We start from the raw sequence: 288,358 nt of genomic DNA on the forward strand, positions 1-288,358 counted from the left end.
GACTTTCACACACACTGGTCCAGCAGCTGTGTATCAGAATACTCCATCGTGTGTTTCTAAAGGTAACAGCTGGTATTTCTGATTCATAGTCTGGGCAAAAAAAAAAATTCAGACAGAATACACTATTTTCCTTTCCTTCTCCTTCCCCTCCTCTCCAAAACCCCCACATGCACATGCACAAGCACAAATATTTCTACGAGGCAAGCATTATTTGGTCTAAGCCAATAATCCAGAAAAGTAGGTGGCCTTTTGGAATCTTTCATTAGAGAAACCTTCTTTATTCTGTTGATGGTAAGTCAACAAATAGTAAACCGATTTAATGGGGAAATAAGAGGCAAGCTGTGGCCATGCTCTTGGTGGTTATGTTTTTGTTTTGACAATCTGTTCCCCTGTACATTTGCCCTCCTTTTGGGCTTCCTTCACCTTCCCCGGCCCGTATTGAGATCCTGGCCATGGACCTGTGTGCCCAGAGCTAAGGGTACTCTCAGATCCACATGGATCTGAGCAGGCTAACCAAGGCATGACCTCTGAGAAAGAGAAAAACCTTTACAGAGGGCATCTGGCAGAGTTTGGGTGCGAGCCACATAACCAGTTGTTCAGCACTGTCCATCTGGCAGGGCTTTAGGGCTTATCCTGAAATTGATTTTGAGAGACCTTGGGAAAAACAGTCTCAGCACTTGATGTGCCTGTAATTTTCAAGTATCTCCAGGGTTAAAGAGAAGCTGGTTTTGAGGAGTTTGACTATGTTATTGTATACAGTCTTTTTGGATTTAATTTTGTATATGTAATTTATGTTTTGATGGTAACACAGGTGTTATTTAAGACAATTCACAAATTAAAGTGCACCTTGAGAGACATATATCCATGTAAATTGAAACTAATGAAGAGGTACCTACAAAGCCTAGCAAAGCCAAGCTATGCAGCTTCATAGATCTCTGCAGTAAAGGCATTCTATGAAATTGAGTTAAATGTATTAATGTGGTGGTGTGCTACTGTATTAAGTTAACATACTACAGCATGAAATGAACTTTATCCCTCTAGAAAAACAATTATTATTTAATGTAATACAATTTCCTGTGTGTTAGTACTGCAGAAAGAAGGAACCATGGTCGAAATACAATTATCTTCTCAGCAAGATAGCTTTACAGATTCCTCTTATTTATTTAGCTTTCTTTTCGGCCTTGAACTTGCTCAATGTAAAGAAACCAATATAAATTTCAGTCAGTCATTTTCCTAAAATCATCTAAAAGAATAATACATTGCCCTGAAAATATGTAGATATGATTGCACTGAATGACATTTCTAATAGTTAATTACTCCAAGAAAGCTGAAAATCAGCTGCTGTATAGTGTTTCTAATTTGCATTAGAATTCATTTTAAGCCAATTTCTATAATTTCAAATGTAACAGAACATGATGGGTACTCCACCATTTATTTGGGGGATAATTCATGAACTTCTGTGTCTCTAAAATGATTATGCACTTTACCTCATTTGCAAGCTGATTTGGTTTAGTACAGAAACATGACTAAGAACTACAGTTTCATTTATATACTGATCCATAAATATATTTATTTCTTGTACTCAGCTAAATGTGATACATAAAGGAGCATGACTAGAAAGCAACAAATCATCATCTGTTGCTAGTGTTCTATGAGAAAAAAAGATTTTTATTGAGTGCAGTGGTTTATTTTGTATCCAAGATAAAAAAGCTATGTGTTCTGTTATGATGATTGGCCAGAGAAAATGAAAGATTCATTTTGTCTGAGCTGGAACCAGTAGTTCAGCTACAGATGACATAGAGAGATGAAACATTGAATAAGTTTTCTTCCTTAAACAATACCTTTCCTATTTGGCATACATTGCCCATTAGAAGCAAGCTTAGCAGGCTGTAGTGCCTAACCAGATTATTCTCGTGACTTTTTAAAACACTGATGTAACAGCTTTTGAAGTTTACTACACCATGCCATAAAATTTACTCTACAGATGTATGAACACATATGATTAAAAGATTAAAAACCAACCAAATAATTAAAACTTTGCCTTCAAATAACAAAGCAAATGTGGTTAGAGGTCAAGATGAGCTACGTGTTATCAAAGGGACAATAATACGTTATTATCTTCACTGAATTAACTATCTTAACAATCTTCTCTACTACCATATCTCAGCCAACCTTTATTCTACTGTATTTATCTTCACAGTAGCACTGTAAAATGGGAAGGCATTATGTTCTTTTTAGAGATGTAGAACTACAGGACATGCTTCTTAAGTGTAGGCAGTTTGCAGGTGTCTAAATCAGGGGCCTAGGTAAGTCAGGATAGTCAGGAGCCCAAGCAGTTTCTAGAGTCAGTGTATACCTTGTTCACATAAAATACAAGTTACTCTCTGACTACATCTTTCTCTTGCTGCACCAAGTATTTTGATAGACAGAATCTGAGCACACCTGGAGAAAATCAAGAAGAAGAGAAATGGGTTGGGTTTTTTCAGAAGTGTCGATTACATTATCTTCAGCACATGTTTCTGTAAGTTTGGGGTTTTTTTGTTCTTTTCATACTCTTCTGTAATACAGATGTTAAGGGTAAAGCAGTGACATAGGAATAAGAGCTATTTTGCTGCTGATGTTGAGAATCCTAAGCCTGATAGGTAGATATGTGTGATGCAGCTGCACAAAATTAAATAATGGGGATCATCTAGAGATACTTGTAGGAATTTTATGAAGGAAATAGGGTGGTCCATGAGAGGACTGTGGGAGGGAACTTTCACTGTTATGTGGGTAGTCTACTGAAGGAATACTGGTTCCTTTAACAGGGTAACCTGACCATTTAGGTCCCGCTCAGCCAGCAGTCAGCTGCACACATTCAATTATAAGACCTACTGGGAAAGAAACTGATGATTATAAAAATCAGCAAGTGGCTCAGCTCTGACTGAGAGCTGCAGGCGGGAAGATAGGATCCTGCAACAGACCTGAAGCCGGGAGATTAAAGAGAAGACAGCAGGGAGTATATGTTTCTTCAATTTCCTTACCTGTGGTAGGCGGGAGAACTGTTTTGTTTTGATATTTGCTTAAGTTTCATGCTGGAGAATAAATTGTATCCTGAAAAAGGGCAGAGTCCCTCCTGTGTGAGGAAGGTTAAGCAGGTCATTTTAAATGAAATCATCCACCAACACTATGATTTAACTGATGATATTACTTTAATGCCTTGAGTGCTTCCAAGTATGATAACGGATGCTTTTTCTGTGGTTGTTTTCTTCTTTTTTTTTTTTTTAACATATATGTGTTACTCTTCTTAATATCCCTCTGGGCCACATCCTGTCCTGAAAACTATCCTTTAACACCACCTATAGCATAATGGAATTGTCACGTCCATTTTACAATCGCTGTGAGTTCTGGAGTAGCATGAAGTTGCTTATGTGTGCATGTCCTGCGTTCAGAAGTAGCAGTCATTTTTCTCTTTCTTAGCAGCTGATGCAGTGCTATCCTTTTGACTTTCGGCCTGGGCACAGCGCTGATAACATCGATGTTTTTACTTGCTGCTTAGTAATGTTTAGACTGACCAAGGACTTTCTGAGTCCCATGCTCTGCCAGGGAGGAGGGGAAGCCGGGAGGAAACAGAGACAGGACACCTGACCCAAACTAGCCAAAGAGGCATTCCATACCGCAGCATGTCATGCCCAGTATATAAACTGGGGGGCAGTTACCTGGATGGGTTAGATCACTGCTCGGTCAGGCTGGGTATCTGTCGGTGGGTGGTGAGCAGTTGTATTCTCCTTCCTTGTTATTTCCCTTATTATTATTATTATTGGTGGCAGCAGTAGTGGTTTGTGTTATACCTTAGTTACTGGGCTGTTCTTATCTCAACCCGTGGGATTTACATTTGATTCTCCTCCCCACCTGTCCGGGAGTGGGAGGAGTGAGTGAGAGGCTGCATGGCTGAGTTGCCTACTGGGCTTAAACCACAACAGTGCATTGACATGTCTATTGTCTCGACAGGAGAGTGAGATTTAAACCTGCTCAGACAGACCCCTGGGAATCTTGAACACTGGTATGACATAAAAAGATGCTTACATTTTTGCCCCTTTCCGACTCACTCTGAGTTGTGCAAAAAACAGCCACTTCTTGCAGGCTTTCAAATATACTGCTGGTTGATAATTTATCATGTGCTTTTTCCAAGAGGAAGAAACTACCAAGGGCATTTTCCAAACTATTTTATTTCCGAGATATTACTCAACTTTACTTTTTGAACAACTTTATAAATTATTTTAATTCTAGAGAACAGCAAAACCTGCTGCTCAGGAAGCAATTAGCACTCATTAGCATGCAGAACTGGGTATTATTTTTTCTTATAGTATTGTCTTTTAAAATAAACAGTAACAATATGATAGTTAATCTCCTTTTGTATGTTGACAAAAATGTATTTAGTCAATGGTGCTACCAGTAAACAGCACTTTTTGAAGAGCAGGCTACCCTGCTTATCACTTTTGGCATTTGCAAACATGACAAATTAACACACTTTTTGAAATATAGAATCAAACAGCAGATTAAAAGGATGCCTTAGGAGTTTCTGCCCCTAGTCCTCAGCTTTGGTATTCACAACACATCTCTAGGAGTCCACATGTCCTGTTCCTTAACTAAGTAAATGTAGAATTCACTGTATGTAAACTAGGTGCATCTGATTTACCAAGCCTTTCTGAGCAATCAATTATGTGAGAAATGAGCTCACCTTTAGAAAAATTTAACTGGGGGCAAAGTCAGTGGAGCAAAGGTTTATTTACAGCACTCGGTGCATACCTTCATATTCCGCATGCACACCTGTGAGTACAGGGTCAAATTTGTCATAATCAAGCCTTTTACATATCCATAGGAGTTTCAGGAAGATGAATCCCACCTCCCAGTTGCTGACGCAATCTTCGTTCTTTCTTCTGCACATACGCAGGGTCTTTTACGAGCTCGCTGATAAGGACCAGTAGTCTCCTTTGGTATGAACTTTTGATCTACTTAACCCCATGCATGTGCCTAAAGCCCTTATCATATAACTTATTCTGTTACTTCCAGATTAGATGTTGGTTCGGTCAAGCATGACTTGGATATTCTATGTCCGGTTGTAAAAGTCCCTTGTTCCTGTTTGCTTCACAATTTCAGGAACTTATGTTCTTCCCATCCTCCTATGGAATTGTGCTTAAGCAGGTTACAATGCGAAAACAAAGATAAAGTAAGCTTTTGCTGGAGCAAACTATTTATGTTGTTTATCACAATTGTTTTCTGTATTAGTCACTGGTAGGATAGTAGCTGAGGCACTACAGTAATTTTGGAAAAAAAAAGACACTTCTATTGTCTTAGTTAGGTCTTGAACAACTACATTTTTAGGAAAGTCAATAAAATAAGGAAACACTACTTTCCGAACAGAGAGAAACAGTGGACACACAAACTTACTGAGTGATATTATGAAGACAGAAAGCTGTCTCTTTTGTTATTCAAGGTTAATTAAACATGAAAATTGCCACATCATAAACTGCTGGTTAATCCTTTATTTTGTGAAGTGAGGAGGTGGAATCACTATATCATCTTCTAGCCAAAATTTTATAAACTTGGGGTTCACACTTTTCTCATTCTGGCTAAAATTTGGCGTGACTCCTGCAGACATCTATGCCTGAAGTACATTGTCTTCACGTTAAGAAGGACATGAGTAGACTGAAAGGCCTTGAGTGGCGAGGGTGATCAAGATATCTAATCTGCTGTACAAGAATGGTAATGGAACTTGCCTAAGTTAACTCTTTGTATTTTCATGAAAAAAACCTGATTTATTTTAAAATTGCCAGTGGTGGGTAATTGTTGCTTTTAGGTCTATGTTTTGTTCTCTGTTATTTAGTGGAGAGTAACAATAACTAGCAACTATTGAGAAAATCTGGAGCTTTGAGGTAATTCCAAGAGATGACTCAATGTTTGAAGGGTTGCCTTTAGGGACTATATATTCATCAACCTCATATTAAAATATAGAAAATAGTATAATGGGAAAAGGCAGGATAAAACCTTTAAAATTAAAACCAGTAGAATTCTAATGCTTAAAAATATGCTTTAGTTTTAAGTAGCAAAGTTCACTTTGTGAAGTTTGCCAACTATTTATCAGTGAAATTTCTGTACTGTGAAGATGCACTGAGTTACATTTGGGATGCCTTACTCTGTTATCTGTGTGATGAAAAAGCAACATTGGTTTCACCCTCACATAACCTAAGAGTGAATGAATAGAGTTTTCATTACTTTCAAAAAATTCTCCTTCCTCTTAAATCAAGATCAGACCAAACATTCAAAAATCCAAACCCACCAGTTTCTTATGAAAGACTTAATGAAATACTAACTGTAGAGAAGGTCTGTTAAACAAATACTTATGTTCTGTGCATATGGGTATTTACCATTTGTCCTTCAGCTGAAATTTCCTTAGCCATCTGTCCATAGGAAAAGCATCGTTAAGATTTTTCGAGGTCATGGGTGAGCATTAAGTACTGTTACAGTTTGTTTCATCACCTTTCTGATTGAGAACACTGAACACTTGATGCTCAAAACCGAGTTTTCTTATTTCTGCAGAAATACTAACTTTGCTTTCACCTTCACTCTCAAATATATAAAGGGAGGAACAACCTGAAGTCACTGGGCATTCAATTTAATATTATCAGAGCCATACAAGAACACAGCAGCTAGCAGCCCAGTCCTGGGCCAACTCTAAGCAAGGTTATATCTGGGATGTAAAAACTGCAAAGAGGAGGGGAAAGGACCATACTGCTGACGGAGTTGTCAGTAAAGCAAGAAAACGTTCCACCGAGCAGTGAAAAAAGAAGGCTTCTGGCAACTTTGTATGTCAAAGTGCAGTTGGGAGAACAGATGCAGCTGTGGAGAGCTGCTGGCAGTGCTGACACACTGTGCCAGAGGGTTTCTGCCCTGAAAGAGGTCAAATAAGTGTTCTGTAACCATTACAGACTTGCAGTGGGTGGTTTGAATCTGCTCCACAGAATAAGAGAGGTTTCTGTGCAGTTGTTGCAATGTCTTTTGAAGGCAGAAGGCTTGGAGGAAACAGAAAACTCTTTTCTGCAAAAACCTGTGCAAATCTTAATTTCAAAAAGCCCAATCAACTACAGTATCTATAGATTCCCCCCGATAAATATTTGTGTTATGTTTGCAGTGCTGTAAGAACCCTGTTTGTTCTAAAAGGTGAAACAGAAGATTTAGGAAATTAAAATCAACATGGAAATATAATGAAGTGTTTTGGTGAATCTGAATGATTTTGAGTAATGCAGATTTTGACGCATTTTGCTAATTTAGCCGAGTGATTTGATTTTATGTAGCAAGCAAGCATAAAAATAGGGAATTAAAAATACTAAGACTAAACCATTGTAAATTACATCAAACCAGTTAAAGGTTAAACAATATAATTAGAAAACCAATAGAAAAATGTCTTGTAAGCCAGCTGGCTGCAACATTGCTGGGTTAGTATTCTAAGCAAACTATAGCCAGCCATCACTTCATAATCCTAAACAGGAACTTAAAGGCAGTGGGTTTCAATCTGACTTCAAATTGTATATATATATATATATATATATATATATGTATGTATATATAACAGTCTTCAGATTATATAAATTAATCTATTTATCTTACATTTGCAACAGACTAAACGGGTGCATCTGCTGCATGTCAGCAGTAAACCTGATTAAAATACTTGTAAGGGGTATTTCACTGATAGTACTTCATTTATTTGCAGTCCTGTAAATATGCTCTTAGGTATCTGAGTAATAGCTGGATTTCATATGTTCTACAAATTCCCAGTATGCATTCATTTTAGAAAGGACTTTAAATGGTTTCTTCCATAATGCTTGAAGAAAAGAAGGCAGCCTTCTTTAGTTGCCATTGTCCTCAGATCTAATTCATGGTGAATGAAAATAGAGTGAAATGGGGTGATGAGGATCAACAGCAGTTTCTAAAGTTTATCATTTTGCACTAATGGATGTTTTGGAGTAAAAGAAATGAAGGTTATGTAGGATCTCCTTCTTTCCCTCAAAAGCGATAAAAGCCAGGGCCTTAAAAGCCAATTTTGTGATGACTTTTAAACTAAAGAAAAACAGTTACTTCCCCTTCTAAGTGTTAATATTCTATTTTATTAACCTTTCTAAACATCTTTTTGCAGTTTTAATATACAGGGAGAAAGAAATCAGATAGATAAGGCACAGGAATGGATAACAGATTATCAGTGGTCAGGGGAATGGGTAGAAAGCAGAAGGTACTCATACAGATGAAAGCTGTAGCCAGTTAGCTGAAACTGATAGTGAAAGATTAATCCTGCTAAGGAAATTAGTTTCTGTTCAGTAAAAAGTAATTGAAATGCTATATATTAATGCCAGCAGACTCAGAGGCATAAGTGAGGAATATGAATTGTTGGTGCAGGACCTGAGAAATAATATTCTTCAGGTAACAGAAGCATATTAGAACAGCAGCCATGGCAGGAACACAGGTCTGAAAAGATATGCATTGTTCAGGACAGACAGAAATAAAGACATAAGGTGATTTTATCTTAAGGATATGAAAAACTTCAGGAAATAACAAGATATGAGATACATAAAGCATTATCTTTTGGAGTCAAAATCATGTGGGGAAACATGATAAAAGGTGAATTATAGGTAGGATACTGGAGGTTTTGAGTCAGGTATAGATAAGGACAGAGATATTAATGGAGTTTCTAGAGGAAGAAATATTACCAACATTTAAAGACCTATGAGAATGTTCAGAGTTACTGGAAGTAGGCTGACAATCAAATGAAGCAAACATCTATATGATCAATAAATCATGGAGGTAGTTGTTGAGAGATTTCCTCATCAAAAAGGGTCCAAAAGAGGAAATGCTATTTTAAACTTAATTTTGGTAAATACTTCAGATAAACCTCATGTTAAAAAATAACCAAAGTGGAATGTTGTGAGTTAAATGGTAAATAAGTAAGAATAACTAGGGTACCTTGTTTTGAAATAGCAGACTTAGAGGAAAAAAAGATAAATCAAGTTGGGAAAATCAAGCAAACTTCTAAGGGACAGAGGTGTGACAGAACCCAAGAGTTTTTTTCAGTTAAAGTTACTATAAATACTTAAGATCTACATCTCAGAAAAAGACAGAGAAATCCTTGGAGAAAAAAGACTACTCTTAACAGCTTGAACATGAACACCTTGTGATAGATATTCGAGCTATAGATAGCATCTAAAAGGAGTGTGAAAAAGGAGGGATGATCAGCAAAGTATGTCAGACTTGAAGAAGTACAGTGAGCTATTAAAACAAAAAAAGCCTGCTTTTGGGGACAGAAGATGGAGGTGACTAAACGATGATATCTGGGAGAAGAGCTAGTGCATGGGTCCCAAACTGAATTAATATTTAGCTTCAGTGCTCATGTTACAAAGACACTATTGGCCATGAAAGCAATACCAAAATAGGTATATCAGTGACTATGGAGATGGAGAATGCTCTCACAAAGTGTACGTTAGTTGAAAAGACTGGACAATCCTAGCCCATAAAAGTTAGTACAAAGTACTGGGGTACTTTTGTGTATTTTCTTTAACAATAAAAAAATTAAAAAATCTTTTTTCTGATTCATTGTCAGACTATTCATTTGAGGGTAGTCACATAGAGAAAGACAAATTTAGAGAAAATCTATGTTAACAAAGAGGGTAAAATGTCCTGGGGATCTCCCATTGTGCATCCCCTTACAAGGATTATGAAAGGCTTTTAAAAAGGCTTGAAGAAGACTAAAATGGAACCGGGACACAAATGAAAAACTGAAAACAATTCATCATAGTTTTAGCAAATGAAGATCATGCCACACTCTTTTGATTTATTTCATAAGTAAACTGATTGAACTTACACGAAAAAATTGATGATGTTGAAGACAGAACAGAAAAACTGGAAAATGGATAAAGGAAACCTGTTAAACATAACAATGAGAGTTCATTGTCTAAAAGGTTATTAGTGGATTTTCTATGGAATCTTAGAAGAAAAATGGCAAGGTAAGGATGAAAGCAAAGATCAGTCTCAGAAAACAAAAAGGCATCCTTGTTTAGGGTAAAGAAAAGAAATAGGATATATTCACATTTATAAAAGGCAAGCTCTGCGCTTGGAGACAAAACATACTTCAGCTTATATAGGCCTGCAGTCTCTGAAAGCAGCTGAAGTCAAATATAAACCCATATTGATGGAGTTCAGTAGATTTAGACAATAGTCCAGTAGATTTAGAGAAAAATTATCTGAGTGTATAGATCCTGAAAAGATTTCATGTCAAATATTATGACCACGGTTGTTAAAACTGTCAGAGATGGAAAGATTGGCTACTAGAAGAACTAAAAATGAAGCCTAGAAAAGCTGGGATTCAGCACAAAAGTTGGAAGTAGACATAATTCTCTATGAACACTTGTCTTAACAAAGAATGCAAAAAATTCATAGAAATTCTCAGATTGTGTCTTGAGTCCGAATCACAGTGTAGTTGCTCAATTGAAGCAAAACATTTGAGTCCTTTGCATGTAATTAATGGCAACTTTGACAGCTTTTTCCTGACTTTGTTGCAGAGCAATTCTCTTCATACTTAGTCTGAAATAGATGGTCCAGCTGTGCATTTGGCATTGCTATTTGGGGATGAACACCACCTTACATTCGTTTGAGAAAACGGGCCTGGCTGCATAGGTGAAGATTCATTCACAAGGTCTGCATTCAACATTGTCCAAATTTTGCTGTTGTTTTCTACAGGCACAAAATTGGATTAAAACCTATGCATAAGCCAAGTTAAACATACAAAAAATTAATGTTCATTCTTATAAAGACGGCTCTCCTCATTGATACACAGGAGATGAAGAATGCATTTGGATTTGAAGCTACCCACATCAGTCCTCACATAACCCTGAGGAGCCTTTTCTTCTGGGAGCACAAAGTGTATATGGCTGTTGCATTCTCACTGCCAAACCCCTTGCTGCTTCCACTTAAGTAGAAATGTTTTAGCAGTTACTCTGTGCTATGAAATTTGCATTGGTTTTGCTACATAACCTTTTCTTAGCTGGCAACTCCCTGATTGCTGTACTTGAGGAGATAGTGGGACAGTCTGACCTAATCAAGTCATGTCTAGAGTCAGAGTTCAAGATGGTTTGGGGTTTATTCATTAGAAAAAAGGTTCAGCAAAAGTCGGTTTTGCTCCCATCCATCAGACCTGATCCTTTCCCAAATAAAAAAGATGTTTCTGGAAGAGCCATTCTGGTTTTGGTCCCTGGTGTTGTGAACCTGTGAGCACAGCATTAATCAAATCAAATGAATTTCCCTCAGTCAATCAAAAAAACACTGAATTAGACCTTCATGCAAACTACCATGTCCTTTAGTTCTCCTGAAACACCAGGCATTATTCACAAAGGTCAGGCAGCTTAATGAAGGTGGAGATCTCCTGTCTCCAGGACACATCTGAAACTGTGTGTTCTAAAATCCATGTTTATATAATTCTATCTAATTGAAAAATAACAGTAAGAAGCAGAGGATTAGTAGAAAATTCAACCAGGGATGCTGCATCATGCTGTATGTTTTCACTTGAGCTTGTAAGATCTAATATAGTGGTTCTCTATCCTGGTCTCTCACCTTCATTTTAACATACTTACATCAGAGTTGGGGAAAATATATTCATGAAAGAGTTAATAATTACTATTTTGATCTTCATCACCTCCTTCCAATGGTAATCTAAGAGCTGCAGAAAATGGATTTAAAAAAAGCAAACCCAAGACCCTGTTCGCAAGCCATTGAGCTGGTATGGTGAAACAACCCAGTAGCTGAATATTCCCACAATTTTGCATAAGATAACTATAAACTATAAACAATTCAGCATTTTTATATACAGCAGCAAAGCAAGCTACAAACCTGACTATTCTTCCATTTCTTGTCATATGTGATAGTATGAAACTAATATCAATTGCACCATTGTGAAAAGTATTCCACGGAAATGAAAGAATTTCCTGATCCCCCACATGTAAAGAGGTTAATGTGGAACCTGTCACAGAATTATTAAGGCAAGGTGGTAGTAGCCAGGATTTCGACCTTATCTACCTGCCTGAAGGGCAGAAGTAGTTGGGGTGAAGTTGGAAATTTTCTGGCTGTTTCAAGTGGCTTGGGTTGTTTTGTTTGAAATATTTTGTTTTATAAATCAATAACAGAAAGACTCAAGGACAGGCACTGAAACTCTGGCACTGGTGAGAACATTATTCATCTTCCTCGGCTGACTGTTCAGCCCACTGGCATACAATCTTACATAGAAAGTGATAGCTGTGCCTAACAGGAATAGATGATAACTTATCTAAAGACTACATCTATTTGGTCTGTATTATTATATTGCAGGTAAAGAAAGTTTTGCAATTGTCTCAGATTGAGTAAGATTGGAAAAAAGTAACTTTAGGTTTTAAATCTACATCAGAGAGGTAGCAAATACATCTTTTATTATTAGGAGCTGAAAATCATTCATGTGTAGCAAGCCAGCACAAAGCTTTTATACTATTGTCTAGAGTTCAGATTCCACTGCTAGAAAACATTATAATAATTTGAAAAGGTAGATAGGTTGTCATAACCTTAATATCTTTGTTTCAAAGAGGTATTCAGCTACTCTCCCCAAAAAAGAAGTCATATCAGCTCTTAAGAAGCTATTGAGGAACTCTTACACCTATCTATCAGTATGTGAAAGAAAATGTGATTTATTTTTCTGAACATGCACACACACAGCTGACATGTGTATATCTAGTTCAGTCACTATTCATTTAATTCTGTTCCTTTTCATCACCCTTACTATTGCATGTAATTTATTGCATGTAGAAAGAAGGGTTAGGAGAGGGAAAAGACTCAGCAACACAGACGCTCCCAACAACCTATTGTAGAAGAAAGCCTATAGGTGCCTATGCTTCTGAAAACGTTCACCTTAGTTTTCAGGCTCTTCAGAACAGAAACTTTTCTTTCCTAGTGCATTTAGAAAACACTTGACACCATTATATATACCATTGTAAAAACATCTATCATATACAGTTCTTCCATGAATGTTGATTATTTCCTTCTGACTGACCTGAAAAATTCTTCTAACTCCTTACACTTGTACTTTGAGTATCTGTCATCTTACATCTATTCATTTATATCTGACTAAGTTAAATGTGCTCTGCTTTTTTCATCATTCCTTTAGCATCTTCTTGTAGTCTTTTATGTTCTTCTCTGTGCTCTCTTTAGATGTGTCAACATTAGTGATCACAGAAAAAGGGAAGACTTCAAGATGATCTAATAGATAGGTCTAAATCAGGAATTGGTTTGACAAACTATCACAAGCTAACCTGCTCAGCCTGGTACAGTGTGCCCAGTGTGTCAAATGGCAGAAATCATTTTAAGAGACAGCTAGACATTTTTATGGTGAGAGAAAATTGAAGGAGACAGTGACATATCAGAGGGTAGGGGGTAAAATAAGCTTAAGAGGGACAGACTCTTTGGGATAAGTTGGCTTTCCTTGTATAAATAATTCTTATGCTTCTACAGCACCTCTTCAGCAGCTGATAATGCTCTGTTTTACATTGAGGTAAAAAGTTTGCTAACAAAATCAGATTTCATTTTTTTAAAAAGCATCACAGTTGTTTCAGGAGTTCACAGCAGGTTAAATGTGACACATCTGAGATTTAATATTTGAAAAACTAGCTTTTTGAGCCAGAGATACTGCAGATTTAATGTGCTTGATAAATCACTGTCATTGGTACAATGGGACTGACATAGCAGGTATAGTAATAGAAGCCCAAAGGAAACACAACATGTTGAAGATGAATGATATCAAACAATACCTTTAATGGAAAACAACTTAGACAGAAATGCCCTGAGCTGCTATGGTTCTTTATCACAACATCTTTTAAAATGTTGCATTGCTTCAACAGTAATTTTGAAATTGATATGTAGGTGTATGAATATACTGTAAGAATTCAGAAATGTATCTGATATAACATATATGGCATATATCATTGAATCTAACTTTGTTCTATTTACCCAAAATTATCCCAAAGTAAAATATGTGCAAATAAAGACTATTTCCACTGTATCTCTCAAGTTTTAAGCACAATAATATAGAGTAAAAGCAAAATATTGCAAACATGATACAGACTATAGAATGAATTTTCTGAAGAAGTTTTTCAGTTAAGCAATGTGACTGCATTTGTACATGGACAACATTTAGCTACCAAAATAAAAAAGAAGAGCAGAGGTAAAAAGGTATTTACTTGAGGTAAAAAGTAATTCACGCACACCACACTTCTGGAGTGGTCCTTATTTCCTCTGTCATATGCTTGCATACAGTCTCCTACCAACACAAGACAGCTCCAGTCAGTACAAAATACAAGGTCCTTGTTAAAAAAGCATGTTGTAGAGCTGGGATAATGCAAACCTTCCCATGCTGTTCTGGCTCCAAACTTCTGCTGAGCAGCTTTTTTCTGTGAGTAAGTCCTGCTAAGGAGATGTTTCCTGGAAGCTGTGATGTGGTAAGGAGATAGTTCCTGTTTGGCAGCAATTTGGAAGGCATCTTCTTCTTCCCTAGCTTTAGGGGAGGTATTTGCAGCACTTTGAAAATTAGATTCTAAAAATAAAATCTCATAGCATTTGTTCAAACACTGTCATTGATGTTTCTAGTATACTATGAGAAACCACCTGGAATTTGCAAATTACAATTAACTTGAAATATGCTTCTTTTTTCCTGTGCATTATTTTATGCAGACTTCATTCATGTTCACCATTAACTGCCTATCACAGATGCATGAGTGCAAGTACCTCAGTCTTTCCCATCCCATTTGTTATTTGCCTCTTTTCCTTCCAGCAGCTCCTTGTTCTAAAGACTCTGAAGGTCCTCTTCAGGAAGTGAACGGTGAGATGTTTTAACCATATTAGATACAAAACCTCTGGTTTATGCTTCCTAAGGCACAAATAGTGTCTGCTGAGACACATGGATTAAATTTACTTCCCCAAATGGATAAAAGATAAAAACCCCTTTCTATACTCTTTTACAGTTTTGTGAAGTTACTATAGCAGCAAACGAAGGCTGTAGTGTTTTCCTTTCTTGAAATGGTTCAGAGCAGAATAAAAATTGCTGGTCAACTTCGTTGTTGGTGTAACTTCACTGGAGGTAATTTCTTTTGCAAGACTACATCCTTTTGTGGCATTCTACACCATCCCTCTCATTTTCCCTAGCTGTATTAAAGAGCATTATATCCTTTCACACTCCACACACCATTTCTAGACTTAAGACAACACAAACCAGAGTAAGTGAATAAAATTAATATATATTCCATTCAAAATGTCAAACATCGTAAACTAGTGAAAGAAACAGGATGTGTTTGGATCTAATAGCAATATGTGGTAGCTTAAAAAATTAATCATGTAATTTCGGATTGCCAAGAAAAAGCCCTGAGTATGTTAGATTTATGACTGCTGAAAAACTTATGAGCAATAAATCCTATTTCAGCTGCATAACTGCGGTAAGTAATGCCAAACTGGGAAACAACTTCACCTGATGGAAATGTAAACAAAAAATTTTAATTGGTCCAAGGGGATTCCTTATGTTATTAAGTATGCAGTAGGGTTTGTATGCAACAAACTTCCTCCCCAGACTGATAATAAGACTGGATCCACAGTGGAATTGCCAGTCCCAGTGCTAGGTACATATGTAATCAATCTGTTAGTATTGTCAAAACTGATGCATTGGATTACTCACTTTCAATATCCAGCACCAAAAATATATCTGACTTACCTGAAGTTCATGACTGTATTGACACTTACATATTGATATAACCATTGTCTCTCAAAATTCACAAAGCTGATGTGCACAGGCAAACAGAACTATTTTTATATAGTCATCTACCATACTTTTCTATTAAAATTTACAACAGGATTTGAACATCACATTCTTTGCAAGATGCTGTTATATTTTATGTATGCAGCTATAATCTGGCACTGTCAGCTGGCACTTGTCAGAAAGGCCATGCTTTTAGTAATAGCACTCTTCCCTTTTGGGAAACTTTCAGATTTTTCTTAGTTCAAGAGATATTTGTAGAATACAGGATTAAAAGGAGCATAAAGACCCTGAACCATCAGTATAGTGTAACTTATATAATTCTTTGTACTTTCATATTTTCCTTTTCTAGGATAACTGCCAAATAGCAGGAGCAGTAATCCCCGAGAAACTTACTGATCATCTTCATCATGTTCCTTGTCAAATAGGTAATGATCTTTTTGTAAGATTAGGACCTGTATTTGCTCATATAGGCTTTAACCATAGGTACAAACAGGCATACAACAGAAATGTTGATGGCATTCCTAATAGCATGAAAGAAAGGAAGTTAGGTGTTACTGGAAATACATCAGAGCCTTCTAGTTGTTTAAGTTTAAATGGGAATTGTATATTTGCAGTCAGCATAAATACTGCTGTGATCTGGATAAGCATAAAATGAATCATACAGTGGTAGAAATGGCTGCATATTTCCTCCAGATTTTGTCACAAAAAATATTCTCACGAGTGACTGTATGATGTACTTATGACCTAGATCAGTTGTTCAAAAGAAAATGTGAATAAAGGCAAGGCTAGAAATATGTGGCTTACTAGAAATAAAGGGAGAAAGATTGGTGATATATAGTGGAAAATTGCATTTCTGATTATGCGGTCTTCTTTTTCCTGTCCCTAGGTTCATCCTGGAGAAGTGATATCCAGTGATAGGACAAGGGGCAATGGGTGTAAACTGGAACATAGGAGGTTCCACGTTAACATCAGGAAGAACTTCTTTACTGTAAGAGTGACAGAGTACTGGAACAGGTTGCCCAGGGGGGTTGTGGAGTCTCCTACACTGGAGATATTCAAGGCCCACCTGGACAAGTTCCTGTGTGATGTACTGTAGGTTACCCTGCTCTTGCAGGGGGGTTGGACTAGATGATCTTTTTAGGTCCCTTCCAACCCTTGGGATTCTGTGATTCTGTGATTCTGTGAAAGGGCCTCTTTCTGGTGTGAGCAGGAGCAGTACTATCTATACCTGATCCTAAGTGTTACTCCAGGTGAAGCAGACTCGTTTCAGAGCAGCATCTCTCACACTTGAAAAGTCCTGATGATCTGCAGTGTCTCAGACCCATCCTGGAGCTCAGGCTGGACTCATCCCAAGCCTGTATTCTTGTACCTACAGAGGTCAAGACCCAGGGGAAATAGTGAGACAAAAGGCCTTATTTCTGTCCAGATGCAGGATATTGCTTCTGTGAGAGATGGGTGGCAGTAATCCCCATGATTACTTCATGTAATTACTTCATTATGTGATTACTTCACTCTAAAGTGGAAATCACAGACTTTTGCAAAGGCAGGATACAGCCTTTATGAAAGGTGGTTTCTCCTTAGCTCCTTTTAACTCTTCACCTCAGTGAGAACCAGGGTGCCTTGACTGTTAAGGTGGCAGGTTCTCAGGGGTATAAAGGAAGATGCTTTATGCCCAAGTCCTTCTGAACTTAGATTTAAACACTTTGAGAGCTGGAACTACATCTTGGAAGACATGCTATTTCTTGATTGAAGCAGATCATAAAAGGAAGCAGGGAACAAGTATTAGGCATAAATTTCTTTGGCTGTCTGAACAGATCAAAGAGCTACATCCCGAGCAGCATATAGGATATGATGGCAAGGATAGATTATGTATGAATGGTAGAGTGGTTTAGCAAAAGTGGAAGCTTAGTTCAATCAAATAAGGATCAACCACTTTTCCCTGATTGGGTCATACGGTGGCTCAATAATTAGTTCACATTACCTTAGAAGTGATGAAATTCCTAACAAAAAAAGCTTTCTCTACTTATTTTGTCCTTCCCTTTTTTCAGGAGGCAAATCACCCTCTGCTTTTGTCCAGTCTGGCTCATTCTTTGATATCTCACTCAGAACTAGCAGAGAATATTCATGAACACTTCCACCTTGCCCACATGAATTAGTGTGACGGTCTTTGCTCAACTTCTGTTGACTCTCAACTACATAGCTTCCCCCTAATGCCATTTACCTATACAGAAACCAGTATGTTATTAATTTTAAAGGCACTTTTAAAGGCACACTCTCTCATCTTTTCCTATGACAGAAATCTGAATGTGAAAAGTCTTTCCCAGTGCACACTCCACCTTGTTTACTTCTCTCCAGCTGTTTCTCTCCCCCTGTATTGAATCAAAATGACTGAATGTATAATGGAAATTATCACAGCTGGAATGATATTAGAAGTGAGATTTGGAAGCTTTAACCTACAGGCTATACTTTTCTTGTACATTTCATTTATGTTCTCATACTAATAAGAAAGCTTATATAGACATATTTTTGAGGAGGCAAAAATATGTAAAAAAAATATTATATCTCCTTCCCTTAATAAATGAAATATGAACTCTATTTCAGTGTGAGAGAGAACAAAGATTGACTGTCCCCTGAAGGCATTTGGTAAAATAAGAAATAACCTTAAGGCAATATTGTGACTTTTGCAACTATTGCTGTTTTGGAGATGTAGGGTAACGAAGTTCTTTCCTTCAGTTTTAGCTGCCAGAGGCATTCTGCCCACAGAGGACAGAGCTTACGTTTCACATTTCTTGCTTTTCATGGGTAATGCTAGGACCAAGAAATCTTTGGCATATTAAAGGAAATTTCATGCAAATCCCTGCAGCCTCATAATTTTCAACTTTTTTAAACAGGAAAGAAATATGATCTTAATCACTTAGATGTTGAGACATAAGGCCATTCCCAAACTTTTATAGGCTGGAGAACACACTGTCCTGAAATTCTACCATACAGACTGGGTAATGGGGGAAATGAGGTGGACTAAGTAGCACCATGAGCTCTGCAGACGTGAAACTGCCACTAAAAAAAAACCAACCAAACAAAAAACAAAAAGAAAAAAAAAAAAGAAATCATGACGATATACCTGATCTTTGTGAAAAATATAGAAAATTGCTGTCTTACTCAAGAAGTATTTCAAGGCTAGATCCCACAGCACTTTCAAAGACAGTCCCTGCTGTAAGGCAGTTATGATCCTGAAGCATGACTGAATCTAGCACTGAATACAGTGCACATGAAAATTAAAATAGCTGAGATAGAAATTTGGGTTATTCCGATTGCATTTGTCTCAAAGAGCAAGCGTTGAAACATGTGCAATGTAGATGAAAATTGGGACTGAAGTAAAAATCTGTAAATTTATGAAGTATAAAAGTTTGCGCTTATTCTGCTAGCAAAAGCATTCTTATAATGTAGCATTTTCAGCTGAACACAAGATCATGGGGGAATATATAGACAAGAATTATTCCCAGGGTTAAAAACATAGAATAAAATTGTATCTGGAACACAGTGTTAGCCATTACAAGCTCCCTAGGCAAACTGCATATGGATTTCTGAGACTATGACACATGTTGCTGAAAGTGAGGAAGCATTGCATTCCTTTTCTGCATCACTGCGAGCACATTGCAGTGAGAAGCAGGCCGAGTGTTTTCAGAGAATGTGTTATAAAAGAGCATATATAAAAGAGCATAACTCTATGCAGTGTTTATTAGTCATTTGCCGCTGTTTTCCTGCTTGAGAATCAAACACACTGTGTAGTTCAGGTGTACCCTGATAACAACTACATTTTTCTTTTATTCTTTCTTCCAAGACTTAATCCCAAAAGAGATTAAACGGGTCAATACATTCCCAAATATTCACTGAAGCATGAAATGTAATCTCATGGAATCCTGATTGTTTGCCTAAGAGACTCCTAAAAAAACTAGATGCTGTGCATAATTGTTTCAGCTTGAAGACACTGAGACAAATGAAATTTGCTTGCATCTCAGTCTCAGTCATCAGGATTTGATCTTTGTTTTTCATTGCTGGTGTATAAATGTGACAATAACAGGGATTATTCCCGTTATTGGATGGATTATATGATTATTTCTGGATTGGATGGATTATATGATTATCCATCCATATGGATGGATAATCACTAGAACTAATATTCCAATGGCATTAGATTTATATAACAGTAAGGCCAAGGCACAACATTCTAACATTAGTTGGTTAAGTCACAGCCTATGGTTAAGTATTTCCTGGAGAAGAGCAGTAGTCCAAAATTTGACTTGAACTGTTGTCTGCTGGCTAAACTGATCAGCATAAAGTCTGGGAAACTTAATAAACTTAGTTTAATCTAAAAGAGAATTTCAGCCTAATGAGTGAGAAGGGATATTGCTCAGTTAGTGTCCCATGAAAGGCATAATCAAGAAATATGAGTTATCTGTACTCTCTCCAAAGGTACCTAAATTTGAGTCATAGTTGTCTGCATATTTGTCTGCATCTGTACATGATGCAAGTGCTTGTATGATGAGTTGTCAAACTGGAGCAAATTGACTCACATAATCCCAATGCAGTTATTTCACGACCCAGGAACACCACTAAGGATTAAATTAAACACCACTAAGGATCCTGAATACCTTCAGTGACAAGAGCCTGTTCAGCTACAGCAGTCTCCATTTCTGCAAGGACTCTTATCTTCCTGGCTAATGATTCTTGTGGATTTACGCAGTGATTCCTGGTTGGGCATCCTTCAAACAAGTTACATCAGCAAGCAAAACTGCTTCTGATTATATTCTAGTGTTGTTATCTCATCTACCTTTGGGTTATGTTTTCCATCTAGAATAATTTTTACAAGTATCTCAAGAGCTGAGCCCTGCCCCGCCCCTCCCTTCCCTTCCCTCCCCTCCCCCTCCCCCCTCCACCCCCCTCCCCCTCCCTTCCCCCTCCCTTCCCCTCCCCCTCCCTTCCCCCTCCCTTCCCCTCCCCTCCCCTCCCCTCCCCTCCCCTCCCCTCCCCTCCCCTCCCCTTCCCTTCCCTCCCCTTCTTCCCATTGTTTTAAATCACATCCCCGGCATTAAATCACATTTAATCTCCTAAAGGCACACACACACAAAGTGATGCATTCTGTTGAATTCAGGACACATCATAATCATGTCTTAGTTTCTGCTATCAAAAAGAAAACCAAACCCATAATTGGATAAAGATTCTGACAGTGTCAAGATTGTGACAGCTGGGGCAGTATTTTTTCTGTTTGGTAATGGGAAGTGCTGCTTTCTCTGCACAGTGGTAAATTTAAACTTATCTATCTCATTTGCTACAGTGTGTTTGAACTTTCATTTCTCACCTTTCCTGTCAATCAGAGAATGCAGAAAGGGAAATAACTTCTTGGTGATTGGACACATGGAGCTCTAATCATCTGTCAGCTGCTGTAAATCAGCAGAAAGACCAGCTAAAGACTTAGTTCAAAAACTGTAACCGAAGTGTCTAAAACCAGTCGGGTTTCTCTGATCACTGGTTTAAATTATAATAAAATTTAAAAAAATGTAAAAATTGAAGTACAGTGAGCAACCAAAGATGTTAAATACCTAAAGGAGAAGTTATAATGAGCCTACACTTAAAAGAATATGTATAACCTAACAGTTAATTAGACTTTGTGGGACATAATGTGCTGAGGAATTTGATCAAATGGAAAAATCATCATTTAATTTATCTGCCTAAGGTTTTTGAATGCAGATACAATCAGTCCCATAAATGTATTCCCGCCCTGGACTGCTTGCTCTCTGAGGCCACTGGAGGCCAGCCATCTCTTTCTTCCTACCACCAGTCTAGCACCAGAATTAATAAAAACAGCTTCACAGAGGCTAAACTGAAATGCAGTTTGGGATAGGTGAAGCTTTCTCTGTGCTCACTGCTGTTAACTCCAGAAATATCTCTCTAATTTAAAATATGGTCAAGAGTGGTCACTCACTGTCTCTCACTGCTGATATCCCCTGGCTCTTTCTGGGCTTTGTTGTCTTGCTTATTCCATCCTGCAAGGCTCAGCCCAGGCCAATGAAAACAGGGTGAGTCAGGCAGGGACCAGTTTTAACTCTATGGCCAAGGGTATTGACAGCAGTAGGTTATTTCATCTTGGCAGCTCCTTCCCCACTTCCCAAGGCCTTCTCTCTCTTACCCAATATTCACTTTTCTTTCAGGTTCTATAAATGTTTGCGTATATTATTGTTTACACAATTTTTTGTGCTCAGTGTTTGTAAAAAGTTAGATTTGTTGCCTCTTTTCAGCCTGTGAAATGGCAGTCTCTTGGTTAAAGGAATTGAAATAGTTTTTCTAAATGAGTTTTAAGTTTTTAAAATTTTCCATTCATGACAGAAAATGAACTTCAAGTCAAAATGCAGTTTAATGAATACTGACAATGCAATTAATTTTTTTCCTGTGACGGGTAAATCCCGAGGAATTTAATGTGAGACAGATAAAGCTAGTTACAAATCTCAGATCCTTTTTTTTTTTCAGAATACAAAGAATGAAAATTAAGAGGAAGAGATAGTCATGAGCAAAGCATCCCACTACATCATCATCACTTTCCTTCCTTCTTCAAGTACATTCATATCTTTTTTCCCATTATTTTACTGTTCCTCTGTGGATCAGTGGAAATATTAGAACTGATTTCTCCTCTTGAGGCACTGAAAGAATTAGCACTAAGAGAGAATTCTGATAATATCAGTGATTGACAAACCTTCAAAAAATATGGAAGTGTAGTAAAGATAAGGTTCAGTGCCCTCCTGTGTGGAAGATCCCAAGGTCCCTTGCAAAGTGATGCATTCAGGCATTACTCTGCCTATCAAACAAGCACAGAGACCTTTTGGATACAGCAGTTGTTTAACAAGACAATATAATGATGCTATGGGATGCAGACAAAGCAAAGCAGATGCAGTTAGATCAGCAGGAATACTTATGTACTTAGAAAACTGTATCTGCAAAGTTGATGTTTACTTTTAAAAGTCAATTCATTGCATTATCTTTTCTCTCCTCAAAAATGATTTGTAGTCTAATTGATTTGTTATTATTTTTAAATGTCTAGAAAAGTGAAAGGATGAGACATGTGGCAGAATTTAAGTGAGGCTTATTGTATTTGTACTATTCCAGAACAATCAGGTAGCAAATTCTAGATCCCCGGAACTTTACTGCAAACATCTAGCCAGAAATATTTTCAAATAGAACAAAATGTGCTTGTACACCTCATGCACTGCTTTCTGTTGTACTCTGAGGAGAAGGGAGGAACATTGCAGCTGTTTCCCCAGCAGCTGCATGCACTTATGCACTGCATGTCACCAGTCCTGACTGGCTTAGACAACAATAGTAATAGGTAAAAATAAATGCGAAACAAAATATGAAGGGCATCTGAAGGCAGGGGGTGGATCAGTGATCAGTGATGTTTCACCATGTTACTTGGGAAACAACACTAAACAGAGCAAAGGAAAGAAGCCATTGTCATACAAACAGCAATCAGAGGGAGAAGAGATCTGAAAGCAAAGACTCCTGGTATTTGATCTCTGTGACATCAATCTCCACCAAACAATTATTGAGGTTATTACTTTAGGAACATGCTGATAAGATAACAAATGCAGACATTATTCAACATACTATCAGAATAAATAGAAGATTTTAGAATCAAATTTTATGAAACTTTAAACTATTAAAGTTTCCCTGATCAGCGTTTTTGTTCTAAAGTAACATACAGAATGGAAGAAGGAAGATAATTCCCTACAGTAATATGCATTTTACCATTGTATTGCTTAACTAACAAAAAAAAAAAGTTTACAAGCACTTAAGGGAACATTTAAACCACATAAAATCAAAATCAGTTTCCAGTCTTACCCTGCAGATGGGAAAGGGGAGAGCTTGGGCAACACATGCTCACTCCTCCAGCAGACCTCCAGCCAGATGTGTGGGAGCTGTGTGTGCATCAGGTGTGCTGTCCTCCCTCTTCCACTTTATGCCCCTAAATCTCAGCTGGGTCAAGAGGGGTGGCTGCTCTTTGGTCACTGAGATGAGTCCAGATGATGGTGTCTACATCTGGGGGAGGCCAGAAAGCACTAGTTGGAAAGAGGAGTGGGCACCAAGCGGAGTGGCTATCCATATCTGTGCTACATCCTTGCAGGGATTCTGCAAGAGCTTTTGCAGGACATAGGTGATGTCCATCTGGGTGGCCCTGCAGAGAGCAGTGTAACCACAGATTGCCAAATGCTGATTCAGCCCAGCATTGGTTTTGAACTGAACTTGTGTGACTTTTTTTATTTATTTTTATTTTAATTTTCATTTTTATTTTATTTTTTATTCCACAAATTTTCCATTCCTTCTTTGCAATTAGAAAAAGGACACAAGAGCTTAATATCTGGACTTATGAGGACAGTAGCAGTCCTTAACATTGTTAGTACTTTTTCTTAATCTTTTTCTTTGTTAAAGAGAGAAGAATGAAATGGATTCAGCCAAGGTGATGTTCAATAGTGTAACTACATCTCTCACCCTGGCAGCTAGCACCGGTACAACATACTTCATGAACAGTTACTTTGATGGACTGTACCCCTGTGACACTGGACAAAAGCAGTAATGACAGGCAGTAAGTCCATCAAATGGATTCACATTGAAAAAGCTGCAGACCTTGTCAGAGGCTGACCTATGTGTGATGGTATGACTGTTAATTTTCTCTTTTATGATTTATCTTTTCATTAGCAAAGATTAGTCTTAACTAAGCACTAGCTGTTAGATCAAAGGGAACTAGATTAAAGAAGAAAAAAATCCAATGCATTAAATTATTTGGCATCATACTTTCCCTACAAGCATGGGAAAAGTGTTTTCAAACCATACGTTGTTAGCCAGAGTTTGTACAATAGGAGCTTCCTGTTTATTTATAGCTAGAGTCCTGCAGGTTACTTTTTTTTTTCCAAGTCATATAAACATCATTTTCAGGACTGTTTCAGATAAAGGTATTCGGTTATTGACAATCAAGTGGTGCCCTGCTGCAATAATAAATACAAAATAGTCTTGCCTTTGCTACAAATAAGCATCTCCAGTTTAGGAGCCAAGTGAATTTGAAGATGATTAAGTGGAAATCTGCTCAAAGTTTTAAGAAGGATTTGACAAGAGAAGTAATTTTCCTTTGAGCTTGTGTTCAGCTTTGAATCTCACTAGAACAGAGCTTTCATTTTGCAGGCAGTCACTCATTGCACACCCAAGCTTTAAAATTTAATGCATGCACCCTTTGCAGAAGACTCTGGCAATAGCTCAGATATATTAGTAAGTGCAAGGATGTCAATCAGAAAAAGAAAAAGGAAGTGCCAGTGATGTCTTTCATTGTTTTAATCATACTGATAGTTCCAAAGTTTCTGTGGTTTGAATTCCAGTATTCTTCCCTATTTTGGACAAAGCAGAACCATACAAAAAAATATGGGCAATAAGATGTATATTTTCTTTTCCCAAGTGTACTGATTATATTAATTAGCATGCATATTTTTGAGAAAGTATTTCCAGTTTAAAATTCGAAATGCTGAGTTTCATTTAGCTACTCTAAGGGGTAGCCACAACACACATATGTAACAATTGCAGCTAGCATTAGGGCTCCAATTAATATTTATATATTGCACCAATAGGATTTACAAGCACGCTTTGGCAACACCAGGGTTAACCTCATGAATAAAGCAGGGCTGAAGGAAATGGCTCAGCTGCTGTGAATAAAAGAGCAGGAGGAGGCAGTTAAAGCTTTCCAGAGAGTAAGGAAACCTTAGGGGTATGGAGGGTATTGATTTCATGAGCACTAGTGCTGTGTGATTGGTGTTGGGGAGAACTGTGCTAGGAAGCTGTGCTGGAGGGGCTTTTTTCTGGAGGACAGAAGCTGTCCCAGGTAGAGCTGTGGGATTGCAGCCCACTGCTGGGGCTGTGCTGGTGTGCTGCTCTGTGAAAATTATTGGTGTATGAGCATGCAGGTAAATGCCACATGTAACTTACCTTTCTCTATCAAAGCACTCATCGCATGTCTTGTGGACGCAGGGGTTTTCATATTATGCCAGGAACAGAAAGGAAAAAGTACAAGTTTTATTTGTGAGAATTGCTATGTGTGATGTGTGAAGCCATTTCAAATGTCGTGTTTATCTGAGATTCCTATTTTTCTTGAGTTTATCAGAGATAGGTGAAATTGAGCTGTTTCTATCTTCTGCTTGAAGTTAGGATGCCAAAGACTTTGCACTTTTTGAAGGTTGAATTTTATTAAGGGTACTCTGAATAAGAATTCTTATTGAATATTAGTTGTCTTGCCCAATATATCCTTGAACAATAGGTGTTTTCATTTGTCCTGGGTCCTAAAAAAACATGTTTTCTCTTGTGTGTCCCTTGGACGGCATGGTCTTTACCACATTGGACCTTTACATGTGGATTTGCTTTCTTCTACTTCTTAAGAGTGCCTTAAACCTCAGTTTGTGCTGTAGATGCCCCGCCTGCTCAATCTCTCCCGAGCATACTGTCTGTTCCTGTGTTCCAGGAAGCCTGTGTCAGCACAAGAGGTGCAGCACCTTTAGGGAGCATGCCATGTCTTTTCCTCCTGGGGTTGTGTCTCAGCACAGCAGAGCTGCCTTTTTTCTGTGCTTGCCTTAGATAAAATCATAAGGGTATTCAGTAAATTGAGCAAACAGCCTGTACCTTCCATCACAATATCTATGACAACTAACTGCAGATGTAGAGAGAAGCAGTACATGGGTGCATTGGTTCTATTTTTTTTTTTGTTTTGATCAAGCGATTTTTATTTATCCACTTTCCAGTTACCTTTACCATCTTCCTGAGCTCACATCTGCCTGGAAATAATGGAAGCTTATAACTTGCATTTAAAACCGGAAATGTTCCAAGTTTTTCTGTTTCATGCTGCTTTTTCCTTTATAATCCTGGTTTACTGTGTTGAAAGTAGAAACTGAAATAATAGGTATAGAAGCCATAACTTCTAAATATAATGTTACTTTTTAGTATGAATGAGACTTTCAAGCTTGATTACATTTCGCTCTATCAGAAATACTATGCACTCTTGTTTTTGCCATGTCATTTATGATTAGGACTTAGAAGATGATACTGATAATTAGTGCAAATGTGTGCCCACTGGAAGCATGAGTGAAGAAATCCTCAGCCTAGCAGTCTCCTAAACTGAGCAAATTGATAACCAATCAGTTATTTCTAAGTATAAGGAAGACAACTACTTTGCATGAGAGAAGATTCATGTAAAATGGAATTGTTGCTTTTATAAGCCAGGATTATTCATTATGTATCTCATAAAGCTGTAATACTTCTGACACTGAAGGCTACATGTCAGATCCACAAGCCAAATTACTTCTATATCCTACAGTTGTGTTCTTCAACTCAAATCACCTGCAGCATCCTGTCTGCAGAGTATGGGCTGAATGAACGCTTCCTAGCCATTTCCTATAATCCATATTATGGAAAACCTTTGTGTTTTACCTTCTAAAAATACTGCAGCTGGGTTCTTTGTGCAGGTGGTAGCACTGAATGCCAGTAATTCCTTACAACATGGTTTTCTGCATTTAGTCACATTATTTAGGAGTATATTTTCAGTTACTTAGACAAATACCATGTCCTGTTGACTGCTAACTAATGCTCAAGTTTAAATAAAGGATTATCAGCACATAACTGAACACAAATAATATTTATGGGGAGAATGAGGCCTAATTCCCTTACTACTTCACAATACAAACATTTGTTTTGGAAGTAGGGCAAGTGTGGACAGAGGGAAAGCTTGAATGAATATCTTGTTAGTGAGCTGCAGCTAGCATGTGATAACTGAGAGCGTGGTATGTTTGGGTTTTTTTTGTCTTTATCAATGCATGACCCATCAGAGCATCCTTTGGTGCAGAGGGAAAGACGGGTACATTGCTTTGTGGATGCAATTTCTGGTAAGGGAGTTACAACAGAAACTGAATGCTAATTAATGTTTCATTAGTAACTGGGTTGTATCAGCTGCCTGACCTACTAATGAAGATTAATATATCCCTTAAGATATATACATATATAAAGAGATATATATGGGTTTTTTCTAATGGATATGAGCACCAGGATGTGAGCAACCATGACTTGTCTGTCAGAGGACGCTGACGTCTTGAGCATCCCTGAGAAAGCACATAGATTTCAGGTTTCTCCTAGCAGGATTCTCTGTGGGGACAGAGGTCTCGAGACCTTATGGCATTTGGATAACTAAGTATGTAGCCACTTAAGACTAATTTTCTTCACCCCTCAAGAGTTGCCTCACCTGGCAACAGTTTAAAACAAGAAAAATCCTGTATTGAAAAATGTGGTGGCTAGATTTTTCAGTGTTGTCTGCCTTAATCATAGATGATAATGGCTTCATTTACTACCCTGATGCACTGGTGTGAATGCTTTCACTGGTTTTATTCCGTGAACCAAAAGGCAGTCTTAGCATTTGCTGTGATATGTGTGCCTGTGGTTTACACACTTTTTTGTGGAACTCACCTGGGGAGGGAGCTATGTGTCCAGCAGGAAATCTTGTATTCCTTTGGGCAAATTCCCTTGACACAGCTCTTAAGTGAGAGCTGGGCACTGCTGGGCTACGGCTTTTGACAGATGTGATTACCAAAAGGGATGTAGGACAAATTTGCACTATTATTGTCATCAACTTTGTAACTTGCAGCATTTTAAACATTAAAATTCTCAGAACTTACAAAAAATCCTAAATAACTGAGCTGTGAGGGTAAGTTTGACATAACCTACAATGAGGCAACATTGTAAAGGCAATGAACTGTGACTATATCGTGCTCTCACTGAATGAGAAGTGCTGGAGAAGCGCTTACTTTGCTCTTTCTAAGCGTTCTCTTTATTCAAGTATTTGTCATGTTGCATGTTAACTGAAGATCTTAGGTGCAAGTAATTGCAGTGTTCGCATGAAAAACGATGCCTGCAAACTTATTTTTGCAAAGCCATATTTGTTGTTGTGTTTCAGCCTGTTCTCCAGAAACAAACAGGCTGCTAACTGTGGGGAGGCCTCTCTGGACTGATGTGACACCATACAACAGAGCCTGATTTCTAGCTTTTTTTCCTCTCATGGTCCTAAAATACGTAAGTTGTGAAAAGACCACTCTGCTTCAAAGGGCATGGGCATCAGGACAGCCAAGCCCTCTTCTGGGAGGTAATTGCCTTACGAGAGCAGCTGTGAAGCTGGCAAAGGGGAAAGGCTCCCTGTGTTAGGCGGCTGTGGGAAATGCTCTGTTTGGGGACAGAGAGCTTTGGTATGGGGCTGGACTCCTCTGGGGTTAACAAAATTCTCTGAGAAAACTTGCAGCACAATCTATTCAAGCTCTGTGTCTCTGGCTTAAAAGGATGCAAGAGGAGAGCCTGGAGAAAACAGGCCGTCTAAGCAGCTATTAGCTGGTGAGGACTTAAAGTGCCATAGAAGTAGGGACATCTACCTGCCATGACCCTATCCCAGAGGTAGGTGAGGGAAAGAACTGGTTAAACACAGCTGAGGAGAGTGAGTAGTTATAGAAAAGGAAGGATTAAAGACTGTTGTGCACCAGGTGCAATTATTCCTGGCTCAAAATACCTTGACTACGGAGGACTTTCTTTTGACACAGATGAATGGCCAAATCCAGTCTTAGTAATGAGGTGATTTATCGCTTGCCATCAGATGCTCTGGTGGTAGATATCCCTTTTGAGGGCAAAAACTGGCTACAAGCTTCCTGTGATACTAATGACTTCCACTAGCTTTGACCAACAAAAGTACTTTCAGATAAGTAGTTCTGCTTACCTTAATTCTTCATAATTACTCCATTGCTAGTGAAAACACATTCCATTACAAAACAAACTTGAACAGGACTTGAACACCTTCTCTTTAAATATAATGTAAAACTTCCTGTTTTCTATCCTTAAATCCAAAGAATAAAACTCCTGCACCAAGTGCTGCCAGAGGGGAAACAAATACTTATGGAGTGTGTATGCTACAGCCTAGATAAACTCATATTTTCCCACTGTTTTTGCCTGAAGCACTCCTCGGTAATGACTTACCTTGAGGCTTGCTTTCTCTCTAGAGTAAGACTCCTAAAGCAAAAATGTAACTATTAGAAGATAAAACAAAGCTTTCCAACTTGGAAGTTCTGAGGCTTCTTCATTACTGTGTATACATGTGAAGCACTTTTAAAATTCAGGCAGAAAAGCCAAATACAAACCAGAGAAATATTCCCTATTTTTAATTCAAGTGGTTTTAGAGGGATCAACACAGCCTAGTATTATGGAAGTTAAATCTCCAAAACAAATGTACTGACCTGTGTTAATGCACAATACAAACCTCTCTTGAAAATGTGAAAGATGTGGTTTTTTTGTATCATACACTTACTGTGATGTGTGAAAATTCCAGCTTCCTTATGTTAGCTGTATCTTGCAAAATACTACAGGTAACTGGGGTGAATGGAAGAAAGGGAATTTAAATTTTTAGCATGGGTAACAAAATTAAAACCGATTCTGTAAAGGTTTGTTCCCCTACAAATTATGGTTTTATATGGTAATGTCTGAGAAAGCAAAGGAGGTTTTTGACCAAAATTTTCTTTATGGATGGTGTTGGGTTTGGTTTGCCACAAGGCAGATGATGAGCTCTGAACTTGTGTAGCCCTTAGTGTAGCATGTATCCATACTTCATTGGAGAATGTACAATAGTCCTGTTCATAAATGGACTGTGCATAGATGAATGTCTACCCTTGGATTTGAGAAGTTCCAAGAAGTTATCAGAGCTCCAAATTTTTTTTATTAAGAACTCCTAACAAGGTGTCTTGTGTAAGTGTGCATGTGACTGGGATAGACATGGGGGTGAAATTCCTCTAGGACATGAAATATAAGGGAGGTGAAAAAGCCCTGAAGTCTCAACAAGTGTGTAAAATCAACTCATACTAGAGCATGCAAGAATATGTCTGTATTACGTTTTTGTTACAGATAAAAACTATAGGCTCTTTTTCTACTGAATATAGTTATTAAGTACTACCAAACATGAAGAGCAAAATCATCTTCAGTTTTTCATGTATTATAAAGAACTGGAAGAATAACTACTAGAATTTCTAGCTTGGTCTAAAGACATCTTCAATCTTTCAGGGATGAGGTCCTGAGTTTGTGTGTGACTGCCTGACCAGATACCTGCATCCATGTGGGGGCCTATTCTAGATCCTTAAAAGGATACTTACCTCACTGTGGAGAGTTTTATTTGGCTGTTCTGAAGAATATCTGGAATTCAATTTGTTTGGAATGAGAGCAGTGACTTTTTTATTTTTATGCCTTCTTTGCAACTTCAATTGCAGGGTTTGTCGCTGTAAATCTTTGTGATCGTCATCATGGGTTTCTTTTCTTTGTAGGTGTGCACTGCTGCAGACACAAACTAGTGTTTTTACACTGCTCCCAAGAAAAAATGCCTTGAAGCTTTTTAGTACCATGCTCTGGCTCATTTAGAATCTGGGTGCTTTTAGGAGATACTGCTAGCTTATCTCCACCTTCAGATTTATACACTGTTTAATTTTCATCTAAATGGTCCCTTTAATGACAACACATTATTCCAATTGCATGAACATCTAGTTAAAGTAATTAAATACACCAAAAAGATGTAGAATGGGGTTTCCTCCCGCATCAACTGGATCTGTGTAAAAACTTTCAGGCCTGTGATACAGAAAAAGGACACAAAGAAGCAGGTGCTGGTACACAAGGATGGAAGAACATGGAGCTAATGCTTTTGAAGATGCTTGCTGAAGCCTGTAGAAAAATATCTAAACCTGGGTGTGGGAGGAAGCATATGTGCCAGGTAGCATGCAGCACAGCAGGCATAAGAAACAGAAAACTCTGCATTGCCTGCTGTGCGTCGACTTGCAGTTCTATTGCCTGTGCTACAGCTGTGTTGTTCCTCACTGCTTTAGTTTGCTCTTTAAATCAAACTCCAACTCGTTGCTGTACTATTGTGAATACTATAGTTACAGCAATAAATTCATAGCACGGGAAGTGATCACATATAAAATATGACATGAACTGAGCTAGCGGCTCCTTACAAACAGGAAGAAAAGACCTCTTAAAACAAATAGGATTCATTCTACCACTTCATATAATGTTGTGCATTAGCATTAAGAAAGGATCCTATGATTTTTGACGCATCACGTGATGAAAATGTCTTGAAGTTAATGACACATTTCTGCATATATTTTAAAATGTGGTTGTATGTATTCTTGTTACTCAGCACTTGAGATCTAAATACATTACTCTGTACTTGTGTTCTGTTAAATTTAGCTGAATACGTCATGATTTATTTTTCTCTTGATGCATTGATGCTCACCTGCTAAACTTTTACTCATATACTGAGTTTTGTGAAGTTCCTGTGAACACCCCCCATCAGCACATCATGATGAGCTTATATATATTGCAGGCTGCACTGCACATGCCCTTCTACAGATCACTAATAAAGATGTATTCAAGTGGCCCATGCACCAGCCTTTGGGAAGGTCCCATTGCTGACTTCTCTGTCATGAGAAGTGACCATTAAGCCCTATCCTTTACTTGGTATCATCTTTTAATTGGTTTTCAAATCATGAAAAGAACATCTCTCCCAGTGCCAGATTAGGTTCTTTATTAAAGTCCTGCCACAGGATTTTTATCCATGTTCTTTTCTGATACTATTTTAGCCTTCTACAACTTTGTGAACTTGAATTCTCCTTTACAAAGGCCCTACACTTTTCTCAGCTGACTATGTTTACCCTTGGTCTCAGTAAACTTACTGTATTACAGATTTAACCATCCTGAGTGGAAATTGTTCACTGGTCTGTAGCTCAGCCTTCCCTCTAGATGCTTTTTCTTACAGATGCCAGCTGTGTTGGCAATCTGTCAGTCCTCTGGCAAGAGGGGCAATCTGTAATGATGGTGAAGGTACGTTGCTCAGCAGTTTACAACCTCACATCTGATTTCCTTTAGAGCTCTTTGATAAATGCCATTTGGACCCAAGATCTTACCAGCATCTAGCTTAAGTATTTCAAGCAATTGCACAGAAGGAGCTAGACCACCTTGATCTACACCTTCTGGCCTAGCTGCTACAAAGAATTTGGCTTCTCTGTCACAGTCTTTATTGGTCAGTGCTCCTTCTAAAACCTTTGTAATCAATTCTCTCACTAGTTCCCTGCCTGGTACCCCACTTTTGATGCATTTAAAGAATTCTGGCTACCATGCTTACCACCATAAGCATAAACTTCAGATTGTCTGGGGTTTTATTTTTTATGCCTGTTGTATTTAGAGTTGACCTGTGAGGTGCTGTGAAGTTTCTTGTTCCCTACTGAGCTGTGTATTTTTGCAGTCTCTGTTTTTTTTTACCTTGGCTTCTAATACAGTACGTAATAGCCCCCAGGCTGGTTGTAGGTATCTCACTATTTGGACCGTCCCTTTTTTTTTCTTGTTTGTTGTGGTTTTGGTTGTTTGTTTTTGTTTTGATTTTTTTTATTATTGTTTTTGCTTGTTTTATTAACTGCCTTTATTTCTACATTGTTCCAATTTATTAGTACAGATTTCACTTTGACTGTCCTCTCCTGCAACAGTATTAATGCTACGCATTGTGGTAGCTGTTACAGAGTAGCCCTCATGAATACCGCTTACGCTGGTACCCATGCACTACTCAAGCTGCTGGTTTTTGAATGATTATTATTTGAAATCTACTTCTTACTGTTCCAGGAGGCAGTAATTTATCACTGGAATACTCTACCTCATCACAAGCTGAAATACCTAATATCCTTAGGTTGTGTGGTCTTGAGATCTCTCACTATAACTACCTGTCTGAAACTTGAATTTCTCTAGTCTCACTTCCTGACTGTCATCTTGATGAGGGTCAGTAGTACAGTTCTAATTTTTTTTTTTTTTTAAGTTAGGTTTGTTTTTTTTTTTATATTAGGTCAGTACAGACTTCCAACCACAGAGACCTCCTGCTATGCTGTTTTGTTGGGTTCTTTTATTCTGTAAGATGTCCATGATATTTCACTTCATGTAATCTTTCACACATGGTGCCACTTTGTCACCTGCATATCCTGCTGTGCCGTTCTTAAGTCAGCAGCCTGGCAACAGTGTCCTACTCATTTTTTTTTTCCCCCACCAGGTCTCTGAATGCCTGTTATAGTAGGGCTATTGTTCAGTACCACACATTCCAATTCATCCATCTATTTATCAAGCTTCTAACACTGACATAAAGATCTTGCAAATTCTACCCTAGCTTCTACACTGGTATATGCCAATCAACTGGCATCATGGGCAGTTGCGATCTGCCTTCCTTAGCTAACATCCTGAGAACCTCTCAAAAGGCTGCAACCTCCTTCACAGTCCATCAGTCTGTGAACCAGGTATGTCTGAGTTTGTCAGTTTTTCCCCAGCTTCTAGTTTAAATGCTGCTCTACAACCTTGCAGCATTTCCACACCAGCACTCTTGCTCTTGTTTTCGTTTTTCCTTGCCCTAAAAAATTTTCCAGTCCTTAACATACTGGTATTTTCTGGAGAATGAAGAGCTAGAGCATTAAAGTGACTTTTGTAAAGTCTTGTCAATCTTCTCATTCCAACTTGATTTCATTCCTGGAGAATGTAGAGAGGAAAAGAAGGACTGAAGCAGAGCATCCTGTGACTCTGTTTCTGAGCCACAGAGAATACACTATGTAGGTATATGCACAGGCTTAAGAGCAATTCATATGAGATGTGAGCAGCTACAAAAACGTTGTGTTAAATGGCATTACAAATTCTTACATGAGCTTTTTCACAAAGCTTGGTGAACAGAAAACTCGCAAACTGCTGTAACTTCTGTTCCAATGGACTCATCTGTATTGCTTTATAAAGCTCATTCAGAGTAAAAAAAGCATGCTGTGGATTACAAAACATTACCCACCCCATCCTCCCATTTTGCCTCCCATTTGGCTTAAACAGATCTGAGTTCTGACTGATCTAAGCCTTCTTGCCTTCAAGATTCCACAAACCATTTTGAATTTCATCCCTTGGTATGAGAGAGAGATGAACTGGCAATCTATGTACTCCAAATACTATTGAGCCAGGAAAAGAAAAAATCCACTATGAAAATATGTACAATATAATTCTGTATTAACAACTCGACATGCTTGGGGTGATCAGAGACTGTATACATATACACTGTTTCAAAGCAAAGTGATGGCAGGATGCATGTAGTCATTATAGTTTTCACCATGGTATTTCATAGAATCATAGAATAGTTAGGGTTGGAAAGGACCTAAAGATCATCTAGTTCCAACCCCCCTGCCATAGGCAGGGACACCTCACACTAAACCATCCCACCCAAGGCTTCATCCATTTCTCTTAATAGTAGTTGAAGAACCAATGATTATTTTGTTCAGTTCTAAAGCACATCTCAAAACCTTATTGCAAACTTCAGGTAAAAAATTTTGGCAATACCCTTTGGACTCATGTACTAAAGTTAATGAGGAAGCCTTAAACAAAAGACCATTATAATGAAATTTATTTAAATTCTTGAGCATACTATAGTCATAACTTTTTAGCACTTCCCAATGTGTTGTTTACTGTATGTTTCTATAAATTAGGCATTCATTGCATAAAACTGCATTCATTTCTCTATCAGCATACTATATAAATTATCACAAAAACAGATGAACCAACAAAAGATTCCTGAATACAAGTAACATTGGTGGGCAGATAACATCAGCTATAGCTTATCTTCATGGTAAGCAGCTCTAAATGAATCCCTCTTGAATTCATTTAATTAAGAAGCTGAAAAGAAAGAAAACATGATTAAATACTGAAAAATGCATATAAAATATAGCATCACAATTATTAGAAAAGAATAAACAAGGACTTTAAAACGTTCATTTAAAAAGTCATTTGACATTTGTGTAATAATCTCTTAAGTTTTTATAGTCCATTTAGTAATTACTAAGCAGGCATGAAAGTTATCAAATAAAACTTGTGACTGAAACTTAAGTTTGCCTATTTAAAAAAATTAAAAGACAAAATGCACTTCAAACATCTGTTCTCTTTAATCAAGTTCTGCATCTGCTCTTACTACTTAAAGTGAGAACTAGCTCTCCCAGGAGATGTTTCAGATTTATTTAAAACATTCTTTAACAGTTTAAGTGGCCCCAGAGTGAGGTGGGTATTGAGGACTTGGCAAGACTCTGTAGGGTTGCAGACACATAAATTCTGAATGTTTTAATCAACTAAGAAGTTTCAGATGACACTACTGTTTCTTTACCCCTGGAACAAAACTTTGTATTTTAAAAAAGTAGATATATATTGCGTGTCATACCTTTCTGTGTGCTTTACCAAAGAAGAGTTATCTCATAAACTGGGAAATGGGAACACAGAAAGACTTGTGCAAACACAAAAGCAATGAACTACTGAATGGAGGGGTTTCTTCACTGCCTGTAGCTTTGCATGGAAGATCTTCCATTTCCTTATAGAAATGCAGTGTGCTCTAGTATACACATGTTGTATTAATTTCACCAGTTTTCTGTTCATGGCATAATTAATTAATCATTACAAAACACATACAAATTCCATAAGCTTAAAAGACTGAATCAGTACAAAGATGTTCCCTGCTGCAAAAAGCAGACAAGCTCATTAGCCAAGACATACAAACCAAAGCAAAACAGACGGCAGCTGGCTGGATGCTGGAGGGTGAAGAGATTGTTGACAGGGAACAGCCAGCAAGAGCAAACGCAGGAAGAGATGAATTGTTGGGTGCTGAGTCGAGAAGTAAGAGAATGCTGAGCACATGAGACTAAAAAGATAACCCAGGTCTAGGACAGATGCATAATGCCAAATATAGGAAAGGAACTAAGAAGAAAGATGAATACTGCTACTGAAAAAAACTGGGGGGGAGAGTGAGAAGGGCTCAAGATTACAATAATCAGGCAGGTAGTGTTGATAGGCTCAGGAGGGGTAAAAGACTGAATGATATAACTGTAAGGAAATACAAACATGGCAGTGTTGTACGCAGTGAATATGCTACTACCATGGCTACTGTTCCTTACTTTCTGTCTACAAGAGAATTGCATCTTTAGAAGTTAAGAGATGTGATAAAGAATATAGATAAGGTAAACACTGACAGTTATACAGAAGTTATAGGGAAGTTATAAGACATACTTAAGGGACTAGATGCACAAAGAAGGAAAAAGCCTAAGGCAGAAAAAACACAAAAAGCCAAAACACCATAAAAAATAATAGAGAGTAGCCAAAAAGAAGGTGGGGTGGAGCGTACGCAGGGTTTCTGAAAAATCTAGAATAATAAATCAGACAACATCTGCTGGGATAGATCTGCAAAAAGAAAAAATGTCCCCTTATGCAAAGCAGGGAAAAGCAAAACAGGAAAGGCTGGCCAAACTGTGCCCTTCCAGACATGAACTAGCTGGAAATGGGTAGCATAGGTAGGAGTAAATGGTAAACTAAGACTTACAGGAAAGCCATAAAATCAAAAAGAGGCATTCCTAATGGTAGTAGTCACAGAAGGAAGGTCCTACTCATAGACAAGCATGCAACCTTTTTGCCATAGGAAGAAGCACATCATTCTTGAGAGGTCTGCTGTGGGACCAGGCACCTGAAATTTAGATCTCTTCTCTAAAGGACTAGAAATCAGCATCAAATGTGGACTCTTCACAGAGAGGAATGTGGAGGTCCATGGATATTCACGGACTCTGTGTGCTGTTGGATGGTTTGAATGAAAAGACTGAGCCATTTTGTCTTCCATTTCAATAGCAGCTTCTTTGCTGAAGAACACAGTGCCTAGGCACATTAAATATCACACAAAATGCTAAATGTAAGATGCTTTGACAACTGTGTATTCTTTTTCCTGTCTTTTAAAATAATCCTGATTTCTACTGTTGTGAAAAAAAGTAGCCCGTTTTGCTGAGTGCTGAAAGTTAATCTTGCTGTTTATCAAAAGTAGATTTACTAGTTCACAAACTTTAGGTGAATCAGCTAAATTATGCATGAAACGAACATGGAACATCTGAACAGTTGTTAGTAGTGCTCCTGTTTGTTAATAAATTTAATTTTATACGTCTGCAAATATTGTTTGTTCTACTTACTTTTTACCACTGTATTTCCAAGAAATAACTATTCAATTTTATTCACTTCTATTTAATTTCAATTGCTCAATATTATACAGGATTTCTTTACTGAAAATAATTAATTACAGTGAGGGTAGATATTTCTTATATGGTGTATATAGCAAATGCCAGAAATTCTCAAGCTGTGGGGCGTCTTGCAATTTGTCTGTTCTTGTTGTACTGGCTATTTTTCTCTAAGCAATGAATGAATACTTCATATCTGACTTAACTTTGTTTTTTTTTTTTTTTGATAAAAATAAGGCATCTTTTACTTATTTGCTTTCTTGCAGCTTAGTCCATTTTTCAACTAGTCAATACAGAATATGTATTTTCCATTCCACCAATACACAGTCTGGGATGCTGTTTATTCTTTATGGTTTAACTAAAAACTCTACACATTACTCTCTTCAATAATACCCAAATACTGAAGGGCTATAAAGGAAAATCTGATGATAATGAAACATTCAATTACAGGTACCAAAAAGTTCTTTAAAAAAGCTACTCAATGGAAGCTAATGAATGAAAACTTGTATAAAAACTTTGAATTTTCAGATGGTCATATAATTTTAATTTAGACTAAAACAACAGCAAATGGTAAAATGTAGCCTTTAAGGGAATATAATACTGTGCTGGTGTAGTGATGTCTTCTGTTTTGTTCTTACCGTCCTCTCTCATTGTTTTTAATATTCTGTGTGCTTTTTGGGCTGAAAGTGACTAAAGTGAGGTTTCGAGAGAGCCTGCCAACCTCCTTCCTGACTAGCAAAGCTATCTTAAGGAGTTCATGTTTTTGGCTTAGTTAAGAATAGTCTGTCATTCCCATTTGTATTAATTGACAGATAAAATTCCACGTTGCTATAATGTTGATATATATGATTAATATGTCACTTATTCAGTTTAAATATTGGGGTGAGAAAGCTTCCAAAAAAGATTTTCTCTGCTCTATCAACACTCAGGAAGCATTATAAAGACAAAAATGTTCAACAGTATAAAATAAATTTATTGCATTATCTGTCAACAGATAATGACAATTAAAATGAAAATTTGAGCAAAATGAAAAATTTCATCTAGTTCCCATAAAAAAGGTGGATTAATACAGGATGAAAAAGTCCTGCCATTGTAAAAATGGCTCTAGCAGAGAGATTTGTTACATGCTAGCTCATCCATCATGACTGTGTTCGCTCACTAAGTAATCTTCAACGCTGACCTCCATTTTGCCTCACCTTTCCCATTCCAGTGTTTCACTGCATAAGGGTATTTTACCAGCATGTTAATGAACCATTTTTTTCCCGACCCCTAGCCTCCAAGAAGAAAATTCTGGCATAATTAAAAACTTAATTGGAAAATGCCTGAAGCGGATGAAAAAAATGTCAACAAAGTGTTACTGTTCCTTCCTACATACGCACCCTCTAAAGAGCACTCTTATAGATGTGTGCTCTTATCTAGCACTTCTTTAGACACTTTTCTGTTTGTCACAGAAATTAAAAATGGCAATGGCATTACCAGGGTCAAAGAAATAACATCATTCCCAGCACTTTTATTTATGAACATTAGAAAAGAAAATAACAGTCTTTCTCCAGTTTTTGACTCCTGTTTTACGTTTATCCACATCTGTTGATTTATCTTCACTACATGCAGGTCATTGAAGAGAAAGGGGAGGCACAGCAGACTGTGTTACTGTTTCAGTTTTTAGCCATGTGTGCTGCTTCACAGAGGACTTGTGTGAGAGAACAGAAACAATGTATATATTTGACTTTTTAAAAAACAGGACAGTGAAGCTGATGCTTGAGATCGTGCATATAGCATTAAAACAATTTTAGTTTTCTTTAACTGTTGCTTTAGGCATGCCAATATAAATATTCTTTCTTTTTTCTGACAGATCATTAGTATTCATTGTTGTTAATATTGTTAAAGGCAAAGCTTTACTAGCCTGAGGACAATTTATCACATAAAGATTGACAGTTTCAAGGTGAAATCTACAACCAGGGAAAGCAAAAGGACAGACATATTTCACATCTTAAGATATATGTATATGTACACTGGGATCAACTGATGGGATACAGAACTCCTTGGAAGATCCTAAGAAATTCAGACAAAAAGATTATTGCATATCAGCACATATAATTAAAGTTAAAATGCAGGATATTAAATTAAAGGGAGAAAGAGAAAATAACAGATTTTATATACCTGGTCCTCCTTAGTGTTTTGCATATTCACTTCATTAAAATTCTTAAGAAATATGCACATAAACCAAAAAGGCTTCTTTTAAGAAATACTATACCATTGACATGAAGATGATACGGTTGAGATCACTGAAGCATCAAAGAATTAATAGTACGTAATTTAAAATAATGCAACAGAAAATTGAGTCAGAACTACCTAAGAGACCAACAGAAACACTGGAAAGGACCAGATAAGTAAATTACGCATTTAGGAAACTAGCAAACGGAATTTGATAATAGTAAACGAAAAGGATCCATTCTAGCGATTGTTTCTAGTAATTCTGCATTGAGTGAGGATTTAAGACTGAATGATTAGATTAACTTATTCCCATGAAAACATGACGAATTCAGGACAGTCCAAATAAGCCTGTAAGATCCTGCTTAATTCTGCAGGAGCAGCAAACAAACCAAAGAAAAGCTTAGCTATTAAATGTTTCTTGCAGTTAAGCATCCAACGGTTCATTCTTTTATGAATTTACTTGATGGGTGTTACTGGTAAGTTGTGATATTGAATCTACTTAGCTCCTTAAAACAGAATTTGGTTTATGGATCTAATAATTCCTTCATAGTAACAACATGATGCAGCACTGTCTCATTTTAACAGGACTGTGATGAATCAGTCTTTTCAGCACTGTCCTGGATTTCTTTTCTTTCTTCACGAGCTTTAACATACTAACAGGAGCACTCCTTTTCCATATGCATTGCATATCAAGCTAAATTTCTTGAAATTTAACTTCTAATAGATTTCAGTTCTCTTTCTTTTCCTCTTCCCCCCAGCCCCGATTCCTGACATCCTTTATTCTTAGCTTGGATACTAAGAGAAGAGTACAAAATCTATGTAAGACTCCGACTTCTGTTAGAATCTCCAAAGAAAAATTTGACTGAATACATCTTCAACCTTGTGGGGACTGTGGGTGAGATTTATTCCATGCAAAATTAACAGCGAACGTTAGCAAGATGGAAACCCCCTGCTTTACTTACATTAAGATTTCTAAAGCTTACAATACATGATCCTACAGGATATGTAGTAGACCTGAGCAATTACGTCTGCAATAACATCAATGGTATTGAGTACGCATGCCAACTCACAGAGCATACTCATGTTCACAAGGTACTGCTCAACCTCAGACATCCTAGGTATCATTCACAGTCAAAAAACCCTAGTGCAAACATTCACAAAAGCCATGCAAGGTCTGGAAGTAGGCACAGTCATACAAGCATGTTGTTAATAGCTGATAATAACATTCCTAAGATGAAAGAACTAAAAATTAAACAAGCGTTGGGTTTTCTTTAGAAGCTGTTAAAGTGCATGGCAAGTAACACAACTGCTTTTTCCTTTTAGCAAACTTGTTATGAGAAGATACAACTAGAGATCAGACCATAGGCTGATGTTCTTTGGCAGTGCTTCTCAAGTGAGCTTATGAGCTGCAGATCAAGCTCATGATTCCTTCTTTAAAGTCTTAGGTAATTAATGGGAAGTAAAAATACCCAACATTTAGGAAAACCAGATCCTGCGTTTCAACCCAGGTCAGTTGAGATACAAAGGTAGTCTCCAGAGAGGATACTGAAAGGCTGTACAGACTATCCCAGATGGCAAACCACTAACTCCATATTGATAAAATCTTGCTATATGATACTACTGGGCCCTTTACCGACCTCTTTCCTTAGCAGAAAAGAGTAAAAAGCAGGAGCACATCTCTGTATATTGCAAGAGGAAGTTTCCTTGTCCTGAGAATGAGCTTATTAAATGCTAAAAGTGATCTGAGATGATCTAACTAAATGTCAATAGAGAGAACATAAAGAGAATAAGCTCAGTAAATAAGAAAATAGTTCTGAAGTCTTGCAGCAAAATCTAATAGAAAAATTTTATGTATTAGCTCAAATGTTAGACATTGGCTTTGCAAGGCTGAATCCTTACTAGTGGAACATTACACAATATAAAGCTGGCTGCTGCACTAATCACAAGACCTAGTCAAAGAAACGAACACTAAGAAGTATCTGAGGAAAACTAGCATTCCTGATGTGATTCTTTAACAGTGGCTGTAAAAACAATGGAACTGTTAAAATTAAGAGATGCAGTTTTGGTTTTTTTTTTCTCTCCTTACTTCAAAATATAACTTTCTGAACCTGTTGTACTAATGTTCCCCTTATGTATATTTTAGTTGGCATTTCATCATGCCAGGTCTAGTAGCAAAATTTTACCAACTGCAGTACATGTCATCCACTTACTCTTCCATACACAGCAATAGTAATACAGATGAATATTCTGTGAAGGATTAGTCTACTAGATTGTAGACTAGTACACAGGAAATTTTCACTAGAAATAAGGAAAATCTCATCTCTTTAAAAGCATTGAGAACAACCAGAGGGGGAAAAACAGCCCTCATGCATATTATCTCTATCGTAAAACCTAGCATAGCATGTTTAGATTATGTCAACTGCATACATATGTATATATTTATAAACATAAGTGTATATATATATATATATATATATACAGGAAAAAGAAGTTGAAATGGAGCAAAGATGGAACCAATGGAAGAACAGCATAGTTTCCAATAGCTAAGGACCATCTGTTCCTCACAGGTTACTATACTAAATGTGTAACAGATCAGCAAAATGTGAATCAGAAGCCTAGACTACCTTGGTAGGAGACATCCTGGATGAACCCACCCACCCACAAATGGCAAGTATTTTCCTTTTTTTTTTTTTTCTTGTCAGACAGATTGTAACTGCTTAATTGACAGCTGTACATAGAATTAAGACTATAACCTTTTCTTTTATTTCTAGTGTGGCTGACAATAAAAGAGGGTACCTTTAGTGATAAATCATAGCTTGGCACTGTGGACTGGTTTGGTGGCTTTGTGCCTTGTCTTATGCACATTTTAGTTAAAATGATAGACAATAAGTATCTAATAAATGTTTATAAACTCAAGCACGTTTTCTTTTGCATTTTTCATAGAATACTGCATATACTGCATGTCTGTGCTCAACTGGTCTGCATTAACAGTCAACGTTAACAACATCAGCTCTCCAACCACTTTTGGTCTGCTTTAATTATTCCCCATTCTTCCTGCTTCTTCCAGCTCCCACAGACTTCAGTGGTAAAAAATAAAGATTGCTTACCTGAAAGCTATTCTTAAACTTACACAAACTATCTATAAGATGAGAATTTAATGAAAGATTACCTGTATGGATAGCCATGGTATTTAGAGCGAAATATCGACAACAGGAAGCTGAAGAAAAAGACCACTAGACCCAGGCCCACCAGACATATTACTGGAAAGAAAATAACTTTGTTTATTAGCACATAAAAGATTTAACACTGGAATCGCTACAAAGAATATAATTTATGTCAATCATTCATAGTGAATTTGTCGCAGTTAAATGCAAATATGATACTGCCTTGATTACTGATGCCCAGTATCTTAGGACAGAACTTCAAACACATATGGAAATAACATTTAAGGATATTAAGAAAAAAACCAAAACGTCAGGGTGAATGTGTTTTCAAGAAAAAAGAGAAGAAATCTGCAACTCAAATATATGTGCACGCAAACACCTTACTGCTGATAATGGATTTAATAACCCTGTAAATTATACATATCAACCAACGTAATTCCAGGTAGTAGTTTGTTCTTTTTGGAGAACAAATTACATTTATAAAAGTATCCCTTGACTAATGGGATTGTGTTCTCTCTAGTCAACCATCTATGACTCAAGTAATAGCAAACACAGTTTAGTAACTACTTTATCTAGTTCTTAGTGACTAAAACATTTCGCTATTTTAAGTTCCAAGGCTGGTAGCCAAATCACTTTTTACTCGTAACTTCCTAGCAATATAAATCTTTAGGTTTTGAAGATAAACAGCAATGCTGCCGACCTTCTGAAAGCATCCAGATGCAAGTGCTTTGAGTCTTCTCAGGCAGAGTGAATTAGCGAAGTAAGTGCTTTAAGGTAAAAAGTCAGATTTGGAACACAATTTGGCACCCTGTGTAATAGTAGCATAAAACCTTTTTGATGATGATAGCTTGCTCAATTGCATGTAAACAAATTACAAAAAAAAGGCAACACATTACAAGGTAATGCATACAATTAAGATGCCACTCACCTACATTAAATAATGGTTTGGTTCTACTGAGATACTGTGTTAGGCAAGCCTAACACATGAGGTTATGGTCAGTGGTGGCTCCCCCTCACCCCCAGTGTGTCCCGCTTCAGCTCCTCCCAAGGAAGTCCTGCTTTGGTGGCTCCTTGGAAGGTCCTGCTTTGGCTCCTACCCAGAAAATTCTGCTTTAGAACTCCCTGGAAAAGTCTTGACCCTTGGAGACCTTTCTAGATATTGCTGGTGACTTCTTCTGACGTAGGCTGGCCCTCTACATCAGAATGAGTGTGCATTTTTGTTAGTATAAAAGCCTGAGCCTCATGCAATGTGAGGTTGCAGAACTTCATGCCATCCAGGTCAATGGTGCCTTTGCAGGGATGCCTGGCATGGTAGAGCCTGCCTCCTCGCATGGCGATGATGATCCTTGGAGCTGGTTTCCTTATTGTCTTCACAGGGTCCTTGGGGTTGGTAAGGTATACACTCTTTGGAAATATCCCTTACTGTATCTATTAGATTCTCTATATTTTCCTATATTAATAAACTAGTTGAGAGTATTCTATTTGTCTCTCATTTTCTCTTGCCTGGAATCACTGAACTCCGGAACAGATACTCTGATTTTAAAAGCTTCTCTTATACTAATCCTACTTTAGCTGAACCATTGCTATTTAACTGCAGTACTCATGTTTCAAAAGTGTGCTTCCTTTGAGCAAACGATGAGCAACCGTGAAGCTGGGGAAACTGACAACGACACATTTTTTCATTAAAACTGACCAAGCAGTCAACTGAAATATAGAATTTCTGCAGTTATTTTCAGAAAACTAGTCATGTATAAATCTTATAAAAACACACCTCATTATAAAGAAATCACCACTCACAAGTATGATTGCAAAGCATGGATGAATTAATTGTGAAGCGTTAACACTGCAAGGCAGGTACACAGAAAGCATTCATGTAATGGCCACAAGAGGAAGAGCGTCAGAATTTGTACTGCAGCCCACTGTTATTTCACTGTGCTCCTGTTCTCAGATGCAGATCTCAGTTGTGATCTAAGACCATATTCCAATTAAACTCATGTCACTGCCTCTTCTGACATTGGTATTAAAGCTAGATACTGTAGAAGGTATTAAAAATTAAATTGCAGATCTACAGCTCACTGAAGGAGACCCTCAAATCAAGGTAAGGGAACTCTAGCCAATATTCAACCATCTCTTATGAAAAATTCTAGAATGCTTGTATAGGAAATAGTTGGCAAGCCCTATCTGTAATACTGTGTATTACACAGAACCAGCTAAAAAACTGCTCCAGAAAGAAAGCAGAAGCAGCACAGGAGGTCTGGTATGTTTCAAAGATCTTCGACACTTCATACAAGAGAAAAAAGTAAGTGTCAGGGGATATGAAAAAACATATAAAAGGTACAAAGGCAGATGGACATATTTGTTTCTACTTGTATCCTATTCGGTAAAAGTTTGTTTGACATAAGAGTTAGGAAGTTTCAATCTGGATAAAATACTTCTATACTATATTTATACAATTCATTGCCAAAAACTCCTGCAAATATTCTGAATGACAACATTCAAAAAAACATAAAAGTTGCACTTGAGAAGAAAAATTCTTAAGAAAGAACTTCTTAAAAATCTTCAGACATTACAGATTAGGATATGTTCTGTAATACATCTACTGTTCGGCTTTCATCTTCTTCTGGAGACATGATACTGTCAAAGTGTACCAAGTAAAAGAGTTTTCACACTCCTCTGGATGTTGTAATCTTAAGAATCTTAAATGCCTGTTTTGAAAACAACCTTTTGAAACTCTTAATCCTTATGTCACTGACTTACTTTCAATATAATTCAAGAGCTAAAAAGTATTTATGCAGTACTACAAAGTGCTAAGCTGTACCTAGGCTGAGTATGCTCACACATTTATTTTACTGTTAAAACTTGTGAACGAGGTTTTATCAACATAATTTTTATACTCTCCTCTTCTCCACCCCACAACATTTGTTTGAGGTACAGACCTTCTGAAAATTTAATCAGATATTAATTTGTAATTTCTTAATGTCTTCTAATTGTTTAAACATCGTCTTAGTTGTATTAAATAACTTACTTCTCCTTTTTCCAACATCCCCTTTGGAGGTAGCAGCTTCATTCAGGAGTACCATTCCCATGGTGATAGCAGCATCTGTATTGCCATTGTCAAGGAAAACAGCAGATGTGTGGATAACTCAGAAAGCCACAAAGGTACATCTATGAGCCAAACCTTTCAAGTTCAGAAAATGAAAGAATTTCTCTATAAAACTGTACCAATACACTCACCTGTGGCAAAAATGTGTAACGACATTTTTGCATAAAAAAAAAAAAAAGAAGAAAATTCAAAAAGCTTTAAAAGACAAGCCATTGAGTAGGACACAAAAAAATTTTGGACTGTTACAGAAATAGCTATTTGCCAATAGCTTACAATATTCTCTATATTGGTAGTAAAGGGTTTTAAAACATGAAAACTATAAGAAACAGAAATAATTCAGTGTTATTGCATACAATTTGCTGATTATTTGATACAATCTGAAGCAGTTGGACTGCTTTATCTTCCTCTGCTTTTAGATAAGACATTAGCTCCCTCTTTAGTGTCATATTGCTTAATAGTCTAGCAGAAAACCATCTCAGAGGCAAAGTCTTCAGTCACTTCCAGTGTTTTATGGCCTCATTATAACTGTTAAAAATGTGAACAAGTACATAATGATAAAACAATTTAACTAATTTAGCAGGACTTAAACCATTCACTTAATTGTTTGTTTGAAACTGTATAAACAAAAAAGAATGGTTACTACTGTGCATAACATCTGTTCTGAAGAGGAGAAATGCCTGAATGCCACACTGAAGCAGGCTGAACGAGGGAGCTATATATCACAATTTCAGGAAATACAAACTTCACTGGGATTACCTGATTCTTGAATAAGGTTGGATTTTTAAGCATTACTTATCCCAGGGCTAGGTAGCAGGATGATTACAAATTTTAAGAATGATATTTCTATTTACATGCAGATATTTCACAATAGATACTTCAAACACGCTGCATACATAAGGAGTATCTGCATTCTGTGACATTATACTTGTACTAATTCTACCAGTGTTCAGGGCTAGGTAGCAGGATGATTACAAATTTTAAGAATGATATTTCTATTTACATGCAGATATTTCACAATAGATACTTCAAACACGCTGCATACATAAGGAGTATCTGCATTCTGTGACATTATACTTGTACTAATTCTACCAGTGTTCATATTAACATTTTTCATGTTAGAAATGTTCAAAATTAGACACAAATGCTCAATGACATCTGAAATTTCAGTTATACCATTTCAGTTATGGTGAGCCTGAGCAAAAAGATTTAGAAATATCAATGTCAATGTCATCATACGTCATCAGAGATTAGCAGTGTGATTCAGGTTTGAGACTTCCAAATTTTATATACATAGAACTAAGAATTTTAGACCTGTGGCTGGCTGAACTGTGCTGGGCTTTTTTCACAAACTGTCTCACATCATTACCCCTAAAGCTTCCCTCACATCGTCACTATTTTTGCTTCAGGCGCTGCTTTCCACATTTAGTCATCACTGTTGAGCTTTCAGCCCCACAGGTTGCCTTTTAGCTTCAACGATATCAGCTTCTTAACTTCATGACTGGGCGTGTCATTATGTCATTTGCCTCAGCTCTGTGATGCTGAAGGAAAAACTCAGTCTTATGAGTTGTGATTCCAATGCAATAATTAGCTTTTTACAACTGAATATATAGCTTGATATTATTTTTTTGCTCCTGTTTATAACATTGTATGTTATGTCTTTACATTACTTTGATATTCTACAAAAAGAAAGCAACAGTCCTACCGCTGAAAATAATCTTTTACAGTATTGTACTTCTCTAGCAATGCAGAATGCAAAATTTTAGCAAGTGTTTACTTGGACAGTTCTCCATCTGCAAAAAATAAGATAGCATCAAATGACACACTTATTCTCTAGTTCCTCTTTATCTCCCCCACTATCCATTACAAAACTATTCTGAAAAGATGGGGGGGGGGGGGGGGGAATGGCACTCAGTTAGACCATAACTAGCAAATGTTTTAAATTCAGATGCTCATGTTTTCTGACAAATGTATCCCTGTGCAGCAATCTTTTTTCTGTGTAAACCAGTTATATGTCCTCTCAAATTTGGAATTATTTCACTTTTACATATTAAACTTCTGCTGCTCCTTTTCCCAGCTGGAACACGCTTTTTGTAGAAACTGACAACATATATTATGCAGTTAGTGCTTTTAGATTATCACACACACTTCAAAAACTTCTGGTTCACTTTATCATGCATGGAACAAAGAAAAGCACATACTTTTTTTGTGAAGGAGTAATAAGATCAACAGGAAAATTTACGGTGTATGGGGAGATGTTTGTCTTAACTTTTTTCTACTAATACTTAAACTTCTAAAATACCTGCTATACTTAAACTTCTAAAATACCTGCTGTAATTTGAGAAATACTGACCATATTACAAGTTCTTTATCTGAACCATTTCCATGTGGATTTAACTTTACATTTGAGATATCCAATATAATACGCATTCCAGTCATTCTATTTAGGAAATATTCTTCAGCTACATGCAGTTCTTCAAAACAAGGTATTTGCTGCTTCTCACAGCTTGAGAATCTGATTTTTATCATAGGTTGAAGAAAATAATGAACACAAAAAGTATGGTTCTGCAATGAAACAGGTCTCATGGTTTCATTCAAGACATTTTTGCTTTAGTTCAGGAAACAATGAGCAATGATTCTAATATTCCACTTATGCTATTCAATGTGCAATCTATTCTCAATTAGGCCATAACCATCACAGGCCATGAGGGCTGAAGAAGGAGGCATGTTTAAGACAGCAATCACTGCATGTCTCATCTCAGTGAAAGAGGATGACTTTTAACTCAGAAGTTGAAAAACTGGAGCATAGTCTGAAAATTATTTATTTGAATATGAATGCAATTTAAGCATGAATTGCACACAATCAAGAGGTGCTTCAGTATTTTTTGATGGCCTGAAATCTAGTTGCACTGATACTCACAATAACCCTCCTGAACATTCTTTGACCTTAAAACCTTCTTACTTCAGCTACACCAAATTCGGCTACAAGAATTTTATGAATTATTACATGAGTCTTGGCACTGCAGTTCCCCTCAACTCCTTGAAATATGCAATTCAGAACAGTGAAGTAGCTGGAAGTTTCCATTTCAACCATTTAAATGCCAACTAAGCTACACAACTTTCCCTTCTGATGCTTTTTCATAATTTTAACAGAGTATTAATTTGACACTAATACAGATCCCCTACCATGAAAAAAATCATTATTAATTAGAGTTGTTTCAGCTTCAATTTATGAAACTCCTTTTCTAATCCACAGATAATCTGATAGAACCATCCCTTCTGTGATGGTCTTAAAACACTTGAGAATGGGAAAAGCCACAGAAAAGCTACTGGAGAAGAGGAAGACTCTGGGAAGCATTTTAATTCAACTGCAACAAAGTAGCATAGAGATACCGGACTGAGTTTGTGCTAAACCACTAATCAAATACGGGTTTCAACCTGATTTACATCCTAATTATTGATACTGGTGTCATCTTTCAGGATCACCTAAAACTAACTCAGGGGAAAACGATTTTATGCTTCTAATTTGTGACCTTTCTGGTTTTGTAAATTACATCTGATGGGAGTTTCAGGGTCAGTCTGGTCCATCTTACAAATTGGTAGAGTGTGGTTTGCCACTGTACAAAATAAATATTTTTTCCACCTCATTTACATTTTATAATGTGTCTATAAATTTTCTTGCTTACATGCTTACAAATCACAGAACTATACGCATCTCCAGAACAAGAAAATGTATAACAGTGCTTCAGTTTCCTTAATGTTAAGCATACTAGAGACTAAAATAACTGAATTAGTTTTTCTTAGCATCTTCATTTCTTAACATTCAAACACAGATACATTGCCTAAAACAAACTCTATTTGAGCTATTTCTAAGTATTTATGATGCTGTACCATTTTCTTTCGCTATTCTAACTCTTTATTCCAAACACCTACATTATTTTCAAGCCCTTAATTTCAAATACTAGACTTAGTATGTTGTCTCATCTGTTTGTTAATACACACTTGATCCTTAAGCATGCACACACATCATCGCTCTTACTTTCTCTGAGCACCCATAAATCTTTTTAAGAATACCACATGTTCTTTTTCTATATGATAAATCATCATCAGTATCACTCTAGGTTGGTATTACGCTTTTCTTCATTGTTAAAGACCTGTGCAGCATCTTAATAGACCCAGCTTATTCTTAGCTGAATGCACTTGAGGACTATTCAACTAAGTTATCTGTGGATCCAAAAGATAAAACATTACCTTTGGACTATGTTTTTGCATCTTTCAGCCACTCAACCAACTATGTTTCTTAACAATTAAAACAACTATTAAAATTACTGATGCCTAAAAAGACCCTTAAAAGTGCTGCTGTCTTTAGCCTGTGGGCAGTGAATACCTCTTGGTCTGTGGTCTAGTAGCCAGGTATTTGCAAAAGGCAAATAAGAATGGAGCAATTGCCAGAGCAGCAGACAGCTAAATTTGCTTTGCAGGGGGTCTGCATTTTCATTGGAAAATTTTAAAGCAAGAAATAGAAAACAGTTGAAAATCACTGAACTGCAGAGCTGGTAATTTCACACAGAGGACACATACCATATTTGAAGGCAATTCATGAAATCCAGTATCATTCAATTAGCTTATGAAAGAGAATTCTGTTGAACGCTGCACTGTCAAATGCCCAGCTGTAACTTAAGATCTCTGCATACCTCTGACATGTAAGAGACTTGAGTATCTTTCTTAAAAGGTCATATTATGAAGTATTTAAGGTCAAGCAGTAGGAGAATGAGGTAATGGAAGGAAACTTCTTGATTTTTTTAGCTACCATCTCCTTATGCTTTGTGACAGTCAGGAGGAGTCAGGCTGGTTTGAGAAGAGCCAGAAGAGCCTACAATATTAACAGTACTGGTGGATAATGCAAGAAAATAATATAAAGCATGCAGTATGCTTTGCTGCTTTGGATGTTGACTTCCATAGCTAATTAGGAAGCATGCTTATATACGGCATAATTTTGTGCTTTTAGTTCTATCTTTTTCCACTGTGGTATTTTTTCCTTTTTCTTATTCTTAAGACCAAGCATACAAAACCCGTATCTCACTACTTTAGTTATCATCATTCACTTTTACATGATCTCTGGGGAACACAGTTTGATTCTATTATGCACAACTGATAAAGTCTTACAACCAAGAGCTAAATGAATATTGTTCTACTAACTTTGACTCAAATTTCCAGGTTCTTATGCTTGGTGACTTTGCATGAGCCTTACTGACACACAGAAAGACATCTCCCATTTAAATTCATTCCGTGGTTAAGTTTCCCTACACCTAAGAGGCACTTAATACACTTCATTTAAATTCACTCTGTAGGACAGGAAATGTCTTTCATAATAGGTGCAATTTTAACTTTTCTTTGTAACCAATGAAATTTCTTTTTCCTTCTCAATCAACATCTCACATCCACCTACGCAACTGTCACATTAAACTCTGCCTTGGGAATTCAAATTAACAACTGAAAAGACATTTCCACTTTTACTTAGGTGCACGCATTTTCTCAGCAAAGTTAACTAAGCTTAATAGTAATAATGAGAAAAATTATCAGGTTTATAGTAACTGCTAACTCATATAATAATGGTTCAGATTTATCTCCTGTACAACAAATTATTTCCTTAATAACTGAAACGTATTTGAAAATTAAAATATTTACTGTAACTTAAACTTACTCTGTAAAAGAAATATTCACTGCTACTGCAAAAGGAAAAAAAAAAAAAAAGACATATTTCATTTGAATCAGTATTTCTCCAGGGAATGACATAAAAAAATTATAAAAAAGGACATTCATTAGAAATACTGATTAGTGTCCACTAAAGGGAGAAATTAAAGAATTGAAGAAATCTTTCAACTTCTACACAGCCTATCCAACTTTACTATTCCTTATCTTTCTCACTGTACCTTGGCACTCACAGCCATATTTACAGCTCAACACTGTGTACTCCATTGGCCGTTTCAGTTACAACAGTCACCATACCATATCATTATTCAACCATAGTTAATTACAACAGTAATACTGATTGTGTAGTTTACTTCATATTGTCCCTCTTAGAAAATGCCAGCTCCCAATTACACATATTCACCTCTTTCGCCTCTGTGACTTCTTAGTAGCCCTTTCCTCTGTAACTCTAGCAACAGTACTTCAATATCCTTGCCTTTAGTTCCTCTTATCTCTCTAAGAATGTCGAACTACCCTGCACTTTTTTTTACCAATACCTGATCATTTCCACTGACTTATTAACCATGACCCCATTTCTGTGAGGGAAGGGCTGCAAGAACAGACACCAGCAGCCTACACCACATAATCATTTCACCTCAAACAATGCAGTCTAGAACTAGCTTGGGCAAGTAAGTCTGAAAGATCTATAAATCCTCATTTCATAAGGTAAAAAAATGAATAAATAAAAAGAATTATGGGGCTACTCTTTACAAAAAGGTCTGTTTCTCATTGAATTGGGTTTGCATAGCCAGGTTTCGGTATCAGGGGTGCAACAGAGGTGGCTTCTGTGAGAAGCTGCTAGAAGCTTATCATATGTCCACTACTAAGCAGCTCTATGACAGACTCACTGCCAACCAAGGTGAAGCCCTTCAGCGACGTCGGTAACACCTCTAGGATAACCTAGAAAAAACCTGGGCAACACCAGCAAAACACCAGGGCAGAAAGAGCTCTGTGGACACCAAAGTCAGTGAAGAAGGAGGGGAGGAGGTGATCCAGGTGCTGGAGCAAAGATTCCCCTGCAGCCCTGCACGGTGCACACCATGGTGAGGCAGGCTGCCTCCCTGGAGCCCATGGAGGTCCATGGTGGAGCAGATATCCACCTGCAGTCTGGTGAGGACCCCACACCAGAGCAGGGGGATGCCCAAAGGAGGCTGTGACCTGCTGGGAAGCTGGCACTGAAACAGGCTCCTGGCAGGACCTGTGGCCGCATGTGGGACCCACACTGGAGCAGCCTGTTCCTGCAGGACTGTACCCTGTGGAAGGGACCCACACTGGAGCAGTTCATTAAGAACTGAAGTCTATGGGAAGGACCCACGTTGAAGCTGGTGGAGGACTTTCTCCCATGGGAGGGACTGCATGCTGCAGTAGCAGAACAGTGTAAGGAGTCCTTCCCTGAGGAGGAAGGAGCAGCAGAGACAATGCATGATGAACCGACCACAACCCCCATTCCCTGTTCCCCTGTCCTGGTGGGGAGAAGAAGGTAGAGAAAATCAAGAGTAAAGTTAAGCCTGTGAAGAAGGAAGGGGTGAGGGTGATGTGCTTTGATTTAGCTTTTATTTCTCATTACCCTATGCTGATTTTAATTTCTAATAAATTGAACTAATTCCCCCAGGTTGAGTCTGGTTTGCCCATGAAGGTAACTGCTGAGTGGTCTCTCCCTGTCTTTATCTCGACCAATGAGTTTCTACTTACATTTTCTCTCCTCTATCTAGCCGATACTGGAACTGATAGAGCAGCTTTGGTGGGCACCTGGTGACCAGCCAGGATCAAGCCACCACACTTTGTTTTTAAAAGCCTATTCTAATTTTTATTCGCTGCTCTGCAGCCTGGAATTCAACAGGGTCTAATGTTGAAATATGGTGATCTTTTTCTTTGATTAAAAAAAAAAAAAAAAAAAATTCACCTACAGTATAAGATCCTGTGGATTTGGTAAGATGGCCCCCATCAGCCACCTATAAGGAGCCAGAATGAATCAGAAACTGGTTTGGGACTTTGGAATTGAAAGAATGCTTCATTGTTCTGAGATGTGTGCTTACTGTAAGTTTTTAATGTCTCCAGAAAGTGTTCAACCTAACCCAATTCAGATACTCTGATCTGCTGCTAAATGCAGTATCAGTATTTTGGCTGTGAGAAAATCCATCACAGAAATAAAATTAAGTATAAATTTGTTTCACTGATGTAAAATTGTTTTACTGACATAACATTGTATGTGCTGTATTATTACAGTGACTTCCATTTTGCTACTACTAAGATGTAGTAATCATCTGTTAGGACTGAAACTACTTTACAGTATTATAAAAATTCTGAATTTTGAATTTAATTTTGCTTTATAATATAATTGGAAATAAATATCTGACATCTTTACAAGTCCTTCTTACCCATGTCCTAAAATTATGTAGCTACAGCACTGGAAATAAATAAGCAGATCTTTCTATGGAAATCATCTAGCAGACTGGGTAGAAACACTATCTAAAAGCCAGCATAGAAATGCAATGGAAATACATTTTTTTCTCATCACAGGTATTAAAAATTCACTTTAAAGAGAAACACAACATTGCTTTTCAACATCTAGCTAGAAGTGACAACCTTGTCCTTGTTCTTATCAATACAAAGTGAAAAGAAGCAACCAAATGAAGCATGTACATTACCAGCATAGTAATGTCTTGGTTTAAAATTCAATGCATCTTTTAAACTTTAAAGGATAAAATGAATGTACTACTGTTTACGAATCTGGCATACTTTTTTTTCTAATTACCATATTTTCTATCAACATTTCCTGAATAAACAAATAATGAGGAAGCAATGAAGCAGCTAATAATTACTACAAAATTGAAAGGATGAAGAAATATTCTTTCATGCATAACTTAAAATCTGTCAAGATTTCATGTCACTTGTGAAATTTGTGTGTGACCAAAAACTCAAACAGTATTGAGCCATGAAATGAAACCTTAGAGAATTCTTTTTGCAAGTGGCAATGTACAACCTCACTGAAAGGATTCTTTTAGCCAGCTGCTTTAATGTAGATAGCTAACCTCCAGTTTAAAGACAGTCTCTGCCAACAAAAAGATAGCCTGAGTCACACAAACAAAATACGTCATGAACAAAAGTTTAGTTTATTTTTAAACTTAGCTGGTTTTGGGGGATTATTTTCCCATTCTCAAACAGCCAATAGGATTTGTCTTAGATAACAGACTTTTTGAAATTGTGGCAGTTCGGGAAATGCAAAAAAAAGAAAAAAAAATAAAATTGTGGCTATACAAAAGGAAGCATAAACATGATATTAATAAAATGCACATATCTATCATACAAGAAACTTTTCACCTGAAACATAATGGCTGTCTCTGTGTACTTTAAAAAAATATAGCAATTAATAATCACTGAGTTTTGACTTTGCAATATTCAGGTAAAGCTATTTAATTCTCTCTTACCAAGAAAGGACCTAATTTAGAAATTATGAACAAATAAATGTGGCTCCAAAACTTTAACGAATACAATGTGATATTGATACAGCATTAGTTAGGATATAAAACCTACAGAATTGACAGAATCACAGAATGGTTGAGACTGGAAGTGACCTCTTGAGATCATCTAATCCAACCCCTCTGCACAAGCAGCCTAGTACAGCAGGCTGTCCAGAACTGTGTCCCGTTGGGTTTTGTACATCTTCTCAGATGGAAACCCTACAGCCTCTCTGGGCACCCTGTTCCAGAGTTTGACCACTCTCACAGTAACAAATGTCATCTTCCTTCAGACTGAATTTCCTAGTTTTCAGTTTGGGCTGACTGCCTCTTGTCCTGTCAGACAGCACTACTAGAAAACCTGTCTCCTTCATTTCCTCCCTCTGATAAAGTTGTCCCTGTGTAACGGGTAGGAACCTAGTTGAGAGCTGACCCCTTCTCGTGACTGAGGCACATTAACAAAGTATGTTTATTGTCATAGTGTATTTGGTACAGTATACGTGTTTACGTTCATTGTGACTGTTGGAAAGAGGCAAGAAAACATAGGTGTGCAGCTGTTCTATTAGTTTCATACTTGGCCGCACCAGGGCACCTGACCAATGTTCTCACTGTGGATAACAGTGGGATCATGAGAAACAACACAGCCCCATAAGCAAACAATGACAGAGCTGGCATAGAACTGGTTGTTTTTTCTAAGGGTATAAAAGCAGGACCCTCTTGTAGCTGAATCTGAAGCCTCACCTATGGGTGGACGCACCACATAGGAGTTTTTGCAATTACCTGAGACTCCTGGCATTGGCTGCAACGGGGCTTCTGAGCTTGAAGTGTAAGTGTGGATGACGATTCAATGCATTTGGTGATGTGTTTCTACTTAATCTCTGCTCTTTCTATGCTGTAATGATTTGATGCATTGCTAATTTTCCTCCGTACTTTACTTATATATATGTATCTATATATATAATATATAGATATGATTTGCCTTATTGTACTTACTATATAGAGGTATATACCTGGTTTGCACTAGTGTGCTTGTTTGTTATAGCGTGCTTATTCACTTTAGTGTGCTTGTTTAATAAACTGTATTATACAGCTAGCATATGGTCTGCATCTTCCTTGTACTGGGGGATTCAGAATTGGACACGATATTCCAGTTCAATAGCAAATATTGCATTTACTCTGCAAAATATGATCATAACTTTGAAATTAAATTAGTAATGCCTATTTACAAAGTAAAAAATGTTTCACAGGTTGCAAAACTGATGCCAGGCAAATAAATGTAATGAAGAAAAAAGACATAATGATGGTGTTCTCTTTGGCTGGTAAATACTGAAGATGAAGGTAGACAGGGAAGCCACAAGAAGGGCAGGATCTAAACTAACCACTTCAGGGAGAGAACCGGACAGTAGCTACAATCATCAAACCCTGAGAAATGCTGTTTTCTACCTCTTGTGCTCCTTAGAGGAAGGTATTTGTAATGGAATGACTGTATTTTAAGAGCAGTTAATGGTGACTGGAGTTTTCCATCAATGAACAAAGCTGATTAGAAGCAGGGTTTAAAGAAACCAGACAGTATATGAGTTTTTCTTACAGATTATTAAAGCATATTCACAGACACACAGATTTAATTTAACTTGCTCTAAGAATGAAAGAATAATTCTTGAAGTCTTTCTGTGAGATGATGTCAGAACAAATGGAACTGAGTTATTTGTTTCTAAAAGTAGCATTAAATTGTTTAGATTAAGTGAGAAACACAAAAACTAAAATAAAACTAAAGCCAAAGACTGCTGGAGGACAAATCATCTTCATGCATGACTAGTTAATTTCAGCATACTTGTCAGTTAAAGGAAAATAATAAAATTCTAACTTTTATAATAAAAAGTGAAAAAGAGAAGAAAATTATTTTCTGCTACTGAAAAGATAACACTGAAAGGAAAAAATATTAAGATTAGTAACCAGGCACAGGAGTAATAAAAAAGACAACAAGGTCCATATTAGTGAAAAACAATGCCAGCTGTACTTGGCCGTAAACAGCAACAATACTGGATATTTATTTAAACATATAATAAATAAGCCAAAATACAATACCTGCTCAAAAATTCAATGGTAGTCACTGCCAGAGCAATTTTATTTAACAGGACACTGTGCCTCAGCTTGCTTTTTTCCTACTCATCACCAGTTTGAAGGATACTCAGTAGAAGAATAATATGCGATTCCGCGACAAACTGAGCCTGACTGCTTCCATGTATGTAACTCTGTAAAATAAAAATGAAAATCAATCCTCTTTCGAACAAAGAAATCCACTGAAAATGGCACAACTGGATATTGCAGAATCAAAATAAAACCTGTTTTGCAGAAAAACACAGAAAGCAATAGCTACAAGTAACAGCACAGTTTATGTATGTTTAGTAAAATGGACTGTTAAAAATATTTAGTCAAAGCACATATATATGGTGAATGTAATGTTTCATACAAGGCTGCATTATGCTGGACTCTTTCACACTGCTGCTATTGTGGAATAAAGAACATGAATTTATTTTCTCAGCAGATACAGTTTTTGAGAAGGGAGATGATGAAATGAAGGACATGTCCTAGCACGGTTTTTATAGAAGTGAAAACTGAACCTTGCCTTAAAAAAATCCATTATACTTTAGTCTTATTTAGATTGAGTGAAGCTTCTTCATACAAAATATTCCATCTTTCTCCAAAAAAGTATAATTGTGTCCATAAAAAATCCCAATTCATAAAATAGCTTGTTTATATGGAATTGTAGTAAATGCAATGCCCAATATTAATACTAAATGTAAACATAACATAGTCTAATAAAAATACTGACAGTGAGCTTATTTTATGCATTTATTATTAAGAACATACAGCATATTATTCAGAAGTTGTTTGTGCTTATTGTTAACTAGCTATGAGAACAAATAAAGGAAGCGAAACTTTGACGGACTGGAAACATGCACAAGAAGAGGAACGTTCTCTCTTTTCCCCTACTACAATTACAAACAAAGAATAGCTTGTCTTACCATTCTATGTGAAATTAAATTGATCCATGTTCTCAAAGTATTATTTATATGTATTGCTCTTAGGCACAGATACAATTCTCACCCCAGTTAAAGAAAAATGCTCACTCCTATCAAGGAAATGAAAAAAGAGAAAGTTTTTGCCCTCCTTACTGATTTAGAGTTTTGTCAGTTTATTTTTTAACTCATATGCTCTGCTGTAATTAATTTTATGCTGAATAATTCTGCCTGAACTCCATCCTTGTCAAGATTCATAATAATTCAGATTTGAAATACTCTAATGCTCCAGCATACAAAAGAATACCTTCATCCACACTGGTTAAATTCCAGTTGATGCACTGTCAAAACATGTAATTCATAAGATATGATAAAAGTTTTCACTCAGTATATGGTTATCTATTGTTTTCAAAATTCAATTATATTATGCTCAAATAACCAATTCAAAGCTACACCAGGCAAGAACTTAATATATCTAAAGATTCTATCTCTCAAAGAAGACATCTTTTTTCTTTAATAAGATAAAGATCACTCATCTCAGAAGAATATTTCACTGCAGTATGACATGACAACAAATCAATCCATATATCCCGATTTTTTTGCAGGGCTCCTTAAAAATATCACTAAAGCTATATATATATACATACACATCTATAAAACAGAGGAAGGAAATAGAAGTATTTTACATTAACAAAAATTGACAAAGTTAAAATGCTTGCACTCTGACTCAGTTGTGACCACAGTCTTGCAAATAGGGACCCTCTATCATTACTTCTAATAACTGCTAAAGATATATACATATATATATATGTACATACACATATATATATATAGATACCTATATATATAGGTACATATATATATCGACACATATATATACATGTAAGCATACATATATACTTGCAGGATTCAACTGTGTCTAAAAAATGGTAAACATCTATTTCTTCTTACTATCATAGCACCTAGTTATAGTCTGAAGCTTACAATGATTACAATATATACTGCCTTTACTAATACAATGTGAACCAAAATAACTGAGCCTTTCATCAGAAAAGTGTTAGTAGGGTCTAGGACCACTATTTAATTATTAAATACCTATATGCGTTTCTACATGATCACTACTACTCTTTCTCTACACACATGCTAAATTATATAAAAATGCACATTGGGAACTAAAGAAATACACACTATGTTGAAGAGAAAACATTATTAGTACTGATTACTGATTGTCATACTGATTGTATTACTGATTGTCCCTGCCCATGGTAGGGGGGTTGGAAGTAGATGATCTTAAGGTCCTTTCCAACCCTAATTATTCTATGATTCTATGATTAATAAAACTGGTTGTCACAAGACAGAATTCTAAGACTATAAATGCCTTCTGCATTAGTAAAACATTCAGATGAGAGATATCATTTTTATTGATATGCTTTCTACTTTGTTAAAGTATATTATTTTTCTCTTTCTGGTAGCAATTTAATTTCACCAGACCACCACTAAAGGAACAGAATCCAAGTATGTCTATACATGCATATGCATGCAAAGACTATACAGAGAAATCATTCCTTTATTCAAAATACTTTACTGACATGAAATTGTTTAGCTTTCCTCCTAAATAGGTAGGAAGAGTCTTAGCCTCCACAAAGAGTAAATTTTATGCTCCTGCTTCTGATGACAGAAAATCTGTCACACACTGGGGAGGAATTGCACTTTAGCTGCTAGTCTTCACTACTCAGCATAGTAACTTTTAAAATATTGCTTATGTTTGTGTGACTTATAGTTTCACTTGGAAACATCAAATAACTACATGAATTTTGTTAATTAAACAGAACAGTTTCACAGCCTTGGGTGACATGGTCTAGACTGAGGCATCCCTGCCCATGGCAGGAGGGTTGGAACCAGATGATCTTAAGGTCTTTTTCAACCATAACCATTCTATGATTCTATAAGTACCTAGCTGTCAAACACATACACTAATGATGCTTTTAAAAATGCCAACAAATACGCTCTCAATTCTAAACATTTCAAGCAAATTTCACACTTGGAAAATTGACTGAAAAACTGATTGAAAAATCCTCCTTCAAACTGAGGGTTTTGCAACAGATAAACCCAGTCTGCAGTGCTTGTACATGTAGACTGCTTCAAATTCAAACTTGAAACACCACAAAGACTAAAAGCTGTAAAAATTGCTCAGAGTGTTAATGGATTGTTTTAAAATCATATTCTGACTAAAAAACTTTAGTCTTGCCTACCTGACAAGGTGAGTTTTTTATATGTTACAGAAGCAGTATGGTGCAATCTAATGTAATTTAATGTAATGTAAGATCTAATGTACTAGCAGGGTTGGTACCACAATGACAGAACAAAGATACAGTTATTGGAAAGACATTCTCAACCACAAATCTCTGCCTGCCTTTTGGTTAAATTTCCAAAATAATTAGTTTTATTGCATGATGTAAAATGTGCTTATTTGTCTAAGAATTTTTTCATTTGAGGCTTTTCAAGAAGCTGTTTGAGAAGCTTTCAAGTTACAAAACTCATCACAAGACCAGTCAGTCTCTCAAAAGATTAAGTCCTTAAGAAGAGAAATTAATGAAAACAAAGCTATTCTCATTATTACTACTAAATAGGTAATAGATAAAGAGTCTTAGCTCCCACTTGATACTCAGTATAAAGAAAAAAACATTGACTAGATACAGGTTTTGCAAATGCTGAAACTTGAACCAACAGAACCCAAGCAAATTGAAACTTGAAAAATACAAAACCTGCCTGAACACCTGAATCACAGATTGCAATTTGAAAACTTGCTAATGAATATAAAGTTCTGGCTAAATGTCCCATAGGGATTAATGTTGTAACTGTATTGCTTCTAAGTGTGAGTTGATAAAGGCATAGCCTTGCTTGTAAGGAAGTGGATAGTCTCTGATCTAGTTCTGGAAACATTACATTAAAAAGCTAGTAAGAGACAATTGTTACCTTCTGCTCTGTCCCTAGAGAGAGGAAAGGAATGGATAAATACAAAGGGAATAGACACCTTAAATACGCAAGAAAACCCTCCCGAGAAAAAACATTTTTTACTTGAGAAGGCAAGAGATCTTGGGTTAACTAAGAGTGCACTAGCTGAATGTCAGTTAGTTAAAATGTTAAATAAGGCAGATGTTTACCGTCCAAATTACCTTTTTTTAAACGAAAACAAAACAGAAAAACCTACTAACTTCTTTGTTCTATTACAAATGTCCTTAGATAGATCATTCTTTAAAATTACCTAGAATTATATATAAATGTGTGTGATCAATAGACTCCTTAAATTGCTTCCCCAAGACATTGCTCTCCAAATACTCAAAGCAGCAGCATGGTGCATGTCCTCTATAGCTATGAATCAGAATGATGGTAGTGGAGTACAGAAAAAGAAAGACCACTCCAGTGATGAAGGATACGCAAAAGATTTTGCATTTGATAATATAATGTGAACCACCTGAATTTATGACAGTACCTCACCCCTTTTCTAACAAGGAAGGAATTACAGGATGTGGTTTATCCACAATGAACTTTCAGGCTTACATTCTAAACAACAGACAAAAAGACAAAAATCTAAGTAGAAGTTTTCAGAAGACAGTATACCAGTACTTCATATAACAGTTACGGCAAACACCTTTTCTTGAAGAGAGAATGGTGACAACTATGGCATTTGTCCTTGCAATTTTCCTTACAGGCATATGATAACACTGTGATGTCACCTGAAGAATAGATTGTAGATGTAAGGATACATACTTACGCAAATGTACCCCCACACACCGATTTTGTAAACTGCAATGGCCACTGATTCATCAAATTTTGAAATTCATAGCCATCTGTAGCTCATTCTTACCTAAACCAAAATATATTTCAAGACAATATTTTTAAGGATTTTTTTTTTTAAGGAATTTTGACAAATTAGCTATTCAACAGTTCTCAAACAGTTTTCTCCATATTTTTTTTTATGGTTCCACACCATCTTTTAATTACAATTAGATCTGTATAGCCAAAAGAAAGAGTTTGGTCCTTGTGAGGTTTCTTTGTTTTCATACTACTTCCTTTTTTCTGCAAGAAGGCTGCTGAATGACCTACGAGGAATTTTATTTGAAGCTACAAACTATTAAGACACAGCAAAGTAAGTTTTCTGGTTTTGCCATTTTTTCTGCTTTTTGAAATGGAATCCATTTAATATTTGGAAGCTATGTGAAGTCCATCTGGCTGCAAATGCTCTAGGAAAATGTTTTAAATAAATTCATGAATAAACTCAGTATTTCTCTCATTTTAGACGCACAAGAGGCAGGGCCACGTAAGATGCAAAGTCCGTCAGAAGAGATGCAAACACAGTTTAGGCAGAAGAGCTGGACAGCTACACAGTGGGTACAACAGGAAATACCACCCTGGTAGGAGTAATAGAGGAATGAAAGCATGAGCGACTGACACTTTGCACAATGGGTCCTTTTCCAACTTTAATTCTCTTACCTCAAGTCTGATTCCACAGAAGCAATTAGAATTGCTAACAAAAATAATCATGTCCCCAAATCAGAGCATTTTCTTTGGCAGTGACAAACAGTTGTTCAATGCATGCACATTTTTACAAAACTGTGTTAAATATTTATCTACTATTCATAAACTCGTTAAATATTCAGTGTTACTGAACTGCAGATGGTAAATACATATAATCCCTCACTAGGACAGTCAAGGATAACAATCATGTCATACACTTTCAAATTTCCCTAAATACAGCATATGCTTTTGATTTCCCTTCAAAATTGATAGTTGTCACGATTCAGTAAAATACTTAAGTGTAATCCGTGCTCTTTCCTGTTAATGTAATGTAAATAAACCAAAAACAAAGTAGGTGGAAATAAGGCCTCTGTGAGTTGTATGTTAATTCTTAAGTCAACACAATTAAATTGTGAAGTACCCAACATCAAAACTGAATCATGATTTCTAAATGATACCTAAACCAAACACCATAATTCTTATTTTCTATGAGTATGTACCTGAAGGATACGAGGGTGAAGGGAGCTGATTAAACTAAGTTGGGTTTAGTAACAGCATATAATACAAAGCTACTTCATGAAGTATTATTACCATTTTGGATAAATGATAAATAACTTGCTCTCAGTTTACAACACATGATACAAATTAATAAAAAAGTATACTGGAAATGAATCAAAATAAAAAGATAATAATTATCCTTCTTAATGATAAACTGAATTTAGACTACATGTTGAAGAAACCTTTAGATTAGAGACAACGGGATAATTTCAAGCTAATAGGAAAGAGGTGAAGCAACACACTAGTTGTATGCCCCAAAGAGAGTGAATTATGAATTACATACCAATAGGATAAATACTATTAATTTATCTTCCTTTACTACATTAACATTCATGGTGAAATTCATCAGAGAGGAACATTACGGAAGGTCATGGATTACTTCATTACGATTAAGCCTACAGAATGGCCTTTTTCAATTAAAGTCCATCAATCTTGCCAAGAACATACATTAGCTATAAGACGTTCTTTTCTCTTAATTTAGAAAGGGAAGAGTGAGCCCCATGACATTCTTTATCACATCAGAGTTTTAGGTGTTTTCCAAGACGAGGATTAGCATGATTTTCAGCAGTATTTAAACGTTTAAAAAGCAAAACTTCTAAAACATTCTCTCATGCCATTTATTATGTCTTATCATTAAATAGTATGAATGAAGAAAAAGGTTAAACATTTTACAGAGAACAAATAATTCATTCAGTAAAGCAAACCCTTCGAGACCAAACATCAAGGTATACTAATTTAATGTTTTGTGTTTTCATAATCATAACCATATTTCCCCAGAGAGGTTTTTTTCCATGTAACACTTCAAAAGCAGCACCCTGCTTAGCAAGACTCAGAATAAAATCATATGCAGCTCAGACCCTTTTATTGCACTTACCTGTTTAGATATTATGTTTTCTAAACCCAGCACAGTTTCACATAGCTTCACTTGAAGCATGCTCTCCAAATATGCTTATTTTATCTCTGCATAGTAGTATCTGTTCAGTTCATACAGGCAGAACAGAGTTTTAACTTGCTTAAGAACCCAACAGGGGACCTGAGATGAAGTTATTAGCCTAGGCAGGTCTGTGAAAGTCTGAAAACAGAAACCTAATGTAATTTCCTGTTTTCTTTCCATCACAGAAGATACTATTATCTGCTAGGGATAGTACAAGTACAGTGACCTATTTTCCCTGTAGCAGCCAGCCCTCGAAAGTCCTTATAGTGACCACTGATATGAGAAACAATGAGACGATGCTATTTATGGCCTACGTTGTTCACATCTGTGAGAATGGTGACGAGCTTAGAACATGTTAGCACACGATTTGCCAAAATAAACCTTTTTTATTTAGACTGAGGGATATAATTCAAGTATGAGTTTACAATTTTAAAGAACCTAAACAAAACAAAAATTGGGTAAATAAATATATGAAGCAACATCCAAAACCTCAAAAAAAAAACCCCAAAATCTTGACTGTAATTCACTTACTAAACAGTTCAGAAACCTCTGACCAGTGAAGTTCCCAATGACTCGAAAAAGGGAACTATAACCTCTATTTTCAAGAAGGGGGAAAATGGAAAATCCAGGGAACTACAGACCAGTCAGTCTCACCTCTGTGCCTGGCAGGATCATGGAGCAGATTCTCTTGGAAACCATGCTAAGGCATATGAAAAACAATAAGGTGATTGGTGACAGTCAACATGCCTTCACTAAGGGCAAATCATGCTTGACCAATTTGGTGGCTTTCTGTGATGGGGCTACAGAACTGATGGGTAGGGGCAGAGCAGTTGACGTCATCTACCTGCATGCCATCAAGAGGGACCCTGACACGCTTGTGAGGTGAGCCAATGACAACCTCATGAAGTCCAACCAAGTCAAGTGCAAGGTCCTACACCTGGGTCAGGGCAATCCCAGGTACAGCTACAGGTTGGGTGAAGAAGTGATTTAGAGCAGCCCTGTGGAGAAGAACTTGGGGGTGCTGGTTGATGAGAAAATGAACATGAGACAGCAGCGCAGAAAGCCAACTGTATCCTGGGCTGCATCAAAAGAATTGTGACCAGCAGGTCGAAAGAGGTGATCCTGCCCCTCTACTCTGCTCTCATGAGATTGCAGACCTGTGTGCAGTTCTGGTGTCCACAACAGAAGGACATGGGGCTGTTGGAACAGGGCCAGAGTAGGGCCACGAGGATGACAAGGGGGCCAAAGCACCTCCCACACAAAGACAGGCTGAGAAAGTTGGGGCTGTTCAGCCTGGAGAAGAGAAGGCTGTGTGGAGACCTCATAGCAGCCTTCCAGTATCTGAAGGGGGCCTATAGGGATGTTGGGGAGGGACTCTTCATTAAGGATTGTAGTGATAGGACAAGGAGGAATGGGTTTAAACTTAAGGCAGGTGAGATTCAAGTTAGATATAAAGAAGAAATTCTTTACTGTGAGGGTTGTGAGGCAGTGGAACAGGTTGTCCAAAGAAGTGGTAAATAACTCTATCCCTGGCAGTGCTTAAGATGATGTTGGACAGAGCCTTGGGCAACATGGGTTAGTGTGAGGTGTCCCTGCCCATGGCAGGGGGGTTGGAACTAGGTGATCTTTAAGGTCCTTTCTAACTCTAACCATTCTCTAATTCTAGGACTACTCTAATCACATATTAACACCCAACTATTAGGATAATGTCCAAGTGTTTAATAGGGCAATTTTTTTACTGTAGATACCCAGCTATAAAAAGGCACATCCACAAATGATGCTTAACTTCTTCAAAATTTAATGTAGTATTAAATACAAAATAAATCTAAACTCACTGCTAAAAGAAATCCTGAATTAGTGAACTTATGCTTGTAGCAAAAGGATGACCATATATATGACTATAATGAGAAATGTGCAACCCATTATTTGAGTGTTTTCTTTTTTCAGGGATCTTCATTTTATTTAACAATGAAACATGAGTATTTTCATTTAATACTAAACCGCTCAGAATAAACACCTTTTTTTAGACAGTTATTACCTCTATGAACACCTCCAACTCAAATATACGCCAACAGAATGCCACTCTGGTGAAAACTTCATTTATTACATTCCTAGCAAGCAATCTGTCTAAGCAATGTCTCTACCTGAAATCCATGTAGCTACAGGCAAATAAGACCAGGACCAAGAAGACAGCTAAGATGCAGACAGGAAACAGTGAGGAACAGACAGAATTAGTAGAGCTGGTTAACTATTCATTTTTAGTGGTTTTTCTCAACTTACACTCAACTACTTCACTCTAAGTGGTAGCAGGATAATCTAGAAAATCAGCACTGGACCCCATGTATTTACACCTGCTTCCGCATCCTTGGTGTAACAGTTAGTGCAGGTGTTCAGAATCCCACTTACTAAACAAGACCATAAAAGGCACATCCTGTGTTCAGCAGCAGCAGTCATTTTTTCTCCTTCTTAGTAGCTGCTGCAGTGCTGTGGTTTTGACTTTTAGCCTGGGAACAGCACTGATAACACCGATGTTTTTAGTTGCTGCTTAGCAATGTTTAGTCTGACCAAGGACTTTCTGAGTCTCACGCTCTGCCAGGGAGGAGGGGAAGCCGAGAGGAAGCAGAGACAGGACACCTGACCCAAACTAGCCGAAGACGTATTCCATATCACAGCACATCGGTCAGCGGGTGGTGAGCGGTTGCATTCTCTTCCCTTGTTATTTCCCTTATCATTATTATTATTGGTGGTAGCAGCAGTGGTTTGTGTTATACCTTAGTTACTGGACTGTTCTTATCTCAACCCGTGGGAGTTACATTCTTCTGATTCTCCTCCCCATCCCTCCAGGAGTGGGGGGAGATGGGGAGGCGGGGGAGTGAGAGAGAGACTGCATGGTTCTGATTTAAGGCTGGGTTTAAATCACAACAACGTATCAGCCACTTCTGATAGGAGAGTTAATAGCTATGGATTAGAAAGCTATTTAAGAAATATTTAATGTTGTTTTCTTTTAATGATATAATACAGATACACACAATCTCACACAGACTCCTTAATTCACTCATCTATTAATTCAGTGAATGAGTTACATTTTCCATGACTGAGCTCACTGCTGTGCTCACCATTGCCCCAAACCAAAACAGAGTACAGAGACAGCAACCAGTTTTCACAGGACTGGCTGGCTGAAATAGGCTGTGCTGGCTGCCTTCCACAAAGTTCATCTGGCACCGAGGACAGAATCTGATCTGCGTTCCCAGCCTGAGAGCAAAAGCGGAGAAATGCTGCCTACTTTTGCAGACTAGCTGGCTGGAAAGGGTAGTTGGTATAATTTAAAATAGCATACATATCTTAGTTTATGCTGATGCTTTGGTTGTCCCTACACAGCTTTTACAGATCTACTGCATTATTTAGGGTGTCTAGAAGTGCTATCAAATTAGTTAGCAGAGGTGATCTCACAAATCCAGAAACTGTGAACACTGTTCAGGTATGCAGATACCACTGATAAGAATTTATTCTGAGGGACTTTTCCCGCATTTATAAATTACTAAATAATAAAAAGACAAATGATACAACAATCCTTCAATGAATCATTACTTTGTGGGTTTCAGAAAAAGCAAATCAAAACAACAAATGCAAAACAGAACTTAACCTCTCATTAGGAAGAAAACATTGCACACCTTATAGTACTTAATTTCCAAGTTACCTTATAGATTGGCATGCCATAAATGTCTTCTCCCTGAATGAGCATTACAACACACACTACCCACATAAGAGACTTAAACAGAAGTATAGGTAAAAATTCCAGAATCTCTGTAACATGACACAGCTTATGTCTTACAGCTTATGCCTGGTTACATGACAGAGGCTAGCCTAGCTGCCTAGGGAAACAGAATTTATGCAGTTGTGATGCTTTGCATAACAACGCAACCACATTTTAATCAACTTAAGAAAGATGGCAAAAAAAAAAAAAATCTCAGAGAAAACTGACATTCCCATGCATTTCATTACAGCTGGACAACCAAGCCAGTGACTCTGATGAAAGAAAAGCCGCAACTGAAGTTCAACTGTTAATAGCCGTTCTTGGAGTACAGACTTCTTGTTTAACATAGGGAAGCCAAACTACGATACTTCGAATTAGGAAACAAAAGAAATTGAGATGCTTTTCATGAACAGCATTCCCCTAAAGAAGCATAAACATGTTGTTAATAAGAACTATTTTCTGAACTCTTAAAATACTCCTCTACTTTTTGCTCTTATTCTGCTTCTAAGCACAATATGGGATATAGCTCACTCGTCATTTAGCTTCTCTGTTGCTTGTTTGTTTTTCTTAAAAACCGCAAGACCAGACCATGGCTAAGTAACTTTACTTTTCCCATTACTAAGTTCAGGGTGGGGACTCTTTTTTCTGCACTCCATCTCCTGAATCCTTTTGCCCATGACAGTGTGGAAGTGTGATAATCTTCACAACACTGGTATGCTGAAAAAGACACAGTCATGGTGTAACACAGGAAAGACAGCTACTGCCCCTAAGTTTCCTTACAGAGATAGAAGAGCTGAAAATGGCCATTCAGCTGAGCTCATTTTTTTTTGTTTAAATTATGGTTTAGAATCTGACACTAGTGAAGTTTTATATTATTCTCAATATCCAGAAAATATCTGTATCTTGAAGTTTCCATTTTCCTGGGTCTCTGGTAATATTTTCTTTTAACAAAGAAATTACAGCCATTTTCAATATAGCCTTCATCATAACCACCTATTGCTCTGGGTAATATTTATGAACTCAAAGATGTTTTCCATTTCTTAGTCAGGACCTGTAATATTTCCCTCTTGAAATTTCAAAGCATTCTTTCAATTGATTCCAAGCTGTGAGGCAAAAAAGGTAGTCTGACCTGAATGTCAAAGCATTGCAAGCTCAAGTGAGGAAAGAGAGGCTTAACTATGACACTGATTCCAAAACAGACTGCTGAATCTAAACAGCCATGAAAAACATAAACAAAAAAAATTTACTTTGTAGCAGAAGCAAGAGGAGGTGTCATCCCAAATTACCCCAAAGCCACAATTCAATTAACAACAACAGGGGAATGTGACAATAGCCCTGTGTTTGATATAGTTACCTATGCCAAGCAAATTGGATAGTGACTCTAATTACAGTACACAGTTCAGAAATATGTATTAAGGTATTTCAGCTACAGGTTTTGTATTGACCACTGACTACAAGCTCCAGAGTAAGTCAAGTCATCTTTTTGGATTTGCAATAGCAGAGAAACTTGTCAAGTATAGGGGAAATATCTGTATATTTGGAATGCTGCTTTTTAAATGCAATTGACTACGAAGGTAAGATATACCAGGCAGGCCTGACCAGCATGCAAAATCAAGTGTGAAAAATTAGTCTATATGATTGAGTAACTAGATACATGCCACAGAGGAAAACCATGCTAGTCTTCCTTGCCAAAATGTTTTTCTATTAGGACCATCTGAAGCACAGTCTGTACATCAATTTATAAACCTTAAGAGTTATTTTAAAAAGAGGTATCTGAGTGAACACAGTATGAAGTAACAGATTCATAAATTTAGAAATTTACTTCTCAAGTACAAAAGTGGGTCTCTGCTCTCCTTTCAAATTACACTTCTTAGTAAACACTGGGTTATTCTTGAGGGGAATATTGGCAGCTGACAAAACATGAACACAAGAGAATGAAGCTACAGCTGCCATTAACGGGCAACAGTTATATTTGTAATAATGTATTTGTTTTCAGATATTTGCATTTATTTTTTAATAATAAAAAAGAAAATTATATTTGTGCAAAATATGTAACTCTTTCAAATACTCTGAAGTTTTATCATCAGTTTTATAACACATTTTTACTTCATTTCATGTAGAAGTCACAGATATATATATATGCATGTCCAGGGTTTTTATATCCTTTGGGATTTTGTCATTATGTGACACAGTGACCCATAATAAAATCTGAAAAATTAATAATCTTTATTAAAAACAGTTTTACGTACCAAACTATGCAAGTACATAAAGTATCAACATTTAAGTCAGTAAAAAGGGAGTGTATTATCACTACAGCAAGAGTTTTATTATTCTGTTTAAATTTAGGTGTAACTTACCACCTCATGTTGTTATAATAAGATACCATTTCAATGATCTAAAGCTCTAAAATACTGACATTTCAAGTTCCTCACATACTATTGCTCCACAGTATCACATATTAACATTACTCACGGGACTGAGAATATCTCATCAAATTTTTATAAAATCAAAATTCAGGCTGCCATACATTATTTAAGGGAAAATTAGTTAAGATTCTTTAACTCTTTTTCCAAATTCCTGTTTTCCTCTACAAGTTAACTTAGTAACTTCTACTATGATGGAAACTCAAATCTACACCAGAATTTTCTCAATGGAAAGAGGTATATGCTTGTTATCTTCTTTCCAGATCTTTGTTTCCATTAATGAACACTTAAGATTACAAAGAAGTAGTCTTTTGGGAAAAGGGACTATAGAAAGGCACAAGCCAAAAAGACAGAACAAAAATTCAAAACAGAACTGAATGCACAGAAAAAAAGAGTGAACCCCAAATTCTTACTAGGCTTTGCTGTACTGTTTTTAATCTTTGTAACTGTATTATAGAATAAATCTGTATTTTTTAGAATTGTACAGCTGAGTTATTAAAAAAAAGGTTTTGTATTGCCCAAAGGATTTTTTTACATGGTTTAGTAGGTCTAGTTAGCACATTGGAAGAAATACTGCTGACATGACATAGAAACAGAGCAAAATGGAGCCATTAGCAGGACAAACTCAGAACAAAGGAATCACTCCAAGTTTAGAATATAAAATTTGAGTAGGCACACCTGACAAATAGAAATTTATTTCCCAATAACAAATGCTTCGAATCCATGATTTATGAAGGCATCTATGGAAGTCACTTATTTAAATTCATTGTTTAATGCACTGGCAGATGCTTCCTAATCATTAGAACGTAAAAGTGAGAACATTTTTTTCAAAGGATGTACTATGCCATTAAACATCTTGTACTTCAGCAACTATCAAATTTGTGATGATGTATTTTATAAAGTTCTGTTTAGACGGCAGGCATTAATTTAATATACCATAAAAGCCAGTAGCTAAACATTTAATGTTATGACACAAAACCTCAGACCTATTTGCTGTGCTACCCTTAGCAAGTATTCCAGCCTGCAATGAATACAAATCAAATACTGCTGTCAGCAAGACAAGCTGCATTGCAAGTTCCTTCCATCAGCTGTCTCAAAAAAACCCACCCAAATAGTGAAAACTCAAACATTTCAGGACTGCAAAAAGCAGCACAAATCTTACAGACACTGAGAATGATAATTTCATTTGAGCTTATATAAAAATATTTAACATGCTAACTTTACTAAAGTCATAAAAATTAATACCTAGAAGAAGACAAATCAATAGAACATTGAATGCCTTTGTATTTGGGACAAGAAAACCCGGGAATTATTTGAGGCCAAATGAAAAATTCTCTTAAATTTAATAAGCCCTTGTCCATGTGAGTATTTGGTACTTGTGCTACAGTACGCAAGGAAGTTAAAAGACTATTACAAGTACTGAATTGTGAAATTGCAGTACATTTCCAACTCAGAAAGGAGAGAATATGCTTAGTCATATTCTACAAATATGAGAAGTCAGGGTTGTTCACAGCTCAGTTATTGTGCCTAAACTAGTAAAATAACAAAGCTGTACTTTCATGACACATTTACTATTCTGATTTTAAACTACCAGCAAACAATCAAAAAAGCCCAACCCCAAACAACCTCATACACAATAAACAGGCTACTGTGGACAAATAAGCTTTGGGGGCAAAGGCAAAGGCCAAGGCCATATAATGGATTTCATTAACAAAGTGGATTAAAATAGAAAGTAGATACTTGAAAGAGTAGATACAGTATCTCATGATAAATTACTCTCCTTTCTCTGCAGTAAGTAAAAGAAGAAATAACTCTCCATTAGCAATTCATGGCTTTGCAGAAGCAAGGGCAGTCTGCAAATAAGATTAAGTTGGGCAGAGTTGTTGAAAAGCAAAAAACTCAGATGGTTCACTTTTTAGAACAGCATAGTCATTTCCCTGAAAAAGTCACCATACTGATGTCAACAACAATTTTTATGTAACAGCATTCATACGTTCAATATGAAAACACTACTATGATGCCTGAAAGAGGTACATAAGAACAAGCTAAGAAGATAAGGGAAAGAGAAAGCTCAGCATCCTTTCAGACAAGGTCGTGATGAACAGGCAAAAACGTTAAACAAGCAAAAGAAAAATCCAGAATTTAAATTGCTCATAAGAATTCCTGAAAAGCTGATATACCATGAAGAAGATAGCAGCAAAGTGATTATTTGCAGTGAGATGTTTAACATTGTGAGGGCTCTCATGGTTAAATTGCAAATGTGAGCATGGGGGTGGGGAATTAGAACTCAAGTAACACTGTAAGAAACCATACAAAAAAGAATCAGAACATGTGATACTGATTAAGCAGACTAAAGAATATCACAGGTAAATATAAACTTAAATTAAATACAAAATAGAGCACATACTGTTCTTCCAATTAATGTAAGAACGGAAGAGTTCCAGGTCTGAAAAAAGTCTCCATGGATGTCCTCAGGCTGAATGTCAGTGAAGAGATGTTTTCAGTCTATGCAGCCTAGATATCTGGAGAAAACCGACATGCCTCCCAAGACCAGCAGGAAGTAAAAAGAATTTACAAAGTACAGAATATTCTTTTGGTGCTTTATACTTAGTGCTTTATATTGAAGGTAGTTCTGAAAAGAATTAGCCGAACAATAAAACCAGAAGTATTAACTGACCAGTAAGAGTATTAATATTAAAATAAAGGGGGAAAAAAGAAGGGTCGAAAGAGACAAAGTTTTCACCACATGCCTACCTTTTTAGTTTACATGGTATGAAGCACTAGTTACAAATGTCATGGTGACTTTCACCTAAGCAGATTTCCAGTCCCCAGATATTCATAGAAGAACATAAAGGTTTCTTCTCCACACCTGGAATAATTTGGGTGAAATGCTGATTCAAAAGAAGTCAATAAGCATTTTGCTATTGATTTCAACAGAGCCAATATTTCATTCTGATGGTTTATTGCTGATAGAATTTCAGAACATCAATATTTAGAAAGATATGTAGTGTACAATAAAGCAAATAATTGCACAGAACTATAAACTAAAACCATTTACTCTGTACTAAAGAATTTCGATCTACTGTATTTATTTCTGCATAACATTTAGCTGCAGAAAACTAACCCGACTGCTACATAAAAAAGCCAGCTTTCAATACAGAAGAAAAGGTTTTGCAAATAACCTCAGGCAAAAGATTCAGCAGGTAAACTGTCATCCACATTTCTGGAGGTTAGAAATGCCTCTCTCCCAAGTTCCTTCTCAAATGACCTGGAGAGTGAATTATGCAGTGAACCAAAATATGGCTAACACAGAGTGCTTGAATGAGAAAAAACATCTCGGGGACACTTCATGACATCCAAATCCAGTCCAGCATCCCGTATGTAGCATTACATCTTTCCTCCCCCCTCCCTTCATGAGGCAACTACTCCTTGCTTATTCCAAAAGGCAACTAATAGATGAAGCACTGATTTATACTGCTATGTCTATCAACAAGGAACTGTGATGGCTAGAAGCTACTGTACGTAATGTACGTACATGCTCACTTCTCAAAAATTATGAAGGAAAGAAGATTTGATCACACATCATGACAAGAACAGTCACAGTACTACCTCTACTGTCTCTCAACTTCTGCTAGTAGGAGGCAATTTGAATTCTCTCAATTCAATCTAAGCATCTTTCACATGTCCTAAAACTCCTTCAAGTAATAGGGAATGCAGCATCTGACTTGATAAAGTACTCCAAAACATAAGTTACTTTCAATATTAGGAAGTGCATTTTAACTGCTTTGCCTAAGAAGTTTAAGAGCCCCCTACTAGTGAACATCTCTTCTGTTTTAAGTATCCGTCTCCAGTGATCCATATTCCCTCAAAAACTAATCTGAACAGCTGGCATGCATTACAACTGCATGTATTATTAGGACTATGTATTTCTCCCTACTAGTCCACATCTCATTTTCCCTTTCTTTTTACATCTGGCTAACTCCAAAGGATGCAAACTAGTATATGCACCACGTGAATGATGAGGGAATTCCGGTGTGACAAAAAGACAGCTCTAGCATGACTACACAGAAGATTCTTCAATCTTACAGTGTACGAGTCCACTAGTTTCTTTTTAATGACCAACTGCAGAAAATCTTTATTCTTGTGACAATACTTCCAGTATTTTCACATCTCTTGGAGTACACACACTTAAGACATTTTCAGTCAAATTTTATTCTATTATTTTATTAAATGCTGCAACGGAAAAATAACTTTGCACCTGAGAGTCTTTTCACGTACTCAAAGATAGATGCTATTAATGACATTAAAGTTTAATATTTGAGGTTATGATCTTATTGAGGTTATTATTGAGGTTATGATCCCTTTAAATCTCTCCCTGAGACACTGCCTCACAAGGCACATTCCAGGTTTTTAGGCAGATTACCTTGCAACTACCACCTTGAAAGGGTTTTAATAGCTACAAATTTGTCCAGTAGTTTTTTGAAAGCTGTAAACTTTTAGTATGTGCAATAACCTGCAGCAAAGAGTTCCATAGCTAACATGTAGAAGCATTTTATTTGAAAATGTCATCTTCAGATTTAATTTGAATTAGAAATTATTCCCTTCATGCTTCTCTCCATGTCAGTCATTATTTAACGCACCTCATTCAATCAGCCTGTTACCATTCCTTCTACAGAAGCACTCTATACTTTAGTTCACTTTGCGTCATTTCCTGAGCTTTTTTGAGATTGTATTTAAGCTGAGCATAAAACACAGAATTTATAGCATTTAATGTGGTTTCCTCTCCTAATAATTCTAAATGTTGTTTTGCCTTTTCCCCACTGAGTATTTAGAGGTTACTTTGATTATGCTATTCTAAAAAAAAACCCCAAAAAACCCCACCCCAAAACCAATAAAACCCAAACAAAGAACCCTCAGTCCTGAATAGAAATAGCCTGCTAACAGCCAATCATTTTAGAGATGTTTTAGTTTTATAGGGAAATACACAACCTGCTTTTTTATTTACATCACTTTATAGTTACTTCCAACAGAGCAATAAAATGGCAGATAACATTCTGGCACAGCTTTTCTGCACAGAACTCCAACTATACTTCACAGCTGGCCATTCTCTTTATCCTTTCAAATAACTTAAGGCCAACAGCAAACTGTCAAGCCCTTGAAAAGGAATGAACAGTAAATAGCAAAGGTCATAACATAAACCCATGTGAAATAGCACTGATTTCCTTTCACCTTGACAAGTGATAATTTACACCTATCAGTTCCTTATTAATTCATGAGAAGAACTTATAAGACCTCATTCTGTAACTTCTGCAAACCTATTTGATGACAAAACTTCCATCAGTTCAAGTGGACTGTCAGCAGCAATTCTCTCATTCCTGTTGATACCTTTAAGGAACTTGGATGTAGGACTCAAGACTTCCTTCTATTGCCATGCTGCTCTCTCCAATGTGACATATATAGTCAGGTATTTATTAGTTTGCCAAATACAGAAATCATACTTACTAGTTTTCAGTTCCCAAGATCTCAAGAACCTTGATGAAAAAAAGCCCCTGCTGTTCATGTTTTACCCAAATCAGGGATTCTAGACGCAGTTTCCCCTGTTCATATACATCTCCCCAACAACGTAAAGAGCTGTCACTTTATGTATATCCACGAAGCTCCCTACAATCCACTGATGCACACACCAGTAAAAAAAATCCCACAAACTAATGTCTGAGTTCCTATTATTACATTCTATACTATCAGCATACTAGCTAGGATGCAGGCTATATGCTCGGTCAGGCCCAGGCAGTGTCATATTACCAGTGGGGTCATTTCCAGCAGTGGAAAGCTAGTTGCTACTGCTGCTCTGTTCTTCCTCCACGGTCCTTCCCCACTGGTACAAATTCTCATTCTTCCTTTATACTTATTTTCAAACCAAGTCCTTTTATTTCAAAAGTTTCTCTGTAATTCCCTGGTTACTGTTAGTGTCCAGATTACTAGGAAACACAAGCCCCCAGAAAAGTCTTCCTTACTGATGTCTCCTTGTTAAAAAACTTTTAAGTAGCAAGCAAGCTTTTAATTCATTAAATGTGTGCCTTGTCCATTCCATACGATGTAACTTTCAGTTAAATAATGCAATACTTAAGCTTCTGCAACAAGCTTTAACTAGACTTACTACTCGTCCTGGCATCATAGAGCTGTGATATGTTAAACCTCCTCATCCTTTGTCTCCCCCTTTTAAAAGCTCACATTGTCCAGTGCCTTTCAGTGTAAATTAAACAATATTCTACTCTTAGCTTGAAAGTTAATTCAATATAAATGAAGTACTTACTACATATCTCTGATGCACCGCATATGTTCTTTAAACTGCTTCCAAAGATGACACAGTATCTTTAAGAATTAAAGATTTTATTTATATTTTATTAAGTGTATCATAAAGAAACTTAGAACCTATGAAATGTAACTGCTAGAACACAGGATAGCTCAATAATGTTTTTCTCCTCCTACATAACTTCCCTTCAGTTTTTACTAGTTTTCAAGGAGACCCAGGCCCATCAAAACCAAGAAAATAGTTACACAGAGCCCCCACACTAAGAAAACAAGCTGACTGGATAGATCTTGGTTAAAGAAAGACCTGAAAGAGGCATGTCATTGTTTTATTCAAGAGTAACTACATACTGCACTGCCTATGGCTATGAGAAAAATCCTTGTGCAGATTCCACAGAAACAAAACTCCTACAAAAAACAATCCCACTAAAAAAATCCAGCCCTGGAACTAAGCTGACAGAACCATGAACTTTTAGACTTTTATCAGCTTTCTAAAACATAAGGAATAGAAAATACTAGTAAACCAAAAGCTTTAGACCTCGTAGCTCTCAGGTGTAACCTTCCTTCTTTATTAAAAATATGTACTTCAGAAACGTTTTTTATTTTCTTTCAATAATATTTTGCCCTGGTTTCAGCTGTAACAGTTATTTTTCTTCCTACTAGCTTTCCCTATAAAACCCATGGGGCTTACATTCTTTTGATTCCCCCCATCCTTCCCAGAGAGGGGAAAGGGGAATTGTGAGCGAGTGGCTGAATGGTGCTGAGTTACCTGCCAGGTTAAACCATAACCATATCTTCATCTATGTGGCAAAGAGTTCATACATCTGAATACTGACTGTTTCCACATTTTCAGGAATATAGTCTAGAAGTTCAGAATCAGCAATAAACAGTGAGGTGCTGGAGCGTATAACGAGACTATAAGAACCAAAGGAAAAAATAAACACACTGACATCGAGTTACTCTGGACAAAAATTTTGATAATGAAGCAACAGGTCAGCAGCAACAACACAAACATTAATGACTAAAGGAATGAAATAAAGGCACACTGTAGCCTCACCAATATATTACAATTTAAGATCTAAAAATAATAGGTAGAATGCCAATAAAGGCCATAAAGCCACAAAATTATAAAACATATACTTGCATAAGGATATGTAAGTATACATGCACAAAGACACTTTTGCACATGCATACAAAAGTTTTTATAGCTAGCCTATTATTTTAAACTAATTTTTTAAGCAAGCTAAAGCTTCACTTTAGCTATCAGGTGGAATTTTCTTTACCCTCATATCCACTCCTCCCACTCTGTTACATATTTCTTGAAGTAGGGATAAAGAACCCACAACAAAAATATCTGTTACAAGCTGGTAGAAATGTACTTTTAAAATTTGCAGCAACTCCGGAAACTGAAAAATATAAATATCTAGTCAGTAATCCTCGTAAATACTTTATAGCAAATTTTCAGGCAACTTCAGGTTTAACTCTATTGTCATAGTCACAGATGAACGGTCACAAATTCGTATTCTTTTGGCATGATCTGTGCCAGCTTCAGATAATCCTTTAATAGAGGTGACCAGTTCTGTACATCAATGACTTAAAATTGGTGTTTGACTTCGTATCAGTATTGATACAAGCCTTTTCTTTTTACATGAAATGTAAAAATGTCAAACATTAGAGAGCCGAAGCAATCCTATTTAATAAGAACATCTACAACCAAGAATGAACAAGGCTATTTTTTCCCCATGTTGCTTGACGTATGACTAATTTTGCAAAGTTTGCTATAAAATACTTGCTAGTGCTATTCTTTAATCTATGTCAAACTCCACATCCCATTTTCAGAAAATGCTGATTACAATCACTGAAAAAGAATGATGTTATGCTTCTAGAGGGAGGTCATTCCAGATATTTCCATATATTTCAGTCTCGGTCCTAATAGTAATTCAAGATTCATGACATAGGTTCCTTGCTTTTCATTTATGACATCCTTCAAAACAGGTAAGCTAAGCTGGTTAATGAAAAACTAAGAGCAAATTGAAATATGGATGACAACTGTTTGGCTATCTTAAAGACATAATAATTTCCTTTTAAAAAGTCTATGATATTGTAGGAAAGAATAATCTGTGCTTGAAGTGCTTTAAATAAAGTTCCTTTATTTCCCTATGTAGATAAATACATATGAATATAAATATGTATTTATATAGAGTTCCTTTATTTCCCTATGTATCTGGAACTCTGAAGACAGTCTTTTGCATACATTTAGGGAAAAAAAAACAAACCTTCTACAGCAGAAAAGCTGAACAACAAATATCCTGATTACTCTCCTGTAGATGCCAATCATTGGACACTTTTTCAAACATGACTGTATGTTATTCTTATACAAGAATTTCTACAGTACTATTGAATACATTGAGATTTTGTGCATTACCTAGCCTACAGAAAAAAAAATACAATATACAGAAGTAACAAGACCATGAACAGTTCAAACCAATTCACACAGTCAGCAGTTAAAACCCAACACTTGAATGCCTTATTAAAAAAAAAAAAATGCATAAAAATTTGTACTACAGTATCATAAATAGCTTGTAATGTATTTGTATCTGTCGTGGTTTAAACCCAACCACAAACCTCATTCACTCACTCCCCCCCTTCTTGTCCTCCCCCTGCTCCTGGAGGGACGGAGAGGAGAATCGAAAAGAATGCAGCTCCCATGGGTTGAGATAAGAACAGTTTAGTAACTAAGGTGCAACACAAATCACTACTGCTGCCACCAATAATAACAATGGTAAAGGAAATAACAAGGGAAGAGAATACAACACCTCAACACCAGCTGACCAATAACTCACCCCACTCCCCCCAGCCAAGCACCGACCGACACCTCGTCCAACCCTGCAGTCCTAGCCCTTCCGGGGTAACTCCCCATTACCTCCCTGGGCATGACGTGCTGTGGTATGGAATACCTCTTTGGTTAGTTTGGGTCAGGTGTCCTGTCTCTGCTTCCTCCCGGCCTCCCTTCCTCCCTGGCAGAGCATGAGGCGCAGAAAGTCCTTGGCCAGACCAAATATTTGAGCAGCAACTAAAAACATCAGCATTATCAGCTCTCTTCCCAGGCCAAAAAATGAAAACATAGCACTGCACTAGCTACTAAGAAGGAGAAAAATGACTGCTGCTGCTGAACCCAGGACAATATCTTATACAATGTGCTAGCTTTTATTTTGTGCATTTACACTCCAGTGCTAAACTCTGAAGTTCCAACTGGCTGACAATTCAGCACACATACCACAAATAAATGCATATTTAATTTTATTTTCCCAAAAGGGAAGTTAGAAATGTGTTTGAAAACAACTTTTTTTTTTTTTTTTTTCCACAAAATTCTCATAAAAATCTCTGTCAGAGACCAGAGTGGAATTTCATACTGTATCAGGACTGACAGAAACATTCAGAATTTAGTTTAACAGTCTGACATGTTTATCATTACAGTAATATCTAAACTGTATTAAAACTGCACTTCAGTACATGCAATGAGAAATTGGCTACACTATAAAACCACTGATAATAGTGTTATCTCTTCTGTTCCAGCAAATATAACCTCAAAGAGGAAGCTTCAATTGACAATTCAAAGCCTTCTTGAGTATTTGCATTATGACTCTGACACTTGCATGACTGATAAGAGACAAAGTCAGAAAAAGTTTGAAGGTTATTCTTTTGTCTCCCTTGAAACTGGTGTTTTTAATACTAACCAGCAATCCTTTTCTGCAAACTCTTGAGAAATGAACTATTTTGGGGTAAATGCTGAAATGAAACTCCTGTACGTTTGAAAGTGTTCTACTCTTTTTCTTGTGTTTTTTTTTTTTTTCTTACCTTGTCAAATTAAAATAGTTGGGAATAATAGGACTGAAATGAAAAGAGGAAGTATTGCAATTAGGAAATGTAGCTATACAGACCAAGGCATTTGTTAGCTCTGCTAAAAGATTGCACTTTTTAATGGTTTATGTCTAGTATCCAAACATCAACTTCAATATGTACGTCTACTCAAATTTCAAGAGCATTGTAGAAAGTTACAAAAACAGTAAAGGACTGAATATTGCACTTGAAAGCCATAAATAAGAGGATATAAAAGTATTTCTATAATATGAACTGTTAAATACAAGAAAATTATATTAATAGCATATTAAGACAGGAAATTATTCTTATAGCATATAAAAAAACCATGATTAAAGTGGCAGGATTCACTCACTGTAATTCTTAAAAATACAGTAGAAAGTTCATTATATATTCCTTCATCTGACAAACAGTCTAGAAAAGCCTTAAAAGTATAAAAGCAAAACAGGCAGAAAAGCACTGAAGTCTACATTCTGAGGTTTGGTCTTTTCAAGAAATAGAGGAAAGATCAGTATAGAGCTACTAAGACGAAAGCAGACATGACCTAAAGCTCTATAGATCTATGTAGGTTTCATTGATGTATATATGTGTATATAAACACATATATACACACATACACACACACACCCATATTAGCAGGAAACAGATTTACATTCATTTGATGATCCATTACCAGAATATGCCTGGTAAGATGTAAGACACATCTCTTCTTAGGAATAGGGCTATCAGATCTGTGACTGGAATGCCTTCATGGAAACAGAGCTTCCTGCTCAACATCACCCCTCAGAATAAATTTCAAAATTTGATTGGAAGAATACCACCATTACTGACTCAAAGATGCTTATGTTGATGTGCTGGTGACTCAAAGGTTATGTTTATATTATTGAGTAGTGCATATCAATTCTCCAAACCCAATATCCACACTGTACATATCTCAAGTGGTTCTACTTCACACTAGTTCCTATTTTGTCCAATGGCCTGAACAAACTGGTAGCTCCTTGGACAGCACTGGCTGAAGTCCTGGAGTCCACCATCTAGCTTCATTTCATGCAGCAGGATCACTGCCCATGTGTCCTGTGTAGCATGAACCAAAGCACAGAAGGTGGGAAAAAAGGTGGCATGGGCTTCAAAAGAGCACCCCTTATCTGAATTAAGCACTAACACAGGTGAACCCAGAAAAATGGAAACAAAAAAATAGGCTGAGCTTCAGTGAAAACTTCACGTTTTGGAGAAGGACAGCAAGGTCAAGAGAGAATTCAGACCCCACTCACGGAGAAGGATATTACAAAGTTGAACTGAAAAGCATTCAGAAAAAGAACTCCTCCTGGTAGATTGAAGACTAATTTTCTAGCTAGAAATGAAACAGATACTGCTAACAGCAGACCTCAATGATCGGTATGTGACACCTAGCAGATTCTATCTTTATTTATTGACTGGTTCAACAAGAAGCAGTAATATTTTAAGGGCACTATAAAGACCCAGGAAGGATAAAATAATTTTAGATAAAATTACCCGAGTTGATTCAGAAATTAAACTGAAAGATTAATAACGACACATGTGAAGTTTTCAATTTGAGATTTTTACATTTTAAAGGACTTCAACTGAAATAAAAGATTAATAAGAGAAGTCATCTACAATAGAAAAAATTGGTGAACTGAACGAGTCAGAGACTAACAGTTTAAATTTCTTAAGCTATCTTCAATATGTATCCCACATATCTTATAAATAGTCACCTTTCAGAGAAGGATTCCTGAATGGAATACAGTGAACAATAGGAGTTTAGAAAGAATGGAAAGAGACTGACTAGCAAATACGTTTCCCTATTAAAAGGTCAAGAAGGTCAGTGATAAAATGAAAGTTGTCAGGAGTTAAGATCAAGTGGCCCTGCAAATAAAATGAACAAAGATAGCTGAAATTTCAGCCACTAAAAGAGAACATGCAAATAAGTTAATATGTACTAAACTGTGGCAATGACCCAATATCTGAATTGCGTGTTAAGCAATGCCTGTAACAAATAAAAGGAGTATAAGGGTACACAGCTGATGGTGCATCATTGTCACATCAAAAAATGAAGGAAAAAAAGAAAGAAGGAGATTCAAAAGCAGAATTCCAAAACTAGCACGTAAATATTAAAGCCCAGTTACAATTTTTATTTTTATTTTTTTTAATGTATGCATTCTAGCCAACTCCATCTTATTATGTTAGTGAAAACCTTTATAACAGCATAGATAGAAACTAAACAAATTCTGGACAGAAGGAAGTTAGATTTCAATAACATGAAATACTTCCGAATAAATTTTTAAATAAAGAGCAATTAAACATCTGAAGAAACATGAAAAATTAGATGAAATATAGCACACTTATTCCAAAGAGATACATACCAGATTCATCAGGCATAATCTCTTTCTCAAGATAATTAATCCTCTCATTGTTACACATAAAGCAAGAGAAAAATGGGTTTGGAACAAGCACTATAAGCAGGTTGAATAACTGGCTCAATGGGAGACAGAATAGGCTGTTTAAAAACACATAAAGGAACTCTAAATCTTGGGTCTAATTTATTACATCTCAAGTTGATGACTTGAGTTCAAAACCTGGTACTAATGAATTCAGTTGATGCCAGAAAGGAAACAAGGAAAAACCACCACTACATCATATGCGAAGAAATGAAGGTTATGCGCTTCAAAAGACTGAAGGATTTCCACAAATTATGCTCTCATTATCTGAAAAGAACTCAGCTAGGAAAAAAGGATACACTATGCAAGTATAGGCTGAATATGATTCATTAATGCGATATGCCGATAAAAAATTAAGTCAAAATCAAGGTAAAAAGTATTGCATCTGCAATCCACCCAATAAATAAGTTTAATTTGAATAAAAAGGTGGTAGAACACCACTGTAAAACAAGTCTGCTAGCAAAATCTTAAAGCAAGATTCTGATAATTTGTACTTTGCTCATGAGTGGACAATGTGCAAGGGCCCTCCCACTACTGTGTACTCATGCATTATGAATTAAGCATTCATGTTCTTTGCTGGATCAGAACTACAACAGTGTAGATGGTCAAAAGCAAATAAAATAAAGGGACAAAAGAGAAGGAAAAAACCTCAAACCAGTATTATGTTCTTGGACTTGATAGTAGACTTATATTAATAACCTACTCTTACAGTATTATTTAAGTCTCAAAAGAAGTAAGTTCCACTCAAAAGAGGCTCATTTTAAAGACATTAAATGTATCATCAGACAGGTACTGGTCACCTATAAGAGTAAAATCCAGGTTTCTGCTGGAAGCGGTTTCTGGGTTTATTTGTTTGTTTGGTTGTTGTTTTGTGTGTGTGTTTTGTTTGTGTGTTTGTTTAGTATTTTCCTCCCTCCCCCCCACCCCCGTTGTACTTTCCAAATTGCTGTTTTATGTTTATTATTTCAGTTGTGCTCTTTGTTTCAAGATTCATTGTAACCTGTGCTGTATCTGGTATAATTTTTGTCAGGTACATTTTCCAATCTATACAGAAAATAATCCTCTGAGTAACAGTGGTTTGAATGTTTCCCTAGTCTGTTCTTTCTAGAGTGTTTTCCTCAGCTTTAAAGAAGCTTGTTTGGAGGGGGTTCAATTATTTGTTCTGTAGTAGTAGTAGGGTTAGGGAATCAGGAAATTAAACATAAGAAAAAAAGAAAAAATGCAAATTTAATCTGTACTGTTTCTATTTTTCCAATTACTCAAGGTTTGCAAAACATCTGCCTGAATTTAATGTACTGTTTTTAAGGGATGAGAGGAATACAGTGGAAAGACCACACTACAAACATACTTTGGTCCCTCTGTAAAGACTGCCTAAAGTAGTATATACATTCACATCATATCCTTATTGTCATGTATTTTCCAGAGATAATTAATAATAATGCATGGGATCAATTGCTGGGATAGTAAATGACTAACATCATGAATTTAATTCAATTTGGTTCACAAATCGATTCTTAAAATCCATTCTTAAATTGTGCAGCTGATCTAATGCTTGCATTATTTCCACTTACTGTAGCATATTTCTAGTTAAATGCACATTCAGAAGGTGAAGCAGCTGACACTGACAAAATTCTCTCCAGTTCTGTGAGCACTACTATGCCTAAATATTTCTGCACTTTGCCAGAGCTCAATTTTAAAGTTTTTTTTACGCACAAAACATTTTAATGGCAGTGTACCTACTTGTGTTCTGAAAACAATGTGTCTTTTTCCCCCTAATTCCAGCATTAGAATTATCTTAAATGACAGCATCTGACAAGATCAGATGGTGTTTATTCATTCATTATACCATTCATTGAAGTATTCCCTGTCTATAGGCAAATAATAATAATTGAAAAAATAATTTCAAGTTTAGTTCTAGGACTCTGGTATTTAGACACAGAAAAGACTATGGAATAACGTCTTCTTTTACCTGATATGGATTACTCACGATGATTAATATGCACTACAGAATTAAGGATGTGCAAAAGGCACACGAACATTTCTTTGGAATGTTTTTTAGAACAGTGATTATAAAAAAAAAAAAAGTCATGGACCAATTTCTTCTTTAATTCCATTGACCCATATTAGAAGTATGAAGTGCTGGTAAATGCAGACAACTTTCCTCTTTTAAATGATAATGCTATTTTCTCTTCATGTGGAGCATTCTACTTTGCTAAGTTACCTCAGGACCTGTGAACATGAAGGAGGTTATTTCATGTTTTTCTTTATTGCTCAAAACTTAGATTTGCAAGACCTTCAGTAAAGAGGTCTTTATAACTTTTTACTGTACCTAAAGCATTCCAGCCTTAAACAGCTTTCATATAAATAGTACCTTTTAAAGGGGACAGTGCAAAATGTCTTTTTTCAGTACAAACATGTAGAAAAGAACTACAGTCCAACAAATATAAAAATTTCATTCTGTTAAGTACTGAATACTAAGAAAATGTCATGTACATTAAATCTGGTCCTTAATGCACTTCTGTGCACCGTATTACCTTGATACAAGATGTCCTTAAATCATTTAAAGACTAGATCAACCTCAGTAGAGGTCTCCGTCTGAACCAGAGATGATGAGTAAATCAGTTCATGAAGGACTGTCTGTAGTATGCTGCTTCATTTACATGATGTCACTCAAATACATATTCTTTTTCTTGACACTATTCACAGGCAAAAGAGAAATCTGATCTGTTACACTGAAATGACAGCAGTAGTGCTTACTAGCAAAACTATACGGAGAAGCAAAAGCTCTCCAAAGGAAAATTGCACCAGGTCTCTATAAGGGTCTGCATGACAGAAAATATTTTGATGCTTGCTTAGTAATTCACAAAACAATTCCCAGCTGCTGAAATTTTACTTCAGCAAAAGCAACCCTTGTACTACAAATTATCTTTCTGCAGGGAATAGGAAAGATTCACAACATAATCTATCTAAAGTGTTGAGCAATAGGGAAAAGAGGTAAAATCTTTCTTCTCTTGTAAAAACTTGTAAGATTATAGAAGAAAACAGACATGATTAAGTTGTTTAATAGCTATAGGAAGAATGCACAGCTCTATTCAGAGAACAGAATCTATATAGAGAAAAATCTCTATGACTGCTCCAGGTTTAATGTTTTCTCATTTGCAGTGTGGATACCGTAGTGATATCATTACAGTACTAGTGCCACTTAAGCAAACATATGCTGTCAGGAGCTCTGAAAAGGTGTACTGCTTGGCTAAGTCTAATTTTATTAAAGTCAGTGTTTATTCTAATCAAGAATGCAGGTAAATCAGCTTTTACTGAAGAGAAGGATAAAATTTACCTTGATTGTACAATTAAAAGAATGATGTGGATGGTGAAACACTGGAACAGGCTGGGGAATCTCTAACCATGATGACTTCCAAAATCTCCCAAAGTCCTGAGCAACCTGACCAGCTTTGAACAAGCAGCTGGACTAGAGATAATCAGAGGTACCTTTCCATCAAATTTATTTTATTAGGCAAAGCTCTTACTTTTTAACATCTACACAACCAGTAAAGACCAGGAACTCAAAACTAGATTCCTACCTGGCACTCAAGCAGGATTTAAGACAATGTCTCTTGTTTGAATAATAACAGAACATGAACAGATTTTTCCCTTGTTATCATACTGTTTCTCTGTTTTAAGAAAATATTATTTTTCTGTGTGGCATTATCATTCTTTCCTAAGATGTTTCATAATTTCACATATTTGAGGTCTCTCTGACTTCTGACACAAAAAGAACTATTGAGTACAAAACAGTTCTTCATTCAAATGAGACCAAATTACTTCTAGGAGACCACCTACAATTAGCAAAAGGTGGTGGTTGGGAAGTGTTTGCTATTTGAAAATGGTATAAGTGAATTAAAATTGGACTTCTGTTGTCACAAACAGCAACTAAAATATAGCACTATTTTATTGGATTTTATCATGATAGACTACTTTCTGCCTAATTATTTGTCTAAAATCAAATTTTAGTTGACAGGAACTCTTCCATCTTTACTCAGCCAAAGCTGCAGTGCTTGCAATATCAAGGTGCTATCTGAACTTTTACAGCATGTATGCTCCAAGAATTGACCAGTTTAAGAATTTAGAGGCTCTAATGCAACTCTTCTGTCATGACCACTTACCTACCTCTGTTTCTTCAGACAATAAAAAAGGATACAAAATATCGTGTAAGGTTCTTCTTTTCCAATACCAAGGTAGAAACGTTATAAAGAGTTATTGAAATACAAGTTACAATCACTCCTACAATATCAAAAATTAGGACAGGTATCTTAGACATTAATAGTTTTCCCAATAGTAGTTTAGATAAGATAATGCCCATTTGTTAATGTACTGATCTATTACTAGAATTAAGATTGGTTTATACTAGTTCTACATCTGCCAATTGTTCAGATTTTTTACTAAATCAAGATGTAAGTTTAATTTAAAGGCTTGAGAAACCCTGTACTAATTGCAGATTCTAAATAGACTCACTCCTTTAATAACCACAGGAAAGCCATTTCATTAAATATGATTCTAACATAAATAACCTACTTATTTCCATCAAGCATATTAACATAAAAAAAATGGCTATTCCGATAAAATACTAAGAAGTATTCTCAATAGCACTATGGTTGTGATTATTGTCAAGAGATGCACCAAAATACTGCTGCAGTAAAAGTGACACCAATCTGGATAATTTATGTTAGATACTGACATAAGAACCTGTATGAACTTTTTTTATATAATAATAAATCACACAGTAAAGTGACTTTTGTGTATACTGAAACTGCTACCAAGAAATGTGTCTACTTTCAGAAGCATCAGGCATTACAAATACAGTTTTGGTGAAAGTACTTCAAATTTGATCCCAGGTAGATTAAAGCCAATAGGACAATGTATTTACTGTGACTTACTGAGCTGGAAAGGGAGAGTCATTCTTTAAGACTGTTCCAAGAAACAGTTCAATTTCTTTTAATTAGAATCATATGAAAAAGTCATGTCAGAAAACACAGAGAATATTCTTGATAAATGTCACTTAGTCCTGCTTAACATTAGAGGACTACTGTAAATTAAGAACCTCAATATTCTAAGCATAAATTTTTCCCATAGTACCTTAATTTTACATTAAAAAATGCAAAAGCGATGCTAGCAGTGAAATGTATTTTTCATTTAACTTCAGAATCGTAGACTACCACATACCCCTCCCAGCAGGACCATCTGAAAAGTGGTATTTTAGAGACTGCTCCCAAATAAAGATCAGTGGTTACAGAACTCTGAAAGTATGGAAAAAAAAAAAAAGCTGAATAAACTCCATAACTGAATGACTTGATCTGATATTACAAGGTGTTCTATTTGAAAGATTTGCTACACAGATATAAATCGCTTCAAAAGGATGTAATTTGTCTTACGCTTAGGCAATTCTAACAAGTTTTTAAAATATAAGATGCAAAAAAGCTCCCCAAAATCCAATTCATATAGTGGCAAATAACACCATTACCCATTTGGATAATAAGCATCATCTTATACAGGAAAACCTCGATTATGTGACAAAAATATCGTATTTTTCTCTTCACACAAAAACTTTTCCAACATCTAATAATTTATTCTCAGAGAAGGAAAGAAAATTATGAGCTTGGGAAACCATCTTAATTCAGTATTTTAGATCGAGCCTGTCCTTTGCCCTGTTCTCATTTATAGCAAAATTTCAACCATTTTAAAAATGTAGTCTTGAGCATACTGCATAATAAAAATTGTCGGATTTGTATCCAAATGAAAAAAAATGGCTGCTAATCCTGGGATAGATATACACCAAAGCTTTCCTATACACTGCTATTTCACTAAAAGCTGATGAAAATCTAATGAGAATTCTTTCCTATTAGGTCAATTAAACAGCAGAACTACCTCTGCAGGAGGCTCAAAAATACGTAATTGCATTCTCCAGCTCACCACAGACCAAGCTCTGAATAAAAATCAGAACTTTCCCAAAACTGTTTTTATACAGACACCAAAGGGATGTTAAGTTTTCACTCTCAATCCCAGTAAAACAGGTACAGATTTTAGAGTCACAGAGTCAGTAAGGGCCTGAGCCTAACAAAGGTATGAGGCAGATGATGAAAAACTCCAGAAATGTGAGAGAAAGAATGTGTCAAAATAGCACCAGATTCATCAACCTAAACCAGAACTGAAATATCAAACAATGGCACTGCATGATGTTCAGCTGTCTATGTAAAAGTTGATACTGCTTCCATGTGGACCCAGAAAATGAAATTAGCTGATGTCAATGGGGATTAAAAGTAAGTAACTGCAATAACCTCAGTAAGTGAGCACATCACACACAAGTACAAAAATATGGTTTAAAAGCTCAATTCAAAGAATACAATCATAGAATTAAAGTAGTTTAGGCAATCAAAGAATCATTTTTGTGCTGGTGCACAAGCCAAAAAAATTAAGAACTGGTAATGTTGCTGTACAAGATACTGGCACTAGTAAGTAGTGTTGTTTAAGAAAAGCACACCAATGTCTTTTCATCTTTTGAAAAAATAGGAATTTAAGGAAAATAAATGAGGTGTCATCTAAAATTATGACAAGAACAAAGCAAATAATAGGAGATGTCTGAAGCAAGAAACAGTTTATAGAGACAGAATATTATAAAATTCTGGTGACATATCAGGCTCTACAGCTAGTACAAAACTGAAACATCAACTCCTATGAAATAAAACAGCTAAGAATTAGCTAACAATAAACCAATTAAGCTTGGTGAGCTATTCTATGCCTCCTCTTAAAAACAGAATTTTACAAGATAAGACTGTTAACAAGGTTTCAGAGCATTAGGTACCAGTAATCCTTGTGCAAAATTGGCATACAAATTTTGAATTGATAATAAATCCTAGACACTGGAAAGAAAGTGACGAGCTAAATTTCATCCAGATGTAAAGACAGCAGTTGCTGACTTAATGCAAAACAGTGTTACAGTGAATTATCGTGGCTGAATAAATCTCACAGAAGTGATAGATAAGCACTTCTATGACTTCAAATTCACAGGAATATACACAAGTGCTAGAAAATGAAACAGCAAAAAGTTCAATAGTGTTACTCGAAAAAAAAATCCACAATTTAAAATAGGTAAAGGGTTACAGAATGCTTATTAAGCTTCTAATACTGGTAAAATAAGAGCTTTAAGTTACAACTATACTGGTCAGGGATACCTTAAATCAACAACTTGGTGATCTTGTGACTGGTTTTACTTACTCTCACAGGTACAGCCCCAAGGAGGCAAAAGTACTGACACATTGTGAACAAAGAGAGATAGGCAAGACAGAGGCACAAAATAACTTATCTGAAGTCATATATTGAAGCAAAATCAGAAAAGAAGGCATGAATGCTGACTAATACAGCAGATTAGTATCCAGAACTTAAAGCTGTCTTTACTATTATTTTCATTATTTAGTTTTGTATGCTAATACTCCTAAACTAGCAGCTTTACAGACACTCAGCTAGGATATGAGTTCACACTCTGAAAACTGAGACAAGAAGGCACAAATTCAGGAACAATTGAAGGGTTTTTTTTTTTTAATTACTTAATGTAAGTAATTCTTCAGAAACAGCTATTTAAGAAAAGGGCAATGTGTACAAAACTGGATATAGTAAAAACTAATTGGCCACAAACGGTGCTTTTTCTTTGCAGTATTTCTCCTTTCTGACACTCCATAGGAAAGTATCATAAATACTAAAAGGCACTAATGAAAAACTCTAATTTTTTATAAACAGTGTTTTATAGAGATTGTTTATTACATAATCAATTCCACTTCTGCATAACAAAGTTGACAGATGGAATCATGTCATTTTATGACATCAATAAACCGCTACATTCCTGCTTAAAGTAGATCAGTAATCAAATTCAAACCATAATTTTTTGCTATTTCAAATAAGATATGCCACAAAGGGAGCTTTGAATACATTGTTTCTTTAAGACATATGGCAGTCTCCTTTAACTAGTGATAGCCAAACCTGAAAATAGCTTGACAGGACACTAGTTACAAAAAAAGCTTCCTGACACTGCAAGTTTTGCCTGAGAAGCTGTAAATAACAAACAGTGGCAGAAACTAGCCAAGATCCTCTTTATTTTCCTGGTAGACTGTGAGTTTCTTCTTCTGAACTCTAATTTACTAATTTGTGATCAGGAAGGAGCAAGTAACAGAATTCCTTCAAAGTCAACTAATTTTGGCAGTAGTCAACTATTAGTAACTTCTTATTAAAGCAGATTAAGAATATAAGTCAAAGGAATAAAGAGATATAGTAAAAAGCATTCCTTAAAGATCAGTGGAAAAATTCCAGGTGTGATGGAAAATGGTACAAAGCATGTGAAAATATTTGCCATCTCCTTTTCTAACTAAAATGCTCAAGAGGAAGGTAACAAACCTCAAAGGTTTGCGTAAATGAAGCCTGAAAAGAAGAAAACCCCAAACCCAAACAACTTGCTTTTCACTTTACGAGGGAGCATATTTCTACAAAAGGATACAATACCATTTATCTTTGGGCAGTGGAAATTGTGTGGTATCAGACCTTTTATAACACATGCACTACAGCTGGGAACCCGATAGAGAGAATTTTGGAAAACATGGCCACTCATTTCATTTCTCAAATCAAAGACGGTGGCACTTTCTAAACATCTGAAATTCCAAAACAGACTCTGCTTGCAGCTGGAGATTTAAGCCTCCAACAGACTGTGATACAGTGCCATGAAACTGCAATTATTTGCAATTGTAGACTCAGTGCAGGAAATTACTATCAAGATCATATTTCCCCTCAAAATGAAAGAATCAACTCACCACTTGTCCATTCTGAGGATTTTTATGCGCATATGGGGGTCCACGGATATGATTCCACATCTGACCAGATGTCATAGCAAATACAACACACTGGGAAAAAAAGGAAAACAATATGCTCATGTATTTACTCAGAAGAATTGAATAGAAAACCATTCTGTTAGTGATGCTTGGTTTAGATATATAATTATTTATGTAACCAGATATAGTATCAAACTCTATTTGATTTTTAGGATAGGGTTTACAGATGTGCTGCTCTCATAAAATTCTTAATGACTTCTGTTAGAAAATGAGTTAGGTCAAGACATAGGTTTTTAAAATCTCACTTGAAAGAATCCTGCCATTATATGCACTTGGAATTGCCACATTACTACACCTATATGGCAAAAAGCTTTCACAACAGTAAAAGACATTCATTGCAAATATTCTGCAAACTAGTGTTCAAGATTTATACAACCTTTCATAAAGTTAATTCTGCCTCTGACCGAATACAAATGCTTAGCTCACCCGTTTGCTTTCAGGTATACAAAATGATATATAAAAGCATAAGAAAAAAAAAAATCCGACTGTAGAAACAAGTGTCTACCCCATTTGATGAAATTCTCAGTGTGTGCCCTATATGACTATGATTCATTTTATCTATGGAAAATAATACTGGTTGAGTGGTAGAAAAGTGAAATTCCCTGTGGAAAGAAGTGTGAAGTTAGATTAGGGATGCATGACAACTGTAAAAACAGGCAATTCTTGTAGAATTATACATATAATATTGTCATAACTGCAGAATCTACATGTCATCATAGTCATAGCAAGTGTCATTATAAATACCTCAAGGAAGAAAATACAGTATCTTTTGAGTACCAAAAGAGAAAAACAAAAATGGGAAACTTGGATCATCTAAATATGTTTTTGGCTTACCAGTACAGATAATCCTTATGAAAACTCCAAGATAATTTAAGTACAGTTTTTACATATATGCTAATTTTTACTGTAAAATATTCCCACCAGCATAGTATAGTCATAGTGATTTGAGCAGATGGATTGCAAATGTAAGGATTAATACCGCGATGGTTAACTAAAGTAGGGTTTATTAAGAACTCTTTTAACGGGTTTTCTTTAAAAAATGCTTAGAAACACATTAATGAAATAAATGTAAACTATTATAGGTTTTATCCCCATAAATGCAGCATTGCCACCTCTAGCAATATCATTTCAACAAACTTTGCAAGGCGTTACGACTGAATCTTAACAACACAGCACAGCACAGCACCCACTCACCCCAAAGTGAAGCCAATGAATGCTCTCAAAAATCTAGAGATAAACACTGGAGGAGTAATCATGACATTAGAGAAAGGGAAAGATACTAGGAAATGTGTACATAACAATTTTAACTGTGGTGTTATAATTGAGACTTTTTGCCCTTGTAATAGAAAGAAAAAGAAAATAATGAATACATCTTCATGTTGAATTAAATAATAACTCTTTGTTGTAGTGTTAAGTTTTCAATTACACGAGGAACAGATTCTTGACTTGAAACACTCAAGGTGTGTTTCATTTTGCCCTTAGCAGGATTTCTAATATATCAGTATAGTAATTAACATGGAAGATGAAAGCATCATGGTAGTGATTGTTAGCAAATGGATTATGTTGTAATTAAGTATATGCAAAGAAATGAAGAGAGTGTATGGTTCAATTGATGGGAAAAGGGTAACAGCTATTTCTGCCTTGCAGACTGTTTTAGAAATTTATGCTGCAATTTTGGTCACACAGGATATACCTTATGTGAAAGTACAAAAGTGGAGAAACTGAAAATGTGGGTAACAGAACTGAGCTGGAAGAGATGTTTTAAAAGGCTAAAAGTTAGCTGAAATGTAAAGCACTGAAAGAGGATAGACAGAGTACGCAAACTGTGGCTCTCTGAAAGTGAGTTTTCTATGAGAAGTTATTCTACCCATTACCGTACTTAATTTACATTCTCTAGGACCAAATCTTCTTCCATATGGAAAGATTTAAAACACTCCACCCCAGTTTATGCATAGTCATATACTTTATAACAGTTAAATATCTGTTCACATAAGAAAAATAACATTCTAGATTCATTAATCAGTAGTTAATTTTAAGCATAGTTAAAAAAAAAACCGAGGCAGACACAGGCATCTAGCTCTGTACGTATTCTATACTATTCTGGATATGTAAGTTTCAACCATTTCACGATTATTGTTTTAAAGAAATGTAATCCTTTCTTTCCAGTTTAACTTTGCTTCTGTACTCAAAGAAGCCTACAGAATTACAGGATCTGTACTCAATTTCTAAATAACAATCCATCACTTCTTAGAATGTCCAATATAAGCTATACGATTCAAGGATAGAAGTACAATATAGAAGCAAAGAGAATGGGTTTCTATATCTTTAAAAAATGCCATGCATTTTTCCCCCCTCTCTAACTATGGGAAGAAAAGGAAATTAATAACTTGCATTTATTGCTGTTCTTTCGAGATGCCTATCTACTCGTACGGAGAAGCCTAATTTTTTCTAGCCGTGTCTTTGAATAAAACACATTACTTTTTTAGCCTCATTCCCACAAGAGGGTAAAGAAGTCACTCACAACCATGATACCCTTTCAGAGCAAGCTCTTTTGGAGCAGTAACTGATGACGAATGTACTGTATTGTGTAGTACTGTGGAGTATATCAGCACAGAACACATTTCTCATAGCCATTAACTGTTATGACAATCGGAAGCACATGCTTTGTCTCCTAATTCAAGCAACTTCATATATTTTGCCCAGTGGAGTCAACTCCTAGGCAGCTGCCTTCTAACCTGAGCAGACTTTGCCTTCCCACATTCCACTGGTATACAGGCAAATCTGAAATACACACATAAAACCAAAAATTACATGCAGAAAACCACAATGGCAGCCTAGTAAAGAAAATGCTTTAAAAGAAACCCTCATAGCCCCTATTCACCCTTGTAGCTCACATTCTAGACAGCTGAACAAGCTCTCAGCACCAGTACTGAGTTGTCCAAAATGCAGCAATTCCTTCTAAAATGTTAGAAATCCACCCAGTTTATGTCATCTGACCTTTTATTCTCTCTACTTAAGACATGAAGAGTCTTGACAAGAATCTAAATTGCTTCTTTCTGTAAGTGAGCAGAACTCTGCAAATATCTAAGAACTGAAGTCCTTCCTCATCTTTGTGAGACCATGGGAGAGAGAAAAATGCCCACAGATGAAGAGTAAGATCTGAATTAAAGTCTAGGGGATAAATTTTGGATGTGACCTCAAAAAGACATCTTATGGGGTATACTGCGATTCAGTCATCTGGTTTGCCATTCTAAGAGTCTTCTGGGTAATGTTGCAAGTAAAAATGCCTAAGGCATACAAGATACTACCAGAGTCTGCAGTGCTTCTACAGGGGGATGAAATCACTAATAGCATTGCTGTTGCACAATTTAATGTTGAGGACAAAACCAGTTCAACAGCCTTATGACTGGTGTCAACGTCTGAGATGAAAGCTCTGGTCTTGCTTCTGAAAGTTTACCAAAACCACTACACGTTATCACTAAAAACTGCATTCTTAAATATTCTCATAAAACAGCATTGGAAATATCTCTTATGAGACACAACTTTTTTTCTATCAATGGAGATATAAATTCAGCCAACATTTTGGGGATTCCCTCTTTCCCTGATAGTCAACAAAGAAAAAAAAAAAACAACCCACAACAAAAAAACCCACACAAAACCACAGAGGCATTTTATGCTGAGAATTTTTTTCTAATTTTAGGATCGTTCAATCAGGGAGAGAGGTACTGTGAATTTTTCATTCAAATAAAAAGTATCCAACTTTTGGCAGCACATAAATGCTCTTCAAAACAAACTACGAAGCTCTGAAAGACAAGGAAAAGTAAACAAGAGACTTGTCTGTTTGCTATGATACAGTTGTCAGAATTCCAGGATATAGATGAAAGATTCAGTTGAAATTTAAAAGGTTATTTTTCAAATGATTAATGAATGCTGGCTACCTAACAGTACAACATCACCTGAAAACCAATCAAAACCCAAACCTACAGCTTTTAGAAAAAAAAATCTCCTGTGCTTTCTCAGTTCACAATATCTGTAAAAGGAACTGCCAATAAGAAACTAATTGCCAAAGCTCTTACCAAAAACATGGGCTTCCTGTAGTTGTCCAGGCTTTCAAGGGTTTATTTGTTTTTTAAAGTTGAGAAAGGAAAAAATATTAATGAGGAATATAATTATTTATTAGTCATACCCTTCCTAAATACATTTTATTAGACATGACTCTCCTCTACTAGATACCATCTTGCCTATTTTTCCTTTTAATGAGCTACTGTGAAAAAAGAAGCTCAAAGTTTTATTGGTAGAAAAAGCACCATGGAGGAGATTCATAACTACACAAGATCTTCAAATGAATACATCTGTCTACAGATCTTAACCTATTCTAGTCGTTTTACAGAAATAAGCTTACCTGTGAAGAGGCCTGCAATCTGGCATCCCTGCTGATTTCACCAAAAAGAACTTACAACATTAGCTTGTATGTCCACTTGTAGATCTGAATAAAACCAAAAGGACTTCTGGCAACTGCATGATCTTTGCTAAAACACCATTTTGTAGTATGGGCCTTTGACAACATTGTGAAGGTGAAAGAAGAGTAATGATTAAACTGGGAAGCATTGGTTCAAAGCCATAATTAATTGCTAGATACTTTCAGATGCAGGACCTTTTTCTAAAACACCCTCTAAGTGCTATTCCTTTTTAAAGTAAAAAGAATTTTACAGAAAACAGTATTAACAACAACAATAAACAGCATTAATGCCATTTTAATTCCTTTTAATGTTATTACTGCTTGTCAATATAATCAGCAGGATGAAAACTACTGAATGGCATCAACATAATTTCTTTAAATGCTTGATCACATTTGGACATTGACCCTGTCCACACAGGTTCAATTGAATGTGATTATAAGTTTTCAGCATTGTAATTTACAGTTACATGTAAAATGTCCAACTACTGCTAAGGAGAACTGCAAATAAGAAAGAATTGATGTATTCATTTTCTTAACTCAATTAGGAAGTTAATTATGTCTTTAACTATTTATTGAATACAGATTGTAACAGAATCATTCTTGATTTGACTAACTGATTTTTAACCTCTGCAAGACAAAAAACTCAATTCCCCAAAACATTCAAACATTAAACTTCTGATCTGAATCCCTGAGGTATGAAATCGGAATGAAATTGCTGTCTGCAGAGATATATTGCACGGTTAAACAAAGGAAATGCCCTGATTATATCTTTATTTGATGTTTGACAAAAACATCTATTTTGTTGTGCTAATTACTGCTTTACTAAAGTGATCTCTACAGATTAGGACTAAAAAAAAAAAAAAAAATTAGATTGGTACATATAAAATTTGAGCTTACTGGCGGCAGAATTATCTTTAAATATCATTGAAAAATGCTGGTAATGTAGAAAAATACATGGCACTAAATATGATGGACTTTGAAAGAGAACTGTCAAAACTGTGCTAGAGCTCAGGATCCTCCAAATGACATCCTGGAACAGAGAAGACATTCTGCCCCTGGCTCTCTAGGTCAAAAGGAAGTATTCTGCTTGAAATCTAGTCCTGTAGGTGGTTTATTTGAAATGTTGTTCTTTATTCCTTCCTCAGTATATGTGGTAGATTAACAAACTGCTTAAACAAAGGATGTATGCCATGTACACTTGTAGGAAATGCTATGATAGCACAGCAGAGAAAACAGCATTATCAGTAGCCATTATTCAAGAGTAATGTTAAAGAACTCTGGACAAAGAGTTTGCTTTAAGATCTTAATCATTTAGCTGCAAAACTGAATTAGAGCCCAACAAGTATCAGGTAACTTCATATATGTAATATGTATATAATACAATAAAGGCTGCCAATGTGCCTAATCAGCTGAAAGTGTCAAAAAAGATGGTAACTTCTCATAATGTTGAACTGAAGCAGAACAGCAAACCATCAACGCGATGTGGCTTTGAAAAGGCAAAACCAAACACAGGATGTATCATTAACTTACTTCTTGCAGAGCTAAAATACACAGGATCATAAAATCACCCACATTGGAAGGGAATTTGAAAGACCATCTGGTCCAAACTTTCATGGAAATGGGAGCTTAGATGAGAAATAAAATACAAATACTGCTGCACAACTCATATTCCATCCTAGCCATGTGCTGTCAAAGAAAGGCTAATTCACATTTATGCAAGTTGAAACAACGTCTTTAAAATTAATAAATAACCATTTACATGAAAAAAGAAAAAAAACCTTGGCTTATTTTGTCAAATAATAAACAAATTGCTAAAAAGTACTTTTCCCAAGTAATGTATTGCTTGGTAACCCTAGACACTATTCTAGTGTTGATAATCATTCTCCTGACTTTGTGTCCCTATAAATTTTTATCCCTACCAGCCTTAGATGCTGCTACTCAATATTTTTCCTCTTCTGCCAGTCACAGTGATGGCAGAGTAACTAGTAGTTACCGATACACATTAATTGTCTCATCTGCCATCCTTGCATGCTATCTCCTACCTAAAACTGAGACAGCTGACTATGCTGCACAATCCACATTTTTCAGTCTACTCAAGCAATTTGAAAGCCACTATATAAACAAAAATACTGCAGTACACTATCAAGTGTGTATTTCAAACATGCTGTTGGACAGTTTTAAAATTTCCTCAGAGTTAACTCTGTAAGATCATCTTATTCTCATTTAGGTTAAGACTGCAATGTTAATGTCAGTACTACTCAAATCAGTCTTGAAAAAAATTACAACTTTTTCTTTATTTCCTAGTTCTTTTATAATTTTCTCACAAACTTTTAAAAGCCTTTGTTACTTTTCTTAACCTTTCACTACTCTAAGGCGATATAGTCTGAAATTAATATCCACACTAAATCAATGATATTACTGATTTTACAAAAAAGGGCAGGTTGAACAACAGCAGTGAAGATTAGTAACACTTTTTATTAGAAATATTAGTGACTGATAAAGCTAATGAGAATTAGCCTCAAAATCTAGATTATGAATCTTTGATAGTACCATACTGAACACTGTATTAATGAAATGTTTTTTAATTTACTTATTGTGCAAGTAATGAAGACACATATGCTAAGATAAGGAGCTAATAAAAAATAGACTGGTAAGGAAAATCTGCATACCAGAGCTGCCATGGCCCAGCCAGTTTTGTTGTAGATGAACTCCAAGTTATTTCTTCGCAGATATAACAATCCACCGACAAGAGATACCAGAAGAGCCAGTGCAATTGTACCAGAATAGTTAGGAGGCCTGAACACTCTAATCTGGAAAAGATAAATGAAAATACAGATTGCAATAAATGCATACATACAGATTGTCTTATATATAAACAAACAAGGAGTACCTGAAATCTGGTTTCAGCACCAGGAAGACTAAACCCTAAGCTTATATTTATGTAAGAAAAAAACAGTACTTCCTTTAATACACAAATTGGAAAAAAGTTTTAAGCATCATATTGAACTGCTAAACTCCGAAACATTATTTCTTCAACACATTTGCAGGGTGTCGGGATTAGGAGCACCTACCTCTGGATCTTTCTGTTTTGTATAAGGTTTGCATTATATATGATTTACTTATTAACAACTAAATATCACAGTACCACTACCTGTTTTCATCCAAAATAAAGACTACATTACAATTCAACAAAGCAAGAGTGGAATATAATCTGCAAAACTGCATAAATTGACACAGATTACAAAGATACATTTGATTTCAACTTTTAAAACTGTCGAAAGACTTACATGAACATCTGTTCTGTCAGCTATCCATTTAGCTAGCTGCTCAGCTGCAAAGCCGATTCTCTGCAGGTCAAACGTGTCAGCTCTCTTGGGTTTACCTTTTGGAGGAAAATGCATGAAAGTCGGAGCAGAGTTCATATTCAGCTACAAAAAATAGGAAAAAAAAAAACCAGGAAAAAATATTGTAACTCTACCCCAAAAAATTTTACCTTTTACATACATGACAGCACAAGTCTAATCAGCATGAAAAATAATAATTTCCTCTATACATTAGTCTATTTTTATACATCTCCAAGTACAGTCCTGCAAAGAAAGAACATTCCTTCCAGTAGACAGGGATGTTTAATTACTCAGAGTGTTTCACCCCCAAACTTTTCTGAGTGTCTTGAAGTTCTTATACACTGGAACTTTCCTGTAACTAGTAAAACAGAGACCCCACATTTATTCGATCTGTTCAAATATATTTGGCTACAATTCTAGGGCAGGAAAATCGTGTGACTGTTTCTCTTGCCTAATACAACGTTAATTAAGTCTTCCATTCGCTTCAAGATGGACCACCCAACACTGACTAGTCTTTTTTGAATTCAGAAAGGCCTACGTAACTAGCTTAGACTACATAACTTGCCCTAGAAATTACATGACTGTGTTGATGTCACTGGAACTATTCACAGTATATCAAAGAAAACAAAGGTGATAAACAAATACATTTATATTTTCCACTTTAAATTTGACTTCAACTTTGGTATAGGAGGATATAATTTTAGTATATCAAATTCCTCCATATTCAGTCCATCTTAGAAACAGTGCAGCAAAACACTTGAAAAACGTAACATAGAATCATAAACAAAATCAGAACAATAATTAAAGATGATGCAATATGGAGAGCTTTAAATAACAAAGGCAGAGTAAACTTGTTTCACTACTGCAAAATGAGTTTCATCACATTACCAAACCTCAACATTTAACCAAGTACAGAACTGAATAGAAATCACCAGCTACTAAAATATTTTACATCTAAAAGAAAAATAGCCCACTTCTTTAGTGAACTGATTTGGAAAAAAAAAAAAAAAAAAAGAAAGACTATGATAAATGTTGTGAAATAGTTTTATAAAATATTTTATAAGATACATATATGTCCTGACACCGTATAGAGTTTGGGGTAAGCTGCTTTGCAACTGCTTTGTCATTTCTCTACAAACAGAATAAAAGCTGAAAAATCAGTCCCATGACTTTTGAGGGTTTTAATGCTATGGCATCCATATTACATGACTTGTTTGTACACAAAAACATAAAGCAAGCCTAAACCACACTTCCTCCAAATCCACCTTTAAATAGCCATTAGTATCACTTATCCTTTACACCATTTTTCTCAAATACAGTCAAAATCTTACCTATTTTATCTAATTGTCTTGTTTTTACATTACTTTAAATGCATACCACCTGAAATAAACTGAATCTGTACTCTTGTACACAAGGACTAAGTTGGACTGGGCTATTCTAATATGTACTGGTTGGCTTAAGGCAAGATCAAACAACATATTGCATTACTGTAACCATGTAGGATAATGTAAAATGATTTTAAAGATTGTTTGAACTAAAATTTTTAAGGCAAAATCCTAAGCCGTTAATAAACATTCTTTACACAACACATTCTCAGATCTCAACTGGAAGAAAAAATATTTACTAAACAGTAATTAGACTTTTTAAATTTAGTATTTCAAAAATAAATTTTTCTCCTGGAAAATTTCTTCTCCAAGAGGTGGTTAAAAATAGAGGGAGCTTCAAAACTTGTCACTCCTCTTGATCTGCATGTTTTGCTTCAATCAATGGATAAATATCAGGGAAATGCATGTCAGTATTTATTATTTATTTTCAAGTGATGTGTTTCGCCTTGACAACTCGATTTAAGAGTGAACCTTAGATTGTTCTCCAACAGTTGATTTTTCACTCTTCAAAGCAGAAAATCTAAACCAGACTCTTTTCTTTTCCTTGAACAACTTCCAGAATAATACAAATATTACTGGAGTTGAAGAATATTGTATTATATAAAAGCAATTAAAAAGCTCTTTTACTTAAAAAGCGTTTTTCCCCTAACGATAAAATAAAGGAAATCTTTAAATTCAAATGTTAATTACACTGCACTTAATATAAATAAATGACATTAATTACGGGTTGAAAAACAGTCTGTATACATATAACGTAATGTATAAATAAACATTATAAACAGCATTTGGAAAATACTAGAAGTTGCTACTGGTATAATCTGCCATTGCTAATGTCACAGAAGCCCTAATGCCTGGTGTTTTTAACCAGGAAGAACTTGTATACAAAACACAGAGGTACATACCTACACAGAGAAAATAATTTATTTTGTACCAGTTGGCAAATCAACATGTAGTTCTAAAAATGAAGACTGTCTTACAATGTTCAACATTTACCTGTTGAAAAACATCTGCACCTTCATCATAATCCACTATTGTGAAAAACAGTTTGTTTGAGAAAGCAGATGAATAGCGCCATGAATTAGCCAGCACTTGATACTCTTCATTAGCTTGCCTGTTAAGGAAAAGAAACAAATGTACATCCATGTGGCATTTGCTGGCAAGAAAGATTCTATAACCAGCTGCAGCAGTCAGATGAATCACACTTGCAGCAGTATCATTCTCAACAGCCATATTATTAAAAGTTCCAGCTAGTTATGCAACTTTTTGCTTCAAACTTATCTTCTCCAAAATTGTTAAGTCAAAGTATGGCACAGAAACCCCAAGATGATGTTAACAAAAATTAATGTTTTCCATATTTAAAAGTCTCAGAGATGAGGAGTGGACTGAGTAGCAAGCATGACACAATCTGCTAACAGATACATGTAAGGACATGCTTATGTGACCCTCAAGTATGGTATCATGAGAATAATTTTGGGATCCCTTTCCAGCAAAGACATTCCCTAAACACACAACCACAGACCCACACAACCACAGGTTCTACCTCAGGAAAAATCCATAGCAATGAATAATTCAGAAGAAAAAGAAGGAAAAAAATAAAGAAAAAATATTAAAAAACAATCTGAAAGGATCCCTGCAGTAGTTTTGGCTTTCCACAGGCTCCTTTGCTAATTATTTTAGCAAAGAAACTAAATTATTTTATATTATTAATTAAATAAAAAATTCTTGTTGGAACTGGATGATCTTAAGGTCCTTTCTAATCCTAACTATTGTGTGATTCTATGTCAAGAACCTCCCCATTTCCTGAGATCATCCTTAGTCATGAAATATATTACAACTCCAGTGGAATTGTGTTGTATCAAGGAATATGCTGTATACGAAAAAAATCTATCATTTAAGAAAAACAGTTAAAATGAAATTCTATGCTCTCTTGCCCTGCCCCCCCCCCAAAAAAAACCAACAAAACACATGCTAAATATTATGAAATCATTACAAAATCACACAAAACTCAACTTTCACCATTATTGTCAGACTGATTAAAATCTGCTACTTAACACAGTTCCCCAATGGGCAAAGTTTGCAATTGTATAAAAAGAATAAAAGTGTTTTAGGCGTTAGTTATTTCTAGAAACAGATGCTAACATTAAGGAGACTAACATATTCACTGTCATCCTGAAGAGGGCAGTCAGATAACATCAAAGGAATGCTGTAAAATCTTAGTATCCGTAGGGCACTGTTCTGTTAAACCCACTATATTAAAGCTGAACCATTTTTATTATAAGAACAAGATAAAAATCACTTCATTTTGATGCCATCATTCTTCTCAGTCTACCTTTCACTTGGGATGAAACAGTATTTCTGGGAGATTCAGATACTCCAGTAATGTCCCCACTATTTGAGAGAAGACTTGTTTCCATTGATCTCCATGTATTCTGCATCTTTGAACTATTTTGAATGAATATAATTGGTAGAAAGTATCACTTTGCTTTGCTATCTTCAGTGTGAAGATGAAATTATGCTTTGAATCCATTTATTGAAAATCTAAGACAACCTTTTGCATTCTGTAACACATCCTCTCTGCAGGTTTTGAGGACTGTGTAGAAGCAATAGTGAAACAAGGAGAGGCAGAAATACAAAGCTACAGGAATACCAAGTGCAGAACTGAAGAACATCCTACAGTCCACTGGGTAATTTCCAATGGATACAATGCTGATACAATCACACTAACAGTAGCACTTGTTACTCTTTTTCAGATACAAAAAAGGCATAAGTACTAGGCAGTGAAAAAAGTCAACCTCCAATTAACATCAGGCAACATCAACTTTGTCACTTCTTATCTACCTGTAGCTATCATTAGTTAATATCAATTCTGTGTTTGTTTCTATGAAGTAATGCCAAGTATATGAAATTATCATTATATGAAATACTATAAAGGCATAAGGCAGAACTACATTTGGTATGAACTCATCAGAATAGTAACATGCATAGTAACACTACAGTATTACAGTAATAGTAACACTGCTCGTTAGTTTACAGGATTTTTTGATAGAAGATTTAAATGCTATTGCTGCTACAGTCATCTCTTAAGAATTTAATCACAACAGCAACACAGGAACTAGCAACAACAGTAGTAGTATTAATCAGTTACCAGAAAATAGTGGGCAAATCAAAAGGGAATGTTACTATTAGATTTACCTAGGAAATTCAACACAACAAAAAGTAGCCTCCTAAGCAAATGCTCTACAAAATTTTCTTCTAGTACATTGGAAGTGTCCATGAAACATTAGAAGTTTTATTTTAAAAGATAAGGTAGATAATCAGATTCTTATAGCTTGAGCTGTATTAAATTGGATTAATTGTATCCAATAAGAGCAACATTATAGTAAAAAAACCATAAACAGAATATTAGGAAAACAATAAAGGAGACTGTGGAATTATCTGCCAAAGAAACCAGTAAAACATTCTTTTCTGGCAAACTATGGACTGCACAAAACAATTACAAATGTACAATTGGCAAAGAATGCATTACCAGGTCACCTACCCATTCTTACCCACCTGTTTAAAGTAAATGGTCATCAGTGCTGCAATTTACCTCCAAAACAACTTTTGTTTTCTGTTTGCAGTAGTTTTCACAAAGTGAAGAGACAGCTGAATGCATATTTTGACTTCCTCTCAGTATCAAGAAAATAATAAATTCAGAATATTTGCTTTTATTTTTGTTTAGGTTGACTCATAATGTCACAACAAAAAGCACTGGAGAATCTACAAACGTGTCAAAAAAAAAAAATCAACACACACAACAAAATGAAGAGAGTATGGACACTAGTTGAAAACTACAGTGTTTATGCAATCTAGATATCTATAATAGGAATAGGAGTAGAAAGCAAGCTAAAACCCATGCTATTGTATTTACAGCATCCCATGAAATTTCCAATATTCTACAGATGAAAAGAAGCTAGATCATATTTTTGTAGTGGGTGAAAGGGGACCTGTGACCACAGGAAGAATGAGTCTCTTATGATGCCTTGTTAAACAGGACTCATCAATACTTTTATCAAGCTCCTGAAGTGCACTGGAAAAGCAATTGCAGAACTTCCAACAGCTCCCTGCACATTTCCTTTTCCTTCTTTGAACAAAAGTTCAAAAGATAATTCACTCTCAGTACAGTTAAGAGACCTGTCAATGATTTTCTCACTACCTGCTCTTGATCAACCAGCAAAAAAACTGAAAGGCAGAGGATCCTGTTTTTTTCTTTCTGAAGACACCTCCTTAACTGTCAGAATTCTTTTTGTTGTTGAACTACTCTTTGATTGGCTGCTTGAAAACAGTTTTCTGAGATACCTCCTTGAACAGGGAAACCAACAGAATTATTCTCTTTTCTAGATTAAAAACTTCCCCTTGGAGATCTCATTGACAGGGCAGATGTTAATAAAATTATGTGTGATCTCTCATATTTTATGTATATACTTCATATGTATATTTACACACATGCAACTTCAGCTAACGGGAGTAATCAGTGCTCCTTTCATTATAATGAAACTTCTGATGCTTTTAAAAATGCAATAGTCTGGTGAAGAAAATTATTGTCAACACAAACTCCTTTGCATTACCAGCCATTTCTAGCAGCTTCTTCATAAATACTGTCTTTACAAAACTGTGTTTTCCAAGAATCTGGAAGCAGATTTGTTACTTCCACAGTAAAACACTATTAAACACCATCCAGGACTGAAATATCACTATTTCAGTTTGGGCAGTTTACATGTTTGTCTCTGCAGATGGTCACCTGCCATTACTAACTACAGTCTTCCTCTGTTGCATTTCCCCATTTTTCTCCTGACCATTTATGATGCTAATCATAAGCTTTAACTTTATTTGCAATTATTCAAACTGGTTCAGTTACACCTATAAAAGAAACATTTGGGAATGCACAGGTATAAGCAGGTACAACAAAGTATGCACAACAAGATCCATTTGTTTCAGCTGGCTTAAAATTCACAGAGAGATGACATGTCTAAGTAACATATTTTAACTATTATCCTATAACAAACTACTGAACCAGGTCAAGGTATAGACTCTATCCACTGAAACTCTGTACTTTAGCCTCTAACACTGCTCCAAAGAAACACGAAGGAGAAAAAAAGACATTGAGAAAAAAATACGCATCCTTTTGTTGATGGGCTTCTGTTCGGGGGTGGAGGGGGAACTCAAGTGATCAGTTTCATTTCTCTGACTCGGATATCCCCTTCTAAATTAAAATACCCCAGTAATGAATTTGAAAAAGTAACCAGACAAAAATACAAGACATCTCTGATATGCAAAACAGAGACAGTTGCTTCTGCCAGTGAGATGAGAGAAGCAAAGCTTAGAAAATAAAAGACCTCATATAATTTGCTTATAGCTTGATCAAACGGTACAGCAACAAAGAACAAGCTAATGGTAACAATGAATGAAGCAGAGAAACAGCACAGTGACAGTTTCAGCAGGCTAGAGCTAAAGCCTAGGTGCAGCTGAAAATCAAAGCACTAATACTCAATTGAGTTGAGTGAGGGTGGGGGGTTGTTGCTGAAGTCTGGTTGGTAAAATGGTGTTGAACCTTTTCGGAAAATGTAGCGGTAATAAAATATGAGAACAGACTGCAAGGCACAGAAGATGAAAAGCAGAGAAGCTGAAAAGAATTTTCACTCAAAAATGCATTCAAGTCAGGCTAGTAGCTACTGTTTGCCTGTATGCAGTACAAAAGTACAGGATGAGAAACAGTCTTCACCTCTGTGAAGATGCTGTTGTCAGAGTGACCATTCTTTTGTTCTCTTTCTTACGTAAGGTGGTGGTTTTTTTCAGTAGTGTGACTGATGTGAAACTATCTAGTTGAGTGAGTAGTTCAGCACATTGGAAAAACAGAAAGTGGTCTTACATCCAGAGGAATCACTGCTTTGAGTTAGATTCTATTTCTGATTGTTCATCCAAACAAAAATAAAAGCCACAAACCGATTCATCATCACAGTGTAGAGGTCCCTTTCATGTATCAAACTCCAATGTGCAGAGTGTATAGACCAAGAATAGCAGTAACACACAAAGTCAATTAAGACTGAGTTCGATTTCCTGGGACCAAAACTGTTTAATCAAACATGCTTCCAAACACACATGAAGAAAACCCCCTATCTTCAACTGTTAGAAATACATCCCATCCCCACCAATGACTTCACAATCTAAAGCACATAGGATATCTAATCTGTTATGGTTAATTCATATCTCAATAGCAGCTATGTCATCTTGAACCTAAACAATTATGTCAACAGCAAAACTCATGTTTATGCTACCACTTACATAGTTGTGAAGGAATCGCATAGCTTAGAATACTTTTTGGACTAGAAAATTCAAACTTGCTTGTCCACAAAGCTAGATGGAAATGTTGTACTCCAAATTCTGCTTTAGGATGAAGATGGAATTTCTTTGAAAAACACTCTAGAGGCATGACTAGAGGCGCTACTAACATGCAAACAAAGCTGCTGCAGACATGATTCTAACATTTAAAAGTGATAATTTTACAGTGGGATAATATCATATGAATTGCATTATGTTAAATAACTTTTGCTAGGGAATACCTACGAAACACAAAATATGCTTTTGTTTTACTGAAAAAAAATCAGCTCCTTTATCTGAAAGGACATTTTTTTACATACAGAAGTTTCATCCAAATATCTGTAGTGCCAGGGACTTCTTTGTGCGTGGCATTTTAAGAAGAAGCTGGTATTATTTCCAAATGCTTTCACAAATCATAGCTATTAAGTGACTTATGTGATTGATGCTACAATGTCTTCCTCACTGTGCACCGAAAAGCCTTTGATTCTCCAAGATGAATTTGGTCAGCTTTCTACATATAGCTCTTTGCTACATGGATAGGTAAGACTTCTTTAAAACGTTTAAGTATCAAGCCTACAGGCATTTAATGACTTGGCTAAGATCACCTCAACCAAGTTTTACCCAAAATTTGGAACTTCTTGAGCATTAAATAGGATTGGGGATGGGTGGGTTGGGAGGGGTTGAAGGGGGCAGAATTCCTTCCTTCAGACCTTCTAGACAACACCCAAACTACATCATCCTTCAGCAACGGACAGGCATAACAGTCCTTAGTATGACAGAGAACTTGGTTCACCAAACTGACTTTGTATTCACTTTGAAGAGTGCCAAAAGTGACACTAATTTTCTGAATGCAAAAAGCTACTTCTCCATCCCCAGTAGCACAATCATTCAAAACAGCTGCCAGAAAAGTCATACTGATTTTACTGTAAACTCATTTTAACAACACTCTAAATATAACTAAATGCAAAATCAGATACAACAAAGAATATAGTTTAACAAGATAGGACACACATGATCTCTTCGGGCCTCAAACATGCAAATCTACAACGGCCGGCTCTAATAGCAATAAGCTTTCACTGCTCTTCTCCAGAACAGGACCACATTGCCTTCCATTCCTCCCCAACTTGTTATTTACTGTTTTGGTTGTTTTTTTGTTCAATAGTTCTGTGTTTTTCACATTTAGCATTTGATGTAGCTCTATGCAGCGCACAAACATCTTTTTTCCGTTTTGAAAATACTGCTCCTCTCTTCATCCCCTGGATGTTTAGAAAAGAGAACACACTGAAACATCAAATCCAGGCACAAAGGGAAAAGACAAAACCTTCTTTAAAAAAAAAAAAAAAAAAAAAAAGCTGATTCTGTGGTGCATAAACATAACAAGGCTCAAATTTTAGTGTAGGGGGGAGGAAGTACTAATGCTTGTGACAAAGTTATTCAAAGTAAAAAATTCCAGTCCAGGTGCCTTTTTCTATTTGATATATGACATTGATTTCTTTTTGTATGTAACTCTTCTGCAAATATTTTGATGAGTAGCAATTAACTGAAATCTTGGACAAAAGTATCCTCATAGAATATTACAGATTAAGATAAAAATCTATTTTTCCTTTAAGCAAACTGGCTAGTAAATAGCTAACAATAAAGTAATGCATGCATTTCATATCCTTTCAGTGCTGCTGTCCATTAATTAGCCATTGATTTGAAAACGTCAATTTTCCTGATAATGGTTTTATGTGCAGTACGATCAACCTCATTAAATTCCTTTTATTTCCCATGAAAAAGTGGATCACAAATCCACATTCATTTAAACAAACCCAACTGAAAGTAGTATGTTGATTTTTTCCTTTATTTTATGCTTCAAGATTTTCAGTTGGATCTTACATAAATGGCTAGCCTGGCATATTACAGGGCAAAGTTTATAAGTTCTTTTTCAGTAAACAATATACAGCTGTAAGCAAAATTAACTTCCTTAATAACATCAATATTTATATTGTTTTCACATGCCCTACAAAAGAGCTGTACATAAGACAGGGAAAGAATTTGCTATGGCCATTATGACAAACTAACCTTAATAAAGCTAAACTTAACGTATCTCTTGTAGCTTTACCTACTTTGTAGGAAAAGAGAAATTATTTAAAACAATATGGTAAAATTTCAATTCCTATTTCATCTCCTGAAGCTGGACTGTGGCAACACAAAGAAGAAATAACAGCAACCAAGGGCTGTTAATTGGACTTAAGAACATTGGAGCTTCTGTACCTACTCCTTCCCGCCTTCACTGTTCGGTTGTGGAGGGTTAACTCGCAGGAATGAAGTTTATATACTCTCCCTCAAAACTGACCAACTGACTTCAATGATGAAAAATTAATCTATAAAAAAAAATCTAATAAAACCCATATATGACTACAAGTACACAAGTTAAAAGTTTCTATTGCAAATGTCACATTCCAACACCTAAGAAATCTAACATGCTGCCACATTTACCCATTTTGCATTATTGTTTAAAGTACACCTATTTAAAACCAAGAAATAATATTTCTTCATATACAGCTTATGTATTGCACAGTTCTACGAAGTATTTTGCTGCTTATAATATATATACGAAGTATTTTGCTGCTTATATAAATACAGTTTAGAACTCCCTGCATAATGATCCAATCTGTTACTAAACACAACAATTTCTAATGCATATTTTGGCCTAAGAAGATTTTATTAGCACAGCTTCTCTTTTAGTCATGCATTTAATTACCTTACTAGCTTTCAGTCCCTTGGTCTTATTTCCATGTATATCATTAGCCATTTTTTGGATTAATTTACTGAACTAGGAACTTGCAGAGAAAGATCTTAGAAGAATACCAGAGCCACTCTAATACATATTCTAAAAGGAACCACCAGAACATATCAAAGTGTAGTGCTAGACAGTATTCCACAATAAGCATCTCCTTGTGGAAAAACATGCTTGTACGTAAGAACTGCTCAAAGTTGTGAAATCACAGGGTAATTCACCTCTGCATCACAGCCTCAGACATGTCAGCTGGAAAAAAAAAATTAAAAAATCAGTGAAGTGTAGTATTATTAAATATTAATGATTCACTTCCGTCACTTTCAAATGTCTTTGGAAAGATCATGGTTGCCTGAAATAAATAAAGCAGATTTCTTAAAGAGAAAGTTTTCCTCAGTTCTATACATTTTATTCAACTGTAATTTAATAAAACCCAAAACTAGGGAGACTTCTAAAACTTGACATACAGATTAAAACGCAGTTGAAAAGATGCGGTAATAAATACATGAGCCTGTTAAATAGTGAGCATCTATCCCATGCAGAGAACAATCCTACTCAGTGTACTGGACATTGATTAAAAGATTCACTTGAAAACTTGTGGTAAGGAAGGTGAAAAACTTGTCATAAGGAAGGAGAAAAAGATCACTAAGGTATAAATTACCTGCAAACAGAGCACTGCCGCTGTGGCTGGAGAGCAGTGAACATCACTACCACAGAGTAGTTACGAGGTGGAGCCTTCACAAATCTTCGGAATTTGTCTCCATTCATGCGGATGACTGAGCGCCTTGAGCTCCATTCCATCAGCTGTTCCACCTTCTCAGCCAAAAGATTCTGTAATTGAGGACAAGGATGAGGAATGTTTAAGATTAAACACTTCATACCTATATTCTGCCTTTGCATCATCACAGCTCCTACAGTCTTAAGCAGGAGGCTGGGTGATCCTCTATATAGCTTATAGCACAATTTAGTCTTCTATGTAGACAACTGGATTTTAAGTATTTAAGAAAATAACTCAGTGTAGTCTTAAACAGAAAGGATACATAAAATGAAACCAAACAGGTTGCTACTGGAGGCAAACGAGTAGATGTAAGGCTGACTGTCTACATACAAAATACCAGTACAACAATCATTTAACTTTCATTAAAAACTGGAAACTTCAGAAAATGCAGCGTTATATTTATCCTATTTAGTAATAATCACAACAGGATATTGTCAGTCACTCAAATACTAAGATGAAAGAAAAATGTAGCTACAAAGAGAAATAGTTACTACGCTGAGAACTGCTTTATGAATATGTATCACATTGAATTTAAATTAATACAAGTTTTGTATTTTGCTACAGACAGAATGCATTATAAACCAAATGTCTTATAAACCAATCTAGCACATTCCATTTTGACATCAACTTTTTAAGTTGCTTTTAAGATTGAGATCCCAAAAATATTTTGGCTGAACTGTAAGTGTATAAGGAAAAGAAAAATTACTGTGAATGGCTTTTCTTTTGCAATAAAGCATTCCATCACATGAATGATCTATAAGCAAGCTAAGACAACCCTCAAGGCAAACAATTCATCCAATGATTCCTATGAAGATCTATTTAGTTATTCGGGGTTTTTTTTAATCAAGCTGGATGTCACACATGCTCAGCAGAGGCTTTTGAGTCTCTCAAGTTACTCAGATTTAGTGAGGTTGCATTGGCCATGCTCTAGGTGGATTGCTACACCTACAGCACATCAGGATCAATGAAACAATTCATCTTGTTTTAATTCTTCAGTTCTCTGCTTAGCGATACTGTGGAAGCTGCCTTTATCAAATAAGACCTAAAAAAAAAAAAAAGAGTGGAGAAAATGCGAATATTCCGACTTGCACAGAAGCTGGGTGCTGAGATAGAAGGAAAAAGAGGAGAACAGAAAGTGAAGAAGGGGAACTGAACAAAAGACAAATGAAATTCAGAACTGGAAGGTGTGAGATCTCTGATAAAATACATGAGTTAGTGAAAGGGTATACAAACTGATGAGGGTCTCTGTGGAGGGAAGAATAAACTAGCTTAACAAAACATACTGAAACAGGGATACTCTGAAATAAGAGAACATGATGACAAGCAAGACAAGGATAAACCTTAAATACTGTGCAAGAAAATCTAAGGAGAGAAGATGATTTTCTAGGACTTTAAAAAAACTGAATGAGGAAAAAATTAGTTCATCTTGTGACATTTTGACAAATCAGTAATGCTATAAAAAGAGTAGCAATAGCTGTATCAGGGGAAGGAAGTAGTGAACTATAAGGGTAAAGGAAAATTGCATTTTGCCTGCCAAATCTTCCATCTTAAAAATTAGCAGAAGACAGCCCTTGGAGCTCCTTAAAAGGCATGGCACAGCTGGTCATCAGAAGTTTTGAGACCAAAGGAAGCTTTGATCTATGTAAATCATACACGTTTCTGAGACAGATACATTTATTTGAGACTATAAAGCCTTTAAAAAATATCTTTTAGGTTTTCGCTCCTAGTCTAAGAATTTAGCTGAGATTTGTAAACACAAAAGTGAAGGAGAGATTACAGTTCTGTTTAACATGAGAATACCAATAAATCAAATTTTCTGCTGCTAAAAGACAGTTATGGTTCTGATATTGCTTCAAAAATATATTATGTTGAGGTCTTTTCTTAAAAAAAAAACCAAAATGAAACAAAAAAAAAAACATAAAGCAGGTTAAATAAAAAAAAAAAAAAAGTAAGCATACTCTTTTGTAAAACTTCCTCAGATTAGCAGGACTTGGATTAAATCTTCCTGTTCATTTCAAAAGATTCACTAATTTTGCATGAAGCACTCCAGCTGGTAACGTGCAATAAAACATAAGGAGCTAAAATGGATGTGCACTTGTACTTCCAAAAGCTTTAATATCCGAAGCAAAGAGATAAACCAAAGAGAACTAATAAAAATACACAACTTTCAAATTAACACAGGAAGTAAGCCTAATAACCTACTTTGTACAGAAAACCAAAAGATTTTTCAGAATAGGCCTTACTTAGGGAAAAGAAATATGTGATACCAGAAAAGTCTCACACAGAGAAGTCCCATACACTGTTTTACTTGGAAGCTTGTTGCCAACAAACGATTGCCTTGACTCCTTCAGATTCAGCAACGTCTAACATTACCTTCACACAGCTCTTGTGCAATACTGTGAAGCTCACCATAACATTCTAAACCGTGCATGTATTTTGGTTTGTCTTTTCCCAACACACTGGGTGAAAAGCTAGTAACGAAACTAACCTGTTAAGTGTACTACGCTAGGTAATCAAGCTAGTACTTCAGGAGTATAAAGACAGTATGTACAATTTTACTACTGGCTTCACTGCATTCTGAAGAAACTTTATTTTTTCAAATAGAAAGCTATCGCTGAATAGATTGCAGATAATCACATAAATCAGGAAATATTCTGATATAGGCCAAATTTCTCTTAGGCAACTGACTGCACCTTGATATCCTAACACTTTTTAGTCCACTTTATTCCAGAAACTCTCCTTTTGCAGAATAAATGACAGAAGAGACCATGGGACTGACAGCTCTAGAATTCATTATCAAACTTGTGGAATATCCTATACTTTACAGCTTTATTTGGCAACATTTTACAGATAGATGAAGGTCTGGTATTTTGTCATTTATAAAACACTTGCACAGTATATGCTGCTGAGTAAGTTATCAACCTTTTCCTCATCTTATTTAATAATGAAATCCAAGAAATAAATCTAGTGTTAAATGAGCTTCCATTATAGCTGTGCATTGAACTTTAAAGTTGAGTACCTGCGTTCAGGAAACATGGCACAGTTCAACATTCCAACTATCTATGTTAGCTTTGGATGAAAAAGGCACTCACTTTTCAGACACTACACCTAGAAAGCTGACCAGTCTGTTAAAAAGGGGCAGGGGGGGAGGACTGTGTATTTTTAACAAATGCTCAAGCTAGCAGACTGGCCTCATGGATTTCATAATTCATTATGTAACTTTTATGTTTTCATAGGAAAATTGAAAGTCTGTAAAATAACGCGTAAAAATGAAAAACAGATTGTTCAATAAAGGTGCAAGTATGAGCTCCACCTGCAGTCAAAAACTGTCTCCTGTATAAAAGAACAGTATTGAAAAAGAAAAATCAAAATAAAACAGAAAAAAAAACAGGTATAGTCTTCCCTATTACCCTAATGTGATAACAATAAACACCATAATCTATTAATACCCAGGAGAACATTATTAGAAAAGACAGTGATCTATACCAAATTATTCTTGCCATGAACATACTGAAACTGAACATGTCCTCCAGTATTTTCCTTTTACCATTTACCATCCACCTATACAACCCATACACTAAACTGTCACCGAAGTGAATTCCCATTAGGATTCTACACATTTAAAAAAAAACTAACTCGCCTCTTTCTAACCCCTGGAGAATCTTTTCTGTCAGAGAAAATCTAGAAATAGGAGAGGACTGCTAATCAAACCCACTAGACAAAACACATCTTCTGATGACTGAGACACACTGTCTCTCATGTCCAGAAAATGAGAGACACGATCTCTAGTTTCTGCTCCTTTCCACAGTTTATACAGGTAAAGACGCTACATTTGCTTAAACCTGCTTATATAAGGAATTCTTCGAAGTATTTCCTAGCTTTATGCTGCTAACTCAAAGGGATCATTTTAGCTGAAACTGGAAAAGAAAAACAACCAACCAAAATCCATCAAACACGCACACAAAAAACAAACCAAAAACCAAAACCAACAAAAAAACCCCCACATAAATCTGAGAAAAATCTTCATTTATTAAGAAAATTTGCAGCTTTGCTGGTGTAAATAACTACATAAGGGTCAACAGATAACAGTGTATTGACAAGCACAACTAACACTTAAATCAATAGGTGAGAGGCAACCATGTATCATTTATTTATTTTCATTAGCTGATGGCCCAAGAAAAATAAAAGAATATGTATAATCTATGTAGATGCTGTATGATCACGTTGTTTCACCACATGAATGCTAGTATCTGTAAAACAAACAGAACTAGAATATTATTTGCTGTTCCTAAACTATTTTGTGACAAAATAAAATTTATGGAACAACAGCATTTTTAAAAAACTAAATAAACCTTAAAAGTGTAACAGAAAATCCAGAAAACACAAATTTGCTTATGCAACAAGGAAAGCAATTCTTTATTCAGGAGAGTGATTTCTCCATAAAGAGATCACCTATGAAAAATGTTTCTGTTGCTGGAGTAGGAGCAGAGTCATTGGCACTGTGACCTGAATCCTTAGGAGATAAGCAATCCCCACAGAAATAAGCTGCCTGGGACAGCAATTCTAAATAATTCCGGCTAGCAAAAAGATTTTCGCATTTGCAGTTGTCCCTATCACTGAATGGAGAACAAAGAAAGAGAATAAAGTTAAAGTTCATCTACTACAGATCTCAGTTTCCAGTGATGTGATGAAACAACTATGCCACCTGTCAAAAACGTAGGCAAACTGTGACAAGTTATGAAACAGAAGATGCTTGCAAGCCCAGCTTCTGGCATCCACACCTGAAGTGATTCCCCATTAGGGATTGTTTCCCAGTGATCCCCCATATCCCCTCTCTCCTTCTTAACCCAGTAAAGCTTGGCATCTACAAGCCTTCCCTTTCATACTCTAACAGATTAGCTACTCAAAATGCAGCTTTATTCACTATCCCAAGACATGGTGCCTGCAAGACAAAGCATAAACAACAATAACAACCACCCTGCGTACACACATTTTGCCTTAGCTGACTGTTAATCTTCTTTGGCCAGATATTCTAAATTTCTTTTGGGAAAAAAAAAACAAAAACAAAATAAAAACCACACACACACACAAAAAAAAAAAAAAAAAAACCACAAAAAACCCATACTCTCTGAGGAAGTAAAACAGAACAAAACCAGTCCAGATTTTCCTAGACACTGCTTGCTCTGTCTGTTCAATGGATACCACTGACATTTTTCAAGACAAACCTCATATTTTTAAACAAAACATTTAAATACTTGCTGATTCAGAATTGCTCATCTGGGAAATAAACATCATAGCAAAATAGTGTGGCAAACAGAAGTTTCTTCTCAGTTCTCACAACGGTTTTATCATATTGTCTTTATCATATAAATGTAGCTCAAATAGTTTTACATTACTGAAAATATATTTTGGATTAAGTTTCTTCTTTAGACCTCCTTTCTAGTGTGAGGTATCCCTGCCCATGGCAAGGGGGCTGGAACTAGATGATCTTAAAGTCCTTTCCAACCCACACCACTCTATGATTCTATGATTAATTTACCTTGCCTGCAGTCAGAACATCACCACATAGGTAACTTATAGCCTAAAGGACTATATAAAAAAAGCAGTGAACAAAGTCCCAACAATACTATTCAATGTTTCAGTGACCAAATCGGCCTCCTTTCCTTTGAAACACACTGACTCTACCACTCTAAGGTTTCACAAGAAGCTTCAGCTCTTTCTGATGCAAGAGTGTGCCTCCTCAGTTCTCCTAGACATGTAAACATGGAAGACCTCAGCTCCAGAAATGCACAGTCAAGATCTAAGATGAAACATCAGCAGTAGTAAAAGTCCTCAAAAAAACAGGCAAGGACTCAATCTACTGTTGACTACTAGTAACATTGAGTGACGCATTGGTTATTACCAAACTAATAATCCTTCCTGATGAAGACAGTCCAATAGCTCAAATATCACAGTTTCTGTAGAGGAAGAAATAAAGCAAGGAGCTTCTAATTAATGATTTGCTACTATATTTTATATATGCTACTGGAGACAAATTAACTACAGGTTTAGGGTTTTTTTGTGTTTGGTTTTCAGTTTTGGTGTTGGGATTTTGTTGGGGTTTTTTTTTGGGGGGGGGGCAGGGGGTTGGTTTTGTATTATTTCTTAAACCATGATGTTGAAAATAAAAATATAAAAAAAAATTAAAAAAAAGTGGCTTGGCTTCCTTTATATGTATCTTATCAAACCAGCTAATGTACACTGAATGATCACACTTGATGAAGATTCTGCTTTGTTCATTTAGGTGCATCAAATCCCCAAGAAACATTGAAAAAAGAAAAGCAGCCCACCAAGGTATCACCAATAAGGCATGCAAAGCGTTTCACAAGTCTCTCAATCTGATTTATGCAGCTTAAATTCTAATTTGTTTTAGCAGTCTTTTTCAGTTTTTAGTTCTATTAAGAATAATGGTATAAACTGTACTAATAAATGCATTTCAGCACTACGCTGGAAGAATAGTTAACTCCTCTAAGAATGTATCTGATAACCAGAGATATGTAATTACTGACTCCATTACATTAATGTCAGAAAGACAGTGGAATTAACATTTAAAGCATTTTTGTAGACTATTTAAATTTATAGTTGTTCATTCCTCTGCTGTTCCTTGTTCACCTGATGCCTACATGTTTATGCTACCAGGATACTATCAGTATCCTTCAACTATCAAACACAGTTTTATCATTCATAAACCTTGATAAACTATACTTGCATATACTCAGGTAATTTTATGTACTTATGTCACTCTCTATACATAAAAAAGGAAGAAGATAAATGACTACTGTCCTGCACAAGCCTTCTAAACAAGCCCTCACATGGCTTATGGACCTGAAGGTGCTAGAGAAGAGCAACTTCTTTGATCTGTCTCTAGATATTCACTCTTCCTTTCAACAGCCCCTGGGTTACTCTGGAACCTGGCAAAAATTAAAACATATTTCACTTTTATCAAAATTTATTTCTCTTCTGCAGCATTAGTAGCTTTATCCAAAATATGTATTCCCTATTTTGAACTTGTTTATAATCAGAAATTAGATCACAGGCCATGTCAAATTTACAAACTGTGTTAAATGCAATTTCTTAATTCACAACACAAGAGACCCGAAGTCTAATGGAGAACTCCAGGATTAAGTAACTGGGTGTCCCTGCCCATGGCAGGTGGATTGGAACTTGATGATCTTAAGGTCCTTTCCAACCCTAACTATTCTATGATTCTGTATTCCAGTAAGCAATATACTTTTCTGCAGCAAAAATCAGCAACAGTTACATCAAATTCCAGAGGCACTGTAAGCATAGTACAGTCTGTTTTGTAAGTCATTAGATCAGAAACTAATTCTTGTATTGAGAATGGCTGTACCAGTACTGCAAATGACTCCTTTTCTCTGCAGTCTTCCATAATCTTTCAAATGTTGTTTTTCAATTGAAAAAAATAAGCATGAGTTAATGCAAATATTACTAACCACCAGTATATACAGAAATATGTTAGGATGCTTTTCCCCTTTCAGATAATATAGTTATTTACAACAAAGCAATTGCTTGAACATAACTGAGAAACCATGTAAGCTGGCACAGTATGACTGACTTGATACTAGGCTCCATTGACTTGAAGTCATTTAGCTGTGACTGAGGATTTGCTTCATGGAATCAGACACTGACTTTCATCTTTACGCAAAATAGCCTGCATTTTGTGGTATTAAGCCTAAAACTGAGTAGATAAATGAACAGAGAAATAGAAATACTGAGGATTTTTTTTATTTTAGCCTGTAAGTTGTTCTATTAGCCATTTAAGAAAAATCTGGTTGATTTCCTATTACACAGAGCTGTCGCTTTCTGAACATTCTACGAGGAAGTAGCAACATTAATACTTTTCCACTGTAGAAAATGCAAGATAGAAAGCAACCCGCATAATGGTTTACATGGATGTATTTTATCTATTTGACTTAAAAAAATATTCTTAATGTCCATGGGGTACAGTCCAAAACTAATGTTTTTTTGTTACTAACACTTTTCAAAATTTTCACAGTTTGTCACAAATGTTATTTTTAACGCATGTAAGTATTCATAAGGTTCATCTAAGTCTGTAAAGTCAAAAATACAACTTACAGAGTAGTAACTCTAGTATACAACCACACAATTTATTTCAGGAAGTCCCTACTGTATTGCATTAAATAAACACAAGTTAAAGTGTTTAAGAGTTTACAGAAATAATCCTAGATAAGATGCCCTATACAACTACAAGCTTTTTCCCTACTGTTTCACTTGGGTTTTTTTCACAAGCATGGAAGTAATTAAAAACATAATGAGAAATATCAAAAGGATGAATTATGAATTAAAGAAAAGATATTACAACAAAAGCTTCAGCTAAACCTCGAAGTACGTTTTGCTTAGGTCACCTTTACACTGAAAGGATATTAGTCTCAGGAGAGCGCAATATAGGACAACTAGGATGATTCCAAGAGTATTTGTTATACAGACAGACCAAAAAAATTCCATTTATTCTCAGCAGGAAACACTTCAGAGTAACCTAGCAAAAATATTGCAAAAGTTCTTGATTGAAAGATGGGGGAAAAATCCTTAGCAAAATATTAAAACGATGCAAAAGAGTTAAAAACTAACATCATTCTACACATATACGTCAAGTCACTAATGAGATGACCAACCTCCTAATCCTAAATAGCTGTATATTTTTTTTCAGTACTCAGAAACTTCGGATTTTAATCCCAGGCACAGCTACAGGTTGGGCAAAGAAGAGATTCAGAGCGGCCCTGCAGAGGACTTGGGGGTGCTGGTCGATGAGAAAATGAACATGAGCCAGCAGTGTGCGCTCGCAGCCCAGAAAGCCAACCGTATCCTGGGCTGCATCAAAAGGAGCATGACCAGCAGGTCAAAGGAGGTGATCCTGCCCCTCTACCCTGCTCTTGTGAGACCTCACCTGGAGTATTGTGTGCAGTTCTGGTGTCCTCGACATAAAAAGGACATGGAACTGCTGGAACAAGTCCAGAGGGGGCCACGAGGATGATTAGGGCACTGGAGCACCTCCCGTATGAAGACAGGCTGAGGAAGTTGGGGCTGTTCAGCCTGGAGAAGAGAAGGCTGCCTGCGGACCTAATAGCAGCCTTCCGGTATCTGAAGGGGCCCTATAGGGATGCTGGGGAGGGACTCTTCGTCAGGGACTGTAGTGACAGGACAAGGGGTAACGGGTTAAAGCTTAAACAGGGGAAGTTTAGACTGGATATAAGGAGGAAATTCTTTCCTGTTAGGGTGGTGAGGCATTGGAATGGGTTGCCCAGGGAGGCTGTGAGCGCTCCATCCCTGGCAGTGTTCAAGGCCAGGTTGGATGAAGCCTTGTGTGGGATGGTTTAGTGCGAGGTGTCCCTGTCCATGGCAGGGGGGCTGGAACTAGATGATCTTGAGGTCCTTTCCAACCCTAACTATTCTATGATTCTATGATTCCTGGGAACTGGATATGACCATACCTTTTAGAGTGTAAAGTTTATGATATTTAAGCAGATAATTCAAGGTAATTCTATGCACAATTATTATTCCACAAATAAAAACTTTTAAAAATCCAGGTACCCATCTCTCAGTTACAGATTATAAAGGTATTTATGATATTAATATACTCATTCAACCTGCCGTTTCAAATATTTCTGAGTTTTAGGTAAGACTAAACTTAGCTAAGATAGCCTTTAAGCTCATTGCTATTTATACTGTCATTCTGAGTTTCAGAAATTCTTCCACATATCCCCCAAGATATTATTTATGAAGTTCAGCTTGCTGCAATACTCACCTCACAGCATCCAGCAGCCTGGCTGAATTTGCGATGAAGAATTATCAATGAACTACAGAAAGCCATTCAAGAACTATCACATACTTTGTGTACCTCTCTTGCTACAAAGAATATCAACTTCCCAGACACACAATTAACATTGTGCTTATTGAAAAACTTTTGATCCTGTTCTTTTTTCCTTCACTTCTTCAGCGTTTGTTGAAATAAGCAGGCAGCATATTTAAAGAATGTGCATGACAAGACACCACTTGAACTGTAGTTCCACCTTATGTTTTTTCTTTGCGAGTGTAAATGAAGTTCTACTCTATAGAGCAAATAGTATCTAGAGGAATGCAGACACCATTGTGAACAAGTGTAGACACCAAAAAAAATCACCCTTTTGTTCCAAGTGTATTTATTCTCTATTTCATGATAAAGTAATTCAGAAACCTGTATCACTAGAAAGATTCTTCCTTTCCCAGTGATACATACACAGCATTGCTGAACTAGCATACTGCCGCTCCTCTTTCCCCTCCCACCCCTTCCCAGCACATTCCTCTGCATATTTGTGGAAAGTTGATATGGCAACAATGATGGTAACACCACAGAGAGGTACATCACTTTAGAAATCTGAGGTTGCTTTGCTTTTGGTGGAATACTGGCATCAAATCAAAATTTGAGGGGGGGGACGACGACACACCAAAAGAACAACAAAAGTTCGGGGTATTACTGGATTTTCACTCTGAAAATTTATAACCTGAAATGGCATCCATATCTTTTTGCTCTCTGTAAACACAGAGCTCTCTTCACTGTGGAATCACAACATAGAGACTAATCCCTGAAAGCCCTGGAGTACTGTGCTACCATTGAAGATTTACCCAGCAAACAAGCCAGACAACTAAATTATGGGTAATGTTAAAAAAAAGAACTTTCTTCCTTTCCTTCAATTTTCTAAGTTATTTCAAACACTAGGTGAGAATACGGTACTTTCAATCACTGAAGGTACAGAATAGATGACTGAACTGCTACCATGAAAATACTTCTTTTTTTTTAAAGAAGCTTATACTGCTAGCTATGGAAAAAGCATCAAGACTTTACAGTGAATTAGATTATAAAGGAAGACTGGGAAGGAGGAGAAGCATGTATTGTTAAAAGAAAGAATGCTAAGAACAAATTAATGCAAAAACAATTTAAAATGTATTTTTAAATACCATACAAATCAGAGATGCTTTGGTTTCATGAGTGAATGAAAACACACCGTAATGAAGAATAATAAAAGGGCTGAAATTAAACTGTTATAAGGGCACGTAAACACTGTTTAATAATCAGAAATCTGACTGAACAGCAAAACAACCTCAATCAAACATACTGAAATAATTTTGACAGAACCCCCGTAAGAATAATGAATGAAAATCTTTTTTTTAAATTGCTTCATCAAGGAATATAACAGCCCTGTACCTTACTTTGTTGTTATATAACAGACAATTAACATGAGGGTATATAACATAAAAGATTTTTGGAAGAAGCTATGCGACCTTTCATTACATGAACAAATCAGCAGAATTCTTCAAATAAGTCACTCCAGATAGGCACAGAATGACCAGATTCAGTCGATCTAGAGGCCACATAAAGCATCCAGTTGGAAAATATCACGGATACAAGCACTATGGCTACTTATCTCCCCAAATTAAAAATAAAATTAAAAAATAAATCCCAATCATAAAAAAAACATAGGCGGATGTCATTGATTTGCCTTTTTGATATTATGGAGAAGATTTTCAAGTACCTATTCCTTATTGGCACCTATCCTACTAATAAGAAAGGTTACCTTGCTGATTAGCACACTGTGAAACTGAAAAATAGAACTGTTATTTCTCACCTGCTTCTTCACAGCAACTGGATAGTAAACGACTGATGCCAGAGGAAAGATGTGTTAGTTATAAGCAATAAGCACTTTCTATCTTGTGAAAAGCCAATTAGGTAGTTTGTGAAATAAGATATCCAACTATGCACAAATGAGTCTAAGTACAAATTAGGAATTTTGAAGATTACAATCAGAAAGTTGCAGACAAAACAGTTACCAATGTTTAGAGTGGAAAAAGTTACTTTCAAAGGCACTGAAATATCTAACTACCTAACACAAGTAAAAGCTTTATTATTCTTTAAATTCCAGGTATTCATGTTTTACCTATAAACACAAGAACCCACAAGATTAAGCTTCTAAAGCACAAACACGGTAGAAAATAAATACCACATAAAATATCATTACTATTCTCACTATAAAAAAAGATAGTTTTTACATCTGCTAAGTCTGCAGTAATCAGCATCAAAACCAATGCAGTTTTTCCACAAAAAATCCTATATACTTTTGCTGAAGAGAAAAATGCCAATTTCAAGCCCTACACATGTTAAAAAATGTTAAGCTTCAATTCCGTAACAGACCCAGTACAGACCACTGTTTATTCTGCATCTAAAGTTAAGGAAATCTGAATAACTGTGCTTTTGAAGTGTAGAGTGTTTAAAGCTAGTGAAATGCAAGAAAAAAAATTATCTGGCAGTTTGGTTTTGTGGTTGATTTTAAGGAGTTTGTTGACATAGAATAATGACAAATATAAAAGGAGAAAGGAAGCATGTCTAAAAAACTTGACATTCCACAGTCCTATCCCAGAGATTTCCTTTGAAAGCAATCAGGAGGATAATTCTGCAAAGCACTTTCCCTACATTTTTTGGTTTTGGGGTTTTTTTAGCTGAAGAGAAGACGTCACTGTTCCTGACTACCTAAATGCACTCAGATATATTCTGAAGTCCTATGTAGATGCCAAGTCCATAAGGACATGACAGAGGCTGTACCAGCTCAGGCCAAAAGTCAGCCTAGTCCACATTCAATAATGGACTCCTCCCTAGACATTGTGGGAACTGAGCAAACATTATATATCCTGGTATATATACTCTCAATTGCATCTCAGCAACATCCTGAGGCAGAAAATGTTATCTTTGTATTTAAAATAACTCCACAAAGGAATAACACTGAAAAATTACTGAAGTCAAAGGCTGCATTTTCTTTAAAGGACATATCCATTCATATGTGAATAAATTTTATGCAGCTTCTTGTCTTTGTTCACAGATAGCTGAGAAGATACACTACAGCTAATTCAAACTATTATCTCACATTTCAACATTAGATTTTTGAAGTCTGCATTCTTTAAGGTCAATATTAGCACACTAGTTAACCATGCTACCTCCCATCACCCCATTTTCAACTCCCATTCAACCTAGTCTGATGAATAGGGGAAAAAAATGCACCTCAAATCTTATTTTATAGCCTGAGGAATCTTCAGAAACAATTTCTCTACAAATAGTTTGCCTTTATGAGTGAGAAGATTCAGTATTGCACTTTGTCCCATTAGACCCTAAGACAGCCACTTCCCTAGCTCCCCTATAAATGCTACACCATTTGCCACAATAATGAATTAGCAAAGTTAGGTACCCAGTGGCTCTAGAGAGAAAATGGAAACAAATCATTTTAGTTAAAAGATAGGCTACATTATTATTTTTTGCAATAGCACAATGTCTAAGCTAAAACAGTCATGCCTTCCTGTTGGAAGGAAAACCCACGAAAACTGAAGCAGTAACTGACCAAAAAGCACAGAACAGTTCTGATCTATTAATTTGCCAATTTAACATTACAAACTCGCTTACAAAGATGACCTAAGAGGTCAGTTAACTAGCTAGCCAAAGATCAAGGAAGAGAAAAATCTTTGATAAGCTTATTCTACTTTAGAGAGCAGGAGGGAAGTAGGAGGGTGATACTCTTGATAGATTAATAATAATTGATGTTGAGAAGAAGATTATAGAGGCTTAAAACCACTTATAAAATCTAATAAATAAATGCAAAGCTCGGTAATAAATTTAGCCACAAAATGGGTGAATATTCATTGAAATTCAAGAACGACCAATAAATCACCTCATTACACGGAAAAATGTCAGTTGGGAATGTTAACATTGGTTGTGCCCACTTTAAACATAGTCATTCGGGCAGATCATCACCAACACTTCTTACAGTCTTAACAAGATGTTAGAGAAAAAGTAGATGCCACTTATCAGCTCATTCCAATTTTAGTCTGGCACAATTTACATTCCATGTTGTTCAAAGCAGTGAGGATTTCATATGTCATGAACTGGACACTACAAAAATACACATTACGTACAGAACTGTACTATTCATTATGACAAAACTCCTTCCTGCTGGCGGCAGTGGAAGGACAAATGATCAATATTGGCATCATGTATATGCATATCCCTAAATAAAATTCTCCACTTACACAATTCCCCCCACCCCCCCTATTTAGAAGAAAATTATGGCAAAAACATTCTGACAAGCCTAGCGATGAAATGCATGTTACTAGGAATTACATTCAGATTTAATAAACCCACTGCAGACACTTTAACTCCTTCCTACACATTTTCAGTGAAATACATCAGTGACCATAGGGAGGATAAAGCATCACTAAAAATTAGATGCAATTACCGTCCTAATCACTACAGACAAAGACAGAGAACACACTTTATCTCCATTTGACAGAAACCTATCCTTTTGCAAGAACATCACATGATTCGCTATAAACTTTTAGGTCTGAATCATATTTAAAAATAAGTACATGAGGCATAAGTTTCCAATTTACTTTCCTGTAGAACATAAGTACTTATCTCCCACTCCAACAATGCAGTTGACTGAATTGAATTTACTCTGCAAAACAATGCATCCTAATAAGGAAAACATTTATAAAATCATGTACATGCATAAAATAACGTATATAGGACATTAAATATAAAAATTAAAAAATATGTAGTTAAATATTCTGCATTATATATATACATGGAGTTACATACGCAGGACTGCAACTGGATGAATACTAATCAACCACACAAACGGCCTGGTTTATACACACAATCCAAATAACATTCTGACTAGACTAAAATCATCTGATTGCCCGACATATTGTTAGTTTGGCTCATTGGGTTTGGCCAAATAAACAGCAATTTAATGTTTTGTGGTACAAGGTGAGAAGAGACAATTTTTTTCTGAAAAAAATATTGCTTTGCTAAAAACTACGCAAACATACGGTTCAGAAGACAAATAACAGTACAGAAATGCAAGTATTTAAAGAACCGACAGGGCTTATGGGCCAGATGGCTTTTTACCAGCTCTTTGCAAAAGGGGGTGGGGAGAAGTAATCTATGGTGTGACTAAGTCACTTTGCATATACACAGTTCTGTCTTCAGGATAAGTTACCAGAATCTGTTACACTAAAATAAAATTTCTTATTTATACAAAACCAAATAACCTGTTTGAGGCACATAACAGTTTCCACTTAAAAAAAATTACTGTTAGCACAAGGGGAAAATTTACTCTCCTGCTGCTTCTAACTGGCATTTACACAGACTGTCAGGGCAAAGCAACAAGATGCAAATAAAGCAGTTTTCAGACAATGAAAACTGCAGTTTCAATGAACACAACAGATTTCAGGAAAGCATATATTTAAAAAACATTAACACAGAAAGCTATGTAAGAAAGACAAGACAATGCTTCCGCAAAGGCTGTTGGTTTTACAGAAAAGTTGTGCTGGAGAGAATTCAGTTCCTGAATCAACTGTAGAAACCACTTAGAGCAAGCTCCATTACCTGCCGATTTTCATCACAGTCCATATCACCTTTAAAAGCTTCTTTTTCTCTTTTCCCCTTTTTCACCACTCATTAACATGAAAGGATCCACTTATCCAATGGAAATTAACAAGAAGAAAGAAGAAAGGACTACTGGCTTACTGCAGCAGAATGGGCCAGCAGAATTGAGTGGGACTCAAAGAATGGGAAGGAAAGATTCAGAAAGCAATGGAATTTCTTCTTCTAGGAAGAGGACACACAGAAAATCTCCAGAAGATATTCCAGAAGTAACACAGGATCAACAACAGAGGGAGAAAAGCAGACTTGGAAAATAGTCGAGACGGTATAAGCATACAGGATTGTGAGCTTTTGCCATACCCACAGCATAGAGTTGAACAATATAATACATGCTATAAAGCTTAAAGCAGCAAGAAATTACATTCGAGGCCTTAAACAGAAGCCTATAAAAGAATTTGCGGCAGCTGTACCGAACTCACAATTCAACACACCTTTCAAACTACAGAACAATGTAGTTGTTCTTCCCCAGTAGTATACTGATAAAGAATTTATAAAGCACATTATGTTGTCCAAGGTACAAGCATAATATTGTTGGCTTCATTTATGCTCTTAATTAATTTTGCGAAAGGAAATATTATTTCAGTATTGTTGCTATCTATGTAATCAGAACACTAAGAAACCCTAGTCAAGGAGGAGAATTTAATTGTGCAAGATACTGGAGTACCACATAACAGACTGTTCTTGTCCCCAAGAGCTTGGAAGCTACAAATCAAGGAAGACAAAACATTTGCCTATTTATGTATGTCTACACATAGAATACAAGAGAACAATGAAGACCATGGGTTAATATGGTCCACAGTTGCTTTGCCACATTTATTGTCTAACCACCTTCAAGGTTTTAGAACTTTGAAAACGAAACAGACATAAAGAAGGATTTAAAAGAACAGGAGTCTTTGCAATGCTTTGTGAGGTGGTGCTGTTTTAATAGGAAAGTATTAATAAATTTTATCCAGAGATACTTGGTTTTAAGGTTTAAATGAATTAAAAAAAAAAAAAATAAAGACACTGCAGGGTAATCAAGAGTAGGTAAAAAAAATTTGCTTATGCACAAGAGTCAAGTAAAATTTCTTCTGTAACTTTTGTTACTATCCATAGTTGCAGAAGTAAATGGTATGTCATTTGTCATAAAAATTGAAGAACAAGGACTAAAATACAAGCAGAAGACAGATGTGGTAAGTAAAACACTGTTACTTTTTAAGTTTTCAAAGCAGCCATTGCTTTAATATTCATTAACCGTAGAGACCCTTTATTTTATCCCTGAAGCCCTAATTATTGTGAACCCACACTGTCATCTACATTTTTTTTTGCAAGACTGCACCCTCTCCCTTCTTAGAAAACTTAATTAAATCTTTAATAAGCCAGTATAAATGTAAAGGATGTGGAACACAAAATATCACCTTATGCATATTTATTAAATTTCTGCAAACCCTAAAGCATTTCTCCCCAAATTAATGGTATGGAAAAGATTTATTTCAGTTTACCTGCCAATTTCTTTTCTTGTAATAATTCCATCTGTTACTTCTCATGACAGGTACCTTACTACTAAATGTGGTCTGCAGAACTTGGCATCACCTCTACAGCCTAAACCACAGCTGATCACTTCCTCAGGTAATTGATTAAAATAACTCTGTTCTAATCATTGTGTGAAATTAAGTGCGAAATCTACTCACCCTGATCAAGTGGACAGCCTTGTTTTCATATTCTTGCTCAAACACTAGCATATAAAGTAGCCTCAGATCACCAAGGAAGTTAGCAATGATATTCAAGTGGTGCTACCAGCATACTGATATAATATTTTCTGTTGAAACCCATGATAGTTCTAGAACTACTTAATCTAACATATCTACTTCAGGTAATTCATTAGACCTCTTTTGACAAGCAAAGACACTAAGACAGATACGACACATCAATGAACTGAATACTGATGGCTGCATTACTGCAAGTAATCTTGCCTTAACAGCAAACGTTACTTTCACATAATAGTAGCAGCATCCTCAAGTCACCCAGGGGATAGAGGAGGAGGGAGTAGTGGAGAGGACAAAACAATGTTGGAATATTCTAAAGAAGCAAAACACTGCACTGGTTTTAGAGAAATTACATTAATTAAATGAAAAAAAAATAAAATCCAACTCTGAGGCTTGTGATGAAAACTACAAATGAATCTATTGATTAGACATCAGAGAGCTGTTGATTTCCTCAGGTTGTGGAAAATTCAACAGCTTTGAAAGCATGACTCAATTGGAGCTCGTCTCAGATGCCTCTATACAAATGCCCGTAGCATGGGGAACAAACAAGAGGAATTAGAGATGTGTGCACATCTACGGGGGTATGATATAATAGGCATCACAGAAACGTGGTGGGATGGCTCCTGTGACTGGAGTGTTGGAATGGAAGGTTACAGGCTCTTTAGAAGGGACAGGCCTGGCAGGCGGGGAGGGGGAGTTGCCCTTTATGTTAGGGATAGGCTGGAGAGTATGGAACTCTGTCTGGGGACAGGTGAGCAGTTTACAGAGAGTTTGTGGGTCAGGGTTAAAGGGAAAACAGCAATGGGAGACATTACTGTGAGGATCTGTTACAGGCCGCCTGATCAAGGAGAACCTGTGGATGAAGCACTCTACAGACAGACAGGAAAAGCCTCACGCTCACAGGCACTTGTTCTCATGGGGGATTTCAACCACCCTGACATCTGTTGGAACGATGGCACTGCACGGCACAAGCAATCCAGGAGGTTCCTCGATTGTGTGGAAGACAACTTCCTTCTGCAAGTAATAGAGGAGCCGAAAAGGAGAGGTGCCATGCTTGACCTTGTGCTCACCAACAGGGAAGGGCTTGTTGAGAATGTGGTATTCCAGGGCAGCCTTGGATGCAGCGATCATGAGATGGTCGAATTTGAGATCCCCAGGAGAGTGAGAAGAGCGTGTAGCAAGCTCACTGCCCTGGATTTCAAAAGAGCAGACTTTGGCCTCTTCAGGAGCCTGCTTAGTAAGGTTCCATGGGATATAGCCCTGGAGGGCAGGGGGGACCAAGACTCTTGGTTGATATTCAAGGATCACCTGCTGCAAGCTCAGGAGTGCTGCATCCCAACTAGAAGGAAGTGCAGCAGGAGGGCCAGGAGACCTCCTTGGATAGATAAGGAGCTGCTGAGGAAAATTCAAAGGAAAAAAGAGGCTTATATAAAATGGAAGCAAGGACAGGTGGCCTGGGTAGAGTACAGGGATGTTGTCCGGGAAGCTAGGGACCAGGTTAGGAAGGCTAAGGCCCAGCTAGAATTAAACCTAGCCAGGGATGTTAAGGGTAATAGGAAGGGATTCTACAGGTACGTAGCAAACAAAAAACAGACTAGGGACAAAATAGGCCCCCTGAGGAAGCTTTCGGGAGAACTGGCTACGCAGGATTTGGAGAAGGCTGAAGTTCTGAATGACTTCTTTGCCTCAGTCTTCACTGGCAAAGGCTCTGACTGCACCACCCAGTTCTTAGAAAGTAGATGCAGGGGCTGTGAGAATGAAGACCTTGGGCCCACTGTAGGAGAGGATCTGGTTCGAGACTATCTTCAAAATCTGAATGCACACAAGTCCGTGGGACCTGATGGAATCCATCCGCGGGTCCCGAAGGAGCTGGCGAATGAAGTTGCTAAGCCACTGGCCATCATATTTGAAAAATCATGGCAGTCAGGTGAAGTTCCCGACGACTGGAAAAAGGGAAATATAACCCCCATTTTCAAGGAAGGGAAAATGGATGACCCGAGGAATTACAGACCAGTCAGTCTCACCTCTGTGCCTGGTAAAATCTTGGAGCACATTCTCCGGGATGGCATGCTAAGGCACATGAAAAACAACAAGGTGCTTGGTGACAGCCAGCATGGCTTCACTAGGGGGAAATCCTGCCTGACCAATTTGGTGGCCTTCTATGATGGGGCTACAGAATTGATGGATAAGGGTAAAGCCGTTGACGTCATCTACCTGGACTTGTGCAAAGCGTTTGACACTGTTCCACACGACATCCTTCTCTCTAAATTGGAGAGATATCAATTTGATGCATGGACCACTCGGTGGATAAAGAACTGGCTGGACGGCTGCACGCAAAGAGTTATGATCAATGGCTCGATGTCTGGCTGGAGACCGGTAACGAGTGGTGTCCCTCAGGGATCGGTGTTGGGACCGGTCTTGTTAAACATCTTCCTCGCTGACATGGACAGTGGGATTGAGTGTGCCCTCAGCAAGTTTGCCGATGACACCAAGCTGTGTGGTCCGGTTGATATGCTGGAGGGAAGGGATGCCATCCAGAGGGACCTTGACACGCTTGTGAGGTGGGCTGATGCCAACCTTATGAAGTTCAACCACGACAAGTGCAGGGTCCTACACCTGGGTCGGAGCAATCCCAGGCACGGCTACAGACTGGGCAAAGAAGAGATTCAGAGCAGCCCTGCAGAGAAGGACTTGGGGGTGCTGGTCGATGAGAAAATGAACATGAGCCGGCAGTGTGCGCTCGCAGCCCAGAAAGCCAACCGTATCCTGGGCTGCATCAAAAGGAGCGTGACCAGCAGGTCGAAGGAGGTGATCCTGCCCCTCTACTCTGCTCTTGAGACCTCACCAGGAGTATTGTGTGCAGTTCTGGTGTCCTCAACATAAAAAGGACATGGAACTGCTGCAACAAGTCCAGAGGAGGGCCACGAGGACGATCAGGGCATTGGAGCACCTCCCGTATGAAGACAGGCTGAGGAAGTTGGGGCTGTTCAGCCTGGAGAAGAGAAGGCTGTGTGGAGACCTCATAGCAGCCTTCCAGTACCTGAAGGGGGCCTATAGGGATGCTGGGGAGGGACTCTTTGTCAGGGACTGTAGTGACAGGACAAGGGGTAGCAGGTTAAAACTTAAACAGGGGAAGTTTAGATTGGGTATAAGGAGGAAATTCTTTCCTGTTAGGGTGGTGAGGCACTGGAATGGGTTGCCCACGGAGATTGTGAGTGCTCCATCCCTGGCAGTGTTCAAGGCCAGGTTGGATGAAGCCTTGTGTTGGATGGTTTAGTGAGAGGTGTCCCTGTCCATGGCAGGGGGGTTGGAACTAGATGATCTTGAGGTCCCTTCCAACCCTAACCATTCTATGATTCTATGATTCTATGACTCGCATTATTCATCTGGTCTAACTTTGAGATCTATAAATAGCATTTAGAATGTCAGCACTTAATTTCACTACTAGATACTCTTATAAAAACATTCAGCTTGTATTCTAACAAACTCTATCCAACCTATTTTCAAATACCCAAAACCCAATGATTAACAAGACAGCAGTATATCTAGCTTGTCACTCTGCAATGCAGTTACACTTTGCTGATTCAAGTACATGGCACACAGAAGGACAACAAAGCATACAAAATGAACTGCCAAACAAAAATAAGTTACAGGAATTGGGCTGGTTATAAGCAGTTTTATTAGACCAAAAGGAAGTGTTACAATCACTAAAACTAAATGATGAAAATACAAAATAAAGCAGAAGTAAATGAAGTATCTCACAATAAAAAGCTGCACCTAATCTCTTACCTCACTTTGCCTAAGCATCAGCTTTCAGCTGTCAAACCAAATACAAAACTTTCTGATAAATAAGAGACGCCTTCTTTAACGTATCTTTCTTCATGTAAGTAGTTTTTGATTAATGTCAAGGCCCCCCTTACACCTTGGTTTTAACCCAGGACTGAATTCTAGCCTTTCCCTTACAGGCAAATTACAAATATTTGTTGTAATCCTTTTCTAAGTACTCCATTATTTGTCAACCATACTCTTCGGCACTGATAACAGAACCGGTTAAAATATCCTATCGATGCTCTCATCCGTGCCAGTAGTCTGTTCATATGCACCAATGTAATCAGTTAATTATTTCCTCATTTGTTTATTCAGAAATCAAATTCACCCTCTCCACAACTTAGAATTTATATTAGCTAGCAAATGGCTGCCACTACTCCTGCCCACCACCCCACACCCCCAGTCACCACAATATTCCAGGACTGTCCTGTAAAAGTGACCTTCACACTTTGTTTCAAGTTAGGAATGACTGTGTTTCACACAGGGCAATCAGGCAGCTGAGCTCACCATATAGAACTATTGCCCCATTAGGTTTTAATCACAGGAAATAACCATGTCATGTATAAACCTACTTGTCTCTGTCCAAATGCGACTGATGGAAGATGACCAATGTATTAGGCTGAAAAACGACTTCTAGAATCATCTCATTCAAAATGGTAATGTGAAATTAGCATTACTTAGCTACTTTAAGATCTCGTAACTTAGCCTATCGCTCACCACAGCACCATCCTTTCTATCAAGATGTAACAGATTCAATCACAAAGATTGTCAAAAATCTTGTTCTTGATACTGCTTCTGCAATTTTAAGCACGAGTGCCATGAACTTCGAGTTGGACCTTCCTGTTTGCACTATTCTTGGTGTTTCATCTCATTGTGCACACCTGGAATATTTTGTGTTCTATGCCTCACATATAGTCAGCATCTTTCCTCTGGAGGTGTAAGACCTATTCTGTATTTTTTTTTCCTACTTGAAGCTTCCAGCTTTGCTCATTTTTGTTACTAAAACAGGTTCAAAGTTAAATTATGATTTTGGAACCAAGACAATGTTCACACATTCAAAACACAGAACCATATTTTGCATTGTTCTTAATGTGAACTACTGTTGTATGATCATGGGTTTAGTTCAGTTTTTCAAGAAAAACCGCTAATGACCTTCAAAAGTAGTCAGGTTGCACACTGGATTGAGCTCCATCACAAGTTCACTTAATTTTCAAAGTTCTGCTGTTGAAAGCGCTATCTTGTGCTACTCCATAGGCCATTTTAAACAACAAATAATCTATCCCTGTGACTTTAAAACCCAGAAATTCTGACATTCAATAAACAGAGGAAAACAAAGACCATCTGTATTTTTTTTAATAAAGCTTCAGAACAGATAGCAGGTGACTACCTCACGTGACAACTGTCATTTCTTTACTGATTGACCATATAAAGCTTAATTTCCCTACCCCATATATATTTAAAAAATTTCTACCAGGCGCCTTCTGTTACAGTTCATCCATGAGTACCTAGTGAAGTATGCAGCTGTATACGTAACTGCTTTTGGACAAAATCCACCAACAGTGACTTTTCTCCAGAAATGTTTTTTCCTGGAAGTTTGGTCTGGACAGATAGAGGGATTGTCACATTTTTGTTTACATTTTGGACCTTTCTGAATTACTACATACAATAAGAATCCCAAGTATACTCACTGAGGATATACAGATCCAATGCACTGCTCATTTATCTATTGCATGTACATTCAGTGCAGAATTTTTAATAACTGCACTGAGATACTGCATCTAAAAAGTACACTTTTACAGTTATAAAACTGTGAAATGAAAATGGTCTCTTCTCAGTTTACAATCAAATGAAGAGCCCATGTAAAATTAAAAAGTGCACTGCAGATAATCTGTTCAGAGCATGCAGTCATTAGGATTTTTATCATTAAAGCACATCTGCCAATTAGGTTTAAATTGACTAATGTCCTGATGAATACAAACTGCAGTGTTCTACACAGACATACATTTCACAGGGCTACATATCATCAAATGTTATATCCTGTCTCCTTACACTCTTACTATCTGATTATTTTTCCCCATAGCCACAGTAATTCAAAATCATCTTACAAGTCTTTAGAAAGATGCATAAGAGCCATGCAAGCAGAAATGGTCAATTCAGAATCAAAAAAAAAATAAGCACAAGTTTAGTATTATGGTCTTTAAAGTGTCACGTTTCATACATAGTCCAAGAATCTACATTATCCAATTAGTCAAAATTTACTATTTTTTTTTTTAATCTTGTTCTTGCTACAGAAAAACTTGAACTTAGAGAACTAAAACAGCAAATGATACAATACTCAGAGGAGCAGTTGACAAACCAGATGTTTGTGCTGCCCACCAGAACTTTGACAGGCTGAAGAAATGAGCTGACAAGCCTCAAGTTCAACAATGGGAAATGCACACTTTAAATCTGGGGAGGAAAAGCCCCACATACCAGCACACCTCAGGGGACCCCCAGCAGAAAGGAAAATGATTTGGGGGGTCCTGGTACACAGCAGATCGAACACTGTGCCAGCAATGAGCCATTGTGGCAAAGTGGCCCCCTGTCCTGCAGTAGGAATAGCAGGCTGAGGGAAGGCATTACTCCTTCAAATAAAGTCAATATTATCAGAATATATAATGCTTTTCAAATGCATAAAGTTTTTATTCAGTTGTTCTCATTAATACTTTTTGTGGTAAGTAATGACTTTCATTTAAGTTGTCAGAAAAATAAATTTTAGTCATATATTTGCAATATTGAAAAACATGACCTATAAAATATTCATACTTCTAAAACAAAATCTTCCTCCTTGCATAAAGTACCTATTATTAAAAATTAGTATAAGTAGCTGAATCTTTCCTTAAGAAGGGAGATTATCCTATTTATCACATAAACATGGTAAAAAATGCTGTAGGAAAGGATCTCCAGAGGTCATCCCATTCAACCTCCTTACCAAATCACAGCTAACAGGAGTTACACTGGGTTGTTGAGGGCCACGGCCAGTAGAATTTTGAAAGTCTCCAAAAATGGAGATTCTGCAACCTCTCTGAGCATCCTCTTCATTTTGAAATTTTTCCTTCAATATCCAATGAAAATTTCCTTCTTGCTGCCTCTCATGGCCCTCGTTACTTGTCCTTTCACTATGCAAACTACTAGAACAAAGATAACATGTCCAAACCTCATGTTTCTTGGGGTGGGGCGAGAGAGGAAACAACAGCTCTAATCTTTCACTACCAGTTCAGAAACTGCACGACTGACAGGACAGTTATCCACAGGAGGCAAGAATCCTTGCTCAGAGCAGGTACAGTATAAAGCTTATACCATCTGTAGTACTGGTTAGTCTGTACTTCACAGAATCACAGAATACTCAGAGCTAAAAAGGACCTTAAGATCACCTAGTTTCCAACCCCCCTGCCATGGGCAGGGACACCTCACACTAAACCATGCTACCCAAGGCCAGAGCAGGTTCTTGTAAAGCCTGAGCTCCTCAGACAAACTTGTAAGATTTGAAATTTAGTTTCCTTGTGTGAATGAGCATACAAACTGAACAATTTCATGCACAGTTTTACCAATCTCTGGATTAAAAACGCCACATTCCTGAAACAGAATGCACATACCACCAGAATTTACATCTGATAAGACACTCTCAGCCTGGGGCCAGGTCAGTCCTTTTCAGATACAGTTACAACCACTGATCTGAATTCCTTAACAACCTCATCCTTAAAGCAAAAAAAGAGAGGTGCAAGATCATAGAATGGTTTGAAAGGGACTGTCCTAGGTTTACCAGGAGCCATTTTGCTCCTTCTTAGTAACTGGTTCAAGCTCTCTGTTTGACATCCAGCCTGGGCAGAGAGCTGATAACACCGATTGTTTTTAATTGTTGCTAAGTAATGTTTATTCTGGCCAAGGACTTTGTGAGTCTCATGCTCTGCTGGGGACGAGGGGAGGCTGGGAGGAAGCAGAGACAGGACACCTGACCCAAACTGACCAAAGAGGTATTCCATACCACAGCGTGTCATGCCCAGGGAGGTAACTGGGAGTTACCCGGAAGGGCACACTGTCTCTTCGGGGGCGGTCTAACTCGTTCGGCGGTGGTACCGTATTCTCTTGTTATTTTCTCTTATCAATATTATCATTGGTGGTAGCAGCAGTGATTTGTGTTATACCTTAGTTACTGGGCTGTTCTTATCTCAACCCGTGGGAATTACATCTCTTGATTCTCCTCCCCATCCTTCCGGGAGCAGGGAGGGGCGGGGGGTTGAGTGGACAAGCTGTGTGGATCGGTTTAAACCATGACAGGGACCTTAAAGATCATCTAGTTCCAACCCCCCTGCCATGGGCAGGGACACCTTTCACTAGACCAGACTGCAAAAAGCCCCATCCAATCTGGCCTTGCACACTGCCAGGGATGGGGCAGCAACAGCTTCTCTGGGCAACCTGTTCCAATGAGTCACTGTTAGTTTTCCCTTAGTTGAAAACATCAGATGCCAGAAAACCAGAGCTGAAAACAGATGAAGGGTGGGAGATTATGGGTTGGTGAGGGGGTAATGTTCCCCTCCCTAGACATGCATTTGCCGTTTTGAGAAAAAGTATCAGAAATAGGTGAACTCACACTGAATGAGTTAAACCATTCTTACCCATCTCATACTGAGACCCTAGCTGATTTGTTATAAAATATTCAGAGCACAAGGTAGTTTGCCACCACTGCTCAGGAAAGAAGAAAATAATGGATTTCTTCTGATTATCACAATATCACACACAATTTGCCATTCTGGAAAGAGGCATCATCCGAATCATTTTCACTCAACAGAACACAGCAACAGGACAAAAATCGCTTCTACAAGGGCACCTGTCAATAGATGGATAACACAAAAGGTAATGATCAGAGCTTAATGAATAAGAATCATCCCTTTTATAGATTAGGGCAGAGAGTGTCCATGAGGATATCAGAATCCATTACTAGCCTTGTGCATATCAGGGAATTGCAGTAAGGATTGGAGAGAGAAAAATAAAAGCACATAACAGATCATGTTCATCGTGATAGCATTTCACACCATGACATCCCAGTTATTTTTCTTCTCCAAATGTAGAAAAGAAAAACGTCTGTAGAGCTCATTCATGCTGCCTGTTTCAAACTTTCAGAGAATAAGCAGAAAACAAGACCTGTGAGTCACAATTAAGATCTTCAAGCCAAATAGAATCTAATAAATCTCAAAAAGAGGTCACAGAGAAACAGAACTGTGCCGAAGCTCTGAAAACTTCTTCAGTTAATGCAATGATTTAAAAAGCCAGGTCCAAGAGAATTAATAAAAGAAAAAATTATCTTTCAGATTAATCATTTGTGTAGAGTATCTGCAGAACTATAAATCCTTTAGTATTTCACAGTTAGTAATACTAGTACTGACAGATTTGTCTTTGTTCTTACTTCGCAGTGTTTAGAAATATCAGGACAGCAGGACACTTACATATATGCTAACAATCAGATTAGTGTTACTAGGCATTTTTGACAGAGAAAACCTGAATTACACCAGATAGCAACTGGAAAGCAGATTTTGAGTATTTCTTTCCACAGCGTAAGCTAGCTTTCTAAGACGATGATTTGAACAACTGAGAAGCAAATGGATGTTTTGATTTCAGGTAAAGTTGAGTCCTTAGAAGCCTATCAATACATTAAAAAAAAAAAAAAACCAAACAGAATCCTTAAATTTCTGTCTTCACTTGTAAGGCATATTGAACTTTGAAGGAAAGCTCATGTGAGGCAGAAACAAATAACTGAAGTAAGACCAATGCAACATTCAGCATCAACCCAGCAATGGTGAGGAATTCAAATAGTAGTAGACATTGACTGACAGAAACCACTAGGAATAACAACATTATGTGAGCTACTGTTTCTTGAATGATGTAAATTGGGCCTATTTAGGTCCTGACCAACAGGACATACCTGTGTACATACCAGCACTAATGTGCACATTGTCTCTTGATTTTATAGTATGTCATGCAAATCAGAGGGTGAGAGAAAAGTACCAAACAATGAAATCAAACCCTTGATTCCTTTCCACATTTGCCTCGAGACACCATAATGATTGTAGATGTGCCCTCCTCTCCCACTCCAAACAAATCCAGAGGGATGATGCTGAGATTTTGAGGGAAAAATAAAAATTTCCAAACAATACAGATGGGAAATAAATATATATACATATATACACATATAAACATATATACATAAATATGTATATACATATATACACATAAACAATACAGATCTCTTCAAATGCATCAAAATTTGACTCATCCTACTTTGTTATTTCATTCAGTTCTCTCCTTAAAGGAGAGCAAAATGTGACAACCTATTTTAGAACAACAGATACAAAACACACCATGGGAATGACTTTTAAAATCCATCTGTACATACCAAGAAAAGCAGAATATCGAAAAGAATAAAAAAGGAAAAAAGTATCAAAATTCTTGAGAACATGTTGAAAATATTCAAAAATAAGATGGGCAATATCAAACCAAAGGCTATATATATCTACATTATCACAAAAATGTGACACTAAGGAAGACACATGATGATAAACATACAAAATAAAAACATTATAAGAAAAAAAAAGAGAACCACCAGTAGTTACAGAATGAAAAAACAGAATGAAAGGAAGATAATGCACTCTAATACTAAATGGAAGAAAAATACAAAATAATACAAGAAGTGAATGGAGGCAATCTGAACAGACCTAGAGAACATTTTTTGCCAGAAAATACACAAGTAAATTTCACCAAGACAGCCACAAACATTCCAGGATGGAGTTTGCTCCCCAAGTTTAGCAGGCATCACGTGCCCATCAAAATATGTGCATATTTAATTTCTAGAGAAAAGCTAACGTAAGAAAAAAAACTAAAAGAGGAACTAAATGGAAGGGAGCAATCCACACACACACAAAAAAAAAAACCACCAGCTGGAACAGAGGAAGGAAATAAAAGACTTTTTGGTTAAGCAGAATATGAACATAGTCACAGGAAGAAAAAAGTAACTTTTGTGATGACTTCAAGACTTCAGCTGGTTACTCTATTTTATAAAAACTCAGAGGTTTTGGAAAAGAAGTTAGACCTTGGAAGACAAAACAAAACAAAAAAGAAAACCCAGGCAAAAAAGACAATGGAAAACTGCACTAGAAGAGTTACAAGTCAGATTAATTTTCCTGGAAACGAGGATTAATTCTGTAAACCAGTAATAGCATGCTAGTTTTGTCATCCATTATTTAAGGAACATAATACTATTATGTTTCAGTTAGGTATATAGCTACTGCACATAGCGAAAACCATAGAATCATAGAATCATAGAATCATAGAATCATAGAATCATAGAATCATAGAATCATAGAATCATAGAATAGTTAGGGTTGGAAAGGACCTCAAGATCATCTAGTTCCAACCCCCCTGCCATGGACAGGGACACCTCACACTAAACCATCCCACACAAGGCTTCATCCAACCTGGCCTTGAACACCGCCAGGGATGGAGCACTCACAACCTCCCTGGGCAACCCATTCCAGTGCCTCACCACCCTAACAGGAAAGAATTTCCTCCTTATATCCAATCTAAACTTCCCCTGTTTAAGTTTTAACCCGTTACCCCTTGTCCTGTCACTACAGTCCCTGACAAAGAGTCCCTCCCCAGCATCCCTATAGGGCCCCTTCAGATACTGGAAGGCTGCTATTAGGTCCGCAGGCAGCCTTCTCTTCTCCAGGCTGAACAGCCCCAACTTCCTCAGCCTGTCTTCATACGGGAGGTGTTCCAGTGCCCTGATCGTCCTCGTGGCCCTCCTCTGGACTTGTTCCAGCAGTTCCATGTCCTTTTTATGTTGAGGACACCAGAACTGCACACAATACTCCTGGTGAGGTCTCACAAGAGCAGAGTAGAGGGGCAGGATCACCTCCTTCGACCTGCTGGTCACGCTCCTTTTGATGCAGCCCAGGATACGGTTGGCTTTCTGGGCTGTGAGCGCACACTGCCGGCTCATGTTCATTTTCTCATCGACCAGCACCCCCAAGTCCTTCTCTGCAGGGCTGCTCGGAATCTCTTCTATATAAAACATATATTATTGTCATATACTCAAAAATTAATACCAATTTATGCTACACAATTTAGTAAGTTTTTGTAAATGGCAGGTTTTATTCAAGTATTTTTTAATGTGATCGAGTATACCTTTCATGCTGCATCCTGGAAGCTGTTTTTAGAGAAGTTCAGAATTTCCTTCAATTTATTAGTTGACATAAACTTCACAGCCCAAGTGCTATACAGAAGTAATGACCAAAATCACTTATTATTTGGACTGTTGCTTTTCAGAACAACTTTTATTACAGTATATATAATATTACATACTCATTTTTAAAGCAGCCAAATATCTGGATGTATTTTTCTTCCTACATTTCCTTAAAGGTTAATGTTTAACATGGCACAACATTAATAAATTACTGTTAAAAAAAATACAGATAGTACCTCAAAAGAAATAAGAGTAAGTTGGTTTTGTTTGACCATGTGCACCCCTGTGTATTTGATGGACTTTTACTGTACATTCAATTTCCTTTGATTTCATGAAATTTCATAGCATATTAAATAAAATTTCATAGATCCTTATGACTGCAGGTTTAACAGTGCTTCTGCAGACTGACAACACCTATCAGAGCACTTACAGCACTTTTTTTTTTTTTCAAAAAAAATTAACTAAATTTGACACTTATTACATGCTACCAAGAAAGCAATAAAAATACCAAAATCCTTAAACTTACATAGCGGAACTGGTCAAAAGATGGGCTTTTCAAGTAGCCTCTTTTTTTTTTTTTTCATTTAACTGAAGGCTTCTAAAGCTTCTGTATTTACAGTATTGCGTAGCACAGAGCAGAAACCAAAAAAAGACTGTTACTTTTTCCAAAAAGACTTAATAAGATTTTGTGCTGCTATACCTCAAACATGCTATACCTCAAACACACACACACAAACAAAAAAAAAAAAAAAAAAAAAAAGTCAATTTAACACATCCTTTTCATGGCTAGGAAAAGGAAAAAGCAGGAAAAAAGGGAAGTACCATCCTTTCCATTTTATAAAATGGACAAGTAACAAAAGAAGATTGGGCAGTTACACAGGAAACCAGTTACACTTCTAACAACTGAATTCAGATACCTCAAGTGTCAAGATGATGCTTTAACATCAGCAGCAGTCTTAGCAATGAGTCTCAAGTGAAGAATGTAAGATAGCAATTTTCATCTTTCTACGAGGATATTAAAAAGTAGTACCTTATTTCATTACTTCACTTTAAATTAGTGAAAGCTCACTTCGGTTTCAACATCAAACTGTTCTCACAGTGAAGAAAGTAGCTGTGAGCTTTGCCTCTCCGACCAAATGTGCATGTTAAGGGCATTAACAATACATATCAAAGGTAATCACCAATATCTACAGCACTTTACGTGGGTACCAGCAACAACATGATGTAGTTAATTTAATGGACAACCTACCCTAAGACAAGAAAAGGCAGGTTCCATAGCAGACCATGTCTTGCATGGCATGCCATCAAAAAAAAAAAAAACAAAAAAAAAAACAGATTAATAAAAATCCTACTTAATATAAAGATAAATTCTCAATTTTCTTCTTCGTTAGGACAAACTAACACAGAAGGGTTCAGACGACACAACTAACTATTCACAAAAGTTCAGATATAAGTTCAAGCTGTTGATTTTTCCTTCTCTCATCACATGCAAAGCAATCCTCTTCCTTCTCTTTCTGGATAAAAAGATGCCACATCAATTAGAGTCAAAAATACTAGGCAAGGAATAACATTTGAAGGCATCAAAATTAATTGAGTGCAAGCTCCACTTTTATAAACTAGGCAATTTGTATATGCACCCATTACCCCTGTGTGAATATATGTTTCAGAGTAGTATGCCTGCTAATACTTTTTTTTTAACTTCTTTTGATCACAGCTCACATACTTCATTGTAACAAAAATCTTCATCCTCACTTTATTTCACTGTCATTTTATTACAAACAGTTACTCATACATTCTTTCCATCTCTGACATTTATTCTCTACAGTTTTATTCTATTATTCCACCCTTTTATTGGTCACTGTCAGTTTCCTAGAAATTTCTATTTCTCAGGGGAAAGGAAAAAAAAAAACAAAACAAACCACACCCACAAAAATATGATAGAACCACTAAATTTGGCATTCTTCTTCTCTGTGACTAATACCTCCACATGTTCAAGCAACAAAACCTTTTACAAAGCTTTCCTTTTCTCTCTGTCAGTCATCTAGATTAAATTCTTGAATACTTGCAACTACCCATACATTAAGAGACAGCAGTACTACATGTTCCTTGAGCAGCAGTTCCTTTCATCAGAATACTATGTTCCCTACTAAGTCATTCATTAGAAGACAAAGGACAATGGTTTAAGTTCATGAATGGATTCTGTGGTTCAACAGGAGGTAGACAATCTCTAGTGATAGATAAAGCCCTTAATCCTTTTAGGATAAAGGATTAAGCATAAAATTTAGCATAAAATAATTACCTTGTAGTTTCAGATCTACTTAAGTAGTTTCAGGAAAGACTATTCATGGATACCAGCACATAATTCTGATCTAAATGAAAAAAAAGTGCAACTAGTAAGAGTAAAGCAGAAGCTCATTGTTGAATACTAAATGAAGACTGTACAAATGGTCAGGAAGCTTTAATGCAAATGGTGTAAGTACGTTAAGAAACTGCCATTCAAACACCCATACTCAGCATTCATTTCTGTGTTGAATATTAAAAAAAAAAAATCAGGTACTTTATAGTGGATAGCTCAATAACTCACATTAACGAAATTGGAAGTGGAACTGATGTCTATGCTTGAAAAATAAATACTTACTGTTAGCATTTACCAAAATAATACTGTATTCTCATAAACATGGACATACCATAATGTCTAAATTTTTACCTTCCAAAATCAACTTTCAAATTAACATGAAATCAAATTCCTAAAGGTCTATGCATTTTTCCATTCTGAGGAAAAGTGACTATAGATCTAACGGCAACACACAGCTGAAAGTGCCTCTCTAAGCTAATTTTAAAGCATATTCTTTTAACTCTTTGTGGACTCAAAATTCACTGTAAAGACTTGAGTGAAAATATGTTTCTTCTAAAACATTTTTACTATTAAAACATTTCATTAAATTCAGTAAAAGTTCCATTTCTACTTCTTGGGAGAAGTACAAACTCCAAATTACTTTGGAAAACAAAGCTGCTGTATCAGCTAATTAACTTGTAATTTTCTCCCTTACAGCCAAGCAAGCTTAAGTTCTGCATGACAGCACAGCGCCTTCATTGCTCAAAAAAATTATGTTGCTATAACTGAAGAGCTTCAGCTAGATTTTTAAATCACTTAAGATACATGCCAACAGACTAATACACTAACATAATAATTACATCACTTGAACATTGTGGGACAAGAAAAATGCTATTACTGATTAAAGTTCTACTTTCTACGAAATTATGTCTTCTGAATATGCACTATACACTTGGACTTACAATCTCTCCAACAGAGCTCACCTGAAGCTCTTGTAAAATGACCATACCTAAGGCATCAGCATATTTAACCTAAATTTATGAAGAGGCTGGGGGTGGAAATATCATTATATCATTCCGTTCTTACACAGGTGAAACTGTCCATTAGTACTGCTACTGATGTCACTACAGGTTGCTCAACCTCCAACAACATTTCATCTAAAAAACTCTAGTGGGATGACTTCAGGCCTCATTGTTTTCTTGCGTAGCCCACTTACCAACATGTTTTCTACAGTATAACATATTTTGCAGTGAAATAAATCTATCAGCTTTAGTGCCTCTCTCACATCTAGCATTCCATTAAAACTAAGTCAAATATGGTGATATCTGACCACCCACAGATTAAATCAAACACTACTACAGTCTTGTGCTGTACTCTCTTTTGCTTGGTATCTGTAGATGTAACACAGTACTTAGCTTAACTAAGACACAGAAAAGCAGTCAGCTGAGGAATCTGGATCTACAGCAAACAGGGAAAAAAAAAAATAAAATAATTGAGACAAGGGCTAACAGTTCCAGATTTGAACAAGCTTCTCCTGCCTCCCACCAGGTATTTACAACCCAGATTGTGTGCCATCTCCCTTCCTCAACATTCTTGTAAAATACAAACAGCCTCGAATAGCAATAGAAAAATGCTGATTTGAACACCTTTATGTTACCAGCAAGGTCTCCATTACTTATAAATATTCAAGGCTGGTACTCTGAGCACTGGGCATACTGCACTCTACACTTGCTTCCTTCAGCTACCTCCACTGACAAAAGGAATTACAACTGAGGAGGTGATAGCAGTTTAAATGGAGAAAATGAGTGCACAGAGGTTATCCTGAAGAACCCTCACTACTTAAAAGTAACCTTGATTTCTTTCACTGCCCTCCCATGTGTTCCCCAACTTAGAGGTTTGGCAGGCAGCACTCACGTCCAGATGGTGGACAAGTAAACCTACTTGAACAGATTGTATTACAATGTTTTACACTGAACAGTTATTGGATTAAATGTATAAATAGCTGTGGGAACCCAGGACTATCCCTCTTTTGAATGATTATCATTCAGCTAGAAAATCATCTTCTCTCGTCACTCCTTCGTGGCCCAGTGAATCCTGCAACCTTCACTGAAACTGTGGCTGTGCAAGAGGGAAGTTTGACTAGATCAGTATCAGCGAGTAGTGCAATGCAAATTAACGGATCTGCAGAGCAAAACAGCTGGTGCTGAAATCTTAATTACCCCACCCTGCAGGATTTTGCTTCAAACTAATTCTAAACTAGTTCCAAGGATCAATCAGTAATTGCAGCGCATTACCTGTAATTCTGGATTGCACACTTAAGCTTAATTTCAGTAATAGAATCCAGCTCACACACTCAGACTATTTCAGAGTGTAAACAATACAGGGCAAAAGCAACCAATACACTTCAGAGCAGGAACCTGCTTTTTGAATTAAAATAATGCAACCACCTCAAGGGGATCTAAGCACGCAGAGGAGCAGACAGACAAGCGTTTAGGGTGCTTTATGTGATGAAGGCTATCATTTCCCAGAAATCAAATGAGTATCAACTACTCCCACTGGCAGTTTCCCAGACACACTCCCAACCACAATACTACTGTAAAGAAGTTTGAGATGTCACATTTCACTGACAAATTAAAACATACTGTGAATGCTACAAGTTCATAGCACACAATCACTTAAGAATGTTCAGTTTCTGTGTACAGAATGGGCTAAACCACAAGATGCCAAATCAGATTAGGATTGTTCTTCCATATTTACAAAATCAGAACCTCAGGTGCCCATTACTTTTAAAGAAATTGTACAACATTAGCAGCCTCCAGAACCAGTATACAATTACACGAGAGCATTTTGGATGAAAATTTTACTTTGAAAGCTACATTCTGCTTGAGGTCGGGTTAAAGCACTTTATAGGATCAAGGTCTAGAATTACAGGAAGAGAGAAATTCACAGCTGTTAACACCAAAGTAAATGATATTTCACATAGACCTCGGCAAATATGTGTGTGGAAATCTGTGTTGACTGATTTATCCAGCTCAGAAGAAACAAACGGAAAAATGAGAAAGCCTACCATGCATTTTAGGTGGAAAATGATTAGCAATATCCCAAAACAAAAAAAGCATAAAGGAAATGAAAACCAATGACAATATCTGGAGCCTGTCCAGTGAATATTAATCATGTTTTATCTTAGTTTCTAAACAAATTGTCCACTAAAGAAGTTAGCATGCTGCTATTAATAAACAGAGATTTGACAAAAGCTTATAGATAAGAGCTTCTATCCACACCTACAAAAGAAAGTGTCTCACAACAGACAAAAATATTTACACAGTTACTTTAGTATTGTGTGATTCCTGTCAATTTCTAACAATTTCTGTCTCACTACTCAAAGCACTGTCACATCGTCAACACCTGATTCTATGTGCTGTGGACAAGTAAGAGGCGTAACAGTCCTAACCTGAATTTGGATTAAACTGCCTCAAACTGGTGTCCTCCTTGAAATTCCAATGAAATTCCTGTCATTCACTTTCCAGTTTGGTTGGAAGCTTTGGTAGAAATCAGGCATAGAACTGAAAGATGAAAAAACTTGCAACAAAATGTATTAAAAATGTATTAAAGCTGAGCCATCATATGGTTATTGAGAGTACATAACTAAGTTATTTAGAAGAGAGATGCAAAAATAACATAGAATTCAGACAACTTGGCACTACCAGTTTCTATCCTCTAACTGATTTCTAAAAGATTTAAGGACCATCACTTCTGAATATATTGGTTCATTGAACTTGGCTTCTCTTAAATCTTAATTAAACCTGGTAAACATTTTTACTATTTTTTAGGTCAAGAGTATGTAACATTTCCTTAAAGAAAAAGAATATTATTGAATATCGTTAAAACAATTTCCTGACCGTAATTATCAAATATCACCATCTGAACTTTGTGATAACTGTAATAAAAGGACACATCTAAATAGCATTACCAAAATACTCCTGCTGGATCAAAACAGTATTTGTTTTGGTGATCAAAACTTGTCTATTTAGAAGTGCATGTATCTTAACGTTTTTTAATATATTTACATACAGTTTGTGTGGCATCATATTTCACAGGCACTTTGCTCAGATCAACTGCTCATAGAAAAGAAAAAGCTGATCACATTTGACATGCGTACATGATCAGGTCACTCATTAAGCAAGACACATTTCAGCATGAGGTTAAGTCTGAAGAATCTAGGACTTGCTGAGACAACATGCAGGAGGCATCTGGTTACTAATGAAGTTTTACGTGCCATTAACAGCAATTCCATTTAAGTTATAGGGCTGGTAGTGGATAAGAAGAAATCTTATCAACTTCAGTCATCCATCACCGTAAAGACTGATCCACTTCAAACTGATTTTTGCAATAACCGACCACTGGATCCATAGATAGCTTGAAACCCCTTTTACAGGATAATGGCAACATAAATGGCAGATAAAAATCTAAAACTGGGTTGTTTTTTTTTTTTTTGGAAATGAAGTCAGAAAGGTACAAGCATAACAGCAAATAAAAAGTTTCACTTCCTTATACTTTTACAGTAAAGCATAGCATTTAGTGTCATATTTACCTATTTATATATCCCATTAACTCTGCAAGTCTAGTTATTGTAGTAAAAAGAAAAAAACTTCTAAGACTACTTTAAAAAAATAAAGCAAGATAGCATCAGAGATCACTGTATACAACAAATCTAGAATCTCTGGCAATTGATGGCCTCCTCATTTCTATACAGCTTTTAATAGTTTTTGTTTTGCCTTATGTACTTTTTCTATCCCCCAGTCCAATAATAATAAAAAAACCCACTTTATCAAAGAAGTGAAGTTCAGTAAGTTGCCTTTGTTTTCCAAAGCATGCTATTCAGTGAAATGTGTGATGGGATTTCCATGTAAGTCACCAGGATGTTAATAATACACTGGGCATGAAGTAAGCACATTTAACTAACTTGTATTTCACTGGCTAGATCCATGGATAGAAGGCAAATAAGTTCATTAACCACAAGCATCTGCAACTTGTAGTAATTCTACTTCATATCCAACTGACAGGTTGCATACTCTACCTGTATAAAAATACTCAGACACCACCGTAAAGGAAGATGAAGAATTTTCAATGCTCTCTAGGACTCTGAATGTGCCCTAGCCTTATGCACACCAGGCTTTGCTGTGAGACTCATTTGCTGAGGTAAGTAGCTCTGGAGAGGAGCAAGATTCAGGACTAGACCCTGTCATAGTTGGCCTATGTAAGGCAACTGGATAAGGAAAGTAACTGAACATGCAGATAGCAATAGTAATATGAAATTATTAAAAAGCAGAGCAGAAAATAGTTTTTACCCTTCAAGCAGCAGATGCTATAGCCTGTAACACCAAAAAATTTTTTGAGTTCAAAAGGTCATTCCATAAAGGGACTGCACAACTGTAATTACCACTTATGTTATGAACTTGATGTGCAAATATTCTACGCAACACAGACTCTGCTAAAGCTTAATGACCAATACGTCTGAAATTCAATAGTAAGTTGCTTTAGATTCAAAAGAAAAGAACAAGAAAAAGTAATGGAATGGCATAATTAGGTTAATGACTGCAACCGCTGAAAAGAAAAGATGAAGAACTTGGGGTATTGCAAAATGGTATTATTGAATACAATCAGAAGAAGAAAAAAAAAAAAATCCTAACCGTCCATAAATCCTATTACATGGGAGAACAGTCTCCCTAGAAAAATTATAGAAGTCCTGCCAGCACTGGAGCAATCATGAAGACTTTTTAAATGAATAAGCCTGCACTGGCAAGTGTGCAAATCTTTTCCATCTCAAATTTCCCAGATTCTTTTTGTCATCAAATAGTTGGGTTTTGTTTGGGTTTTTTTTTTTTGTAATTCCATCATAAGAAAAGCAATCCATTCAATGCAAGTATTGGTTTGCTTTATCTTTCTTTGAATGTGAAGGACTTGCGATAATAGCATATAAAAACATGAGTTTCTCTATTTCAAATGCAGCTTTCAATTTATTTCATGGCAATCCCTCATTACTGGAAGTCTTAACAAAAGGTAGTTATTACATTTTGGTACACAAGCCAAACATTAAAGAAGATATTTTTCTATAAGTCTAATAACATAGCATTAGTTGAAAAGCACATAGCATTAGTTGAAAAGATAATACTTTTTGTATTATGCCTACTTTCAGATTTATTAGAGCAAGAGGCCTAAAACAAATACGAGGTAAAGTTCCTTTTTTAGTTCTGATCAGTTCCTTAGCCAATAAATGTGACCTTCAACATGGTTTTAGAAATTAAAAGAATAAATCTGAAAATACAAAATATTAACAAAAAAAACCCCATAAAACAAACAAAAAACCAAACACACACACACACACAAAAAAAAAAATAAAAACAACAACCACCAATGCTTTCCCACTCTAATTGTAATGACTGATTTTTCCAGAGCTCTTAGAACTCAAACAAATACAATGTGCATTTTCCATGCAGTTGCACAGGATGTCCTATATAAACAGTTATAGAACAGAACAGGGGAAGAGATCAGTTATGCCACTTATCTGTCTTATGAGAGCAAAGATGCCAAACGGAGATACCTGGGACAGAAAACTTTCAGTAATCCAATTACAAAATGCTATCAGGCTGCTGTAAGCATCCTTTATTTCACTTATTGTATGCAGTCACTGAACACATCAAGGTTTTCTACATAAGAAGTGCTAGTTAATTTTTTTAAGTTTCTTTAAAGCTTTAATTACCTACAAATAGAAGAGAAGGGATATGAGGGGTTTTGCTGCTTGTAAAAATAAGCAGAAAAATAGAAATTCTTGCAAACACGTTTTTCACCCTTCTTTTTAGGACAAAGTAGAGAAAAACGTTCAGAATTGCATTTACAAAAAATTTTACATTTTCAGGCATGCCTTATTACTGTTATTTCACTTAAAACCCAGGACAGTTATTTTAATGCTTCAGAGCTTTGAAAAAAATCCTTCTCTCTCTACTGCAACAGTAGATGAAATGGCATACTACATAAATGGATACAAACCCTGTACTTAAAATACAGTCTTCAAAAATGGCTTGAAGCCAAATCTATAGTCAGGACTAAGTTTTCCTTCACAGGTTCAACCTTTACCACATCACAGTTTGTAACTGAGTTTTTAAAGAGGAGTCTAGATTTACTGTAATTGCCAAACATTTTCCTGCATGCTATTCCAAAAGCAAAGACATGCAGTGCTCTACAGTCTGAAGACCAAAACGAAAATTTTGAAGTAAAAAGCCTTTATATTCAAGTTCAATGATAGTATCTATTTTCAACAGATGAATAGAAGAAACTTAAGTTCTACTTATCACTATTTTGTTGAAGTAATATCAGACATCCTGAAAGATCAAGAATGTGTCTCATATTACGGGTGCCATCAAATCTATGCTGAACACTACTCATTCATCATACGTTGTCTTCTTTTCTCTACTTGCTCTACCACGTTTCTTATAGGGTTTTTTTCTTTCAATTAAATATGCAGGAAGAACACTGATCACAAGCAAAGAATGCTACAGATCAGGAAACAGGATGAAACTAAGTAGTGCCCTTTTCATTCTGCAGCAACAGACTAGCTCTGAAGGGGCGACCACTGCTACATTCATGGTGAAATACTACCACAAATTAGGAACTGTAAAGCAGAAGGTACTTTTCTGGCTGCAAGGGAAGAAACATGGCGATAATCATTAATCACCTTGAATAAACAAGTTGGGCTTATTATGTAAACCCCAAAGGAAAACAAGAACACATGGCACAGTAACAAGAGGATACTGCCAATCTATCCCAGTTGATTTCACATAAAACAGTGGAAAGCATGTTCACAACTGAAGATACTCTGAGGTAAATTATCATATTTAAAACTCAAAGTCTTAAAAACACAAAAAAAAAAAAAAAATAAAAAAAATAAAAAAAATACACAGTTGCTTCTATTTATACGGGGATTGGGAGGGGCTTGGGGGGGGGAACTGGAAAAACTATCAAAAAGCTACTTTTAGTCCCTGTCTAAATACAAATGAGTATATATCAAAAAAAAAATAATCTGTTCTTTATGGCCATGATGAGGACAAAAAAAAAAAAGGGGGGCTCAAAAGTGTAGGGACTGAACACATAGAAATTTAGGTTAGATCTTGGGCCGGGGGGGGGGGGTTATCCTTTTAACAGAAATTTAGGTTAGATCTTTGGGGGGTGGGCCGGGAATCCTTTTAACAGTAAGACACAGCAACAGGTTACCTAAGGAAGTTGTAAAGTCACCACCACTGAAGACTTCTAAGGGCACATCAGATAGACATTTGTCAGGAACAATAAAAGCAATGTTGAGCTTTGAGATAAAGGATCAGTTAAGATCATCCTTCCAACTCTATCTTCTACATTTTCTCACAACTGGCATTAACTTGTACACCCAGCTGTGGAAAGGGTGAGAAACACAGGAAGGAAAATGTAAGGAACAGTGATAGAGATACAAGACTTGAAATACTTCAAAAATACCCAGCCCGAACTAAGGCATTACAGAAACTAATGCTGCAGAAGAGTAAATTACTACAATGCTGTTATGTATCATCAGTATCTTTTTGAGTAGTTTTAAGCTCAACAAGATATTTCAACTTGATGAAGCTGGTATGTTGGTCTACACAGACAGCCTTCCTATGTTAGATTTCACAGTAATGACAAACTCATCTACAGAAAAATAGCTACTCCAATCGCCTATCAGGGTTAACTAAGCTTCCGAATCATCCACAAGAAAGCTCAAAAATAAACTTTATCCTCTATGAGAAAAGCCTTTAATATTGCAAAACCAATGTCCTCCTTCTATATGCTTCACTCAAGAAAAAAAAAAAAAATCTTATGTACTTAAACTGCCCATGCAAAGCAATTTATAATAAAAAGCCAAGTGGTATATTTCAAAGTGTAATATTCTCATTCTGATTCCTTTCAAATTTTAATGGTCTTTACCTACTCAGAATTTGCATAACATACATTAAAAGCATCAAAACATGCTTGGGAACATGCCTTACAGAAAATGCATGTATGTTAATACAAAGCTATCATCTCAAACGCTGCGGAAACAGTCTATTATTATTTTCAAACATAATGAATATAGTTTCCAACAGAACATTTCTTATTGAGTTACTTGCTGCTATTTCCATAACCATGTTACTTTTTTTTTTTTTCTACTTCATTTTAAATAAAGGTACTGCTCAACACCAGAATTCAAATCATAAAAGCAGCCTTCAAATCTAGTAAGCTCTGACATGTGAGGCATGGGAGAAACGTACCGGGTTGCTCTTCATCAAATTTGTAAATTATTACATTTATCTGTGGTCATTTTAAGACAGTCCAATGTTTTCTGTTTATCTCCTCAGTGGTGAAGGCTATCATGGACGTTCACAATACAGAAAAGTGAACAACAGGATTAAAGAGAAGCAATACGAATTACTTGTACGCTTACATATTCAGATGGCCACTCTAGAAATAGCTTTTATTATACTGATGACTAATCATCAACTAATTAAAATACATTATTTAATAGTTATTTACATTTGTACAAATTTAATCAAATCTAACGTGGATCTCGGCACTTCTCAGTAATTTGCCAGAGAAGGAAATTTCTTTAGTTATCATTAAGCATATTTTACTGCATAGGAAAAGTATTTTAGCCATTTAAGAGCTTACATATTTTCCACTCTATACACAGCTATAACACAGTGTTTAACAATCAGCACAAAAAGTTACATTAACGTTCTGTCATTTCCACATTCGTCTTCCTCTACCAATAAGTCCTTCAAAACATCTAATACCTTAACTCAGCCCTCTCCTTTCTGCAAAGTCATTATTTCCACCTTTGACGCTCATACAACTGAACTGATCCAGACACCTCATTCTGACTTCATGCATACTTCTCTAGATAGTCAATGTTAAAAAATAAAAAAATTTAAAAATTAAAATTTAAATAATTGTTGTCACCAAGGGCAGTTTCTTCGCTTAAGCTCCAGTTCTAAGATCACAAGTTCTTCTCATTTTCAAGCTGACTGGGAAAGAAGTTTCCTTTCTCTAACCCTTAACCTCTTTCCAGACAACCACTCCAACAAAGATACACTCAACTCAAATAGGAAAGAGGAAACAGAGATGTGAATTCTTTTTATTTCACGAGATATACGTTTTAACCCTACTACATTAGCTCTTGGGTGTTCACTTCGAAACATTTCACTTTATGTTCAACAATTTTTCCAACTTCCATGAAAGCTATGGCAATCTTAGCAGTCTTTGCATAGAAGAACTTAGGTTCACTTTACACATGTAACCTCCACTATCTTTGCCTTTTACCACTGTACTTCTGGACAGTACTGTCATAGCACAAGATACTGTGCTCTTTCAATTCATATAATTTTACTTGGAAGAGTTTTAAAATGCTATTTCTAAATTGCTTACTGTAAGAAAGTTTCAGCTATCTTGCTAGCACAGCTGGCACTCCCTATGAAAGTGTCAACAAAAGCTGCAATGCCAGCACATCACAGTACAAGAGAATGAGGAGTGTCAAACGTTAAACACATTTTATTTAAAAATGCATATATTAATAAAGTTTTGAAAATAAGTTAATTATAGCAGCAGAAGAGCAACGCACTACTATCTACTCTTTCCAGAAAGAGGGGAAAAGAGAATGTATGGAGTGAAGGTTTATATTTTTTACATTGATACCCAAGGGATTTATCCCAATGTTTAGGTTATTACTTAATCTGGGAAGACCACAGAGTCACACTGCTACTTACACATTTAAATAAGGATTTTGCATACTAAATTTGGTCTTTTAAAATCATAGAATACCCTGAGTTGGAAAGGACTCATAAGGATCATTGAGTCTACATAGGGCAACCTGCAAGTTAAACCACATACCTAAGACCATTGTTCAAAAAATTCTTGAACACTGATAAGCCATGACCACTTCCCTATGGAGTTTGTCACACTGCTTGCCCAGCCTCTCAGTAAAAACTTTTTCCTAATATCCAGTCTGAACTTCTACTGAGGCAGCTTTAAACCCTGCCCTCAAGTCATGTCACTAGCCACCAGAGGAAAGACATCAGCACCTCCCTCTCTGTTACCCCACATTTTACTTCTTTGGCCAATAAGCCTTGGTAGCCCACACAGTTCTTTAATGGAAAACCAAACAATTTCTTAATCATTCTCCTATATGAGCAGATAGTTCAAAGAGAGGATCTGTTAGCAAAATTGTTCTTTCCCTCTCTTCCACCATCACAAAGCACAAGTTCTCTGGCAACACTAACAGCTGCAAAGAAACAATAAAAAACTCTACAGTTCAGTACAGTTATCTCCTCCCCTAAGCAAAGTTACAGAGCAACTGTAAAGAGACTGCACTGATTGGCCTAGCACTCGTTATATGACAACCTTGGCCTGAAATCGAGGACAAGCTAGGGAGTGAAGTGTTGTAAGCTCTAGTGGCACTGAAAATGGACAAGTTAATATTTACACTATGCATTTTTTCACATTCCCTTTCTAAATGCTGAAGATAGATTTTTGCTACCAAAACAGAGTTACAATCACCCCTTCCTCCAGATCTCTTACCCAGAAGTCATCCTGAAGAGAGTACCAGCACCCACACCCGTACATGCAAACACCTGCTGCCATAGCTTCAGTCTTATTAACTCAAGGCATGTATTTTATTTTTCCACCACAAACACGGGATATAACATCATCCTCCTAACGCCTCGCCGGAGGCCAGCGCTCCTCACCCTCTGCTGGATGCAGAGGCACCCGAGGCCCACCACGGAGACCAGCAGCACGGCGCTCCTCGCCTTTATTTGCTCAAAACCGGGGAGTTAAAAGGCCCAATTGGCAACCGCCTGGGCTGGGACATGACGCTAGGGACCGCAAACCCGGCGCTACTCCCTCCTGCGGCAGCGCTGGCTCCCGCTGACCTGGAGAGGCTGCCGGCCATCTTCCGCGGGGCAGGGCCAGCGGCGCCCCCTCCGCGCTGGGGAGGGAAAAGAGAAGAGACGAGACCGCGGAGCAAGAGGGTGGCCGGCGTCGCGACGGGAGGAGAGCGGGGAAAGCCGGGCTCAGGGAATCGGGCGGAGTGGGGCGCCGCGGGCACCCGCGGAGCTGACATGGGGGAGGCAGCGCAGTGGGGCAACCCCAGCCCCTCAGCCGAGCGCGATGGCGAAAGAAGCGAACGTTTCTACCTCCTTCTTTTTCTGTCCTCCCCCTAGCTGGCCGCAGAGAAGAAGCAGCAGCAGCAAGAGGAGGAGGCAGCTCCCGGCCGGCAAGCGCAGCAACAACCGCCGCGGTGCCTTGGTACTCAGCGCCATATTCCCCCCGCCACCCGGCCGCTGCTCTCCGCCGGCGCGCACCTGCGGCACCGCTGCCCACCTCCTCCCCGCTGATGGGCTCTGACTCTGGCCAATCGCGGAGGCTCGGGGGCGCGGAGCCCCTTGGGAAATGTAGTTCTCCTCCGGCTGGCCTCCACGCGTGCTTTCTGATGCCATTCGAAGCCGTGGCGGCGGCGGGCGGTGTCCGGCGGCCGTGAGGTGGCCTTGGTGCGGGACGCACTGCGGGAGGCCGCACTCTGAACCCCGCACGCAGATGGTGTATGATGGAGACTTGCTGCCAGCTATATCATGCCAAGGCTATAGCTCTGGAAGCAGTGATGTTCCCTGGTAAGGGAATGGATATTTCCATCCACCTGGGGTTGGGGTGACTGGCTTTACCTGCTGCTCCAAATTTCCTGCCACAACTACGTGAAACACAAAGTGAAATTGTGAATCCAGAGTGTTAAAAAAAAAAATAAAAATCCAAGCACTCACCTTATGCTACATTAGTTACCTACACACCTGTCGTGAAGGCTTGGAAGATGAAATCATTTCTTCTGTGAATTTATCACTCAAAAATGTTCTATATTTTATAATCAAAACACCATTGTAAAGCTGAGGCACTCAAAGTATTCAAAAGATCTGTTTATTTTGTACATAGAATTTTTAGATGATGTTTTGATTAGTATATATGCTAATATGATATGGCTGATGTCTTGGCACTGAGCATTCAAAACAGGAAACAGGCAATTGTGTTCCTTTCGGCTATGTCTGCAGTGTGACTTTCAGAAGTTACTTATATCCATAGGAATTGTAGATCATATTTAACTAATCTACCAGACACTTAACAGGTTCAAGAGAGTTCAGACTGTTAATGCAGATCCATCAGATCCTGACTGTCACTGGACAATAATAACAATAAAATGGTATGCAACCTGGACCCTGCTTCTCAAGTATTTAGGAAGGATGGCCCAACAGCCCCTTAGTGTAGACTCTGGGGTCAGACACGAGGGCTGCCATAAGTCTTCAAAAAAAGTGATGTCCATACACCAATTTTTTTAAGAGAAATCACAGATCACGACACCGCAGATGTCACTTACACTTCCGATTTTCAGCTGTTCAGTAAATAGCTGCTTCCTATTTGCAAATAAGGAAGGAATGAGCTCAAAAGAGAAGACTGAGAACAGAAGGACATGGAGGAATAGACAGTACACATGAAAAGACTGACATGAGTGAGTGAAGTGAATGTAAGAAGATTAGGGGTGAGAAGCTTTAGTTATTCTATATGTGTTCCAGCATTTTGGAGGTTCAGTGTCTTCTGGAGCATATAGATGTATCCTCCTCAGTGTCAGCAGGGTAAGAAAGGGATAGGGAACTCACTATACCTCATCTTTTCTGTCTTATTTGTGAACTAAAGAGAGATCATATTTCAGTTACGGAAACCATTGTGTTACCATTAATTTTAGAGTTTCCATTAACCTCAGATAGCTGGGGTGTTTTTTTCAGATAAGAGTATGGCTTTTAATTGACTTTGCTTTTAATAGATCGAAAATCCCTGCCTGTTCTAAAACACTGACTTACAAATATTCTAACACCCACTTTCTAGAGTGTAGCTGAAAAGGAACAGCAGGAACAACTTACTAGGAAGCAGGACAAAGTATGCGCTTGAAAAACCTATACTTCCAATATAGTCTCTCTTACATTATTTCTTTTAGCACAAATGTTTCAACATGACTGGCAAAAAGTGTCTCAGTATTCCCATTCGCAGTACCCCTATACTATGCTAGATACTTCCAAGTAATTTCTGTAATTAAGAATATAATAAGCTAAGTGACCTAGTGAACATAATATTGCAGGCCAGCCATGGTATCTGCCTCCCACCCCCCACCCCCCCCAAAATGAGGACAAGTATAGGAAGTTATTAGAAAATAGATTAGAAAGTAGTCATTGTTACAGTGGATTATAGAGGTTTCTAATACAGACCTCCGCTCTACAGAGACGATGTATCTGTCAATCAGAACCATGTGTTTTTAAAAAGACCTTTTTTCCTTCTCTTCATTTAGGAGATAAGAATTCAATAGAAACTTTGCACTGAAACAAGAGAGACATATCTTACTTAGTGTGCTAAAAAATACCATTTCATTAAAAAATCTCAACCATTCTTGCTAATTCCAGAAGGTGATTTTATTGCAACCTTGTTTGGAAATCTGGTGGTCTCCTCCTGAGCCTAATAAACCATGGGCCTCTGATATTTTCACTGTAGGAAAAGAGCATTAAAACTACTGAGAATATGAAAACCACTGGGAGCTCTTCATTCCCTGAAAAGACTATGAAATTTCTTTGACACAACTCTTACGTAAGGTCAAAACCCTTACATTTAATTTTAATCAAAAATCTCCATTTTGGGGCACATGAAGTCCTGACCCCAAGTAGGAAACAGCAACATGGACAGCTTTAATTTTTTCTGCTCAGATTTCTAACCAGAGCTATATAAAAATCAGAACTTTCATAGCCTTTTTTTCTAGCTCTAGAATTCGCACAGCTGGCGCAATAACTAGGATGTACTATATAACAAGGGATCCAGTGAACCTGCAACTGTAAAGTATTTTCTTACCTATTTTTAGTCTGAAGCTGTCTGCAGTCTATGTTGACAAAACTAGGCTCACAGATACTGTATACAGGCATATCTGCTCTATCACGACATACATGAATATGAACCTGATAAGAAAGGGCTAAGTGAAAGGAAAACATCTCTTCCCTCTTTCCTCAAGGAATGGCAGAGGAAGGAGTATAAGGCTGGAAAAGAAGTGCACTGCTCATGGAGGGGAGATTAATGGAAAGGACTACATGAAATGTGATTGTTTTACATTTTTTGTGTTGTTACTGTTCTTCAGAGTTAGCTCTGTTGAGTTAGTTCTGTCATAAAATTATAAAATGAGATTGTATTTGTAATAGTGTGCATGTATCTGGCCCAAATAACTGTGTTAACTTACCTGGGATGAGTCTCCTGGCCTTAGAAAATGCAAATGTAAGACCTTGGGATGACAAGGGCAGTACAATGTGAGTATAAGTCTTCTTAAGTTTTAAATGAGAAAAAATTACCTCTGCATTTTTTGTGAGCTTCAGCTTTCCTGCAAGACATTTTAAGCAAAAGTATTTAAAAGCCTCCTGTGAGCTAGAAGACTCAATACTACATGAGGCCTCCTAAAACGTGATACAATGACCGACGAGCAGAGCTGTGGGAGTTGGCTAGACTAGTCATCACAGCAAGAAAAGCAGCATGAAGCTCAGATAACAAAGACAGGATGAATTACAGGATGATTACAGGAGCAGGTAATGGAGTAACGATGCCTAAAACTATAGCAAATAGAAACAGGTAGGGAAGCAAGCAGCTGGCCAATGTGTGGCTCTGCAAGCACCAAGTGAAGCTTGGCTAGGGATAGTGAAATGAGGAACACAAACATGACAAACCAGCAGATAAGATTGGCTCAAATCGGACCTTACAATTGAGAAACATTTAAAAAAACTTCTGAAAAGTGAGTGAAGCTTATTGCATTAGGGGAAAACAGTAGCCTAACAGTTCCCTAGAAGAAATTAAATGTGAGCTGTTTAAAAGCTTTTTAGTAACACTTTAAGAATTAGTTATCCTCATCTTGTGTATGTACTTCTTTTCCTTATAATAAGAATATTCTTTGCATGCTATTTAATTTGTATTCATGAGAGAGGAAAATCAGTTTTCACAGAACCAGAAAGTTTAGTATAATTATCCAGAGGTTTATAGGTGAAGCTCAAGCTACTGGTTCGTTTTTTTTTTTTTTTCTTTTTAAGTAACCCACTTAAATTCAAACCTGACCTTTGCTACAGCCAAGTGAGTTCTGACAGAAGAATTATATAATATCCATATCCAGCTGTATGAAAAAAAATTAAATACTGCTCTGGTTGTCAGGTATTGCCTGCTACTTCTTTGTATCACCATCAGGTTTACTTAGGATATTTTTCTCAGACTTTTATTTTAATTGGAAAAGATCTCTACAACCCCACAACATTTTCTGCAGGAATACAGCATTACATCCTCTAAAGCTACACGTCCATTCAGAAGTGTGGTTTGGGTTTTTATCAAACCCATCACTGGGACATTTCATTACAATAGCAGCCTGGCCCAATGAGAGATGCCATGTGATGCTTATGTACTACAGCTTCGTGGAAAAAGGAACTGCTTTTGTTAAGTACAATCTAATATTGAACTAATTTGAAACAAAACAGTTTGGTCATTTTATTAAGCTATGATGAAGTGTCTTAGCTCTGGAAACATTTATGCATTTCCTTAAAACTAATAATGCTGAATTTGGATGTTTCTTAATTAAAATTTCAAGGATATGGAAAAGGTGAGTTTCATTGTGATTTGGGATCAAAATAAATAATGTGTCAGAACTTTCTGCAACAAATTCAGACTTCTGTACTAATTCCTAGATCTGAAATTTGTAGCGGTAATAGGCTTGGAAAGTTATCCATTAGTATTAGTCATAGTATCAAGTTAGTATTAATCCTGTTCTTTAGGAGATAGTTGTAGTTTGGAGGTCATGATACAGGCAGAGTGTCAGAGAGTAGCAAGGGCTACTTCCAAGAGAAAAGATTACAAACTTCTGAACAAACACAGTTTCTTAAAGACAATCTTTTACTACTTTTATGTGGTCATTTAACAGTCACAGGTCAGAAGTTGCAAACTTTAATGTTGAAAGATGGATTTACTCCTACAATGAAATGGAAAGATATCTTCTCTTCTGGCTTTAAGCCGTCAGCCTTCAGAGAGTTCTTTTTCATTCATGGCCCATTGATCTCTCTCTAACCAATGAGCCACATCACATCCAAGTCAGGTCTGAAGGATGGTGTACTGAGTTATATTTTTTCTTTCTCCTATTAAAGGTGAAGTGTGCAAAACAAAACTTAAGAGTTGCTGTGAGATGCTGCCTCCCAGAAAGGCAAGTTGCCATTAATCAGTTGTTGTTGTTAATAGGACAATTTCTTTTCACAGATGTGCTTTTCAAGATACTGAGGCTCTTGGGTTTTGGCGTTGCGCAGATCCTGATGCATGCTATTAGAAAAAATCCTCTCACAGCAAACAATTGGTATTAGTGCAGCAGTTGCTGGTTCCTGTTCTGGAGTTTGTTTACTCTGAGTAAAGAAGATAAAACTGCATAGCTACCTGTTAGCCATCCAAGCTTAGCAGTTTACAGAGTGAACTATTAGATTCCTCCTCCCCCCTCTACCCCACATCACTCTAAAAAAAAAAAAAAAAAGGCAGCAGTAGGCCAGGCTGGTAATACTGAAAATGAGTTCTGAAGTTGAAACCACACCAATGATTTTTTCATAATTGTTTCTTCCTGAACAAGGCACTGACACTAATCCTTTCCTTGGGAATACAGCAAAAGTACTTGCAACAAAGTGCACTGTGTTGGCTGTTGCACATAAATTTTATTAGCATGCTTTATATCCCTTATGTAAAAGATAAGTGCTATGAAATCAGATTGACTACAAAACCTCATACTGTCTTCACTGTGGCATTTTTCATTACATTTCATTTTAGTAAATTCTTACTTATGTATACAAGTGATATATTTTTTTTCTATCATTGTCCTATTTCACAGAGTTCCACCAAGATTCTAAGAAATATTATAAAAAAATACCAGATGGAGCTGAACAACAAAATGATTTACATCTATGACAACATACCATGTATTTAAATTTGGTTTGGTTTGCAAACTTTCCTTCTGCTTTGTTTGTAAATTAATTTCATATAATTATGGTGAATGCATTGCATGTTACTTTCAATAAACAGACTCACATAAAGAACAGACTAATCCATATATTCAGGAAAACTAAAAGAACAATCTAAGCATAACCATGAATTTTCTTAGTACATGTTGTATGTAAATATATAAACACGTGTGTAGATGTGTTTAAGTCTATATCAGCAAAGACTGTTCTTATATTTGAGAGCAAGACTAAAACCCAGATTGCATTATTGATTTGTCTAATTCTGCACCCATGCTGGTAAAACACAAGTAGCTTTGGTTAAAGATCCTGACCCTTGTTAATAACTCTCAGGCTATCAGAGTACAGCAGTAGGATGGTGAACTAGGGTTATAGGTAATAGGGATGATGTTTACACTTCCTGGGATTGTTCAAACTGCTAAGCACTGAGAAACACTCCGCAAGTATCTATCTCTTGGGACTTCAAAAGGAACGTCTTATAAAGAATGTAAATAGGCTAGAAAAAATGTGAAAGGCAGGTAAATAACTCATAGTGCTAGTAAGTTAACAAACACAATAAAACTTTTTTTAGCAGACAGAGCTATTATCTATTGAGAAAGTATCGATGTGGTGTACTTCTATGTACATATGTGTACTTAAAGGCTAAATTAGAAAAAGAATTTATTATTATGAATAAATGTATAATTGGATCTTTGTATTCATAGTTGTATTCTGAGTGGATTCAGATTCAGACTGGTTTCTTAGCCTTGTAACAAACCTGGTTTTGGTTTGTTTAGCACAGTTTTGGCTAATTTTATTCTAAAAATGATTTAATCTGTAGGCAGTGGTGTATCATCTGTATTATCACAGAAATATTTTTAAACTTGAAGAAAAGTTACAAGCACACATCAACAATATTAAATTGTGAAAAAACTTGAGTTAGGAAAACGAAAACCAAAGCATTTAGAAAACAGTTTTCAGTTCTCCAATGAAATGCAAAATCAGTGGCAGGAAAATAAAAACTATGCCAGTGGTCACCTGTAATTCTTAAGTGAATGTTGCCATAACCCTCAACTCTCAACCGCCATGTTATTTTGTATAAAAAAGTTTGGCATTTGATTGTAAAAAAAGGATGTGAAATTGCTCATGCAATCAAGACTGAAGTAAATGTTTGATATGAATCATAGATTATCCTGAGTTGGAAAGGACCCATGAGGATCATTGAGTCTAGTTCCTGACTCTACACAGGACAACCAACCTAAAAGTACCCAAGAGGACTGCCGAAGTACTTCTTGAACACCAACAGGCATGATATGAATGTCATAGTGATCCCTGACAGCGATATAAGGTTGATTTGTTTCACCTAATTCTGTTTAAGTTAGATTTTTCTAAACTAATCAAAGATTACAGCTATTTTAGATAAATTTTGTGAGTGATCAGATGAATCACTCTTTGACAGCACTTATTTTCATTGACAGTATAGGCAGCTCATTTCAGAGTAGACATCAAATGGTTGCTTGGTAGGACAAATTAACACCATTCATAGAAATATAATTCTTCGGGTGAATGAATGGGAAGTGTTCTGCATTTTAAGTAGCCACTGCAATAACTTCCCCAAGAACCCTGAACCTTGTGTTTCTTAGTGGTTGCCCAGAATAAGAGGTTTCTCTTGCCATACAAAGTCTGGCTTTTGATTTCTGGAGGTAAAACAGTAAACATAAGAAGCTGGGAATATATTGAGGGACAAAATGCACAAAATTTCTAAAAAATTCATAGTATTGAAAAAATATAGTCCCAGTTTCAATCACTGTTTTTATAGATGTCGCAGTGGATGTTAATTTAGGGATGTGACACAGCACAACAAGCTCACGGGTTATTTTTTACCATGCCTTGAGGATCATCAAATTCAGGACATGTAAAATACTAGTCCTAGGAATGAATATTTCATTAACAAATTAAAAGAGGAGACTATGAAAAAAATTTCAACTCAAACAGCACAGGTGGTTATTTCAGTAACAATCTCTTTTATATGTCTCCCTGCAGAAAGGTTTTAACTAAAAATGGCACCTTTGAGAATGCTAGTTATTTCTTTTCTAGGAAAGTTAAGACAATTGTACATTATTTCATCATCAATAAAGAGTCTTATTGCAGAGAATAAGGTTTGATCTGTTCTAATAATAATTGCTATAGAGTACTGAAATGCTGGTTTACTTGAAGATACTAAATATTTCTGTTAAATGCCAGATTGTGTACTTTTCATGAAAGAATAAATGAATGTTTGATTAGTCAAAAGAATATTATTTAAGGAGTATCGAATATTGTTTAATTTATTGTGGATAGACAGAACAATTTTTAATTGGTAAAGGTGACAAGAATATCAGATGAAACTATAAATGTTGTGTCTCTTTAAACATGCCATAGTTAGTCAGTTGCAATAGCAACATTAGTTATAAATAATCTCTTAAGTAATGATATTAAGATAGAATTAACATGCATTCACCTAAGCATACTCATAGGTGAATACTAATAGCACATAAAATTTTAATTGCCCCTTTTTAGTACTTACCACTTTCAGACTTTTTTGTGTGAGTATAAAAGGTCCAATTTTCTTCAGAGAGTGTGTAATGAATGAAAATATGATAAAGGGCTCTAGACCCAGAGAGATGGCTAGACCATGGATGGATAGGCAATGTATTAACCTCTTTAAGAGCCTATAAAAAAAAAAAAAAAAAAAGTAAAGTTCTTCAAAGAGGAAGCAGGATTCAGTTCTGTAAGAAACTCCTCTGTGCTCATTATTGTTTTAACCAAAACAATGTTTAGTTAAAACAGTAAGTTTTAGCTTTGCTTACCTCTCCCTATGATCTAGAAAATCAAATGGTTCTAGCAAGACAGCAGCAAAACATGGTAACTTCAAGTGTAACTCTCCAGCATAACAAAAGTAGACGCACATAGTGACACTTTTTGCATATACTCTTCTTTAGGAAAAGGATTTTTAAGTTTAACTGTCTTAAATATTTTACTTAATAAAGTAAGCAACAATATAAATATGCAAATTATGCTGTCCATCAAATATGAGGATACTTTTAACATCTGATATTAAGCAAAGGTAATGAAACATTTTAATGACCTATAATAATCAGGGTAAAGTATTATCATTTTCTTAATGACTTCTTTTGTATCTTTATGGATATTTATTCTTCACAGAAAACTTACTGTGGATAAAAAATGACACTGAATTTCCTAGGTTTGTAACTACTGTTACTTTTAATACTAATGTTCCTAAAGCATTATGTATTTCAAACCTCTGCTATGTTTCCTACTTAGTATTTGATATGGGAGAGATTTTTGTCGATACTTAATGATTTCCTAAACAACTCATCAGTTCCACTGGAGACAGGCCTCTTGAAAGTCTTCAGGAAACATTCTCCAAATGAGAAGACTAGTAGATGACACTGTTGGGATGGCAGCTCAGTTTACAGGCTGTGAATGTCTCCCAGTAGCATTTCTATCATTCTGAAATGATTTCAGCATTTGTTCAGTGATGCAAGCTATTTAATACTCATACTAAGAAAAAGAGTTTTTTTCCACTTTCACACTATTGAGAGGCTTTTCCCCTACATACAGAGAATTTTTTAACATTTTGTTTACATGCATTTTAAAGCTTACGTGTATGTGTGTGTGAGAGGGAAGACAAGGAATACAGTATCAGAAGTGTAGTGAGCAGTGAGAAGAATCTCCCTTCAGTCTGATTCTCCTGCTAGTCTGTGAAGACCTGGGACAACTTTTTCACTACATCATTGTGTTTCCCTAACATAGGCTGGGATGATATCTTAAATAATAAATATAATAGCACCTGCAGGAACTACCAACCTGCATCTTGTGAACTTCATAAGATTAATCAGTATTGCCCTCCATAACATGAAGGCTACTAACATGCCTAAACAAGCTGTGTCAGAGCTCCAAGAATCACTGTTGCCTGTCATACATCGTCTCTGTCATAGATGGTAAAGACAACCTCTAACCTCACCCTCTCCCAACCAGCTTTAATATACACTCTGTCCTTTTGTAGAAAATTGTAAACCAGCGATTTCAAGCAGCTTATTATTAATATCACACACATATCCTATATAATGTTCAGCTGTTATCTGTGGTGCTGTGACCCAATACCTGCTGCTGTAATGGTAAGACCATTGCCAAAGCAGAGTTCAAATGCTTGCATGATTAAGCAAAATCTGACAGATGTGATGTTTAATAGGTTCTTAGTTTTCTGAGCTTTGTTACAGCTGCTGCCACTAATAGAATTTGCTTCACAGCATGGGAGGAAATCCTTGTCCATTTGAAGCTTTATTCTGCATCCTCTTGCATTTTTAAATAATATCTTCTACATTAGAAACTAAAGCAGCTCTAACTTATGTAGCTGTTCCAGGAGTGCCCAAAGATGCCCAGGGTTTCCATCTCCTGTCCTTCCCTCCCCATTGACTGTGATAACAGGAGTTCTGTTGTATTAGGAACTCTGCAAACACTATCAATCTTAACAGAAAGATAAAATCCATTTTTCCAAATACTTATTTTGTTTCTGGGAATTCTGACAACATAACTCCATAACATAAATTGCCCACATTTTTATCATGATATGTTTAGCATGAACAGAAGAATGGCTGTTGACCAAAAAGTCAACGAATATTAACATGCCTCATGATACTGGAAGCAGTAACAGTACAGTAACACAGAGAGAAGATTAGTTTATTGGGCTATCTGTAAATGACACTTTTTATATTTCTATGTGTACTAGAACATATATTACTGAGGCAGAATATAATTTATTTTGATTAGATTAATTAGACTGCTGGGATTCATTTTTCAAGAGGTTCTATCCTTTTTATGCTTATATAACCCTAAATTGTCACTAAGCTATCCCATTAATACAGAGCTGAAAAACACTCACATTACATGTTTTTTGAATACCCCCTAATTGGGAGAGATGATTCAATGTAAGACTCCCACTAAGGCGCTTAGTAATGAGTGTATTATTTTTCATTTGCCATGATAATGATAAGATAACCATGGCATGACAGTTACCTTAAGCTCAGTCAAGAAATTAACAGTTAGTTGTTTGTTTAGAAATTAAGTCTATGTCCTTGCTTATATAGCAAGAAGTTACTGAAACACTATTTTACAGTGCTGTATTTTTGCTGATTGATTTTGCTGATTGATACACTCATCAGCTGACATAAGATTCATTACCCATCTTTTAATTAGATTGTTAAAGATTGACAGAGGATACTAGATTTTGAGGATATTGATTCTATTTTACTTATTCTAAAACTTTAGATGTAAAAGCTAATTTAAAGTCTATGAATATTTAAAGTATGATGACTTTTTGGAGTTTTAATCCCAACACACCTTTTCTACATAGTTAGCATTTTCTTTCATTACACTGCTTAGATATTAAATAGCTGTGCAAAACTTACAATTCTATATAGGCAGAAATAAAGAATACAATGATTTTGGCAACAAGTATATGTTCTCAGACATAATTGTTTCATTCAAACAATTTTATCTATCAATATCAATTAAACAATGATCACACCTTAAAAGGTAAGTATGGGACACGTTACTTTTGTCTGTGCTAATTCTTGTCACAAATGGAGATCTCAAGAAATTAGAGCACATTGATTCCGTAAGACTGGTGATCACACCCAAATCACAAGTCTTCTTAGCTTATCACTGTCTACATCTACCTGAAAGGAGGTTGTAGTGAGGTAGATGCTGGTATCTATTCCCTAGCAAATTATAGGACAAGAGGAAATAACATGCTTTCAATTAATCTGAAAGAGGCCACTGAATTTCATCTGGTCACTCCTAAAACAAGCTGTAACTTTGGACTGCAATATATCTGTAAGAATGGCATTCAGTCTTGATTTCAAGTGAGAAAAAAGGTCTAGAGAAGCCTTTCAAACAGCACGCTACTAATACCGTTCACATTCTTTAACTTACGTTGTTGGAATGAATCTAACTTCAGCTTCTAATCATTAATTCTTGTTAATGTCTTTTTTAATACATGTGAAAGAGCTATTGTCAGATATCTTTCCTCTACACATATACTTGTTGGCTGTAATCATGTTATGCTGTACTCTAATAGTTTGAACTTCCTCAGTCTTTACTGTAGTATCAGCTATAGCTCACATTAATCTCATGAATAATCACCTTTTATACATTATTCTGGTTTTAACTGCATTTCATGAAGTATAGGTATTATGTGTAGATGTAATGTTCTAATTTTGGTCTCACTAGTTGCTACAGGAAAACAGTAATACTCTTCTAATTAAATTTTATATCTCTCTCGTTATGCATGGAACAGTTGTGTTAAAGAACCACCACATGGCTACTGCATGGCAATGAGAGAGCATATATGAGTTCCTAACATAACCCCTAGGTCACACACAATTCACAGAATCATAGAATTATGGAATAGTTAGGGTTGGAAAGGACCTTGAGATCATCTAGTTCCAACCCCCCTGCCACGGGCAGGGACATCTCACACTAAACCATGTCAGCCAAGGCTCTGTTCAACCTGGCCTTGAACACTGCCAGGGATGGAGCATTCACAGCTTCCCTGGGCAACCCATTCCAGTGCCTCACCACCCTTACGGTAAAGAATTTCTGCTTTTCTGTTCTGTAACTGTTCTCTAAATTTGTTCTTCAATTTTGGCTTTCATTTACTGTAACTAGAATATGCTACCCATTAATACTTTATATAACATAATACCCGTTAATACATGCAAGCCAAATAATCTGAGTGGACAACAGCAGTGGTCACATCCCTTTTCCTGTGTGCTGGGAGGGCTACAGTACTGGGAAGGCAGCAGATCTGTGTCTCCCAAGGATCCCAGGGAAAGGATGATTCTCACAAGTCCCACCCTATGTACACTGCAATTTTATGTTTAGAATTGCAAAAGTCAGATAGAGGCAGGCCCATAATTTTACTGCAATCCTTTCAGAAGCACTAAAGAAAGTTTCTCAAAAATATTATGCTACAGTAGCTGAGAGTTAATTTTAAAAATCATAAACACATGGTTTGTCTGTTCCCAGATGAAAAGATGAAACAGGAAAAAAAACATAGTTGGCTTGAAAGCCATTTAAACATCATCTTATATAAAATGTCTTCAATCTGTGTTAAGTTCTATGAGGAGGATCCTTCAGCTAATTATTTAATACATAGCCATACAAACATAAGTACTCAGAGCAAAGAGATTCAGTTCTGGATTAGGGAATGCAAATCAGCTCCAGGAATACAAGCAGCAAAGCTAACAAGAGATTAGGATAGAAGCTGCAAAGCTAACAGGGGATTAACTTGCAGAAAAGCTTACCAGTTTATCATTATGAACAAAAAATATAACGTAAAAAAGTAGACAAGAACAAAAATAACCATGAAGGAAAATATACAGGGCAAAACTACTAATCTATAGCTACAGTGAATATATTACACTATATTTCTAAGCACAAGCCTGAGCATATACTTCACACCAAGCCTGCGTTACACCCAACCAGTTTCAAGGCCAACAAGGCAGAGCAAGGTACTTCAGTTTCAGAGCCCCATCCACATTATTCAGTTGTTGAACTTCAAGCATGTTTCCATCCAGAGGTAGATGGAGTCCCATCATAAATAGGTAAAATACGTTTACCTTAGAAATCATAATGATAGTTGGACATGGATCTTGACTATTTGTCTGATACTACTTATGTTCACAAGATACACACACACACATACACACACACACACACACACACACACGTGAGAGTACAAACCTGAATGACCCATCAGTGAAAAAAAAAGTGTAATCTTTTTACCACACAGTTGAAAGGCACTAGGGAGAAGTTAGAAGGCTCGTACAAATAATAGATTATGTAAATAAAATGGAAAATAATAAAGTGAAATCAAGATTTTTTTCTGGAATGTGGAAACTGGGAACCAAAGTTTGTCTGCAGAAGAGTAGAACTGCATTAGTTGTTATTTCACATACATTTTTTAAGGGTTTGTTTTGTATGTTTATAATATAGTTATCTCACTTAAAAAAATGAAGCTCAATATGCTGAACTGTTCCATGTATCTGTATGGGAAGCTTGAAAAGACTGAGAAAGCTCAATTCAGTTCAGAGGGGGCCTCAGCCTAAATCGACAAGGTTTTTCTTGTCAAGGTAAACTGAATGCTTCAGCTCCAAGTTCTGCTTCGATGGGAAGGAATATCTGCTTCTGTTTACCTCTGCTCTGTAGAGTGAGTAGCACATACTTTCCTGCTAAGAAGCTTGGAACAGATTGTTCTTGTGATTATCAGATATTCCCAACTTAACTCTACTTTTACCTGTGCTTGTTTTATTTCAAAATATGGTTTGACCTGCTTTTTAAAGTTTTAACTGTCAGTAATTAGTACTGGTTTCCATTCCAGAAGTAGTACGAACGTTTCAACTCATGAGGGATCTTAAAGGTAAATGAAGTGAACTTCAGGTCCTTTCCCAACTGGCAACAAAACTGCAGTCCTTTAGAAAGATAAACAGTGGAAGAAATAATCTTTATACACTGGCAAATGAATTAGGAAAGCTGTGAATATAAATCAGGCATAAAGAAAAAATTGTGAAACTCACAGTGTTTTACAGCATGCCACTACCATACTGGATACATATGAAATATCATACGTATTCATTTCTGTCAATCTAAAACAGCTGTTTTGTCCTTAAACGTATTAGGAGTTAACACATTTGCTTTATGTTCATTTTACTCCTAATGGAAGGCACTTACATTTTTAAGCATGTAAATCTTAAGTTTCAGTGTCTTCTTCACAGTCTGTCTTTCAACTGCAGACAATGCAAGCTGAGTACCATGCTGGATCACATTCACTAATCTTCAGGTACACATTTCTGATGATCTGGACTAAAGTCACTCAGACACACTTGCTCTTTACAAATATTTTGATGAATCATACCTGTCACAGATGAATTAGCAGCATCCCAAAGGGGTACTCAAGTAAATCTGTGTACCTAATCCTCAACTGACAGTGCCTTGTAAAGACCTTTAAACCAATGCAAAGGGCAAATCCTTTACTAGCACTATTTAGTAGGCTATTACATTGCCTTTGGACAGGTATAAATTGAAATTACCTGCACAAATTTATTTGGGATGCTAGATTAATTATACTTTCCAATTTAATTACGCTGACATAATATCTGTGACAGGCATATTGCACATTATTCCACTTTTGGGTCAGTCAGTCTCAAACCATTCATTCTTGAAGCCCCATCATTATTATGCCTGCGTTTAAATGAAGACTGTATTTGTGACTGTGTCACACCTGAAGGGTGCAGGTTAAGAAGGACAGGGTACTATTTGCTGACGTGTCTTCCCACCATTGCAACAGATATCTAACCTTCAAGTGCCTATATGTTTTATTCAGATTTCTGTGCTTATTACTACTGCAACACAGAATAATATCTGCAGCTTTTGAACTGCAGCGTTACTTTTAAAGTTAAATATCTAATATTTAAGTCAAAAGAAATTACTTGGAATTTCCTGTGAAATCCATAGATGTCCTTTCCTTATGGCTGTTCTGTGCATGTAAGCATCTTAATCTTGTAGGCTTTACCGACAGCCACCTCAGAGTCTGGGAAAACAATTTCAGGCTGACAGCAGTTAAGCCTCCAATACTGAGATCACCTGTTTCTATTTAACCGCAATGTAACTGCTACAGTTATAACCCTCTGCCACACCAGTCACAGAATATGGTATCAGGCAATAACAGAAAACAGCAAAGTTACATAAGAGAAATTGAAAACTTAGGTTTTTAATTCCCTTAACATACTGTAAGTGAAGAAGTCACAGTCTGTTTTCAGAGTTTGAAGTCTCCTGTATGCTGCTGGGTAATCTTGGCACTCTGTTGAGTGGTCAAATTCATCTTCCTCCCATCTTCTTTCCTTCCTTATCCTCCTTCTGAAAGGCAGATTCAATAATGCTACCCATTGTGGAAAATCTTTCCACCTACCTAATATTTGTACTTTTCATTCCTACAGGTGATTACAGTTGAGCAGTTATATATTGGAGTTTTTTTGGTTGGTTGTTAGTTTTTATTATAAATTACAATGTATTTTAAGTCACTTGTGTTAGATTATAATCTGTACATGATACTGGCTAAATTATTTACAACAAATGTAGCAGTTTCCTAACCAATAAACCTCTTGAGATCAGGCTGGCAGTAATTGTGAAACTGCTCTTGAAGGTTTTTTCCTCACTTACTTTTGTTTAGTTTTCAACTCCTGATTGATATGTCTGGATTTGCTCTCTGTTTTCAGACAGCAAAGTCTTCTTAGCTGGCTTAGAAAATTGTAGAGGATCAGGAAAATGGCAATTTTTTATGTCTTCTGCAAATATATTCCAGACCTTTTAGTTGGGTTGCTAATAATGGATAATGTTCTGGCCAAAACTTCTTGAACAGACTTTTTCATTCCAGTGGAATAATGATAGTCTATTGTGATTTTTTTCCCAGTTGCTTTCTTTTTTCTGTAGTAGGTGTCGTGTATTAGCTGCAACTGCAGGGCCACTTTCCCCACTTTAAAGGAGGTTGGTTAGTAAAATTTACTGTGAGGATGAATAGTTATTCTGGCTTCCTATGACACTTCGAAGTGAAAATAGAGTGGCACACTTTGCCACCTAGCGTAACTTTACTACCAACTACTACACAACACTCCAATTAACTCCATGTCCAATGCCAAAATGCAAAGCTGTATGTTTAAGGAGTCTGCGTTCTGGTGGTGTTGTACCTTAGGTTTTGATACTGCACCTTGGTAATGTTAGGCAGGGACGATTTCCACTGCTTTATGTCCACCATCCTACCATGTCAGTCGCCCATAGATGCTATGCAGACTAGTTTCTTCTGCCAAATCAAGGTCATTGGCAGATCTGCTATGAACAGTCCGTCCCCTCCTACTTGTTGTAGGACTTGTAATAGAAGTATCTTAATCTCATTCCATGTGAGCACCACTTTCAAGAGAAGTAATACATTGTTACAAGATCAGCTGTTTATCAATTCCTCCCTGGCCATTTTACTTGGCCAGGTCATTCCGGGGGATTAACAATGCCTCCCACTGATTCTTTGTGTGGTGCAAATACTTTCAGGATTGTCCACTGGCAGTGGTACGGCCTGGGCTTGCCAGAGCAAGTACATGATACGATTGCAGATATATAGAACAATGCAGGCACTGCAGCTCACTACTGACAGTTTTTGCTGAGACCACTGCCACCTTCACTTCCTTTGAGGCACTGACATGCCCATTAGTCAACATTAACACATTAGCAAGGCAATGTATTTGAGCTGTTTATTAACATCCACATGAACACATCTCTTAATTTACCATTACACCATACAGAGCGATTTTGCTGCTTCATTCCCTATTGGATATTTGAACAGAATTTATGCCAAACTGGGATGCTAATGGTGCAAGATGCCTTTACTACAGACTTTCTATGCAATTTCTTGCTACACAATCTCAATCTAAATGTGGTAGACTTCTGAAAACAATGGTATGCAGGAAGTTTTCCTGTTGGTATTTCCCTACTCGTGTGCTAGTTTCAATTTGCAAGCCAAGTGTTCTCTTGGTATATTTTTATTTGAATATTTAGTATTAAAAATGAACAAAATATGGAACTATAGCCAACTACTTTCTAAATCTGTCTAGCTACTTCTTGACTATAAGCTGTGATGATATAGGCACACATGATAAACTTGCATGCTGGTTTTGTTTGTAAGGTTTTTTCCCCTTTTGTTTTCTTCTGACTGTTGGAATTCTCTGTGTGAAATTGCAATACATAGCATAATACAAGAGAAACAATGCAACATTATGTGTTTTTACTGTACAGCTCAGAAACTGTAGGTGAGAGAATATAAAGAATGAAGAAGCTCCACATTAAAAAAATTGGAATGTCAACCGTAAAATCATAAATGTCCTAGTGAAATTGAGGCAGGGAGGCACATAGCAGTAACAGGTGTTTAAAAATTCATCAAAATCTTTGGAGTTTTTTAATTATTTGGTATATAATATATCCACAGGGGTTATATTCAGTTTTTGATGAGATTACAGTTTTGGTGAATAAGGGTAACTGTAAATCTAACAGACTTAGTCTTTTGACAGGTTTTTTACATACAACATGCTTTTTAATAAATCATTAAGTAGCTTAAATAAAGGTGATCTAGAACAGTTATTTGTAATAAGAAAATCTGTTAATAAAGAATCATCAAATCAGGATGCTGCTAGCTGAGCTCTGCAGGGAGCAGCTGAATTCTACTATTAAAATTTTTTATTACTGTTCTAAGGCAAAAAGAGTCCTTAGACACACTGCTGACAAAACCTGGAGGTTGGTGATAACAAAAGAGTCTTGTTGAATCACTCAGATCACATAAACAGGCTGAAGATATTCAAGGAAACAATGTTTTATACATCTATAAAGAGGAATTGCTGTCCTTGGTCATGGACAAGGGAATCCTGAAAAGAATTTACAAGAGAAAACCAGTGCACGGTAACCTCAGTGTAATCTGATTTTTTGCTTTAAAGAAGAGTGGACTTAATCTATGAGGCTGATGTTGCTGGTTGCAGTGTTAGAATACTATATATATTACTGCTGTTCACATTTAACAAATTGGAGAAGGCAAAGAAAACCAAAAATCACTGAGTGCTGAGAAAATGCCTTAGAGAAAGGGACTTAAAAACTTAATCTGTTTAGCATGGCAAAAAGAAGATTGAAAGGTGACTTGACACAATGCATAAGCATTTCCTTGCGGAGCAAATGCCTGGCATTAATGGTCCTTCTATCTCAGCAAAGAAAGGCTTTAATATATCACAATAACTAGAAGCCAGACAAACAAGGTAGAAAAAGGATATGCATGTTTAAAAGAAGAATATTTGTTCAGTGATTCAAACTGAGGGGAAAAGGCAGAGTCTGTTGATTTTTGGTACAAGACCAAATGTATTTTGAAGAAAAATAAGCTGTTGGCATCGACTGTCTGAAATTCAACAGCAGATACCATACGTAAAGTCAGAGTAGATGACCTAATCTTCCCTTCTGGCCTTAAATACGAGTAAAAACCCTATGAATATTAAGTCTCAGAAGCTAAATGACATCTGTGTTAATCAGAATGTTTCGGGGTAGATGCTAATAATTAGTTTAATTAGCAGATTCTAATAATATGCATCTACTTCTTTCAGTGCTGAACTCTACAATCAGAAGTATGAGTGGAGCATTATGGCAAACAAAGCTACTTAATTCATGTGATATAATCAGCTCAAACAATGGTGTATAAATTGAGTTAGAGTCTTCATGTGGTGAGGACAAAATCTGAGTGGCAGTAGCCCAGTGCAGTAAAATATAGTTCTGCTTCTGTATTAAAAAGAGCAAGTTACTTGTATCCTTCTGTCCCGGGTTCAGAAGTAGCAGTCATTTTTTTCTCCTTCTTAGTAGTTAGCACAGTCCTGTGGTTTTGACTTTCTGCCTGCAAACAGCGCTGATAGCACTGATGTTTTTAGTTGCTGCTTATTAGTGTTTAGTCTGACCAAGAATTTTCTGAGTCTCATGCTCTGTCAGGGAGTAGGGGAAGCTGAGAGGAAGCAGAGACAGGACACCTGACCCAAACTGACCAAAGTGGTATTCCATACCCCAGCACATCATGCTCAGGATGTAAAACAGGGGGCAGTTACCCGGAAGGGCTAGTTCACTGCTTGGCTGGGCTGGGTATCTATGGGTGGTATTGTATTCTCTTCCCTTGTTATTTCCCTTATCATTATTATTATTGGTGGTAGCAGTAGTGGTTGGTGTTATACCTTAGTTACTGGGCTGTTCTTATCTCAACACATGGGAGTTACATTCTTTTGATTGTCCTCCCCATCCCTCTGGGAGCAGGGCGGGAGGAAGAGGGGGAGTGAGAGAGAGACCGCATGGTTCTGATTTACAGCTGGGCTTAAACCATGACACCTTCATCAAGTAAGCAAGCAGACAAACAGTAGATGAGTTTTCACCACATTTATTATGTTGTCTAGCAATATGGTTGCTCCTTCTTATGCAGATTTCACCTGCTAGAGCACAAAATATTCTTTTCATCGGAGGAATCTAGTGTATGTAAAGGGACAAGTCCTTTCAAAGGAACTTCGTGCAGCTATTTGAGATCCCAGGAATACTTAACAGATCATGAGTGACTACACTACAATGCACACCCATCTTACACATCAGGAGGCTGGTATCACCAATGCATGGCTCCCACCTCACCCACCATGTTACATACTCTGCCACTGCATAAAAGCATGCCAAACTAACCAACGGTAATCAGTCAAAAGTATCCAAAACTTTGGATCAAAGGCTGTTAATTAATTTCAGTCATTAACTCTCTTCTGTTCTTTTGCTTCTGGTTGTCATTTATATATTAAAATGTAAGAATTGATCCAATTACTTGGGTGATTTAGCCATATAAACCAGAAGTAAATCAACACTCTTAACAAACCCCTTTTTCAGTAGACATTAAAACCTTAACTGGATACCTTCCCTCATACTGTCTTATAATACTAGTACAGGTAGTAGAAGAAAATATCTGGAAAAGTTTGCTAACCATAAGAAAATTGAAGATGATTTAATTTCAATTCTGATTCATGCAAAACGATCTTCATCCAATTCAGATACTTCCTTAAAGATGGAAAGTTTCTGAATACAAAAATGCACAGTATTTTGCAGAGAGAAGAATGAATGCAACAAATTGCAAAAGCCAAAATTCATATGGTGATATTTTATTCTGTGGCCAAATCTAAAACCATAGATAATCGTACGTCCTAATACCTGGCAAAGGCTATTTATTTTATAGATCTGTCTGATTTAAAGATGAAGCTTCCAGGTACACAATAAGAGCTTGTTAGTGGTTATAATAGGGTTTAAACCCTGTGAAATTAACAGGAATTTTTTGGTCAGCTGTTTGTTTCTACATCAGAGTAATCCTGAATGAAGAACAGAAATGGTAACAGTCTAGTTAAGAACAAGTCCTGTACAGAAAAAGAAAATGAATGAGACTGCAGCATTAGTATCTAAAAACAAAACGTGAATGCAAGACCTTAATATTCCTCATTAGGATTGTATTTTATATAAGGTCTGGATAGGAATTAAGTTTCTTTCAGTGAATTTTTGAAGATGTAATTGAAGCATTTGTTATATCTAAGTTTAAAGTACAAGTGGACAGTTTTTAAAGAAATCAATTAATAGTACACACAATAAAAGATTGTTCCTATGTCTGTATAATGAGGTCCAGAACATCTCAATTTCAGAAGCAACTACAAAACATCATAGCTAGATTTTGATGATCAACTCTATGACCAGAATTAAAGGGTTTATAATCAATATCTAAATTTCGTGTTAATGGCTAAGCTTAAAGACTTCACAGTTCAGAGACTGATGCAGGGAATATGCCCTTGGGAATGAGTTGAGACACTGCTTAGTTTGTTTCTAGAGGTAATTACTATTAACTTAGGGTTTTTCTCAGTAATGCTTCAAGGGCAAATGAGTAAATCGAGTGTGTTTTGATAATTTGCGTAAAAGTTACTTTCTTAATTGTATTTCGCCATAAAACCAAGGCACTTGAGTGCTGCTTGGGTAATTGATCTCCAAAGTGCGTCACCTATGTTCTGTCCTCTATATATTTCAAGTTGACATAGATGGCTTAGAAGAAGCGCTCTTCTTCTCACACTTTCCTTTTAGGGCAGTCTCACACTCCTGGAAATGTAGTGAAGGAGAAATCCCTGTGCTCCACCAAGTCCAAAGGCTAGAATTATGCAATGTCCTTATGTAAGCCTCACAGGCTCTGAATGAAGAAAGAAAGTGAATTCCCCTCTCTCTCTGCATATATCTGCATAATTTCTGGGCAACGTATAGCCCCTTCTGAGGTAATATACATCTGTTTTGCAAGAAAACCATCCTTCCTGGCTTAGCAGCATCTTTGAAAGTACTTGCCAGTGGCAAAAGGAATTGTAGCTCTTAAAGAATGACCACAATGATTACTTCAATCACTAGTGAGCATGCTTGGGCCCTAGCAAGATTGATCTGACCTATTCTGAATTGTCAGGCCTTCACTGTTGTATAATCCCTAATACTACATTAGCAAAGATACTGCTGACTCAGTACATCTTTGCCTGTGAAACAAAACACACAAATTGTCATGGTTCGATCACTGGCCTGTTACAAGAGTAAAATGGGATTCTCTTTTATCTTATATCCTCCTCTAAAACCGATGGACTGACCCCTTTAAAAGCACATTCCAAAAGGCGTATGTGAAATGCAGCTGAGTCAAGAAAAAAATATTACTTCCATGAGCTATCTCCAAAGACATCTAAAAGATTCATCTTTTGCTTTAGAGCAGTTTAATGCTGCCTCTTACTGCCCAATCTTTAGTGCTATATTGAGTTTTCCCTTTATGGAGATGTAATAGAAATTATAGTTTACATTTTGAGGTAATTCTAGCCTAATAAAAATGTAATAGTCTATATGTAATTAAGTAAGTCTTCGTAGAGCTCCTTTCTTTTATGGTTACAATGGAAGATATTGTAACTGGCTTATGATAAAAAGAAAAATCTCACAAAAAATCAGTAATAGGGAAAGCAGTGTTTTTAATAGCTTACTGTTCATACAACTACTTTACTAATTTTCTAAAACAACCCCTACAAAGAGAAAAGAAAAAGTTTTTTAGTTTACATCACCAAATATGATGATGGCAACCCTTTTAAAATTTCTCTGAAGTTAATTTCAACTAAATTAGGTTGTGAGTTTATAGTTACTTTAGCTAAATTATTCCCAGCCTGTATATTCTGAATATATAGTAAAGGCAGACACATGTCATAAAATGAATTAAAGAACTCATCTGAGCAATGGACACTTAGATTACTAAGGCCACAGGCTATTAGCTCATGTCTAGATGAAGTGTAGTTTACTATCTGTTCAACTTCTTGTGCACCCCCAGCCTAATCGCTGACAGGACAACATGAAAAGCAGAAAAGTCCTTGATGCTGTGCAAGCACTGTACAGCAATAGATAAAACATCCCTGTGTCATCAAAACCGGTTTGGTCACAAATCCAAAACACAGCACCATACCAGCAACTAAGAAGAAAATTAACTTTATCCCAACAAAAGCCATACGACCTCCAGCAGTTTTTCCACACCATTTAAATCATGCTCAGGTACCATATTATCCAATACATTTTTATTAATCATCAATCCACTTCCTCTCCTGATTTATATAGACACCATTACCTTAGTCTATGGGCCACTCCTATAAGATGTCCACTCAGTTCATATAGTCCTGACTTGAGATCTACCTGTTATGGTAGTCATTCAGGACAGGAGAGATGATTCATGGAGTTACTGGGCACCAAAACCAGCTCTGGTCAGCATTTGTGCACAAAGTGCAACAGTTGTATTGTTTCTTGTGAGACTCATCCTCCATTTATTTGGGTGGTTCCCATTATAGTACGTAGCGTCCATCAGACTCCATAGCATCCATATAGCAAGCTATATCACAGACATACTGTGAACTTTCCTATGAAATCTGTGTCAGTCATCTGGCTTAAGTTTCTAATCAAGTTTTAAAGCCTGGGCAAATATCTGGGTCCCATGGGTAATGAGAAAACGTTAAACCTAGTTTCTTCCATTTCCACAGAACTTCAAACAGTAACCCTGTAGAGGGCATTATAAGCAGATAAGTGTTCGCATTAAGAATCTTGGATTAGTCTCAAATGCTCCCCGCAACCCAGGCAAAAAGTATGTGCTGCAATTGCAAGTGAAATGAGTGAAATAAATATGCTTTTGTGTGTGTGTGTGTGAAAAACATATATATAAAACTACAGAATGTTCTCCTCACTATTAGTATTTCTAACAATGCTTAAGCAGTCCATGTGGTTCTTCTGTACCAAATGTTATAGGAATTAAAAGAGAAGGAAAAAAAGAAAAGCTACATCAAATGTTGCATTACCATGTTTTCCTGAAAACGGGGTGGGGGTTAATCTTTATTTGGTAACACTATTTGAAATTCCAGTGAGGCTGCTAAATTGTATCCCCATCAGTCAAGGTTTGATGAGAGAGAATGGATTTGGAGCCGTTAATTGTCATTGTTAAGTATTTAACTACAGAAAAGCTCTGATCAGACGTCCCTCTCCCTCTTACCTCCTCCTCCATTCTTCTCCCAAAACTGAAAAAAAATTCTTTCTTGTAGAAAATGAATGGTGGCCACTGTCATTGTGTCTGTATCTGCATTTTAAAATGAAATGCTTATGTCTTTCACAACACTTTTAAAAGGACAATTAAGCTCAATTTTTTATTATTTGCACCAGTATTATTTTCAGCTCTTAAGTATGCACCTTAATATGAGCAGCAGCAAAACTACTGATTCTCCAAATAACCCATGACATTAAACCAGAAATTTTGTTCACAGTATAATGATTTCTTAACTGGCCATGTATTCTGTAATGGATTAATTGATCAATTAAATAATGAATGATTTCTTCTTAAAAATATCTCTACCTTTACCACTTCTGAACAAGAAGACTCATAGTGCTAAACTTTACGCCCAAAACCATAGTCTTAAACATTTTTCTTTTTTCTCTTTTTTCTCCTTTTTTTTAAATCTTCCCCTCTCCCCAAAAAAACCCAACAGAATAATAGTCATTTCATGTACAGCTAACTCTGTCATTAAAATTACAGGGCAAAATTACACGGTTTGTAAATTAGTTTTATTGTCCACATTAACCTTATTTTGTAATATATGCCAGCTAATTTTCAAGAAAAGTCTGTCTTATTTCTGGCTGGCACTCTTTTGAGGAGGGGTATGTACACAGGCGCTGTTTAACATGCATGCAGTGAGCTTCATACCTTTTGCAGATTCAGACCAGCTAGGCATGAACTGCAAATGTATGAAGAATATATATATATCATGGGCAAGTTGAATCAAGTTGTGTAGTATATGTGCAGCTGGTGTGACATTGGCCCTACCATAAATGCACTGTATGGTTGAACTGGTTATACTACACAGACAAGACCAGGTGTCTGCAAATCTCAGTGATCCAAGAATGGAGTGAAAAACTGCATGTGCCAGTGCTTCACATTCCCTCCTTGTCTCAAAATGAATTTGAAAGTTCAGGTGTAAAGTTTCAATGATAAAACTAAAAGAAATCCCAGATTCCAGATCTAGTTCATTTCTCTGATGACTGATTCTCACCTCCAGTAACCCAGCTTCAGCCTAAAACAGACATAAAATTAGACTACTAGAAAACTCTAAAGTGCCCTTAACACAAACCAGACCACCGTTAGTGTTAGGTTGCTATAAATTTTAACATCTTCGAAGCCACACAGCTTGAGAAAGTACTCTTTATCTGTGCAGTTATAAACCCAGGATGGTTTATAGCCATGATCTACAGCTTTTGTAGATTATATTCAAGTACTTACAACTTTCAGGAAAAAAAACAGAATTCAGCAACAAATCAGGATAAGCAGCACTGGAAATGTGACAAAAATAGCATATCCTGGATGCAAATAACAGGCTGAAAACTGCAGATCTCAGCAAAAGAGATGAACAAGGAGTAGATCTGGAGGAACTAAGCTGCTGGTAAAATCATTTTATTTGTTCTCCTTAAAATTGTCACAGAAGGCTTCACCTGTTGTTTAACCTTTGTAAGACAGCAGATCTTTGCTGCTTCATCTGTAAAGCCTTAAGCAACAGCTATAAGAATGTGGAAAAAATACAAAACTCATGGACATTTGAGCAGATCAATATATGCAAATTAGAGCTTGTTATCAGACAAATATCTACTGCATCACTTACTACAATCTGGGTTCTTGGCTACTCTATGTAAAACTAGGAAATGACTACATACAATCACCTTCTCCCAACTAATTTAAAACTAAAACTGCGCACTGTATTTGAAGGGCTGAAAGAGCAGTAAGAGTTTGATCTGCACTTGGTGTGAACTGAAAAACAGTGGAGTTATACCAAAGAAAGCTATCAGTTTAAATCTGCTCAAACAAATTAAAGCAACATTTACAGCTAATGTGCAACCTGCAAGAACTGTATCAGCAGAAGTTTAGAAATAAGAGCTGCTGAGGCTTTTGCTGAATGGGGGTTAGTGCAAACACATCACCATACCTGTCAGATGATTATAAATGATGAAACTCATCCTGACTCTCTGGAAAAAAGTCCAGTCGTGAAAATAGCTTCTTTAACAGGCAGAAGCCTCAATTTGACGATGCAGGGTTTGTGGAAACAGTATGGCATAAAGAGTTGCTCCCTTAGCAGGCTGTCACAACTCACTGTCTTCTTTGTTCAGCTGTTTGCTGGATTCCCCTGTGGACTGAGGGCAGTTTAAAACAGAAGTGTACACAGGAAAAAAGAGTGAGAGGAAGAGAGACCAATATTCAAATAGAGCATTTTGGTCCAGGTTGAACATGGCAATGGAATCGTTTGGTTTGACACAGCTGACAACCTGGCAAGTTGCAGGAGCAATGACAAGCACAGACGCTTGAAGGAACTGGAGGGTGACTGGAGCTTCTGGAATCAATATTGCCACTACAGCATTTCATCCAAAAATAAAAGCATTATTTTCATATCACAAGGGATGAATGACAAAATGAAAATCAAGTCTTCCTGCCACTTCAGAGAATAAGGAATTGAAGGGGAAAAAAAATTGCATTAAAAGCATTTTATTTTTAAAGGTAACTAAAATAAAAATAACTTCATCCTGTCATTCAAAACCAGCCATGCTCCTGTTACAAGACAGACAACTGAAAGTTAATAAAGGAAATACTTTATTTTGCTGGATTTGCAATTAATCTATTTTAGAATCTGCATGTCTTTTTACAAACGTATGGATAGGCAAGTTCAGAATTCACCATAAGATATTCCACAGTTACATCCATGTTTCAGGACATGTGCAGCCACTATCTGTGAGGATTTGAAAGGAAACTTCTGAAAGCATTTTTCTTTACTTACAGCCATAATTGTCAGCAGAATATACTGGATTGGAGTGATCAATGTTCTCACCTATAGTATATCTGTGATTTCTTCTGAAAAGAAACAGATTTGCCTGATTTTCTGTTATGGGTGCAACACCGCTAATAATTAATGATGATTCTCCTAGTCTAAGTGATAAAAGACTAAGCATTACAGCAACAGAAACATATCAGAAACATTACAGAAACATATCTCTAGTGTCACGCAGCACTTGAAATGCTGTGGTATGAAATTAAAAAATGTTTTGGTTGTCCTCAGGGGCTGAAGTTGGTGTGAGTCTTCTCAATGAATTAAGCATGAGCTTACCCCTGCTCTAAACCAACTCATAGATCTCATACAATGATTTTGTATACGGCCTATTGTGTGACATATTTTAGTTGCTACACATATGGATCTACTTATCTCTGAAGATTAAACATGCATGAAAATCTGTGCAAGTCACACTGTTACCCATTTAGGATCATGATTAAGTAGGTCAGAACAGACGCTGTAATGCTTGGAGCAAAAGTCTGCATAGTGGCATTTTCCTAAGAACATGGCTCTGATTTCTACCACCAAAGTTAAGGGCTACTTGTCTTGAAGGAAACCTAGCAATCCTGAGTTACTACTTTACAGAAGTACAGACTGTGTTTAAAACCTGGCATAATCCAAAAAGGGCCCGGCAATAAATAACCATCACTGGTAGGGAGCAAGGTGTTTGGACAGTACTGAAACTAAATTTGGGACATAAAATAAAACAAGTCAAGTGTGAACAAGAGTCAGAATTTGGAGGAGAATATGCTGAACAATAAAAGGGACATACAAATTAAACATTGTAAACAATCAACAAGTAATAAAGTCTGAATTTCAGGGCAAAATAAATTGAATGTACTGTCAGACAATGTAACTTGGTCAAAGACTCGAGCAAATTACGTGCCATCTTCAATGAGCTGCAGTGTAGCACTGAGCTTATCTGCCAGATCAAGGGCTTCATGCAACTCAAAGGAAATCTTACTGGCTTAAGGATTGTCTAACAAATGTTTCAGCTGAGAGTTTGCAGTGATATGCAGTTACATGCGATCATATGGGCATAGAAACATGTGTGTGCAAATATATGCAGGTATGTTATATCAGCAAATTAACTGCATTTTTTTCATCTCTGCTACTGAAATTTCCTATAAGTCTAATAAAGCTAAAAAAAAAAAACCAAACTAGCCAACATTTTCTACGCATACAGCTTGCAATCAGAAAAGCTTTACTTTTTATGGTATCTGAGATTTGAAAGTTAAATAACTAAAGTACTTTGAGAGAGATTTTATTGGATGCCTTTAACATTTTTTTTTCCCCAATGAGCATTGGACTAGAATTTCAGGACTGCTGAGTGATGTCATTTTCCTTAATAAAATTAGCTAGAGGGTCTTTGAAATTTTATGGCTTGTACTTCTGCAGCATAAGAAATCAAAACCATGAGGTTTCCCCAGCCCTTGGCAGAAGTTCCCAGAGGAAGGAATTAGTTTTCAACTGAACCACAACAGTGCTTAGGTTGTGTGGAGAAAGACACAGGGAGCATCAAACTAAGGTTTGTTTCTGAAAATGTGAAAACTCATTTGATGTTTCATACTTTGAAGGGAAATTTAGCTTTGCTGAAGGCTGAAGCTGCAATGAAGGATGTCAGCTTGTTCAGAGGTGCTTTGAACAGAACTTTAGCACTAATTATGGCAAAGGCCAGACAGAGACCCAGGCACTAACATTTCTACTAAAGACACACAGCAGGAACTAAGGATGAGCTAGTTTTAAAGTTAAACTGATTGCTGGAGCAAAGAATTTAGTCCCCATGTTATGTAGTCTCTGTTGTTATTTTTATTAGGATTTTGGCTTTTTAAGATTACTGGACTGGTAGTTTGAATGCCTTTCAATGTTTCTGGAATAATTTCAAGTAATATATCCTGAATGTTTCTGGAAAGAACAAATGAACAAAGTCTGTAACTTCACTTTTAATACATATAACCTATACATTCAATCTAGACTAATTTTTCCTTTTCCAATTTCTGTTGATTTTTGCTTTGAGTGCTTGAATAGTCAGTTTAATATTGCAAGAAAAAATATGCCTCAGATAGAAGAATGAAGTCTGTCAAAAGGAAGATGACGAAGGAAAAACTCCCTTGCATAAATCATTTGGCCATTTAAAGCTCTGAGAAGTCATGAAGAAGGGAAGAATTGTGTAGGAAAAAGGATTTGAAAAATCAGCATTAGTTATTCCAGCGATTAGGAATTAGAAGGGGCATCCATGCTCAAGCCTCGAGATATCACAGCTTAGTATAGCATGCAGTTCTTTTCTTAGACTGACTGCACTACCTGTAACAGAAGTTTTCTTGGCTTCTTATACTCTAGTTGGTCTATTGTCTTCCAGATTCTTTGAATGTTCTTTTGTTGTGGGAGGGCCTTGCTATATAATTTATGTCCCTACTTTTTTTTCTTTATTCAATATACTTCTTACATTCCCTCTTACCTCATCTAAAGTAACTCATCCTATGACATAAATTTAAAAAGAAAATTGAAACTTTCAGCTCTCATGTTAGTCACAGGATGAAAGCAAGGCTAATGAAGTCATCTAAGGCATCTTATTTCAGAGCACTAAGGCAGCCCTCCATCCATCACCAAAATAATCCTGTGAAAAAAGATTTCCTTTCCCTTCCTCCCCATCCTTGCCACAGGTTTGACCAGAGTGTAAATTTTTCCTTTTCACTTCCAATTCCCCAATGCTTGTGTTGCTGAAGATGCTTCTGATTCCCCTTCTAACAGTCCCAGGGAAGCAAAAGGCAAAGTCCCACCTTTCATCTACTGCGGGGACCAAAGCCACTTTTCCCAGGAGTGCTCTAGATGTCAGATGAAAGGCTCTTTCAGGGTGCAGAAGAAAAAAAACATGTTGACTTGAATTCAAGTCGTCCTCACATTTCCTGAGTTATTTTTCAACTGGGAACAATGTGCTGGTGTTGGCATCCATTAGGAGCTGTCAGTGGCTGTGATCTTCTGTCTCCAACCTCAAGTCAGTGGGTCACAAGACATCTATTTTGATGGTGTGTTGACGAGTATGATGCTCATACTCACTGGCCTTTTTCTCCTTATTTTGGTATCTAATGTCTTGCCATCATCCCTTGCTGGCGTCAACCTTTTGTTTGGTTCAATCTGTCCCTCATTTTGGGGGTGTTTGCTTTGCTGCTTGTTTTAGGCTGTCTTGTTTTTCTGGTCTAAGTGTCCTGGAAGCTGCAGGTAGATGTGTGGTAATATTCATGACCTTCTGACAAAGATGCTATTAACCCTTGCCAATTTTATTCTTCTACCCTTCCTTCACAGCTTCCATACCCACACTTTCACATTCAGATCTCAGTCTTCTGGCCTTTCTTTGCCTTCTTTTCTTGTGTAGAGGGAGCATGCATATTCAAAAAGTTACTTATTCAAAAGCAGCACAACTTGGTTGAATTATAAAGAATAATGTTTTAACTTATTCAAAAGCAGCACAACTTGGTTGAATTATAAATAATAATGTTTTAACTTTTTAAATAAAATTTTTTAATAGACCAACATATTGAATGCTTATACTAAGCATTTAGTTTGGAAAACTTGATTCTCAGCATATTCCTGTGAATAGAACTCTTTTTCATCCCCCAAGAGCTGAAGGATGGATCTGATATCCTTCGGGTTTTTACTTAACTCAGATATTATTTTGGGGTTTTGCTAGCTTTCTTTCTGTGCCTGTTGATTCAGCAGAGTCCAATTTGCAATGTGAAACTTTAACAAGATCAACTCTAAGTACAAAACACAAAAGTAATATTAGCTGGTTTGTGCAAACTTTCATCTGCTCATTGTTTCTGTGTGTATCCTCCACCTTTCTTCTACGTCATTCTTTTAGGCTCAAAATCTGTACTAAATTCCCCCTAACTCCTGACTTATATTACCACAGAGTTATTCATTTAGAAATGAGAGAAGTTGAAAGACTACAAAACTCATTGCAACATGAGCACCAGACAGGGTAAAGTTTTTGTGTGTCTCTGAACTTACCTGCTATGTGATCTAATCAGCACCACCAACTATCACAAAAGAAAGCAGGAATAGCAATAAACAGTGGGAAAAGATAGTTAGAGATATCTTCACATATTTTTTGTTGTTATTCTTAATGTTAAGAAGATTGAGCTTCACACAATTCCAGTCTTGAATAAACAGGTTCCTATGTTAACTCTCTAGTGCATTTTTAACAAATAGGCTTTAATAAGCATTATTCTGTATATATTGATAATTTTATTTGCATATACTATATAAATATCAAAATTATTATAATATTAATGTTTATAAGAGTAATGAAACTCTGTGGAAATAATATAAACTGGATGCACGCTTATAACTTCAGGAAAGTTTCAGAAGTGATCTTGGGTGATTTAAGGTTTGATTCACTGGCTCTCAAAAGTCCATAATGTTATCTTCTTTGCCCACAGACAGCTTGACAAATGTCATCTACTAGTACTGTAATTCAGCTTTAAATACATTTTCTCCTTCCATGAGGAAGTGTTTAAAGAAAGTAGTTTGATATTTCTTAAACAAGAGTGACTGTTTCAGTACAATACCAGGAATTGTTGCTATGGATCTGATCCTGAAAACACTCATACAAATGCTGCTTTACATGTCTGACTAAGGCAAATCTTTTCCCTTAAGAGCTCATGTGGTGGCATGCTATGGTAATTTTCAAGGGAAGGCATGACAGCATCTTAACATTTGCAGGATATTTTCAACATACACTACTATTCTTGGGAGAATCAGGCATTACCCAAATTCAATATGAGATGCTAAGTAAAGAAAACATTTTTGGACTGATGTTTTTACCAGACATTTTTCCCAGTGGCTTTGGACAGACATTTGTATAAATGGGTAGAACTGTTACGTTTCTGATTCAGTAAGTAAAATGCTTCCAGGAAGCATCAGGCATATTGAGATTGCTTTGCCCAGATGGTCTGTTTGTGCACTGTAATTGGAAACTTTGGGGATATGTCAGACTTATTGTGCATACAATCATAAGAAAATAAACCTAGAAGGAACCTGGGGAGATCACATAGCCTAGTGTCCTCTCTAAAGCAGGATCCATCTCCTGACAGATGCTTGTTTAACTTGTCATTAAGTATTTCCAGTGATGAAATTCCAGTCTCCCTAAGCCACTCACTTCAGCGCTTTGCAGTTCTTACACGTAAGAAAGCATAGCCAGTGTCTGACTGGAAACATTCTGCTGCCATTTGAGGCCATTCCTTTTCATCCTGTGTACCACAGACATGGAGAACAATTCATTTTCTCCCCTCTATAGTAGCCTTTAAATGCCAGAAAATTGTTTAATGCCTTCTCGTTTTTGCAGGCAAATATCCCAACAGCTTACCAGTAGTGCAGTCAGCTGCAGGGTTTCAGACTGTCGGCCTCACTATACATGTGCAGTGCATCAGTATTTCATTCCATTCTTCCAGATATTGATGAGTATCCTATAAGCTGGACCAGCTATTATCCTGGAATGTCATAGTGTGACAGCACTCAGAAGCATCCCGTGTATGGTGCATGTGCCCTCGAACTGAACCACGCATGGTGAACACATGCAGGATTTCCTGGATTCACAGAAGCTACCTGATGACACAGAGCTGAAATACATCTGGAAATCCCAAACACCATCTTCAAGGTCATCCAAAGCAATCCTGTATAGGAAAAACTCCTTGGGAGAGCTCAGATGTGTGGCAGTTCTGTCAATGGGGTAGGAGGCTAACAATGGCTTTTTAAAGCTTGAGTTGTTTAAACATGCAGACATAGATCTACAAAACAACAGCAAACTTTCTGATGGTAATCAGATGCCCCATTTGCAGTGCTCCCCTATCAGTACTGAGACAAAGTTAGCATGAGAAAATGTCTCTATGAGCATTATGCTGTAGAGAAATGACAGCTTGAAAATATAGTCTTAGAACTAGTCATTTGCAGCCTTGCCAGTAACAGTTAATTAATGCACTCGCTAAGGACCTATATTCAGCCTCTGGAAATTCTAGGATTAGCATCTACATGGGGTTTATCTCTTTGATCTAAGGAGTGAAACTCCTTTCCCCTATGCTTCTTGCCCAGTAAGCTGAAATTTAAATGAAACTTTTTTGCACTAGTAAGATAGAGAAATGAAAGTCATTAAATTATGTCCATGCACTAACAAACACTGTGGTAGTTAGTGGTGGATTTTTGCAACTCCACTGCCATTTCCCAGTATTTCAAGGGGAAAGAGACTAAGTAGGAGTTTTTATTTTAAAAAGAGACATAAGCAATTAACTGATGCCATTTCAGTTCGGGATCAATGTGTTAAGGAGGGCATTCACAACAAAAGGGAGGACAAAGATTTAAAATAATAAAAAATCATGGAGGGATTTTCAGTCTTGTCCGAATTCTCCCCCCCCCCCCCCCCCAATCATGTTTATGTGAGAAACTTTTGAGATGAAATTATTTTCCATTAGCAGGGAGAGTATATTTGGAATTACTAGAATCTGGATCATATGTAAATGAAGCTTCCCAAACAGACAGCTGAAAATGGCACATTCAGAGGGCAGCAGAGATCTATAGGGATGGATAGCTGCCATGCTCCTGGAAATGTTTCAAGACTATCACTCAAGCCCCAGAAATGCCTGTCAGCATTTGCTGAAGGTATGGGATATGAAAGCCACAAAATATTACAAAACAGCATCCTAAATAACTTGTTTCATTAAAGAAAAAATTCTCCACCTAAGATTCACTGTGCTCCTATATTAAGGATATTCTTTCTCAAAAAGTTACTGAAATTCTGGTTTTATGAGACAAATAAAATGGCAGAAATGTGATGTATCTTTGCAATCAATGAGCTATATCACAACAAAACATGTCTAGCGCTAAAATTATGCAATGAGATATAAAACAGTTACCTAAGGTTCCCAGCTAAGTACCACACAGTGAAGGGAGATCTAGGTATAGAAATTCATTTGATACCTAACAAAAGTATGCTGGCAGAAAATAATAACTTTGAAAGGGTAAATGAGAAATTGGAGTTACTTGGCTAATGCTTGTTCCTTCTTCATTTATCCACCCCTTACTATTCTTCTCCAAGCATTTCCTCCTCCAGTCCTTTCCTATACTGCTCTTACTGCCTTCAGTGTTACAAGGTTGTTAGTAGCCATTTTACTTAATTCTTTCTAGTCCCCCAAAATTAGAAACAATAAAACTTAGTACATATAACTCATCTAATATTCAATGTGTTATGATGTGAGATAATGTCTGTCTTCATCAGTATTCAGGTGTTTTCAGGTCAGACTTTGTTCCTCACTGAACAAAGTCTTAATTTATTTCTGTCTAACCAGTAGAAATAAAGACAGTAAGTGTTTTCTCCAGGTTTTATTTGGCAAAGTTGGGTACACCAAGTTATTTGGTAAAACTGGAGGATGTGGTTGCCAAAAGCTGATTTGTGTCACAGTTTGGTCAAGTTCTGTGATCACAGGGAGTTTGATTTGTGCAGAGAGTCCAGCACCTGTGAGTTCAGTGACAGAATAGTACAGACTACACCACCTTTTGCAGGGGAGGTGACCATCACTTTCCCACATAATGACAAAAGTACCTTCTAACTCAACTGGAGAAGGTCCTAGCCATAGGTCCACTTAGAGTGTCTGAAAGAAGAAACATCATGGCACAGTTATTTCTCAACAAAGGGAATAATACTCTAAAAGGCAGAAAGCAGAAGGCTGAGATACCCCACTTAACATCACTTTAAGCACCAGCTGTGGTATTTGAGAATGTTGGTGGGTTCTAATTCCATCTATTATCTGCCACTTCCCAAAACAGACAGCAAAAACAACTCCTTCAGTCTATTGAATGGCTCCAGCTGAGAGGGGGAAGAGGGAAAAGGGATGAACCGGGCCTTTATAAAGGAGTCTTGTGAGGGAATTGGTACTTGGCACAGAAAAGCAGTCTGATCATTCTTCCTGCACCATGAAGAGACACTTTCAGGAGCTGAATTAATGTTCATGGATTTTGTAGCACAATAGTCCTATGTGGTTCTTTCTACAAAGATATGGAACTCTTTGAAGGAAAGTATTGTAGAACAATTTTTCTCCCTCTTTTACTGATTTGCATTACAAAAAAAGCCCTGAAAATTTTAACTCTTTTTCACTATCTAAATACTACTGCCTCTCACTCAGTTCTTAGAGAACTGCCAAGAAATAATACATTTCTACTCTTCTTCTTTGGTTCGAAAATGCGGACTTTCTCTTCAAGGACTGTATTTTTAAACATAAACATCTTTTCTAAATCCAAAGCTAATTCTTTCTAATGCAAACAGAATTATGAACACGGACCCAAATCCTATCCTCTGTAAAGTCGTTCACATGAGTGGGATTTGCATGTATATGCAAAAGATAATTATGCCAGCAGTTTTCTTATGTCTGTCCAGCACATCTGTCATCACACTGAGTTAGAGACTAGTAGGATACAATGGAGATCAAATAATAAACTTTCAGAACACTTCATGGAATGTTGGATGTTCAAATAATATTCTTGGGATAGACTTTCAGCACATAATAAATACCTCCATAATATCTGCACATCTTTGGAGTTCTTGTTCTTCATTATATTCTTTTAAGCATAACTGTGGACCAAGTATTGCCACCAGGGCTGTCAAGACTGAATTCTGTAATTCACCAAAATATATGTTCTACAGATCCATAGACAAATTCTTTTGTGGTGTCCATCTGTAACACTTGATCTTATTCAATTGCTGCTGGTAAGTATTAGAAGTCCAAAATGTGTATAGGAAAGAAACTGTAGTGAGTTGTTTAACTAAAACCATAAATCCTGAATTTTTTTTGAAGTTTATATGACTTCAGGTTTGGAGCTGGAAATCAAATATGAATGCAAATACACCTAAAAATTAAAAAAACAGCTCAGCACTGTCCTTGCTAACACAAATATAACAATATTTCTGGAGGTCTCTAAAGCTGAGAAATTAATCATCAGAAGCTTATCCAGTTTGTCAGATTAAGTTTTAGAAGAAACAATTAAAAGAAGAAATGGACTTTTTAAAGTCTGTTATTTGACAAATTCCACAAAGCCTGTCTCTCAGAACTTCAGAATTGTCTTTTGAATTAAGAAAAATATTTAGCATCCATGTTTATAGAAAACAAAGCTTACTATTCTTCAGTAGCCAGCAACTCTCTTAGACCTTCAGTGTCTTAATTTTGTTTCTTATTAAACGCATGATGCAAAGAAGAAAGTTGTCCAAAACTTAAAATTGTTGTTTGAAAGAGTTTTAAACCTTGTGTTTTACATTTTAGCTTGATTTGTAAGGATTGCCATGAGGAAAAACACAGGAGGTGGGACAGGCATGATCTGTGTAACTAGCACAAGCAAGTAGATGTGTATCAAGATATGTTTCTTGATCCACATCTTAGTTAAATCAACCTGAACAACTCTGACAATGACAGCTGAATAAGAGCACATTGCAGTGCTTCACACCTTGTCTGCTCTTCCTGCCCTGGCATCATAACACCAGTTTGATAAGTGCTGCTTTACTAGACTGCTAAAACTATTCAAAACTCCTGCCAAAGGTGCAGGACAGTGTCAGTACACTATATTCAGTTACAAGTCAAATTTTCCCAAAATCTAACGCTGAAAAATATGGGTAATAGTGTAAAAAATATTAACAAATAGTTTTATATATACCTTCATTCCAGTGACTAATCAAAGAAAATAAATTCAATAAGCTAAGGCCTTCAATAACAGATATTTGAGTTGAAGGCTTCCTGATGAAAGCTATGCTCCCTCACAGCATTTCACTTACATACACTTGTCATGAAAATAATCTTTGATCCTTTCAGAGTGAAGATAGAAATCTAGTATTTATGCAAGTTATCTATACTTAATACTTTACCAGACAAAACAGATCAAGCATATTGTCACTGATCATATCGATCAGCTCAATTAGTTATTTCATAAGAGTATCACCAAACAGCAGGATTGTTCAAACCCAGGGTGGGATCATGACTTTGTTTGGCTTTGTTTCCCTTTGTTTCTGTTGCTCATCAGGTTTCAGCCCTTTAGCTGGAGATGCATCTCAGTAGTTCCTTAAACCCAATTTAAAGTCTGGAAGGACTGAAGGCTCACAGAGCTACATGTAAACAAGTCTTTCATCCCAGAATTTTCTTAAAGCCTCTGTCTTCTGAAGGCTGGGCTTCTTTTATCCTTCCTTCGTCTGTTCTAGGGCTCTGCTCTCTCATTTTGCTCTTGAAGTATTAGGGAATACCCCAAAACCCATATTAGTTTTTACTTCTCAGAAATCTCCAGTCCTGCAATATTCTTTCTGAACCTAAACTCCTCTGTTTTTCTTTAGATTGTGTGTCCATCTCCCTGGAGTCCTAAAAATTTTCCTATGTAACTTATTCTTACAAGATTATTATTTTGCTTTCTAAGCCTCAGTTCCTAAAAAAACCTTCAACCATTCCCCTTTCACTTTTGCACTTTTCTTTGTGGGTGGCTATTATTTCTCAGAGTAATTTTTTAGAGTTATCAGTAAGTCTTTCTGTCTAGAACAGTGAATGCAAAAATCAACAAAAGAACACAGAAACAAGTTCTTACAATGCCACCCTATAATAAAATAACAAAAATATGCCTGTTTGTGAGATTAGAAAGCCTCAGTAAAGGGAGAAACAGAACAAAAGTTCTGTAAAAAGCACAAAGCTACAAGAGTGTTAAGATATATGTATTTGTATGATGCGAAAGAATAATTCGTAAGCTTGAACTTTTGGTGATTTGGTTAATATGCTCCTCTGAATGCACAGAAGTTGAATAGCTCTTGTGTCTAAGTAATATCAGAAGGCTAGGTACCCTATTAATTCAGTAATTAGAATTCAAAGCATAGATAAATATTCAGCGATTTTTAAAAATGAGAGAAAGAACATTAGCCATTACTAGTTCCACCTGTCAAATATTATTCACGCTATTAGGAAGAGAGAATTTTCTAGAATAATAGAAAGCATCCTTAAAGTTTTATGAATTATGCCACGGAAATCAGTAATGAATTTCTTTCCTGCTGTACTCTCCTTTGAACCACATAAAATGGGTCAAACAGATCGGGAGAAAAAAACCAATACATCTAATATATAAATTTTCAGACTGTTTCAATATTATGTCACTCTCTATATGCTAATCATATTTTAATAATGAGAAAAATCTCCAGAATAACTAGAGCCACTTTATGGGATCACTTCATTAGAATTTGGAGGTAGGCCTGGAAAGCGGCTTTTTTAAATTGATGTTAAGGATTAGTGCAATGTGTAATATAAAGCAATAACAGAAAGGCTTTTACACCACTAGTCAGAGCTGCCCCCACCCCCGTTTTCTACAGTTTCCAGTCTGATTCTTTTACAATTATGTAGTATGATTCAGTGTTGAACATAGAACTAAGTTATATGTTATGTTGTGATTAATATTTTTCCTCCCACTTCTGCTAGTTCAGGGGGCAATGTGCTATCTAGTGCCTTTCATACTAAATTTGCAGAACTTAAGTCTCTGACACAAATATTGAAAAAGAAAAACCCTTCTGAGTTTTCTTTGAAGCAATCTTGCACAGTATTAAGCCTTTTGGCTGCTAATTTTCTGAAATATGCTGGGTTAAGATTGCTCTATCATGAAACACTGCTACCAGGTTTTGGGGAAAACCACTATGCAAAGTTCTTGAGGAGATGTGTGGCTCAGAAGGATGCAAGTGGATATTGATAACATCATATATGTGTAGCTGGTGCTACACATAAGGTGAATAATGTGGCTGTAAGAGTCCTTGTCATGGTTTAAACCCAGCCACACAGCTCGTTCACTCACTCCCCCCCTTCTTGCCCTCCCCCTACTCCTGGAGGGATGGAGAGGAGAATCAAAACCAATGCAAATCCCATGGGCTGAGATAAGAACAGTCCAGTAACTAAGGTATAACACAAATCACTACTGCTACCACCAATAATAATAATGATAAGGGAAATAACAAGGGAAGAGAATACAACACCTCAACACCAGCCAACCGATAACTCACCCCACCTCACCCAACCGAGCACCGACCAATACCTCGTCCAACCCTGCAGTGCCTTAGCCCTTCTGGGTAACTCTCCGTTACATCCTGGGCATGACGTGCTGTGGTATGGAACACCTCTTTGGTTAGTTTAGGTCAGGTGTCCTGTCTCTGCTTCCTCCCAGCTTCCCCTCCTCCCTGGCAGACCATGAGGCTCAGAAAGTCCTTGGTCAGACTAAAACACTTGTGTTATCAGCTCCGTTCCCAGGTCAAAAGTCAAAACACAGTGCTGCACCAGCTACTAAGAAGGAGAAAACTAACTGCTACTGCTGAACCCAGGATAGTCATACACCCAGCCTGTTGATGAGAAAATCACTCCAGTCCCCACATTTGTAAATCTAGTACTGACTTCTCTGAAATATGTACATATTTATAGAAAAATCAATTACTAATTCATTTACTGAGCAGAGACACAAACAATAAAGAATATCTGTGTTTTCATATAAATAGTTTAAAGTTAGAAGCTAAATTTATTAGTATTTACATAACAGAGGCATAGAGTATCTGAAAGGCTACACATCGACTGCCTCTCAATATGGTGTGCACGAGTTTGAGCTTCAGTTTTCTAATCCAGCTGAGTGCCATGGTGAATGTTAGTTTAGACTCACAGCATCTTTGTAAGAACAAGCTTCCATGTGCCATTACAAACTTATACTCCACTACTGGCACAGATGCCTCAGCTTACTTACAATATCTATATATATAGAATCATAGAATCATAGAATAGTTAGGGTTGGAAAGGACCTCAAGATCATCTAGTTACAACCCCCCTGCCATGGGAAGGGACACCTCACACTAAACCATCCCACACAAGGCTTCATCCAACCTGGCCTTGAACACCGCCAGGGATGGAGCACTCACAACCTCCCTGGGCAACTCATTCCAGTGTCTCACCACCCTAACAGGAAAGAATTTCCTCCTTATATCCAATCTAAATTTCCCCTATTTAAGTTTTAACCCGTTACCCCTTGTCCTGTCACTACAGTCCCTGACGAAGAGTCCCTCCCCAGCATCCCTATAGGACCCCTTCAGGTGCTTGAAGGCTGCTATTAGGTCCCCACGCAGCCTTCTCTTCTCCAGGCTGAACAACCCCAACTTCCTCAGCCTGTCTTCATACGGGAGGTGCTCCAGTCCCCTGATCATGCTCGTGGCCCTCCTCTGGACTTGTTCCAGCAGTTCCATGTCCTTTTTATGTTGAGGACACCAGAATTGCACACAGTACTCCAGGTGAGGTCTCACAAGAGCAGAGCAGAGGGGCAGGATCATCTCCTTTGACCTGCTGGTCACACTCCTTTTGATGCAGCCCAGGATACGGTTGGCTTTCTGGGCTGCAAGCACACACTGCTGGCTCATGTTCATTTTCTCATCAACCAGCACCCCCAAGTCCTTCTCCACAAGGCTGCTCTGAATCTCTTCTTTGCCCAACCTGTAGCTGTGCCTGGGATTGCTCCAACCCAGGTGTAAGACCTTGCACTTGTTGTGGTTGAACTTCATAAGGTTGGCATCAGCCCACCTTACAAGCGTGTCAAGGTCCCTCTGGATGGCATCCCTTCCCTCCAGCATATCAACCCGACCACACAGCTTGGTGTCATCGGCAAACTTGCTGAGGGCGCACTCAATCCTACTGTCCATGTCACCAACAAAGAGGTCCTTTCCAACCCTAACTATTCTATGATTCTAGGATTCTATGTTAAACAAGACCGGTCCCAACACTGATCCCTGAGGGACACCACTCGTTACCGGTCTCCAGCCGGACATCGAGCCATTGACCATAACTCTTTGTGTGCGGCCGTCCAGTCAGTTCTTTATCCACCGAGTGGTCCATCCATCAAATTGATATCTCTCCAATTTAGAGAGAAGGATGTGGTGTGGGACAGTGTCAAATGCTTTGCACAAGTCCAGGTAGATCACATCAACTGCTTTACCCTTGTCCATCAATTCTGTAGCCCCATCATAGAAGGCCACCAAATTGGTCAGGGAGGATTTCCCCTTAGTGAAGCCATGCTGGTTGTCACCAAGCACCTTGATAGTCACACTGTACTTCCAGTGCAAGCTCCTTGCCTGCTTTGACTGCTGGTGTGAGAAACATGACCAGAAAGCCAAGTTCAGCATCATTCTGACATTTCAGGCTGCAACAGTGTTCAAAGGAGAGAAAAGAGCAAGAATTTGGTTCCTAATCTGCAAATGAGAGAAATGTCCTAGCCAAAACCAGAGAGGTCAGAATGTCAAGTAGTTTAATGGTACTAATGGCTTTTGTAGTCCAAATCCTAGTCAATTGGACCAGAAGTGGTTGTTTACAGCTCAACCTTCCCTCAGCCTAAACCCTAATATACAGGGTTCTCCTAGTGTGGGAAGGATGGATTCAGTCCACTGAAGCATGTCGGATTCTGCAAGATATACATAAGTACATTCCCCATAAACACATTTGAAGGGGACTATGAGAAAATCCAATAAATAAAACCCTGGAATCCTCCTTCCTCAGTGCAAATATAGGCTGGTAGTGCCCACTTCACTATCCAGATTTGACTAAACCATGACACACATTCATTGCCTTTGTCAGGAAAACATAAATACTGTGATGGAATTTTTAAAGTCGGGCAGTTAAATATGTTTATTCTTTCAGTTTTCATTTTTCAGTTAACCCTTTTAACGTAATTAGTTTTCATTTTTGGTGTTTTTTTTCTATACAAAAGTTAATTAGTTGTAGTAATAGCATAATACCAGTCCTTCAAACTACTTGTCTCATGAAATCTAGGTTTTGTCAGACTAGTAGATGCAGTGTAGCTCATTTTCTGTACTTGCTCTAGACTAATAGCTTCTTGATGGAAAATACTTAATTTTTAATAACATTGTCTGACCCACTCAATAACTTAGAGTTTCATCACATTTCTCATATTCTGATAATCTGACTCTTTCTGATAAGCAAACAGCACTTACATTGATACCAGTATTACATAATAAAACCAACAGGTAGTGAACTTCTCATTTTAGCCAACATGCACGTTAGTTAAACTGAAAAACACCTATCAGAGAAAAGATGACTTTATAGGCATCAAAAATCAAGCTTTGTATTGTTTGAAAGCCATACATCTGGAAAAACTCAGGGCTTTTTTATTTAAAGAAGAATTTAGAGAAATAGAGCATGATAGTGCGTAATCTCCAATGTGCATATACAGATATATGTAAGCAAGCAGCGGGTGGCCTACTGAAGAGTAACAGAGGCATAGATGCATGAAAAGAAATGACAGCAGCTGTAGTGCTGTGGTTTCATCTGGGTGAGTGTAGGCTAATACTGCAATGACTCGCTCAGCTTGCTTTCTTCAGTTTTAATGATGACTGATCCCTGCAGTTTCTTAACCAGAAGCAAAATTCAGCTGAAGTGAAACATGCAAATGTTTGCAGACACTATACACAGTGTGTTCAAATTCCTGCTTCTCTTTGAATTTAATACCTGTTTACTGGTACTATAAGCAGCTGTTAATAAGATCTTATTTAGGCTTTATCAAACTTACTATTAGATGACAACTCTAAAACACACAAGGTGCTTCCTATATCTGAGTGTCCACTTAGACAGCTTGCAGTAATGGAAACTTTTGAGTTGACAAGTAGCTAAAGGGAGCCACCACCCAGCATAACAGGGAAGTAAATAGATTCTAAACTTTACTGAGTACTTATTGCTGCAGTCATTATTATAAGCTACAAGTCAAATGTTACAATTAAAAGCCTATCAGTGGTTGACCACATTTTTTGTCTCCGAAGTTTTAGTATTTCCAGGCATTGAAGGAAATACCTACAGGAGATAATTATGTCAAAACATTCAGAATTTTCTAATACTGACAGAAAATCTGTCTCCTTTGGGCTATACATTATAGCATTAATATCAATGTTTGAGGGTTTTATACAGAAGTTTGTTTCTATTCAGAAATCAGCACTGAATCCGCAAAAGGCATATTCTGAAGTGCCCTTAAGCATTTAGGTATGTAATAATGACAAAGAGTAACTGATAAATCTCTTATCTCTTACATCTATATATAGCCCTTAAAGGTCTATGTAGCTATGTAGACCCATATATATAACTATAAAATTTAAATGTTAATTGGCTTTTGTGGAATCTCCTTTTACTAATTAAAGAAAGAATATTTTGCTATGCTATTGTGTTATAGTTATTAAGTGAAGAGAACAGAGAGGCAACTGAAATACCACTTCTTAGATGCAGCAAGAAGTTCTTTACTGAGGGCGGTGAGGGACTGAAATAGGTTGCCCAAAGAAGTGGCAAATGCTCCATCCCTGGCAGTGTTCAAGATTGGATTGAACAGAGCCTTGGGCAACATGGTCCAGTGTGAGGCGTCTGTGGCCATGGCAGAGGGGTTGGAACTAGGAGATCTTAAGGTCCTTTCCAACCCTAAGCATTCTATGATTCTATAATTCTATGCTAATGTTTATGATTTTCCATCTTGCAGCATATCTTATGTACACTAAACGTGTTGCTTGTTGACACATTACTTATATATTGGCACCCAGAAGAGCTACTTCCACATTAAGTTGTACTGCAGAACTAAAACTTTAGTACCTTCCTAGTCATTTTGCAGCCTGGTGGGCTCACCACTGACTCAGCAGGCTCTGTAAAGACTGCTGTTTATACACATCAGAAGCAGTTATTGGGAAGGCAGTAGAGAACAGAGTTAAGTTGCTGTTCAACAGAGGACAAGACAGGAGCTAAGAATGATGTCCAGGTAGGCTCACCAGCAAGCAAAACAGTCCTTCAGCACTTAAGAAAAACAGAGTAAGTCCAACAGCAGTAATTGGGATCAACCACAGCTCAGGGACTACTGGAAAAAGCTTCTAGCAACAATGCAGGCCTGAAGTCAAACCAGGAAATCAAATCAGCAAGGCAAGGTGAGGTGAAGCAAGGATTAACAATGTGGAAAACTAGGCACATACATGCCTGGAAGGCAGCAAGTAAGAAAGACAAGACAGGACAGGAGTTAAAATGCAGCTGCCAAACCAGTGAGAAGGGGCTGTGTGGGTGAAGGCTCCTACAGCTCTTTTCCATACCTTGGCTGTTCCACAGGTTCTCTGTGCAGGGCTTTGGGGCTGTGACTGTCAAAGATGACTTTCAGGACAGATGTCTCAGTCCCCTTGGTGAATAGCAGAGGTGGTAGTGTTTATCAGTGCACAAAGAAGGCTTCTCATGGAGGATTGCAAGCTGAATATATATCTCTTTCCATGTACTTTTCCCTGGTTGTTGTGTGATTAGCTCTATATGGTCATTGATTTGTGAATACATATCTGAATATATGTCTCTCTAAGTTACTCCTATGTAGTGTCTTGGAGCTTGAAGTTCAATATTATTTTCAATATTATAATTCTTTATCTGTGTTCCACAAGTTTATCTTCTGTTATTCTATTCTATTATTGTCTGTAATTGGCTGTTTCTGTATGGCATTTGTATCAATACGTACAAATGTTTCTGTAAAATAAAATTGATTTCCAGGAAATGGAAGAGTTCTGTTTGTTCAACACTCCCAAACTTACACCTTCAAAAATCATGTTCTCCTAAAAATAATAACATGTGGAAATTATTTTTTATTACATTTTAAACACTTGGGGTTTAGATTTACAAGTTGTCTGCAGTGAGATCTTTGCAACTATCAATAGAAGCTGGCATAATGTATTTCCTTTGTTTTTTTAAGTGTGTGCTAAAAGTGTGCTAAAATCATTGAAGTCCACATTGTGGGGCTCTATGAAAAGATACAGCAATTGCATCAAAACTTTCCTGCAGTGCTGTCATGGGAGTTTCAGACAAAAAATGTAAGTAACTTCATAAATATTTTCTCTAGGTAACTTTGAAGGGAAATATATCAGCAATGTGTGATAGCAAAGGATTAGCCATATACTGCAGAAGCCATTTTTCCTTTTTTGACCTTATTTAGCAGGTAAGTGTCTCTTCATTTCCAGTCTTACAGCATCTTCAAGAAATCTCCCCTTGATCATGAAAACGGTATCTTAGATTTACAGTATAGTTTCTTATTTAGTGGCAGCACAGGAGTCTTTTCATTCTTTTCTATGTGAGTCTGTGAAATATACTCTTCAGATGTATTTCAGAGGGGCTACAAAATATATTCATGCTATTTGCCATTTCTTAAAACCAGCAAGTTTTATTCTGCTTTCACCTAACAACCGTAACAATGTTTCACCTAACAATGATGTAATAGTTCCAAAAATGTAGGTTTTGCAATGCGAGCTGAGTTCATGACGCATATATTATTTAACTTAAGCTGGAATACAATGACCATGAGACAATAGAGTAATCTTTATTTCCTGAGTTGTAGAATAGTCTTGACTTCTGTCATGCTGCTGTAACACTGACAGGACTTTTTAAATCACTGACTCTGTATTATATTTGCTCAGGTTCTAAGTTAAAAAATAAAATTCTTCTACCTGCAGCGCTGCATGGTCAGCCTGAGATCTCAGACATGGTATGTCCTTCCAGGCTCTCATATACTTACTGGCAAATAAAAGCATCTAGAAGGCCAAAGTCTGCAAGAGCTGTTCTCTCCTTTAGTTTTCACAGGTGTAATTGAAAGTAGAATTTGGCACCATTCGTGGAATTCAGTTAACACTTCTGTTGAAGGCGTATGAGATGGATAACCCTCCCTAGCACACTATTCAGCATTTTATCTATCCTAGCATTTTGGCTTTCTAGTGTTACCAGGTGTAGACATTAAAGATGGTTTATTTTCCCCCTTGAAATAATCTGAAACCTCTTGAACAGCAAGTCTTGGAGGAAAATGTCATTGTCACATAAGTGCTTTACCAGTATTTAACTGGATAGAAAACCATGTAACTGGGACTATCAAAATTGTCCAAATTCCATGAACAACAATGTCCAGCTTTACATAGCACTAGCAACATGCAACAACTATACAATAACTTTGGAGTGTATAACAGTGTATAGTACATAGCAAGCACATTATAATTTTTCTGTTTAAAGCGTGGATACATGTGGAATTCAAATTATGACTGACTATGAATGTATAGCTAAACATCTATTTCCCCTCTTCACCCCTGTGGAGATATTCCAGCTACAGAAATTTTGAATTTGCTTGATCTCTTTTGTGGTATGTTGCCTGCTAAGATTACAGTAACTGAGGTAATTTTTGCACTGTTTCATCAGACAAGAAACAGGAAACATACAAGAAACGTGTATCATGAAAATGAAGTGCCTGCAGGCTGGGTCACAGACTTAGATTTACAAAACTCAGTTCTGACACATCCCATTTCTAGTACTTTCATCCCTAAATGGATTTACTAGATCCCAGAGCCTACTGGAATGAATTGCTACCAGTCCACCAGTGGTGCCAAAGACTGAAAGGGTACAGTCCCTCTGAAAATGAGGAGACGGTCCCAGGGATCTGTGCACATTAGCTGAGTGCCAAATGTGGGACAGCTGAGGCCAAAGGGACTTGCAACACCATTGCAAAGGCTGTTCTGAGACCCCTCTAGCTTTTATTATGCTGCACTTACATCAGGTTCCTCTAGCATCTGTGTGTAGTTTAGTTTTGGATATACACATGCTCTCAATTGTCTTGGTATTCATGATTTGATCTTTTTTTTTTTTTCCATTTATTTTTCTCCTTTTTTCTTTTTTTTTTTTTTTTTCCTGATACTGTGTCTGATACATGGCGCCTGATACATGGTCCAATGTACACTAAACAAAAGATTTCAAAGGCAGATGGTTGTCAAATGCCAGAATCAGTAAGATCTTCAAAATTTGGAAGATTTTACAGGGTTTTCACCCTTTATGTTACTATTTGGAAAAGAAGCTCCAGGCACTACTGACCCACCTTCAGACATCTTGGGAGAAACAAGGGACCACTAATCAGAATTTTTTAGAGCACATACTAGGACAGAAGAAAATACAAAACATTTTCTATCCTTTCACTAGCAAAAATCTACAGTCAGCAGCAGTACTCATAGCAGTTCTTTAATAGGATTACCCAGATATTGATACAGAAATGGGCAATCGGGTATTGTTGTTTTCCCTTGGAGAAAATGAATAATTGGTCCAGAGGCTTTTGAAGTTATGGGCATGTAAGGAAATATAGCAAAGAAATTTGCTAGTGAGAAAATGGTGAAGGGCTCAGATTTATCATGTTACTACCCTGAAACAGCAGTAGACATAGAAGATATGTGGCAAGCAGCTTATTTCAGAAGCAGCTGGAACCTCAGAAGTCTGATGAAAGGACCAGAAATAACATTTGGGATTACTCAGCTCTTGGGCAGCATGAAAAAGTTAGATAGCTAATTAATGTGATGTGATTACTTTTATAGCAGAAACACCTGAACCTGGAAGAGCTTTACAAACGACACAGATCTTGAATAGTTATAGAATATAGTAAAAGGCAAATTATGGGAGATGCTACAGTTAGTCATTACAGCATTACATAGAGAATGCTGCAGCCTAATTACATTAGTTCCGGAACCTTACCAGCATATCTGATTTTTGTATTGATTTCCGGAAGCTAAATGTAATACCTGGTTCAGATGTGCATCGAATACCTGATTAATGAAATGCTACTGGGCTTGGGTAATGGCCAGTATGTAACTAAACTTGACTTACCAAGTGATATCTGCAGATGCTTCTGGCTTCCCAGATTCCAGAAGCCAACTGTCTTTTCTATATTCTAGGAGGCATGCAAGTTTTAGCAGTCCATTTAATTTTTATATTAAACTCTGGAAACATTTCCAAGACTGATGAAGAATATAATTTATCTTAATCAGAGATGTACACCCTGATGCAGTGATCTTTATCACTCATCTAGATATAAGTGGGTCACCTACAGAAGGAAAAGATGGCCCTGGAACATTTTAGGATGCTATTGTTTCCCTGCTAGCTTGGCTAAATGACAAAATGGGTGTGCTGACATGAAATACAAGAATTAATTTTGGAAAGGGAAAGAATCAAACTGTATACTGGGTTTGGCTGGGGAGGAGTAAATTTTCCTTATAGTGGTGACTATTGTGCTGTGTTTTGGGTTTGTGGCTAAAATAGTGTTGGTAACACACCATGTTTGGGATGTTGCTAAACAGTGTTTGCAAAGCCTCACAGCTTTCTCTGTTTCCTATTCTATCCCCCATAGCAAGTAGGCTGGGGATAGGAAATGAGTTTGAAAGAGAGACAGCCAGGACACATCCAGATTGACAAAAGGAATGTATAACACCATGTTCAAAAATAAAATCTGGGGAGAGGGTAATTTGTGGGACGTAGCCATCGGTTGGAGGCTGGCTGGGCATCCGTCTGCTTGTGGGAGATGGTGAGTGAATGCCTTTGTGTCACTTCGGTGTATTTTTATTCTTCCTCCTTCCTTATTAAACTGTCCTTAGCTTGACACATGAGTTTTCTCATTTGTGCTCTTACTATCCTCTGTCTTGTTGCAGTGGGAGAGGGATGCTGTGCATGGCATAGCCACTGGCCAGGGTCAACCCATCACAGACTGATGAAGAAAGGGATTCTGTGGAGTGCCACAATCTTACCAGTAATCAGAAGATAATTCTTCTTCTGGCTTTATCTGAATATTGACAAGTTACAGATTACTTTTTATCTTAGTAGGCTTATTACAGAGCAATGCATTCTTTAAGGCACAGTCTTAAGTAACTTGTGTGAGTGGCGTAGATGGGACAACATGCATCTTTTGCGATTTTGTATGTGAAGACTTTCATTGGAGCCTCAGAGTTAAAGGTGTTCAGATCCATTCCTTGATCTTATTTCTCTCTCTTCCATGGAAGAACAATTAGATGGTGATAGAAAATTGCTGTCTGTTTACCAAGAAGACAGTTAAGATCTTAAATGCCAATGGCTTGAAGTCTGTTCTTTTAAGTGACTGATATTTACCCATTAAAACATTTGCAGTTTATACACGAGTGTGTCATACCATATTGACGGTCTCATACCTACAGGTAAGACCTTAGCATACAGACATTGATTCAATGTCACATTCTGACATTAATGTGACTACATATATAATTTAGATTTTTTTCTCAATGATACAATATTCAGTAAAAGAACCCATGCAGGACATCCTGAGTTACAGATTATGCAAAGGAGAAGAAATGCAGTGCAACCTTTCCTTCTGCTTTATGGTCTCCAATCATTCTATCATGTCTCCTGCAGCCTGAAGCCAGCAACCCATGTCTGGCCCAGCCTTTGACAGCCTGCTTGAGTATTTTTAAGATTAAGCTTTTGGAATACCTGAATGTTTCAGTCAAAAAAACCCAAACCAAATGAAAATCAAAACCACCCAAAACATCTTGTGGCTGCAGACAAGTTTCTAGATGTGAATATTGCTTTTACACAGTACTCATGTCAGAAAAAGTAGAAACAATACAATGCAAATCAGAACCAGTAACAATATGTGATATAGCACAGCAGCATGAGGATTTTACCAGGTCGGGAGCAGACAAAGGTTAGATGTGTTAATTGTTAGTAACAGGGCAAATCAGTTCATGCATTCTTTTAAACAAGTTGTATAATTGCATTAGTGCATGGCCAAGCCACAGACATCATTGCTTTCATAAACCCAAAATGAGGTTGCATTTGAACTGAGTGGCTCCGAGATCACATAGACTTTTGCATGTATCTCTACCAGACTTTGCAATGGATGTTGAAATTCCATCAAACTTTAGAACATAGTCAATTTGTTCAGGGCTGACTCAGACCTATGCTGCACTATGCTGCACTTAAGAAGTCCCTTTCATTTTCATCTACCTGCGGTTTCATTAGCAGGGCTGATACTATTTTCACATGCATAAATACATGGATATTTTTTTTAAGAATAGCTCAAAAGTGAACAGGTGACAAAAGTATGCATATGGAGTTCTGCTATAGGCAATCTTGCGGGACCACACGTAAATTGCACTGAGTTGAAGCATACAAAGGAAATAATCTGTATAGAGCAGACTAGAAAATAGAATGGAGTGAAGCAGTTTTTAAAGTCAGTCTAATGTCCTCCATTACATTCTCTGCTTTTACTGCAAGCAGTCCCATTTAAAACAGATTAGCAACATAAGTGAGTGGTGACCACAGAACAGGCACTTCCCTTGAAATTCACTATAATGGTGGTGAGACACCGAAAGGTTGCCCATAGAAGTACCGGCTGCCCCATCCTTGGAAGTGTTCAGGGCCAGGTTGGACAAGGCTTTGAGCAATCTGGTCTAAGGAAACGTGTCTCTGCCTGTGGCAGGGGCTTGGAACTAGATGATCTTTAAGGTCCCTTCCAACCAAAACCAATCTATGACTGATTCCTTGTCTCCCCTGCAAGAACTTGTGTATGCGATTACAGCCTCATGTATGTATGTGAACTAAAAAATAACTTTTTTCTTAATTTATATGTATAAACTCTGGGGCAGATCATGTTCCGTATGACTGTTTTTGCTATAAGACTAATGTTTAGACATTAAAGTAGATGGATTTGTCTTACACGTGCCTATAAGAGCTTAAATAAGCCCCAAGTAGTTTGACATCATTTAGTGCCTGTCTGATGAGAACAGAGAACAGAGTGAATGGAGCTCTCCTGACTGGAGAGGCAGTTGATTGACCCAACTCTGGATCTGTCTCAAAATTCTAGAAGGAAAATAGTCATACACTGCTATTACTCTATCTACAGGTTACTTAGAGATACAGCATATGCATTTATTCCTACTCCCTTGAAAAATAACTACAGCTTTGGTATTGACTCTAGTACTAACAAGACCAACCTGTTATTGCAATATTACCATTAAAGTTTTGCAGGATTTTTCTGTAAAGATAAATAACATTATTTTGAGTTGCGGTTTGCAATGAGGTGTCCCTTTTGTTTTCTGTGGCCCAACTTTTCCCATTCCTCCTTCTTTTTCATTAATTGTTTCACTCTATCATGATTACAAAATACCATATTTGATTATGATCTATGTGTCCCTGAGTACACAGTCTTTTTTTTTTTTTTGGTAAAAAACCCACATTGGGGTTAAGCTCAAAGGTAACAGATACGAAGTTTTGAAAGGTCTTTGGTGAGACGCTTAAGGGTTGCACATACGGTAGGCATAATAGATTACATACAACGTGACTGTAAGAAGTAAATAAACTAAGCAATTTCACATGATTTCATTCCTAGAAGAAACTTTGACTTTGATATTCTTTGTTATGTATTTAAATATAAATATATGAAGATGCTTTGTTCTGATCTGACCAACAGGTTCTAGAATAGCAGTGAAGCTCTACATTGAATCAAGGTATTCATAAACTTTTATTTTTCTTGAAAAACAGTGATTTGTTTCACAGTAATCTCCTTTTTGCTGAACAAGTGGTTGCATTTTCTCAGTGGCAAAGTAAACCAAATGGAGATTTAATGTAAGGAGTAACTCAGCACTGCAAAAGACTGTGTGTGCAGAGAGATTTGCAATTTAATTCAGAAGTCAAAAGGCATGTTGCTTCTAAATGATATTGGAAAAATAGCTTGGAATGATGCCCCTTCCTTAATTCTGAACAGTAAAGAGCAGACAAATTAAAATGTCAGTATATGGAATTGAAAACTGTTTTATGATAAGACACTTGAGCCAGGAACCAGCTTTCCAAATACCACACGTGACAGTAGATTTACAGTTCTTGATGGAATGACTAGTGCTAATTTTCAGCATTCAAAACGTCAGTGAGACAGTACTGAAATTCAGTCCTCACTTTTATATCGCACTATTTAAAAATTAAAAAATCTGAAATTAAGGCAGATAAGGCACCTTAATTCAGAGAGCAAAATATATTTCTGTTGGAGAGCATTGGGATTACTTATTACTGGCACTGATATTTGTAGTTTTACTTAGTAAAATGCTGTGAAAAATTTCATATCAGTTTATACAACTGGCAGAAATATATACTACTTGGGACTGAAGGAAATAGATGACTATGAGTTAAAAAAGAATAGCTTTCACTATGGCACAGGATAATGATGGAACAAAAAATGATATTTCACTAATCCTGCTGCAAGCCTTTAAATTCTGGAGATATGTATGCTGAGCAGATTCCTTTGTTTAACTATGAGTTCAATAAGCTCTTTACTTAATAACAGTGGATTTGGAATGCAAGTATATCTGGAGAATAAAATCCAAGAATGATGGCTCAGTCAATATTTTCATTGGTTAAAAAAAATGACCATCTGATTCATAGCCTTATCTTCTACTTCTCAGGATAAACTTCTTGTTCCAAGAAGAGTGCCTGAATATTCAGATAGCAGGATAAAAATACTGTTGTCAGATGAAGAATTTTTATACTGCTAGGCTTTCTTAAGTGTTATATTGCATTAAATTCAAGCATTTGAAGCTCCCACACTCTTTCACCACTACAAGCACTCATCCTGAGACTGGCTTTATCAATTGAAATCCAAATAATGAAATTTGGTGCATTTTTCTCTCCAAATAGGGGTGTGACTTTCAAACTTCTTTCTCTCAGTTCTCTCAGGAGCTTATAGGCATCTAAAATTTGCTTATAAGCACCTTTCAAATTTGCTTTAAAAATTTCTAGCCTGGTAGTAAAAATTTCTACTGCTATCTATCTTCAAATTCTATTTACTTTAAAGATTAAAGGATTTCCTCTCACACTGTGTTCATTCGGACCCATAGACTTCAGTATTAATACTTCAGTAGCTCTGCACAGAAATGGCTACACTTTTACTATAAAAGCCCAGGTTTTAGGAATTCCCACTTCATCACATTACGTTTTATAATATTTTCCCTGAATAACCCAGTGTTCTAAAGTGAAAAGTCTCCATTTCAGTCTCTCAGCTTGCAATGCCAATGACTGACACACAACCACATCAGTGCACAGAGGTAATCTGATGCACTTTTCCACGTCCGGATTCAGACGGCACATATGTGGAAAGTGAAAACCAGAAAATGAGAAATGAGAAAACATTTAATTTCTTACGTCCCAATAAAAGCCAGTCAATTTTTTTATCTTAGGATAGTGTCAGCTTCCTAATAGATAGATTCACCATTCTTTTAGCAATACTATTCGTTACCTCTCAGTCCCACAATTGTCTTGATTTGTCCAGGAAAAAATGTGTCTATAAGTACATGCATCATGCGCTTACACTATATAGGATTAACTAAAATCAGGATGAATGTTTGGCATTTCTTTAAAGAAAAACATCTCTTCTGCAACCTGAGATTCTTGTAAGAATATTCTAGTCCCTGAACATCCGTGCATTAATTCTTATATTTTTCTCTTATTCTTGCATATGGGATTAGACATATTTTTGCACTGGATAGAATTTACAGAGTTATTAGTCTTAAATCTATTTAATAGAGGTGTGCTAGTTAAGAATTCAAATTTTTTCTTTCCAAGACAGAGGGATATTTGAGTTGGAGGGCTTGGAAGAAGATCTGGCTGTTTGCTGTCTCGCTGTTAATATTACCCATAGACATATCAAGAATCAACCTAAAATTATACAAATCAAGGCTAGAAATAAGACCCATATTTTAACAGTAAGAATAATTAATCTCTGAAATATTTTATTTATAGAGGTTGTGCATCCTCAACTCTGCAGAGAATTGAAGTCCAGACAAATAGCTGTTTTTCTAAACTGTAACTGTTAGCTCATCCAGAAGGTGTTTTTCAGATAACAAATCGCTACCTGAAGTTCTGTGGTCTTTGCTAACTCAGAATGGATATACTTAATGCCCCTTCTAGCTATAAACATCTATGGGTGAATTTAGAAAATTAAATTTCTCTGGAAAATACATTGATATCTTCTATTTGATGCTTCATAAAAGCCTAATGGTCTTCACCTGACACTTTCAGTTCAGTATATTTTTATGTGCCTTGGAGGGCCATGACCCAGATGAAAATAGCTGGAGGGCCACCTATCTTCTGTTATGACTGTATCCTTGAAGGCATTTTGCTCTTGCATGACACCAGCTGACAGGCAGCCCTTATTCTTTCTTTCCTCCCACATGTGAATATTTCTTCTGGCAGATTAGCCAATTTGCTGGCAGAGTAAAAGAAAATAACGTGCACTTAAGACCAGTAAAGTGAGCATAAATAATTTCTGCTAATGACAATGTCTGAATTGACTCTACCACAATTTGGAATTAACAAAATTCCTTACATACTACTTTGGAAACTGCTGACAATTGCTGACTTTAACAGCAATCTCAGCACCTCTAATTAGGTCAGCTATTTGCAGAGTGCCCCTGGGGAGCTGTGGCCAGCCAGGTGTTCCAGTGCCTATCTATCAACACTTTCCACTCAAAACCAACCCTTTATCTGTGCTATATGTTGATGTATCATTTTTTCTCTACCTGTGTCATCTATTCTATGTTTTATCAGGATAGTTTTCTGCCTAGCTAGACACTAATATAGCCTTTGATTCAATCCCTCAGCTGATCTACATTTGTGGGAAAGGCAGAATCAGCCATTCTGTCAAAGCCAGAAAGGACCTTAATGGTGTTCATACACAATAACCAGCAGACATGCTCCGCTGTTAGGGATGTAAATGTCACCGCAAACCTGCAGGGTACCCATTAGATTTCTTCAGTAGATAGGTTAATATAAAATACATTTGTAAAATTATAGTGTTGTTGTGAAGAAATAGCCATTGGTGGTAAAGAAATTATTAAAGTCTATTTTTTTTATTAATTAACATTCTTTTCCATTGGATATCTCTTGTCTACTTAAATATACTTTAATGTAGTCTTTTCTTGACTGGTGACTACCATTCTCTGACATTAAAATCAAGTGACATAATCTTCTATGTCTGTTTCAAGTCTATGCTTAGCAAAGCAGACATCATTTTAGGATCTACTAAATCTCAATTTTCAAAGGTACGCGTTTTGGTCTTTATCAAACTCCTAAGCTCTTATTACAAAACCATTAGGTGAATGACTTGCTTCATAAATGCATGTAGCTAGATGATTTTCTAGTTAAAATATATGAAATTTTTAATAATAAAATATTTCTCCAGTACTAGTAATTTTATGTAATAATTCATAATATTGTAAAATTTTTTACTTGTCTTTTCACATTTTCTCCCTTTCTTTACTCTTTGTAATGTAAAAATCATGTGGTCTACCAATTTAGTTTATTCAGATTGTTGCTTTGTATGGTAAGTTATACATTTTCCAACAATGTCATGATGGAACTGAGATGAAAAATTAAGAGTCAGATAACGCTAATACAATTCAGGAATCTTCAAAGCTCGGGTTTTAGTTCAAGTCCTCCTCTACTTTCATCAGAGCAAGTACTTTTTTTTTTTTTTCTTAAATAAAATTATCTTATTGGAACATTCCTGAAAAGTAAGAATATTGCTTGGGCTCCCATTGTCAGAATATAGTAGTTTTGACAGAACACTGATAGGAACAAATGCAAATAATCAAACAACAAATCTTCGATGGTCTTTGGGGCTTCAAAAACATCAATTTTCTTTCTTTTTCTCATGTTGTATGTTCTTTCAGGGGAAGCAGCTTGGAAAGATTCAGGTGGAAGCATTAGCAAGCAAATGAAATTGTGGATGGGCAACGATAAAACTAGTTACCTCCTCTACTCATCACCTTCTAACTATAATAAGAACTGCTTTGAGCAAGCGAAATGCACCATTAAGCAAGCTTAAAGATGTGAAAAGAAATATCTATTAAATTTCTAAGTAGATTTTCTACTGACTGAGACTGAAGGCCATTTTACTTGCTCACAGACTAACATGCAATCAATATTAATTATCAAAGAAAGGAGCGAATAACATTCTCGTGATAAGATCAGCACAGAGTAATGAACTGAAGAAACATAAAGGCATTCTTTCAATATAGTGAACTCATACATGACACCAGAATTTTATCTTTTTTAAATCATTATTAACAGAAAGCTAGAGACATTTGAGTAGACTTCACTTTCATCTTTTTGTCTCTCTGCAAATTTAGATAGAGCATACTGCATAGTTACCTCAGAGAATTAGTAATAATGAGACTCCGACTGAAGTATTTTCAATAAGACTATATTGAGATAGGAGAAGTCCAGTTCAGTTTTTAGTGCTGCTTCCTTATAAAGTACCAAGAACCTCAGTGCTTTACAACATGGCATTATCAGTTGTTTAATCAATATGCTCTGCCAGAGGATGTTGTCATAAAAGGCATTCTAAAATAAAACAAAACATCCTTCACTATGCATTGTTAAGCTCTACAGTCTGATCATTTTCATCAGTTGTTTTGCACTTCATAGCAATAATGATCTATTTTATGAGGAAACAAAATAAGTTTGAAGTGTGGTGGAATAAAGGAAATGGAAAAATTTCATCACTCAAATTATTTTTCTTCATTTAATATTAAACAAGTGCTGATTAAATAGTTAACAAATGTAACACAATTGAAAATCTGTCATTATTGAGATTGATCCCTCCTACTGATAGGATTCTCCTCTTTGTAAGAGAGTAGATTTGGGGAGACAATGTTTCTGTCAACAGAAGTAATGAGAACATGGTAAAGATATATCAATGTTAGTATTGCTGTAGACTACAAAGTTCTGGAATTACTTGAGTCTCCTTTGTGGACAGAATATGTCAATTTGGCATAGTACAATCTGGTTGAGTAGCATGCAATAGTGAGTTGAGAGGTCTGGACTGTTCATACATCCTACAAAAAGTACACAATGCAGCTGTAAGAAATATCTTCCTAGATTCAGAATACTTTATTTCTGACTAAATTGTTCAGAACATTCAGCCACACCACTCTAAATCAGATTTTTATATCAGTGCTTTTATAGATTAATTCCATATTACACTTGCAGCAACACTGACATAGTACCACAATTTTGAAAACTTTAGGTGGGACAAAACATGTGAATTACTGAGTATGAATGCCAGTAAGTGGTTCATAATCTGGCCAAATGGGAATACCCATGGAATAAGATTCTACTAAATCACAGTGTAATGATCCAAAGCCTGCCTGTATGGAAGCCACTATTTTAAAAGCTAGCACATGCTATACAGTGTTAGAGACGATATCATGGTTATCCACTGCTCCAGAAAACAACTACTTTCCTGATTTATAGAATGCCTTGAAAGCATCAGATGAATCACAGAATTCTATCAAAATATTTTCAAGCAATGCACCATCTCCTCACCACTGATGATTTTCATACATTTCCTTTCACAAACTATTTTTCCAATTTTTATTTTTCAGATGTTTATAACAGGATTTTACTTTTTTTATTTAATAAAAAAAAAAAAAAAAAGAATGTCATTAGTATTTCTCAGTAAAAAAATATTCTGCATGCAATTTTCATCTCTCTTCCAGGGTAGCTCTTCTATTCTTAAATAACTTTTAAGGGAAAGTTCCAGTCAGACTATATTTTCGGTTCTCGTTTGTATCTTGTACAATCTGTCTTGACTGGTAAAATTGTGGATTCTTGTACCTATCTAGTTTTTCAGACTAAGGGATGTTGCCTCCCCCAAGCCATAAATGCAATAGCGCAGGACTGACTATTCTTCTGGATCATGGATTCATAAGACAGTATCTAGCCTGTATTCTTACTTTGACAGAGCCTCTTCTCTCATTTCTGTCAGTCTTCAGAGACTTAGTCAGAACTGGAATTTTATACTGAGATACTATAGAAAGTTATATTGTTCCTTTAGGATCAAGCCCTGTAAGATATTCCACTCACGCTAATGCTGCTTAGCATGTGAAAAGACCAGACCCTTCAGCTCCCCGAATAAGTATTTATGATAGAGTCTGAAACTGGAACACTTCCATGGAAACATCTTGGTCTTAACAATACTACAACTTTTGACTGCAAACGGGTCAATATTTTTCTCTAGTTCTAATATGTAGCTTCCATCAAAAACAAGTATCATTATTCTTTTCAGGAAGAATATACATTTAACAGGCACATCAGTTAAGGGTTTAGTATTCCTTTTTTTCCAAAGAATGTTCTTGTTCTGCTTGCAATTACTCTTACCTATTTATTGTTGTGATGTTGATAATGTTGATTAAAAGAATGTTCTTAGACTCCACAGATTTTTCCTCATGACAGGGTGTTGCTGGGGGAGGGGGGGGAATTCTGTTTTCTGTTTTATATATTCTTTTAATATTCTGTTTCTAGAGGATTATATCCTACTAAGACATTTCTCCCTGTTACAAATGTTGTCCAAATAGACAGTGGAAAACAAAGACCATTAATGTAGTCTGGGTATTCTAAGGTATGATGCCTGCTGCAGTTCATCAGTGAACCAGCTGGAAATTATCCCACTTCAGGTTTTATCTTATCCTAATAAAAATAAAGATTGGTTTTGATTCAGAGAAAACTCCAGGAACAAACTTGCCAACAAAGTTTTCAAGTTGACAAGCAGGTATTCTTTATTGTGGCACCGGGAGACACGGGGGATAGCTCCTCCTAACATGTGTCCCCGTATTGCTACACAAACCATCCTTATATAGTCCTTGGGCATACATACATATTCATGAGGCTACGTATGGATTACATTATTTTCCAGAAAGTTCCCCACATGCGTACAAAATTGTGGTGGTGGTCTCTGAGGGTTGTTTACTTCTTCCAACAATCTTCATCACTTCTGGCAGCCTTTGAAGCACATGCAGTAGATGCTTATACCAGCTTAATTGGTTCGTTAACACCACAGACATAACAATTCTCCTGTCTTTCTGCTTATCAGTTAGTTTAACTGCAGCCCATCCTGGACACCTGCCATTCCCAGATACTCCCTATCCTTGTGTCCTGTTCTTCTAGCCTGTTTTTCTTACATTCATTTTGTACTAAGGTCATAGGTCCTAAAACTACGTCAACTATAATGGTTTATCTTCTAACAAGATAACAAGAATTCTCAGTATGTTCTCTAGCTGTATTCTGTTGTTGTTTTTTTTTTTTTTTCTGCGTATCATGCACCTCAGTAATTTTCCATCGCTACTGTTACAAAGCCATCAAACTTAACATTACTTAAACCTGATTCTAAAGGTTTATATCTTCCATTTTGCAATTTTGTGCCCCTCCCCCCCCCCCCCCCCCGTGTCAGTCTGCAACTTAATATTGGCTTCAAATGGGAAAATTTTGAGAAATTAAAGGAATTAGGAATGACATTAAACTGAGGAGCTTAGAAACCTCAGCATGAAAGCTTTAAAGGCACAGAGACTTTCTGGAAAGTATGTTTCAAATAAAGAAGAAAAAAACCCAACTTACTAAAAAACAACTCCAGACCTAATGTATTGAAAAGTATATTAAGAATTGCAGCACTGATACAAAATAAAAAATATGAAAATGCAGAGCTTAAGAAGAAACTTCAAAAACCTATTTGATCTTGAATACAATAAATACAACAATAATAAAAAATGCAACTATTTAAACAAAAAGAGAATAAGAAGAAATATGTTCAATAAATTTTAAAGTCTAAGTTTTGCTGAAAATCTAAATAAATATTTTATCTCAGCTTTTGATAAGGAATATGCTATTAGGAAATACAGAGAAACCTTGATGGTTAAAAGTAACGGAATTGTTTATAGTCAGGTGGAAAGAAGCCTCAGAATTTAGTGCACTCCATGCTGAGTGTGAGAGGGAAAAAGTCTTCTAATTCTGACAGAACCAATGAAGATTTTAGTAATTTAAAGGAATAAAAGCTAAAGGAAAAAGTAATAAAATGCAAAATGTGTTTACCAACAGTGAATAATGATGGAGATGCGCATTGTTTTTTTTAAGAAATAATTGGTTGCATATTTAATCTATGTGAAGAAGTCACATACATGTTTGCATGGGAAAATACTGGCTAACTTCAGAAGCGCAAAACTGTGAGCTGCAACTGTGTACAGGATACGGAGGGGGAACTTTAGACATCATATAGGATGTATGAATAGGGGAACTATCAGGCTAAAGGTGTTTTGTGGAGTTATACAAGGTTTGTTTCTAAGACAATTCTTAACATTAGTTGTTTTGGCATAAAACAAAGAACTTTAGTTATGAAATTTGCAGATAGCAATCTGTTGGCAGACATCACTAATACAATGGAGAATTGGAGTATTCAAAAATTAGAGCTTAGCGGTAGAAATAGGATGACATTTATTATTATAAAGTCAAAATTAATGCAATATAGCAGACCATAGTTTCGTTACTGGCCTCTACCTGTAAGTGCCCATGACCTGGAAACAATAGGACAAGATTTAAAACAAAAATCCTGCCAGTGTGGAACCAGTTTAAAAGATCTTCCAAGTTTCATAGGGCTTGTTTATGGGATCACTAATATGTATCAAACTAATAAACCATGAAGGAGGTGTAAAGACTTAAATAGTAAGATAATTCTATTAGATACTACAAAATATTACTGTTATAGTACAAGGACCTTTTGAAGCTCCATCTGTTATATCATATATAAATTTGATTGGCTATATTCAAAAAAGATGAATTTCTACCCTATCAGCTGCAGAGGAGGACTATTGAAATGCTGAAGGGGAAAATAAGCATGTTCAGTGTAGCAAAAAAATAGAGGTTGTAAGGGCATTGCACTGTTCTCAGTAAACAAATAGAAAATACAAATACTGGGAAGGAAAAGTCATATATAAAATCATAAAACAGTTTGTGAAAGAACAAATGTATTTTAACAAAAGCAGAGTATCTTTGAAAAAGACTTCTAACCGTGAGATTGACAAAATCCCAGAAGCAGCTATGCAGGAAGCCACTTCCTATTCATAAACAAATTCAGAACTGTAATAGCTTCTATTCAAGCATGCTATCCAGACTATTGCACAGTTTTCAATTTTACATCACAAACAAAACACCTCCTAAATTTGGGTACAGTAAAATATTATACCAAAATCCTGTACTTCAGATATGGAATCTTTTGTTTCTTCATGTGTGTCAGAAGGGGAACCATTAAGCAGAATGAGGATGCTGTTAGAGTTTCTTGATGAGGACTTGGTTAATTGATTTTAGTTTGGGGAGTTAGGAACAGTTTTCAGTGTGATATTTTGGAACTTCCTCACCATCTTCTTACAGGATCCTCTGTCACATGTGCAACAAGAAAAGACAGTTTACTGTTTCTCTCTTTCTGGGATTCACAGCAGAAAGGATGAGGAAGGGACTGGAGCTAGAATTGGCCAGCACCTTGAGGAACATATGCCATTTGGTAAAAGTTACTTTTGTCCTTGGGTTGCTGCACTTTGGTCCACAGCAGAGAGTGCCATGACAGAAACTCTGACAGCTGCATCCATTGGCTGTGCCCAGTGTATTCTGCTGAGGAGAAATATGTATAGTGCACTTACTTACTGAGGTCAATATATTTGATCAAGTGCTGAGTCAAAACTGAGCCATATTTCAGTAGTTCACTCTTTCCTATTACAGCAAAGCTGTAATAATTATGAATATCATTGAAGGAAAATTTTATTCACTCACCCTGAAACTGTACAGTTCATACAGCATTCATTACAGTAATCTTGTAATTCTGCCATTATACTTAGTATTTATTACACCTCCCTGGGTTTCATACAAGGAGTGTCTGAAAAACACATGAACAATATAATTTAATTACAGAAACATAAAAAATATTAAAGGTGATAAATGTATTTATGACCTTTAAAATGAAGCCAGGCAACATTCATATAATATCTACTTTTGCAAGCCTTGGTGAATGTCTTGAGTTTTGGAAAAAATATGTATTTTAACAGAAACTGATTCTTATTGTACATTTGTAATGGATTGTATTGCTGGTGCTGTGAATGATATATCAGTTTTACAGTCACCACACAAGGTGCTCAGATAAACTTTCTCCAGGTCCTGTCATACAAAATTGTATTAGTATAGACAGAAATTACTCATTTAATGACAGTCTAAAATTCAATAGTGTAGCTCCAGAATGTATTATAAGTACTAGGAGTGTTTGGAGTCAAAAGGAATTTAAAATACAAAATGCTAGCTGCAGGCGATACTACTAATAACTAAGCACAATACTGTATATAGCGATATTGAATTGGACACAATCTTTCTCACATACAGTTATTTACAATTTTACCGTCAATAGAAATCATTACAGAAATAATCTCTACCAAATATTAGAACTCCAAAGATCATCAGGCTGGGTAACTGGCACTGTAAAATAAAGGTCATATTGATGTTTCCTTATGTTGCAGGAAATACTATATTTATTTTCCTTCCTTTTTTGGTGTCTTTTTGTTGTTGTTGTTGTTGGTGGTGGTGGTGGTTTTTTAGATTTATTTATTTATACACTGCATTTATTTAGTCCCAGTAGAGGCCTAAATAGTGTGTGGATTTACATTATTTGAACAGAAATCTTAGACTGGATCTATTGTATCTGGCTTACAATCACTCTGGATTTATATCAGAAAAGACATGCAGAAATCTTTCAGTGTTTAGTGCTTAATGTCAGTATACCAATTGCATACTAACATTAGCACTACTTATACATCATACATTACTTAATATATAAACATTATTTCTAATATATTTTTGACTGTTTACTCCTTCTTGGTAGTGAGAGTTTTAGAATACATTTTATACCTAACAATAATTTTTATTTTTCACAGGGACACCACATATTTTAAATGGTCTGAATGCTTTTGTCCTGATATCATATGTCGCATCATATGCAAGGCTAAGTAAAAATCCTTCATGATTGTTTACAAGCTTAATTTAGCACTTGGAAAGTTGTGAGTTTCCCATCTGCTGAGGTTTAGAAAACACATCTTTGCAATGGTATCTTTCTGCAGATGTTAAAGCTGTAACTATGTGATAATTTTTATCTGTGAATGTCAGAGTAGAGATAGCAGGTATGTTTCACAAGTAACAAACAATACCAATTTGTCTTTTTTTCTCAAATCCTTTTTCAGGTCCAAGCCAAAAGAGTTGGTCCAATTCTGAAAAGAGACTAGCTACAGCTAGAACTATTGCTTAGCTATTATTGCCTAGTTGGATGACAAAACCAGAAGAGAAAGGTCATGGTGAGGATTCCTAGTGTGGTCAGAAATTATATAATCCTTAGCTGATTTCCTTTTCCTTTATGTATTGGAAGCCACTTTGAGGCCTTCAGCCATCAAATGAATGTAACAATTTATACTGCTCAGAAAAGGAAATATCTGAATGTCTTACATAATACACTGAATAACTGTTGGCATCCAACTTTATTTTGACCACTGCACATATGGAATGTTGGTTGTCGTGGGAGTTATATCATTTGCTAAAAAAAGTTGATGTTCTCTTTTGCATATATTATGTGTGAGTCAATCCAGATTTTCTTTGGTTTTACTGTGCGAGTGTATATTTACATCCTTCTTTCTGCAGATAGAAAACTGTGTGTTGACCACTTTTATTATCTCATTTTTGATATGGCATAAGTATATTACCTTTCCTCTGTGCAGATAAGCACTTCACTCCTGAGCTTTCTGAACCTGTGCTGCAACAGTTTAATTCTGTTTATAACCTACTTCCAGGCTTTAAAAGCTACTTGTAAATTGATTTTCATGTTGTCAGCTGAAGATCTTTCCCTGATACCTTCTTCTTCTAAGTCATGGCAAGCGTATTTTTTTCTCATACTAACCACTGTTCTTGACAATACTTACCATCCCTATAAGGAGTAAAATTTCACTCACCTTATCCACGGGATTTGTACGTGTCCATCATATTTAGATTTTAATTATAAAAAGCAAGGCATTTTAACATCTCTGCAAAATTAAGAGATATTCAGCTTGAATAAATATCAAAATATCCTGAGGTCTGGAATATCACTTCACATGAACAAACATTTAAATGTTTGATTACATGCTAAATATAGTAATCACTGAGGATAATGTGAAAAATTATTTTTACTCTATAATCTAAGTGTACTCTCTGTTGGAACTATTTACCAATGGAAAAAATATTCTTATTTCTGAGAGAGTTACAGAGAATGGTATGTTTGTCTATATATAATCTAACTTTATAGTATCAAATATATGCTGTAACTAAGCAAAAACAATATATGCAGTATTAATTACAGAAAGGGGATTTCTGCATTAACTCTGTCTAAATAAGCTTTGATTAATTCAAATCTGCTAGCATATTCACCCTCCAGTGTCAGGATTAGGCAGTTGGGTATCTTTTCCTCACTTCTTTCCTTTTTCTATATAACAAGTTGAAATGATAACCAATTTCACCATGCAAAAGGCATTCTATACCATCTACGTCTTCCTTTCTCACTAAACAACCTTCTTCCCTGATGTCTATGAAAAAATGACTTCCTGTCAAAGAGTGCAAGGCACACTTAACATGTAATACAGCCATTAGTGCTGTATTATGACTTCAGCTGTTAACATGTCTGCACTGAGCAGGTAGAAAGACTTGGTCAAGCACTGCTCTTGCTTAGACTGCAAATAGCCTGGAGTCACAGAAGTGAAAAAAAATCTAATTACGTTGGTCTGCCCTTTTCTGCTGTGTTCAGGGTGATGATGAAGTTAGTCCCCTTCCTAGATTCTCTGCAAGCTCTTGAAAGCCTGTTTGTGCTCACCTTGAATTAATATTTCCTGGAGCTTGATAAACAAGGTTAGTACTCTTTTTTGATAAATATGACCAAAACCACCAAGTATCTATGTAATGAATATGAAGAAGAAGAATACTATCCTGGGTCAAAGCTAAAAACTTGAGGGAAGTCTTTATAATCAAAGTCCAAAAAATTATCTTTTGATCCCAAGAAGATGGAGAAGAATGGAGAAGAATAGATAAGAAAGCCACAAGGAAATGCAAGAAATAAATTTGTACATAACAGCAGCAATTCAGAAGGGAAGTTAACAAGGTAATAGGCTAACTTTCCAACTCACAGGGTATTAAGACTGAAATAAATATATGACCACAATAGATTTGGACACCTATTTAGATGTGTAGTAGTAGTCTCCCCAGTTTCCTTATTTTGAAGATGTCAGGTCTGATCGCCTCAAGGTGAATTGTAATACTGTGAATTATCAGCTGTTGGTTGGTTGGATTTTTTTCTCCACCGTTAGCTGCACTTGAGTTTTATGAATATCTCTGCTGTTGGTAAATAATTTTCTTGTCTTCACAGCATTTTGCTGTTGATGACGGAAAAATGTACATGCTTTGAATATATATGAATGTATGTTATCCAGCATAATGGCCATCTAACTGGGACACTTGGGTACTAGTAATATAAAAATAGAGGAGAAAACAGAATTATCCACAGACAAATTAATCCCTGAAGTGTAGATCCATCAAACTGGAAAATTTTAACTGCAATGCCTCTCTTAGCTATAAGTGAAATGTTAGCTTTCAAAATGGAGAAGTCATTTACAGGCAGGAGTTTTGTGAACTTTTTAAAATATAGAATTAAATACAGAACTCAGGCTTACATCAGAATTTTTCCTGGGTTACAATAGCTATATGTAGGTAGGTGTATACCATAAATTTCTGGGTTTAAACTGGATTTACTGGATTTACTAATTGCGGTTATTCCAAAATATATAAAAAGCTCTACTCTTGTTTTCAATAACTAGTGTCAATCAGTCCCTGATGTTGTTAGTACAGGTCATTAAACTAGTGGCATATTAACTGGAAGGAAGAGGCCATATCTTTACTTATGCAGAAAAAAATAAAAACATAAATCAAGAGGTAATCCTAATGTTTTAGAATTGACCTTATAAGGGGGTACTTTGCCAAATGACAACAGCATCTGTACAAATGGAAAAAAAAACATACTGAGTTGTCCTGGGTTCAGCTGTAACAGTTATTTTTCTCCTTCATTCTTATTTCAGATGCTGCAGAAATGTTGCTCCTTTCTTACTACCTCCTCTGCCCCCATCAAGAACTCTCTTTAGTAGCTATCATTCAGTCCAGTGTACCATTAGCAGTCAGATTTTCCTTTTACTGTGTGTTTTTTCATCCAGCAAAAACCTTACAATGTTTATTTGTATATAAAGATATGTAATTATGATAACTTATGTGGTATTTCTCTTCTGTGTCTGGTAATATTTTTTAAAGGAAGGTTAACCTTCTAAATTATATACTCCTATATAAAGGTATATATACATTTATACATGAACACTAGCAGCGAATTAGCTTAAAACAGCTACAGAAGGTGGATATACTAGATATTTGCATACATGTTTGGAAAAGGACTGGGTTTTTTTTCTGCAGCTGTTAAAACAGGTGGCAGAATATATCAGGGAGAAATGCTTGTGAGGACTGACTTGCTACTGGGTTTTAATTCAAATATCAGTGACTAAAAAGTGATACAACTTCCCCTGTGTGTCAGCCACTACCACATCCACAGCGGCAGGATGGGAGCAGGAAACCCCAGTGATGCCTGCATGCTATGTTGAGGATGCCTCCTTTGGCACACAGCTGGAGAAGGCTTTCCATCAAGCACTTCATGGTGCTGCATCACTCTGGCTCCTTTGCTCATCCTGCACAGCTACAAGGTTATGAGCCTCAGCCCTCAGGAGGGGAGGAGTGGGGTGTCAGGGGTCCCTGCAGTCTAAGCACAAACTAGAAGGTTTTGGGAGGATCCTGAGCTTCCACCAGACTTTCATCTTGAAGCCAAGGACCAGGATGCAATTACACGTCTCCTAGGGTCACTGTTGACTTTTCAGACCTATTTCTACATGCAACCTGCACCTAGTTTCCCCTGTTATCCCTCAGGAGAAGCAAGCCTTCTGGTTTGTAATAAAAACACTTTGAATGCTCTGTTAGATGCTAACCAACCCTTGGGGACTGGCTTTGGTCACAGGTTCTGAATACGCTGCTGATTGCTGTTTAAGGTAATAATTCAAAAAAGCCTTCTTCCCAGAAGCTTGCATATCTTTGTAGGTGAATGAGATCAGATTATGTTCACTCTGGCTGCTTGTGATCTGTCTTTTGTGATTTAGTTTAAGTGAGGAGTTAGACTGCTGCTCCCCTCTTTCCCACTACACAGCCCTCTCTTTCTCTCCTGCTTTGGCCCCATGTCACATGGCCAGTGTACAAGCACCTGGACTTCTGATCAGGACCAGGGCTGTCCTCAGTTTCTCCTTTTCTGAAAGTACTGGTGATATCCACAGAATACACTGGAAAAAACCAAAACCAAGCAGATGTGGCATTTTGCACTTTTCGTTAGCAGAAAGTATTTGGGAAAGCTACTGACATTGTTACCAAGTCAAGAGACACCGTTCAGGACCCGTGAACACCCCACACAGATGTGTGGCCTTCAGAAGAGAACACTACAGTCGTACTTCTCAGACCACAGCCTGAGTTACCTGTGGGTGTGAATTTGAATTAATACAGGTGGTTGAAAGTTTTACTTCAAGGGGTTTTTCCTGAGAGCCTGTAGCAAAAGTTGACTGAAGCAACTAATAGAGCTTTTTCCAAATACAGCACATTCTGTTCATTTCTTAAGGGTATGAATCATTTAGAATAAAGAGGGCTGATTGCTGATGCACCTGTACTACTTAGACCTTTTCTGCTGCTATCAGCCTAGCCAGCTCCTACTCTGACACACTCATCCCAAAGTGCTTATAGACTTCATTCTTCCCGAGGCCTTTCAGCCCACCATCTTCTTACACTTTTTCTAAAGTAAAGGGATTTGGATTGTGCCTGGTTCCTTGTGTGTCCTTTAATAGAGCTTTGAGACTAATAAAATCGGGATGCACCACGTAATAAGTACTTTCTTGTCTTGACATTAGGATGACACATTAACTTGCCACTGCTTTGACCGAATCTACTCAAGCAGCCTGCCACATCCAAAAAGCTACCAGGATTTTTAAGCTCAGAATCCTGGTTTTATTTGAGCAAAAAATGAAATAGTGTTAAAAAACATCTTTTAAAACAGAAAATCTTGTGAGGAGTTCTGTGAGACAGAATTAAAGGCATCACAAACTTGGTCCCTGAAGGGCAGACCCTTTTTTCCACAATTTCTCTCAGCCCAGCAGCCCTTTCAGGGACTTCCTATGTTGTGGCCACACAGTCCACACACAACTGCATACCATATTGGCTGCTTCCTGGAACATCACTTTTCCCCCCCAACAAGTCAAGTCTGGGAGTTGCCTTTGTATCAACCTTTTACACCTCTCGTACTTTTTATGATGCCCAGTCTCCTCTGTGAGACACATTCTGTCTCAGGGAAGATTTCCTTCCCCACACAATCAGCTAGTACCTGCTGTGTGCCAGGGCAGCAAATGGGACAAATGAATAACAATGTGCAAAATCCCTTTCATTTCAGAGGCTTACAGTTAATCCAAGCATTCCTCACTTAAAGGAATCTGGCAGGGCAAAACACAGCAAACAGAAAACCCAAATTCCATCCACCATAGTCATAAAAAAGATAGAAGGTTGATTTGAGCATATACATATACTTACGTACATATGTATGCATATATACATAGATCTTGCACACACACAAAAGTAGATATATACATAAAAATTCTAAAATGAGAAGCAAACAATAATAGCTGTAGATGGGATGAAATATTTTTGTGATATGAAAAACAATAATTGTATTTCTATTTTGAAAATATTTACTGAAAAAGAAGAGCCTTCATAGAACTATCCTTCATAGAATATCCTTTATAGAACCAAAGGATATATACTGTGATGCTGATGACAACACTTCTCTCACATACTCTTTGTATTTGTGGGTTGTATTTAATTGAAATTCTTGTTCTGAGTGAGATTTCCATGTCTCAGATCAAATCACCAGGCTGGAAGATATTCAAAAGGCAGCATTTGCTATGCATCTGCAGTTAATGTAGGCTACTAGGCTTAGAAGGCAAAGCCTATCAGGCCTGAGGGAATGACTGCGACACCCTTAACACCATCAGCTTCTAGAGCTAGTCTTCTTGATACATATGGAATATTTACAGAGTCACAGTCAAGGGGTGATGCTGCGTATAAACCACTCCAAAATACATCATAGTATTGTGGGAAGGAGCCCTTGTTACAATGTGGGATTAATCCCTTTCAAGCGGGGGAGAAAATTGATTTTGTGCTTCTATCAACTGAGATGAATGCCTTAACTACTAGCTGGGTAGAGAAACATACAGAATCTGTAACACTTTCTTACAAGTTTTGTTCATCTACTTTTTCCTACTTTTTTTTGCAGACAAAACTATTGAGTAATTTTCATAGTTTAATAATTCTTTAAAAGTAGCTAATTGTATTATTTTTAAAGAATTCTTTTATCAGGTAGGAAAGCATTTCTTATATTACACAGAGGCCCCTACACTGAATATAAGCAGTTAAACAATTTCTACCCAAAAAATTGCTCTATCTGTTTTTAAGGCTGACTTGTGCCAGCTGCTTACCCTGTCTTTCAGTTTTCTTAACACAGTCTTCTTAAATTCATTTTAACTAGTCATGCAGCCTATAGCACTATACAATTGTGACACAGTAAATCATATAAGATTCACAAAGTTAACAGAATCTCCCTGATAATTTCAGCCATAACAAATAATGCTACTTCATTAAGAAGTAATCCATAAACCTGAAGGTTATGCATTGATGCACAAAATGATTTTGTAAGGAATTTATATTAGAACAGAACCCTTGAATTCCTTGCTGTCTAAAGTTAAGTAATAATGAAATGAAAACAAAACATAATTTTAAAACTTCTGCTTTGAATATGCTTTAACTGTCTCAAAAGTTTAATATTATGCAAGCTTCCCAGTAATTTCTAGCACTCATAATCGCACATACACACTGACTCTTGTTCACTGCGTGAAGTCAACCCATTATGAATGATAACTCCTCATTGATACATTCTGGGTAAGGGACAGACATCTAAGGGCTACCATTTATGAAAAGGTAAAGCTTCATTTAAATGAATGAAATGGCAATATTTACAGAAGCTAAACATCTGACCTTGATATTTAAACTACTTCAAGCTATTTGGGTTCTAATAAAAATAAGCTTTTAAAAATATATTCTGTTTGTATATAGGAACTTGTGAAACATGTTTTGCTAATAAAAAAGCCAAACCAACTTCAGTCAATTAGTCAACCTAAAGTTTTTAGCTTAACCTAAGCATAAGGTGTTTGAGCCCCAAGAGAGAAGTGTGGAACATTATAATACTGGACAGGGAGCTGTAAGGCTGCAACACAGTTGTCACTAACAATAGTTTTTACTGTGAAGATAATAGTAAATTTCGTTTATAAAGTGCCTTTCTCAGAGCCCCATGGAGTTTTGCATCCCAAGTAAGAGCAACGCAGAAAATAGATCTTTCAAATTCTGCTTTAAAAAGCCACAACCAGCTTTCCGAATATAAATAGGAATTTCATTTCCTTATGAAAACACACACTAAAAGCTCAGACACCCACAGTCTTTAAATTATATTTAGGACAAAATCATGAATCAGGGTATTCTAACCTAAAAATTATATCAATAGCAAAAGAAAGAAAAGCATAATTGAAGAACTAGAGCCCAGTATTGCCACAGGCCTTATAAATAAGGCAAAATACATTAAAATCAACAACATATTCAGAAGAGTAAGGAAACCACTGATATATTTTTACATTTTAATGCATTTTTGTTGTATCTATAATTTTAAAGAAAACCTTTTGCTCAGCAAAACAATGTACCTATATATGTATGCATGTGTGTGTACCTATATGTCATTATGACGGCTAATATCCCACAAGATAATGAAATAAAGAAACACTTGACTTGTGATCACACAAATATGATGCTTTGGTCTTTGAGGGCAACCATATTAAGAAAAAAAAAGAAAGTATTCTTTTCTACAAAAAGAACAGAACACAGACTTCTTGTGTTGTGACTGTATTTAGGTTTCTACATTGAAAAAATTAAATTTATTCCTTGCTATGGGGAAAAGGCAAGATCAGTATGCTGTACAGGACATATCAGTTCTGACTCTTACAAATTTTACTCTGGCACTCCATAGGAAAACCCTTTCCAAAACACTAAAATCCTATTTATGGCTCTCAAAAGGGAAAGGAGGATGCAGGCAGTGTATGGAAAGGTTCTGCATCAGCAATCAACCCATTTCTATGTGCTTTTACCCAGTGACAAGGACAAAATTCTGGCTGGGAATGGCTCCCTTTTTCCTTGTTGACTATAATATTTCAGTGGCATAAAATGTGGCTATGGATGAGACGTATTTCAAGCAGGACACAAAAAGTTGTGTTATTGACAAATCCTGATCTTTAACCTGGTTCTGTGCCATAATCTGGAAATTTTAAGAGGTATCTGTAGTAAGAAGCTATAATCACAAGTATTTTACATAATGCCACCACTTTGAGTCACATTATCTGGACAAACCCCTATTTTGTTTCTAGGTGACAAGTTTTATCACAAAATTACTAATTATTCATCACTGGCCATAGATAAGGAGCACCAATAATGTGTTTATTTGCTCTGTATGAAAACTAAGGAATAAATAAATGTGGTTTTAATGATGTAGCTATTGAAAATTATGTTACATCTCTTATTTTCAAGCCAAAAAAATATTTTGGTTGGATAATGAAACTTTCAACCATGTTATATTATTGTCTGCTCTTTCAAAATCCAGGTTGGCCCAACATGATGTATGTGTCATTACAATTTTTGAATGGGGCACAGTTGTCTTTCTGTGTATCAGAAAGCATAGATCAAGACCCTTTCCCAAAAATATATATTGAAATTAGCTAATAATGTTTACTGATATGTTTTTTTATTCTGTTTCTTTAAAAGAATCTATATTACATGGGTAATTTATGCAACAGACAATATATCATGCCACCAAAGAGAACACACACCAATGGCAAAGGCTATTAGTTACTATGACACTTTAGATTAATTATATCTGTTCATAAAGATAAATCGCTGTACTTGAGGGGTCTTAAGATTGGACTGGAAATTGACATTTTCAAATGTGACAATGAAGTAGATCATCTGCTATGTTAATGAGGCATATATATATGTTATAATTACATTAATCGCATGGGCAAAAAATAAAGCCTCCAGCCCCACTCAGTGTCCAAAAAATAAAAGTATTCTTCTTCTGGGTGTGTAATCAATTACCAGTGGTAATTACAAAGGAAGAAAGCTTCATTATTAATGAAACAAGGGAAAGAAAGAAAATGTTAAAGCCAAATGCCAAGGGTAAGGTCAACATCAATTCACAGAAGTGCATTATACATTAAACTATGTCATGTCTATACTGCTTTAGAGCAGGTTACAGCAGTTTGTCTGTAATAAACAAGGTAAAGTTTCAGCCACGTTTTAGTCCAGGCTCCCAAACCTTAGGTGTAATGCTGCATTCAATTACCAATTTATCCTGCTTCAATAATTTCTTTGCCTCTCCCTATTTTTTTATCATTCAGAAATATATCCAGTACTCAACAGTCATTGCTCAAAAAACTGTATATACATCTTTCCTTTTGCTTCATTTAAAGCTTCAGTATTCAATCCTAGCATTTTTTACCATTTTTCTACAGTCGTCCCTCTCTCCTAGATGAGAAACAATTCTCCTTGCTCAATGGTGAAAGCCACTGTTCACGACATTTGAAACACAAAGGTTTGCAGTGCTTTTATAGCTGAGCTCAGGCAGAAAAGTCCTTAGACTGTGGGTGGTTAACAGGAAAGCTTCAGAATGGCACCAGCTGAGTGATAAATATAAAAGTACCTGCTGCCCATTGAGTCTGTACTTCAGTAAGGCGTGGTGAGAAAATGTCTATCAATTTTCTTTGACTAAGATCCTGCCTTACAGACAAAAAGCCATGTGCTCTAAGGAATTGAGCCTTACCAGGCATTGCCACCTACCCTCCACACAGCCCTTCATTTTGGACTCTTTGTCCAGGCATCTTTAGCTAGGTGCAAGTGGGGTATTCACAACTTTAAAATATAAAAGAATCTGAGGGAGTATTTGGCCAAGCGTTGTCCTGCTCACCTTCCCTGATAGAGCACACCAAGACCATACAACACAGCACACATGCCAAAAAGGTGGCCTCCAGGCAAGGAGTGTTTTCTTCTGTAGCTATCTAGATGGGATTGGTCCTTGATGTTGCTGAGCTGCTATTTTCCATCAGCTGGCAGTTCTGACAACTTGACCCAATGACCCTCAGCAAAGCTAACTTGATTCCCTGTTTTTCTTTTGGGCTTTATACCATTCCTTTCTGTTGTTTTTCTTCTTGATTTATTAATGATCCTGTCTCAGCAATTTTATTTCTGCAACTTTCACCTTTTTCTATCTCTAGAAACTGTCTCATGGCTCTTTCTCTACTGTCTGGGTCAAGATAACACAGAATAGCCACGTTAGGGCTGGACGTTGGGTCCCACACAACTAAAGCCCGAGTTCATGGCAGGGATTTCAGGGAGAGGGTCTCATTGGAGATCCTTACATAAAACTGAAGGCACAGAGCTGGCATTTAATCTGTGGGTTTTATAAACCTCAGAAACAATGACCTGCATTATTCAGTGCTATATACTTGTATTTTAATCTAGTGCCTACTTGTTTGTGTTATGTACAGACTTTTTTTTTTTATTAACAAGCCCCATAATAATTGCTTCTTACACACATATAGAAAAGGACCAGCTGCAGCAAATGAGATCACGAATGCAGCTAGAACAGATTGGAAAGCATCTGCATGCTTTACTCTTAAAGTTACTTCTTCTTGGTAAACAATTGCTAGCCTAAAATCTGCCACAGTCTTCTATGAAATATTACAAAACTGTGCATCTTCATGACCCAACAACATTTTTCTAGAAAAGCAGTGTAAGGTTAAATCTGAACTGATTATCCAATTAATAATGAAAAATCAGTCATTAATTGCTCCAAAACCTTGCTTATGAAAATAAACTAATCATAGAATCATCATAGAATAGTTTGGGTTGGAAGGGACCTTAAAGACCATCTAGTTCCTATACCCCTGCCATAGGGCCAGGACACCTTCCACCAGACCAGGTTGCTCAAAGTCCCATCAAACCTGGCCTTAAACACTTTCAGAAAAAAGAAATCATGCATATTTTAAAAAGAAATCGAATAGAACCTTCTTTGTTTATGAAAACAGTCAATTAGGTTGTTTTTCAAAGCAATCTGTTTCATAAATTGTGCCTAAAGACAGTAAGAAATAATTGTCTCCAAAGATTAAGTCAGAAATGGCGGAAGTAGCAAAACCTCCACTGTATTGTACTGTGCTAATGCTGATTTTCATTTTCTAAAGCAACACAGCAGCTCATTTCTGCATCTGTGTCTTCATCTGAATAATGGGCAAAATGTCCACTGACCTTTTTCTGTAGCTCTCTGCCTGCAGTCATGGAGTGGAGATCTCATTGTATTACACTCTGTTTCACATGGTGGTGAAGGTTGGCTGCCCATGTGAAAATTCTAAACCATTATACAAGCATCTATTTTAAGACATTAGAAACACCATTTTATATAAGATTAAGCTTCTTGAAATACTGTGACAGAGCTCATGAGGTGAATAACGGATGGTTTTATGTCAGTAATGCTACCACTCCATAAACTGCTGACCTCATGTACAAAATGTTCTTCACATGCTTCACTGATATAGACCATTTGATTGTAAATGTGCTCTCTGGCATTAATCAGGAGGTTCTTAATCTTAATACTGTCATGTTTCCAGTAGGTAAGCAATACAACAAAGAACTTGTTACATAGATACATGTGCATTAGTCATCGCAGTGATAAATATAGCATGGGAAAACTCATCTGGCAACATCATGGAAATCATACTAGCTTTACATGTCTAATGTTTAGCTTCATAGTCTTAAGATAAAATATATACTAAGCCTCTTGCTTTCTGTTATCCTCAGGGGTTATGGTAGACTACAGAAGAGTGTCTTAGCAGCTCCAGATTTTCCGTGTAGTAATATATATTTAGCTGAAGATTTTCTACAGGTTGCTCCTTATTTCTTTGCTGCCTCTCTTTCTTGGTTTTTTTCAGCATTGACTTCACTGAACGGTGGATTTTGGTTTGTGCCAGCTAGAAAGAGACAACAGGTATATCACAGAAACAAAGGTACGGACCCAGTTTGAGTTTTAAACTAAAGGTAAATGTTTTGAACATGGTATGAAAGAAGCAAATTATTTACTTGTAAAGAATAAGGTTATGAGGAAAAGAATATACAACAGTCCTGGCACAGAAATATAGAGCACAACGGTAAAAAGAACTATGAATTATCTTGCTATCACTGTAACGATCTTGTTCTTGTGTTTATGAAGAGCTACCTCAAAGCTTGATAAGTGGCTTGTCTCCACTCCACTCTTACTTAAACTTGTTTTGGAAGGTCACTGCACTGAAAGTAAGAAACTTTTTTCCCTCTTAATTTCCAATCAAAGTTATTTTTTGAAACACCTACATCTACTTTTTCTTGGCTTGAATTTTCTCCTTTGAATTTTAAGGAGTTTTCCCCAAAACTGGTGTGTATCCCTTGGGACATTCAGTCTTCACCATCAGACTTCTGTCTTGCTAGATCAAATAAACCAGCCTCTCATGTTTATTCTCACAGGAAATCACCAGTTCTCTGGTTCTCCTATTTCCCCACCTCTGTACAAAAATCAGATGGAATTCCCTTTAGTACATAAATGCCTTGGAACTGATAAAGAAGATTAGTCAGCAAATGTACTAGACAAGCATATTAATGCTTCACCATCTGTAGTAAAACCAGCTATTTTCACTTGTGGCTTCTACCAGGATCTGTCTTCTACCGGCCACTAGCCATTACTGGCACTGCAGAAACTTCTCCAGTGACCACAAGTGTCTTCTTAGAAGCTATTTCTAACATTAGCCCAGAGTCAACACTCATTTAACCTTGTCTAGCCACAAAGCTTGGTCAAATGCCAACTCTGTCACTCAGTGTCTTTTATCCCACAGTCCAGCAAATAATGAGCATAACATTGTGTATCAGTGATTAAACAGCACACAGGAGGTTTCAGCAGCTGGCAACCAGAGATTGCAAATGATGACTATCCTTTATATGCATATGCTTTTCTATTTGATACTGTCTTCTGTCATGCATTTTAATAGGTATTTAGATTAGACAAACACTAAGCATGTTTTCAAGGTTAGATGCCAAATGTTTAAATCTTCACATGTTATATTAGTCCATTTCCTAATCTGCTCATCCTCCCTGCATGGTATTACATGTATTGCGCAGATCCTCATTAGTCTTTCAGTGGATCACAGACATTCTGCTCTTTAGTGTGCAATCATTTGTACATCTGCAACTGTTTTAATGTTTTTCAAGCCTTTCACGGCTGCATAAAAAAGGTAATTCATATATTTGTGTGTACATGTATATATATAGATAATACAGACATATGTACAGGGAAATGAAAATTACACTGGAAACTCTCCAACTGATGAACTGTGAAACTTATGCAGTAAATTCAGATTAGTTCCTAAGGGTTTAGCCTGTTAAATTTTTGCCTGATCTATATTTTTCAAATCTCAGGATAACCTGTTATTTTCTGTCCAACATCCTGGAATTTATCTACACAATGGCCATGTGGCTTCAAATCAACAGTTTTATCTTCGGTCTTTCTTATAAAGATAGACCTTCATAGCCCAATAGTTGTCTTTTCTAGACAATCTATTGTCTCATCTGTATTTAACCTGCTTTTCTCCCCTAAGTTACTGCATTAACCTTGCTTTCCCTCTTTGAACTACAAGTCTTCTGTGTGGCACCATATCAAAAACTTTACGAAGTGGTTATTAAAAGAGATAGAAAGTCTCTCACTATCTTAAAAGAGTAATTGTTCTCTCAGAGCCAAAGATTACACTCTAAAATAAACTATCTTTGATAAACCTACATTATAGGTTTTAAATTTTGTTTTTATTTCCATGTTGAAATCGTTCTCAGTACCACTGCATGAAGGATCGGACTGTTAAAAGTATCATCTTCCATGTTGTCTTCTTTCCCACGCTCTCCACCACATGTAACGACTATATTTGCTACTTTTCAGCCAAGCAATCTCAAGAATAACTAAAATATTTCATTTCAAATTTTAATTTTTTAATGTTGAATCCTTCAGTTTCCTCTAATCAGCAGTCTATTCTTGCTAATTTGAGCTATAAAGCTGTGATGTTTTCTGTCCAAACCTGACACTGTTTCCTTCCATTTTTATTGACAATTGCTACCAGTGCCTGTTTGATAAACTTTGATCTACATATAAACAGAATGGTCACAAAACCTCCTGCAGTTCCTACCAGTATCATCATATAATCTTTCATTACTCATCTCCAAAGAGATCAAACAGATCTTCAACTATCCATGTTAAGAGAAGGTTCAAGAAGGCCTCATCACAATATTCCAGTTCTTAAATGGAAGCTACAGAGGACAGAGTCTCTTTCACTGAAAGAAGCCACATGGAGAGGACAAGAGGCAACAGGTACAAATTGCATTGGGAGAGGTTTCATCTTGATATAAGAGAATGATTTACAGTGAGAACAAGTCACAGAAACAACCTCCCCAGGGAAGTGGTGGAGTTCCCATCACTGGACGTTTTCAAGGTGTGATTGTACAGGGTGCTAGATAATCTCATCTAGCCTCTTTTTGCCATGAAACATTAGAAAAAGTTGGACCAGATGATCTTTTAAGGTCTTCCAACCTGAGCTCTTTATGATTCTAAGATTCTATGTTTCTAGAAAACTTTTATCATTACCGTGCAATAGGACATCACCAATTTTACCTTTTTATAAATATATATATTTCCTATTTTTTTTATCTTATTTGCAGTTTATTTTCATCATGTCTTTGATATCCGCATTACTATAATAGATCTTCCACATTGCTTACATTTTCTTTCTCGAATTCCTCAGTGTACTCTCATTTTTCTTATTTTTGTTATCTTGATCATTACAGCCAAAAGTAGAAATCATTAATTTATCTCATGCCATTCTGTATATTCTTTAGTAAAAGGAGTTCTTTCATGCCGGCTTCAATCCTAAATGACTAATACCTCAGGTAGGATCAATCCATCAAAAAAGCTTCCTTCGTTCCATCGGTGGTCCCAGTAGTAATATATTCCTTACAATACTAATCCTTGAGCTTGTCACTCTCTAATCAACTTTGACAGAAGCTGGAAAAATGTGACTGAATATCACCTACGTTGTCACTTTTTAAATATTTGAAATCACTGGGCATATGCATTTTTGTTCCTATAATTCAATTTACCCCAGCATAAATGGTAATCATTGAATTTTCCCATGCTTCAAACGAGTTTCCTTCTCAGCTTCTGTGTTATACCTAAATATTCCTGCATCTTTTGTCCTTTGTACCCTCTTCAGATTGTCAGCTGTTAGTAATACAGGATCCTGAAATGTACTGAATTCAATATGTTCAGTATATGACTATAGATCTTGAAATGTAGAATATGAATTGCATCCCTTCTTTATTCCTCTCCTTTGTCATGTCTGAAACTCACTAATTATCTCTAGTTGAATCCCTAGTCATTGGATCCTCTCTTCCAATGACTAAGACTGGTGACATGATATTTTCTGTATTTTTATGCCTTTTCATCAGATAACTACTTAGCTTTCCTTCTCTCCCTTCTAAATTTGTTTTAGGGTATTTTTTTCACTCTTTCCGTTGCACTTTTTCTGGATTATCTTCTATTTTTCCAGTTGTGTTTGTCTTCATGAGAAAGTACTTGTCAGGATGATGGAGCTCAAGAAGACATGCAATCTTTATTCTCTATCCTTTCCCCATCTTATCCTACTAAAACGAAATAAAGCTTTTAGCCAACATCTCAAAGACCAGCAGGATGCAGGTGAAAGCTAGGTCACCATGAAGACTGCTATGAGATGTCCACTGTCACTCACTATACCACTCGTTTCTATGTCAACTAAGATACCTTTTTCATCTCAGCAATGCAATTACAGTAGTGAAACTTGCAATGCATCAAGGTGCACTTTTGCACAGTAAGCAATTCCTGATATTATTATAATCTTGTATACAGAGTTAAATAGCTAATGCTCCAATTTAAAGGTTAACCACTCTGTGTCCTGAACACTTCTCTTTGTATCAAACTAAGCAGTGAGAAGCTAAGAAAAAAATCAGAGGAACTTTGCATATCTCGGTCGTGTAAAAAAAACTTAGCCAAGTAAGGAAAATTAATATATTTGAATAGTGGATTTGTGAGAAAGACTAATTTGTTTTGTCATTTTTAGAGCAAGTAGGATAATATCTTTTAGCTCACATCTTTATTCACTGCAGAAAATTGTGATGTAATGTAAAATTCGAATTTTATTTTATATGAACTCAGAAGTTTAACCTCTCAGAGAAGCTTAAAGGTGGCTGGAATTTGGGATAGTAAGGTAGTAGTATTAGCTACCCCCTAGTTCTTTTTTCCCTGAAGAGTGAAGCATCTCACAACAATCTACTAAGTGTCCTTACAAGACTATCCTCTAGGAAGGAAAGAAAAAAGTAAATGCAGATAATAAAGGTTTGACCAATTCAGTTTTCATATCTGTGAAGTTTCTATGCCTTCATGGAACTAAAGAGTGTTAAAATATGATTTTGAATACAAAAAAAAGATCAATAGCCTCACAGGCTTCATAAATGTCATCCCTAAAGGATAAGACTATTAATCGGAGTATAGGAAAATCTTGTTAATTTTATGGAAAGGTAATAATTTGCTTTCAGTCTATGCTTTCAACTTAGGCTAGTCCTCATTTTTAAATACATAATTTACAGGGGAAAGAACTGCAATCTGATACCTTAAAAATGTGAACAGTAATTTATTAGTTTCAAAAATATCAGCCCCTCAATTCCATGAGCGTTTCTTTGTGTAGACTAGCAAGTAATTAAACAACTACTAACCATTACTTCACAAATCATCCTTAAAAAGGCATTTTTTATGGAACTATTAACATTATTTCCACTAAGCAAAAAGGGCAATGATTTTTATTCTGCTTTCTAAATAAAGTTATGTTTTTTTCAAGCTTCCTGAAAGTATGTTTACCAGATTTGTGTTGTTAATTATTGCAATCAAAAATTCTCATTTAATATTGTTTTAATGGATGTTCTTATTTGAGTGATAATTGAACTATGAAAGTCTTGAATACTATAGCTGATGATGTGCTTAATTCTTGCAAAACACATCCATTTTCATTACCTTCTAGTCAAGATTTCTGTTCTTTTTTGGCAGACCTCAACAAACATAATAAAAAAATATTCCTGAGCTTGGGTCCACTCATTTACTTCATCTCGACTGATTGTCTGTAGTGTAAAAATGCAACAGTTATTACCTTGTGCTCCACATCACCAGATGTGCTGTCATATTTTCCTGTATTGTTTACAACTTTCCATATCTTCTGCTTAAGAATAATGTAGAAAGTATGGCTGCATGTCATGCACAAGATGGATATATAAAGCCAAATAGGGTGTGTACCTTCAAATTCCTTTTTATAACTAAATATAATTTTAATATTTTTCCTAAAAACATCTTAATCCCTTTACACATACTCTAAATTCTGCTATAAATTTATTAACAATTAGTATTTATAATAGAGTAATCTGCACTCTGCAGGACCTCTAGACTCTCTTCTTTTTTTTAAAAAAAAGAGATGTAAATTAATTTATTATAAATCAGAAGAGGAAAAATTCCTGCTTGTAGCCAGTGCCCAGGGAAAACATGCAGTTTGCAGAATTGTGCCCATAAACAGATTTGTGAAAGAGTTTTGTTCCTGAGACATTTAGACTTTGATTTTGATTAAATTTTAATAGAGTTATGCTTAATATCACAAATGATCTTCAAGCAACTACTCTAATAACATTAAAACCATGAGTATCTAGAAACGATTTATGTAAAAAAGCAAGTGCATGGCATAAGTACAAAGATTAAGGGAATGAAAGCGATGCATGTAATTATTTTAAATTGATTATTTTAAAAAAGCAATGAAAAAAAGCATTTATGTGCAGTTCAACTAATTTGTAATTTATGCCTTGTTATAGAGGTTATTTCTTTTCTTATAATGAAAATACAAAAATATCTTATTTATCACAACAAAGTTAAAAGATAAGGTAATAGTACACCCCATAGACAGATATCATGGTAAAAAAAAATATTGAAGAGAGGTCTTGCTTAACATTACATTTATTTGCATGAAATGATTGTCAGGAGACCCAGCGGAGGACTCAGTTGGCACCTGTTTGTTTTGGAGCTCTGACAGGGAGTTGTGGCAATGCTCAGCCTAGTGGGGAATACAGAGATCTTTTTTTTCAGCACAGTCCTTTTGAAGAATTTCAGCTGGAAATCCAACAGTTTTTTTTCAAGTTCCATCCCAGCGCATTTTATATCTTACCAAAACCTTCCACCTTAAGTATGTCTGATCTGTTACGCACAAACAAAACACTGAGGCAGGTAGACTTCTGCAGCTACTGTTAGCTTCGCTTAGAAGTTAAAGCAGAGGAAACCACAGACATCATCAGGTGGTTTTCCTTTCCAGGGGTCTTTTTAAAAAAACACACTATTTTCAGAAGGGGAAAAATTACCACATAGAAATTCTCTAGATTTCAGCAGCCAAATGCCATAGGTTAACCTTGTACTTTGTATTCCAGCTGCGATCTAGTTCATTAACAAGTCTGCTGCAGGGAATGATAGGCATTTACTAGGAAACTTCTTTTCTAAGGTGACTTTCCCACCTTCCTCCCAGCACTCTTAAAGGAGTTACCATCTAGCTTACTTTAACATTTAATCATTGACCTACTGTTATTCTCTGTCAGAACTTCTTAATAATTTTAGTTCAAATAGAAAATGAAAATCAGAAGACAGGATATATGAATACATGGCTTTTTTCTTATAATGAAAAATGAGATCATAAACTCAAGATTAATTAAGAGACACAAGTCCTAAATCATTGCATAATCCAAATAAAAATACTGAAGCATGACAGAGTCTTTTAAAAATGCTAAAGTAACCCAAGCCTACTCAAACCTGACTGCTAGGAATGAACCATGGGATGACATGCATTCTAAGGAAGTAGAAATTACTCATTTTGAATATAGATTGAGTCAGGAAATCCAAGCATACAGAGGTGGATTTTGTTACTGGATTAGCATTATTGGAGAAAAAGGTAAAGACATTTAGTATGATGTGTCAGCTGAAGAGATAAAAATCAGTGTCAGCATGAAAAAGTGCATGTGACATGCATTTTTGTAACTAAATGGAAGATGTCAGAATATCTGAGTTTAACGGTAAAGTAAAAAATCAACATCTGTGTTAGTGGTATGTATAAAATTACTTCAGTCAGAATAATATTTGAAATTAAATCTCCAAAGTCAAAGAGTTATTGCTGAGTTTTATTTACTGCTAGTAGTAAATATTTCTAAAAGAGCTGAAACAGTCCTCAAGTTCTGTTTCTAATTAAATAGGAACAAAATTTACATGCATAGTTTTAAGTACCTTTTGGTCTACTACAAAAGCTACAGTATAAACCAACAGCCAATTTGCATGTCTGAAAGGGAAGGTAAAGGAAGTGGGCTTGAAAATGTGGGAAACAGGTAGATGAATGTCCACCAAATTGTTAAAGGGTAAAAATACTTTAAAAGAGATATGAAAACCACAAAAAACAAAAACCAACAAACAAACAAAAAAACCCAGTCTCAACGAGAAGCTTCAATAGCTTTAATAAAGAACATATTTATGTGAAAGCAAACACCAATGCCAGCTCAGCAGCAGCAACATTTTTAGCTATAGTATCTCAGCCAAGCACAGACCAAATGTTTATAGAGATAACAAGAGGGAAAAAGTTTAAATTAGAGACTGATGCATAATTCAGTGTAATATCCATAAGGGCATACAAACAATTACTGCTCTGAAAATTTCACATATGCCATAAGAAGATTCCTTGGTAATGGAGGGGAGAGGCTACACTGAAGGCAAAGGATAGGAATAATGATCACAGATCACACAGAAAGTCTGTTGCACACTAAAAACTCAGAAAGATGCCAAGGCTTGATCCAAACACATTCTTGGCTTGTTCCTGAATAGCAAGAGCCTCAAAGGAAGCCCCAAGTCTTTGTCAGGACTTGCCCAGCGGCTGACACCTCTGCTGACTCAGCAGCTGACTCATAGGGGTGGTGCTAGGAGCAACAACACAATCCCTGAATGGATGAGACACTGCCCTGGGAGGTGAATAATGGGGAGTGCGGTTTGTTCCTCAGGGTGAGGTGGGGGTTGGAGCTGAATTTGGCAAGGGATGCAAACAATAACATGATGTCAACCAGAAGAGGAAGGTCAAAGTGTGCACCCCTGGTGAGCAAGACTGGTGAACTGGTAACAATGGACAAGGAGAAGGCTAAGGTACCCAACAACTTTTTTGCCCCAATCTTCACTTTTCCCACACCTCTTGAGTGGATGAACTGTAAGGAGGGAACTGAGGAAGCAAAGTCCCTCCTGCTGTAACTGAAGATCAGGTTCACGACCACCTGAGGAATCTGAACATACATAAGTCTATGGGACCTCATGAAATCTGTCTCAGAATGCAGAGGGAATTGGCTGATGTAGTTGCTAAGCCACTCTCCATGATATTTGGAAAGTCATGGGGGTCAGGTGAGGTCCATGGTGACTGGAAAAAGGGCAATATCACAAGGTTAGAATGGAGGACCCTAGGAACTAGCAGGCTGTCAGACTCACCTCTGTGCCTGGGAAGATCGTGGAACAGATCCTTCTAGAAGCCATGCTAGTGCACATGAAGGACAGGAAGGTAATTTGATACACCCAGTGTGGCTTCACCAAGAATGAGTCCTGCCTGACCAACCTAGTGACTGTCTATGATGGAGTTACTACAACAGCATGGACAAACGAAGGGCTATGGATGTTGTCTGGACCTCTGTAAAGTCTTTGACACAGTCCCCCACAATATCCTTCTCTATAAACTGGAAAGAGATGGATTTGATGGGTGGACCATTCAGTGAATGAAGAATTGGCTGGATGGTCACATCCAGAGGGTAGTGGTCAATGGCTCAATGTCTGGATGGACACCAGTAACAAGTGGCGTCCCTCAGGGATCTGTACTGGGACCAGTACTCTTTAATATCTTCATCAATGATGTAGACAGTGAGATTGAGTGTATTGTCAGCAAGTTTGAAGATGACATGAAGATGAGCAGTGCAATTGACATGCCCAAGGGACAGGAAGCTACCCAGAGAGACTTGGACAGGCTCAAAAGGTGGGTCCATGCAAACCTCCTAAGGTTCAATGGGGACAACTGCAGAGTCCTGCACCTGGGTCAGGGCAACCCCTGACATCAACACAGGCTGGGTGAAGATGGGCTTGAGAGTACCCCTCAGGAGAAGGACTTCGGGATACTGGTGAATGAAAGATTGAATATGAGCCAGCAACATGCTTGCAGCCAAGAAGACCAATTGTATCTTGGGCTGGGTTCAAAGGAGCATGGCCAGCAGGTTGAGGGAGGTGATTTTGCCCCTCTGCTCTGCTCTTATGGGACCCCACCTGGAGTGCTGCATCCAGCTCTGGAGTTCTCAGGACAGGAAAAACATGTTGGAGAGGGTACAGATAAGGGCCACAAAAATTATGAGAGAGATGAAGAACCTCTTCTATAAGAAATGGGTGAGAGAGCTGGGGTTGCTTAGCCTGAGGAAGAGAAGACTCTGGGGGGACCTTATTGCAACCTTTCAGTTCTTAAAAAGGAGCCTATAAGAAAGATGGAGAAAGACTTTTTAGCAGGGTCTGTTGTGATACGATGAGGGTAATGGTTTCAAATTAAAGAGGGGAGATTCAGGCTGGATATGAGGTAAAAATTCTTTACAGAGAAGGTGGTAAAACACTGGCACAGGTTGCCCAGAGAGGTGGTAGATGCACCATCTCTGCAGACATTCAAGACCAGGCTGAATGTGGCTCTGGGCAACCTGATCTAGTTGAAGATGTCCCTGCTCTTTGCAGGGGTTTGGACTAGATGACCTTTGAAGGTCCTTTCCAACCCAAACTATTCTATGATTAATTAAATTAATAACAGCATAATAAGCATTCCAAGTCTACCAATACATAGCAAGTGATTTACTCAAGGGCAATGCAGATGTACCTTATTGTAAGGGCACCATTCTATTGAATATAAATCTCAGATGTATACAACTATAAATCATTCAAGTAAGTAATTCGTCTCTCTTCCCTCATGCATTGTTTTTACATGGGTTTTTCATATGGGAAAAAAACCCCACACAAAACCACACAACAAAAACCCCAGGAAAAACTACAAAACAAACCTTGGAATTTAATAGCAATATAGAATAGCAAAATAGAATAGAATAGAAAGCAAAGATGATGCTGCATTAAATCAGCAGTGTTAAAAAATGTACAATGAAACCAGGACATTAGCAGATGATATAATAAGCTAAACAGAATGACATTTAATTTTTCAGTGTATAGGCCCTGGAAGATGAACTCAACACCAGCCATGAAAATCAGAGAGTCAGTGTAAAGAACTGTCAAAAAATAAGCATATAGAAAGAACTGGAGTATATGGATCTTCAGTACTGTAAATATAGCTTTCTGCATTTAAGTGAAAAAATATGATACCCTAGACCATACCACACTGGAAAGATAATGGGACAGAGAAAATGCAATAAATCCAGTGAAATACAACACCACAGATACAGAGATTTAATACCCTACTTATACTTTGTCATTAGAAAATATCAAACTACTTTTGTGGAGATAGGAAAGGGGTAACCAGGAATGAGGTTATATTACTTCAGGTACAGGACCTGTATGTATGTGCCCAGGAGCATTGTGTTTGTGTTGTTTAATTTTGTAATTTTACTTACATATATGAAGTCTTATATTTGAAGGAGAGAACCAACCATCTGGGTTCCTAAAATGATTAAATTATGTCTCCGTATGTCTTTTTAGCATTCTTGTGGCATAAACTCTAAGAATTCTTGTTGTTATTGTTATGAGAATTTTGGATGTCATGCAAATATTGTATTTCAAGTTAAACAGAATGTAGACTTTATTTTTTAATCTAATTTGATTAATTTTATCATACCCAACCCTTAGTGAGTGTAGGAAGAGAATTGCTGGAACCTCTAGGACTTAACTTCCTCTATCTCAATAGTTTGCTATCTTCCAATCTTCTTACTCTATGCACTGCAACCTCCGCATGCATATAGTTGCTTTCATAAAGAAAATATTTACTTTTTTATTCAAGCCCGGTTGCTTAGTAATATTCATTTAAAGCAAGCACCTTTTCATTTGGTCATTGGTCCTAAACCTACAATTGTAAGAGAATGATTGTGCGAACAGTCCTTGCTGAAAGCACTTGAAAGATCCTCAGAAAATTCCTTCATTTACAAACATATTCAGAACAATGCTACAACTGCCTCTGTTACAACTGTAGGTTCATAATTTTGCAGACAATTTATCCTAATTTTCACCAAGCTATATGATAAAGAGTATCAGCAAAAGCAGCTTCATAACAAACACTCATAAATTCTATTTCTGATATTGTTTAATCAACTCAGTCTCTTCTCTTATAAAGGTGTATTTTAATGTTAGTTACTATTGTTGCAGAAAGACAGGTAGCAATTAGCAATGAATATACACCAACAAACAACAAAAAACCCCCAACCAAATCCTCTAATTCCTTCCACAAATTAAACATACGCTGTTTTTTATTAAAAAGGATGCATGTTGATTACATTCATATAAAATTCTACTTTAAATGATGGAACTCTTACACAAATGCACAAAAATAATGTTAGAGTAAATCCCCCCTACATAACAGATACCCTGCAAACAAACCATTAAAATATTTCTATTTTTAGCATCTTGCCAAAATTCACTAGAATAAAAAAATCACATACACACACACACATATATGTATGTAGTCTTCATTGTGTCACTTTCTCTTCTGATCGCGAGCTTTCTGTGAGGGCATGATGCCAGTTCAATAATGGTATTGCAAACAGGTAAAACAGGCAAAATGTTGTTAACTTTTGAAATTTCCAGGGAGTGAATCTCAACTCTTTTCTTGGGTGGGTGTTTTGTTGGGGGTTCTTTAAGGATCACTTCTAGGCATATTTTAGGTGTTTTATTCTCTGACTCTGTTGCAACAGTAAAGTAGGAGGTTGAAGGCATAAGATTAGCACATACTTCTTCCCTTTGGCTTATAAACATTGTGCCATTTGGTTTCTGACTTCCTAAATGAAAGGTAGAAACTTTCTCATAAAAACCTAGGGATTCAATTTCTCTGAAAGGTTTCTTTGTTAAGATAGAGATAGAAGACATAACTATTATAGCACAGCTAAAATTTTTAAAGGAGCCTGAAAAAGTCTACTGCCCATAGTATTAATATATGAAAAATGACATATTAGCAGCTTCTTACATTTTGACGTATTTGATGTACATTATTGTTAGATCTTATTGTTGTGATCAGAGAACTCCTTTTCATCGTGATTGCAAGTTGTGAGCTCTATACACTGACATTTGTGCAGTGCTGCTTCTTCTTTGCTGTCTATGACCTAGCCTAACCACTTAAAAAAATTTTGAATAGTTCAGAGTCACTTTCCACAGTCAGATACAAACACTCTGACTGGGACTGAAGAAGCGTGACAGCCAGGACTAGTGAGACACATGCACTGTCTCCCCGGCTAGACAGTGGGCTCTATTATGTTAACTTGTACACGAGGCAAGAACATTACACAGTGCTACTACACTGACTCCTTTAAGAAAAACTGAAGTGTTTTATTTGCAGTTGAGAATAAAAAATAGAGTAACTAAGCTATTGAAGCTTTTTTTATCACTTACATTGTTGGTAGCAAGCTCTAGAATATAATGGGCTACTCTCCTCTTAGCCACAGAAGGACAGACATTTCAACTGGGTGAAAATCTGCTTTTCGTTTTTAAACAAAATCAGCAACAGAGATTGATAACAATTTCTATCTGCTCTTCCCATTTACTTTAATATATTTTATCCCTACACAATTACAAAATGACTGAATCCTATTGTACCCATCATGATACATATCTTCTCTCAAAGCATTTTCTACAGAAATTATTCCCCACTTTGTATAGGACAAGATACTCTTCATATTTTCAGAAGCTGGTTTTAATCACTAAGAGGAACAGTTTCACAAGCTTTACCATATTCTTCACAGCTGACAGTAATTTCAGAAGAACGCCTCCAGCTCTTTAACTGTTTCATTTATAGCTACGGTAAATGTTAATAAAATTACTATGAATGGCAGAACATTTTTTTTAAGCTTTTAAAATTGTAGCAAAGAACAGTGCTCACACGAATGCTTCATTGGAATTTGTATTCACAGTTACATTGCGCAAAGCGTTCAACACTGTCCCAACACAACATCCTTGCTTCTAAAATGAAGAGACAAAAAGTTGATGGATGGACCACCTGGTGGATAAGGAATTGGCTGGATGGCTACATGCAGAGCTGTGGTCAAATTTGACGTCCAAATGGAGACTGGTAACAAGTGGTGTTCCTCAGGGGTTGGTGTTGGGACCAGGCCTGTTCAACATCTTTGTTGGAGACATGGACAGTAGGATTGAGTGCGCCCTCAGCAAGTTTGCTGATGACACCAAGCTGTGTGGTTCAGTTGATATGCTGGAGGGAAGGGATGCCATCCAGAGGGACCTTGACACACTTGAGAGGTGGCCAATGCCAACCTCTTGAGGTTCAACTGAGACAAGGGGGACACAAAATGGAATATATAAACCTTTAGAATCAGTTTTGAGTAATGTTACGTTTGATGGCTTTGTAACAGTAGCGATGGAAAATTAATAAAGTGCATGATACATAGAAAAAAAAATAGAATGCAGCTAGAGAACACACTGAGCATTCTTGTGCAAGATAAATTGTTAGAGTTGACACAGTTTTAAGAAAAACAATCTAGAAGAACAGGACACAGGGATAAGGAGTATCTGGGAATGGCAGGTGTCCAGGATGGGCTGCAGTTAAACTAACTGATAAGTAGGAGAATAGGAAGATTATCATGTCTCTGATGCTAACAAACCAATTAAACTGGTATGAACACCTACTGCATGTGCTTCAAAGGCTGCCAGAAGTGATGAAGATTGTTGGAAGAAGTAAACAACCCTCAGAGACCACCACCACAATTCTGTACGCATGCGGGGAACTTTCTGGAAAATGACGTAATGTATGCATGCCCAGGGACTATATAAGGACAGCTTGTGCAGCAACAGAGAGACACATGTTAGGAAGAGCTATCCCCCGTGTCTCCTGGCACCGCAATAAAGAATTCCTGCTTGTCAGCTTGAAAACTTTGTTGGCAAGTTTGTGCCTGGAGTTTTCTCCAAATCACAACCAAGCCAAGTGCAAGGTCCTACACCTGGGTGGGGGCAATCCCAGGCACAGCTACGGGTTGGGCAGAGAAGAAATTCAGAGCAGCCCTGCAGAGAAGGACTTTGGGGTGTTGGTCAATGAGAATCTTAACATGAGCCAGCAGTGCATGCTCGCAGCTCAGAAAGCCAACCATATCCTGAGCTGCATCAAAAGGAGCATGACCAGCAGGTCGAAGGAGGTGATCCTGCCCCTCTACTCTGCTCTCACGAGATCGCACTTGGAATGCTGTGCGTAGTTCTGGTGTCCTCAACATAAAAAGGACACGGAACTGTTAGAACAAGTCCAGAGGAGGGCCATGAGGATGATCAGGGGACTGGAGCACCTCCCGTATGAAGACGGGCTGAGAAAGTTGGGGCTGTTCAACCTGGAGAAGAGAAGGCTGCGTGGAGACCTCATAGCAGCCTTCCAATATCTGAAGGGGGCCTACAAGGATGATGGGGAGGGACTCTTCATTCGGGACTGTAGTGATACGACAAGGGGTAATGGGTTCAGACTTAAACAGGGTAAGTTTAGGTTAAATATAAGGAAGAAGTTCTTTAGTGTGAGGATGGTGAGGCATTATAACAGGTTGCCCAAAAAAGTGGTAAATGCTCCATCCCTGGCAGTGTTCAAGGCCAGGTTGGACAGAGCCTTGTGTGACATGTTCTAGGGCAAGGGGTCCCTTTCCGTGGCAAGGGGTTGGAAATAGATGATCTTAAGGTCCTTTCCATCCCTAACTGTTTTATGATTCTATAACTGTGTTATACAAGGCCACTGCATTGCATGAAATTAAGCCCCACTTGCACTGCTGATTAAGCCAAGAAGCCAGCCAGGCCCTTGCAGACCCTTTTAAAAATATTGTATTTGTTCTTCAGAGCCAAGCTCGAGATATGCACTGAGGTAATGGAGAAAGGAACAAGGAGATCAGCAAATAAATCAGTCTTTTGGAATTAAAAATCTCTCGCATAATGACTTGGTTTTTAGGGTATGTAGTGTATCTCAGTTATCTGTGAGCTGTTACATAAGACCTTAATGGAGCATCAGGTTAAAACTGTTCCCCTTAAAATAGGATTTTAATTTTTTAAGGCCTTGAGGCTATGTTTTCTTTGTTTGTTTATACTGTTATATAACTGTCTGGGTTGGAATGTTTCTGTAAGGAAAAAAAAAGAAGTTCCAATAACTATCTAATGTGATGGAACCTATCAACAGTGCCAAATGGAGCACAGAAAGCAGCAATGGTTTAGGGTCATTCTTTCCATTCCAAATGTGGTTTCGCCTACTAAAGATGGTATTTCATATGTTTTTTCTATTTTCAGGAATTTCAAAAAAAGGAGTGCCATCCTAAAACAGACAAGCACCAGCTAAGAGAAAATTGATGTTTATTATCCTGATCAACAATTTTTGAAATAGTGATTTAAATCTGGGTCATTCAAACTGTCCACTTAGGGGTAAAAGTGCAATTTCATCCTTATCACAAAATATCATTTAAGGCATAGAATGAAATATAATTTTAACTCTATAAGAAATAGATTTTTATTGTTTGAGTGTATTCCAATGAGAAGGACATAGGTCGAAGATTTATGTCTTTCCTTAAGGTATTAAGGGAACCGCATGTATTCCAGACATAACCACCCCAACAGCTGAAATTGCTCTTTGCTATATGATGACTTCTACTCTCTCTGTCTCAGGAACTCATTGCTTTCAGAAGAATATTTGTATCTTTATCAGAGAAGCCTGATAAAGAGAGGTATCATGTAGATGCCAGATTTCAAAACAGAGCTCTTGCCATCTAATGGAAAGGCAGTGCTTTTTCTCACTTTGCAATGCCAGCCAAATTGTTTTAAAGAGAGCTCTAAAACTAAGCACATAAAATCAGCCCTTGCAGACAATAAAGCCTGCATGATGAATGTTTATTCCCAGTGCTACTAATGATGTAGGTTCTTGGCTTGAAAGATAAATGGGCTTGGTATCTATCACTAAAATGTCAGGAGCTTAGAGGTCAGATTTTAGCTGTAAGGACAGAAGTTTCTGAAGACCTTCATTCACTAGTTACTGCTTGTGCACAAGGTTAAATCATGTTATGGACAGCAATTTGCTGTTCTGAGTTAATCAAAGTAATAGTTAATGTCAATACATACCTGAAATAAAACTTGCATGCAACTGTGGCAAGCAGTAACAGGCTGATGGTGTTGGAGCAATCACTAGAGGAACCTGAAGTTCATATTGAGTCGTTGACTCAGAAATGGTGTAAATCTGCACTGCTGCTCCTTCAAGATGGGGAGTATTTCCAGTATAGGAGAGTCTGGTTCACCGAATCTGAAGTCTTAATAAACTGAAAGACCCAACATACTTTAAGGAAAAATAGCAATAAGAGAAAAGTGTACTGTATAATCTCAACACACTGCACTACCAATGGAAGCACTGACTCATAATTTTGCCAATTACTGCTGTAACATCATGTTACATGATTTGGTTTGGGGAATCAGTTGGGGAAGAAACAAACTGGAATTCACAGCAGCTTATAACAGTAATAGCGAGAGGTTTTGTATGAAAAAAAATTGTTCTTATCAGAGAAGATCAACTACTGGGTCTTTTTTTCTCTTTTGGTAAGAAAAATGGCAGAGAATATAAATATTTGTCATGGTTTAAGCCCAGGCCATAAATCAGAACCATTCAGTCTACTCCCCCCTTCCCACCCTTTCTTCCCCCCACTCCCAGAGGGATGGGAAGCAGAATTAAAAGAATGTAACTCCCACGGGTTGAGATAAGAACAGCCCAGTAACTGAGGTATAGCACAAATCACTGCTGCTACCACCAATAATAATAGTAATAAAGGAAATAACAAGGGAAGAGAATACAATACCACTCGCCAACTGATACCGATACCCAGCCCAACCCGAGCAGTGAACTAGCCCTTCCGGGTAACTCTCGTTGCATCCTGGGCATGACATGCTGTGGTATGGAATACCTCTTTCGCTAGTTTGGGTCAGGTGCCCTGTCTCTGCTTCCTCCTGGCTTCCCCTCCACCCTGGCAGAGCATGAGGCTCAGAAAGTCCTTGGTCAGACTAAACATTTGAGCAGCAACTAAAAACATCAGTATTATCAGTGCTGTTCCCAGGCCAAAAGTCAAAAGCATAGCACTGCGCCAGCTACTAAAAAGGAGAAAAAATGGCTGCTACTGCTGAACCTAGGACAACATTGTGTTTTTTTTTTTTTTACATGTAACCTTTTTGGTTTTAGTGACAAAGTAGGCCAATTTTGAATAACACTGGCGAAAGCCGTAATCTAGGTGTCAACATTGCAGCTGATATGAATCAGTACAACACTAAACTTCAGTAAAGTGACATGGGTTCTTACTGATGGTAGCTTTTTCCAGCATGTAAAATCTGTGAATAAAGACAAGAATGTGATTGTGGTCAAAAGGATGGAATTATTATAGATTTTCAGTATTTCCATAGAGGAGAACGGGCCTCACTGTGATTTCTGGAAACAGTTCCAGGATTTAGTCTTAACTTTCATGGATAAAGATAATAATTGAATTCTGATATTCTTCACATTTTGACAATAGAGAACAATTGTCTTTGTTGGTTCATTTATATGGGAAGAATGAAATTAGCTTCACTTCTGTTCCATGGCAGGCAGAAGAGGATTACTAAACCAAAGAATCTTGTACATGGCCTTTACATGTAGAGAGACTATTTACAAGATAGCTTTTATGCCTTCTTTGTGGTGTAGCCTCTACCAAAGTAAAATCTGTAGTTTTCTTGGAAACAAAATTTCATGCTATTCAAAACCTTGAAGTTAAAAAGGATTCTTACTCCCTTCTTAGTCATGCTGCATTCTAGTTCTGGAGTCAAACATCTCTTTCTGATATGAAACAAAAAATCCAAATGGAACAGAAAGTTAGATAATGAAAATGAAACCTAGTGTCTGTGAGGAATATGAATAACGAGAAGCTTCATGAAATTGCAATTATTTTATAAGTTATACGCCACCTTTTCTGTCCCTTGAGTTCAATAATCAGTGGACAAGTGATGTTGACTAGAGCAAACACGTTCTCCATAATCTGTCCCTACGAGAAACCTTCATGTGTGACTTGAGCAAAATGCCTTATTTGTCACGAAAAGGTTTGAATGCTTTTAATCAAAAGTTGCCATTTGGAGGAAGTTGAATGGTTTAAAATTTTCATAAACATCAAAATAGCTTATGCTGACAATTCTGAAACATTTTTAATGGCAGTAAAACAGTCTACTTTCTCTAATCCATTAGGATGTAAACTCTGTCATTTATAAAACACACAATTTCCTGGAAATCATTTGAACCACTCTCAATTCTTTCCTCATCTTGGAAGAATTTGAACAGATTTTTTGTCCTTTAAGATACTGCATAACACCTTGGTTTAGATTCCTTTATACTGAAGACATTCCGTCTTACATGGAATGCTTACATATGTACTGAGAGAGATACTAACTCTAATAACTAGAAGCAGCAGAGTTCTATGTTTTAGATATTTATATAAAGAAGAACTGAAGTCAAAAGAAGAAACAAAAAAAAAAAAAGAAAATTATCTCATTTCATTCTCCCTCAACATACACAAAAGTGCTGTGACTAGGAACTTGGCTGGTAAAATGGAGCTAAGATAAAGAGAAAATTAATTATAGGAGAGCTCTATAACTTAGAAATTGAGTGGCACCCTGTACATTTAATGCTTTCTCTCCATGGTTTTCCACAACAAAAGTTTGGGGTTTTTTATATTGAATGAAACGCACTTCTCAATATAAAAGAAATACTTTTAATTTTTTGACCAAAACCAAGTTTGTTTTCAGATGGTACAAATGTGGGGCTTTTTCCCTTCAGCTCTCCCTCAGAAAATATTATTCATGCACCTCCTGAGTCTGTGACTCAGGTTCTCATCTTTAATATGTAGTTAAAATTACTTCCTTTCTTCTGTAGTTTACCATCTATTCTATTTAGACAGTAACCTTCCAAGAGCTGAAGTTATTTCTCATTTAATTAGAGGAATTTATAGCACTCTAATCTCCAAGAGGGCAACTAGACACTATTGTTACATAAATAATGAAAGTATATCTATGAACAGAGGATTAACACAGAAAATTCACTGGGAGACTGGTAACACACAGCAACACATTGAAATGAGCTGCATGCATTGAAATGGTGAGACTGTTGGTACACAGTGTAATTCATGTATGGCTTTTTCTGGTTTTAGTTGCTCTTCCAAATATTAAAACTCTGGGGAGGTGGAGGGGTGGCTGTTGGAAGATAACGATGTAGCAGCTCTTCCAGAACATTGTGTTGGTAAAAGACTGTTAATGCCAGGACAACAGTTTTGTGATCATGAATAGTAAGGCAAGAATCTAAACATTTTTCAGCCATACTGTTAAGTATAATTGTTGTCTGTTTCTGTTAATTGTTTAACTGGTATCTTTAATAAAGATTTACTTTACCATCATCATCATTAATCATGGTGTATTCCAGGAGAGGCACAAAATGCAGCTAATCTTACCCCTGTCAGGGCTGGCACAAAGACAATAAACAGCAATTAATTCAATGTTTTGAGCTTCTTCTGAAGTTGTTCTATACCAATTTTCCAGCAGTTTCTGAGAGTTCATAGGCATCTTGAAAAGAAGCATATATTCAGAAGCCTTAATGACATGCATGTAACTCTTTTGCTTGAAAAATTGGTGAATTAAGTACATCAGAGAGGAAATGGAAATGTAACTATTAATATTTTAACCTAGTCTAAATTAACCTTAAAACATGAACTCTTGACTCAATTTCATGAATTATTTTATAGTAGTGAATCTGAATACACATTATCAGTATTGAACAACACAGCACATGAGATTCTGAAGTTGAAGTTACTATGACATTACTGTGTACCACATTTAATTAAGGCAATAAGCATGTTCATGCACTCATGTATGGATGCATGTGTCCAGATTCATTCTCTGTGGGACGATACATCCTACCAAACTTAAGTCTTCTATTCTTAAACGCAAATGTGTATCAGCTGGCCCCAGTGGTGTCATAAATGAGCTAAGAAAGAGCTTCTAACAGAATCTGGGAAGTAAGAAAATGCAAAACTTAATGGAACTGCATTAACAAGGATACAAGATAAAGTTATAATGTGTCTTAAAAGGCTAAGCAGAAATATATAGTAATGACAAAATAATTACAATGTAGGCTGATATCTGCCTTGCTTTAGTATCCAGCTTTTAAAATTACAAAAATGTAAATTTTGCAGCAGTGCCAGAATTATTTCTGCTACGATCTGTGAAAGAAAGAATAAAACAAAGCAAAGCAAAGAATTTGCAAACAACTAGCACATATGTTGAAAGACTCTAAATGTTAAGATTGCATTCAGGTCTGCAGCCAATCACTGTCTCTATAAAAACCTTCAACCTCAGAAGCTCAACTAAAAAGCATCTGGATCAGAGAACTCACTCCGACAGTCCCAAACTTAATATCTTTTATAATGAGAAAACCTGTCACAAACTTACTCAGCACATTTGAAATTCAGTGTTTCTCTCTGCCTTAATGCCATGATGTAGCCAACATTTTTTATAAGGCTGTACAAGAAACACACTTCTTGAACCACCTGAGGTATTATAAGAGCTCACTTTTCTTTTGCTTCTGTGCCCCAAGGTACAACCTATGACTTCAAGTTTAGGCCTTCAGGACTTAGCCTGATTCTTCTTATCCCTGCTTTTACAAACCTGCCTCGTTTTGCAAATAGTCTTTGACACCTTGGTATTTCAGGAATGTCCACCAGCACTTGTCCATTACTGCCTTTTGTAGCTTCTTCATGTCTACTATGACCTTATGTAGCTTCTGTGAGCCCTCTTTGTTGTTAGGGACAAAGGTGGAGATAATAAATAAGGATGTGATTGAGCAAAGTAATTGTTGGTCACAAACAAGTGGCAGAAAACAAAAGTGTAAAGGGAGTAATCTACTTTTAAAACATACTTAAATACCACCAGTTAGGTGAAGAGGATGCTAATATAGTCCTGATTTGAAAGTACAGTTTACCAAGAAAAGAGGAAACAAAATGGAGTATAATTGAAACAGTGCAAAGAGAAACTTAATATATGCTGATGAGACTTTCCCAGTGGATAAATAAAATGATCTGTTTCAGTGCAACTACAGCCTTATGTAACAGTTTTATAAACCTCATTGTTTACATCTAATAGAGATGCCTAAATAATGGATCTGGGTTTGTATTATATCAGAGAGCTTTCCTGCTGCCACTAACAGGTACCTCTTCCTTTCCTGTTCTTTTCAGTACTAATCACCCAAGGGGCTTGTACACATTTTATAGAGGTTATTCCTAAGTAATATGCGCATGAGGAAAGATGAGTGCTTTCCCCCTGGCATATTAAGATTTCCCAATATTACAAAGCTGCATTTAGCCCTTTCCTAAAGAAGCATGTTGGGTTTCATAACCATTTGCTTGTATGTAGCCTTCCAAGGCTTTTCTGCTAAGTTTTGTTCTTTTCTACGTGTCTAAAAAAGGTATTCTCTTTGCCATCATAACTTGTGTTTCTATTCACTTGGTTTTATATCTTCCTGCACAGTGATTGACTTACCTGATTAAAATATCTAAGCAAACTCATGCAGTCCATTACTGAGAGCAGAACAAGTTGAGCAACCATTTTGGATGGAATCAGTTTTAGGTTTAGATCTCCAAAATTTATATGCTTTAACAAAAACTAGAAAGGATCAAGAAGCGAAAACGCAAGTGCTTTTGTTTTTGCAACCAGAAGGACACAATACAAGCAGAAAAGGGCAGTTTGTGTAACTTCTGTTATATGAAAGTGATCTGTAGAGCTGGCTGTTTAGGCATGTCTTAGGCATGTTTAGTGTAACCTCATCTACAAAACCAAGTGTGTATATGGATTATTTGTCACATTTGCCTTTATCTTTAGGCAAGTACAGAATTGCCGGGTGATAGACAGACCAATTTCTGTATCAGCCTAAAAACAACAGCAACAGTATGTGGATTGTTTTAGATTGTGAAATCACAGTGGATGACAGAATTAATTAAATGAACTCTAAAGAACAAGCACTAGTAGATCAGAATTTCTATGAGACATTTGACAAGGCATGGAGTGCCTAAATCCCACATCTGAACAAGGAGAGCATTGTAAGATCTTTGGGCACACTTTGAGCATTTGAAGCTGACTCACAGCCAGCCAATTCTCAACTAGTGTACTACGCGCTTGAAATACTTGAAATACTACACACACTATTGCAAGACACGGTGAGACATAATACTTTCTATATTAGAGCAACATTAGTCATTAATGTTAATAACCTGTACCAAGTCTGAAAAGTATCTGCCAAAACCAGGGAGAAAACAAATATTCTGCCTGATGAATGAGGCAGAGATAAGCTCAAGATGGGAGAATTCAAAGGGCTAACAGTGATCACCACCACAGACTCACAGCATCAGCCAGTTCAGGGTTGCTGGCTCAATCAGATTATGTCAACATAAAGAACACGCTGAGCAGTGCCAATCCAAACTTACCTGTGCAAGGAGGCCAGAAATCAGAAAGTCACTGAGAATCTTTCCTGCTGCGATTGCACATCACATGGTTGATAAAGAGCATTATTTCAGAGTACACCCTTGTTACAGAAGAGTTGCATTCAAAACTGTTAAAGCAAAGTCGGAGAGCAAGCCAAAGATTGGGATCACTGGCTGCTCACTCTTTTTAGTTATTAACATCCTTCCTGAATCCAAAACATTATTTTCCAAAAGAAATTATGGCAAGGCATAACCAAGTTTGTTTCCTTTAAGACTAGGGTCTTCTGTACTATGCCAGCAGACTCTGCAGCCTCAAGTCTCCTACATGGCCTTCCACCATACCCCAGAAAATGCTATGGTGTAGGTAAATATCACCCTGTGGTGCTGCAACACAGATGGCACATTCATGTCAGGTACTCTGGACTGAAAATATCCACCCCAGAGTGAACAGACAGTCTCCTTTAGAGGCACATGGGGACTGCATGGGGCCTGTAGAAGGACAGGGAAAAGTTCAATATACCATTAATTCAGCCATTCAAGACCACTTGCACATAAGACCTGACAATGGTCCATGGCTCTGTTATATTTAAAAGAGCAAATTTTGATTATAATTTTCAAGATTAATTCCAGTAGTGTTTCAGGGTGCAACAAACTGGGAAATAGCAATATGGAAGTATAACCCCCAAACAAAACAGAAACCAAGCTCCTAATAAAAAAAAAACTCAGCAAAAAATACAAATACATAGAGTGGGAACAAGGAAGTTTTAATAAATATATAAAAAGGTAAAAATCAATGGATAATAAAAATAAAAGTGGGAGGCATGTAAAATTATAAACTTAGATTAAATTGTCCTTTAAAAAAGAGCAATCAGGAAGTATTTTCTCTAAATGCTAATGTCAATGAAGTAAAAATTATTAGCCTAATATTTGGAATTATTTTATTGGAGTACTAATCCTTTTTTTGTCAGATGTTTTTTCTTCTTTGGGTACAGAAAGAATATATTCTTTGGTTCAGTTTCCAGCTAATTCAGTTCAATAACAATTTCATTCAAAGATGGAAAATCAAATAAGACCAGAAAAAGGAAGAAAAGCTTTTTTTCCCCTCTACTTCAATCTGAGAATATAACAAGATATGTTGTAGTGAGATCTCAGAGACTTTTGAAACCTGGAAGGAACTAACAGTGACATTTGCTTTAAGTTGTTTGAATCAATTTTTTGTGTGAGTGTGTCTGTGGTCAAAATATAATTTGACGTGGCGTTAGGAACCTCATCCTGCCAGATGTGATTGATTCCTTGTGATTGAACTGGATGAACTGATAGTGTTTTGAGGTGCTTCAGGGCCTCTTGAACTCATGCTCACCCTGTGACTGAGGGTTTGTGGGTCTGATTTTACACTTGGATAGCAACTCTTTGCCTGCATCTCTGAGGAAAGAAATATATAAGAAGCAGAAGCAGCAGGGCTTTCCTAGCCAAAAAGGGCTGCCAGATTATCTCTCTCTTGGCCTCCAATCAGAACTGGCAGGCTGTTGAGTGCTATTTTATCAGGAAACAATTACTCATTGATATCACCTCAAACTCATGACGCCTTTTTCCTTTTAATCTCTTTTACAGGGTGAAAAGTGGAGATGAGAAGCAGTAGTTAACTCAGGTTTAGAAAAGAAATCTGTCCAGCATCACCACAGCAGCTTCTCTTAGTTCATCTCAGAGACAAAGCAGCAAGAGTGTGGGTAGTAATATTCTTGTGAAGTACTTACAAGTAGCAAAATCATGAATGAAATCCCATCCTTCCTGAGGTCTGGTAAGTTGAAAAGAATATCTGGAAGTTTTACAGCTGGAGTCCTAGTAGCAAAAGGAAGGATCAGGATTGATTTTGTGTAAGGCATTCAGTTGTTTTGATGACAAATTATAAATACTTTTTATCACTTTGCACGGTAAAGCTGGCGATAATACTGATATGCGAACGAGAGCTTCACCATGTAGTACAACACCATCTACTACTCTTGTGGAGCTATGACAGCACTGTATCATAGAATCATAGAATCATAGAATGGTTTTTGTTGGAAAAGACCTTAAGATCATCTAGTTCCAACCCCCCTGCCATGGGCAGGGACACCTCACGCTAAACCATGTCACCCAAGTGTGCATTGTCAGGCTGTACTCAGCTTTCTCCATATTGGAACAGGTGTTACTGTGTTAGTTATGTGAGCAAGATGTGGCAAAAGTTTTCTCCTAGGAGAGACATGGCACAGGTGAGAAAATAAAACCATGTCTCATCCTCATTGACAAATTTCATAATGATGGATGATCAGATTTTCTCCATATACCTTCCAAATATCTGCTCAGGCTATTATTACCTCTGTGTGCCTTACTGGACCCATTGATGGAAAATGCCTGTTATCACTGTTTGTACAGAAGAGGCATCACATAAAAAATGGAATTATGCCTGATTTTCTGCTTCACTAAATTGTGAGGCTGTTTGTCCTGCAGGTTTGTAGTGTTCAGGAGCTGGAATGACCAGCCCTTTGTCAGACCTTCTTGTATCTCTGTAGCACAACTCTTCCTGATGAATATTTCTTTTTATATAGCATTATTTTAAAGCAGTTTTCTAATATCATTAATAGTAATAGGGTGCCTAGATACCAGCTGTCTAAAAATACCTATGATGATCTGATAGGCTGATTAAGCACAAAGAGTGAAGTCATGAAGAAAGAACTAAAACACAAAGTAATAGATTTGGAAAGCGCTACAGCAAATCAAGTATTCCACAAACTGCAGCCTGATATAAAAAGCTTGAGGAAAAATCCAGAAATTACATGGAAAAGTGAAGAAATTTTTTTAAAAGGACAGAATTATGTTAAATGGTGCAAGTAGAGAGATGTGGGAAAATGGTAAAAAATGAAGCAGCTGGATGCAGTATGGAGAGACATAAAAACACAAAACCAACTTTAATTTTGTAGTTCTGTGCTCTTCAGCAGTGTTTAACTCTCTACTGAAATACAGGTTGTTTTCTAGAGGTTTTGCATTCCTGCATTTAATATGCTGATGCTTATGGTTCTTCTGTTCTTTAAAGATTGAATACCATGGTTCTTTTTGCTAAATAAACTAATACCAAGGAACAGCAAAAAAAATCTGCTTACCATATCGATTATTTTCAATCTGTTTTAAAGAGCAGGTCTAATAAAATCTATGGCACCTTATTGCTCTTTACATTAATTATCAGTTTCCACCAGAACATAAAACACAATTAGACAGAGTCTTCTGATCTGTATTCAAAGCTGATTTGCTAGTCTACATAACGTGATTACAACATGTGCTGCAAGTTATTGACACTCTTCAGAACTTGAAATGAATGACCTTATCATTTTCATTTTTAAAATGCTCAGGAGCTGTCTGTGATCCCTACAGCTGGTGGAACATTCCTTTGGTCAATAGCTGACTGCTTCTTATTTGCTTGTGAAATAGGTTAGCAGACACATTTCTATTAGGAGACAAATCCCGAAATGTCACTTTGCACATTTAGCAACTCTATGTAATAGTCTTTAAGACCACATTTATAACCTTTCTTCTTGACTCTTTACCTGAAGGAAAGTCTGTTTTCATTGTACAGACCCCACCTGCAAGCTCCAGAAAAATCTTTGTCCCCTTCCACTCTTTAGTTTCCTCTGGGTTGTACAAAATCAGAAACTGACATGTAAAGAACATGAGCCATGATTTGACAGTCAGCTGAGGGGAAAAAGAAAGAGGAAGACAAATACCTCATTTTGTTTTCTACTCAGCATTGTTCAGGAATGCCAAGAAAACAAAACGAGCAGTTCTGTGATGGAAGAAAATCCATGCAGAATTACTGAAAATCCAGGTCACCTGCTGATGATAAGAAGCCTTAAGACAGCTTTGCAGCAGTTAGCTAGAATTACAACTTCACAGCATTTAACCAGAAATCTTTTCCTTTCTTAAAATCATTGAAAGTAAGAGAGGACAGAGAGAGTTCAGAATGTGATCAAATATGAAAAATATGCTTCTAGAAGATAAATAAAATGGGTAAGTGTAATTACACCTGTTTACATGAAGAAGACTATAGGACAACTTCAAATCCCTGAATACAATTAACCTATTAGTGTTCTTGGAAATTTCAGAAGCATCTGGGGACAGATTGTAAGGAAGTGTTTCTTTAAATCAGGATGAGTTTGTAAGGTAGCATGAGAAGCTCAGCTCTGCTGGAAGCTGTTTAAAGTGAGTCTTTGCTCACTTACGGCTAGAGATCTGTGAAGAGTGAAAACTTCCACTTGTGATTTGCCTTCTACAGGGCAGTACATGTTTCATGATCCTCCACAGAAATTCATGTTGGGAATGTTCTGTAAAGGTTTCTCCTGGTGAGACACTGGTAGCTGTCCTGGGTTCAGCAGTAGCAGTGATTTTCCTCCTTCTTAGTAGCTGGTGCAGCACTGTGTGCAGCACATTAAACTTAATGATTGCTTGTGGGTTAAAACTAAACGGATACATGAACTTTCAGAAAAATTTGATTTGACTTATAAAGACTCCTATAGATAAGAGATACCTACTTATCTCTGATAGACATGATTGTGTTTTGCTGTTTCATAGATTTAAATTTTTTCCTCTTCAAAGATGAGCTAATTATCATTCCACCAACTCTGACAAACCCACCATTTTTCGAAGTAAAATTCCATACAAGGCATAGAGGAGAAAAGAAAACATTTAGAGAAGACTATTAACAATATGAACTTGCATGTGAATTTTGAAACATGGTTCTTATTCACTTTGAGTTCTAATTTAATTTAGCACTGCTACACTTCATCAGAAGTTTAAGCGCATCTTAATCAGGCATGAAAAAATGCACAGTTATTTTTTAAATTCTATGTACAGGACATTATGCCTGATAGATGAACTATAATACGTGTAAGTATGAATATGTGTATGTATATACACATCTATGCACAAATACATACACACCTGGAGGTATTTAAAAGACATGTAGATGTGACACTTAGGAACATCATTTAGTGGTGGACTTGGCAGTATTAGGTTTACGGTTGGACTTGATGATCTTAAAGGTCTTTTCCAATCTAAATGCATCTATGACTCTTATGTTTCTAAGATACGCAGATGACACCACCCTGGGGCACCAGCTGATACACCTGTATGCAGGACTGCCACCCAGATGGACCTAGAGAGGCTGGAGGAATGGGCCAACAGCACCCTCAGGAAATTCAAAGAGAGCAAAGTCGTGCACCTGTAAAGAAACAACCCCCTGCAACGACACAGCCTGGGGACTAGTTCCTGTGTGATGTACTGTAGGTTACCCTGCTCTTGCAGGGGGGTTGGACTAGATGATCTTTTGAGGTCCCTTCCAACCCTTGGGATTCTGTGATTCTGTGATTCTGTGACTGCTGGGCTGCAGCAGCTCTGTGAAAGAGACTGTGGGGGTGCTGACAGGCAGTGCCCAGGCAGTTGAGAGGGCCACCAGCCTCCTGAGCTCCATTAGCAAGGTCACAGTCAGTTAGTCAAGGAAAGGGATTATCCCCCTTTAGGCAGCACTCAGATCACATCAGAACATTGCACCCAGCTTTGGACCCTCCAGTACCAAAAAGATGCAAGTCTAGGGAACAGCAAGCAGACTGTCACTAGTCCTCTGAGCAGCTTGGAGGAGTTTTTACTGTGTGTGAGCTAACAGCAGCCCCCAGGTCGTTCAGTGAGGTCATTGAGAAGACGAAGTCAGTCTTCATGGTGGTGCATGGATGAGAAACAATGGTATAAACTGAAACGAGAGGTTCAGGCTGTATGTAAAGAGGAATGCCTTCCCCATGCAGAAAGTCTGTCAGGTCACCCAGAGAGGTTTGGGCAGGCTCCATTTTTGGAGGTTTTCAAGACCAGACTGTGTAAAGCCCTGAGGAACCTGGACTGATGTCATAGCTAGCCTTGCTTCCTTAGCAAGAGCTTGGACCAGAGACCTTCAAAAGACCCTTCCCACCCGAGTTATTCTCTGATACTGTAATATACTATACATTTAAAATATATAACTGTGTATATCTAGATTAATGCTAGATACGTTAGAGAAACTAATTGAAACTAACTAATATGGGCTGTACTAGTAGAATGTTAAATTATGTATAGAATTTAACTGCAGGGGCAGTGTAGGAAACGTTCTTAAGCTACGCTTCTTTCCCTAGATTGCAGTTTCTACAGGTACTTGAGCTTGAGAGTCATTTTATATATCCAAATCATTCACTGAAATCAATAGAACTTCTCAAAAAATGAAACTAGGCACTTGAGGGTATATTGCTAGGCTGGGATCTTTTTGTGTGCTTGATGAAACAGAAACTATTTCTGAGAATAAGAACAGCAGGATGGCATTCAATGTTTGCATACTGAAAAATTGAGAAAAATACTAATAAGCACTATGAAGAGTGCTTATTTCATCAACTAGCAAGATTTTAAGTATATGGAACCAGAATTCTTGTAATCTGGCTGGTATGCTTATCGAGATAGATACACAAGACAAAGAGGGTCTTATGGGTCACTGATTCTTCTATAGCGGATAACTGTCTTATAATCCTTTTTCATAAACCAATAAAACACATACTAAAAGTATCATATTTGAAATATTACATGTGGAATTTTAAAAATATCTCTGATAGAGAATAAAAAACTGCTTAGCTCTGGCTGCATACCCAAACGAGAATTTCCATTACCTTCCAAGAGAAATATCAATAAATAGGCAGTCAACCAATACTTACTGGGAAATGGCATATTTTTGTTAATATGTGTGCACATACAAATAGAATAAATTAAGCATTCTTAGTTTTCATATTTTAGCAGTTCACTTAAACATTATTAACAGGTCCAAACATTTATAATTTACCTCAGTAGGAAAAAAAAACCCTTTCAGGTAATTTTTTGAGGCAGAATGCTGTTCTGTTCATTTCTGCATTTTACTTTTCTTTGCTCTTCTATGATCTAGTTTACATTCCTTACAGTTTATGTCCTATGGCTGAGACACTGAAGCTAGCCAGATATGGCTGCAAGAAGTATTTTAATTAATATATATAACACGTATATTTGAATTAACATATATAGCTATGTGTATAAAATTAATGACAAAATTTACTGACAGCATTTTTAAACAATAAAAAGCAGAGTATATAGCATAATCAAATTAAGGGGAAAAAATATCCTCTTTTCAAATATATATATATAACTATGGATTCAGTCTTATGAGAACAGGACAAAGCCTTACACATGGGAATAGTGCTATGTTATTTAATTGGGATTACTGAGAACTGACAAGAGTAAGAACCTGATGGATTATGCTTCTACTTTGCAAAAAGAAAAAGGTTTCTTATACATCATATAGATTTTTTTTGCAATGAAAATACAGAAAACATTTATTTAGAAATTCAATAAATCACAATCTAGCTTGTATTCATTTTATTTATTTAAAAATAATTTGATTCACACACTGTTAAAGGCAACGGAAACTTCCTAGAAGTAATAGTCTATATTAGATGGTGCCCCATGAAGGCACTGTCTTCTTTGCTACAGAAATCAAAAATTGCATTAAAGAAAACAATAAAAATATAGTTGGTCATAAATTTGCCTTAGAAGTCTGGTCCTACCCTGTGGTCTCTGTGGTTCAGAGAACACATTTAACCTTGGAAATATGAGCGTATGTATCACTTTCAGAAATTCTCATATATTTTAAAGACTTTTTCCTGGAAGCTTGGCACACTTCTCTCTTCCAAAAATGACTATGCAATCCAGTTACCTGAAACAAGAATTTAATCAATTTAAAGTTAGATTTGTAATGTTACCTAGATTTCTGTGTGTTATCCCTTTTAAAGTGTGTTGAACAGCAAAATGCCTTAAGGATTCTCGTGCTTGCATTTTTTCATATATGCTTGTCCCCTGGTATGGTATACTTAGTGTAGAAAGAGTAGATCCAGTGTAGAAAGTGTTTTTTCCACCTCACGAGAATTTTAAAAATCTGAACATTTTTAAATTTTTTTTTTTTTTGTTACAATCAATTCCTCCTGAAAGTCTTCCATATTTTTCTTTCCTATCTTTATGTTTCTCCACCAACCAGCAGTTTGTTACAGTTATGTCCAGAGTGGTTGCTTTGGATTCTGATCATAAAACCTCTAACATTTGTGAAAGTTTGAAAAATCAGTCTCTTACAGGGATGAGAAAACTGAACATCCCCAAATGTACCATTTTATGCATACAAGTTGTTTTTTTGTTTTAATGAGTTCCATCATAGTAGATTGGTCTACTTATCTCAGTAAAGTTGCATGTATATTTATTTCCAGGAGTTTACCTGTTGCATAGATAAAACCCTCAAGTCTGTAACTGAGAAATTAAAAGAATAGATGTTTTCATGGTGTTTGTAATTTACCATTGCATTGCATTGTCTTAGTTTATGTATTTTCTGTATTTTTATTTATATGCATACAAACAAAAGCAGTTTCTTTGTGTTCCTCATCTGAAAAACATTGGGATGTTTCCTTTCCGATATAAATTGGAGGAAGTTTCAGTTTCTTAGAAATATTAACTCTTTACATAACAATCCACATCTTTGAACCCTTGCGGTTTCTAATGGCAAACAGTGGCCTCAATATCTTGAATTCCAGGGCAGAATTCACCTCCATAAAAACATGTTGCCTGTCATTCTACGGAAGGTAACACAGAAAGAAATATTTTGCTGTTTACAAAAAATTGTCTTTAAGACAAGACTCTTAAAGTAATGTAAGATGCTAAGACAGAAACTTCAGAGGCATTCCCTCCCACACGTGAAAGTTCAAGCTTTGTATTGCATTCTTAAAAATGGATGTATTCTAGTCCTGACCTTCACAGCTTGTTCTGATCCCAGCCATGAGACATTTCTAACCAGAGACTTACAGTCGTAAATAATGTGCTACATTTTGTAAGGGCTCTTCACTGTGAAAAGTATATCACATACAAATTGAATGAGATCACGGGCTATATTTCTACTTGTGGTTAACAGAAACATAGCCCTCAAATCTGAAAGGTGCTTTACATGCTTTATACCCAAGACACCCAGGCCTTGGGTATAAAAAACACTAACACAGCTGTTACAGATACAGATTTTTCAAGTAGATATAATGTTATCTCAACTCACATTAAGAAAATAAGTAATGAAAAAGTTAAATAAAACAACCAAATATTAGGGGCTTAAAGATTAGAGGAAGCAGTTTGCCACTCCTGGATATCAACAATATTTAGAAGTCTTAAATATTTTCAAATCCCTTTTTAAATTATTTGTATTTTAAGACTTCTCATGGCAACAGCAAACTTACATTTAGACAATGCTTTCAAAGAAACCAATTTTAGGCCTACACATGTAATGGAAATAACAGTTAAATACTTCCTATGAGGCACTTGTGTTTAAAAGAAAATGAAAAAAATTTTAACATAAGGTTAAAAAAAATGCCCTTTCCACTGATAGGTTCATCTTATTATTCATCTTATATGCAAGAAGATATATCTTATACAATATATAAATTAAGTCAATTAAAGGTTGAAACACTCTATAAAACTTCTCTCCAAGACGTGAGGCCTAACGTCAATTATTAGTGCAGGCTAAACACACCCATTTTGCAAACCTGGATTTCTAATTCTCCTGTTTAGAAATCAGTCTGTCTTACAGCTGCTGTTTTATCAGGAGACATGCTTTCTATCAAACCTATAAAGTGCAATCCAGTTTTGCCTTCTCAAGACTTTGTGGAGTATGCTTCCTCCTCCTAGATTTTAAATCATCTTCTTCTGCTGTCTTATTACATTGCAAAACTTTAAGGGAAAGAAGAGATGAGTTAACTTTATATGATTTAAGTACACAAACACACGTGTACAGGGTGTTTGGCACAAAAAAGTGTTAATAAAGGCATTCTTATGATCAACTACACAAGACAAGACCCTTTTGTTCTCCCTTTTATCCATTTTCCAATTCTTGTTCCTCCCCCAAACACCTTGACCTCCGCCCCTTTCTTGAATCCATCCAAGTAAAAAGCCAACCATAATAACTTTTTCCCACTGGCTTTTGTTACATTTGTATCAAAGTTTGGTATTTCTGCTACTGTTCCCTCAGCAATATTTTTAACAAGGGCAAGTGTAGAGTCTTGCATCTGGGGAAGAACAACCCCATGTACCAGTACAGGTTGGGGGTTGACCTGCTGGAAAGTAGTGAAGGGGAAAGGGACCTGGGGGTCCTGGTGGATAGGAGGATGACCATGAGCCAGCAATGTGCTCTTGTGGCCAAGAAGGCAAATGGCATCTTAGGGTGCATTAGAAAGGGAGTGGTTAGTAGGTCAAGAGAGGTTCTCCTCCCCCTCTACTCAGCCTTGGTGAGGCCGCATCTGGAATATTGTGTCCAGTTCTGGGCCCCTCAATTCAAGAAGGACAGGGAATTGCTTGAAGGAGTCCAGCGCAGAGCCACAAAGATGATTAAGGGAGTGGAACATCTCCCTTATGAGGAGAGGCTGAGGGAGCTGGGTCTCTTTAGCTTGCAAAAGAGGAGACTGAGGGGTGACCTCATCAATGTTTACAAATATGTAAAGGGTAGGTGTCAGGATGATGGAGCTAGGCTTTTTTCAGTGATATCCAGTGATAGGACAAGGGGCAATGGGTGTAAACTGGAGCATAGGAAGTTCCACGTTAACATCAGGAAGAACTTCTTTACTGTAAGAGTGACAGAGCACTGGAACAGGTTGCCCAGGGGGGTTGTGGAGTCTCCTACACTGGAGATATTCAAGGCCCGCCTGGACAAGTTCCTGTGTGATGTACTGTAGGTTACCCTGCTCTTGCAGGGGGGTTGGACTAGATGATCTTTTTAGGTCCCTTCCAACCCTTGGGATTCTGTGATTCTGTGATTCTGTGTAATATCAGCCCTAATTAGCACAACTTACCGATAGTACTTATGTGGTTATCTTGACAATACTGATTGGTACTGCTAACACACTTACCTAGGGACTGCTGGCAACACAAGGTCCTCACTGCTCCCCTCTAATTATCTTCAAAGACTGGCCATTTCTCATATAACTCCCACTTAACAGTCTGAAGCTCGTAATCCTCACAGCACCACGAGTAACTTTTGTCAGCTTCTCCATTTTTTTATTTGTTATGTTATGTCCATAATTTCTGCTAAGCAGTCTCTTAGTTTCTGTCCAGCAAACCTCAGACCAGGGCCCCTTGACTGAGTACTTTAGTGATGTCCTCCCACAAAGATGAAAATTTGTTAAACCAAAGAACTGCCTGTGTTTAGCTGAGCTCCCTTAGAAATTTTCCAAAGAGCAATTAAGTCTCGTATTCTGCTAAATTTAGCTTTAGGCAACAACATTCCACTTAGGAAATAACATTTCATACATGCTCCCTTCCTCTCCCCCTCCCCCAAAAAAGGAAAATGACCTTCACCTCTTCCCGCCTCAGTTCCTACCATTATCACACATATTGATAGAAAGTCTGACCTCAAAAAGCTCCCCAGACTCTTCATGTTTTCAGCCATTTGATGTACAGCCTCTCTAGTAGCAAGTGAGTAAAGGGAAGTAACTGAAGGCTCCTTCACTGAAGCATAGGTAGGATGGTGCTTTGAGCAACCTGGTTTGAAGAAAGGTGTCCTTGCCTGTGGAGGGGATGGGGGTGGGGGGGGAAGGGAAGCAGTGGAACTGGATGATCTTTAAGGTCCCTTCAAACCCAAACCATTCTATAAGGATATATTTAACTTTGTGTGAAGACACTTTGTGCTATGGCTTTCATCAGGCATGACTCAATATGAGGATATCTGCTTAAAACATGCCACAGATCATTGTTCCTGCAGGCAGAAAGGGTGCAAGATCAGTCCCCCAAGTTCCAGGTGAATAGGAACAGTTAGTCCTTCCACTGTCTATTTGCCACCATTAGGCAGAAGTGATTCAACTAACCTTAAATATGACTCTTGGGTCCTTCTCCCCTCATGACACACCAGCTAATAGCAAATTGCAAGCGTTCATAATTACCCAAAATAAAGACAAATTATAAGAAGTAAGGACAGAGAATGAGGGGAAGATGAATATGAGAAAACAATAAATAGAAAAAACACAGGAAAAGGAGTGGAGGAATATTACCACTTCCAATATCTCTGGAATGCTGAGAAAATATTTTTTCTTGGAATGCCTGTTATCATCCTAGAAAACACTATTGGACTTTTTCAGAATCTGAATATACAAAAACCCAAAGACACAACAGAGCTTTAGTGTTTGCCAAAACTACTTGAATTTGCAAATGACTAAGTAAACAGAAATACAGCACAGTTTATAAAATGTTAAAGCCTTTACATATCTCATGAATATTACTCATAATAACAAAACAAATAGGCCCATTTTAAAATTAGGGAAGCAGAGAAATAAAGAATTCCAGCTGTGTTTGCACTACATGATTAAGGTAATGAATCAATGTGGACATGGTTTACTGAGAAGTCTTTTTTTTTTTTTTTTTTTGCTTTAATAAACCATGATTTAAACACGCACATGCATGCATACACCCTTATTGATATTTAAACTCAGTTTCCAGTCTAATTTGTCTGTCAAGTGTGTCAAATGAAATCTGAAAGCCATTCTGAAGTTAAAACAGCAATGGAGGTAGAGATGTTCTTCCAGCTTGACTTGAACTCCTCCAGGTGGCAGTGAATCGCAGGCATCGCGGCTCCTCGGGGCATCATTGAAAACCTAGTCACAGATACGTGGGTTATGTGTGAGAGCGCACATAAACAACAGGGTTTTCTGGCTTGGCATACCGCCTGCTTATGCTTGCCTGCCTAGCAAGCAAAGAAAGTTTAACATTCAAGGAGGGTGAGTCTTTAAGGTTGGGACTCTGGAAGGGAATTATGATGACCTGGCAGTGACCCCATTTTTATTGCACCAGTTAAAAAAAGTCATCTAGCGGCTTGCTGAGGACTCTTGAGCTGAAAAGGAGGGAAGTGCACAAAGTCTTCTGCTGAAGCGTGAGGGCTGTAGGAGCCTGGCGGCGCGGTAGCAGCCCACATGTGCACTGCTGCCGCATAGCAGCCCCAGCGGCGCTGGCAGCCCTGGCCCTGCAGCTGGCTGCTGAGCCTGCCAAGCAGCCAGCAGCTGCTCTTGCTGCTGCTGGAGAAAATGCTGTCTACAGCTAAGCAGCTGGGGTCCGTGTCTGCCATGCAAAGGCTTGAAATAATAGTTTGAAATGGTAAGGGATGTGGCATTGGGAATTTAGCATTAAAATTTTCTGTTACAAAACATGACAAATATGGTTAAACAAAGACAAATAACCTTGAAAACACCAAGTGATTTTTTTAAATAACAGAAGTTATGAAACATGAAGCACAGCAAGCATTTTCATTAGCTATTTGCAGCAGTAAAGGTTGGGAAGGAGTGTTGTTCAGTTCAATCTCTAATTTGTTTGGCTGTAACGTGCCAATAGGCAAAACGTATGTAAAAAACACCTAAATCTTACCTAGTCTTTCAGTGATAAATTGAAGCAACTTCTATGATGCAAGAAAACCCAACAAAACCTCTAAAGACATTCACAGATAAACAATGGTTTTGAGGGAGGTTTCTCACTGTTCTCAGGACCAAGTTTGGGTGCTTGAAGGAGTATTTAGAGTCACAAACCTAGAACACTTCCATTAACTCAAAGCTGCAAACAAACCCTCTAAATGGCTCTTTATTAGTCTTTTAAACGTGGATTTAAGAACTGAACTCTAGACTTATTTTTCAGGCTTCCCACTTTTGGCTTGGAAGTGCAGCTGCACTCAGGAAATGAGGATGTAAAAATAGCATCTTCTTAGTCAAAGATTTGGCCCATGTAAGTATGCATTTCTTCCAGCTCATAACAGCATATTTCATTGATCACAAAAAAAAAAAAACACCAAAAGAAAAAAAGGCACACAAAAAGCTCCCCGTTTATTTCTATCACATGTCTTTCAGGACAAATGTTCTAAAAGAACACACACTGGTTTCTATTCTGCTCAAATACATGTTAAGCTATCTAAGGTGTGACCTCCAGATGTGCCGAAGAGCACATTTTTATTTGCCTGGTTGATTTGGGGGTTGTTGGTATTTTTGCAAGAAAGCTATGCCCTGACAGCTGCTTTCTTTAGGAGCGATGAAGCTGTCAATCATGAAAGCAGAGCCCATAAGAGCAGAAGGTGTCTTGCTCAGCAGCAGCACCTGGGTTTGGGAGCTCATTACCAATGGAGATTGGGATGACCATAAATCTCCCTGGCTCCAGAACAAAGGGAAAACTTCACTTCTTTGGCTTAGCTCTCATTCTTTCACTTCTCAAAATGAAGGTGAGAAAAAGGAAGAGGAGAAAAAAGAGACAAAGAGGAAAGGAAGAAATAGGGGAAGGTGGAGAATACTCCACTGCTCCTTAAAAGTATCCTTACTGAACAGTAAAAAGCATGAAATATTACACATAAGCCATTGTCAGCTATGAAATTTAAAACAAGTTTCAGAACATTAGAAGGTGTTCAGCAATCATAATTTTAGGCAAACTAACAAATCTAGGCAGACCGGGAAGAATTCGTCTCACACTGCAACTAGGTATGTGCAATCAGGTTTGCTCTCATCTCCTGAGCACTTGTGGTCTGGACCTCTGTTTGTAGTCTAAAGGGTCTACTTTTATTTGCTTGGCCTGAATTTGGCTCCCCACTGGTTTCCATCAGTTGTGTGTAGCCCAGCCCCTCTTACATTCTAAGTAGTTCCACAGACCTGTCAAGCGCTGCAGCTTATTAAGGGGGAGTATTTGCATTTTTAAAAAAGCATTCAGTGTATTTCAGATTCTCCCTTAACTCAAGTGCATGCAGTAATTATCAAATTGATGCATGTGCAGAAAAACAATATGGCTAAGATTTGCAACTCCACCTTCTTCTGGTTTTGGATTATTAGATGTTACACTTTACTCCATTAATGCTTTGTTAATAGATTATTTTTCTGGATGTAAGGTATAATACAATAATTAACTAGGTCCTGGAAGTCTCCATCCCTTGGAATTCCCTGATGTTACACAGAAAAAATGATAGTGACTTCTGACTTCTCTCATCTACATGCTCCAACTAACATGGTAATAGAATAGCCAATGAAAATATTACTGCCTTGTTACACCATTTTTTAAACTGGCATTTAACTTAGATGGTGTTTTGGGGAGGCAGGCATAGTTCAGTTGCAAAAAAAAAAAAAAGTACTTATAATTTATAGTACATCTGCATCTTCATTGAACTGTACAATTTCATGCAAAATTGTTTGATCAGTCACTGGGGTTTTGCCATGATCTAGAAGCTAGGTTTTCTTTAAAAATTCTAAATTCAATTGAAAGTCTTACATTTTCAGTTGTTTAATTTACTGGAGAAAGTGACAGTATGCCTCTCATTGACTTTTGTGAAGAAGATTAAATGTTTAATAATTTAATATACACAACCATGAAATTAAACTCAGTTAATTTAATATTTGGTTTAAATAATGCATTTAATTTAAATATTTGCACATTCTGGAGATAAGAGGTCTTGTTTCACTCATAAGCAGATGTAGATACATAGATATGGATAACTATTTTTAAGGCTAGAACTGAAGTCTCTGATGGGATAAAAGCTTTTTCCTGAGGGATTGCAGTATTGAGAGTGATTCTGCACATGTAAAACAGCAATCTCAGAAGTAACTCTTATTCTGTCAAGTTGACTGCAGCACAGAAGCTTACAGTATGCTGGATTAGTCAACCATGAAGACTATGTACAAGTGGATTTAGATCACATCAGTCGATGTCGATTTACTTTTAGAAAGCAAGGCATCAAGTAGGAAGAGTGTTTCCAGAATTCCTGCCATTCCTATTTCAGATGGGTTACTTTTTTCAGGTCTGGCACTGAGCTGATCCTTCTTCTCTCGCATAATGTCGACATAATGGTTTAATATGATATTTTAGTTATAAATACTCATTACTGTTTCCAACTTACTATATTTGTATGACTATGCAAATAATATTTGAACCAGTGCTTTGAAAAACACAATGATTAGCTGTTCCTATTGCTGTATCAGAACTTCATTACTCCTCCCGTTGTAAAGATGCAAGAACAGTCTGGATGAAATATTGATTCCTCAATTAATCATCAGTTAATCCTAGGCAATAACTCTGTATTGCAAAGAGTAAACATAGCAAAAAAACTTTGATACCTGTGCCTGTGATTTTTCAGTCTGTTTTTTCAGCGATCTGACTCTAATTAAATAAAAAAAAACATACTGAGTAGTAGTATTTTCTCAATGTAGAAAGATGTTGCAAGCCAAGTTGTTAATTTTTCCAGCAGTGAATAGATATATTTCTTGGATGCTGAGAGCTTACACAACAGCAAAAAGCATTTAGCAGATTGACAATGTGTCTGTCCTATTTCTTTTCTGTTACATTTTTTTTCAAATTTGCTATTTATGATTATCTGTAACCTCTATTAAATTAGTTTTTACTGCATATTTTATTTGAATATCAGTCACTGAAATAGGTCAGGGCAGATAAGTCCCATAATGTAGATAGTGTTCTGAGAAGTTATTACCTCCTTAAAAGGCCATTATAGGGGTGATTATCCTGCTGTATTCAGTGTTGGTGCAGCCTCACCTTGAATACTCTGTGTAGTTCTGGGGCCCACAATTTAAGAAGGATATGAAGATCCTTGAATGTGTCCAGAGGAGGGCAAGAAAGATGGTGAAAGAGCTGGAAAGAATGTCTTATGAGCAGTGGCTGAGGACTCAGCTTGTCTACTTTGGAGAAAAGGAGGCTGAGGGGTGGCTTCATTGCTCTCTACAGCTTCCTGAGGAGGGGAAGTACGGATTTCTTCTCCCTGGTATGCACCGATAGGACACATAGAAATGGTTCAAAGATGCACCAGGGGAGGTTTAGGCTGGAGATTAGGAATCATTTCTTACTGAGGGGGTGGTCAAACAGTGGAACAGGCTTCCTAGGGAGGGAGGTGGTTGATGCCCCAAGCTTGTCAGTGTTTAAGAGGCATTTGGACAATGACTTAACAACAGGGTTTAACTTTTGGTTAGCCCTGGCTGGTCAGGCAGCTGGACTAGATGATAGCTGTAGGTCCCTTCCAACTGAAATACTCTATTCTCACTTCCATTCTCATATGAAGAGCAGTCTTACTCATTGTATATTTTGAGTCACCTAATTTTTTTTTTACATTTAGGAAGAGAAACTGGATATAAAAGAAAAGAAAATCCAAACTATCCTACTGCATTGGAAGTGAATGCATGTTCCTGCAAATAGTCTGGGAATGCTTATCATCACTCCTCAAATAATTACAATAATCTTATTACTGGTTTGTGCCTTATCTTCTGTAATAATTATATCTCACTTAAAGAGGCATGATTGGAGATACTAATTCTGGTGATGCTGTTTAGCTGATACAAAGGGAGGCCGGACAGTACAAAACAACAGTCTGCATAAAAGCCCATGAGCATGGCAGCTGCTACTCAAACAGAAAGTATTCAGAGGTTAACACAGCACTTTTTGTGATTAAATTGACACTATGAAAGTAGACAGACAGTTCTTATAGAAAGGAATAGGTGCTCAGATCACAGCTTTATTCGAAGTACACTAACCATTATCTCACAATCTTGTGTATGCACTTGTGATTCTTCAATGAAATGAATTCTGAATTCTTTGCCGTGACATTAAAAGATTTATGCTATGTGTAAGGATTTGCCTGCCAACCTCTCAGGCTGCACGAAGAAGTACATCCCAGTAGCAGTAGATGTGAATATAGCAAACAGTGCTAAGGGCTGACATGTACATGCTTTTCAGGTTCACAGGGTTGCTCCTGGAATAGTTTCTAGCTTATCACCACCCAAAAGTGTATAAGAAAACACACTTTAGGACAACTGGAAATACAATGCTAGCCACAGGGCACTAAATGGACATACAAGGAGGGGCTCTTCAGAAGCACACCACAAATACAAAATAAAATAATAATGAAGAAGCACCTGCAGAAGAGGTATAAAGTGTGAATTTTAATCCCTCCTGACAGGTGAAGTGAATTTCCCAGATTGGGTGAATGATATAATTAGATAAAACAGTGGTAGTACCAGCAGTGGTCTGTCCGACTGCCACTTTCTGAAAGAACCTACTGTGCACCTTAATAAAGTCTACTGTACAGCTACTTTGTGTGCTATTTAATGGCTATTACACTTGAGAATACCTGCCAAATCTTGCTGTGCATGAGATTTAGGCATATGTTTTGTGATCAGATCCTGAGAATCAGGCTCCGCAAATTTCCTGTGAATTTGGTTTTGGAGGTTTTCCAATTGGTGGTAAGCTCTTCTGTCGCCTTTAGAAAATCACCATGCCAAGCCACGTGGCAGGTGCTGTATCATCTCCTAATCTGTGGACACACAGCCATTTGTATGGTGCATGCACACCCAAAAATGAATGGGAAAGGTAACTTGTTTTTATTTCTGAAAATATAATTTTCTTGAACTGTTGTGTTGTGGGTTGGATTAGGTAACTTGCTTAAACTGAATCAGGAATATGTGTTTAATCTGTCATATAGCTTCATTAAAACCTTCACCCGGATAGGTGAGTGTGTAAGGGGAACTTCTAGAGCATTTGAAACTAAGCTTTACTGACTGTAAACAGAAAGAGACAAGCTGGAAAAGAAACATAAATAAAAATAGCATTGAAAGGGAAGTAAATCTTGTGTTGGTGTTAAGCCTGGAACTAATGAAGGCAAGCGGGGGTATGCTTACGTGACCAATATTTCAGAAATGGAACATATACTTTCCTGATTCTTTTTCCATACTAATCTGGATCCATTGCATCATCACTGAGCAAAATCATAGTGTATCCAGGCAACCCAAAAATCTAATCTTTCATACTTAACCTTGGAGAAATATACAATGCTGTATCAACATACACAATGCAAATATTTTCTTACTATATTTATACTGAAACATTACAGCTTCAGCCAGCTTCTTGGCATTTGACTGCTTATTGATGTTGTAATCATAATTAAAAGTGTTTCCTATGATTTACCTTTAACAACCAATTGAGTTGTAAAAAGAATGATAATCCAAACATTATTATTATTATTATTGTTATTATTTACATTTATGGTTATATATTTATTCTAATATTTGAATTTAATCTGTTGTGGAGATCCACAAAGAACCCTAAAGTCATTAGCTGCACTTTTTCAATTAGTCAGGGAAAGTCTCATAATTAGCCCTGGAAACTTCATGACATGAAGGGTCTGTCCTTAACTGCTTTCCTATACTTGTAGTTTTAAAGTGCAAATATCATTAGTAAACACTAAAGGTATTAGAATGAGATCTTAGCTTGTTCTTTGAACTGAAAAACATTTTAAGGAAATACATTCAACGTAATGAGTAAAATATGATTATTTTCTGACCATAGAAAATCCTGTAGTTGACTGATATGTTATTTATTCAGAAACTTTATTTTAATTAGTTAAAACCATGAAATGAGCACAGGGGAATAAGTCTAAACAGAACTGGGTAGATAGAAATCAGCATATAGTACTCAGACAGTGGCAGATCACCTTTTCCAAATACTTGCAAAACAGTGAACAAGACTCAGTATCCTATGTGGCTCAAGATAAAGGTCTGTTAAAAATGAAGACTCTACTGATGCTGCCTCAGCATTGCTGCCTTAGTGGGGAGCAGCAAGAAAAAATGAAAATGCTTTTAATTTGGTAAATAATAAGTGGTAATACAAATTGGAGCTGAAGTGCTTTTACCATATTTTTATCTATTTTGATCAAAGAATGTATTTCATATAATAACAGTTGAGCTTGTGATTGTGAGCATGTACATAAAGACAGTAATGAACAGATATTTTCCTGCACTACAGACAATTATCCTATGAATCTCTCTATTGTGTATAATATCTAGCTCTGCAGAATCAGCCCACTTCAGAGATTCAGCAAATAAAGTCCCAAACACACTTTAAGCAGCTATGATTTATGATATTCAGATGCTAAATTCAGACACTGTATATTATACTGTCATTTTGTGGACTCAAAAGTCTACAGGGATACCAATAACTTACAGAGGTTTTTTTTTTTTTCTCATAAGAATAGGAGTTCTTACATCTGGAAGTTTTCATTATCCAAAAACAGTGAGGATATGAGACTGTTTTAGAAGTCAAATTGGTTGAATTGCTAGTTTTGTTTTAGAGAAAATTGAAATCTTTCAGTTATGGTAAGAAAGCTTGTTTGAACAGCAGTTAAGCCCAAGCAAAAAGCAAAATGAAGGAAACATGGCTATGTGATATTGCTGCAGCTGTCGCAACATACACTTCTGAATCAACAGCTATCACTGATTGGACTCCACCAGAGGAGAGTTTGCAGCAGTGTATTCATTTCATCAGTACCAGTAAGTTCTAGTGATGACTGACATTGGGAAGGAAAAATGTATAGACATGAGAGGCAGTGCAATAGCAAAACAATGAAAATTAGGAAAAACTTTTAATATGTTATTCAATTCATAAAGAATTCCTGACACTTCTTTTCAATAGCATAAATTTACTTTTTAGATACCCAAATTCCCAGAAATACATATTTTTATATTTCAGTAGAATTTTACCATTCCATAACATGATAGAAACAATCTATACAGGATATACATACTATAAAAACAAGAGGAGATAATGCATTTGTAAATTCTGTATAGATATCCATGTCAACTTAAACTATTTAGATAGGTTCTATGCATATGAACTCTATAAAATGGCAGTTTCCGTATAGATTTATGTAAAATATGAATTTAACAGATTATACCCACCCCTAATTTGTTTCTGGCTGAGACAGCACAATCTTGAACCACCCAATCTGTCCATGAAGATTAAAAAATGTGGACCTTTGTTTAACATTAAAGATGTTACTAAAATATAACATGGGATGGTTCCAATAATTGCTATACTAGTATGAAAATCTCTCTGGTTTTGAAGTTCTCCTATTTCATTCAAAGATCACATTCACCCATTTGGGGAGTGGGAGCATGAATAGTTGGTTCCTGTGTAAGTAATGTTATTTCCAACTTCCTTCTTGCTACATCCCAAAATATTTTCTTTCACTGATCCCTAGGGTACAGTCACTGCTCTGCAAAGAATTATTTTGCTCCTCTGTTCTCGATATGCAGCCACATGCTTGGTAGGATTTAAATATATTTGCTTTTCTAGTACCCAGCTTAACAAATGATCAAGTCATTTTTTGCAATTTTTTGTCATCACCAATGAAGTTTATTTTTCCCCAGTTTTTGTGTGTGACCTTTAAGCTTCATTATCTATATTTGTATGTTTCTTTGAAATTACTCATAATTTAAACATGGAAATACAACAACATATTTGATAAGAACCTCCTTTTCTTCCAGTGTGCAGTCACACATCTGTGTTTTGGAAGGCATCATCCAGCTCAGAAACTAAATGCTCATCACTAAAATAAAGCTATCTCTAAGGCAGAGTGTGACAACCATTTAGTAACTCAATCTGATACAATACAAAAAGTCTGAGGAAAAAAATCATAAACAGAAAATCCTTCTCTCATTAACATAGAATGTTGCTTTGTAAGAACTTATGCAAGTTTTTGTTAAAGGATGAAATTTGTCCAGGTTAGTTAAATTCATATTATTTTAATACATTCTTATTTATTTAATAAGTTCAATAGGACAAATGAAGGGTATGCTTTTTCAGTGGCTTATTTCCCACCATATCAGAAACAAAATTCAGTGAGGAATAGTATAGGCTTTAGATAATGTGATCGGTAAATTATCTGTCAAAACAAATTCTCTTTCAGATGCTTCACAAAAAACCTATTTAAATGAATTACAAAGCTTTCTGTCTTACAAGTTTCTTTTTTAAAAAAGCACAGACCAAACTGGATGCTTTGTACAGTAGGAAAACTTCCATCTTGGAGTCTTGTGAGTGGTTATAGAAAAGACAGGGAAAATTCTTAAATGTTCAGGCAGTTAACCTTTTGGTTAATTACTACAGCACTTTTGCAGATTCCTGTCTATCAACACATCTTTACTATGATGAGTAGTATTTATTTACAGGATAAGACTCACCAAAAAGTATGGGTTTGGACACAGGTTAGAAAAAGACAATACAAATGCTAGTAAGAATCGCTCTTGTATCAAACCTCTCAAACCTCTCACACAGTCTCAGAAGTGGCGTGTAGTGAACAATTCAAGAGAAATGATAAAAACAGTGCAAGTATAAAGGAAGTTGCACCTCTCCTGGTACAGTCACCCAGTTTTTGGTAACCAGTAATTTAAAAACTTTTTGATCATTGTCTTTTATTGATTATTGATAAACCTATCATTCACGAATTTCTTAATTCCTTTTTTAGACTTATTTTTGAGCTCTGTCATTCTGTGGTAATTGTGACTTAATTGTCTTTAGTTACTATGAATGAATAAGATCTTTTCTTTAATTTGTTTAAGCCTGTTCCCTTACAATTTTGTGATGAGATATAAAGGGTAAACTTTCCTTTGTTGTATTATCTGTGCTGTTTATTTTACGTAACCCTGTCCTCCTACCAGTCATCTCTTTTCCAAAGTAAAGGTTTTTTTAATCTCCATATTTCTGATCTGACTTATCTTCCACCTCTGAAACTGAAACTGCAGTTGTGCTGCATTTTTTTAATTGTGATGATCAGAATTACACGCACAAGCCAAGACACAGACTCACCAGGCATTATATAGTGTCATAATGAAAATTTTTGTTCTTTATTACTCCCTTAATATTTCCTAAGTTCTACTTACCACTGTAACTGCTTCTGAATATTCAGTTGATGCTTTTAGAAATCTACTCATAATGACTGCAAGATTTTGTAGAGCTCATTATTGTGTGTCTATAGCAGGGTTATTGTGCTTTTCCCAACAAACACATTATTTTGCATTCACTGACATTGAATTTTATTTGCTGTTTCATTCCCATTTACAGAGTTAATATCACAAGATATTTCTTCAGGTCTTCACAGTCAGCTGTATATTTTAGCATACTATTCTAAATGTATTTTTTACCCACGCCACTGACTTAATCAAAGGACTCCAGCAGATACGTGAAGCAAAAACTACATTCCAAATCACATTGCCTTTGTATAAAGCCCACTGACATTTTCCAATACAGTATAGTTACTTCACTATCTCATAAGTCTAACTTTCTCATAGGATGTATTGATAGTCTCAGTTTTGAAGTCACGCACCGATTTTGTCTAGAAATATCTGGATACCTCTTGCTGCCCTTCAGTGAACTGGTTTGACTGACAGATTGCTTACCATAGTCAGTATTTCAGCAATTTAATATTTGAATTTCCTTTGTTCTCCTAGTTAACAAATGTATTGTATTGATGCTTTGCTGCAACGTATTCTATTGAATTATTCTGACATCTGACACTTGAATATGAGACAGTTTCTCTCTCCTTTCCCTCATTCTTTGTATTAGTGAATAGAATTCATTTAACTTTTATACTGTGGCCTTGTCTTTCTCAAGATCAGTCAGTATATTTCAGTAGACAATGGAACTTTATTTCTGGTTGGATTTTTGTTTCTGATGAATTTAAAAAAAATATTTTTTCCTTGGTAACTTTTATGCAATTAACAGCTTGTTCCTTCAAATCTCTTTTGCTCTTTATTATAAGGGTTTTACACTTAGCAAAATAAATATGTGTTAGTGAATAAAGATTTTCATTTTATTTTATATTTTTCATTTTCTTGGACATGGTTTTAATTTTTGTGAAAATTCTTTTCTTTTTTAAAAGCTTCTTTTGCTGTTTTAGTACAATAAATTCCTTGCTTGATTGCTTCTTCAGGTTTTAAGAGGAATTTTGAGAAGCAGTGTGAAGGATAATACATAGTCTTAAACAGTCTTCATTCTGTCATTAGCATTACTTCTGTAGCTGTTTCTTCTCATATATCTGGTTTTCAAATTACCACATAGCCCAACAGTGCACACCTGGAGAAAAACAAACAAACACACAAACAAACAAAAGAACAGGGACAACATGCAGTGGTTCTTTCCCATACTCCTAACAATCTGTGGAACTTGGATTTCCTGAGCAGAGGTCTTTGTATTTATTTTTACCATGTATTTGTCAAGTAGCTTTTTAACCCACACTGCCTCCTTTTGTATGCATCAGTCCCACATCCTTTTTTATGCTTCAGTCCCACAGATACCAGCTTCTACTCCTAAACCCTTTCATTAACAAATACTGCATATGTAGACACAGAGCAGACTTACAGTTCTATCTTTTATGAACAGCAATTTTTGCAAAAAAAAATAAGAGGAACTTTCAGAAGTTTCTACTAAAGCAATAAAGCTGGATGATTTGGCAGGATTTCATTTCTATTTATTTATCTATTAATATGCATTATCCTGGGTAAATGATCAGTATCTTTACTGTGAGGGTGCTGAGGCACTGGAATGTGTTGCCCAAAGAAGTGGTAAATGCTCCATTCCTGGCAGTGTCAGGGCCAGGTTGGTCAGAGCCTTGGGCAACATGGTCTAGTGTGAGGTGTCCCTGCCCATGGCAGCTGGGGTTGGAACTAGATGATCTTAAGATTACTTCCAACCTGAACCATTCAATGATTCTACATTTAAATGAAAAAAAGTGTTATTTAGGGATTGCAGCATATTCAATTGCAATTCACTCAGTACATGTACATGAACTGAAAGTATAACCCCACGTAAGAGGCAGATAGCTTAATTGGATTGCCACTGAAAGGCCTGCTAGCGCACCTTTTATTAACATCAAAATATGTGATTATTTTGACTACTGCAATTATGGGACCATTAAGAATGTGGTAAAAAGATACGAGGTTATGTTTCCTGGGGACCATGCCACAGCATTTCTCCTTGGACAAACTTAATAACAGAAACAACTACTTTCATCTACCAACCACGCAATATGAATTCTACTTTTTAGTTTCCGCGTCAGTATGCCTTTGACTTTTAAAAGTACTATGGGTGTGACCAGAATCCAGAAACAAATCAAGTTAAGGATGTATGAAGTTAGCAGTTGTTTAAAAATACTTTAAACTTCACTTGACTAAGACTTGAGAGTTACTCTCTGCTATCTAAATATGAAGTAGACGAAGCTCATGAGCTCTGCTTTCCTCACTGCAATAATGGAGGAGCTGCCTGGCTCTCCTGGGGGTGCAACTCCTCTGACCTGCAACATTGTGCGTCTTTCTCTCTAGTCAAAAAAGAGGCCAGAACGAAAAAACAGAAACAGTTCTGGAAATGTGGTGTTTCTGCTTGAAGCTTAGGTTGTTGGGCTTTGTTTTGATCTGCTTTATCTCTTGGCTTGCAGTATTTGGTTTGCAAGCTGCCAAAGCAGAGTTGTTACCAGAACATTAAAAGCTCAGACTTTCTTCTTCACCTTTCAGTTTAAAATCATGCATTCTGCTGTCAGGACTGAGCTTGCATCAGCTCGAAAGGAATGGTGTAGATTTTCACAACCAGAAAACAGTAAAAACCAGTTCTGTGGAGGTTTAACAAAACATCTAAAATGCCTGAGAGCTTTTGTGGGGCTCCACAGGCAGAGTTAGAGGTCCTCTGAGAGCTGGGTTTAAATATTTTATCATCAGAACTATGGTTTTCTGTAAGGATGATGTGCTTGAAAACCACACAGAGGTTGTTTTTGCCATAGCTTAAGCAAAAGGTTACCTCCATTCCGTCTGTAATGAGCCTGATCCCACGGCTGGGATTAGTACAGCACTTTTTCCAAGAAAAATCATCGTAGCTGTTTCCCAGTTCCAGAAAAGGAAGTGTGAGAACACAGGTACTGCTGCTGCCAGGCATCACATAGTACCTGCCAGGGAAAGCACAGACAGGGGGGAGAATGAATTTTCACCTGTGAACTGAAAGTGGCCAACTCCTTGCCTGAGCTTGACTATAATTGACCTGGGGAGGGTGGGAGATTTATTTTTTTAGCTTCTGGGTTTATTTTCTTTTGTTTTGACTTTGCGTCTTTCAAAGACACTCTTTGGACTGTTGGGGGCTTATTCCTTTTATTGTGGGTTGATTGGTTTGTTTGTTGCATTTTTTATTTTTTTTTTTGCCAATGAAAATGCTTCCTTCAAGCTACTTGACCGTTGCCAAGGACCTGTGGCATATTTGCTCTCCAGTGTAATGGCTTCTGTTTAGCTCCCTGGATGGCAGCCCATTTCCTGGCAGCTACTTTAAATCTGCATGACCAGGCAGGTTGGGAGGATGCAAGAGAGTGAGCAGTCCCCTGTGCTGTTTCAGAGGTAAAATCTGTTCAGGTTTTAAAATGTTTTAGGCACGAATGAGTTGGGGATGTGAATAATTCATCTTGTAATATATTTCTGTTACAAACTAAGAAGTGCATATTTTCTACTAGCTACCAAAGCAGTTTCTACTTGTGATCTCTTTTGTATATTAAAGAAAAATAGGTTTCCTTAAGTTTTTACAACTCTGCTCTTAACAGCTTTTACATTTTTCTTTGCAAACTGTAAATTAAAAAAGTGTTTAAATAAAAAAAAATTTCAATAATGTTCACATCACATTTCCCAGTTTAAATGAAACAAAAAACTTCTTGTTTTAAACTACAGAGCCTGTACTTTGAGTTTAGATAGCAATATTGGGAACATCAGTAAGTTACAAAACACTCCAAGTTAAGGGCATTTTCTCTGGATTCAGTCTGAATTCTAAAGGAGCTAGAAGCAGCATAATAATTTTCTTTAAAGAAAATAAATGCTTGAAAGTATAACAGAATTTTGTTAGCAATTTGTTTAAAATTGCTCTGCTCAAACTGAATCTCCCTCAGGGTCACTTAGTTGGTTTACACCATAGAGCAAGAAAACTGGTGGCAGGGATAGGAGTGTGGTGTCTTTTGTATGTGGATCAACTATGTCTTTCTTTTGATTTGGGTTATGACCAGAATAATAGCAATATATACTTGTCTGAGTATAAAAGACTTTTCACAAGGTAATGTCCTTGAAGAAAGTTTTCTGATAAACTGTCTTACGATAAATGAGGTGAATGATTGCTGCAATGTTAAGGGAAAAAAACTTTATTTTTTCAGTCTACTCAAAGGAACTAGTGACATATTGTGATAAGTTACTTGCTCCTTACATCAGGTCCTGTCATACAAGGACCAGGTCCAGGACTCTGCACAAATTCCTACAGCTCTGCTTTGAAAAGAACCACTTCAGAGGAAGCACAGAAAAAATCCTGTGTGCTTTTGTCCAGAACAATGAATTTGAGCCCATAATAAAGAAGATCCTGATGTATGATAGTCCTAGTCATCATGACAATTCCTCTATTTGGTCTGGGTAAAGAACCTGATAGTTTTGCTCTTTTGAACAGGGGAGAATAATAGGTGCCTAAATGTCTATTAAATACCTATTAAGTACCCATTAGGTACCATAATCGCTTATCTGAATATGGCCTTAATTGCTTCTATGTAAATGCTCCAGAAAATTGTGTGTTAACAACAATAAAGACTTCCACTGTTGGAAGAAAACCTATGAACAAAGTCGCAGCTTCTTGATAATGGGCCATTATCCATTAGCTGTATGCACATAAAAAGACATATCTTTTGTAAAATGCCTTTACAATGGGATTACAGCTGGGACATGATATTTTCTATAACAAGTGTTGTCTAATCAAACAGAGGTGGCGATTTGCAAAGCCAGAAGGGCGGCACAGAAAGTATTTTGAAGGGCCAAAAGCTGAGTTGGGTGCTGGGGAGATACCTGTAAAATAAGGTAGGAAGATTTTAGGGTTTCTCTGGGTAGGAAAACCTGCAGAAGTTGTCCACTGCAAGCAAAGGACTCATACAAAAGTACAGTCAAAAGCATGAAGAGGAGATTCAGAAAAGAGTAATGGTAACATAGGGGAGTGTCCATCCTCAGGCCTTTGCCTGCAGTAGGAACTGCAAATTGTCATCCCTCTGCGTTGTCACAATTTTGCTGCTGAAGAAAAGGGCAAAGCAAAGGAAAGCCTTATCACTGGATGTGAAGAAAATCTGTTTTCTTTTTGTGATCAACAATCTTCTTGTCTATGTCCATCAAACTCTATTTTTTACAGCACCCAAAGTCACTGAGCAAAAATTAAAGCCTTTTGCTTGCAGAAGTTGAACTCTCATTTCTGTAACAGCAGAGGAATCAGCAGCTAGAAGATTCCAAGCAGGAGACCAAAGGTAAAGGCTAAGGAAGCAGAGCCCAAGTTTTTTGAGTACTTTCCTATGCAAAGATGCTGCAGCATTTCTGTATGAGTTTCACATGTACTTGAAGTAAAAGAAGTCCAGAGAGGTTTCCCTCCTCCTCATTTTTCTGCTCTCACTGATATGGGGAACCAATGAAAAAGTACTGTTATACATGAGAAATGCAGGAGTTGTCACAAGCCCTGTAATACAGTATTCCAGTGAGTCTTAAGGCATTTCTATTGTTTGGAATGAATATAAAGCTGTAAGGACATTTGAATGAGATAAAGAGTGTTCTGAAACTTCCTGCATTCAGGTGATAACCAGCTCTCTGTATCATCATATATGTATTCTTGAGCAGTTTACTTACCCTGGCAAATCCCAGTGCTGTATCTTGGCTTTGAACTATGAAATTGATTGTTTTGATCTTTCATCTAGGGACTCCAAAGGACAAGAACTAATTAAACATACCTGTGATGTGGGATTGATAAGCATAGCAATTTCTTTTTTTGCTTTTGACCATTATCTAATGGGATTTTGTTTCTCTTACGGAAAAATTAAAATAATCTTTAATTAAAAATGACACAATTTGAGTGAATTTTGATGACAGTGAGGTTAAAGAACATTATTTCTGGCAGCTTTAATCACAAAGTCATTAGACAAGTATGCACGAATAATACAGTCAAAATAACAGACTATGTGCTAATAATAATGATTTAATGTTTGCCATTTGTTTCCTTAATTTTGTTTGTGTTTATGCAGAAAGAACTATGACATATTTTACTAAGTGCATAAAAGAATACTCCAACTTCCAGCTATTGTTCACATGGTATCCCTACAGTGTAATGGAGCCCTTAATGTATTATAATGTCGCTGTCCAACTCCTGGCACAAAAGTTGAATCTATCCCCCAAATGACTCATCACATTATAAAGTTTGTTTGTTTTCTGGTCCATGAGCAACTTGCGATAATAAAATCCGGCTACAGTTGTCACAAATGTTGAACAGTTTTGTTTTGTATCATCCTTATGTTAGCTACCTTACAGTGAGCTTCAGAACAAATGCAGAGCTCATTGGAGGTATTAAGAAAAAATCCTCATGGTAATCAGATGGTTTTCTGAGATCTTTTATTCAAGAATCATTACATAAAATCTAAAACTGAAATAATAATAAAAAACCTTTCCTCATGTAAATAAATACTTCCTTTTTGTTAATTTAGCGCAATTGACTTGCACAGGAATGGATAGAGAATGTGCAGAGGAACTTTTCTCTTGGCAGTATTCACCTAAGAGATGAGGGATGATCACCCGGGGCAAGTCAAGGATGTTGAGCCACCACCTCTGTTTTTCCTAGGGAAATAAAGTTTAGAAAAATACTGATATAATGTATATCTTTTTGTCATATTTTATTGTATGTATTATATGTATCATATACATGCCTCTAATCTAACATGTTTTACTCCTGACTTTAAAAATAAAAGGGTGCAAAACTGAATTATTTTCTTAATTCAATAGCTCATGTAATGATGCACTGTGCTGAAAATAAATTACATGAAACTGAATGCAGCGCAATTCTAAAATATTGTGCACAGTTATACAGCTTGTTACCTTTGACAAATTTGTCAAAGTTATGAGAAGCTATGGTTTATCTTTTTGTCTTTCTACAAATGTTTTACTACAGTTTTAAGGTAACAACTAGTATAGATTCTTTCAGAACAGATTTTTGTAGCTTTTTTTTTTTCCATATGTAATTGTTACGGCTCAGACTGAATGAACAGTGGGTGAAGCTGATGAGTACACAGTCACAGTAAGCTCAAGATTGGTTTAAAAATCTCTTAAAGCTTAATTGCTGTCAGGTAGTTCAAACCACTTCCTGGGTTGGATAACAACGTGAAAGGCTGGCCAGAGGCAGGGTGATGGGAGTGCAGGCTGAAGAAAGATCTTGAGCACAGCAGCAACGCATACAGTTTGCATCAATAGGCATAAAAAACCAGACCTCAGAATATCACAAACTGAGAGAGGAGATAAGCTCAGGAAGAGAGAGCTTTTCAGACCTCCAAGCAAGCAAGCTGCCCTAAGTTCTCTGAGTTCAGGGAAAAGAAGAAATCCTCCCTATCAGTGGATGCTAATGACAATAATGAGTAACAATATTTTAAAAACAAAGTAATTAGTTCAGGTTTTATTTTGTCTTTGATCTCAACAGATATTTTTTCATTACTTGGTAAAAAGACCCTAAGACTTCTTAATTTAGAAACAGAGGTTTTCTCAGGAAAGCTGTTTGGGTTTTGGGTTTTGGTGTTTCCCCCATCTAAATAATTATCTGAACAAACAATTTCAAGTCCTGGAAGCCTGGAGGACACCTACCCTCCAAGCAAGATTGAAGTGGCCAGCATCTCCCACTACCTAGAACCACACGCTCACTCAGCCTGGGTGCCTGTCCTCCGGGAAGTGCTGCACGGCAGCAAGGATACATCCAGCTCACTGCTGGTGCTTCCCAGGCCAGCAAGGATCTTCCTTTGTTGCCAACTGTTTTGGGACCTGTAAAGTATGAAGAGGGGCCACCACCTCCCTGGTCTAATGGTAGGTGATGGAAGAGGCTACGTTAATTGCATCACAAGGTGGCAGCAGGTGCTTGCCATGCTGCCCGGTGCTGTGCCGGCGCTGCAGGTTTGGAAGAGCGTGGTGGCTCTTGGCATGGATCCAGCCAGCTCTGGTTGTGTGAGGCAGACAGTGCCTGGGAGACTTGGAGATATTTTCTTTGAATAAAAGGAAAGGTTTCCATAGAAACTTCTCTTTTATTTTAAACAGATTTAAAAGAGAAATTTAGCAAACTATAAAATCAAGCTTCCAGAGCCCAATTTAAGCTGTTCCTTATTGATTGCATTACAAATGAACATAAAAGCCTGCAGCCTGGAACTGACAGCGAGAGACAGGCTTCTGCCAGCTCCCTTGTTCCTTCTATCAGTGCATAACCTCTATTAGGTGACAGTGGCAGTGACACAGACTTTCTAGCACCCTCCATTTTACAAAAGGAGCTTTTTTAGAGCATCTCATCTGAAGGCTCTTTGTTTGTTAATGAAAACACATCTCTTGGACTCAACATGCAATGCAGACATCACCCTTATCCTGAACACCCCTCACTTTAAATTCAGTTATTTACAAACAAGCAGAGAAGATATAAAATGGCCACTTTACACCACACTTTTTGGAACATCAAAATGCAGGGACCACACACCCCTACCAGCTGGAGGTGGGGGAGATGGTATCCCTCCTTTGCAAAGGTGAAAGGGCATCAGAGAAGGCAATGAAATAAGCATCTTGGACACAGGCAAACACACATTTCACTTCAACAAAAGCATACTAAGGTATCTCTTTGACAACAATTTCATTTTGCACATACTCATTTTAAAGCCACATCCAACCACCATACCCCTCAGTTCCCTAAGAAACTTCTTAATTATTGAACATACAGTAAAAGTGGAGGTTTTAAAAATCTCCTTATTTTCTTAATACATTGTCAGGCTTTTAATCATTGTTTGCTCCAATCAAAACAAAACAAGTTCCTTGGCAAGGAGAGTCTATAAAGTTGTTGTGGTTTAAGCCCAGCTGCCACGCAGCCAGCTCGGCCACTCCCCACCCTTCCTCCCCCCTGCCCCCCAGCTCCCAGAGGGATAGGGAGGAGAATTGAAGGAATATAACTCCCACGGGTTGAGATAAGAGCAGTCCAGGAACTAAGGTATAACACAAACCACTGCTGCTACCACCAATAATAATAATGATAAGGGAAATAACAAGGGAAGAGAATACAACCACTCACCACCCATCGACCAATACCCAGGCCGACCAAGCAGTGTTCCTAGCCCTTCCTGGTAACTGCCCCCAGTTTTACATCCTGGGCATGATGTGCTGTGGTATGGAATACCCCTTTGGTTAGTTTAGGTCAGGTGTCCTCTCTTCTTCCTCCCAGCTTCCCCTCCTCCCTGGCAGAGCATGAGGCTCAGAAAGTCCTTGGTCAGACTAAACATGACTTAGCAGCAACTAAAAACATTGGTGTTATCAGCACTGTTTCCAGGCCGAAAGTCAAAACACAGCACTACACCAGCTACTAAGAAGGAGAAAAATGACTGCTACTGCTGAATCCAAGACAAATGTTGTTTTAGAGAGGCATGATACACTAGCAGTGACCTGCATGTTCCCATAAATGTGTTGCTGCCATTTCACTTTATCCCATTCAAGGCATGGCTCTCTTTACCCATGTCATATAAAAATGCTTATATTTTTGTTATAGAACAAGTATCTATGATCTAGGATGATGAACCAATCTATTAGGCATGGCAGTCACAGTCACCTAATCCTTCAGTGACCCAGTAGAAAAGTGGTTTTGCATTTCTTTTTTTCTAGTGAAAAACGAAAAAAACCCAAACGTCCCATAAGAGAGGGGGCAGCTTTTGATTCTGGAATGCCCCAAATATTAGATGCTAGAAAATACCAGCATATAGGGCTGGTTTGCATCTGCTCTGACGAAAAAGGACTCCAAATTTGAGTCTTTTGAACATCACAGTGCTCAATAGGCTGAAAGGGCAAGTGGCATAACCTCTCAGCTGTAGACGGAGTGAAGAATGGGGTCTCCTGTACAGCCAGTTCTTTGTAATTTGGCACCACTATGCTTCTGCTGCTTTCTTTCCTTCATCTTGTGAAAGGACCCTGAAAATTGGAAATACTCCCATTTTTAGCAAGAAAAAAACAAGATACTGTCTGAATATTTCTTTTTTTTCCTCTTTATTTTAAAGCTGGACTTCTACCCTGAACATCTGCTGCCAGGTTTCTGATGTGAGAATAGCTAGAAATAACTGAAAGATGGGATAGCAGCAGTGTAAAGGAGGTTTTGGTGACACATGCTAACTGTGTCCCCTTTCAGGGGGAATTATCTCACCTGACTATCTCAAAACCAGCCAAAAGGTTTTAACATCTTGGAAAAAAACTGTGCAGTTCAAACGGCTGTTGTTTTTCCTTTTGTCCTGTGTGAGCTTAAATCTAGAGTCCAAGTCATAAAATATAGAACAGGTTGGAAATCGCACATGCTGACTCACCATGAATTGTTATGAGTAACTTAATAGCTTAGTCATCTAACATAGAGATATATTAGCAAAAATATTGAAATCTGGGAAGAGGAATGAAGTGTAACAGAGCATAAATAAAAACGCTTTTGTGTTTCTCTGAGATGAGTGTTTTGATTTTCATCTGATATCTGACAATTGTTAGAAAAATACTGCCTCAAATATTGAAAAATAGTAATGACACAAAATAAATTTTTTTATATTTCCACCTCAAAATGGAAGAAGACACCCTGAAAAAGAACTATTTTCTCACATTTCAGTTATGTAACACATAATTATGATCTAAACTTATTGACAGTGATTATTATCTTTTTCAATAAGTAAAAATGAGTTTTCATAATAATCAGAATCTTAATATTTTTAGCCATTTTTTTTAAAGCCAGTAGAAAGTGGACATGAAGTTATGATCAAAGGTCTCTTCATGTTCTCTCCATGTTCTATGCCAGTCAACATAAATCTAAAGAAGTTGTTGGCTTCAGGCTTTGTTTAACATAAACTGCAACAATTAGAAGAATATGTGTTTTTTTCTGTTCCTGATGAGCATCTCTGTACTTTACTCATTCCTCACTAGCTTAAGCACAAACATGGTTTCATCATCAGTTTGTGCATAGGAGCCCTAGCTATGTGTGAGATTGCATGTTCGCAGGCATAGCTCCAGAAGACGTGTATTATACATAAAAATAACTTCCTTCTACATTTTTTGTTCCATCTGTAGTTACATGGAAAAAAAGATAAACAAATTATCTTCATATGAGTTATCTTTAGATGATTAACATTTATCTTCAACTGGACTTATTGAACAGCACATTTTACTAGTGCAAACAGGAAAAATAAGGTGCTAGGACACTCAGGCACTGGTGGCGGGTCATCTGGTGGGATGCTGATAAAATACAGGCTGGATACTGCTCTTACAGCTGTCAAGAAGGCCAATGTTTCACAACAAAATAGCTGGAACTGCTGACATCATTAGAAATAATTAAAAAGCTGTTCAGTGAGCACCCTTAGTGTTTCAGATGGAGGAACTCATGAAGGTGACATGTATTTGTGTTGTATGAATATCAAAGAAGAGGATCATTTTACATTTGCTTGTAACACATTTCAGTACTAGCATAAATTCAGAGCGCTGATGTATTATTAGTACAATTATTATTAGTTTGTTTAGTTATTCTAAAAAAATTAAAAAATATATTCCTTGGATTTAGAGCACTGAATTTAAATATGATGCAATAAAAATGAGCAGAAAAAATGAGAGTGCAGTAGAAGGATTAAAAAAAAATCTGTAAACAGACCATTTGGATCAAGTTTAGACAAGGTGCATCTTGAATTGCAAAAGGGTTTTGTTTGGTGGTTGGGGGTTTTTTAAGTTCTGTTCCTTAGCACAAAACCTTCCTTTGGAAATGTCTCACAATTTCGTTTCCTGCAAATCTGAGCCTCTGCCAATATTCTTCACACAAAGAGGTAAGATTAATCCTTTGGAAAGGAAGTAAGAAAAAGTAGGTTAAGGTTATGGAAAAATATTAGCATCAGTTGAGAAGTTAGTAGCACAGTTAATATTCTGTCATTCCTGGATTTAACTTTCACAATCAAGCTTTGTACTCTTTAAAGAATGAACAACTACTACTATCA

General features: G+C 36.8%; 1 protein-coding gene and 1 long non-coding RNA gene across 2 annotated transcripts; one reads left to right on the top strand and one right to left on the bottom strand.

The window, feature by feature from the left end:
* The first annotated feature begins 25,648 nt into the window (after positions 1 to 25,648).
* Positions 25,649 to 32,065, top strand: LOC136022899 (uncharacterized). Its single transcript, XR_010616390.1, has 3 exons — positions 25,649 to 25,839; positions 28,866 to 28,981; positions 31,258 to 32,065. It is a non-coding gene; the product is annotated as an uncharacterized LOC136022899 (long non-coding RNA).
* Positions 32,066 to 35,373: 3,308 nt separating this feature from the next.
* TUSC3 (tumor suppressor candidate 3) lies at positions 35,374 to 155,725 on the bottom strand. Its single transcript, XM_065696800.1, has 10 exons — positions 155,544 to 155,725; positions 111,470 to 111,639; positions 102,666 to 102,783; positions 100,231 to 100,371; positions 99,613 to 99,753; positions 92,407 to 92,496; positions 57,895 to 57,958; positions 46,423 to 46,497; positions 43,403 to 43,493; positions 35,374 to 35,659 (listed from the first exon to the last, which is right to left on the bottom strand). The coding sequence occupies exons 1-10, from the start codon at positions 155,667 to 155,669 to the stop codon at positions 35,644 to 35,646; spliced, it is 1,032 nt and encodes a 343-aa protein (XP_065552872.1). The 5' UTR covers positions 155,670 to 155,725; the 3' UTR covers positions 35,374 to 35,643.
* Between the last annotated feature and the right edge of the window lie 132,633 nt (positions 155,726 to 288,358).

Source organism: Lathamus discolor, chromosome 1 (assembly GCF_037157495.1).
Source record: "Lathamus discolor isolate bLatDis1 chromosome 1, bLatDis1.hap1, whole genome shotgun sequence".
Taxonomy (NCBI): Eukaryota; Metazoa; Chordata; class Aves; order Psittaciformes; family Psittacidae; genus Lathamus; species Lathamus discolor.

Bases quoted from the DNA above. Each gene is read 5' to 3' on its own strand.
- TUSC3 (XM_065696800.1), bottom strand. From the start codon at position 155,669: ATGGCGCTGAGTACCAAGGCACCGCGGCGGTTGTTGCTGCGCTTGCCG. The intron at 99,754-100,230 runs GTAAGTCTTTCG...TATCTTTTCCAG, and splicing joins CTGACAGAACAGATGTTCAT to ATTAGAGTGTTCAGGCCTCC. The intron at 46,498-57,894 runs GTATCCTTCAAA...ATGGCAATACAG, and splicing joins GCATATTATTCTTCTACTGA to ATGCTGCTATCACCATGGGA.